This window comes from Poecilia mexicana, unplaced genomic scaffold, assembly GCF_051168715.1.
Source record: "Poecilia mexicana isolate PSO_F unplaced genomic scaffold, ASM5116871v1 scaffold_16, whole genome shotgun sequence".
Lineage (NCBI taxonomy): Eukaryota > Metazoa > Chordata > Actinopteri > Cyprinodontiformes > Poeciliidae > Poecilia > Poecilia mexicana.
This window is the reverse complement of record NW_028263385.1, coordinates 20,182,233-20,470,590: the sequence shown is the minus strand read 5'-3', so window position 1 is coordinate 20,470,590 and position 288,358 is coordinate 20,182,233. Positions and strand designations below refer to the sequence as shown.

Sequence of the window (288,358 nt, the reverse complement as noted above, 5' to 3'; positions counted from 1 at the left end):
AGGCACAACTCTTTCAGATTTTTATTGATTAAAACCCCCCCCCCCAAAACCCCAACAACTTGAAAACCATGTTTTCCTTTAACTTTACAGTTCTGAGCTACTCCTTATGTTGGCCCTGTCACATGAAATCTTAAGTAACACAGCGAAACGTGAAAAGAGTCGAAGCAACACGAATCCTTCAGCAAGACACTCCACCGTGTCTTTTTCTGTTTCTCGGTAAATTATGTTTCAAAGAGACAGTATTTATTTTTGCTTTAAACGTGCTGAGAAGGGAGTGTTACACATCTGCTGGTGCGGATTTAGAGCCAACATGATTTAAGCCCCAGACATACAGAAGGTCTGGGTATTTTATTACCAGGCCTAAACAAACGCCTCCTTACATACAGGCTCCTCTATAGGTAGGGAGCCAGTCACATGCATGGGGATATTCCAAACACGTGACCGATGGGATTTGTGACGGAAACAATTCTCCGTTTAAAGTCATCAGATTATGCGCCAAACAAGCCGTAAAAGGCATTTCTGTAAGGTTTTTGTAATTTATTTAAACATTCCACACGAATAAGTTTTTTTTTTGTAGCTACACCCATTCAGATTGTAAAGCGAGACAAGCCTTACATAATACATAGTCTATATTTGACCACTGAGCTCCAGAGAACTCCAGCTATGCAACAACCGCCCCTCTTCTAGGTTACTGGGTGGGGGGTTGGAGACCAGTGGAGCTCACATGGATACATGCGAGAAGGAACTGAGGTCCATTACTAAAAATACTCTCAAATCCAAATGGGGACAGTTGACCATACAGCCCCTAGCAAAAAAAAAGTATTCATATCCCTTTGGCTTGGATTTCATACAAGACTAATACAAAGTAGTGTATGACTGTGAAGTGGAATGAAAGGAATGCCTGGGTTTCAACATATTTTAAAAATATATTCAGTAAGCGTGTGTAATGCCTGTGTACCCGGCCCCTCGGGTCAACACTTCTGTAAACCACTTTACAGCGCAACAACAACAACAACTGCAGTTCTTTTAGCTTATTTATGCATAGGGAGTTGTGTTTTTGACGTTCTCCTTTGTAGGATAGCTCCAGTTCAGTCAAAAAAGCTGGACTTTGACTGGGCTGTTTTAACGCGCGAGTATCCTTTGCTTCAGGATCGACCTGTCTTCGCCGCATCCACCTTTCCTGTCACGTCTGAAAAGGTTCCCAACACGCGGTGAAGGACAGCCTCACCGCATCATGACGGCGTTCGGGATGGTGGTTTTAGGGGAACTGGAGTCCTTATAAATTTCTTCCTCCTATGGCTTTCTTTTTGCCATCCACCCATAAAGGCTGGATTTCTGGAACCAGTCAAAAATATTTGTCCCAACTTAGCTAGGAATTCTTTCATCTGTCCGTTCTGGTTGACAACCATTTTAGTTTGCTTTTCTTGACTGGTCTTGTCTCTTCCTTGGTTCTCATGCTGCTGTTTGTTTACTAATGTAAAATGTGGCCCTGTCTCCAGTAAAGGACAGCTGGATTTCAGCTGGGTGTTTTACTTATTAGATGCCTTCTGAAGGCAGCTGCTTGAATAGGATTTTATTTAGTAGCAGTAGAATAAATGACGGTGATAAAAAGGTAAAGTCCATTTTTTATTGATTTATTTTACTTTTTGTGAACCTTGCGTCCCTTCACTGCCACTTTGCATTTAACTGATTACTGCTGACTGATATATTATATAAGATCCCAATAAAATAAGAGGCAGTTTGTGGTTGTAATGTGATAAAGTGTACTTTTGCAAGCCACTGTATTTATAACTCCAGGTTTTATCAGTTAAGATACTGGCATCATGGTTATTATCTCAACAACCAGGCAACAGCAGTTGTTTTCTTTAATCTACTTCAGCAATTGCCAACCACCAAATTTGCCAGCTTTTAGCTCAATTCTCTACTTTAACCTTATTTGACGGTGCCCTAGAAGGCGTTCACACAGGTTGCGGCGCTTCTACACAGTGATACCACTTGAGTCTCTGCCATATTTTGATGTTTTTATGTTTTTCGGCATCTCCCTTATCTGTGCTCCAAAGCACTCCTGTAATAAATCAAGCAGGAAGAGACGGGAGTCTGACGTCAGCAGCACGACTGCTTGCGTAATCTTGGCCCTCAAGTCCCATAGATTTGTCATATGGAGCAATCCGGCAAAGTAAACGGACTCTTATCGCACTCTTATTCTCTCTATGGATGGTTGGATCCATCATGTCCAGCCTGAAGGCTCCGCTCGGCCTCCGTCTGCCATGTTGGGCAGTCAGAGTTGAAAACAATAGAGATTTGGATCAACTCGAATCAGTAAATCCCGGCTGCTACATTTGTTTTTCAGCTGTTCAAAAGCTTCACATGACGCACTATAACTATAGCAAACACTCAGTTTCCTTCAGTAACACGTCCATCGGCGTCAAAATACGAGGGAGGGTGGGAGAAAATAAATAAATAAAAAGTCTTCTTGGGGGAATAATTCACTGAAATTGCAGGAAAGTTGACAGACGGGTAAGAAAATTACCTCCACAACTCATCCAGTGTGACAAACGGAGTGGTATCACAATTCATCACGGTGACACTTAAGCGCTCATTGTTTGTCAGTGTCAGTTTCCAGCCACGCTTTTACAACCCGCTGTGACGTCTGCTCGTGTCTGTGCGGCTGACAGAAAGAAGACTGCGCCTCTGCACCGGTGCACTCACTTCCTCTCACTGCTCCACAGCAGAAAAATGCAACACTAACGTCGTTTTACTTCTTAACTAACTAGGCGGAACAACACCGGTTCACTAAGGTAATTTAAAACTATTTACCAGAGACTGACGTCTTAAATTTGTTTGCTCACGGGCATCTCCGGTAAGAAAGTTGGTCTAATGTACAGTTTATTGAAGGTGTGTTTAAATACGGGCTTCCTCACCGCACCTACAAGGCTCACAGTCTTAGTTATTCTAGTTCCAGCAGGATGTCAACCTGAGGGATAAACAGAGCATCCAGCAGATTGCAGTATCTGCTTTAAATGGAGGAACGTGGGGGCGGTAAAGGATAGTTCAGAATTTTAAAGGTTAAGTTTTGTTCCAAGGTTTCAAGTCGTCCATTTCTGAGAATAATTGGTCACAGAGGCTGAAGACAAAAAGGCCCCCAGATCCAAATGGTAAATGGCCATCTAGTCTAGAGGACTTCAAAGGGGGAGTCATTCACCCATTCATGCAGACATTCATGCTGCTGATGGTGGTATGCTACACTGTAGCCAGAGCAACAGCAGGCAAGGTGAGTGAAGTGCCTTGCTCAAGGACACAAAACTTGAGACGAGCTGAATGGGGCTTTGAGCCGGAAACCCAGATTACAGGACAAACGCCTACCTCCTGAGCACCCAAACAGACTTTTACAGTACCAAAGCAACGTCACATTTTGTGACAAAACCTTAGTCAAAAATATAGAAAACTTGCAAAATTGTGTATTTTTTATTTCTATTTTTGAAGATTAGGATTAAAAAAAAAAAAAAATCATGTTACAACAACAATGACTGCCTTGGGGTTTTCATTTGCGTTTCTGGGCACTGAAGCTAACTGCTAATCCAAGCCTTCTTTAAACAACTCCAAACTCAAAAACATCCCAGCAGGCAATGGATGACTGTTTTCTTAACCTTTAAACCATCGTCACGTGGTAGTTTTACTCAGAGGTCAATAACTATTTATACAGGAAATCGAAGCAGAACTCGGCGCTCCACCAACAAAATCTTTCTTTGAGAAAGTCTTACGACTGCAAACGCAGAAGAGAAATGAGTAAAATAAATGCAATATGGTGAAAAAATCAACAAGTTTTCATTTAGACCAATGTTTCTAACTCTTTATGCTGCCTTATTTTCCTATTTAACACTCTGATCAGAAACGTTATGCATGTTCCTTTCTCAGTACGGGAAGGTCCCAGGGGGAACGCTCCGTTTCCTGTGTAAATAACCATCCAGTGAAATTGTGATAATGAATGAAAAGTTTTGTAAAACAGAGTAATGATGTTTTTGACACTAGAGTTGATTCACAATAATAGAAATCCACTTTGGTCGTGGCCCGTCAGAGATTAGCTGTCAGCTTCAGCTTTTAATCTGGATTTACATTAAATGAACTTGCAGAGAGTTATACAAAACTGCTCATAGCGTTTCAACAGTACGTCACTTTAAACCCTAAGATATAATTGTTTTTGCCAATTGAATAAACATCTTGCCTCTACATCAACAGCGCTCCCTCTTACACGAAGCTGTGAGGGAACGTGAGAATGTCAAAGGGGCTGACATTTATCCGCAGCCCGCCGCCCCCACCACCAAACGCTTTTAAAAAACTTTTCTCATCCCTGCTCAGGTAAGAGACGGCTCTTCTCCCAGAATGCACGAGTACCGCGAGGGTGGTTATTTATAGTCGCATGACGCATGATGTGTCTCGTGTGCTCGGCAGGACTCTCGGCTGGAGACGCCGCTTCCTGGCTCTTCAGCGGCCGTGGATGTTGTTGCCACAGAAACAGCGCGGTGTTGACATCACAGTGCTTCAAGTGATCTGCTGTGGAGACCAAAAAGCCAAAGCCTGATGATCACCGCCTGAGTCCTCGGAGGTTTGCGAGAAGCTGTTAGCCTCCAGCTGTGGACACAAGCTGAAACATGCATGAAACACAGAAGAAGACAAACACACACACACGCACACGCACACGCACACACACACACACACCCTTGTGTTTTGGAGAGAGGATAATGACGTGAACTGGCGCATGTGATTGTGTCTGTTTAATGGCTGCATTGCTGAAACAACACGGGATGAACTTTGGTCTGTTGTAAACATTTTAAGGGCCTGTAAACATGCAGTGTGGAAATGTATGATGAGCTGATGGGGGGGGGGACATTTTTAATTATTATCTTAAAAAGGGGAAATTCCCCACCTCTGCTGTTTGCTGGAATAAACAGAAACAATCCAAAGGCCCATCTCATCACTGAGGGAGTAATGTCTGCTATTGTGAGTAATGTCTATGATTGAGTCAGGTCCATCATTATGAGACATTTAGGGTATTTAAGCCCGTAATAGGCTCCATTTAAGACGAGATGAGGCGTAAAGACAAAGGCAGGTCCGACCGCAGGCCAGTCACAGAAGACCAGAGACTCTGGACACTCAAGAAACGTGCAGACAAGCCCGCCTCAAACCGGTGCCACACTTGCAGTTCCTGGGAGAAAAGCTCGCAAACGTTCTGTTTTCACCCCAGGAATGTCTTTGTAAAAGGCACCAAAGCAAATAAAACGCAACCTGCTGCACAGAAAAAGAGGCAGAGCGGAGAAAACCAGGAGGGCAAAGAAAAGGTTATCTGACTGTGAGCAACACCGAGCAAATAAAATTAGTAGCCGTTTTGTGTGGGGAGTTTGTTTTGATGGATGGACGCATCAAAGTCCAAAAGGTCACAGGTTTCTACTGTACCTGTTAAGACATGCAAATCTCCCCATGGGAGATGTAAGCTGAGCCTCATGACAGATAAAGGACATTGAAACAATAAGAACATATCCATTCATCCATTACTTTTCTCTATTAATAAGTGGGTGAAAGAGGGAATCTCTAACAAACCTCTCGCCAGCAGCGCTCATTCTGGGAATCCAAACATGTTCTCTGGCCAGACGGGATGCGCAGCTCCTCCACTGGGTTCTGGTCTCCTCCATCTCCTAGTTAGACACAAATCTGAGTTCAGGACATATCTTAATGTAAAAACTGCTGGTGGATCCTTTCAGTGTGGAGTAAAGTCCAGACCAGACCTATTTGGCTAAGAGTTAACTGTACCAAAGTCAGGTAAGACCAATCTCAAAAACTTAACAGTGCTTCATTAACCTTTTGAAGCATTGTCACATTTTCATTAAGGATCTATTCAAACTAAAGTGGGAAACTCAAAGTTCTTTTGTTAATCACTTTTGGCTTCTCTGTAAATGACCATCCTATGCAAAATATAGCAGCGTCTCCATGAACTACTCGACTTTTCAAAGGTTCAAGCACTTTCAAGACATTAGATGTTTGCTTTTGGCCTTCTCTGACTCACTGTTTTCTTGATCTGGATTTGAAAATATACTAACTGCTTCTACTTTTTTTTTTATTTAATTTTTTTTTTTTTTAACAGAACCTCATTTCCAAAATCCCAAATTATCTCTTTAATACGTGGCTTCTGGCCAGCCCTTGTCATAAGCAGAAGTGGAGTTTGTATTTGCCGCAGGGTCGGCATGAGGCATCATTAGATTTGTGGCTGCAGAAGGTCCCGTCCTGACGTCAATTCTCCCACGACAGCAGCGGTCGTACATCACACTCGCAAATAACTTCAAAGTTGAACGTTCTGTTGACAGAGGCACAGCTTACAGCCAAATTAATAATGCCAGCTGCTTGTGTATGAGTTTCAAGAGCGTTTCATGCATACGCTAACTGTTCATGAGTAGAGAAGTAAAAAAAATAATTAAAAATTATAATCACAGATTTTATTGTGATTCTGATTCTGATGAATTTCCATATCATCCAACATAAAAAGTCCTATTGCTTGACAGCCCAAACATCTGGGGCTATCACATTTGAATTCATCTTAAAATAAAATCATCTTTTATTTTTTTAAATAAATTTTTTACTAAGCGACATTGTTTTTGTTTTTCTTCAGGGTTTTTTAAGCTGTGGCTCATTAGGCTTCGCATTCTGCCAATAATTTAAACAAACTTTAAAATACTTTCTTTCATTGTACTTGAGATGCAAAAAGAAGGAGAAACGACAAACCTTGTCTATAGCAAGTAAATTATTAACTGTTCACGCTTCAGTATATAAATTAAATAAGGAATTTGAGTCACTAATTAGCTGTATAGCAAGTTCTTTTCAAATCACAGAATGCAAAAGTGTTTCATCATGGAGCGTGTGATGCCCCTCCTCGCCCCCCTTTAAAACTTGCTCAGGCCCTCAAATAACTTTGCGCCGCCTCTGCTCCGAGCAGCTGCAGTCTTATCCCAGATATTACTTTTTTTTTTTTTATCAGACTCAAGTCAGACTCGGGCTCAGCTGTAGTCTGGGCCTGAGGTAATGCTCCTCGGGATCCCTGATGATCGGAGGGGAAAACTGTGCCAGCATGCAGCTGCTGCAGAGCAGAGGAGGAGGAGGAGCAGCAGAAAGCTGTCACCGAACGTCAGATGGAGGGTGTTCCCTGCATGCAGGACGTCCATAATCAATGACCAAACGCAGCAGCCAATCACTGCGGCCCATGCTAATAAGGAGGCTCTCTAAGCCTCCAGGACCTTCCTTATGAATCGGCGCTTTGCACACTGACCGGATTTCAGCGGCACACAGGGCAGGAGGAAGCTGCTGATCTCGGTCAATCCTAAAACTTTCTTTCTCCCCACCGCGTCCAGTTTTTGAACCAGACCTGCTCCAGCCGCTGACCCCGAGAGGAATACGCGGTGATATCGGTGATTTTGGAAGAAGATTCTCTGGTTGTTAATTGTTTATTTAATATATATCTTTTTTTTTTTTAATTCCATCCTTTTTTTGTTTGTTTTGTTTGTTTTTCATTTAAGTCGGGGGGGAAAAAGTTGGGACTGAAATGTCTGGAGCTTTGGATCAGACTCGGAGGTTCTGTGTGTTGTCGTGGGATCAGGTGCAGCGTTTGGACTCGATCCTTGGGGAGGCTGTCCCCATCCACGGCCGAGGAAACTTCCCCACTCTGTCCGTGCAACCCCGACAGATCGTCCAGGTATGGTAATCCGACACTCCCAACTCTCTTTTTACATTTTATTTTTAATTTCGAGCAGAGGCAGTGGGAAGATCTGTTTAGTTAAGTTTACAAACAACTAATTTAGTCCGCTGAAAACCCCCCCTCAAAAACAACATATAATCTATTATTAAGCCTGTAAACTGAATACATTTGGCTGGAGCTTCAAATTTAAATGAATAATTTACAGTAACTTAGTTATTCGCTTTGAAAGTCCTCAACGACCCCTGGTGGTCTTTTATCACTCTTAGACACACCCAGAACTTAATTTCCTCTCTTTTTAAAAAAACTCTTTTTCATCTCAAGATAATCCTCAATTTAAGTAAATTTAATTTAATAGAGATTAATTAGCTTTATTCCATGAGAACGAGCAAAATTCTCCAAGAATGTATTGAATATATGGAGCCAGTATTTACATATTCTCTCTGTAAATTTCATTTGCATGGCCTATATGATCTAGAACAGTGTGGTCAGATCACATTTCGCATCCCCTGATACTTAGGTTTGCGTTTAGCTGGAAAAGAAACTGCAGAGTTAGAATTTCAAAATGAACGGGTGGCTGTTACAGGACACCCCCCCCCCCCCATACACCCTCCCTTCATTTTTCCATCTCATTTTGCGCTCTGATATATTCAAGATGAGCCCAAGAACTTTGTGAAGCCCAGAGGTCCGTGCCTGTGGTTGTGGAAAGATGAATGGTCCATTGAAGAACGCGGGGAGGCTTAAATGGGGGGTTTGATTTCCAAGTGTGGGGACTCCTGTGTTTGCTCTGGATTTGTGGAATCCCTGTATATTTTTTTTTCTTCTTCTTTCTTTCTCGAATCTACCATCTGCTGCATAGATTAATTTAAACGGAGGCTGAACGCTGATGACTGGTTTCGGTGTGTGTTTTATCAGTCATGATGATGTGCTGCTCCAGTTCCTCTGACATAACAGGGAACGACATGAATGGATGCATGGACCTTTGTCCCACTGCAGTGGCACTGCTATAATATCAACTTCACCATCATAAACCTGCATTTTCTCCCTATTTTAGTCTTTTTTATCTAAATACAGTCTCTGTTTTTTTTTTCTTTTTCCAACTTTATTTTGTTCGGTAAATTTTCAGTCATTTATGCTTCACAGCACGTGTTTCTGATCATTAGCAGGCATATATTCAAGTCGAAACGAGTTTTGTTTTTCAGTATTTCACCTGTTGATTATTGAGCAAAGGCAGAATTGACCAATTCCAAACCCTGCTAAGCTCAGATGTTCATCTCTCTGCTGTGTAAAACAAGAGCCTTTGTCCTCCACGTTTTAGATGTGTCCCTTTTCCAACATATCTGAAATGGCTGAATTATCTCTCCAATATGTCATTAAGTTGTTCATTATCCTGGGCGTCGAAAACCAATGCACTCAACATGCCACAGGCCAGGAGCCTCACAAAAATACATGTACATTTTTGCATTCTTATATAAAAATTGGCATAATGAGAACACCTGCACTCATGCCGTCACCCGATTGAAGAAAAGAGTGGAAAATGAGTTCAAACTGCATAAATAATCCATATCATGTTAGGTTGGGATTGGGGATTTATTATTAGTAGTGTTTATCTCATTTATCCTATGAGGACTAATTATCATAACAAAATATTTGATTCATAGTTGAATCCAACAGAAAATGATGTAATTACAAGATTGTTCTATCAAAACAAAAGTTCTTGATCTGATATTTACTACAAACAGAGCAATTGATCAGTGTGTTTATTGACAAAAAATATAGAATTTCTTACTTTTTCAACACTTGATAAACAAGAAAAAAAATAGATTTTCTTTTTTTCCAATTATATGACTTGGCTCTCCCTTGTTAGAATCGACCAAAGGAAAAACTGACTGATTTCATTCACTGGACGTCTCGGGTTTTGCAACACAAATCCACTTCAGTTTCACACGTTTTTTGGGTTTTTTTTGAACTAGAGAGCTTGAGCCCCGGAGTATTCAAAATTTTAGCCACGAGGTTAATACCTCTACTTGAACTTCTTTTGGGGGGATGGTGGGGGGGTTAATCACATCTGCATCCAAGCATCACTGAGAGGTGAGTTGCTAAGTGCAGGATCGCTTGGAGAGCTTGAAGCGCTGAAAAGGAGAAAAAGAAAACACTTTTTCATTGCTTCTGACTGGAGTTTGGACCCAGTTCATTCTGCTTTATGGCTGAAAGACTGTAAGCATCTCGCTGGCAAATTGCTGCTGTCGCAAGTTTTGTCCTGCTCATTATCCTGCACCAGGGGGGTTGCCCCTTCTTTAAAATGCGTTTGCCTCTAGGCTGACCCAGTATGTATAAATAGAGCCGTCATGTTATCTGATCACCATGGGAGAGAGCGTTAACACACGCTAATCTGACAGGCCGGTGCCGTGGAGGATTGAGGATTGCGTGTGAGCGTGCAGTAGCTAATTTGTGCTGCAGGTGTTTATTTCTTCATGGTTTTGCAGCAGTTGTTTGCCCAGCAGAACCACAGTCTGACATGTCCAGTCAGTGATGCATGGGGTGTTAGTACAAGCGTCGAGATAAACCTCTGATCCCTCCTACAGATGCAAAAACGGAAGCCGATGCCTTTTAATTGGAAACCTAAACTAGATTATTGCACTTTAAGCACATAATCTGAACGCATCCTTATTGCTGTTTTCAAGTCGGTTGACTCTCGGTTGCTTCTGCTCAGAGACGAACAAATTGCAGGACGACCAGAGCGTGTCCCTGTGCTCCCTTTTGGTGGCAGGTTAGGATTATAAATCTTATCTGTGTGACTTTGATAAGGCAGTCTGACCCAGGTGGATGTAGCCCTGGAGACTTTCCATCCCTGCGTTGTTGTTTTTTTTTTTTTGCAGCACTTCAGTTTGATTCAGACTAAGGTTGAGGGTAATGAGGTGGACTTTTGTGAGCAGGGGTATTGATCTTGCCTTCACAATCTATTGATTTCCTCTGGGTTGCTGTGGGGGTTACTTAAACAAGTCTTTGGAGATGCTTGCTAAATAACTGTGGTGGAATTTCAGGTTTTCACTGATCAAGCTGATGACGATTTCTGGTTTTCTTTGGACCTGCCAATTCCCAAAAGTTTTTTTTTTTTTTAAGATTAAGCATTTTGGAGATAATTTGTAGTTGCGAATCAATCTCTAAAGGTAAATTTTAAAGCAAAACTTGTGATGAATCCATAGACCATAAATAGTGTAAGTTGTTTGTTTCGATAGATTTAATTAACATTAGAGGGTAAAAAAGCGGCTTTTTCAGCATTAGGCCAGACTAAGCCAGTCGTGACACAGTTTTCTGGTTAATATCTGTGGCCAATTGATTGATGATTCTCCAGAAATATGACCGTATCCGATACTGAAGTCTCATAAATCGTTGACCATCTTCTAGAGCAGAGTTGTGACGTCATCGGTAGAGAGCCTTCTGTATAATGCTGTTATATAATTTTGATAAGATGTATTGACTTTATTGTGCTTTCTATCTTTTACATCATAACCCAGCTGGTGGAATGCACTTTATCTCGGTAGAGTTGCGGTTTACATTTCAATAAACTGAAAAACTGTTTTGAGGTTGGCGTAACAGTCTTGTGTTAATCATTAGTCCTCTGATAATAAAGATAATGTTGAATTAATGATTCTAAGCTAAAAACAACTGAAATGACGAGTTTTTCTTGAAGAAATTGATAAATGCTACGTTTATGTTTCTAAATGTGACTGAATACAATTATTATGTTAACTGCGCAGTCCTGCTCTATTAGAGATGCACTAATCAGAATTTTGTGGACAATTTCGGATTACCGATTCTTCTTAATCTTCAGCCAGCCAAAAAACAATTTTAGCCGATTCTGGTTTCTCTTCAAAAAGATTATAAGAACATTGTTTTTTTTTATTTTTATTTTTATTTATTTTTTTTTTTTAGCTCTTTTTAAGTTATTCTTGGTCTTAAGTTAAATACATCTGTGAGATGGTTTTCCTCTTTAAAAAAACACAGAAAAAACAGTTACAGAGTTCAGCATTATATCGAGGATTAGTGTAGCGACCACTACAACAACCGACGTCTTCGGGTGTATTTACAGAGAATTCAGCTTCTTTCCTTCACTCTGAGATAAAACAAAAGAAGCTGCCAACATTTTCACCATCTTACTTAAGTCAGAGGTTAAAAGTGAAACCGAATGAAACGGCGCAACTTTGCTGTACTCAGTTTAGCCTTCCTGTAGTCTGATGAAAGTCTTGCTCTCTCTCACTGTCCTGCAGCTTAAAGAAAGCACATCTCTTTATATTTGTAGGAAACACAATTAACATTAAAATTCCTTCTTAAAAACCTGTTTTTCGTTTTCACTTGACATAGTTTTTATGCACACTACTGACAATGACAATGACTAACTTTGACTTAGTCATCACAATAAGGGCCACAATATTTTGTGGAGAACTTAAAATGAATGAAAACACAGTAAAATCTGGTTCTATTCTTGTTCTTCACACAACAAATGAAAATCTGTTTACAATTGTGTCTTGGCCTAAATGCTTTGTTATATGGTTTTCTTTAAGTGATTTTCTTTTTTTTTTTTTTTTTTTAAATGAATGACATATTTGGTAAAGGTCACTCATCGCGTGTTGTTTTTGTCCAGGTGGTGCGAGCGAGGCTCGAGGAGAGAGGAGTGTGTGTGAAGGACGTGAGGTTGAACGGCTCAGCAGCCAGCCACGTGCTCCATCAGGAAAATGGCCTTGGCTACAAGGACCTGGACCTGATCTTTGGGGTGTCGCTAAAGGATGACCAGGCCTTCCGCCTCGTGAAAGACGTCGTCTTGGACTGCCTGTTGGACTTCTTGCCAGCCGGGGTCTCTAAGGAGCGCATCACGGCGCTGACCCTCAAGGAGGCTTATGTGCAAAAACTGGTAAAAGTCTGCAACGACACGGACCGCTGGAGCCTCATCTCGCTGTCCAACAACACGGGCAAGAATGTGGAGCTTAAGTTTGTGGACTCTTTGAGGCGGCAGTTTGAATTCAGCGTGGACTCCTTCCAGATTTGTCTGGACTCGCTGCTCCTGTTCAACCGCTGCTCGGAGACCCCCATGTCGGAGAGCTTTCACCCCACTGTGATCGGGGAGAGCGTGTACGGCGACTTCCAGGAAGCTATGGACCATCTGTGCCGGAGGACCATAGCGACGCGGAGCCCCGAGGAAATCAGGGGCGGTGGCTTGCTGAAGTACTGCCACCTGCTGGTGAGGGGCTTCACGCCCTCCTCCGAAGCAGACATGAAGCAGATGCAGCGCTACATGTGCTCCCGCTTTTTCATTGACTTTCCCGACATAGGCGAGCAGCAGAGGAAGCTGGAGGCCTACCTGCAGAACCACTTCGCCGGCATGGAGCACAAACGCTACGAGTGCCTGATGACGCTGCACCACGTTGTGAACGAGAGTACTGTGTGTCTAATGAGCCACGAGCGGCGTCAGACACTCAGCCTCATCTCCATGCTGGCGCTGAAGGTCCTCGCCGAACAGAACGCCATCCCGACCGTGACAAACGTCACGTGCTACTACCAGCCGGCACCTTACGTGCAGGACATCAACTTCAGCAATTATTACATCGCACACGTGCAAGCGCCGCAGATCACGCACTGCAGTAATTCGTATCAGACTTGGCTGCCCTGCAGCTGAGCCGCCCCTGTGTCTCCATCATCGCCGCATCAAACGAACAGGGAAACGAAATCTTGGTTTGCCAAATGTGACTTGAATCAAACAATCCTGTATTGCTGGATGTCTGATTGAGCTGACAAATAATTTCTCCTCATGTTTTTTTTTTTCTTTTTTCTTTTGTTTTTTTCAGATGCAAAAAAACATCTGTAAGATTGCTGGTCATTTCTGAGATGTAGCTTTAATATCATATTTAAATGTAAAAGGAAAACAAGTCTTTATATGTTTCAGAAATGCGTGTTTCGATGGAATGAAACATTGACGCTGGTGTTATTTTCTTACATTTTTGAAAAAAAAAAGAAAGAAAAAAAAAGCAATTACTTACTGGACCAAAGATGTATTTTTTTTTTTTTTGTGTTCTGAATTAAGCGATGCTTTAATTCCTAGTGCCTAAAAAGAACCACAAAATGTTTGAAAACATTTGTAAAGTGACAACTGTGAATTCAGTGTTTTCTAGATTCTGTCTCTTTTCAGAAACATAAGCATTCATTTTTGTGAGAATAAAAAAAATGGAAAACCCAGATTTTTTTTGCACTGTGGTCATTTTATGTTTGTCCTATAATGATTGACGTTTCAGTGGGTGGGTTTATGGCCATTATTAGTTTACAGTTTGTCGTCTGAGCTACTTCAACACTCTCAATGAAGTCACCTTACATATAATAACGCATACCAAAGTTTTTTTTTTTTTTTTTTACAAAAAAACAACTTTTTATCGTAGTGATCCCATCATTTAAAGTCCCCTTGTGGACATGTCAGAGAAAAACTGCTAAAGTGACAAAGATTTATTTTTTAGCTACACAGTCCCTCCCCCACCTGTTGTTCTGAATTGCCACTCTGATGGCTGAAAGAGGATCTCTATACTTGTCCTTCACTTTACAGAAAGAGAGTTTGTGAAAAACATCAAGTCGTAACACGGAGGGTAACATGACCCCACAAAGATAATTCAGTATTTTTGAAGTAGGGTTTTGTTAAAAGGGAGTCAGTTATTGTTATCTCCATCAGATAACTAGTAGTATAAATAGCCTAAGTCCTGATTAATTTGTCCTGAAGAATTAAGTTACCGACTTGTCTGAGAGAAACCAAGACCAAATTCGACTTTTACCTCCTCAAAACACAAAAGTCTCAACACTGACAGTAGTTCAGTATCTTTTAGTCTTCAAACCATTGCCTGGCATTGACGTAATGGGAAGTAAAATGCAAGATCATTGTGTTAACTTAAACCAAAGGTCACCAACTTATACCATCTAAAGAGCCACTGTTGGTCTCTCTCTTATCAAATAGCATTTAATTGTACTGAGGTTAAACTAAAGCTTTATTCAAGAAAATAAAACAATTTTCTTGAATGACATTTATCATAATTATAAATGAGGAGAAATAAATTATGTAATTTGTGTCTTAGCCAAGAGAATTTTTTTTTCTGAAATCATTAGTCATGCTGTTGTGAAACTTTAGATACAGCATTAAAACACAACTACAATAAAACAAACAAAAAAATAAAATCTCTTCTTTTAACCTTATTTAAATACAAGATTTAGCTCAAGATCACTTTGGACAAAAGCTATGAAGAGCCATATACAATTTCAGAGCCAAAGGCTAAAGAGTCCTGGTTTAGGACTTTATGTCATTGCACTGTTTTTTATTTTCTATTTTCACTTTGCATTGAATTTCTCTTAGCTATTTTTTCACTTGTTCCCCTCTCAGCCCATGTTTCAGTCAGGAAGATAATTGGTAGCACACTGCCTCAAACACCCACTTTCTTGTGCAAACAGCCATCAACTTCTGGATAAGCAACCACCCTGTCCAAAGGTAATTGTGGTTTAATTGTCCACGTAATAGCCATTGCATTAGCCACTAAGATGTTTTGAGAATAGAGTTGATTTAGGATGGAAGAGGCCTGCTTTGTCTTGCCCCTCTTTTTGATTTGCTGTTAGCTTTAGCCTCCTGGTCTGGCTAATCTACGGAGCCCCTAAGGGGACATGGAGAAAAAAAAAAAAGGAAAGAAATCCCGACTTATTATCGCGAGATCCCGAGAAACTAAGTCGAGATCTCGAGATCCCGACTTATTATCGCGAGATCCCGACTTATTATCTCGAGATCCCGACTTATTATCTCGAGATCTCGAGATAATAAGTCGGGATCTCGAGATCTTGACTTAGTTTCTCGGGATCTCGAGATAATAAGTCGGGATCTCGAGATAATAAGTCGGGATCTCGAGATCTCGACTTAGTTTCTCGGGATCTCGAGATAATAAGTCGGGATCTCGAGATAATAAGTCGGGATCTCGAGATCTTGACTTAGTTTCTCGGGATCTCGAGATAATAAGTCGGGATCTCGAGATAATAAGTCGGGATCTCGCGATAATAAGTCGGGATCTCGCGATAATAAGTCGAGATTTCTTTCCTTTTTTTTTTCTCCATGTCCCCTTAGGGGCTCCGTACTAATCTGAATTGCCAAGAAAGTTAAGTTTTGAAGGTAAAATATCTTAAAGAGCAACATACTTGCTTGCAATTTAGCAAGCTAATATCATCTTGACATCCTCATTTTACTCTAAATAAACCTCAGAGGAGAAAAACATATTACTCCTTTTTGTATATATTTGGCAAAAACATTTTTTTAGTTTTATTCTCGCATTTCTATATTTTTAATTGAGTTTTTTCTTAATTATCAGGTAACCATAGTATTCCCACAGTAGTTTTTCATGCCTACTTGCCATTCGACCTTAATAAATACCTTCTTTTCATTAAATGTGAGAAGTCTCGACTCTAAACCAGAGACTTGTATGACTCCATCTTTATTTGTTTGTTCCGTACCGTCCCGATGAATGGGTTCCTGTTTGTCGTAGTGGCAACAAGCTGGTTCATTTCCACTAACCCGGCCCATTGAAAACCATCGACCGATATGCGGAGTGAGTTGCGTTTGTTAAACTGGAGCTGCGGATCCATTACAATCTGAGGACATGAACTATAAGGAGGCTTTTCTAAAGCACAATGGCTTCTCTCTCCTCTGTGATAGCAAACCTTTTTAACAAAGGCTGGCTTGTTCTCAATCCATGTTACCACTGGTAACCCGGCCCTGTTTGCTTGACCGAGACTACCTATATCCCTGTCATTTTGTCTTAGTCAAAATAAGAGCAAGTTTTTTTTAAGACAAACAAACTGGGAGTGACACATCTCGTCGGCAGGATTTAGATCGTTGCACGGCTGCGCTGCTCATATTTTGACCAATAATTACATCTACTCTGAAATCGGAGAGCAAAGAGCAGCATGTTTTTCCATATGTGACATCCCCTCCTCACACACACACATTCAGACTTTGATCATGCTGAATCCACCATACTGATGTTGAAAGGCAGAATTGAAAATGCGGTGTTATTGAAGGCTATATATACGCATAGCCAGATCCCAGACTAAATCTGTTAAATGCAGGGTATTGGTCCTGGTCACAGCATCAGTGCCCTAGAGGAGCCGTCCCAGAGCCAAAGTAAAGTACAGTAAGCCTTCAAATGTACGACTGTGAAATTCTTTTACTTTTGTGATACTCTGTTGCATGCAAGGTCAGATTAAGTTGGGGAAAGAGCCGGAAAGCCCCTTTTCACAGGTGTGTGCATAAGCCTTTTAATAACTTCAGCCACCACATTTGGAGTGCTAGCTGGCAGACATTAAATCCTCCTTTTTAAGAATTTGGGTCAATTGTGAGGCAAAACTGTTGCTAATGATGGTTTAATATGCACTTTAATGCTTGAGAAAAAACAAAATATCCTCTCATATTCAAGTCTAAACCAACTAAATCCCAATGTGGCACACCTGATAAAATCCTGAATATGAAAATGCAGGAAAATAAACCCTAAGTTTGAATAAATGTATTCTTTCAAGGGAAAATAAATACCACACTTTGTAATCATTAGTTTTGTCTCTGGGACTAAATTTCTTAATATCTGCAAAATTCCTATAAAATAAAAGGAGCTGATGATCCGTTGGGTATAAATGAGTATGACATAACGCAGATGTTTATTTTATTTAGCCACTCTTTTAGTTAAGAAAGACAGGAGAACATAATTCTCTTAAGTACATATAAGCCACTCATATGTACAATTAAGGCAGCAATTTAAAGCAAAAAGCAAACAAAACTCAGTGAAGATCTAAATGCGTCTTGCCACCATGAACAATGAGATGGGAAATAATTCACACCACCAATCAACAACAACAGAGAATGAGTTCTTGGACTCAGATGGTCTCCTAAACAGTGATTAGATGCTGTTCACATGCCAACCAGATGTTGGTTTATGAAGGTTTACTAGATACCGCTGACCCTTGAGCTCTGATCAAATGACGATAAGATTATCCTCATAATAGACAATAACCTGTATTGTCTCTCAGTTGGGAGATCCAGGTGTACCAGCAGCAAAGTGACAGACATGCCATAAAAATAAAAATACAACAAAAATAATGATAAATGTACAGCAATGGCAAATTTACACCATAAGAAAATGTGTAACACTTTATTTGACGGGATGTGCATAAGACTGACATGACACTATCAAACATGACATAACACACGTTAAGAACATGAAGGAGTGACACTTTAATGCAAAGTTGGCACTTTTAATTGACTTTTAATGCAACTTTTCAAGCAGCTTTGCATTAAAATTGTCATTATTTACCTAATTATGTTTCATGGCAGCACTTATAAACATTAATGAAGACTTCATGTTCTTATCGGGTGTTATGTCATCTTTATGACAGCGTCATTTCTGTCTTATGTTACCGAAAATACTGTGCAATTCTTAAAAGTGACATACTCCAATTCAATTCAAGAAATGTGCAAAATGTAAAAAAATACTGATGTAAATTTCTGCATTAAAAAAACGACAGAAAATTTACAAGTAAAGAAAAACTGGGCAAACAGCAACAAAAATATTATTTGAAATGATTAAAAACTGCTTCGATATCATTAAAAATGTACAAATTTAGTTGCCAGCTTGATAAATGTACCCAGATAAAAGATGTGTTGTTGAAATTAATCGATGCAATAAAAGCAGAATTTATTTCAAGGCTTTCACTCGTCTTCACTCATCAGGCCAAACAGTGTTAATGATGCAAACCTTCAGCTGAAAAGGACTTAAAAAAAAAAAGTTAAGACTTCTGTTACTCTTCAGAACAAAGTGAGACTTCGTCCTTTAATTTTCGTCTGTTCTGCATTTTCCTGCCAATGTTGTGCATAAATACTTGAATCACTGAAATGCTGGTTTCTGTCAGCCACAGAGTAACAAGGCTAAAACACGTATTTGTACAACTGTCTTCCCTGTGACTCAGCCGTCTTGTACAAAGCTCTTTTGAGCCTTGCTATAAACACCAGAAACTGTTAAACCAGCACGGGGCATTTAGATTTGTCACATTCAATTTTATGGATATGAAAGAATTTAGTAAAACTGTAAATAACTTGGGAGGGAAGCAAATGTAGCCTCTGCAGACCTGTGAATACTACAATAAGCCATCTGTTTCTCTGTGTTTTTATATATTTTTTTATTTTAGGGTGTTATGTATGCAAATCCGCTTAAATAATTAGTTAAAGATGTTTTATGTAACCTTTTCCCAGACACCTGTGTCTCTTGTGGCTTGGCTACTCTGTCATAACCAATTAAAATCCAATAAGATGTGTTTTTTTTTTTTCTGGTGACATAACGATGGAAAGAAATCTAAAACTTTCTGAGAATTGCTTCAACCTGTTATGAATCCAGGAGCTTTTATTTTCTTTTTTTGTACTACCAGGAGAGACGATACACCTCCAGTCTTGGGAGCAGCAGTGTTTAATGATGGCTCGCTATGGTTTCTGAAAAAAAAAAAACAAAAAAAACTGCCTCATTCAGATGACAGAAATGGAAATTACAGCCAGCAATAGCAGTCTGAGAAGCCTGAGATGTTTAATTTAGACTCGCATGAATGTGAAGTTTTCTGCGGTTGCGTGAAATCCGAACAGTAATACAGACACTTTAGATTTTAGCCACAACAGAATCTGGCCTGGTTTGCATTTAACATTTCTCTCTGACCAGGAAAAATATCAAATCACCCAAAAGAGCAAAAAGTTCCACTCATCCAATATGTGTGGCTGGTTAAGCTGGCTCAAGTCAAACTTTGAACCCTCCGTGTGATCCTGATCATGCTCGCCTGAGTCAGGATGCGATGATGTTTTAAATTAAGCAGGACTCTGGGAGCACATGACTCTGTGGATGTGACATCATCCTCAGGGTGCAGAGCGGAAACACATGTCTGCACTAAAGACTGAGGGTGATTGGAGCAGGCTGACAGCGAGGCTGTACCCAAATGTGTTTTGTGTGTGTGTGTGTGTGTGTTGCTGGGGTGAAGCGCTGAGGAATGTCTACAAGTTCATCACAAATTCAAACATGAGAAAAAGCTTCTGAAGAGTTGGAGCACAGCAGCCTTCCTGGGGTAATTAAGGGATTCAGGAAAAATGAGCAATGACCCTTAATCGACCCAAAAACATGAGGTTGTACAAACTTAAATAATATTCTGATGTAGCATAAAAGTACTGGATTGGGGCTGTACCTCCAACAGTGTCACTGTCAAACACCGGAGCTCCACAAGGATGTGTGCTTGGTCCGCTGCTGTTCTCTGTACACCTAGAGTCGTGTGGTCACTCACGGACTGCACCAGCGCCGTTGTTCAACTGCTTTAAATTAAATCTAGTTTGTTTGGATAGAACCAATTCGCAATGAATGTGATTTCAATTCACTTTATAATAAAAACTGATCCAGATCATGTTCAAAAATATATATAATCAGAGAGAAGAAGGTAAACGCAGCTAAATGTTTCATTTCTACGGCAGGCAGATAAGGACTCTGATCTCACTGCCTCCAAAGACGGGACAACCAGTGGTTGGTTTGAGGGGATCAGGTTGGTTTCAGTGGGTCCTCCTCTCCCACCCCATCCAATTCAAAAACTGCAGTTCATATCTGTTCTGATCATCTTTATTTGATTTAATTGAATGATTTTAAACATTTAACTATGATATAAAAGAATGAAAAGAAGGAATCAGGCGATTTTTACCTGGTACTTTAAATATTTAGTAATTAGTTTTGGTTCTTTCCTACTAATAATATTTTATATTTTCCAATTCTTTTCACTTTTTGCACAGCCTTTACACAAAGCCAGGATGCATTTCACTGTACTTTGCACTTATTTAACCACACATGGAGATCTACAGGTGTTATATTCAGACTGACAAAAGGTGTGAATCATCAGACATTCCTGGCCTTTCATGGGAAGGAAGTGATGTCATGGCGTGCAGATGGAGCATCCTGAAAAAGACAGGGGGTCAGAGAATAGACCGGCCTCTCTCTCTCTGCTTGGAACGGGGAGGGGTAGGAAGGGGTATTAAGTGTTAGCAACCAAAAAAGTTTGCACAGAATCTGAAACTTGACTGACTTTAAAGATCAGGGGGCACTGGGTGTCACGGCAGATTGAAACTGCTGCCGGGGAGGCAGAAGTGTGAGAGACACTTGCACATAGCGCTGAGGATTCTTGGCATTGCAACCCACTGACAAACAATCCTAACTTTATCCTGCGAGCTGGGCCAACTGAATGGCGGCAGTGTGCAGAGTTTACCCACCAAGGGGGGCTGCAGCTCGCCCCAACCTAACTCTGTTCCCATCCGAATGCTGTGATGTCTGAGGCATCATCATTTCTGTATCGGAGCCAGTAAATATTTCCTGGAAAATATCCCCCAAAAAATAATCTGCAGAATTTGGGGGGGCTAGGAAACAAACCCGCCAGTGCTTTCTTTTGTTAGTTAGACTCGGTTGGTATCGCCATTCCAGCGCAGCATCAAAAATGTTGCTTTAGAGATTTACGGTCTGACACATGTTGATAATTACTACCAGATACGCGGGGATTTTCTGCAAGCCCTTATTTACTTTCTATAAACTTAATCAACGACAATTACAAACATTTTAATGCAAAATCAGCATGTGTTTAATTTGGCCAAAGTGACTGGCGTTGAAACATCCCAACAACATCCAGATCAAACCAAGTCGCCTGTTGTTTTAACATCATGCATGAACTCACACTGACGGGTGGGGACATTTGAAAAGATATGTATATTTTTTAAAAACCACGATTATTTGCAATCTTAGTTACTTTAAGATGAACGTAACTAACCCCCTTTTTTAAAATCATGCTCTGATTATCCAAGGTTAGTCAAACCGTCCAGGAATGTCTCATTAGTAATCCATGACTTCTTGTTTCCTGGAGTATAAACATGACGTAACCTAGATCCTGATTTCTCTTAGCCTCTCTTTGTGATGTGAAAGACAACAATTTAAGTCATCTGGGAACAGCTGCTCGCCTGAATTTGTCCATATCTATCGAATGAGCAATAACTGAAATGCTTAAAATTGGAAACAACAGTTGGAGAAGGAACCACATTCTTGCCACCATGCAGTGAGGAAGTCAAGAAAAAATGTGGCAATAATTAGCTTTGATGCCCATGAACATCTGTGTTTTTGACCAAACGTTGTTGACTCCAGTATTTTGCCACCACTATACCAGAAAGTACTGCATTGCTTAGATGATTCCAACTTCTCAAAGTACAGCTCTGGAAGAAATGAAGAGCCCACTGCACTGAACCCCATTGAAAACCTGATGGTTATTCCACCAAATACTGATTTCTGAACTCTTCTTGAGTTAAAACATTAGTATTGTTGTTTCTAAATGAATATGAACTTGTTTTCTTTACATTATTTGAGGTCTGAAAGCTCTGCATCCATTTTATTTTGACTATTCCTCATTTTCTGCAAATAAATGCAACATTTTTGCTTGGAATTTCAGAGACATGTTGTCAGTAGTTCGTAGAATAAAAGAACAATGTTCATTTTACTCAAACATATACCTATACAAAGTAAAATCAGAGAAACTGATCATTTTAAATGGTCTCTTAATTTGTTCCAGAGCTTTAGGAAACCTTCTAAGCAACATGCCTCAGACTTTTGATCCTGGTTTGTGGGAAACAGTGCAACCGCCTCAGTTTACGATTAGCAGGAAGCATTTGCTGATGTGAAGCTGCTTTAGAGAGCTCTTGTCAGGAATTATGGGCTCATATAAACTTGGAGCTTGTTTAAGAGTTTTGATGGAGACTTTATCAAAATGTCAATTAAAAATGGGAAATTGTACTGTAAATTTTATACTCGCTTTGCCAAAAGGGACTACAACATGATTCAATGTAGAGGATCATATTTTGCAAATTCTTCAAGGAAAACTGAAAAACTTTTCCAGAAGTGGGTTTAAGTGATGCTACGATCCTGGGCTTACCTTCTCACCCCCATGTAGCTCATCAATAAGACTTCCTTCACTTGTGTCCAGTCCTTCCTATGTTCCTGGAACAGGACAGGAAGCGTAATGTTGAGAAAAGGGTTTGGGCTGAGCTCTTCACCAACACTAGGAAGTGTTGGAGATCTCCGTGGGGGTTTCAGGAGTCTGGTGACTCATGCAGGAGGATCCTGGTCCAATCTGATGGAGGTTTGTTTAGGGCTCCGAAATATTATTGGCTTTTCCACATCTCTATATTGTTCTCTGGCTGCTTGGCTGTCCAGCTCCCACAATCATTCTTCAGCTGCAGGGGACTGGGAATACTGGCTACCAGTTCTCTGAACATGATCTGGTTATAATAACCGCATGGCTTGGTGCGGATATTAATCTGAGCAAAGCCTTTATATCTTGATGTTACGCCAGAGTTATTGGAGTACTTTGGAGGAGGGAACTTTCCCGAAATCAAAACCAACTTGTCTTTATACAGTTTAATAAAAAAAGAAAATGGGGTCTTGTCAAAACATATAAATCTACTGCTTTGTTCTGCCAGTTTTCACTTCAGAGACATGAGTGTTTTCCTCCAAAACATGGTAATCCTTATAATGTTTCAATGCCAGTCATAAAGGAGCCGTCAAAAACATTATGGGACCATCAAACAAGCTTTTTATTCATATTTTTTCTCTGATTTGAGCTGTAAACACAAATAAGATGGTAATAAGAGTTGGTTGACTAAAACTAGTGTCTCAGAATATTTTAATTAGGTTTAATTGTTAGTGTTTTTAACACCATTGTGCAATAGAAGTATAAAATTAAAATCCAACTTTTGGAAAATATTTGGCATACATTTAAGATTCCCTGATTAAGCAATGTAAAGGAGTGAAACAAAAGATTTTTGAGTTAATCACATGAGAGCATTTCCTAGTTGTAAATCACACTTCAGAAAGTTATGAGAAAATTAGATCTGAGTGTTTCCTGCTGTTTTGTTGATTATGTTAATTCCCGAATAATCCATCAGCTCCCACAGTGAGAAATAAAGCTGAGCAGCTCAATTTCTCATGAAATAATTTTGTCTGTCTACCAAGAGGTCTAAAGTTTGTCAGAAGCTGTGGCGCCTCCAGGGGAACCCCAAGAAAGAGAGGGAGAAACAAAAACACAACTCTTTTTCCATGTGAAAATATCAGAGTTCCTATTTATCTTTCTTTATTACATTCTTATGAGATATTTCAGTCAACAGGCATTTCGAGCTATGGAGGAGTGTTGTCTTTGGCTGGTATGTTGTGTGCTTCAAATTCCATATTTTCAAGACAACGAAACATAAAACAGAACAAACGGATTTGGAAGAATCTCATTTGTCAACTTGAGCGATCCCCACATTTACCGGCAACTTCCAGATTTCCAGATTCTGAAATATTTGTATTTGGACACCTCACCATAATGAAACGAAGCTTCAGTGAGTCAGTCAGTTTAAACCGACCATTATTGTTTTCCCAATTTTGCTGAATTTCCCCCCAAAGTTCTGGCTTGATTGAAGGAATGTTCATCGCTGTTTACAGCAGTGAATGAAAAGCTTTTCTGTTTAGGCCTTTGCATCGCAGTGTTTCACATTTCTGCCTCATTACGTCTCAGTGTCCGGGGCATGCAAAACAAAGTTAGGAAATTGAAACTGACAGAGTTACAGATCCAAAATGAGAAGCATAAGCAGACTTCGTTAATCTGGCTGCCCAAACAAACTTAGTAGTCATCATGACAACCGTTGTTTAACCAAGAACCTGACGGATGACAACCTGAAGCAGACAACGAGGACAACAACAGATCTGCCCTGATCCCAGCAGAGCTCCTCAAAACGGTGTGGAAATGTTAAATAAATGATCTAAAACAATTTCAGTACATCTATGAAAAAGTTTCATTACATTAATTTCAAGCTGAATTTGCTTAGCATGTCCTTGATGATAATTTAGCTTGTAGCATATTTTATTGCAGCTGCAGTTAAGTGTGTGATGGATGGATTACGTGATGGCTGGGGAGAGAGCTCCCCCAACGCAGAATATTCAACTCTCATGCGGTCAGTGCGGGGTCCAAGGATGTCACACTGACCCTGTGTGCGCTTTTACAGTTTTTCTTCTTGTGTGGTTTCGGAAATTGACGGTCTAACAGGACAACGCCTTAATGTCCCACCATCCGACCGTGACATTTGCCACGCTCCTCCTGAGTTAATGCGCTAATACTGTGGGAGGTTTAAGAAAGGCGTGCTACGCAGGCTACATGACAGAGACAGGAAGGGTGTCATGATCTATGGTGGTTGAATGGTGAGGAAGGACACAGGCAGACCCAGGATGAAGTGATGAATGTTTTAATGAAAAATATCCACGGAACAGGACAACAGGGAGCAAGACGTAACACGACGGTGACACACGACGAGGATCCGACAAGAGACAAAGACAACAGGTGGGACTAAATTTAATAAATACACTGGGAGGGTAATCAAAGAAATGAGACACAGCTGGGAACAATCAACAGGAAAGCCAGAGACTCACAGGGGGACAGTCTAATAAACAGAAAAACCTCAAAATAAATACACAGAAAACAGATCACAACAAAGGGAGGTCCAGCTCCCAATACTGTCTCTCACAATCTCACTGTGAACATCACTGCCCAGAGGAATAAGCATTTTGATTTGTTAGATCAACAAAGTAAAGCTCTTGGTTGGGAGTTTTAAAAGCTTTGCAAAAGAAAAAAGGATTGTGATTTCATTACATTCATAATGGAATATGCAGATGTGCAGTCTGCTCCATATCACTGTAACACACAGACAAAGACCACAAAGTTGAGTTTAATCATGGACTCCAATGCTGAAAAAACAAAAACAACAACAACAAAAAAACATTCCTCACGTCTCATATATGATGACTTGTCACTGTGATGGATTTAGTGCAACTTGATGAAGAACACATCAACATGAATTTATTTTAGTGTTAACATAAAACTTAAAAGGGCCTTAAAACTGTCAGACAGCTCCCTAGCCTCAGCTGGGAGACGGCTGTCCCAGTGTTTGCTGTCATCAGAGATGCAGAACAGTGATAAAACACTGCTGAAGTTTACAGGGGCAGCCAACTCGGACCTTTGGTACTTTGCCAACGTGATGTAACACAGTAACCTGGTTTCCATGGCTCAGTGGAGACTGCAACATTAATGATTTGATTGGATCAAAATACTTTTCTTCATCTTTTGTAATCTTTTTGTTTTCATCCTTCCGCTTGGTCGAGGCTGACCTTCAGAAGCCCTGCATTAGCCCACCTTCTTTAATATTCAGGTTACGGTATGTCAAGGCAACAGCGTTGCTTTGGTGCTAGAACAGCGTGAGTGTTTAAAAGATTACATCATGTCGTGGTCTGTTTGCAGGAAGCTTGAGAAGGAGTCTCAAAGCATCCTCTCCAAGCCGGAGATGCCTCCTCTGCTCTGAGACCCTGTGACTTCCTCAACCTACAAAAACAGAGTGGGGCTTGTGCGCTGTCAGTGAACCAAGACCGACACAAATACACTCATCAGCCTTTCCCACCTCCCCCAGTATACACTAAATACATTCCCTGTCTTCAACACACACACACATGCACACACCCACACACACGCACACACGCACACACATGCACACACACACACACACACTGGAGACCTCTGAGCAGAGATGACACCCACGCCTCAACATGTCAGCTCGAGCTCAGGAGGACTCCTTTGTTTACTTATTTTTTGATGGAGCTTTTGGACAAGGTTCCTTTTCCTCTGGGCTGCTGGAGTCTCGTGCGGTGGCCATAAATATTCCGCAGGCTTGAAACAAGCACAGATGTTTGTACAGCCAAGCCTTGCTTTTACTGTTTTCTTTTTCCAAAATGATTCATGATTTCACAGTTTTAGTTCCTCCCACTGGGATCCCAGCACAAGAGGAGAGCGAAGCGGAGACAATTGACGACGATGTGAGGTTTTTATGAAGGAAGACATCACAGCTTTCTACGGTTCACATGCACTCATAATGGACATGAGGGTAACTAAAGCTTAGATTTTAGACAGAGGAAATAACACAAATACAACTGTGATGATTTTCTTTTGAAGGAACTAGATTCACATGCTTAAATTGATTGTGAATTTGTGTTCATTTTTATTCGAACGTATCTCAACTTGATAATGATAAGACTTGTTAGTGATTAGTATTGGGTGCAGCTGGTTGTTAGATAGCTCTTGTAGAAATGACCAACATTCAACGAGGAACTCTGCATCTTTTTGGAGTCGGTTCTAGCCAATCATAGAGTCAAAGATCATCACTTCATATTGTTGCATCTCAGCACAAATGTTCTGGATGTTCCAAAACTCTACCCGGTCCTGGAAGGACACCAAAACAGCCGCCTTTACGGGAAAAAATAAAAAAAAATCTGTTGAAATGTTCAGGAACAACCGAGGAAACATGAAGCATCATGAACTAGACAAGGAATATGATTGTCACTGTCCAGAATAAAGCCGGCGTTATACTCCAAGAACGAATCCCTTCCTCCAGAGTTGGCACCTTAAAGCTTGACTAAAATTCACAAAGCATTGAGGATTCAAACAAGGATTTATGTCCTGTCAACACGACGTAAATTTCAGTAAATTCAATTGTCAATAAAGTGTCTCTTTATATTTTATTCAACAGTTAGGAGAAACCTAATTGCTTAAAGATATTTCCCCCCTCGTAACATCTCCTTGAGAAAACATAATCCAAGTCTTTATTGTTTCCCTATGTTCAACTTAATGTAAGACTTTATTGCTGCAATATATTTGATGGACCGTTAAATGCCTGAGACAGTTATCGGCCCCTTCGGTAAAGAAATAATGAGACGAGACATCGGTAAACTCCTGCAGGTTGTTACAGAGGAACTCTGTTCGTTTTCAGATGAGAAGTTTACAAATATTGAAATCTGTCACCCAAAAATGTAAGCTGCGAAGCACCACTGCAAATAGGCAGCTAAACAAGTGGGATTTCAGCCTTGATTTCAGTGTTTCAGCTGTTTTGCACTTTTCTGGAAGCTTGCTCCGGATTTGTGGTTTTAATGATTTCCTACTTTCTTTCGATCTGTCACCTAAAATTTCCAGCAAAACAATTTGAAGTTTGAGGTAGTACTGCATCCAAAAACAACAAGCTCTGAGTCCTGTTTTATCTGCAGACTGGGAAAGAATAAAGCCGCTGACAAAGGTAGGGGAAAGGTGCCGGACACGTCTCAGCGTTTGAACTATAGTGCACTCAGTGGATTACTGTGCAGTTGAAAAGGAAATCAGACTAAGAGGGGATTTGCACACTAACACAATTCATCCTATTGGCACAGGAACACTGCTTCATTAATTAGCCAAGTTTGACCTGATGGGCATGTTTGCAAACAGCTACATTATTCAAGTTGTTTGTCTTGGGGGACATTAAAGCACAAAGCAATACTTGATAAACTCCTGGCCACGTTCTGATAGATTTTTTTTTTTTTTTTTTTTTTTTGCTGCACGTAAGCCTTTTCTTTTTCTTTTAGAAACACGGGGAAGGTGTTAGTCTTTTCACCGTTTGTCAGAAAATTGAAAACGCAGCACCAACAAAAAGCTCAGAGATCAAAATGGCAGCCTTGAGAAGAACCACAGGATCCTCATGCAGACGAGCCATTTAAATAACTCCTTACTGTGTCCCGTGTGTTAGAATCCCGTTTGTCAATTCTGGATTAAATGTGGTAAAAGTTTCTCAATTCCTCTCTATTGTTTTTGCCTTCAATCATTTTCTTTGTCTCCTTTTCTTTTGTTTTCCAGATCTGCAGCTCAGGTGTGGCACAGTAAAATGGACCTCCAGTTGTCAGGATGGGGTTAAATGTCTTGTGTTTAATTCAGGCTTAGTTTACTCAGTCATTTAGCTATTTTGGTTGGTACCCCAGTTATTTTGGTCAAAGGTAGTCTACAACTGCGGCACCACCAAACTAGCTCTCAATATGGCACATTTGGCAAGTGTGTGAGTGTGTGTGTGTGTGTGTGGGTGTGTGTGTGTGTGGCAGTAGATAGAGATTTAGACACAGCTGAACATGAAAGGAGGCTCTTAAAGTCTTTGGGTGGTCCGGTTTCTCAGCCTTCTTTCTGGAAGTGGCGACACCAAACAGTGGTCATTATTAGCAGACGAACCACCCTACCAGGCTGGGATTACCTTGCAGCCAGCTGCACATGTGAACGTCTAAACAATCCTCCCACCATGTTTTGACATGCTCTATTATAGGTTCTGCATCCCGCACCAGATCCAGAGAGAGAGAGAGAGAAAAAAATGACATCCAAATGAAATCATTCATTTGCTCGTCTGATGTCATCCAAAAATTGCCATAATTGTCGAGCTCTGGCGTCTCTGGTCTGTGACTGGAAGAGACGACAGCGCTGGGAGAGGTGTAGGCTGGAAGGATGTTCTTTGGTGGATCTATCTTAAGTCTGGCTATACAATCATGGGAACACTTTCTTTTCTCCGCTCGACCGACAGAGCACACCTTTAACATCCCGCTGGAGCTGCAAACACAGGGGGCGATTGGAAGCAGTGTGGTCGGATGCAGGAGGCTAATGCTAGGCTTTCAGAGCCAGCAGCAGCTGCAGCAGCAGCAGGGGCTTAGAGTGCAGCAGCATGTGGGAACACACAGGTGTAGTTATGTAACTAAGTAAAGCCTGAGAGGCACAAATGCAGGCGAAGTGAGACGCACTGAAAAGAACAAGTAAAAAGACGACAGGAATGGGTCTTTTACCTTCTTTTTTTTTTTTTTTAACATCGTCTACTTTTTCATTCAGTCTTAATCCAGTGCTCATATGTAATCAGGCTCTGTTTCTACAAAGTGCTTTGCAGAATAAAAACAGGCTCTTCACCCAAATGAATCCTCCTACTAAGAAAAAAACAAATGAGAAAATCAAACACACTAACCTTTAATAACACACATTTAAATGAAATGTTAAGTATTCAAAGCAAATATTAAATTCCAGGGTAAAGCGTAACAAGGTGATGTAAAACCGCTAGGGAAAGCAAATAAAATTCGGACTAAATGTAAATGATAAGGCTCAATAAAGGCACAGACGACACTGGCAAGCAATATATTGCTAAAAAATAAAGTCAACAGTGTGCAACTGGGACACAAGCAGAAATGTCAACCCTAAACATGACTGAACTCAGGAAAGGAAAGTCATGTCTTTTAAGAAAAGGGGGAAAGAAATCCAAAAGTTTGATTCTCAACATTTAAAATCAATCATCAGCAAACTCTGCATGCAAAATCCAGTCTGCTTTTGCTGCCCCTGTTTAAGGACTCAGCAGCAACGGAGAGTTCAGCATGAACTTTTATGATTTTTGCGGCGTGCTTATGTGCAATAATCTGTCTGTGAAACCTGTTTGCACGTCTAACAGCTAGGTTTCTTGCTAATTCAAGATGAATACTGCTCTCTTTGTCTGAGGTAAGCCAGCCTGTTTTCTAGCCAGCTCCTTCAGCCAGCTCTCTTACATGGATACTTACCTCCTCCTGGCCTCTGCTCCAGCCACTACTTCCTCCCCATTTAGCCTGTGGTAAATACAGTTTCACTTTACCTGTTGACTGGTGTCTTATTTTTGGTTCTGTTAAGACTTATCCCAACAACAGCGTCACTGTAACCAGTGTTAATGGGCTGAAACAAGTGGAGATGTTTGTTTTTAAATCTTTGTTTTAAAACTTTTTGTTTTTGTGTTGGCACAGAGAGAGTTATGCATTCTTTAATGTTAATTAATGTTAGAAGATGTGGACTTTACAAATTTGGAGACTAATCTCAACAAATAATAATAATAATAATAATTTCAGCATCTTCAAACCTCGGTTAGCATGTTCAATGCTGAAGTTCGTTTCAGTACAAATAGAAAAAAACGGAATAAATGTGACGAAGAGTGAAAGCCTCTGCGAAAAGAACATGGCAGCAGTTCAGATGTGTGCCAACCCGAGTCACAAGACATCTGGAACAATGCGTTTTGTACCGATGTGACTAAGTAAGTCACAATGTTTGGAGGCAGCCAAACACAGTACGTCAACACAGACGCATCACTCAGCCGCTAAGCACGGTGGTGGAGGGGTTATGATATGGACTCGTTTGACCTGTGCGGCTTGGAGTCCTTAAGTTGAACACGACCCTCTCCATGGATCAAATGTGAGAGCATCTAAACTGGGTCAAGCAAGGCAGAAAATGACTACTTCAAGTTACTTTTTCCAAAACGCGGATCTACAAGCTATTGATTAATGGGCTGCGCAAATATTTTCATTGGAATTTGACAGGCTTTGAAACTTTCTTTCCCCAAACCAGCAGCTAACTGCCAGTTGAAGAAAAAAAAGACATAAAAATAGTTGGATTGTGTCTGAGCTGAACAATGGCTGCCAGATCTCTGCATGACTCATCCGCACTGCCTGAATCAGTCTGGAAAATGGTTAAATCACAATATTGCGGTTTCTTTACGGCTATGTTTTTGTACTCTGGAGTCTGGACATTCACACAAAGCTAAACTGTTTGTAGCGATGCAAATAATTTTGAACCTTTATCGCGTTAGAGCTTTTGTTCTTATTAAAGTGGTAATGCAGTCATTTAGTTTTTTTTTTTATTGAGTTGCTCACATAGGCAGTGAGGACAACTACAATGGTGTCATGAGATGTTTGCATTTAAAATAAGGTTCTCCCCTTGTGCCTGTTCTCTATCTCGCTCAGTGGAGCACCAAAGGAGGTTTGACTGTAAACATGCCGACTCTATGAAAAACATTAAGGATGACTGAAGCTTGAAATAAAAATGAAAAAAATGACGCAAAGTCAAGGATTGGTAAAAATGTCTGATTATTTAAAATTTGCAGAGCAATGAAGATTTTAATCATTTTATGAGCTTCTGCCCAGTGGATGCTGCAAACAAAACCACCGTTTGCATAAAATAATCTGAAAAGTTATTAATGTAGCTGCAAGAGCTGCTTGCACATCTACTTAGGGAAGGATTGTTGTGGAGCAAGTCACAAATCAAACCACTGCTTACCTACGGGATTACATGCTGCAAGTGGACTTGCAGCGGCGAATAATCCCTTTTGTTATCCAAAAGACAGACATAAACAAGAAATGGGCAGCAACAGTTCAGCTGTTTTGTGCTCTAAGCTGCACCTGGCTGGCACCTTTGTAGCTCTGTCATCTACAAGCTCACCACATTACGCGTCTCCATCGGTTGAAGTACTTGGAGGAGGCACACTTCCTATCTGTAGCCACAGGCACACAAAACCAGGAAATGCTTTTCCAAAGGAGTGTAAAGTGTAAGCTTCTTTGCTTAGCTTATATGACACGTGCAACGTTGATTTTAATGATGATGAAAGTGATTCCGGTTCATATGCAACTCAACATTGAACGCAAAAGTTTAAAGTACGAGTATTACAGAACGAGTTCCAAGCCCAACCTGACAAATCCTGAGACGAAATATTTCGGTAACACTTTATTTGAAGGGGGTTGAATAAGACTGTCATGACACTTTCATAAACATGACATAACATGTCATGAACATGAATAAGCCTTCATGAATATTTATGACTGTTGTCATAAAGCGTCATTCGGTAAATTATGACACTTTTAATACAAAGTTGACATTATTCAAAATCTCTTTGTTATGACAACTTGACATTGACCAAGAAATCATTACTGTTTAAACTTTACCTTTAATAACATAAAGTTACCTAATTTTTAAAGTGCAATCAGTAATACTTTTATAACAAATTTACATCAGTGTGTTATGTCATGTTTATGACAGGTGTCATGTCAGTCTTATTCAACCCCCTTCAAATAAAGTGTTTCCAACAATGACCGTCAGTTTCCAACACATTCTCACTCCCAACTCGTCACATATTGACGCTTGGGCAGGTACCCTCGGCGTCACATATTGACGCCAAGGGTACCCCCTTGGCGTCAATATGTGACGCGAAGGGTTCTCTCATTGAATGCTGTACCGTTCCCTAAGCGTCCGATACTGACGACTTAGGAACGAATAAGATGACGTGTCTATTCTATTTTTTTTAAAACCTTTATTTACAATTTATGTGCTAGTTTGAACAGGATATTAAGAATATTTACTACAAATTCGGTATTTAAAAATAACTCCGTAAAATATAAAACCGGAGGATTTTTGTTGTGCTTGTTGTTAGCTTGATTTAAAAGCCTTAAAAAAAAATAAAAATAAAAAAATAAAAAAAACTATTTTTGAGTATGATATCAATGATTTACACCAAATAAATTTAAGAAAAATTAAGATGTGTTTTCGTTTGTGATTGCATGCAAACTGTTCTGTAAACCTTTTAATATGTTCGATTGAAATAAAAATAAGGACGGATCCCACAAAAACCCAAGAAGAAGAATAAGCTGACGTCATCATATGCGACACTTACACTCCGGTGAGTAGAAATCTGCATCTGTCAAAATGTTTTTGTACTCTAAAACCAAAAATAACTCCAAAGTGTTACGTTATTAAATTACTGATGGTTTTTTTAGGACTTAATGGCAGTAGGACTGTGATGCGAATGGTTGAAGACACGTTTGTAACATTTTTTTTGCCGGAAAATATACGGTGGACGCTAGCTAAATTAGCCTCTTGGAGGCTAATTGTTCCTGTACACTGTACCTGTGCTTAATACGTTTAATTAGCCGTGATAAAGTCACATAATAATGTTTATAGTCATGCTTGTTGTTGCCACTTTGTAATATTGGAGGGTTGCTCAAAACATCAGTGCCCCTAGGCTGTGATGATCTTTAAAGTTCTGAACCCTGTCTGAATACACTGATTGCAGCTATAGGTCATTTACTTGAATTAAAAATGAACTTGCGTCAGTACAGGCACATTTCTTTTCTCCTGTCTGTTATTTATTGCTGTTGCAAGCCAGATGAAGAGAAGTAAAGAGCTGAGAACCTGATCTTTGAACAGACAGAGACCATAGCTGAGGAGCATCCAATGATGATACCAGAGAACCAGGAAGAGACTGTGATAGTGCTTGATTTGGTTCCTGTTTCTCATCCTGTTGTCCCATCCTCTCAGTCTTTTCAGAAGAAGAAAAGACCCAGAAGCATCTCTCCAACTGCCTCCTCCCACTCCCTCATCTCTCCGTCCCCCCTCCCTCATCTCTCAGTCCCCCCCCTCACCCTGCCCGTAGATCTTAAATAACTGTCAACTTTGGCTGTGTGAGTACTTTAACGTACATATCCCAGAAGGGCCGTCTGACTCTATTCTTGAGTGGTTATGCTATTCAACATTTTGGTGTAACTGGTTAAACACACTTGAATCAAATGGCTGAGGTGCCACCTCATTCATTCTGCATTCAGATCATATGAAGTCCTGGTAACATCAACATTAATTGAGTGAGATGTTTTGTGCCAGAGACACACCTAGAACTTGAAAGACACCTAACCTATTCTTGATGCCTGGTATTTGGACACCTATGTCCTATTTTATGTTTTCTTTTTTTATCTCTCATTTTAAATCATAGTTAAGATCTTGGCTGAGAGCTTCCTGAAATGATTTTTGAGCGGGAAGCCATAATATATGAGTTGGATAAGATGTTAAGGAAGGATCCCTTCAAGTGTCAAGCTTGTACCCCAGATGTGCTTTCAGTTTCAGTGGATGGAAATTGCAAGTATTACCATTTAAAGAATGCAGCAAGGTATTGTAAAATGTGTGAAATATAACAATTCTTTGTATATGTTAGTGATGTTCACTACCTTTGGACTGTAACACCTCATGAAGTGTATTTTATTGCTTTGTTTTTCAGATTGGAGGAACAGGCTATATTTCAGGACCTTTTCATTGCCAAGGATGAAAACATAGGAACATTTGTGGACTGTATACACTAATCAACCAAAAATGTAAGACTGCAGATTGTAAATGTATAATAACAGTAACCTTTTAGCCTGTAATAACAGCTTGCCTGACTGAATTGTATGCATTCTAGATTTTGTGGTGGGCAGCCAGGGAGATCTCTCACAGATCCAGCAGCAAACTGGATGAGGAGGCTTGGAGCTAGCGGTGTGTAGACATGGAGTGCTGCTTAGTGCTCTTCGAGATAGTATGAGATATTTGCATAAGCTTTGTTCTTTCATCAAAGGCTGGCCAACAGACAATGACTTTTTTCCATGGATGTAACATGCAAGTACTGGCCATATCTTGAAAACTAACAAAAAGCTGTCCTGAGCTCCAACACCTGCTTAAAATGAAGCCATTTCTCTCAATTTTCCATGGCAAAGCCCATGAATGTAAGGTAAGGAACACTGACCAGGCATTGTATAACCTTGCTGGTACATACTGCATAAACATCTTTGACACAGTTGATGTTGTTTGTGTATGTTTGTGCAGATACAGATGGACAAAGCTTGTGCCAAGGCTCATCGTTAGATCAGAAAGGAGAAAACATCTTAGCTTTAGAAGATGTTGGTCACTTGAAGACTGATACAGACACATAAGTTCTGTCTTTGGAAGAGATCCTGTCTGGTGACACAACATTGCCATGGCAGCAATCACACAGTGGTAAGTAAACATCCACTAATATGTTTTATACTGTCATCATACCTGACAGATAATATGACTAGATACTCCAGGTGTTGACCTCAACTTACAAATTTAAACTTTTAATGAGTTGATTTGTCCTTTTCATAAATGCATTTCAGACTCTCAGTCTTCACACAAGAACAAGGGCAATCGTGTTCTTGATGGTAAAGAGACTGGAAGAGGAAAAGAGGATCTTTGTTGATGGACCATCGTTGGAAATCTCTGTCATCCTATGAAGACACTCTAAAGGAGTTTCCCACCTGTTATCGGGAGGTAAATTTAAAAGTATGTTTTTAAGTAACGCATAATCATACCGAAAGTAAAAGCATCTAAATTTTGGATTTTTATTTATGTTCAACTTTAAAGGTTTGTCCTGTGACCTAACTGACGAAGGTCCAAGAGGTCTCCAGAGCATCATCCTCAGAGAGCTGCAGCACCAACAGATGAAGCTGCAGGCAACAGAGTATTATCTACAGCTGGGGAGCCCAAAGTGGGTCCTGGAGGCCCGGCATCCTGCATATTTTAGTTCTCTCCCTGGTTTAACACACCTGCATCAAATGATGGCTCGTTAGATGGCCTAAGAAGAACATTGACAAGCTGAAAAGGTTTCTACCACCAGGGAGAGAATAAGACATGCAGGATGCCGGGCCACTAGGACCCACTTTGGACACCCCGATCTACAGACTTTGTCAGGAGCAGAGAGCGTTACCTTTGACGACGACTGCAGTAGTGACTGATAATAGTCATATATATATAGTTTGCTCATAAGTCACAAAGAGACACCTTACAATTTGTTCTTGTGCTTTCATGTTTCCAAATGGGCAGTGTTTTATCTTGTTGATTCTTTTTTTAAAATAGTTAATTTGTTTGTGCCTTTGTATTTTCTAAAAGGGCTTATTAGAGCTGTAATTACTTCCACAGTGTGTTTCTTTTTCACTTATGTTTCTGCACATCTAGTGTATTTTCTAGGTAATAAGAGAAATTGTAGTTAATTTAATAGTTTTACTATTTTTACTTCAAGTGGAATAATAACACTTGTGCTTATGTTGAGCAGTTAAATGGCTACAATGCTACGTTAAGCAGTCCCAGTGATTCTGCACTATCTAACATAACCAAGACATCTTTTTGGATCTTCTACTTTTCTTTTCTTTTTTTATTAATATGTGCAGCTCTGACTTATTTCTTAATCCAAAGAATACACAAAGTGTGTACTGGTGGAACAGTTTCTTATCCATGGTCAATTGAATGCGGTTCAGTTTGTCTGTCAATGTCTTTATTAAAAAGAAATAAGTTAAATAAAATTTCAGTACTTGTCAACTGCCAACTCTCCTGACCTGAACCCCAGAGAGAATCTGTGGGATATTGTGAAGAGAAAGTTGAGAGACGCAAGACCCAAAACTCTGGATGAGCTTAAAGCCGCTATCGGAGCATCCTGGGCTCCATGACACCTCAGCAGTCCCACAGGTTGATTGCCTCCATGCCACACCGCATTGAAGGCTGCAAAAGGATTCCTGACCAAGTATTGAGTGCATAACTGAACACGATTATTTGAAGGTTGACTTTTTTGGTATTAAAACACATTTCTTTTATTGGTTGGATGAAATATGCAAATTTTTTGAGACAGGGATTTTCATGAGCTGTATGCCAAAATCATCAGTATTAAAACAATAAAAGACCTGAAATATTTCAGTTGGTGTGCAATGAATCTAAAATATATGACAGTTTAATTTTTATCATTACATTATGGAAAATTATGAACTTTATCACAATATGCAAATTTTTTGAGAAGGACCTGTAGACCTAGTGTTATTTATGCGTGTCTAGGTTCAACAGTTGACAGGTGAAAAAGGAAGCCGACTAAGGTTTGGTAGAACTTGCTGTCGGTGTCATTTAGTTGAAATGCTTCAGATTTGGACCTAACTTCTTTTTTAAAACAGAGCGTCCCAACTTAGTGAAATAATCTTAACATTAACTTGGTATTTGGATGCATTTACAAACCAAAAGGGGTAGACCTCTATTTCAACTACAATAATTAGATGGACACAATTTAACTTACATTCTCTTTATGCCTTTTCTCTGCAAGCTTATGAAATGATGAAATGAACCACAGAGGCCTGAGGCCTCAGGCAGATCATTCTTTTTCCACTAGAACAGATTTAGAGTCGGGCTACAGAGCTCAATTCTAGAGAAAATGCATCTTTGAACCATTACTTTCATAAAGCATTGGAAGATTAAGCCATCTCTACCACTCAATTTGAGATTAGTGATGGAGTTAGGGTTAACCCTAACCCCAATCTAACCTTAGATTGTTTTTATACAGTTTAACATAGTGTTTCTCTAGGAGAAAAGCACTATGTCAATCAAACATAATTTAGATTACTATACTAATGTAGTTTAAATTACAGTAGAGTCAAACTGATTCAATATTAATTTACTAAACTGTAATGTTTCTGGGTTTCAATCTGGGTTTCCTTTCATACACAAAATAAGCTGCAAACTTTAACTTAAATAATTAACCTTAGACAGGTAAAAATGCTATTCAAAATACTTCTCCATAAAACATTTTTATGTGTAAATACTGATCACGCTGAATAAAACACATAACAAATAGCTTCACACAATTCTACAAGTGTGTAGGAAACGAATCTGTTACACAGTTTAACCTTGCGTCATGCCTTACAGACAACACACAGGGCAAACTTGACCAGCCTACAATGACGACCAGCTTGTCAGGCAAAAAGTCTTTATAAATCCCATCATGACTCTTTCTGTATTAAACGAAGTTTCACTACATTTTGAAGTAACATTTCTGAGTGTATCGTTGACCTTGATCTTATTTGGCTACAGACAAATACGGTTGTCATCTTATTGAAAACCTTATTACCCCCCACCTCCCACAACGTGCTGATAGTGTTCCTTTCTTCTCTTAATCAGTCTGCCGTACGATGGCTGCGTTCCATTTCAGATTCCCGCCGATCAGCCGTACAAGAATTTCTAGAACCAACTATGCGGAGCTGGGATGCTTATAAAAAGTCTATCTATCTATCTGTCACAAATGCCATACACAATTTTAAACACACAAAATATACATTTGCATTTATATATCTATATAGATATATCTATACATAGATATATCTATATATAGATATACCTGTCCTGATATATATCTAGATATATCTATATATAGATATATCTATATAAATAGATATATCTATATATAGATATACCTGTCCTGATATATATCTACAGATATATCTATATATAGATATATCTATATAAATAGATATATCTATATATAGATATACCTGTCCTGATATATATCTACAGATATATCTATATATAGATATATCTATATAAATAGATATATCTATATATAGATATACCTGTCCTGATATATATCTACAGATATATCTATATATAGATATATCTATATAAATAGGTATATCTATATATAGATATACCTGTCCTGATATATATCTACAGATATATATATATAAATGCAAATGTATATTTTGTGTGTTCTTCAAAATTGTGTATGGCATTTGTGACATAGGTTTATTAAAATGTATTGTTCTAATACAGTCAGTTGATCTGGACATTGCAATGTATTTTTATCATGCTCTTCATCAATAACTTCACTTAAAGTTGCTGTGTTTAAAAATCAGTACTGCATTTGAAAGCAATTTTATTATAACATTTTACAAATACAGTCTTGATTCACAAAATCCATGACACAAAAAAGATATTAAAATAATAGCTTTTTGAGTTAGAAAAACACTTCCAATTAGTTATATTGACATCAAGTTGTGCTTATTTTGTTATGTATTTTTATAGACTTTAATTTGTACATCCACATCAACATTAAAAACACTCAAAAAGAAATGTGTAAAATACCATATTTAAAGTTCTTAAGACTTTAGTCATATTTACTGAACAAAATCTACAAACAATTCTGTTCTAAATTTCAAGACTTAATACAGGCACAATACCTGCCTGATGCAGTGACTCAATCAGCCTCACTTAGACTTTAACAGAACTTGACAAAAATGTGTCAGTAAACAGCCCAACATAAGCTTACATATATTACAACCATAACATTCATTTCAGTGAATGGCCGAAAACAATATTACACAGAGAACTTCGTAAAATGGTCAAACTGCAGTAAAAACAAAGAAAATAAATTAATACTTTGTAATACAAAAAAGAAAAAGTAACATCATGGAAGGACTTGTTCGCTGTCTGAAGGAAGTGGCACTTGGTGGACAGCAACATGAGAGGATTTACTTGCAGGTTCCCAGGTATCATCCCAGATTTTTCCGCTAGAAAAGAACAACAACAAAATAAGGATGTGGATTTTTTGTGCTATAAGGTTCACAAATCTCTCTTTCTAAGATGTATACCTGACTTTAAAAGACCACTGCCTCCCTTATCACCCCTCCCCCCATCTACTCATCTCCACACGTGGCAATGTCTCTCAGTGTATCTTGGCATGTTTGACTGGGGTGGGGATGTACTGTCACAGGGTGGATTAGTTAAACTTTTAGACTTACCGCATTAGTTCTACGCCCAGGGATTGATTTTGGGTACTACATTACCACCAACCTAAATAACAAGAAAAGGAAAAAAACAATTTTAAAAACAAAAGAAGAAATGAAGTCAAAGCGTGTACACTTGAAAACTGAAAACTAGTGTGGTGACTGTCATATTTTATAATCCTTCTAAACTTTACTCTTCTTTACATGGATTTACACATTTTCTCAAATTAGTTTAACATTAACTTTAACCACTTTACACTGGCCACATAAATGGAAACTAAGCCCAAAACAAGTTGTCTTTGCTTATAAACAGTCTATATAGTTTTTCTGTTTCTGTGAGAATTTTGACATTTTAGGGCTGGACTCCTTAAGTCGCGAGTTCAGTTTTCTTCTGGGTTCGATTCTCGGCCCGAGGTCTTTCTGCATGGAGTTTGCATGTTCTCCCTCTGCATGGTGGGTTCTTTCCGGGTTCTCCGGCTTCCTCCCACAGTCCAGAAACATGACTGTCAGGTTAATTGGTTTCTCTAAATTCTCCCTAGGTGTGAGTGTGTGTGTGTGCATGGTTGTGTGTTCTGTCTGTTTCTGTGTTGCCCTGCGACAGACTGGCAACCTGTCCTGGGTGTACCCTAGCAACACTCCCGACCACAATAGGGACAAGGGTGTAAGAAAATGGATGAATGTAAAGAAAACAAAACTTACGCCACCCTGACTTAAGGAGACGGCATGGTCAGCAGGTGACATGAATGCAGATGTGGCTGATCTACAGGCGGGGGTGGGGGAAGGAGAGATGAGGGAGTGGGAGGAGGCAGTTGGAGAGATGCTTCTGGGTCTTTTCTTCTTCTGAAAAGACTGAGAGGATGGGACAACAGGATGAGAAACAGGAACCAAATCAAGCACTATCACAGTCTCTTCCTGGTTCTCTGGTATCATCATTGGATGCTCCTCAGCTATGGTCTCTGTCTGTTCAAAGATCAGGTTCTCAGCTCTTTACTTCTCTTCATCTGGCTTGCAACAGCAATAAATAACAGACAGGAGAAAAGAAATGTGCCTGTACTGACGCAAGTTCATTTTTAATTCAAGTAAATGACCTAGCTGCAATCAGTGTATTCAGACAGGGTTCAGAACTTTAAAGATCATCACAGCCTAGGGGCACTGATGTTTTGAGCAACCCTCCAATATTACAAAGTGGCAACAACAAGCATGACTATAAACATTATTATGTGACTTTATCACGGCTAATTAAACGTATTAAGCACAGGTACAGTGTACAGGAACAATTAGCCTCCAAGAGGCTAATTTAGCTAGCGTCCACCGTATATTTTCCGGCAAAAAAAATGTTACAAACGTGTCTTCAACCATTCGCATCACAGTCCTACTGCCATTAAGTCCTAAAAAAACCATCAGTAATTTAATAACGTAACACTTTGGAGTTATTTTTGGTTTTAAAGTACAAAAACATTTTGACAGATGCAGATTTCTACTCACCGGAGTGTAAGTGTCGCATATGATGACGTCAGCTTATTCTTCTTCTTGGGTTTTTGTGGGATCCGTCCTTATTTTTATTTCAATCGAACATATTAAAAGGTTTACAGAACAGTTTGCATGCAATCACAAACGAAAACACATCTTAATTTTTCTTAAATTTATTTGGTGTAAATCATTGATATACTCAAAAATAGTTTTTTTATTTTTTTATTTTTATTTTTTTTAAGGCTTTTAAATCAAGCTAACAACAAGCACAACAAAACTCCTCCGGTTTTATATTTTACGGAGTTATTTTTAAATACCGAATTTGTAGTAAATATTCTTAATATCCTGTTCAAACTAGCACATAAATTGTAAATAAAGGTTTTAAAAAAAATAGAATAGACACGTCATCTTATTCGTTCCTAAGTCGTCAGTATCGGACGCTTAGGGAACGGTACAGCATTCAATGAGAGAACCCTTCGCGTCACATATTGACGCCAAGGGGGTACCCTTGGCGTCAATATGTGACGCCGAGGGTACCTGCCCAAGCGTCAATATGTGACGAGTTGGGAGTGAGAATGTGTTGCAGTTTCAAGTGGAAATATAACCAACAAATGATAAAACGGCTAAGCCTGTTTTTTTCTTTTGTTTTTTTTTTAATAACTACAAGCTCGGACAGTCTGTAATCTGGGGCCAGGTCAGAGGTCACGGCAGGAGCACAGCTTCTGATGCATGTAGGTTTGGTACATGAAGCTATAGGATGTCACAGGTTGATCTTGATCGCTGGTTCTTCCTCTTAACCTGCTTCCCCTCTTACCTCACAGCGATCCGCCCCACTTCCCGAGCTGGCCGGCACCGAGTCTGCCTCCCAGACGGGGGGAGGAAGAGGCAGAGGGGGCAGAGGGGGGTGGATGGCGCTCAGCCTGTTGTGTAAGAGCAGTGTAAAGAGATAATACGCTTTGCTCAAGACAAGCTCTTTGTCTGTACTTTCACCTGCGGTCATTAACACAGTTATCTTCAAATCCCTGTGCTCCAGACAAAAGTGCCACAGTTTGTGCTCAGATAAATGGACCGAGCTTCAAATTTAAAGATTTTATGACAGAAAGCTTTAAAAAAAATGCTAACTATTAGGATTTTGTCCGAATAGTTAACAGCCTCTTATGTTTTTTTTTTAAAGAAGGGTAGATCAAAATCCTTTACACTGTAAGTTTTGATATAGATCCAGAATTATTCACATCTTGCAGATCAAATCTAGGACTCAGGTTTGGGTGGATAAAGTTTCATATCTGCAAGAAATTATGAGTGAAAACAGTCAGCAAGCTATAAAATATGACCACATTGTTTTCAGATGTACCAGCTCACCCTGGGCAAAGCGCTTTCACATTCTCAACATATTTGCTTTATTTCCCCCAGCAGCAGGATTAACAGTAACTTTGAGCAGAAAGGTGCTTGAGTGGTTATTAAGAACACATTTTCTGATCATCGTCCAGCACCAAGTTCAAGTTTCCAGACTGTGCTTTGTTAGCCTCATTTTCTCTAACTCTCAGATGAAGCCACAAATTCACATATGCCTTTTTTCTGACTGTCTGGAGTTAAATCAGACCAGTTCTGTGATTCTAGCTGACCTAAAACAAAATAAATTTGGCCTGATTTAACTTCAGGCAGTGAGACGAAAGGTACGTGTGTCTAAGTCTCTTTGGTTTACTGTTCAGTTTGCACAGACTCCTGAGTGTCTAGTTTCTAAAGTTCTGACACTTATCCATTTATATGTTTATTTGGATCTCCGATCTCCCCAAATTGACTGGAAATTTTTTGACTCGTGATTTAATATTGGAGCCTGATTTAAACAGGACTGACGTCTGCGAAAATCAGAGCTGATTTTTAATGGTCCATCAATAAGATCAAAACATCTGTGTGACGGCGGGATGAGTCATAAATAGAAGAAGTTTGGAATCAAGAGCAGATTTGCTGGATCTGATTGCTCAAAACAGCGACAACAACAGCAACAAAAGAACAGAGCTTTGCCCGATGAGTCACCGAGTCTTTAATGGTCATTTAAAACGCCAATTTCTGTCTTACAAATTGGGTTTCAGGTTTTGTTCAGTCCTGAGGAAAAGCATGGAGCCTTGCAACAGGCCGCCAATTGTCGTTTTCCACTGAATCAATAAGCTGAATCATTTCATCGTGAACAGCTTGGTGACATACGACTGTGTGAAACCTTGGGAACGAAGCATCTTGATCTCAAATCAACACTAGCAGAGCGTCTAAAGTGAGACGAGTAGTTTGAGCTGATGGGAGTTTGATCTGGAACTCAGAACTACAGGAGCTTGGAAATGGTTTTACTGGCCTGGAGACTTTTCCTCGAATGCTCTCACGATAATCTTTCCAGGTAGCATTTCTGCTCAAACAGCAATCTGAATAGTTACATTGTCATCTAAAGTTGCAGAAAGATACATTTAATACACTTTTAAGCCATGATTTCCTTAATCCAAGCTGGTTAGTGTACGACAGCGCCGGTAACGGTGGTTAGACGTCTGTGACAGAGGCCATAGTAGCAGCTAGATCTGTGTGGCTTTCATTAAACTGATGTTTCTTACTCACAGATCTTTCTGAGGCAAATCAGGCAAACATATGTGGCATGATTCACGTCTCATTTGTTCTTATTACAAGCTGTAACGCCAAAGAGAAAATGTCCAAAATCCATCCGAGACAAATCTGCATGTAATCCCTGCCAATCTGTTCATTTTGCACACAATGACCAAGCAGGTTTATTGCTGTTTCACTATTTCCCCTACAAACACTGCAAGACCCACAGGGTTCACAGCTGACTAACTGAGGCCCTGTGTTTCATACGTCTATCATTTTGCCTTGCATGCACTCTACAACAGTATGATTCACATCTAAACTATCAGCAGATGGAAAGCTCATCTGTAAAAAAAAGAAGATGTAAAAATATGAGCGGCTCTGGTATTTGAGCAACCGAAAAAGAGCAAATATATCAACCAAGAACTGGCTGAACTCAACAAGCTACCGTACGACAGAGAGATATAAATATACGCGTCTTAAGAACAACTGTCCACACTGCCCTCTACAGGTTGAAGCAGTTATGGAAATGTTGAGTCCGCATCTGAAAATGACTCCTTAGTCTAGAGCTCCCTCTGGTGGCTAAGTTACAATGTCATGTTTATTTTTATTTTACTTTACTGTATGCGTTACTTTTAATTACTACATTTTTAGCCCTCTTTTGTACTTTCTCTCTAAAGACAAGAAATGAATTTTCCTCAAGAAAAGACAAAAACAAAACAAAATAAAAATTTATCCCTGAAGTTGTCCCTGTGAGCCACACAGGTTCATGTTTCTGCGTCAGACTGCTCTTTCGCACAGCAGCTGCTTTTGGCGCAGATGTGCAAATACTTTCCAAGTGGACTGCAACCGGGATGGCCGTCAGGTTTGCAAAGATTAATCATTACACACTGACCTTGCAAGAGTATGGGACCCTGAAGCACAACTCGAAAGTGTATGAAACATTTCAATTCATATCCACTTTTAAAACAAAGTAGCTGAAGCCTTTAATTTCCTGTTTTAAAGGCGGAACTTTAGAGCACCAAGCGCAACTTTCTGAGCTTTGCTCCGAAGGAATCACCTTGGGGCTTGTGTCGCCGCCGCTCTCTGCGCCTCCCCTACGCCAGCCTCTATATTTAGGCTGCTTGTTGTGGCGCTGGTCAGCTGGGACCTTCAGCAGGACACGCCTCTGGATTGAATGGAGCGCACCGTGCGTAAAGTCCAGACCGCAGCAGATCCAAACTTTGTCGCTTCTTTTGGGTGTCGATTGGTTTTGGTATCGGCATTAGTTCGTCGGAGACTATAAATGCAGCGATGACTCGAGAGGAGGACCTGATCCGGATCGCCAAAAAGCTAGACAAGATGGTGTCTAGAAATAACACGGTGAGGCTGTATTTTGACACCCGGTGGCGCTTTGTCACCTCGTGCTGCAGCAGGGAAGGCCCAGAAAGGACTCCCGCATAAAACTGAAGTTTACTCTGAAGAGGAGTTTGGTTTTAGTCTGACTCGATGGGAGTCAGTCTGCATGAGTGGAACAAACGCGTGTCTGTTCTGTAACAAACGATCGACAGGTGTTTGCGGGCTTGCATCTGTGTTTTTTTTTTTTTTTTTTTTTTTTTGCAGCCCCCTCGGTGTGTAGCTGCACGGCTTAAGCTTGGACAGTTTGACTTGACACTTTTTTACTTGTCATTCCCCGATCGTCTCATTTCGCCCTGTGCAACAGAAAGTAAACAGCGCGGCCTGTTGATTTACAGTAGCCCCGTAGTGCCTGAGTTTTGTGTCTACTTCTGCAAAAAAAAAAAGAAAAAAAAAAGATAAAGTTTCTTGGCGCTCCTACAGTCCTGCAGAAACGTTTAGCAAGTCTCAGTGCGGCTGACTTAACCCTCTGTCGTTAAGTTAACTACTCGAGCTTTATGCATTTTCTCACTTTGCTTGCTGAGACTGTACAGAAGTGAAAGTGTTTTTACCCACCAAGCAAAAAAAAAAAAAAAACTCTTTAAATGGCGCCCAGTTGAGTGTATGCAGATCTCTGTTTACTCTGCCATTGCATGTTTGCAGTGCATTCAGTGAGTATGGCAGGGTTAAAGCAACTGTAATGTCTTCTGTGAATGCAGGAGGGTGCCATCGACCTGCTGAAGGAGTTGAAAGGCTTCAATATGACACTGAAGCTTCTCCAGGTAAACTATGACTGCTGTTCATCCAAAAAGTCTGGCAACAACATGGAGGCGTAAGGAAGTTCAAAATACCTTTTTTTGTTGTTGTTGTTGCTGCTGCAGGAAACAAGAATTGGCATGTCTGTGAACAACATCAGGAAGCACTGCAGAGACGAAGAAGTCATCTCTTTGGCAAAAGTCCTTATTAAAGAATGGAAGAGACTTCTGGGTGAGAACCTCTAACCGGACACGCAGTTACTGGACTAACTAAATCCTTAATATGCAGGTCTGTAATAATTACAGGATTACAGACAGGTTACTAATACTTCAGCAAAGGAAACTCATCTATTACAAAGATTTACACTATTTTAGTGGATACAGCAGAAAGTCAAAATATTAAATCAGAATATTACACAAGGTCAATACAAATAACTTCTGAACTATTTAGAAATGTCAACCTGCTGGTTATGATACGAATCATAAATATTTGGTTGCAACTTCTTTTTGTATAAATTACTGCATCAGTGCAGCTTGGCGTGGAGGCGATCAGCCTGAGGTTTCTAGAAGCCCAAGGTTGCTGCAGCCTGTGCCAATACTTGATCACTTTTACCTGAAAACCAGGTTTTGGATTACAAAGCAGCAGTCTAGTTTGTTGTGTCCAAAGCCCAGGTAAGACACTTTTAACCCTTTTTGACACTGCATTAGTTGTAGCCCGAGTTCTGGAGACGTCTGTCCTTGGTGGCTCTTGAAGCTTAACTCCGGCCGTCATTCCCTGTGAATCTTCTCAAAACTCTTGAGTGTACTTTGCTTCTCAAACCTCTGTGGTTATCCCTGTTGCTTTTGCTTTTTTTTTTTTTTGTTTTTTTTTTGGTGCCACACTTTTTCTTCCACTCAGCTTCTACTTAATATGGACATCTGCTGGACATCTGTCAAGTCAGCTGTCTTCTGTTGTGATTGTGAATGCCGTTACGTAACATTTCTGTATTAAGTTTTTTTTTTTTTTTTTTGGGAGGGTGGGGGGTGGTGGAGGTTTGTCTTATATAAGATTTTAATTTTCTTTTCTTTTTAAAATTTTGGTTTTCATCTGCTGTGAGCCATAATATTTAAAATGAACAGAAGTAAATCATTGACGTTTATTGCTCCATGTTTAATAAATCAGTATAATATTTAAGTTATTGCCATTTTCTAATATTCGCCTGCATTGTGAGGCTGAATTATCTGCCTTCCTGTCTCCCTCTAACTCTGCCAGACTCTGGAAATTCTCACTCTGAGAAAGTTGACGAACTGAAGAATGGTTTGGACGCCAGGAAACCTGCAGCAGCTACAAACAGCTCCTCCTCAGAGCCACAGAGCAGGTCAGTCTGATGACGTTTGGAAACACAAGCTGCATTATACTGATATTACAACATATGGACTGGATGTACATTATGATAGAAGGTTCTGTCAGAAGCAGCACATGTACAATCTGTGTTTTTATCAAACCCAAGATGGGCAAATTATTTTCCCTGGTGGAATAAAAAGAATGCAGTCATGGAGATAGTCATAAGTTTTTGTTCTTAGCTAAATATAATAACAATCCACGAAAACAAAAGCAAACACTTCATTCCCAATCTGCACAGATAAAATAATCTGATTGATGGGTACCAATGTGCCATCTAGTGGTAACAGATACTTAATCCACCGAGAAGCAGAACAACTGTCTTGAATAAACTGAATACGCTCAACATATCAATCAAAACAAATTCACTTTTTCTTCAGAAATTGTTGCTCCAACTTATCAATTGCCCGTTGTGGTCGAGCCAATTTGTAACATTCTCCGATTGAATGTCTACAAATATCAATTTCCTGTCCTAAAGTTTATCTGGGTGTGCATTCATGTAGAATACGGGAGGCAAATTGACACAATATTTATCTCAGTTATACTTAGTGAAAAATATTCCCTCAAGACAAATTCTGCACACTCCTCCACCATTAGTCCCTTATTCCCTCGGGTGTTTTGAAAGCTGCTGAAACCTGGAACAGCTCTGCAGCTGTGAGACCAACCATGAAAACCTTGGGCTCCACAGATAAGAGGCGAAACTCGAAAGAAAAACTCCAAATCACAAGGACAGAGTGAGACCTGAAGAGTCTCAGATGTTTTAGTTCCCAGCCTTTTAGCAGGGCTTCTAGATTACTGAAAGTATTTAAGCTACGCTAGAAATAATCACCTGCAGGGAAACTGCTTTATGCAACAAATGCAACAATTTCTCTGTTTAAAGTGCTTTTCAAAAAGGTATTCATTATGTTAACTTCTATTTGTGATTTTATATCTGAGACCAACATTAGGACCTTTAGCCCCACTGAGTAAAACAACTACCTTTTTAAAATTACTAACAAGGAAAAAGTGAGGAGACTTCCGAAAGCAATTGGTTGTTTATTTAGGGGTACCAAACTAAAGAGGACTCAATATAAATGCACTTTTTAGATTTTCTATTTTATTTTTGGATCTTTATTTGCAAAAAGTCATGTCTGTTATGCCTCATTTTTGCAGTTATGCATTTTGTTTTAGTCTGTCACATAAAATCCAGCTTTAACACGACAATCCTTCTGCAAAGCACAGCAGCCTTTCCTGAGTATGAAATACTCCAAAGTGGAGGGAAAAAAACCCTTTACCTCTTCACAACAGGGAAAATATGTCTCTTTTAGTCACAGGAGGCAGGAGGCCAAACTGAAACACGAATCAGATTCTGACAAAAGCAGGAATGTAAAACTGAACGACAACCACATAAACAAAAAGAGGCATGCGGACGATCCCGGGGTGGATGGAAAACACCTCGAAGGGCACCAAAATGAGAAACACCTTCAAGAAATCAGAGCAGAGAAACAAACACCTGCAGCGAATCCCAAACCGGAATCGGATACCAAGAAACAGAGTGGAAAACACAGTTTGGACCCAGTCAAGCACAGATCGCTGGAGGATTTGAAGAAGTCGAGAAACGCAGAGCTGATAACGAAAGAGAAACCTCCCGAGGAGCCTAGGAGATACGCAGACGACGGGAAGCAGGATAAAAGCAGAGCAGAAGGCAGACACGAGTGGCCTGTCGGCACACCTCAGAGAGGGAAGCCCGCTGAAGCTCACAAGCTAATCTTTGAAAGGTGAGGAGCCGTTGGCCCAAACACTGACAAAGTACTCACAAAGGATTCCCAAAACTTCAGGCTGAACTATGAATTTCAGGAGAGGAGTGCTGGACAGCAGCGTACTGTACCCCACCCGCTTCCCCTCCCCACCTCGACCCGCTCGGCCTCCTCTGCCCGTCAAACGTCCGTCTCTGGACTCGAAAAAAGACACCAGGTCAGGACCCCCGTCCGAGCCGATCGCGCGCTAACCTGCCGACGCTGCTAACCGCATGACTCAACAGGCTCCTGGCTCCTCACACGTCCCGACACCAGCCCTCACAGTTGTACACCTGGAGGCTCTGCTGTGCGTGGTGCATGCCGCGGTGTGTGTTTACATGCTCGGACAGAGCGCCTGTTGTGGTTCCGGGCTCACATCTGTGCTGTTGTTGTGATGTGCGATCAGGAAGGACGGTAAAGAGTCTTCCTCTCGACACCCTCACTCTCAACCGGCCTCTCCGCCGCCAAAACGACCCGCGGCGGAAGTCAAGAAAGAGAGGTCAGGCATGCACGTGACGCATGTTTTTTTTTTGTTTTTTTTTTGGAAATATTTGTTTCACTGTGCAAAAATGAAATAAACCAAAACTGGTTTTTAACATCAGGAAGGTTCCACCGGACCCAAATGCTCCGATAGCTCCTCTTCCTTTCCACCTCCATCCTCCTCCGCCGAGGTTAGGCTCTGCATGCCTGCCTGTGTGTGATACTTGCTGCTTCACCGCCTTGAACCTTTTCACATTTCGTTACAATCACAAACCCAAATTAATTTTAGCGATTGTACGTGAAAGACATCAATATGTTTTATGCATTCGTTTTGATCACAATGACTGCTGTAAATGGAGAAAAAAAAGAGGAAAAAGTGGAGATGAATAGAAAATCTTGGCACCATTTGAAGCTATCAATGTCGGAACCGTTTGTTTGTTGGAAAAATTGGCAAATTGGCTGTAAGGGAAACGGTTACCACAGCCAAGTTTTACAAGCCTTCTCTAACCAGGCAGGGCAAGTCTTGTCTTGACAGACTCTGGTTCTTTCTTTGTCCCAAAATGACTCCCATGGGTCTCTCCTTGCCCGACAACCAATCAGAGGTCTGTTAATTGGACAGCTGCTTCATAAAAACAATGCGGTTCAATTATTTTTATCCATATCCTGAAACCTGAGGGAGAAGATACAAACTACAACCCGTCACTTCAGACACCAGAGGTCACGATCGGTCCGTTTTCATTATGCCATTTTTCTAAGTCATTAAATTGAGTAGAAGACAGATTTACACTCAAGGTTTAACACAGTTCATAATCAATATTAAAACTCTGACTTACCGTTTAGTTATAAGGTTTTTAATTTTCTAACTTTGCAAAATGCAATGATTTATTAACAATACATTTTCGACATGTATTGACAGGCATTCAGACTCGACGTATTCAGCAAAGTGAGCTTCGTCAAAAGGCGGTGAAAAGGTCAAATCTAACGCGTCCGTCTGCACGTCGCAGACCAACACAACATCACCCGTAGCGGGAAACCCCAACTTTGGGGTTGTAATGTGGCGAAATTGTGAAAACGTTCAAGGGGTACGAGTGGTGCAGAAATCCGTCGCGTCGTCCTCATTCCGAAGTGGCTGAAAAGTGTTTGTGTCATTCAGAAAAGAGCCTCCTGATCCCAACGCGCCCCTTCCTCCGCTCCCGCTCCACCTCCACCCTCCCGCTGCTCCTCTGAAGCGCCCCTCTGTGGACGGGGGCAAGGACAGAGAGAGGTCTGGGCCAGATGTTACTGCCTTGACGTACCAGAGTGAAACAATCAAGGACGACACAGTACAATTCAACACAGAGTTTCCCTCTTTGTGAGTTGAATCCTTGTGTTGTTTGCAGCAGCAGGAAGCCGTCCTCGGACTCGAAGCCTCTGCCGCAGAAAAAGTCCGCAGATTGCGTGAAGAAGGACAGGTCTGCTTTCTGTTAAACCCCGACGTGTATTTGTGACAATATTAGTCCGATCTGATCTGTGATTTCAGATTTTATCGCTTGTTTCCTGTGATAAATTGAAAGCCATTTCCGGAATGAATTTATCTGCAGGTATTCTGCAGTTGAGGCGATTCTTTACAGCTATTTTAATTTAACAGGAAAGATTCAGATGATGGCAAAGCATCTAAGAAACTGTCAGATGACACCAAGAGAGAAAGGTTGGAAGCTCATCAACTGTGCATGTCAAAGTGAATGTGGAGAGTTCCTACTTTGACATATTATTATTAGCAACTTAAACTCTACAACTGAAATTAGTACAAAATCTCACATTTTCTTGTCAGGAAAGATTCTTCTGACTCTAAACCACACTCTACCAAAAAGCCCGCCATCGAGGCCAAAAAAGAAAAGCACAGGTGTGCAGGAGTGTGTGCAGAATCAAATGTGCACTTTTTCACAGAAGGTTGTGTCTAATTGTCGGTGTTTTTGTGGCAGGAAGGATTCCAGTGAACTGAAGCCAAGCCAATCTGCGAAAGGCCATTGCACTGACTCCAAATCCGTCAGGTACGAAACGCATCCAAACGTAAATCTAACATAGAGAACGTACGTCGAAACGACGGATTCGGATCGATCCCGTATGCACTCTAAACTTGTCTCTGCGTAGACGTGAGTCCACCGATTCAAAGAGAAGCAGCTCACCTCCAGCAAAGAAGATATCAAGTGAAAGGTAAACATTGTGGTTTGTAATTTGTAGACGCCGTGCGTGCTAATGTCTCGCGCTAATTGATTAGGTGATCACATGAAGGGGTGACAAAAGTCTGGAGTTGTGTTTAGGATTTTCCATCCATTTCATGAACCCCTACTGTCACATACTGCACGATGTCCTGTGATATTCAGATGGATGAAAGGATAGGAAGTTTAAACAAGCATCGTTCAAAGACCACTTCAATAGAGTACAGTAAAGTTTAGTTCTTACAGGGATTTAAAACGTTTGCACAATGATGTGTTTCTCAGGAGAGAGTCTTTAGGCTCGAAGCCTCTTGGACAACCACAGAGGAAACCGTCTACTGACAGCCTGGAAAGGTATTTAGCTGTTGGGATAGAAACTGTTACAAATGACGCTGGCCATGTGTGACTTTATTTTAAATGAAAAAAAAAAGTGAGTGATTTTCATTTTATGAAATATCCTTTGTTTCAATAAATCGGCAGAGTAATCTTCCAGAGCTTTTTGTCCTAAAGCATCCTTTTTTCTTTTTTTTTTCCCAACAGGAAGGGTAAAACCGAAGCGCCCAGAACTCCCACCACCCCAACCAGTCCGCTGTCACCTAGCTTCAGCTCTCCGGGGGGTCCTCTGTCCCCTCACCTGGCTACTGGAGACTCTGTTAGAGACAAGTGCATTGAGATGCTGGCAGCTGCCCTGCGGACAGACAGTGAGGCTCAAACCTCTCTGTAGACTGCTGAAACCGCAGAGGTGATCACTGCGCTGACTAATTCGCTCTGCGTTTCACAGATGACTACAAAGACTTTGGAGCAAACTGTGACGGCATGGCAGCAGAGATTGAGGATCATATCCTTTGCTCGCGTCTCATCACTGCTGGTTCTTATTTTACCAATTGGTGGTAGATAAAAATGTAGATCTTACTGTTTGACCTTGACTGCGTGAGTTCACATATCTACCAGGAGATCAGGGCCACAGATATGAAGTACAAGAACCGAGTCCGGAGCCGCATCAGCAACCTGAAGGACCCCAAGAACCCGGGACTTCGCAGAAACGTCCTGGCCGGCAGCATCGAGTTGAGCCGCATCGCCAGCATGTCCGCTGAGGTAGTTCGCCGTCACGCAGTAACCGCATCCAGTATCCCCCCCTCTTTAGTTTCCGTCCTCGCTGTAGGCCACATGTTCTCCTGCTCGCTGTGTCGTGTCCAGGAAATGGCCAGTGATGAGCTGAAGCAGCTGAGGAACGTCCTAACCCAGGAGGCCATCAGGGAGCACCAGATGGCCAAAACCGGTGGGACCACCACAGACCTGCTGCAGTGCGGCAAATGCAAGAAGAAGAACTGCACCTACAATCAGGTAAACAGGGCTGCTCTTACAACTTAAACCGGCCGCCACAAAGGAAACGGAGGCAAGATGACATGATGATAACGAGTCACTGTCGCTTCCTCTTCCATGCTTCCATTAAAAGAGGAACCGAGCTTTGGTTTTCTGTTTGGTGTTACACCTAAATGTTTCACATCATCAAACAAATGTTAGGATCAGACAAAGACAGCCTGATTTAATCCAAAGTGAAGTCTTGAAATTATGATTTTCCATATTTAGGGGACAAAAAAAAAAAAACTACCCACACCTACCTGACTGTGTGAGAAAAGGCTAATAACCGACTATGACACTCATAACATGATCCGTACTGAAGCATTTGGAATAACTTGTGTCTTTCACTTTGTTGTGGAGGAAGTGAAAGACTTCCTTGTATGTTGGCAGAATTATTCTAACTCAGCCAGGGGGGTGCACATTTTCAGAACCTTCATTTAAAAATGAAAGATTTTGTATTTTTGGAGCCGTTCAAAGGTGAGCTCTCTTGAGCTCAATTAACCTGATGACCAGGACTTTCTTCTGACAGAGAACAGACTGAATGCCAACGTCACTTACATCTCGTTGTTCTAAAAGCAGCAGAGAAGTTTGACAGTCTATGACGCCTTTTTCTGAAATATCTTTGTTCTGGGGTGAGATTTTTGCTCCTGTCCACCTGCCTGGGTTTTGGTTGTTTTCTTCCCTTTAGCCCTCCTTTCTGTTTTTCTGGTCTCTATCACTTATTACTTTCAATATAAACTACTTTCACTCATTGTAGCTCTCCTCCTTTCAGGTCCAGACCCGCAGCGCTGATGAGCCGATGACCACATTTGTCCTCTGCAATGAGTGTGGCAACCGCTGGAAGGTAGGCCTTTAATCTGATTCGCAAACTTTTCTACTTAAAAAAACTAAAACATGTTCAAAATTGTTTCTCTTTCTGTTTTGCTTTTAACTTTCAGTTCTGCTGATGCCTTCAGAGGTGAAGCTATTCCTTTCAGAGACCCTGTACTGCTTCTTGCCCACAACTGGACGAGAAAAATTTAGCGAACCACTGTAGATGATGAATTCAACAAAAAAACGTTGTTCTTCCAATTTTTACTTGAGATTTTTTTAGATTTATGAGCATGGATAAATAAAGATGGAATACAGTGGATTGGACTACGGCTTAATCACGAAATCCACATGGTTGTAAATGAATAGTAATTAGGATCTTGGACCTAATTAACAAGGCATGTTAATCTCTTTAACATGCCATGCAATACAATAGCCGTTTATTTTGTTTATACATCTTCCAATAAAACCACATAAATAAAAACTCTGAAGTATCATTTAAGGAAAAAAAAAAGATTGTAAATTGCCATTGCTGTGTTTGATGTGTACAAACTGCATGTCAACTTCATCATTTTTGGCATCATTTAACCCAGTGGTTCCCAAACTTTTTCTTCTGCGCCCCCCCAGTGCTTTCCAAACATTTTCTGCGCCCCCCCATATGGATTACAAATGGCTGTATGGTTGAAACAACGCGTGAAGGGGGGGGGCGTCGACTTTTTTGGAGGCAAAATGAATGTACGTGGCTGAAAATAGACACCAACATCGGTAGCCTACAAGGTACTTGTTAAGCTTAAGGTTCTGTATTGATATTAGCTAGTCATCTTCTAGCTAACATTACCTGCATCCAACAGCTTTACTCAACTCAGTCGGTTAGTTTGGAGGGAAAAACTGTGAAAAGTTCTTTGCGTTTTGCTGGTTTGCTGCCGTGATTCTAACACAAACCTACGTAGCTCCGCACAGCAGCAGCAGGTCCTCCTTCACAGGTGGAAACCCAGCGCGAGCGTCGTAGCGCTCATGTTGCGTTTAAAGGCGGCTCGGAAAAACAGGTTACAACATGTTAACAACGGATTAAACAGTTTTAACTGCTGATAAAAGTGACAGAGGACACAAATATGGGAAGTGTGGAAGCCTCTACTGTATCAAATTGACATAGGAATAACAGAGAGTTGGCCATTCTAAGGTAAAAACCCAGCGCATACAGTGTTCATGTTTTTTTTTTTTTTTTCATCCAGACGGCTTCCCGCGCCCCAACTGCAATGACACGGCCCCACAGTTTGGGAACCTCTGATTTAACCCTTAATTAATGTATTTGCATTTATAGTGTTCTTTTTTTTTTTTGCTCATGTAACAGAGTCGTTAGATTTCACAAGAAACATAACGGAGGCCTAGAAGTACGTTTTTTTTTGTTTTTTTTCTCAGGTAAATGTAACTGAATAAATATTTAAAGCAAAAATAAAAGCTACATCATTTTGGCCAAACAATTAATTCATCTGAATTAATTGGACTCTGCTTTGGGAAGTTGCCACTGGTTTGCTCATCTTTTTCACGTTGGTCAAAGTCGTGATACCTGAAATTTTTTTTTCAACCTCACCAACATTTTCTACAATATGTAAGAGTATACATTTTTTTGTTGCTCTTCTCCCAAGAAAGAACAGTAGGTGGCGATAGTTCCCATTAACTTAAAAGACAAACCTGCTGCAGACACATCCACTCAAAAAAAAAAAAAAAAAAAAATACATTGATCTTTTACCACTGTGCTACAAATGATAAAATTCGTGTCTCATTTAAGACCAGGTGGGAAAAAAAGCATATAGAAGTGCTGGTGAAATTCAGTCACATTTTCAAAGAGAGGATAGAGAAAGCATCTTCCTTTTCAAGCTTCAGTAATCTGCTAACTATGCTCCATCTGTCCTCTGGAAAACCTGTGGATGGTAATTATGTAACACTTGTTACTGCATATATATATAATTTTATTTTTTTAATTTTTTTAATTTTGAAAACAGGACAGGTTTCCAGGCTGCCCTACGCGAGTACCCAACATCTGTTTTAACGTGATTAGAAACGCATTGATTTGCTTTTTCTGCATCATTTCTGCCAATAAAAAACCCTCTGCTGATCAGCAGGCGAAGACGCCATAAACACTGACTCAGCTGTGTGCCGGTGCTTTATGCACGACGCCCTTTAAACTTTAAATCTTCTGGAAAATGCTGTGTGAATTTCATCTTGACTTGACAGGGAAAAAAACAAAACCTACAGCTGACTCCATTAACTAGCATTCAATTCTGAATATGTTTACAGAAACAGATGATATTATTGACAAAGCCCAAATGTGTTCCCTATTATAATTTGTTAATGGATTCTGCAACATAATTCCCCACATTTTGAGGCAGCTGCTCGGCTCTCTGACCTCTTTTTGTTCGGAACAGTTGGTGATTTCTGATCAGAAAAGGATAATTTATTCTCCTAGGAATAAACATTATTTCCCACCCCCCATTCTTTTCCCTGATATAATCCTCATATTGAAAATATTTTTCATTTTCAGCACTTTAACATTCAGAAACAACAAAAACTCAAAAATCTCCCCCAAATCTATTAGCTCTATTAAAATGTTGTCTATTTTTATAGTTTTAGCTAAAAATATATTTTTATATTGCTGCAATCAAAAATCTTTGGGAAAGGGATGCCTGTGAATTACTTTTAAAAAGTAAAATGAATCTTTTGGTCACTCATTTTCTGATACCTCAAGGCTCCATTCTTGTACTTCTTTTCTTTCTCATTCTTGTTGGTATTTGAAGGCAAACAGGGAGAAAAATAAACTAACAAAAACAACTCTAGGCTCATAAAAATGAAGGAAAGCAGAGACGCATGAAGAGAAACTGTTGGACTTTACAACTCCCAGCACAAACACTGGAAGGAGAGATTCCTGGTACAAGAACGGGTGAGTTTAAATAATGAATGTGAAACAGTTGTTACAGCAGCAGGGAGGTGAGGCAATGAGGGATGAGAAGCAGCACAAGGAAAAGACTGAGATGATGATGGTACGTTTCAGCTGGGAAACCTGGAACCACTACGACGGATTGTCTGTCACAGCAACAAGCTTAAATAGAGTGCTCACAAGCTATCATGGAGAGGTGTGAGTGACTAATTTAAAAAGATTTTGCATAAATAGACATTAATGTCTTAGGAGAGAAGAAGAAAAATTAAAACTGTTGTCAAAAATGTGATCATTTCCAGATCACCGCAAAACTAAATGTAAACTAAAACGTCTGTGGTGCACTTAAGAAATAAAGTGTATATACATTTATTTGCAATTAAATCGAATTAGAAGTTCTTTCTCCAAATTAAACACAGAATGTCACTTTTAATGACTACTACGTTGTCAAAATTATTCAACCTCTTCATGACGAGCAACTTTAGTGACGCATCCTTTTGTACCTGCTGCCAACGTGATTTATAGCCAGACTCTGCCCAGAGCTCTCCATTTCTTAATTCCCAGTCAGTGTTTGGTGGGTGTGCTGGTAAGTTTGTCATGTTGCAGGATTCAGTTCGGCTTTCAGGGTTTCACATTTTCCTCAATCTCTGTCACATATGCATGGTAGAATTCAAGATCGATAAGACGGTGGTGATCTTGCCGTCTTGCAGCAAAGCTTCCCTAAACCTCAAGACATCCACTTCTGTGCCTCACAGCTTGTATGAGGTTATGTCCAAAAAGTCGGCAATTATTTGATGATAAACATGACATCTGTTTAATATAAAATAACCAAACAGTTCAGTTTTAGAGTCATCTGTCTGGCGACCAATATTGTGACACTCCTGGCCTTTGTCTAAATTTTCTTTGGCAAACATTAGTCTGACCTTTGTGATTTTCTTAGAGAGGAAATGTTTCCTCATTACACACCTCACAGGTGACCCATGTCCTGTCTCGTTCTGATTGGACATGAACTTTCACGCCAGCCAGCCATGGACTTAGTACTAACCATTTATATCCTGTTATTGGATGGTTTGCATAAATTCACCACACTGTCAAAGCTGTTTATATGCTTGGTGTTGGTGTGTGAAATTACGCACCTTCAACATGTTGTTTCAGCATCGCTTTACAAGAGAACATTAAAGTCTGGGTCACTCTTAATGAAACTGAGGTGGTTGAAAGACGATGATATATAATCACGCATTATTCTATTTTGCCAGCCGTAATTTTAGCTAAGAGATTAATTCAGAGGGTGCTCTATTATAAAACAGTTTGAATGAAAAATAATGTTTCAGGTTATTTTTTTCTCCTTCCCAAATGTTGTGGAGACAAAGTGTCAGACTTCTCTTTTTCTCCTGCTCCCATAATGGATCTTTAAAGCAGCCGCTCCCTGCCTGCCCAAGCCATTAGCGCTTTGAGAAATTTCTCACTCATCAAAACAATTTTTTCCCTCTTTGAAATCTCAACACTGCTGCACTGCAGCTGGCTCATGGAGTTCACCAACCTTTCTCTTTTGCTGAGAAACTTTTGATGTGAAAACTCGAATCAGACTTTCTAAAGAGGCCTTCATTGGCGTTAAACACATCCACTGTCTAATAGTGGGTCGGCCCCCATTTTCTGCAAAAAAAAAACCATCCCTGGCTCATTGATGCATGGACCCTGAAGGTGTGTGGTTTCCAGTATTAAAGTGTTGCCAGCAGGAACTCTGGTCTTCTCTGTCAATGCTTACTCAGCACTTCCTATTGATGCTCAATTGGACTGAGATGTAGGGAATTTGGAGGCCAAGTCAACACCTCAAATGTGTTGTTTTGCTTCTCAGACTAGTACTGAACTTTTTTTTGGGGGGGGGGGGAGAAAAAAGAAAAACTGCTTTTTAGCAAGTTGATATTCCCTATTAGGCCATGACCAACAGGGAATATCCCGTTAGCAAAAAGATGGACATTTTCAGCAACAATAATTAGTTACCGTATTTTCCGCACTATAAGGCGCACCTGAAAACCTTCAATTTCCTCAAGAGCCGACAGTGCGCCTTATAATCCGGTACGCCTTATATATGGACCAATACTGAGCCACAACAGGTCTAGCAACTACGATAAGCAGCCGCCGACTTTATTTTCCCCGTAGAAGAAGAAGCGCGCGGTGCATGCTGGGATAGTTGTCAGAATGCTGGTTTGTAATCTATTAATAAAGTTTAACTGACCTATCTATCTACTGACCGTCAAGAATCACGTCATCTGCAGGTCATTTAGCACCACGTTCTCCACGAACATAGGGTGACCATCGTCCGGCCACGCCCCGGCCCAGTCGCCGACCGGAGTGAACTGTTTTGTTGACATTCCGTTTAGTCCAGCTCCATCTAGTGGATGCATAACGTAACTCCAGCCTCTACTGTAGCGTCCATTCTATGCGCCTTATAATGTGGTGCGCCTCATATATGAAAAAAGTTTTAAAATAGGCCATTCATTGAAGGTGCGCCTTATAGTGTGGAAAATACGGTAGTTTTTAGTGTACAAGTGATATCAACATGAATGGCAAAACACAAAATTTCCCAGCAGCAGAACTTTGCCCAAAGAATAGTCAGTTGTGCCTTCCTCTCTAAGTGCATCTTGGTGCAGTTTGTGAAAAAACAAAAACAAGAACAAAAAAACATAATTCAAAATACAAAATCAACCTCCATTATCAGTTCGGTTGAAACCACCTACTTGCCACCTTTCACCTGTCCTCCCCTCAACTCGGCTACCATGAAACCATGGTTGTCTGACCAAGTTTCTATTAATCCTTCACAATATCGATTCATATACCACAACACTCTCTGAGCTCCACTTAGGTGACCGTCGTCTCATGCAGACGGTCTCGCTGGCCAGACAGGCATTGTTGATTCACCCTTCTTCTGTTCTGATAAATTACAGTAAATAACCTTTATTTCACTTTTCTGGTCTTGACTAGACTTGTCTCACGCATTTTTTTTTATATGATTACTGCAGTACATTCAAAGCACTCACTCTCCATCATGCTGCACTGACAGGAGCTCAGAGCTCAGAAGCTTCGTCTCCTTTCCCTTTGGACGTTTGTGTCATCAAGCTTTTAACACTGCAGACTTCAGTGTTTGAGTGGAGTTGGGGAGTCTTTTACAGCACAACAAGGTCTTCCTCCGTCGCTCCCATTGTGATAATAACTCCTGCTTTCATTACAATTATTTACTGTTTAATTCCTTTGAAGTATGCAAATGAAGAATGGTGTTGTTTGAGGATCCGCAGTTTGTTGGATGTTTAGAGTGAGTCATGTCTGCCTAGAACAGGAGTCATGGGAGCGTTGTTCCTGGTATGGTATCACACGCATGGATGCTTGATGCCGGGTGAAATGACCTGCAGGAGCAAGAGGCTCCGCAGAGTGCTGGGAAATATACGATGGCAGGTTCCATGACTTCACCCGAAAGTAAGGTTTACGAGAGAAGTTTTTACAGCAGAGACATCTAAGAATAGAATAGAAATATACTTTATTGTCCCATAGGGGAAATTCATATGTACCAGCAGCAAAGTAGATGGAAGCATGCAGATTCAACCGAGGTAAAAATATAAAAACAGTACATTAAGACCAAGACACTGTACAATAAGGGCACATTTATAAAATAATAATAATGTACAGGGATTAAAGATAGTAAATTCAGATCAAAATAAATAAATTCCTATTATTGGTACAGTACTGAACATTTCCACTGGCCAGAAAAAAAACAAAACGGGGACAAAAAAAAAACAAGTGTACTACATATTGTTATGCATCAATATTTTGCACACAAAGCAGTGAGCTTAATTATCCCTGACCAGGAAGCTTTCCTGTTGTGGTTCCTATTTTAAAAATGTTAACCAGACCAATATATAACCATAAATTATCATGTAAATACCTCTGACTATCAGCCTTAAATGTCACGTCCATTTCAGGCAGTCTTCATCAGGATTATCGTCAAGTATAATGAGACCAACGCTATTGTTATGGAGATTAACGTTCCTTCTCCTCACCTTCTCGAGATGATTTAATAAAACTGGAGGAGGATAGAAACCTGGGGAAAATGCTTAACACAGCAGAATGAAGGAGGGTAATTTTCTGGAACAAACTTACAGAAATCTGCAAAAATGCTGAAACCCTGATTTCCACTATGGCTTAAAACGTATTTATTTAGAGTGTCCTTCAATTAATAACAACTGGTACAACATAAATTGCAGACAGTGTTTCAACCCCTTCATCGCTTTTTGCCACTGCAATGTAACGTTTTGCTAGTTTGTCGTTTTATTTTCTGATTGAACTGCCCTGTTGAAATATGTCTCCACTTATTATAAAAGTCAATTAACAATTAATATTTCCACCCATGGTGCACGTTGTTTCATCTCCAATGTCATTCAGATTTGAAGAACATACTATCATCCCAAACACAGAGTCATCAGCGTTACGCAGCTCTACATCTACATCTAGATGATTTCAGCCACGTTGAGCCAAAACAGCTCGATTTGAAGGTCCATTAGAGCCTGGCTTTATTCTCAGAAAACACTTTCCCCTCTCTGCTCCCTTCTTGGCTGGGAATTGAAGGCAGGATGAAAAGGTCTGATAGGATTATTCATCCTCATTTCTCCCTTCCTGGCTGACTAATGCCACTGTAGAGTTCCTAACTCTGTCTCTCAGTGAGGATCTAATTAGGCTTCAGTTTGTTGCAACAAGAAAGGGAAAATATTAGCTTCAAAAGTTTGGCTCAGCAATATGCTTTTGTTGTTTTAATACAACAATCTCTCTCTCTCTCTCTCTCTCTCTCTTTAATTTCATTATGATGCAGAATTGATGTGTTTGTATAGTTGGAAATGGTTTCTGTATTTTTTTCCCCACAATGATTTGTAATGTCATATTGTTTTCTGAGCCATTAACTAATTGCTTCGGATTTTCCTTTTGAATCTTATGATTTATGTCTACTATAAGCGCACAAGTCGAGCATTTCAACGAAAAGTTAACTTTTAGATTAAATGTCATTATTGCTAAGATTTAAACAGTATTTAATGTATTTCTCCATTTAAAATTGGAGGTCTGACTTTGGATGCCAAATCATATCAGAAAGCAGATATTTGTTGGATTTTATGGTGATATATAGAAAGAAGCTTCCTGCTTTGCTTTTACTTGGTGTTTTTCATGTTCTTGTTTTTATAATATCTAATAAGCTGAAGACATTTCCTCAATTTGATTGCTGTTAATTGCCCCCTGGAAACATGCAGCTTATTTTGTGAGTTTATGGATAAAGTATAATTCTACTGTAATTTCTCAAAGCCGGTCATATTGGTCCCTTTATAAACACAAAAATGTAATTACAAGCGGCTGATTGTCGCTGCATAATTAACGGTAGCTTGAGCATGGCAACATTTCCTCCCTCCACAGACTTTTCCTGTGCAGGGAGTCTGAATCCAGTCCCTCATTCTTATTCATTTTTATTTTTGTCAGACGATGTGATTGTATAACTGAGGCCAGTTATTGGTTACTTATACAGTATGCAAACATAATGGTTTAAATCTCATTGAAAGGAGCTTTTATTCACTTTCTGGTTAAACGTTACGTAAGCTTTATATCATTATGCCATTTTTTTGAGCTGTAAATATCAGTGACCATCAGAAAATGGACAAATAGGTTTGAGTCAGGGGTTATAAAAAACTAAAATGGATTTTGTTCATCATGCATGCCTTACTTCTCTTCAGGCTGTATTTTTTTGTGACTACAGTCGAGTCCACTCCTCCTCCTTTGGTTCATTCAACTAGAAGGAGCAATGGTGACTAAATTTCAACTTTTCTGCTTTCGTTTTGAGTGGGAGCGCAGTAAGAGGTGAAGCTGCAGGCGGTCTGCCCACCTTTTACGTTTTGCACTAAATTCAGTTAAATGTTTCCATTTCCTTCAAACACTCCTGCCACAATGGGGATTTTTGACAAACAGTACACGGACATGGTTTCACTGCATTTGAACCTTTTTGCTGAGACAGATTTCAGACATATTTGTCCGGATGCCTCAGCGAGGGGCAGCAGACCTCTCAGAGAACAGAGAAAGGCATTACAGGAGCGTCATGCTTTCGCTGGGAGGTTTCTATGGCAACCACATTTTCCCAACTTCGTTCTTTTTTTGTTTTTTCTCTCAGATTGGTCGTTGAGGTCTCATAACTCCTACAATAGTAAATGGTCTCCATACCAGCCAATTTAAATGCACTTCTCTGTTCACAGTCTTTGGACGACTGCTGTCAGAAGCATCTGTTTCTCATCACCTGCCGGTTTCCATCGCCTCTCATCACGCAGCCAGTCTGTCCATCTTCCTGTTCCTGTCAGATTTCCTGCCATTTTTCATCTCCTGCCCTGATTCGCTCAACCTCTTACTCTTTCGACTTCAACAGCGCTTGAGCAGGATGTTACCTTCATTTACATGCGTCCTTGCTGCTGCAGGAGCAGGCTGTGCAGAGGTGGTCCTGCAGCTTTATTGGCAGGTTTGTCTACAGATAACACTTTATACGACCCGGCGCACTTCAGAAATCAAAACCAACCAACACAGATTAAAAAATATGATTAAAATATTAAAATTAAATTATGCCACTCGAATGAAAACATCAAATCAAATAATGTAATATAAACATTTATTCATGATAAATATGTATGCCTGAAGTGTGGGAGGAATGAAATGCTTTCAGTTTGTTGTCAAAACTAAATATTGTGGTGAAAACAGTTTCCAGAAAGCAGAAGAATGGTGAAAGAAATGTGGAGCTGACTTTTAACTTACTTTTTCTGACAAGAAAATGACTAAAGATTCACTTTGCTGTATTCTTTCCTATTACTTTCCACATAGTAATAAGTGACATTGACAAATGATTTGATCACAATGCATTAATGGTAAAAGTGGTAATGACAAGTGTTTAAAAATTTACTAGAGTCTTTTTTTTGGTAAATAATCTGTAAACAGTCAGACCCTCATAAATAGACATTTTGCTGGAAATAACATTTTATCAAAGAGAAAATGTGAGACGACTTCTACAAAATAAAACACTATGTCACATTGTCAGCTTTTAAAGAGAATCATGTAAAGAGAAATCATAATTCTTTATAGGAATAACTTCCCCCAATATACTTCCAATAAGAAAGAAAAAAAGTAAAAAAAAAAAAAAAGTACTTCTTGGTATATCTTAGTGTTTTAATCCATTTCTATTATTTTTATGGTCTGATATTTTCATTGCTTTTGCTTTCATCGTTGTATATAGTAACCTTTTGAAATGTGTGGCGTGTTTGTACGTTTGTGCTGACATTTAAATAATCTTACAACTTGATAAGGATCAGCTCAATCTTACCACAGTCCCTTGAAATGACAGTGTTTACTTCCCTCTAGTATTAAGCAGCGTTTGCACTTCAGAGACTCGGCTATTGGATTTTCACTGATAGGTGGACTTCGGGTAGCTGATTTTACTCCTAACACAGATATCTGCATCAGATATTTGAGCTTTTCTTTCTGTCTAATGTTAAAAATGCCATGTATCATTGTCGTTCCATTTCACAATTATACAATAATTTATGCTACAGTCGTAGGACTGTATATTCACAATCTTCTAAAAGATAAGAGTAATATTAAATCTATTTCTTATTCTATTTGAAATAGAAGGACAATTTTTCAAGTCAGAACCATTTTCTACGGCGCCACGGAGTCATCTGTAGTTTTCCGTCTTGTTTTCCTCCTGTGACTTTCAAAGAGAAAACTGATGAGATTCTGCCGCTCTCCATCATGTGGGTAATTGCATCTGATCTTTGCCTCTTTAGGTGTTACGTAAACCTGTCCACATTCCCTGTTTTCTCATGCAGGCAGCATTCTTTAACTGCTGGTTGAGGTAATGATAGGATTTTGACATTTTATGCAAGCCTTTGTCTGCCTCTGTACATGCGCATGCAAATATCAGAGCGTTTACGAAGGTAAGCAGCCAGGCCTGCTCGGCTCCGGACTCTCTTCCATCTCATTTCACACCTGCATGACACCCAGCGCTTCCACCTTCACTTTGAATCAGTGCAGGTTTGCAGTGACCCTGAAGAAAATCGTGCACTAACACAACAAAAGATAGGGATTGTGAAATGATAAAAAACAACAGGTAATTAAAGTAATGTAACCGCTGAGCAAGAATGTTTTTGATTTTGTTTCTGTACCACGTCTTATGCTGTTATATATCTCAAGCTCCTCCATCTTCTCCTTATGGTTCTACTGGCATCTGCAAAAATGCACCGCTCCCAGTCAAAAACAACCAATCAGGGCCAGGGGGAGGGTCTTAACGCAGTCAATCGCACTTGTGTATTTTTTCGGACTATATGAAGCACAAAAGAGTTTTAATCATCTGGATGACGCTGCCCTGCTTTATGCATTGAGTCTCAGCCACAGGTAGGGGATGAACTATGTAGCAAAATTTAGAGAAGATTTTTAGATTTGCTCATTTGTTTTTAACTTAAATAACTTTTGTTGTTTCCATAACAACAGTAAAGTGTGCTGTTTTCATTTAATCTCACTTGAAATGAGTGTAAATTTGTTTTGCAGCAAGACAGTTTTACATGGAAAGTGATACCAAGTTCAGCACAGTTCATAGAATTTATGTTATTATTCATCAAATAGGCCGACGATTAAATCAAATCTCAAACACCAGCAAAGCCACTGCTGGTCAAGGAGGATGTCTCAGCTTTGCACAGGGTTCAGACCATCAGCAGTTAATTTATCCTTCAAGTGAAATCTGTTTCGACCTCATTCAAACTTTCACATCTTTACAAAGAACCGGTAACATCCTTGAACTCTCAGTGTGCTGAACTCAGTTTTCGTCATGCCTTTTATTACTCATTTGGTCTTTCTTGTGCATATTTGAAAAAACATTCCTCCCACATCCCATGTTAATATTTCAACCATTCAGCTTCGACAACATCAATAACTCTTCTACAGTTTTTGTCCTGAAGGATAGCCTTGTGACCTCTTGTTTTGCCAAGGTCTGTTCTTTGTAACATTTTATTATGTTTATGAAAACATTTTTTCACATATAGTTTGAATGTGACAAGCTTTCAGCCAAATAAAGTGGTTAAGAGACAGAGTGTTGCATCAACACTAACGATGGTTGTTGTATTAGTTCTGCATCAGCCAATTAAAAAGGTGTAAAATCTTCAGAGTGACAACATAACAATCAAACTGACCGGCTTATCAGAAATGCTGGATAAGGATTAGGATTCCCTCCAACATCAGTGTGTGACCAAGCTGCGGTCCAGCATGTTTCTCCAAGGTCTGTCGTTATCTACCAAACCCACCAACACATTTTACTTGTTTTTGAAATTAGTTTTGTTTCCCACATAATATTTTATCGACCAAACATAACCTGCCATATTTTTGTGCTGTTTACCACTAAGTGGTGTTTTTAACCATTTTGTGTCACTGTAATTCTGTGATATTAGTTTAAAATGAACCATATGGGTAGTACTTTGTTTTTTTTTTTTTTAAAATAGGTCTAAGAATGACTTGATTTTGACAAAATAAAAAATGAAAAACATAAAACCAGCATATATTTTTCTCCATTTCTGTTTAGAACAACTCATAGCTGTTGGTTTTTGAAATGAAAATAATAATAATAATAATTAAAAAAACTAAATCCGGCCATATGAGTTTTATTATTTTAGCAAATAAGATCGTATCTCTTTTCTTCTTCTTATACCCTGTGTCATAGATTTCGATCAACTAAGCACGGGGTCCACAAAGACAACTTATCCACAGGGCTACTGCTTCAGCTTACAGCATCCACACTGCATTTCCACAGGAAGTGGAGTTTCTCTAGTTTCTCCTTGCATTTTCATTGCTTGGGTCAAGACCGAGGTTCTGCCATGCAGAACAACCCAAGAAGAATGACTCAGTTCCTTCAAAGGAAGAGCTGCTTCGAGAAGAAAAGCGTAAACATCAGTCATTGCAGTATGGAGGCTGTCTCTGCCTCCCCCCTGCTTTGTTTGTTCCCTTCATTCAGGCATCGTTAATGACATCATTGCTCTTCAAACACATACAATGATTTAGACACATTAAAGTACTTCAGCTTTGGCTCTGATGGCTGTGAGGCTTTGTGGAGATTCACCAGCAGACTAAACGTCTGTAGCAGGAACAGCGTTTTTCATTTGGCAGTCGCTGCCTCTCTCTTGTCTTATCTGAGCCGTTTGCCCCCACCAGACGCAAATCAGGGAACTAATCAAGTCCTAGACCCACAGAAATCACTGTTGCATAACTAATTGTCAGCTGAAGCTCTGACAACAAACGGAACCGCTGGCTGTTATCGCCGAACGCTGCTGAGAAAGGAGCTTGAAAAGCAAACATGGAGGGAAATAACGTCCTCTGAGATTTCCATTTAGCAGCGAGAGAGAGCAAAGAGCAGCCAGTCACAGCTATCATGCCAGAGGAGCTTCTTCTGCGAGGATTTCACAGTTTACTCAAGGAGTGATATATTAAATCAACGTAAAGAGATGGAGAACACTCACTGGTTTTGGCAAGCGTGACTGGGATTCCAAAAACACCTGCAGTCAATATCCTTTAAAAGGAATAGCATCTGACAGTATCCTTCATTTATTCCTTTCAATATATTTTTCAAAAGAGGCTAAAACTTAAATGTCAGAGAGTCACTGTATCACATCCCAGTTTAAGCTGGTTTCTGTTACTCGGCTTCTTCGGAGGCAAACCAGTCAATAAATGCAATTAGAGCGACGACACATAAACAATAACAGTCCAATTTCTTCTAAATAATTACTGTAGAGCTGAGGACTCAGTAAATAACCGACTTACAGCGTGATGTTTCTGGTTGTTCAGTTAAACATCGATGTTGTCTCTGAGCCTGTCAGAATCAAAACAGCCCTGCTGAGGTGAAGAAAGCTCAGTCATTTCCCTAACACAGGCATGGACTCACTAAAAAAAAAAAATAACCCAAAACAATAGACATAATTTTTTAAATTAAAAAACAAAACTACGTAACTGCAAATTAAAATTATGCAGTTCTGCTGGTTGTTGATGACTGAGCAGCATGTCAAATCAGGAATAATGTTGTTGCACTAATAAGGGCAACGCTGTGCAGGTATAAACCAGAGCTGTAGTGAGAGCTGCTTGCTGACATATCTGAACTGTGCCTTCAGCTTTAAGTCAAGCAGATAAATAGACCAGAAGCTTTGCACTCAACCTCCAGGTGCTTTACTTATATTAGTTCACACAAAAACCTTCTACAGTTTTGGCATAGAGTTGTCAAACCACGGATGTCATGGCTGGCAATCCGAGCAGGCAGCTTTATTAATAGAGCTAATTTTAGCTTTGTTTTTCTGAAGTTATAAGAAGGAATCTGTGTGCTAAGCTGTAAAATATCCATTTGCAAATGGATATATGCAAATATGGGAAATAAAAAAGATGTGACTCTAAAAATAAATTTTAACAGCAAAAGAAATCATCATTGTTTAATGATTTTTGTTTAAATAAAGTGAAAGAATTGTATTCTGTCATGAAGCAGGTTTTTAGTCTTTCTTGAGTGATTCTATGGAGAAAAGCAAGAACTCGTTTCCCAGTGTTGTCTTTAAAAGTACAGTTTCAGATAAAGTGCTGCAGGGGAAAATGCTCCTACATGAAATGTCGTTTGCACAATGCAGAATTTTCAGTGTTTTGTTTTTAGGCTTTTAACATTTTGTCAGTTTTTCAGCCGTTCTGGCTGCCGTCATGCAGAGAGGTATAGCGAAGGGCCAAACGGACACGCCGACTCTCCTCTGGAACATTTTAGTTGAATGTCAAGCTGAGCGTAACAAAGCATTTTCTCACTTTGTCATCTCCATCCTTTCCTGCAGGGGGGGGGGTATGGCAGGTCGGAAGCCCTGATGCATAGGGAATTGAAGAAATGTGAGATACTCCGTGGACGGATCATCTTCCCATTTAGCTCCGTGTCTGCTTCACACATATCAACGCACACTCACCCCCAAGACCAGCTTGGAGCAAAACAGCTCACCTTAACACGCACGTCTGCAGAAGAAACATGAAAGCAAACCTGGCAAAAAGCTCATTTCTAGAACATCATTGTGTAGCTCCAACTTAGCATCTACAGAGCTATTGTTATTCGCAGTGACTGTGTTAAATGATCAGAGTCCTGCGGTTGCTGACCTCCAAATGCAACCAACCAGCTGTTTCTGCAGGGGGATCCTACTGATGCCAAATGGAATAACAAAGGCTGTGTTAACATCTTCAGAGCTGAAGACAGCAGCAGGAGTTCTGGGCTGAAAACTGTGGACACTTCGAGGCAATGCGACATGACAGCTAACAGATGCTCAGCTCTCCAATGGGCTTTAGCTCTGACAGACGCACAAGTGACTTACAGCACTGTCAGAAAACACGTTCTTTTGTTTCTTCTCTCTTTCATGCACAAAGGTTTCTGAAATAACAGGGAAAGCATAAGAGTAGATAATTCAACATGTGTTCCCTCATTTTATTGTTTCTTGTTCTAGGAAATATAGCCCACGTAGAGTGACTTTGACAACCAGAAAAAAGTCTGACGTTGATATTAAAATGTATTCACTCAGAATACCAAAAACATAAATAATACAACAGTTTCTTTGAGCTAATAACTCAATCTATTGAGGAATACACTCACGTTAGGATTGAAACAACTGTACGAATCTAATCTGTCTGTCTTGTTTCATCACTAAAAATTGAATGCCGATCTTCATTACGCAACAACCTGGCAACATGCAGACTTAAAAGTGCCAGTGTCTCCTGCCATGAGGGACATGGTTCAGAGAGGCAGCGTAATCCTTCCCCAGGTTTTCATTGGGTTGATGACTGATGCGGGTAATCACGCTGCCTGTGCAGACTAATGATGAGTGATTTTCTCTGAGGGGAGAGGAGAAAAATAATAATAATAAAATAAAAAAAAACACTTCAGCTGTCTGCTTTTGTCTTCTAACGTAGGAGCCATTTCTCGTTCTTTTACATTTCCTCTGGAGGTTTTTTTCAGAGCTCCCTCTTTGCGGAACAGATTGTTCTCTAAAATAAATACCTATTTCATCACATCTGCAGCAACAGAGCAGGTGGAAGAACATTTTGCATGCAGACATTGATAAGCACAATGAGATAAAGAGTTAAGTAAGTAGTCTCGCTCCAGCACAGCGTGTGAGCTGTCTTACTTTGACTCCTGTTACTGCTGCTGTCAGGTCATCAGTGTTGGTGAGATCGAAAAAAAATGCAGAAGTCACAATTTTCTGCACAGAGTTTGAGCGATATGCTTAAACTCATGAACAAAGGAGGACCCCTCTTTAAATATCCACTGTGAATTTTGGCAAATGCCGTGAGAAATTCACAGCTCAGACCTCGTCGAGAGTGCAGAAAAAATTAGATTTCTGAGCGACTAAAGTTCTGTTGACCTTTCTGCCACAGACAGTCTAGTCGTGGTGCAAGTGGAGCAGCTGCTCCAATATATTTCAAAGAGGTGGAGCAAAATTATGCTTTTGGTAAAAAAACAAACAAAAAAACTGATCACTCCTTGTAACAAGAAAAATGTGAAACGTCTTTATGATTTTTCCCTTCTACCTTGATACAGTATGCAAAATTATTATACAAAAATAAATCCATCTCATAGATAACTTCCATCAAAATTCACCTTGTTATTTAATGCATTCCTTGATATTTCCCCACTTTAGATACACTTGTCTACTCTGAACATCTCTAAAAAAAAAAAAGTCTGTGGCCAGATTCATCAGAATTAAATGAAGCGAGATCCGTTCAAGGAGCACAGGACACTGTTTGCACACACATATTGGCCACCAGAGTTCACACTTTAACACTCGGAGTGTAGATTTTGTCGCAACAGTGGGATTCGTTTTTCTTCTCCCTGCCGATGCAGCTCATATTCTTAGAATCAACTTTGGGTCACGATCAAAGCTAAATAAGTCACAACCAACAATTTTGGTATTTTTCTGTGAGTATCTTAGAGGAAGTACTGTCATGTCTACCCTATTTGTCTCATAGTTAATTTGTTTTCTTATAAAACACTTAAACCCCGGTTGTATTATTCCGTATCTGCTTTGCATTTTTATGAAGCACAAAGAAAGGCGGCATTTATGAATTAACGTCTCAGCACTCCCCGTCTCTGCGCTTCGTGCTGCAGCAAATCTGATTTCAACTGCAGCTGAATCAGGCTGCCATACATTTTCTGATCACACTGAACACCTCTGAGGTAAGAGCAACATATTTCCACCACTGCTTACAAACTGATGCAACTGTTATTAAAATGTCGTTGCAATGACGCAATAATAGTCAGTTTTAATCTCTCGCTTCTCAGTTCAGCTGCTGCGTCTGCACTGATGATGGTTTGTTTATCTAAATACAGTGAGAGCCTGGAGTGGCTCCAACAGGAGGTCGGCATGGTCTTTTATCTGATTAACTGTGCTAACACAAATCTTTTGTGTTTCACAAAATGTATCTATTTGGTGATTTAAGATTAAAAATGTGATTTTATCTCTGCCAACACAAAGGGAAGGGAATGAGCGATTCGGGAGCTCAATTAAATTGTTTTCAAAATGCTCGTCCTAGTAGACCTGACTAAATATACCTTCCCACCATTTGCTGTTCCAGTTATCTGAACACTTTCATATTCTTGATGTAAATTTGTCAAAAATTAGCCGAACAAGCAGCACAAAGCTGGTGGTTTTGTTTTAAGGATTTGGTGAGGAGAAAATTGCTTCTCAGTTAAATAAAAAAGAATCCAGCATTACAACATAATTCCTGGTGAGAAAGTTATGCTGACCCTTAATTATATGTTGACCTGCTTCCTCTGTTACAATTTACATAATGCAGCTGTGTGTGTCAGTGTCCAATTAGAGACACAGTGCAGTCTGTTAATGTTACTTACTTTATATTAGCATGCTTCTATTATTTGAGTAGTAATCAAACTTGTCTTTATTTTTTTATAAATAAAGACAAGTTGTTACTTTTGTTCGCTCATTTTAATTTTTCTAATCTCCAGGTCCCCTCCATCAGTTCATGTCACATCTTTCCTTTGTTTTGAGTCTCAGTTCAAGTCATTAAAACTTGCTTAATCTGCAGGCCAGACAGATGTAGCTGTGAAAAACAACAGCTTGAAATGAATCCTCTTTAAGACGTGCATGTTAATAGAAATCTTGTCAGACTGTCAGCAGCTCGACAAAATGTCAACAGTGTCAAATTACATTAAAGCCGAAGAGTAGGAGCAAGACGACTGCAAGCAGAAGGACATGACTATTAACCGTCAGGCCTGGAGCTAGCTCAGTCTAACACTATTAATAGCAGCCAAGAGAAGTTTACAGCATATTTCTGGGTGGAGTAGAGTCCTTATTTTAATACCAAGCACGAATAAAATAAAAATAAATAGCTTGGTTTGTGGTGTAAGTGAAATGTTCCTCCTGCTGTGCAACAACCAGAGATTTTCCTTGATTTTTCTTGCATCATATATTCGCAGACTGTGGTTGGTGCAGAGAGAAAGGCTCTGTTGTCGCTCACCACCGTTTTCTTCTTACTGTCGCTGATTTATAAAGGTCATTTACCAGAGGGTGGCAATTAAGAGCATGACAGACATAAACAGAGGATGATAATAATCTGTCTGAGGTATAGAAAAGCTGGCGGCATGGCCACCAGCAGAAAACCTGATGAGGTAGCGCACAACAAAAAGAAAATCATGTTTTATCTTTTTTACCAACGTTTCAGAAACACTTAATATTAACGTAACAGCAAAGCGAGGTTGTTTTCTTTGCCAACTTGGATGTTTGTCATTGTTCATCTGTTCATTACTAAACCAAAGGAAAAACTAAAGAAAGGGCAAACGACCTAAAACATGTGGTTACTTTATGCAACCCAACCGTGTTTTAAGCCTCTTGACAGCTTTATCAGAGACTGGTGTGTGGTTAAACATGGTGTCTGTTTGCTAATCAGGTGAAATCTGGATGTATTTGGGTTTTATTGATTTGATTTTATGAGTTTCAATCCGATTTTCTAAATGATTATTTTTGCTCGTTAGTCATTGCATTGCACATGTTAATATTCAGTCATATTCAGTGTATTTTATATGCTGTCTGATGAGAGTTATTTGACAAATTAAAAGTAAGTATGACATTGTAAGATTTTTTTGTAAGGTTTTATGAAAATGCAATATGAAATATAACATAAAATTATGTTGCATTGCACACAAGTCTTGCACAAAAATGACAAATGCACCCATATTCTAGAAACTGTAATAATCAGCCAATACTTGTGAAAAGACAGTTTAGTTACTCTGTGGGAGGAACTGCCCACATTTTCTGTCCAATAGCATTTGAAGACTGTGCTATAAGCCAAAGTCTGTGTATAAAATAAATAATAATAAAAAACATTAACAACTGTACATTTTCTATGTTTGAAAACAAGTTGTAGATATGTTGCAATATGACAACATTTGGTCATACAGGCCACAATTCTGCATTTAAAAAACTATTTTATTGGTGTGATATAATTTTCAAATCTTAAATGTCATGCTTTCATTAGCTGTAAGCAGATATTCATCATGATTAAAATAAATAAAGTGTTGAAAACATCAGTCTGTGTGTAAATAATCTCTATAAAGATGTTAATTCACTTATTAAATTAAATTACAGAATTTAATCAACTTTTTCCGCAACATTCAAATTCATTGAATCTGACTGTATATCAACTCTAGCTCTTCAAGACTGTAAACTCTGCAAAAATTGATGAAGGAAACTTTCTGTACTCCATTGAAACAGGTCTTCGGTCAGTATAAATTGCCTCCATCACAGTTGCCTCCATGCCCTTTGTTCCAAATTGACATAAACCGTCTATATGAGAAATGTGAGGGCATCATGCTGGCCCTAATCTTCCTGCTATCACTGTTCTGCGCTGAGCTGATGGCGGCTCTGTAAAAGCAGAGATTGGCAAAGGTCATTTTGTATAAATGCAGCTGAAAGACAGCAGACACAGAGACGGGAGACAAGAGAAGCCGTCTGAGCCTGAAATCGTCTGACAGATTTCTATAAACACTGCTCACATCAGCGCTCGGGTCTCAGCAGGCGACCATGATCACATCCAGAGGCCGAGTTGTGAAGGTTTCGGATACGATGGGCAAAAAGACAAAATAGACACATGCTTAGTGACTAAGTCTCTGGTAGGTAAGGATTTAGACACATCCTGGAAATGGACACTTCAAGTTACTATAAATTAATTTATCACCTCATACAGATTAATTGAAATATTTTTCCAGATGAATTCATAAAATATAAAATGTTTTATTCATTTAACTCTGTTAATCTCGGATCAAAACGAGAAATATCAAATTAACACATCTATATTAGGACAATTCAATTACAATTTGATGAAGCAGGACCATGATCATTTCTCAGTACTGCCTTGAAAATGCATGTAATTGACTGATAATTCCTAGGAGCCCAAACCTTAAATATTTCATCAGCCCCGGCATCACTCATTTGCTTTAGTGAGGTAATTTCAAGGCACTGACTGGCTGGTGAAAACAGCCCATCCTCTAATGAAGCCCCATTAACACGAGCTACAGGCCATGAAAGGCACGTAAATACTGGAAGCAGCCAGAGCTCTGATCCACTCGCCTCGGTGCAGACATGTTTGATCGGGCTGTTCGGCTTCAACACAGAGACATTTCCCTCAGCGGTTGCTGGTTTTGGTGACCAGGAAGCTGGGATAAGAAGCTCTAATAAGAAAATAAACAATGCAGTGTGGGATTTTCTTCTGGCTCTCAGTCGCAGCACTTCTGTTGGAGGTTTCTTTCCACTATCGCACCATACTTGCTCAGAATGGGAATAACATTATACAGTGTGCTGAGCTCCCTTGGATATACAACTGTCCACCGATTCAATGTACACATTGAATTGTGGTTGACCTGAATGAATGAGAATGTGTGTAATTGGATTCATTTGATTCTACACTGTAAAAAAAAACGGCCTCATTTTACGGTAAAAAACTGGCAGCTGAGTTGCCAGAAGTTTACCGTCTTTATACAGTAAAATTCTGGCAACCAAAACTGCCAGTTTTTTACTGTATTTCTAAAATACGGTAAAATTCTGGCAACCAAAGCTGCCAGTTTTTTACCGTATTTCTAAAATACGGTAAAATACTGGCAACCAAAGCTGCCAGTTTTATACCGTATTCTGTAAATGCAGGATTTTACCGTATTTTTAAAATACGGTAAAATTCTGGCAACCAAAGCTGCCAGTTTTTTACCGTATTTTGTAAATGCAGGATTTTACCGTATTTTTAAAATACGGTAAAATTCTGGCAACCACAGCTGCCAGTTTTTTACCGTATTTACCAAATGCAGGATTTTACCGTATTTTTAAAATACGGTAAAATTCTGGCAACCACAGCTGCCAGTTTTTTACCGTATTTTGTAAATGCAGGATTTTACCGTATTTTTAAAATACGGTAAAATTCTGGCAACCACAGCTGCCAGTTTTTTACCGTATTTTGTAAATGCAGGATTTTACCGTATTTTAAAAATACGGTAAAATTCTGGCAACCACAGCTGCCAGTTTTTTACCGTATTTTGTAAATGCAGGATTTTACCGTATTTTTAAAATACGGTAAAATTCTGGCAACCACAGCTGCCAGTTTTTTACCGTATTTTGTAAATGCAGGATTTTACCGTATTTTTAAAATACGGTAAAATACCGTACTTCCTAAAATATGTTAAAAAAAATAAAATGTGGTTTTGCCGTAGTAAATACGGTCATGCTGCCTGAGGCATAATATCTACATGAGTGAAAAACACATCCAGACTGTATGATATATTGACATTTTATTGTAAACCCTCCCCCCCCCCAAAAGAAAAAACGTATGGTAAATTACTGGTCACTGTTCCTACCAGAATTTTACCATACAAATTATAGTACAACACACAAGGAAGTGTAACTTGTCAAGCATTTCTATACAGAAAGTTATAAAGAAAATAATTTCAAATTAAACAAAAATACAGATTACGAGTAATCCACTTAAAGAAACAATTTCTATTTAAAAAGTTAGTTAAAAAAAGAACTGATTCTATTTTCTGTCCAGTTTCCTCACGGTATTACTGAGATCTGGAAAACAAAACAAACAAAAAAAAACAGTATGTGTCCACATAAGAGATAACATATTGTAGAAGAAAAAATGGTGATAAAAGGATTCTTGTTCTGGGTTGAGAGTCACAAGTCGCTGAGATCAGACTTTGCTCAGGATGGTTGTAGTCTTCCCAGTCACAGGTTGAAATTGAGACTCACATGTTGTCAATCGGGTGTTTCCTCTCTGCTGGAAAACAAACAAAGAAAAAGTTAGAAAGATGCACTACGTGAACATCTTATTCGCTTAAATGTTTGTTTCACCTTTGTTGACTTGCATATGGACACAGGTACTTCAACCAGGTGGTGCGATCATTTCTGACTGAAAATTCAGTAGTTAAACCTTTCTTTGTTGTCAACAGGTGTGATCCTCTCTGCAACCAGACAAAATACACAAACAAAAAACATAAATAAAAACAAATATAACTGTTTTAGGCAATTTATGAAATAGATACTCACCATTTATCTGAGGATCACGAAGGCCAATAGGTTGTCTTCAACCATTTATGTAAGTTACATTTCCTGCAAGCTAGCAGAAACAAAGCTGTAAATGTGAACACTTTTCATACAGGCAAACAAATAGATACAGCTGAGACAATTTATGCTACATTAGTTTTCCTCAGTCACTTTGGTGCATTTCTCAAGTCATTGTTGGCATTTACAAAACAGTAAGCGCATTTCTCAAAACAATTTGTAGAAACAGGAAAAATAGCATTTGTTTGCTTTCAAAATCCTTAGTTCAGCTCTTAAAATTCTGTCTGTTAACATATCAGTGACTCAAAATAATAAGTTATAGTTTCTCTATGTACAGATAAGACAGTCAAATTGATTAGTCATGGGAAGAGACTACAAAAGGATCATTTACGCCAGTGTTTATCAACCCTGGTCCTCACCGCCCCCCTGGTCTGCATGTTTTAGATGTGCCTCTACTCCAGAACAGCTGATTCAAATGATTGGATGACAATCAAGTACTGCAGAAGCCTGTTAATCATCCAGAGATACAATTCAGGTGTGTGGCAGAAGGGAAATACCTAAACCTGCAGGACAGGGTGGCGCTGAAGACCAGGATTGAGAAACACTGATTTACGCTTTTGCTATAATTTATTCATGGACCATGCCTTGGTGATTCAGAAAGAAAAAGACAGAAATGCAGAGAACAAAAAAAGTAGAAAAGGAGCCACAGGACAATCTCCTCATGGAAAACTGTACAGTGCTGTAGAAATTACATTACATTTTAATTTCCATAGTCACTTTGTTCCTTAACTCCACTGAGGAATCTTTTTTCCTCAGTGGAGTTAAGGAATGAACAGTAGGGTGGGAGGACCTCCATCAGCATCATGTTGTGGGTCGCAGCCATGTCCTGATGTTGGACTGATGGAAACTGGCAGATGTCCTCAGCCTCTTCTGACTCTTCTTCTGCTTTCCTCCCAACTATTTCCTCCTCAGCCTCACTCCTCTTCTTCTCTCTGGCTGTTCACTCTGTCCAGATACTTGTTCATCAGTTCTCAGACATGTAACATTGTGTTGTGTTCTGGCTATATAGAGCATAATGTTGCCAACTGATGGTTCACAAGATGCACCTCCAATCTGTTTCAGAAAACTGGTTGATCATTGGTTGAGCTAATGGTTCATACACTGACCTGTTAGAGAAACTCAGGACTCACTTGGGAGCAATTTGAAAAATTCAGGACAGATTTAGAAAATAATAGAATATAAATTAATTAATATATGATTCACATTATGACAACTTTAAGACTTATGCATGTTAAGACTTACACAATGAACTGATGCTATTTTGGAAGTTGAGAATTCAACACAGACACGTTGTTGTCCTGTTGTCCTCATTTTCTGTATACACCCTTTATCCTCCGGGTCAAAATGACCCGTCTTCACTAAACCCCCAATATAAGCAGCTTAATTGAATTTTAAGCACCAAATTCTATCTTGTATATTGTCACTCACCACAAAATGTGTGAATACTTGACTTTTCCCTCTCCACTTGAATTTCTATAGCTTAAGAAAAAAAATGTGCAAAATGAGTTTCGAATGCATTTTTATTCATCAAAGTGACTAATTTTCTTTTACTTTTCTCCAGAGAACAAGAGGATGTACAATACAAAAATATGAAAAATAACATAACCCATTCAACTAATTGGCACATGTAGGGCAGTATGCAAGTGCACAGCCTTTGCAGATATATTTCTTACACCTGCAGCACACAGTATGTGTTTTACAGTCTGAGGGCAGAACTGACATCTCTTCCTCTTACTTGGCTTAGCTGGGGAAGTGGCTGTGGTAGATGGATCCTCAGGTTGATCAGGAGCTGCTGCACTCTGAATAGCTTTCACAACTGCTGCTGAGGCTTCTGTGCGGGGGACATGCTTCCTTCTTTCAATGAGTGGAGTTACAAGTGCCTTTCCTAGCTGCTCCAGGAACACCCTCCTCTTGTTGTGCTTATGAGACATCCAGGTTGGGTTGATCTCTATCCAAATCACAAAGGCATTGTAGGAGGACACATCAATGATGTTGTGGAAGATGACCAGGGGCCAGCGGGCAGTCATTCTTCTGCAGCTATATGCTCCAATCTTAGGTTTCTTCCTAGGTTGTCCACACCTCCTTTGTTTCGGTTGTATTCCAGGATGATGATTGGCTTCCTGTCCTCACGGTCACTAATGTCGCCGTCTTTGTGCAGTGTGCTCAGAAGAACTACATTCTTGTTTTTCTTTGGGAGGTAGGAAACTAGAGTGGTGGTGGGTGTGAAGGCAAACTTTGAGGAGAAGACCTCTCTCTCCTTTGACCCAAGCAGTGCAGGTGGGAGCTCAGGCTTGTTCTTTCGAACTGTACCAACCATGGTGATCTTCCTCTTCAGGAGCTGCTGTCCGAGTTCATAAGAGGTGAAGAAATTGTCACATATCACATTGTGACCCCTCTGTCCCTCTGTCACATCAAGCACAACTCGCAACCCCTGGTTCTTCTCTGGGCATCCACTGGTTGACTTCCCAGTATAGACTTGCATTTTCCAAGCATAGCTTGATTCGGAAGCCACCCATGACTTGATCCCATATTTTGCTGGCTTGCTGGGCATATACTGCCGGAAAGGACAACAACCTTTGGACAAAAGACATTAGCATCAGTGATTAGTATCAGTGTCACAGAAAACAGTCAAAGAAATCAATAGTGAAAATCACTTTTATTACAAATATGAAAATAGATTACCTCTAAATGGAACCAGTTGCTCATCTACTGTTACATCAGGCCCTGGATTGTAGAGGTAGGGCAACCGCTCCACCCACTTGTCCCATACCTCTCTTATGGCTGCAAGTTTGTCTGTCATACGTCTTGCTGGTCTTGATTCACGGTCATCAAATCGTATCAGTCTTGAGTAGGTGTGAAAGAGTTTGAGTGGCATTGTGGCTTGGAAAATTGGCCTTCCACTCTCTGCTTACTTCTGCTACTGATTGATCTGAGACACAACTAAAACTTTGTAACATTTTGTGGTTTGTAAATAACTCTGTGACCTTGATTTCAACTCCATTTGCCTCACGCGTCATTTTGACCTGAAGACCATCTTTGTACCTTTTTTGTACAGCTTACATGGAAATGAGAATAAAAGCAACACTGAACTTTTTCTATTGTCTGGGCCAATCTAGGAAAAGTCTTAAAATCTCAAGTTAAAAAAATTACATTTAGTGGATTTATGGGGGGGGGGTTTAACACAGTGGTGGGTCATTTTGACCCGAGGACAACAGGAGGGTTAACATATTTTGATCAAGACGATAAAAGCAAATTACAACGGGGGGGAAAGCATAGAAGTGTACATAACCAGCTACATGATGTACAAAAGCAAAACTTGCAAAACTAATTTTTTTGATGTGCAGAAGTGACACAGTAATTTGAAGATTGAACAGGTAGTTTTAGGAATTTCAATTCTGTTCTGAGAGATGCACCCAAACTGAGAAAAGCTGTAAAATATTAATATTTAAATTCTCTTATCTTAAAATCCATCAACTGTCATGGACCCAGTGACTTTAGTGCAAGTATTTTGGGGGTGAGAGTCAAGAGGTCAAAGGAAAATATTAAATATTATCTCTGATGCCAAGCTTTATACTTCTAAGTATTACCAAAGTATTGAAACAAAAGCTAACATGTTCTTCAGAGATTTAACTTGCATGCATGAACATTTCACACTCAAAGTAATTCAAATTAATTATTGAACCAAACTTGGAAAAAGTTGCTTCTGCCATTAACAATAACTTTAAGCACATGTAGTCTAAAGTAGACCAGAAATATAATCTATGCAGCCGTTCCTACAGAAACATTAATGGAAGTGTTGCATCTGTGAAGATTAAATGTTCCGTATAGTAAAAATATATAGCTGCAGTGCATGTACATAAACAGCATGGCTCAGAAACTACACATTTCTTTGTCAGTTGGTTAAAGTTAGCTAACTTCAGTTAAAACCGTGAAAGGGACTCACCTGTGATGTGTTGCCCTTCTCCTCCTGAACGTGCAAAAATAGCAGAAATTTGATTTCAAAGACAGTAGCAGCATTTTGACAAGGACCAGGCCTACTGGGCTCTCAGCACCCTAGTTAGCAACCTTAGTTAGCACAGTGACTTTACTGTGTTGAATCTTGCTGCTGATGCTGAAGGTTCAAGCAGCAATGCAAACTAGATAATTATTTGTTTACATGACTGTTTACTAACAGTCTCCATTTACTGTAAACCCTGCTATTTATCACAATAACAAAATGAAAAACTCTCTAGACCAGGGGTCCCCAAACTACGGCCTGCGTCATTTGGTCTGGCAATGCCGGATCTGGCCCGCCTCCTCATACCAGAGAGCATTCAGTGTATTTTTTTCATATATTGTATTTTCCGGTTTGTGGATTTTTCTTCAACCACCAGGGGCTCTTGAGCAGATGTGAAACTAACTTTCCCTCAAATATATACTAGTCAGTACCAGTCACCGTTTCACTCACGGTTTTTTCCATTTCCATTCTGGGTAAAAATCTACGAATGTGTCGTAGTCAGCAATCCCCCCCCCGTCGACAGTTTCAAAGACAGAACAGCACCCCCCCGCCGACAATAATTTTCTAAGGTATCTTTCTCCAAAAACTAAGACCGGCCCCCGAGCAGAGAAAGGAACAGCTATGTGGCCCTCGCAGGAAAAAGTTTGGGGACCCCTGCTCTAGACTATTCTCTACTAATAGCACAATATTTAAAACCAAGTGTGGGATTTGTGAAACTTCAATGATGGGTGACTTTACAACTTGTATGATTTTGGATAACACTAGAATTGTTCTTTATTGAAGTTTCACAAATCAGATAAAGGTTTTACAAATCCCACACTTGGTTTTAAATATTCTGATATGAGTTGAGAATAATCTAGTCCAGATTTGAAGAGTCTAGGTGTTGTAGTTTTTAGCTAGAGTAAATTAAAGATGCTGATTGTAGTGAAAAATTAGGTGGAATTGCCCTTTAGCCATTTCCCAAATTGGAAGCAGCAATTGGAAACCAACTTCAGCTTCAATGAAGCAAGAGGGGCTAACATACAGTTCTCTTAATGTTAATGATCAAATGCTCTCATAAATGATAGTGGCGTTGGCTGTAGGAGTTTGCTTTGCAATCGGTGGGTTGCCAGATCGATGCCTGGTCTACTGTTGAGATTTCAGTTTGGTGTATTAAAGCCGTGGAAATTATTCAATTTCACCTACGGTACCGTATTTTCCGGTCTATACGACGCTACTTTTTTCCTAAGCTTTGAACTATGCGGATTGTAGCCCGGTGAGGCTTTTCTGTGTATTTTTCTTCAACCACCAGGGGGCTCTCTAGCAGGAAGTGAATCATTAGAAGTCAAAATTGTAAATCAAAGAAGAACTCGTTGATTTTCATTTAGAACAACCACATGCTAGCAGCAGGCACGACGGAGAAATGTTTTCAAACTCATATGATGCAGCTTTTAAGTTGAGGACTGTCGATCTGGCACTACAGAGGGAAATAAAGCCGCTGCACTTAAGCTTTGTGTGAACGAAACCATGGTTCGACTTTGGAGACGTAGTGCTGCGTCCTTAATATATCCAGCAGATTTCATAGGACGCAGTTCTCTGCTGGGACCTTACGGAAAACCGAGAGCAGCTTCCAGTTTTTTTTTGTTTTGTTTTTTTTTTTTTTCAAAAAAAAAATTGAAGGTGTTAGTATGGTGAGCTCTATAGTCTGCAAAATACGGTAATTGGTTTAAAAAGATTTTTTGAAAAAGAATTAATTATCTGCAAATAATGCCATCTTCGAGTGTCTGCTGTAGTAGTGACTAGCGGCGTAATGATGTAATTTTCTTACCACTAGATGGCAGTAGGTACAAAGCATTTTACATTAAAACAAGAGAATTAGTGATGCATGAATGTTACAGGTAGCGGTGAGAGCATCGTATCTAGCTGTGACGACAGTGACGAAAAGACGGTGAAGCTCAACAGTAGTTGGAAAGAACATGGGTCCATTTCCCACAACATGTCTGTGTGAAGTGAGCTTCTCAAGCCTGGATACTATAAAAACTGAAACCAGAGAGAGACTGAGAGCTGTTGAGGAAGAGCTTTGTCTTTCTTCAATTTCTGCCAGGAAATCAGCTGTTTTCATCCAAACATTCACAGGTTTCACACTAGATGGGTAAAATATACAGATATTAACATTTTGTACATGCAAATCTTCATATTGTAACAGTGAAATCTTTCCCAAATATTATTGCTTCTTTCAGAATAAGAATTATTTTCTGTAATCTGGCTAAAATAATGCTTGTGGGTTAGTTTGTAAAACACTGAAGTTTTCTACAACTTCTTTAAATTTAACACCACAGTGTTGTGGCTGTTCAGGTGTATTTTTGAAGTGGACATGTTACGTGCAATTTGAAATAAGAAATGTAAAATGTAATAAAAATACATTTTTGTGTTTATTTGATTCCTATTCAAGACACTTTGATAAGAATGACTATATATGTAATATAGGCGACTACAGAGTATCTTTGTTTACAATTTTGGTTGGTGGTGTGCCTCGAGATTTTTTCAATTAAAAAAGTGTACCTTGGCTCAAAAGAGGTTGAAAAACACTGTATTAAAGGCATTATTAAAAAAGAAACCAAAATATCACACCAGCATTCTGTTCTTTGTAAAAAATTCTTTTGCAGTCTAGTTTACGCTTTTACATTGTAGATCTAAATATCAGCTAAATTTGTAATTTTGGCTGATTACTACTGTTAAGTTTAGGGTAATTAACTGCTGGCAATATTACAATTTTTTTATGAACTTTACAATTACTTATATTTTTACACTATATTTCTGTATTTTCTACATTCGTGACTGTCAAAATTACTTAGGATATATATTTATTCAGTTATGATAATGCCATGTATTTTCTACGGCAGTATAATGCTGTGAATATTACGGTCAGTAACTGCTGGTATTTTACCATTTTTTACCGTAAATTTACTGACTTTCTTTGCAGTTTCGACTTACGGTAGTTCTATGTAATTTCTACGGTAATGCAATGTTTTTGGATACGACGGTCAAAAACTGTTGGTCTTTTACCATTTCTTACCGTAAATTTACTGACTTTCTTTGCAGTTTCGACTTACGGTGGTTCCATGTAATTTCTACGGTAATGAAATGTTTTTGGATATGACGGTCAAAAACTGTTGGTTTTTTACCTTTTTTTACCGTAAATTTACTGACTTTTTTTACAGTGTATGCTTTTGGGCGTGAATCGGATCCGTTTGTTTTGCAAAGTGCATTGAGATTACATTTGCTGTGAGAAGATGATATGAACAAAATAAAAGTACAAAAGAAAATAAATGAAGATTTTAGTATGTTGTTCTTTTTTCAAAAATCTGAAAAGCAAACCTTGATAAAAGGTTTGCCTCTCCTCTCCTCTCCTCTCCTCTCCTCTCCTCTCCTCTCCTCTCCTCTCCTCTCCTCTCCTCTCCTCTCCTCGCTCACCGACGCGCTCTGCCAGTGGGAGCGCGCACAGACGCACGGAGCGAGCGAGCAGGAGAGACACAAGTCCAACATCCTCTGAGCGCCATATCTCTGATCTGTTTTCTGGAGCGCTCCTGAACACCTGCCTTGGAGGGGAGAAGAAGAAGAAAAAGAAGGAAAAAAAAAGCTTCGACTTATTAGCGCGTTTAACTCTCACCCAAATTGTGATGGAGTTCCCTACAGTTCCTTCAGAGGACTTTCAGGAGGTCTACTCTGGGTCTGCAACTCCTTATTTAAATGCCACATTCTTAGAGGATCTGCTGACTGAACCGTCTAAAAGCAACGAAACCAGCGGGGTCGCAGCCAGAGACACCTCGGGTCTCATCATCGCAGTCTGCATCACGGCTCTCTACTCTCTCGTCTGCGTGGTGGGACTGCTGGGAAACGTGCTTGTTATGTACGGAGTGATCCGGTAAGACACACATGTCACCGTTTAATAAATAGGGAGGGGGGGGGGTGTAAAAGATGGTTTGGTTGTTGTTTGATTGATTGATATAATTTTTCACACAGTTACTTATAGAAAAAAGATGACGTATGATTACAAATGGTGCAAAAATAACTACTTGCATTTACCAATTTAATAGATTTTGTGAAGACTGGTGTAAAATTCATTTTCATTCTGTGTGATTAAGTTTTCCCAGTTTCATTGTCAGGCTGTGACAAACAATTTATGTAAATATTTGATGTTTTTTTTTTACCTTTTCACTACTGCACTGCAGCAGACATCTACTCAAAAAAGTCTAATAGCTGCCCAAAAAGAACAGTAATTCAAGGACCCAAATGCAGCAAGGCAGTTTAAATAAAAACTAGAAAATTCCCTGAAGAAATTTAACCGGGGCCTGCCAAAGTATGCCCGTTGGTTGAAACCCAGCGTTTTGATGCTAAAAAATTTGCATCAATGCTACAGAAAGCTGCAATGTACTCAACAGCATGTGGAGGGTCTCAAACATGTTGAGTAGCAAGGACTTATGCCATTCTCTATGTTAAAATGAGTGTATAAACTAAAATTAGCCAAAATGCTAATGTTAGCCTAAATGCTGGCAGTAGCATGTTACATCACTAGCATGTTGTTTTAATTTGTCTTGCTCCACTCAGTATACTAAACATGTCTAATTAATAAGCAAACTAGCTAATAGCTAACTTTAGGAAAAAGGCTAATGCGCAAGGCAGTGCACTAGTGGGGGACAGTGAAATGCTAATATTTGTACTAATGTTAATAAAAGATAATAAAGGTTAATATTATTGCACCTCCTATGGCGGTGCACTGACGTGACAGGAATATGCAGGCTTTTATTTTGAAATTTTCAGTAAGCTTCATTAGAAATGGCAACACTAGTCCCATGCGTAACAGTGGTTTGTTTAAACCAGTTATCAAATGCCCAAAAGAGCAATTACATGTTGTAAAAATTGTCAAGGCTTTTATTTTGAAATTTTCAGTAAGCGTCATTTTAAATGACCACACCAATAAAATGTGTAACAGTGGTTGGGTTAATCCAGTGTTTTTCAACCACTGTGCCGCGGCACACTAGTGTACCGTGAGTGATCGTCAGGTGTGCCGTGGAAATTATCCAATTTCACCTGCCGTATTTCCGGACTATAAGCTGCTACTTCTTTCCTACACTTTGAACATGCGGCTTTTCTGTGGATTTTTTCTATATTTATGAACATATTTACAAACGTATTCTTTTTTAACTTTATTACTTTTTAATCTCGTTGTAGAATAAGATATTAAATCAACATCTATTCATTTTTTACTTGTGTTTTTAACACTGGGTTACACTTATGAGTCACCCAAACTTGTTTTTTGGCAATTTATGTCACCATTTCAACTCCAAATCCCAGTAAAAGTAGTATATATATATATATATATATATATATATATATATATATATATATATATATATATATATATATATATATATATATATATTTGTGTGTGTGTGTGTGTGTGAAATATTAATAATCACAGGGAGCCAGAGTAGAGCAAAAAAAAAAAAAAAAACCCAAGAACAAAAGCCAACAGAGAGAACCAGAGTGACTCAGAATAAGTTGCATATATACTGGGGAGATTGATTACTGAACAAGGAACAGATGGCTGATTAGAAATGGGTTGGAGGTGTGAGGGTAGAGAACTGAAGGCAGACAGAGGAGAGAGAGAGTGATAGCAAGGAGCAAGGAAGAATACACAAACAGGGGAACTGCAAAACTGAATCAAATTAACAAATAACTGGACATAATGAAGAAATAAACATAACAACCCAGAATCACTAAGAAGAACTGAACCAAGGCGAAACTTCAATCGAAGTAAGTATATCCACAAAGCATTCAACAAAGCTGCTGCGATTTCATTTTTTAAAGTGGCTTTGAACTAGAGAACAGAAACATTGGCTGATATTGAGGACACTGAATATTTTGGTTTTGACATTGGACTTGAAGCTTGTCATTTTAGCTCCCTCCAAAGATTAAATGTTGAAATCTAGTCAGGAATCTGTGTGAATAACACTAACATTGCTTTCAGTCAGATGCAATGATGTTTTCCTCTCTCATCTTCTTAGGCTGTAACATAACATCCAGGCACATAATCTAATTAGTAACCATCTACTGTCATGTTTTATAGAAATGGATATGTAAACATTTGTTCATTTGGCAGAAGCACTGAAACACACAAGTTTAGGAAAGGAAATCTGACACCAAGACGTTGGATTATTCAGTTTTAATCAACTCATTTGAGAATTACAAGCTCATTCTTAGTATGCACAGAAGCTTCTGGGCATTTAGTGTACTTTAGCTAGAAATCTTATTTTATTAGACACTGTTTAGCTTTGCTTCTGGATCGTTTTGTCAGCAAAATGAATCACTGCATTAACTGCGATCCGGCTTTGAACACTTTGTGTCAACTGATGCCACCTATGAAACCTCCATGTTTCCCTATGAGGGGCCGTTTAGGACAAAATTTACGTTTTGTCTCTCACACACTACCAAAAAGTCTCGCATACTCCAAAAAAGTTGCCTCGCATACTCAAAAAAATTACGTTTTGTCTCTCACACACTACCAAAAAGTCTCGCATACTCAAAAAAAGTTGCCTCGCATACTCAAAAAAATTACGTTTCGTCTCTCACACACTACCAGAAACTCTCGCATACTCCAAAAAAGTTGCCTCGCATACTCAAAAAAATTACGTTTCGTCTCTCACACACTACCAGAAACTCTCGCACACTCAAAAAAAGTAGCCTCGCATACTCAAAAAAATTACGTTTCGTCTCTCACACACTACCAGAAACTCTCGCACACTCCAAAAATTACGTTTTGTCTCTCACACACTACCAGAAACTCTCGCACACTCAAAAAAAGTAGCCTCGCATACTCCAAAAAATTACGTTTCGTCTCTCACACACTACCAGAAACTCTCGCACACTCCAAAAAAATAGCCACGCACACTAAAAAAAATACTAAAATGTCACACACACACAAACGTTAACTTTCTCGCACACATACACTAACAGCTCGCACATTCACAAACGTTAACTGTCTCGCACACATACACTAACAGCTCGCACATTCACAAACGTTAACTGTCTCGCACACATACACTACTAACAGCTCGCACATTCACAAACGTTAACTGTCTCGCACACATACACTACTAACAGCTCGCACATTCACAAACGTTAACTGTCTCGCACACATACACTGCTACCAGCTCGCACACACACACACACAGACGTTTATCTCTCACATACACAAGACTAAAGTTGAACACACAGTACTAAGACTCGTTTTTTGAATGTGTGAGAGCGAAACTCTTTTTGAATGTGTGAGAGCGAGACTTTTTTTGAATGTGTGAGAGTTGTCACGGAAGAGGCGGGGCATAATTTTTGGATCAAACTGCGCATGCGTAGATCCTAAACTATAATTTTCCATTTTTGACTCACTGTATGTTGTATTACTTAGTATATTTGTGTTTTTAAATATATATAAATATATTGAAACTATCTTTCAATAGCTACCTTATATTAAACTATGTTAAGGACAAATGTCAAACATAGTGCAAATATTTTGAAAACAAAGTAAAAGATCTTGCAGGTATATTAATCTCCTTCCTCCTTCATCAGAAATGAAAAATTATAAATGCACACTATGTGTTGGGAACCTGTGTTTGTTGACTGACTTTTATTTGTCAGGCTTACGAGACAAAAGCTGAAAAAAGATCGATTTTCTTCGCTTTCAAAATAACACAAAACAGCGAAAAAAGACCTCCACACCGGACCTCGTTTATTTATGTATGTATTTTTATTTTGATAGCTGCCGATTAAACTGAAAGTTACACATTGATATGATCATATGAGTAGTTTTTACCGAGAAATCGATCAGAAGCGCCGTGAAAATGGTCAGATTCACCGGATCCACGTCTCTGGCTGCAATGCGCGCTCCCGTCACAGGGGGAACAGATTTTCACGGGGGAACAGAATTTCTCACAAGACCTCTTAATAATTCCTGTAATGCTGGCACCCAGTGGACAGATTGTACTACAGCAATTTTGCTATTTTTAATCAATCAATCAAATTAATTTATTTCTATAGCACATTTAATCTACAAGAAAATTAAACGTTCTATATATATTTAAAATATATATAGCACAAATATACTAAGTAATAGAACATACAGTGAGTCAACAATCGAAACTTAAGGTTTAGGATCTACGCATGCGCAGTTTGATCCAAAAATTATGCCCCGCCTCTTCCGTGACAACTCTCACACATTCAAAAAAAGTCTCGCTCTCACACATTCAAAAAGAGTTTCGCTCTCACACATTCAAAAAAAGTCTCGCTCTCACACATTCAAAAAACGAGTCTTAGTACTGTGTGTGTGTGTTCAACTTTAGTCTTGTGTATGTGAGAGATAAACGTCTGTGTGTGTGTGTGTGTGTGTGTGTGTGCGAGCTGGTAGCAGTGTATGTGTGCGAGACAGTTAACGTTTGTGAATGTGCGAGCTGTTAGTAGTGTATGTGTGCGAGACAGTTAACGTTTGTGAATGTGCGAGCTGTTAGTGTATGTGTGCGAGACAGTTAACGTTTGTGAATGTGCGAGCTGTTAGTGTATGTGTGCGAGACAGTTAACGTTTGTGAATGTGCGAGCTGTTAGTGTATGTGTGCGAGACAGTTAACGTTTGTGTGTGTGTGACATTTTAGTATTTTTTTAGTGTGCGTGGCTATTTTTTTGGAGTGTGCGAGAGTTTCTGGTAGTGTGTGAGAGACAAAACGTAATTTTTGGAGTGTGCGAGAGTTTCTGGTAGTGTGTGAGAGACGAAACGTAATTTTTTTGAGTATGCGAGGCTACTTTTTTGGAGTATGCGAGACTTTTTGGTAGTGTGTGAGAGACAAAACGTAATTTTTTTGAGTATGCGAGGCTACTTTTTTGGAGTATGCGAGACTTTTTGGTAGTGTGTGAGAGACAAAACGTAATTTTTTTGAGTATGCGAGGCTACTTTTTTGGAGTATGCGAGACTTTTTGGTAGTGTGTGAGAGACAAAACGTAAATTTTGTCCTAAACGGCCCCTCATATTTCCCAGCTGAGGCCTATTCACTGCCACTGTGAGTAAGGGTCTGACATAATTCTCTGCTTCTCTTCCATCTCCACCAGCTACACCAAGATGAAGACCGCCACCAACATTTACATCTTCAACCTGGCTCTGGCCAACGCTCTGGCCACCAGCACCCTCCCCTTCCAGAGTGCCAAGTACCTGATGAGCACGTGGCCCTTCGGGGAGCTGCTGTGCAAGGCGGTCATCGCCATCGACTACTACAACATGTTCACCAGCATCTTCACCCTCACCATGATGAGCGTGGACCGCTACATCGCTGTTTGCCATCCTGTCAAAGCCTTGGACTTCCGGACGCCTGCTAAAGCCAAGCTCATCAACGTCTGCATCTGGATCCTGTCCTCGGCCGTCGGAGTGCCAGTGATGATCATGGCGGCTACAAAGGTGACGGACAAAGGTGGGTTAATATTTACAAAGGCTGATTTATTGGAAACTTTCTTTACCGCTTGAGATGTAAGTGTTGACTTCAGGCAGCAATCACACAAGGAAGGGTGATTTCAGCTCGGTTTGTTAATTCAAATTAGCTTCTACGCTTGACCTCCTATTAAAACTAATTGCTTAACTCCTCAGGAAACACTGCCTGCACGCTCAGATTTCCCAAGCCGGAGTGGTACTGGGACACCGTGATGAAAATCTGCGTGTTTATCTTCGCCTTTGTGGTGCCAGTCCTCGTCATTACCATCTGCTACGGCCTGATGATCCTGCGGCTGAAGAACGTCCGGCTGCTGTCCGGCTCCAAGGAGAAGGACAGGAACTTGCGGCGCATCACGCGCATGGTTCTGGTGGTCGTGGCGGCTTTCATCGTCTGCTGGACCCCCATCCACATCTTCATCATCGTCAAGACCATGGTGGAGATCAACCACAAGAACCTCCTGGTGGTAGCCAGCTGGCATCTGTGCATCGCCTTGGGCTACGCCAACAGCAGCCTGAACCCCATGCTGTACGCCTTTCTGGATGAAAACTTCAAGCGGTGCTTCAATGACTTCTGCCTGCCGTACCGCTCCCGCTCGGAGCAGAGCAGCTTCTCCAGAGCGCGCATCAGCGCCAGGGAGCCCGTGTCTGTTTGCGTGCCTGCGGGGGTGCAAAGAGCGCCGGGCTGACAGAGCGCGGATCAGTCAGAGGGAGAAACGGGTCAGGATGGACTTCAGACTGATGACACACAGTTCTCCACCACTGGAGTCTGAGGTTTTGACCTTTGAATGAACCGTGGATGGGGTCCATGTTGTGACCACTTACCTAAAATATTATTAAAGCATTTTATTTGAAATATACGAGTGCCTGTAGATAAGAAATCTAGACGTGTTCCCCTGAGCTTTGCATAAAAAAAGACTTATGTACTTCACACAAGATTGTCTGACTAGATTAAAAAATCAAGTAACTGGCCCTGCTTTATTTGACTTAAAGAATCATTTTCAGCTTTAACAGTTGGGAGCTCCACATTTTACAGAGAAGATTCAGGTGTGAGTTGTTTTAAAGAGTATTTTTATGGTCAGTTTGAGGCCAGTGATGGCGCATGGTTAGACGAATCGGTGTAATCGTCACTCTCCCACAGATTACACAGATTCTCCCACCTGCCTTTGATAACAGTCTGGATAACAGCTTCCTGTTAGAACAGCAGAGAGGATTTTGTTGAAGATACTTGTGACCATGGCTCAAAGAAACGCACAGTTTTGAAGTTAAACATCATTCATGACCCAATAAAGGATGTCTAAAAAATACATTATAATCCTAAAAATTGTAGCAGCCTGTAAAAAAAAAAAAAAAGGACTTCAAAGTCGTCAATTTGACAGCATCTCTCTTTTTATTAACTCAAAAACATCTTGAATTTAGTAGTTGGCAAAGAACATTTTTTGTCAAAAGCTGTAAAGTAGTAAAAGCAGTAGATTGAATCTATGATCTGTTATAAATGCACTTTGTATTTATTAGGTTCTCCATTCAAAACAAATGAATTAAATGAAAAAGGTTTGAATTAAAAAACAAAAACAGAAAAGAAATTAGAACATCTGTATTGCTTTCAGGTTTTCTAAATACAATTGTCCTACTAAAATGTAAAACATTGGATATTTATTTATTCATTTCTTTCTTTATTTCTTTTATATTTCAATGGTTTGGTTTTGCGTAACACTTTTATACAGTCCAGGGATGCAGCAATATTAACATTTGGGTCGACGATATACAATACTAATACTGCTGTATTTTCCAATATTGTATATATTTCCCTGCTCTTTAGATACTGTAAAAAACAACAACAACAAAAACTCGCCACCTGCACTGCTTTTCTGTTTTAGCTATACATCTCCCACAATCCTGTGCTGTCACTGTCACTCTGCCATGAAACACAAAGAGCAACAAGATGGAAATAATCAGTCATTTATGTCAGCCCAGTTTTTCTTATAAGATAAAAAAAATGACTAACTTTGGCTGATACCGGTGTAGGTGCTGATTTATTGTGCATCCCTAACGCAAACCCAAACTGGTTCAGGTCACATAAACACTGGAAAAGTTCAGAGCTCCAGTTATTGTCATGACACATCTTTGATTTCATGCGATTCCACAAGTGAATGTCGATATGAGATATATATATATATATATATATATATATATATATATATATATATATATAAAATTCCCCTCTCACCCTCCGTGGGTGGTCTCTTTCATCCTCTGAGCTCGGGTCCTCTACCAGAGGCCTGGGAGCTTGAGGGTTCCTCCAGTATCTTGGCTGTGCCTAGAACTGCACATTTCTGGACTGAGATGTCTGATGTTGTTCCTGGGATCTGTTTGAGCCACTGCTCCAGTTTGGGGGTGACTGCCCCGAGGGCCCCGATGACCACAGGCACCACTGTGGTCTTCACCTTCCAGGCCTTCTCCAGTTCCTCTCTGAGGCCCTGGTATTTCTCCAGTTTCTCATGCTCCTTTTTCCTGATGTTGTGGTCACTTGGTATTGCTACATCCACCACAACGGCTTTCCTCTGTTCTTTATCCACCACCACAATGTCCGGTTGGTTCGCCATTACCATCTTGTCTGTCTGGATCTGGAAGTCCCACAGGATCTTAGCTCGGTCATTCTCCACCACCTTTGGGGGTGTCCCCCATTTTGACCTCGGGGCTTCCAGTCCATATTCTGCACAGATGTTCCTGTACACTATGCCCGCCACTTGGTTATGTCGTTCCATGTACGTTCCATGTATATATATATATATATATATATATATATTTTGCATTACTGGATGTATTTTACTCTATCACAAAGAAGCTCTGCCTTCATGAATGAATTATATTCACCTCTGCTCAGCTGAATATAATGTCGTACAAAGGTGAGCGACTTACATTTTTTTAAGGCGTACTGGGGCTGAGGGTAGTTTAGTGCCAATAATGACAAGAGAAGACATACTTGAGTGGTTGCCATATTTAACATTGCACATTGTATGAAATGTACTGTAAATATAGGGATTTCTAATGACCTATATATAGTATTATTATTTATTTTGTGGTTTTGTTTGATTATGTTTCTGCACAAATGAGCTAGAGTTGGGTGAACAAAGTGTTGTGTAAATAACACTGTAAATATTGATTCTGCAGTTAAAAATATATATATATTCTGTCACACTTTGACATATTTTTTTTGCCCAGAAGAGCATTTACACAAAAAGCAACACTTTTCTTGGTTGGTTGACTATTTCTCTGTTGCTACACTTCTTGGAAATAAATCTTGTCCTGTCGGACTTATGCTATTTATTTTCACATAAATGTTGCCACATTTGTGAGGAAAATGTATTTGTTGGTTGCGCAGCAGAGGTTGGTAATTTTGGTAGGAACAGCTGACCCCACAGGTGCTCAGGGGGTCAGAGGTCAAGTGTGGAGGAAATCTGAAGGTGGTTTCTGATCAACACCTCTCCGTACGACCAAGAATCTTTGAGTTTGTGGAACCATTTAAGGTGAAAGAAATGTGTGCTGTTGTTTTTTTTAACAACATAAAATCTATTGCCAAAAAGCATTGTTCTAACAAACGCAATATATATATATATATATATATATATATATATATATATATATATATATATATATATATATATATATATATATATATATATATATATATATAGTTGTTGTTCTAAATATATAAATATCCAGCACAGTCATTCATTGGGTCTTCATCGGTAAGAACAGTGAAGATGTTATTTTTTTTTTCCTCTTGATTTGTTTTGTTTTTAAAATAACAAATTCTTCTAAAGAGGAAAACTATTTTTTGTTTTTTAAGAATTCTGCAGATGTTCACACACATGCTAGATTGTACAAATATTATATGTACTGCTTTTATCGTTGCTGAGAAAACTGCTGTAGTTTCTTTCTGGTGTTTTATTTTGACTGCCAGCAGTTACATTCTGCACTTCCTTTTCCGTGACATTTACGTCTTACTATGCCGTTAACAGAAGTGTGAGATGTGAGAGCTTCTTGTGTAATTGGTAGAATATGTTGTCGGTCATCATTTGGGTTAGTGTACAGCCGACTTGTGGCACCTGGTTACAGCTGAAGCTAATATTTGAAGTCTGTGCAAATGTAAGTGAATAAATAAAACATGACTGCGTAAGACTGTGTTGCTAGTGAGATTTTTGGGCTCAAACAGAGAAACACGATTAACTATTTCAGGATGTCTTGTATCCTTTTAACTCTGACTGGCTCCTCTGTCCCTATTGAAGAAAACCTCCCCCACATGCTTTCCTATAATGCTGCCACCGCCATGCTTCACAGTGAGGGGGTTGTGTTAAGAGAGAACATTGATATCTGTTCTACATGTTGGCTGATAAGTTCAGTTTTGGTCTTTAGTGAGGTAAAGCAATTAGATATAAAACTATTAGTGTTTCTGACTAAAATGTGAGATTCAGAAACAGCTTTAATTAGATGTTTTTGATTTTCTTCCCATCTTAAATTTGAACATTACAGACTAATTGGGAATTAAGAAATAAAGTATAGCTCCCCCCACCCCTCCAGCATAACTACTTTCTCACATAAAGATAAAATAATAACAGAGCGATTTTAATGGACACGTTCATCATTGTTAGCATGCAATTTCCAAGACGTACCAGATGCAGGGTTACAAACCACAGTGGACATAGTGGCATATTGAAATTAAGCAATTCATGTAACACTGATGAGAACCGCTGAGTAAGTGCTATCTCACCCAGAACTTAATATGCGCCAGAAGAGACATTACGATTATTTGATACACTGATGTGGGCTTGGTGCTCTCTGCAGCAGATGCTTGCAAAATGAAGGATCAGATTATCGAGCCTCGCTCGAAATGTTGACTGAAAAGCTGAAAAACAAAAAGCTGTGAAGCATCAATCTTCGTTGCAGGAGAGCCGAGACTGGATGTTGAATATGCGTGCCATCTGCTAGCAGTCGAAACAGGCTGCCTGGAAATGAGAGATTTGTAAAGAAGTGAAGCCTGACCCATATATTTTTATTTTGCTGACAAAACAAGAGTTGCACCTCAACCCTTTGACTGCTGCTGTGATTCACTACTAGCAGAATACACCTTGTTATTCCTCCTGTTGGTGGGCGACAGCTTTATTAGGACCTCGAGGTGGATCATTGCGTAAATGAGAAAGTGTGAAAACCGGTTAAAACTTTAAAACTAAAGTTTAAAATAAACCACAGGGATAATTTTTAAAAATAGAAAATGGTGGGTAGATTTGACAAGATGTTTAGTCTGTTTCTGGACCGAAGCCCAATGATCTCTGATTACATCGACTGAGGCTGGCACTCAGACAAAATTATGTGGCAGTTACAGCTTCATCTGAGCAGATGAAAAATAACTTAGTTCAGTGATTCAAACGGACAAAGTTATGCACAGAGTTATTTTGATGCCTGTGCCTGATATTTTAATTTGAGTTTGTCTGAAAATGACAATATCGTGTAAGATGAAATGGATTTTAATGGAGATATGGCGCAGAGAAGACTAGAATATAGAAATAACCTTGACTGTCTGGTGTAACAGCAGTAAAGTGACGGCTGACGGGAGCGCGCAAACAAATTCAGATGAAGGCGAGGAATATAAAAACGAAAATTAAGAATGTACAGAAAGAAAAAGTACCGTACCATTACTAAAAATAGCAGTGAGTTTCTGTTTTAGTGAATTAAATGAACTTTCTGGTGATGTTCTGATGTCTGCATGTGTTACGTTATTCCTTCCTCTTAATTTGAGCACTTTTATAAATCATTCAGTCAAAAATGACAGGAAACGGATCTATTTGACAAACAAGTGTATATGAAAAAAATAAATAAAGGAAGCAGTGCCTCTCCATTTATGGCCACCCATCACTTCAGCTGCTCCCCTCTCTTCATTCTCTCCCACTGAGTCTCCCACTGGCAAATCTTTTTTTTTTTTTTTTTTTTTACCAAATCATACATCATAACTCAGACTGTCGCTCAGCAGCTGGATAAAAACAAATGGTTTTTATTCCAACCTGCCCGTCATGGACCTCTAATTATCACCCAATCAATACGGGAGAGACTCAGAGGTCCATCAGAGGGATGAGTCACTCCACGTCCTTCTTTCACAGCTGCCGTGGCCTCCAGAGGAACCTTCAACCCACGGGATGAACGACCCGATCCATCAGGCAAATCACCGGTAATTACAGGAGCAGTCTGCAGGCGGTGGAGGACCCGCGGTTTAACAGCAAAAGAGAGATTTATTTGCAAATGATCCCCATTTGTTTTCCGGCGCGTTTTTTCCCTCAGAAAAAAAAAAAAAAAAAAGACAATTTACGCGACGCAACGACAACATTAGAATATTTCTGTCGCTTAGTACATTAGATACGGACTAATGCACGAGTAAAAGCAGTGGCATTTGTTGCTTCAATGTACTGACAGGCGGCTGTTTGTTTGTCCGACAGGAAGCGTGACTGTATTAAACAGTTTAAAAAACGGCGTTCTGTAAAGAGGCCCTTGGATAACAAATGAGCCCACGGATCATGCGTTGTATTCCCACCTGCAAAGTAAAAGCCGGAAAACAATTAACTGTCAAGAGTAGTCCAGCCTACGTTGTTGATGGGGGAGGGGGGAGAAAGAAAAGATGCGTGGGTTAAATGTTTGCTCGTACAAACATAAACACTCATTCACACCCGCAATATCGGTTATTTCATCACAGCAGTGATAGAAAAACGAGGAGAGGCTCAACAAGTGGTTCAGGGGCAGCAGGGTTTGGCTGTTGGTTTCTGTCAACCTTTTTTTTTTTCCCTCCCTGTGTGGCTTAAATATAACACAGAATGTATCTAAGCTGTGCAAACGTATTCATAATGTTCCAGTTTTTCCCACATGTTGTTGCTTTACAACCTCAAACAGGCAGATGATTAAAAATAGTTGTGATAGACTGACAAAAAGTAGAGCAAAGTTGTGAAGTGGAACAAAAAATGATAGATTTATGAACTCCAAAACCGTGACAAATTGTCTTGGAGTAAAATTTGCATTGAGCCCCCTGTGCTATGGTACCCCTAAATAAATACCAGAAAGAAGCTTATCTACAGCAAAGGCATTAAAAGGAACAATACATTAAAAAACTGTCGATAGCTAGTAAAGACTTGAGATCAGAGCATATCAATGTGATAGAATGGCCCAGTCAAATCCAAATACGACTTTGTAGCAACACTCAATATTTGATGCTTAGCAATATTCTCCAGTCAATCTGACTTACCTGAAAAAAATCCCGGTGTAACTGAATACAGATAGAGATACTTGCTTTTCATCTCTGCTTTGGTTTCTAATTATTAGGTGAATTCTGAGGGAACCTGCACTGGATTTCATGCAGGGGTATCGGAGTAAGTGGGCAGGATTAAAAATGCATGCCTCACATTTTAGATTTTCACTCGTAGAAAAAAAAAATTAAAATTCTTTTCCTTTTCACTTCGTTTTTTATGTTCCAAATCCATTAAATCCAATTAAACACATGAAGGTTTGTCGTTCTGGTGTAGGAAAACTCCATCCAGGCCTCTCGATACCAAATACATTTTCCAAATGATTTATTCTATGAAATAATCCTGGGTTTCTTAATTGTAACCTCCTTAAGAAGATGCATTCAATCTAATTCTTAATGACATGTTAATTAAGAAACCAGCCGCGCAATTCAAGAGCCGCCAAAGAAAAAAGAAAGAATTGCTAAGTGATGCGAAAAAGGTTGCAAGATTGCACAGTTTTGTCGAACACGTCGTGAATGCAGCCGCAGCCCGTGAAGAGGACGCCCCACACCTGCAGCCCGGAGTCACATCCTGTAGTGGATCAGCTGGCTGCTGTGATTAATGTGGCTTTGTCTGTTATTAGGAGCGAAGGAGCAGCAGTGCAGGCGCCGGAGACGTCTTGGTCTCTCCTGCGATTAGCTTAACAAGAAGAAGATTAGAGCCCACACTCGTGATGACAAATCCAGTTTCAGTCAGTGTGAATGAAAGGAACTAATCACAGGATTCCATTGCTTCCATTCAGGACAAATGTCTGTCTTTGTGCTGGGAAATTGTGAGAGTCTTTTTCTTTTCTTTTTTTCACCATTATCCGTCACTGAATGTTTCTGCTTTTTAAAAACTTGTGAAATCATTCAACCTTGACATCTGTTAACCTTTGCAGTTTGAATCGGTCAAAACCTGTGTTTTTTTTTAAAAAAGCTTTTACTTTCAGCTCCGAAAAAAAAAAAAGTTCTGCCATTCAGACAGAAAGTTAATTAACTAAAATTGCATTCCAAAAAGAAAATCCTGCAGTAAAAATATTTGAAAGATGTGCTCCAAGAGTCGCTGAAGGTCTTTAACGATCCTTATAAAGAGGAAATTACAGCATGTTTCATGCAAGGAAGAGAAACACCAGAAATCAATACAATCTCGTTTAAACTCAGATTGCGCAAACATTAAGATCTTTAATGCAATCTGACCTCTTATAATTTCTGACATTTCTTCCAGAGAACAACATGCAACAAAACAAGTGATGCACTTAGATGAGCTAAGTGCTTATATAAGTGCTTATAAACGCTACATTAACATGTCTATAGTCTCTGATCAGCAGTGAATCCTCAGTCCATTTGGTCAGATGAGACCAATGAGGACACATTGCATCTCAGCTTCACAAATTAAACACAGGTGAATGCAGCGTCATTTACATCCTCTCTGTTCATTTAAATTCATGACTGCGTTTGTCTGGATTGCGGCTATTTGCATTCATGATTGGCATAAAGTGAATGAGATGCAAACTCCTGAGCATCCAGGGAACACGATTCACATATTTCTCTTCAGAGGCTCAACAGGACAGTGTCCAGCTGACAGCAATGGCCCTGGAAAGCAGTGATGTAGGGCGTATTCTAGCGGAAAATTAAAGTGTGTGTGGAAAGTTTAGAGAAAAGGGCTTGTTAATAAAAAATAAGGGATCTAAATATTCTACTCACAATTAATTTTTAAGACCTAGCAGTTCACTCTGTCTGATCAGGAAAGGTCACACTCCATAACTCTCCAGGGATGATCGGTTATGTTCAGGGATCTCCATTCATTTTTACTTTCATATTTCTGTAGCCGTTCCTCTATATGCTATTGGTGGTATCCTGTGTGTCATTTGCCCGATTGCTAAACCGATGCACTGACAGCTGTTTTTTTTATTTTATTTTTTAAGTTTTTTAATCTTTTAGTTGAATCTCGGGTGATACAAAGTGGTGTTGACCTGCCTGAATAAGCCTACATATATTTTTAATCAGTTTGGTTATGATAGAAAATTCTGAAATGTTCTCCGATCACTCCGCCTTTCAAGCAACATTTCCAATCTGCTGCACAATAACTTGCAACCAGTTCATCCATTCATAATTTTTTTTATCATCCTCCCCCACTTATCTCCACTCCTCTTCCTCCCACTCACTGTTGTCATCCTCTTTCTCTGTCACTCTTTATCCCACTTATCCACCATGTTTTCCAATTAACCTTTAATAAGACTCGTTAAACCAACTTCAGTCCTCAAAGTGTTCAGAGCAAAAAACACAACTAAGTCTCAATGTGATATCAGATTATTGTCAGTGTTGTCCATTTCAATATTATAGCAAATTAATCCTTCAACTCTTTCCGCAGCTCTATGTCAATTTGATGTCTCGCTCTTCATGCACTTTTCTTTTCCCCAATGCACCTTTCAGGGATGGAGGATACAGTGACAGATGGATCTCTCGTCTCTCGAGTTCGAACCTCCCCTCGATCCCGTTTTCTTCTCCCAAGCCACATCAGTGGAGATGGCAAACTACAGAGTCATCAGACTCTCAATAGTCTGATGACTCGCCCTTTCACTTTGGTTAAGCCAGTAAGCTCGCATCAGTAGCTGGGAAAGTCTGGGTTACATTTGCTGTTATGGCTCCGAGTGCTGTGGATATTTATTCTAATTTTCTCTGATTGTTGTGATCTCCAAACAAACATTTTCCATCTTCTTTCTATAACTGTTGTGATGCCTTGTATAGTTTCTGCCCAAAGCACATTGGTGAAGCTGCCCTCACACTGAGATGCAGCCAGATCCACAGAAGAAGTACCAACCATCTCATCCATTTGCAGTTTTGGTCACTTTGCTCGCTTTTCCATAAAATTCAGATTGAGTTTTTGGCAAGTGTGGCCGAGGAGCTCCGCTTTCTATTTAAAGTGGAATTTTGTTAATTTGCTTTCAACATAAAAAAAAAAAAAAATCTCTTCAAGGCTAAAAGCGATTTTTTAAATTCCTAAAACCTGAAGCCACAACTTTAAAACATGAAGTACTGGTATGTGTAATTTACAGACTGGCTTAATGGAAAAATTACTTGCTGCAAATCAAAAACAGATCTTAAAAAATAATCACCTTTATTTTTTGCAGGACCCAGAATGTTATTACATTTTCAAACAGTCACAACAATCGTGTGTGTTTGTGTGCACTGAATAAAACGAACAGTAGATACACATCTTGAACACGTAGAATATGAATGTCCCGTCTAAACCGGATTATTGCTTAAAGAAAATACTTTAAAAGACTAGCCTTTAGAAACGTCAAATAGCTTCTCACTTCCTCCTCGAACAGTTGCTTTCATCAATGCACTAAATACTTTCACTCATACAGAATGACTAAATGAAAAATTAAAAAGGAACAACAACAAAAAAACCATTTAAAAAAATAGTCTCTCATTTTACATGATCTACCATGTAAGTCTTATGAACATTTCACCCACATTAAGAACAAAGCAGTTCTGCTAAAAGGTCAGGCCTCACCTCCTCTGCATACTGGACGTCGCTCTCCCTCAGCACCGACAGTCGAAAAAACTCTCAATATTCAATCTGAGCATCCTGAACGTGACCCCCTCCGACCCCCCCAGCAATAATTACCAAAACTATCCCCATCACGGTGTCAGAGGCACATCAGCTCTCCTGTTTATCTTTAACCAGGAGGGCCGTGTGCTGCCCTCCACTGGAGGCCTGGAGAACTTCACGATTCTCCAGCTGCTTTCCCATCATCTTCACCGGGCTCCACTCGTCTTCCTCCTCTCCTGTGCCGAGCTGCAGGTTGGTTCCCATGCCCCAGGCATACACAGATCCTAAAGAGAGAGTGTGTGTGTGTTGGAGGGGGGAGAACAAAACCAGCAGTGAGAACTCAACTAGAAAATTTGAACTTGTAGTCAAGCACAGAATAATAAAATCTGCTCATTAATTTTTAAAAGTGCAACAAAACGGCATTTGACCCAAATTTAAGTGTTAAACAAGGTAATTTTGGCCATTTAGGTCATTACATTTATATGTTAGATGATTTTGCAATTCGTAACTTCAGCAAAACATTGATTTTGTTTCACTCTCTCTCTACCGTCTCTCAAAGCGGCATTGCAGGGGATCTACTGGTTTTTTAAAACAAAGAAAGTTGAACAACCTAGAAAATGACTCCCACAGAGACGCTTTAGTAACTTTTAAAAAAATTCCGAACTCATTCTACAATCATTTAACGCAGCGTCAAGGACTAAAGCAGAACAAAATGACAGATTAAACACAAAAGTAAAGCTCACAAACACAAAGAAATATCAAGGTAAGAGACATTAAGCACAAACACAGTGCAGCTGTTTATGACTTGAGTCATAGCAACAAACAATCTGTGAAGTTTTGTTTTCAAAGTCTGACAGCAACTCAGTGGAAGCTGGTAAACCTGGAAGAGTTGCTTCTGTGAAGGCTGCAAATTGTCTGAGTGATTTAAAAAAAAATACTTTTACTTGCCAGTTTTGTTTTTGTAATAAATACAACAAAATGACATAATTAAACTGTATGTCCATGTTTACCTATCACTATTTAGAATGGCTACGACAGCTGGTGACCAGAAATGCTGAAATGTCCTTTTAAATGGATCGAAACCGAAAAGTGACTATTTTCGGAATGTAAATATGTGTACACTCTGTGTACATATTTAAATTAAATTTAGTGAGTAAAAATCAGATTATAGTTGTGAATTGATTAAGATTGTTGGGTAAAACTAATCATTGTTTTATCATTTTATTTCAGTGTTTTATCTAAATGTGTTCAGTTACCCAACTGGCTCTGACCAGTTATTCTTAAGGTTCTTTATCTATACTGTAATTTCCCACTCAAGGGGTCCATCTGTTCTGTTATCTCAGCATTGTTCCACTGAAGAAGGTCATCATCATAAGAGCCAATTCCCAGAGTTGAGCAGAGCTCACCAATCTTTGATCCTGAGTGGGTTAGAGGTTGTGGATCTCTACCTCATTGGTCTTGTGTCTGGTTCTTTACAGGTCTTGAGCTAATTTTAAAAATCCCAACAAAGACAATCTTATTTATTTTGCTTTCATTTTCTTGGATCCTAAACAGTTTCTTCAATCAAGGACACACGCTGAACCTCTTTCTGCTGCAGCCAATCTTTGTTCTTATTCGATCGGATATCAAGGAAAAACCTGAAGCTGTATTTGTTAAGATAGATTTGATTCAGGGAACTTTAAACTAAAAACTCATGTGAAACTCAGAGTCCAAATCCAGTTCGTTTCTCACCTTCTCTGGTAACTGCGTAGCTGACAGAAGCTCCACATGACACTCCTTTCGCCGGCTCTATCCCCGCCACAGGAGTCGGCTCACTCCTCTCTTCAGCTCCTTCACCAAGACCGAGGCGGCCGTACTCGGCTCTGCCCAGACTATAAACCTGCCCTTAAAGCACAAATGGCAAAAAAGATCTGGTTTGCCTCCCGTTTCTATTTTATTTAACATTAATATTGTCTCTACATATTAATAGTATTCATAGGCAGTCATGTGTGGTCTGCTAACCTTCAGCGTCGAGGCAGAGAGTGTGATGTTGTCCTCCAGAGAAATCCACCCAGGCAGTGGTGGAGTTCCTGAAGCACGTTAGTTTGACTGGGGCAAAACACATCGAGGTGTTTTGAGTGCCTGGACAAGATCGTGTAGAAAAACATACGCATTTATTATGGAGACATGCACCGACACCTTTTACTGCCAAAGTGAATTAATTCAACAAAGCGATGCAGACAGATGAATGGAAAGAAATGAGGCCAACGTTAACAGGTTGATAATCTCTCCAAATATCGAGCCAACAGCCGCTCTTACCCAGCTGATGGTAGTTTGAGAGACCAAATCCATAAACGTATCCTTCTTTAGAAACAGCAAAGGTAAAATACGCGCCGCAGAAGGCATCCGTGAAGCGAACTTTCCTATTAAGTTTCACCATCTGCGGGATCAGCAGTCGTCCTAAAAGGCCGAGACACAGTTCACAAAAAACATATGAAAGATATACCAACATTCTTCCCTTGATAATTTTTTTTGACAAGTGGAGGACATGAAGTTACCCACCAAGCCCTTTCCTGCCTCCTCTGTTTGAAAAATGTTCTGGTACTCGCCCCAGCTGGCCCTGCTCCGCTGAGCCCGACGTGAAAAGGTTTCCATCCAGCGTCAGCAACACTATATGATCGTTACCTATTAATGCACACACACACACACACAGCTGATTAAAAAAACAAAAACAAAAATATGCTGGCTCACACAGAGAAAGCGTGAAACAACTTGACAACGAAGCAAAGTATTTCATACCTGAGGCAATTTTCACAACAGGTTCTGTGAGGGGAATTTTCACAGGAACTGGACATGTTTTCATGGGCTCCAGAAGACCAATAACACCATTGTTGTCCTGAAAAAAAAAATGGATCAAACACACACAAGTTAGACACTTTTCAAAAACCATAACAGGAGGGAAAGTAGAGGAGTGGAAGCAAAACATACAACCTAAAAGATGGGCTACAAACGAGAGCGGACGAAAAAATTAAAGGCTAGAGCACAGGTTCAAAAAATGTTGACGTTAAAATATAACAAAATTCAGCAAGACAGAGATACTTCCTAAAATAATTTATGTCAGATATAAACAAGTAAGCTGATTAAGATTTTTTAAGCTATGCATTGATTACCAATAATCAAATGATCCACAATTATCAAGCACCTTTTTCTTTATCACATTTTCAAAAAGATCAAACAAGCAGAAACTGAAAACTCCCATTGTTTTTATCTAATGCTGCTGACTATCACACAAATCATGTTTTCTTTTCCACTGTGATATATCTTGACTTGTGACATCATACAAGGAGAAAATTTGCAACACACAAAGATTTCCAAACATATTAGAAGTTGATCCAAGTAGAAAAAACATAAAAAGATTAACCCTGAATGAGCCGCAGATGTACACCGATCCATCCTCTGTGAGCGCAGCAGTGTGGCTGTCCCCTGCAGACACCTGGACCACCTTCTCATTCAGCGTTACCTTCCCAGGAACCGCCTCGGACCCTTCTTCTGACGTGTCCCGACCCAGAGCTCCCTCATCGTTACAGCCAAATGTGTAGACCTAAAAACAGACCCCCGCCACCCCCAAAAAAAAAACATCACTTGAGAAATTTGGACTTTTTAATTCCTCCTTTTACAGACAGAAACAGACAAACGTTGACTCACATGACCAGTTTCACTCAGACACACTGTGTGCATGCCTCCGGCCACCACCTGCACCATCTTCTCTGGTAGAGACAGCAGGGCTGGCTTCCTCCTCTCAGTGACGTTCTCACCTAAGCCCAGCTGTCCAACATCACCTTGGCCCAAAACCAGAACCTGGCCCACCTCTTTGCAATGACTCCTGTGTGAAACCACAACTAGCGCGCACACACACACACACACACACGTACAAAAACATGAATTGAATTCTAAATCATTATTAATTTACTTATAGAAAATGGACTCAGACATCACAAGATACTAGACAGCTTTGCTAGAAGATGCTGCTTAAGAGAAAGAAAACTAAAGTAAATGTAATGATTAACACCCAGTTGTTGGTAGTAGTACACATTTTAAAATGTTCTTCAAATAACTCGAACAAATAAAAGTCTGCAAAGTAACAAAAGAAAATATATTTTGTGTGGTTGAAAAGAATGATTTTCTTGAAGTAATGAAAAATGAATAAATAAATAAATAACTAAAAAAACAAACACTTTTGACCCAGAAAATTTACAGTGACAGGTTGTGTCAGGGAGTCCAGTCCAGCATATGATAATATATAAAAACAGTGTTTGAAGCACCTAGTTTCAACCTTGGTAGCCTCGTGACATTTCGTACATTATAATCCTTAACGATGTAGCGGGAAATATAGAATACAACGCGTGTTTGAATGTAGTTTTGCGGTAATTTCCCAGCTTTTCTAAGAAGTCACAGGAAACCAGCATAGTTCTGAAGTTTATGGTTTACCTTTTATTTTCTTGGCCTGTTCCACATCTTCACCGCTGGCTGCAGTCTTCCTCTTGTTGGTTGTCTTTTTGGCAGGCATGGCAGCAATGCATTCACGCTACAGAAAACAGTGGTACAGTGTAGACAGGATTTTCATTTTAGTTTCAGACAAAATCATTCGTTTAATAAAAAAAGAAAAGTCTCAAAAGCAAGGTTGCGTGAGACAGAAGTGTGGTAGGTGATTAAAGGCAGTATAATGCCTTTAATCACCTATAATGCTAAAAAGTTTATGACTTAATGAGAAGTGTGGCAAGACATGACCTGCTGACTGACAACAGCACAAGCAGTCTTTATTTCATTGACCGGTGGCTGATGGGGTTTAGCAGCTGTGAGGGGATCGTTTTACACTGCAAACAGCTGTACTTTCTCCACCTCTGCTACCAGACGAAAAGCAACATTCAACGTGAGCATGCCTAGCGAACCACTGTAGTGCAACTCTCTCCTGGGCTTCATTACACCCACACAAAATGACATGTGTACACGACGACTTGCCAGTCTATGTTGCCATTTAGCAAACCCGGACAGTTTAAATTCAGTTGCGTGACCTAACACTTTCCACATGTGTGCTACAGTTAGCTTTACATGAATGTATCTCATAACAATAAATATATACGATGTGTATATAGAGATTCCACCTGTTAAAGTAACAAATAAAGCAGTCGTTAATGGTTCTATATAAAAGTGAGACATTCGCTTAAAAAATAATATAAAGCTGGGTTGAGTATTCAGAAGCCAACGCAAGCTAGCTAACCGTTAGCGTCACACTTGGTAATGAATGAACAGCGGTTACAAACTATGGTAACTTACAAGCGCGCACATTAGTAACGATGGATTTATTTTCTCTGTTGTTAGCTATATCATCACAAGTATTGGGTAAATATTTTACTAACCTTAAAACTTGCAACAGTTTGTACTTTGGGCAGAGGTGAACGTTCACAGCCTGTTCCCGGTTTCCACACGCGAGATGTACGTAAGACGTCACGTTCTTTGGAACCTTGAGAGAGCACGTTTTCTTAAAGAGACAGTGACGAAATGAACTTGCCGAACAAATACCGAGTAGCCACTTTCATACGCAAGTAGTCACAGTGATGTGAAAGCGCTACTTGTCTATTTCAATTTTTTATTTAATTTTCCCCCCCACAATTATACAGAACCCGTGTGGTGACATGGAAGAAAGAAAAATAAGTCTTGGGAACGACGTGTTTAATTCGTAGACACGACTTAACATCTCTAGATAGTGAGTCGTGCCCACGAATTAAACAAATAGTGGTCACAAGTTATTAAGTTGTAGCCAAGATTTTTTTTTTCTTCTAAAACGGGCTACCTACAATTAAATATTTCAGATGTTCAAACTAATTATAACATCATACAAATACTTAATAGAATATCATTTACTGTCCCACAGTGGGCAGATGTAACAGCAGCAGCAAGGACCGTAAATACAAAAAGCAGTTTTGAGTAGAAGATATAAGATGGGGGGAACTATGCAAACTAACCCAGTCCAATGTAAAAAAAAAAAAAAGAAAAAGAAAAAAAAGAAAGGAAAAATAGGAATAATACTATTTCTCTTTGCTCTTCAGATAAGCAGTGAGCATGAAAATGAAATGTGCCCTACTACTCAGAAACAATTTGACAGAGATGATTAAATTAGTAAATAAAAGGTTGAATGTTGCTTTGTCTACTCTGGGCAACATGCTAGTTGAAGTCAGATTTAAATAATATTAAGATTACTAATTATAACAAACTTTCCAGAGCTTTAAATTGATCCATCCATAACCTTAAAATGATTCAAACTTAATCTGTAATCTTTTCTCAATTTTCTTTTAAAATAAACAAAATAACAACCCATTAAAATACAATGCCAACCTCACTGTATACAATAGAATAGCAAAGATGTGTAAAAAAACTTATTTTGCCACTTCAGCAGCATATTGAATGACAATCAGCTGTTAATGGAAGGGAATTTATTTAATGGTAGACATAAATCCTGCAAACAATCTGAATTTAGATTTGTTATTTCTTTCAGATGAGCCTACGATTGAACTTTTTAGTGACAAAAACTCTAAGAGGGTGTGGAGCAACACAAAGGTGACAGTAGGCAATTATTTAGTAATGTGATATTTCCACCCCTAAATAAATGTGTTGACATTTGAGATGACATAAGTGGGTTTATATGTAATAAAATATCACTTTCTTTTAAGGCTTTTTGCACATCCTTACAGAACCCCTCGACTGCAGGGGGCGCCGTTAGACCGTCAGAAAAAGTAGGGGGAAAAAAGAGTCAGGCACAGGTTCACTTCAGATGAGGTTCAGAGAAGAATAGCATTATTTATTCAGATCCAGATGTGACTATTTACAGTTAAAAAGAAAACTCATCGGCTCCTATCATTCAACATCCAATTAAAACTGATCTTATCATTATTGTTGTTTTTTTTGACAGGAAAAGAAAGGCGTTTCATGTTCCCATTCTTGTAGCATTTAACCACAAACTAATGTTTTGTACTTAAAAAAATATCAACCTATAATACCTTTATATTTAAAATTTATTTCCAAATAAAAGGAAGACAAGATATACAGAAGCATCAGTTAAACCTATATGAACCTATACACAGCATAGAGAACCCTGTAAGCTACTGGCCAGACAAAAGTACATTAAAACGCACCTGCAGCTTCAAAATTCTCCAACCAAAATTGACTCCCTGTTGACCGGTTATTCATTTTCGGACTTTTTTGTTGTTGTTGTATAAATCCCTGATCTACGCTCACAGCAACTCATATTTAAGCTCTTATTACAGACACTATGAGAATGACCTTATTTAAAACGGCTACAGAATGCATTGCTTGCTCAATCGTTAAAGGGAAGTACAAAAACTCATAAAAAAAGTAGAAATGAAGAGAGGTCGTCCAGATCCAATGGCACTGGACGTCCGGTTGGCTCATGCAGAGGATTGCAAAAATCAGTTTCTTTTAGTCCTTCAGGCATTGCTTATGTTGGCACGCATGAAAACGTAGATGGCCTCCCTGACCTGCACTTTTTTTTTTTCCTGCAGCTAGATTGACGCTAAATTGGCCACCTTACATCACAACCACAAATACAGGCAAAGCCAAATAATAATAATAATAATAAAAAAACCCAGCTCAAATATAAGCTCTCACTACTCATATGATTACAATTACAAAATAAAATGTCTTGTGCATTACAGAGTATTTTATCATAACATCTTTCCCCAGTTGCATTCTAAGATATAACAACAGCAGTCTGTACATAACTAATAGAAAACACAAAATCCCAGAGATGCCAAGTCCTAAAGCGGAAAACTTCCAAATTTTCACATTCTGGTGCTTCAGTCTCTGTTATCTATTATTACTGTGTGAAGTATGATAAGGTCCTCATCATTATTACTGTTTTTATTGTATGCCATTACATTAACAAGATGAGTTAGTGTTTCCATATACAACAAAGAGAAGAAAAAAGGCAACACAGAATGAGGCCGCGTTAAAGGTTTTAACTAGATCCAAGTCTCTGAAGGGCGCCGCACGGAGCAGCAGCAGAGTGAGAGTAAGCGCCGTGGTCGTATCTCCTCTGCCGCCTCACTCCCTCGTTGGCACGTTGGGCCTCTCACACTCCCCGCAACCCCACGTCCTCTAGGAGAAATACTGCATCTGGACCTCGCCTGCCACCGTCTCGGGTCAGGCAGAAAGCGATGTGGTGAGAGGGTGATGGAAGGCAAGCGGCGGGCATTCTTGTTGTGAGTCACTTCCAGGCTCTTCCCTGATTACACAGTACAGCAAAGTCTGGATATGGTGGGGGGGAAGAAAAGGGGCAATCTGCGCACGGAGCCGCCTCTGTTCACAGAAATCCTAAGTGCTTCACTATCCGAGAGCGTGGACGCTAAGGCCGATGAAACCTACACAAAACAGAGATCCAGTTTAAATAAATTCATCACCCTGATGTATATTTTTACTGATGGTGCATATTGCTTGATAAGTAAATTAGCATGATTTTATTAATAGGTCTAAATAATCACTAAGTATTAACACCTCTTAAACTTTACTCTTTTGTCACATTAACCACAAACTTCTAGGTAGTCTGGTTTTCATGGGGGAAAGGTGAGAGAAAAGTAACTGTTGAAAGAAAGTCCAGTTTGCAGACGCAATGTAGAGGAAATAGCAATATGTTAAAGAAGGTCAAATAAGATCAAATTGAACCTTTTAGTCATATATGGTGATATACATAGTGCATAAAAAACTCTGGAGACACCAGAAACCTGGCGGTAGCATAATTGTGCATCACTCTATGCAATCAATCGTATTTCCTATGGTATTCAGATTTACTGAGTGTTATAAAGTTAATGTTTAACACATAATTGTACCTTGTGTAAATTCTACTCTCTTCATGAACTTCCATTTCAGTGCTTTTATAGTCGTTGAGCTCCTTCCGGATGGCGGCCTACAAAAACCAACAGGGAATGTTAAAACAGTGAACTTTAGAAGAAAAATATTGAATGTCTCAGTTTCATGAACATGACCAATTAGGTGCATTTCTCACACAAAGTAATCTCTGTTTTAGCTTCACAATAAGCAATACCTTGTCTGCAGGGGTCAGCTTGGTCCATGGCTTGTCCGCCCTCCGGTCGTAGTCCTGGGCCTCTGTGACTTCCACATACTCGTGGAAACGCAGGATCTTTCTCGCCTGCAGCTCTGCGACTGTGGGTCTTTGACTCAGCTGCGACAGAAGGATGATTTTTGTTACTGCTTCACATCCATCAAAAGCAAAATATGACACCTGTGTGTTTGTTGTTGACGTCCTTGTTCACCTTTCTGGTCAGACGCCGTTTGATCTCCCTGACCTCCGCTTGCCTATCAGCTTGATTTTTGGCTAAAAAAGAATAAATAAATAAATAAATAAATAGGGACAGAGCTTATTTTAGACTTGGATGTGAAAGCTTTGTTTGATGTGCAGGAAAGGCAGAGAAGAAAGAAGTTTCCAAAATTAGATCTCTCAACTGAATTGAGAAACCTTTTGAAAGCAAAAATCTATACAGGAGACAGCTTTGTTGAACACGCCGGAACATGCGGTACAATTTGGCTTCACTGAAACAAATAATTCAGAGGTAAAACCCTCACAGCACTGAGAGATGAGTAAATATTAGACAGTAAAATTGTTGCTAATTTAAAGTGAAAGGGAGCGATAGTTAATACTGACGCTGAAGGATGTTCCTTTGCTCAAGCTCCTCAGCAGTCGGTCTCTGGCTGAGCCGCCTGAATACAAAAACAAAACAAAAAAAGAAATCAGTATTTTCACAGTGTTTTATCCACTTTTCAGTCAGGAAATAATTAGGACAATGATCTAAGAATCTATTTTTGTATCTTTTTCTTAATTTTCTTTTTTTAGAAAATCAGATTTGACACACACACACACACAAGAAAAACCAAACAACAAAAAACGATGACAGTGAATTTACCGTGTGAGTGCGGTGCCAATCTGTGTACGAATGGCCTCCCACTGCTCCCTGCTCTGCCAGGTCAGGCCCGTCTGACCCGGAGGCTGGTCCTCTCTGCTGCTTCTCTCCTGTGTGAACCTGTCCCTGTCCGGGGCGCAGGGACGGCTGCTCAGCTTCAGAGCCAGAGTGTCCTTCCTCTTGACCCTGCTGGCCAGGGCACCTGCACGACAGAAATGGAGAAGAAGAGAGAAAGGCAGCGACTGTGATGGAGTACCAGACTACTGCATCGCTTAACGTAGCAAAAAAAAACAAAACAGACGGAGTTCGAACTTTGTAAAATAATCACTTAAATTATTTCTCTATCGATAGAGACCGAGCTTACTGAGTGGGGGCTCGTCCTCTTCGTCAGAGTCTTCCTCTTTATGGGCATCCTGATCATCTGAATCGCTGTCCTCCCTGTCATGCTGTCCTCGCTCGTCCTCTTCCTCGTCTTCCTCCTCCTCACTGCTGTTTTCCCCAGGAAGGCCACAAACACCAGCATCCCCGACCAGGCAGCGGCGACTCCGTGGCTCCAGCTCCGGCTGGGGGATTTCACCGTCGTACTCCTCCTCTTCCTCATCATCTTCTTCCTCTTCTTCCTCCGAGTAGTCATCTTCAGATCTGACAGGAAGGAAACATTTCAGAGTGGATAATTACACGAATGTTGAACTTGTCTTTATTAAGCTAATAACTTTTCTACGACAAAATTTTGATCAGTGCAACTCTAGTTGTGTCATGAGCAGAGAAACAAATCTCATGATTTTAAATATTTGTCTGAACTGTGACACGCTCTTTAGTCTGTGTAAAATATGAAGGCATAAGTCTGTGAAACTTATTTTGAGGTAAGAGAGAAAGTAGTTTGTTGTTATCGGTGGAGTTGACTAATAAAGACTGATGGTCAGGTTAGCAACATTCATAAATAAAGATTAAAGAAACACTAAACACTTAAATAATTTATATGACAGCATTTTTGTTATCCAAAAGGAACATCAACATCCTGACAGACAAGATACAAATAGATACTGCAGCTGGCTAACCATTAGCGCCTACCGACGACGGGGTTAGCATCTGTTTTCCAGCCTACTGTCACTGCTAAAGGCTATTTTACAGTTCTTAAAGGGGAGGTATTGTGGTTTATCCAAGCATAAAGTGCCATTTTCTAGTACAATCAAGAAACTGTTAGCTTCAGTTGTTTCGAAAGTGCTCAATATATCAAACATGACTTAGAAGACTTTTTACTTTGTAAGTTGACGGAATGAAATTGTGCCTGTCTCTTTAAGAAGCTCCTACTCTTTCTGACACTTTGCCTTCAGCAGGACGTCACAACAATGTTTCTCATTTTGCTGTTAGCTGCTCTTAGAAGTAGTTAGTATGATGAGTTCAGCAGACTAGTAGTCCCACCAGATGTTTACTAATTGCTGCTGCTGCTAAACAACATACCAGATTCTGCATCCAAACAATCTGTTTCAATTTTAATATTTCGAACATTGCAAACTGCTGAACTGTGCAGCTCCAGCGTAACACCAGACACGAGGACATGTCAAGTAAAGTGCTGGAAAAACTCACAGCTTTAGAGGCTGAATGCTGACGGGGAGAGGTCGGCCGCGATCCACTTGATACTCCGGAGGGGTTTCGAAAAGCAGCGCGTGTGCCCGCTGCGCCCCGTCCGGATGAGGCTGTGCCGGGCCAGGACTTGACAGCGCTCGCTGGATCATGATGTGCAGCGGGACGGGGGCGGGGCGCTGGGGCGACTCCACGGTTGGGCTCGGTGGGTCGAACAGCATCGGTATGGGCTGGGGTAGAGGGTGCGGGTAGGAGTGCTGATGGTGGAGGTGGTGGGTGTGCATGTGCTGGCGGGGCGGAGAGGGCGGTATGTGGGTCGGCAGGGGTGGGGAAGGAGGCAGAGGGGGCAGCTGGAAGCCCACGGGGAGGATGCCGTGGTCCTCCACAGAGTGCGGGGACGGAATGACGGGATGACTCGGAGTGGGGTCATCCGTGTTGCGCTTAGTGACCGGGGTTGTCCTCTTGGGAGGCATTGGAGGGGAGGGCTTAGCCGGATGAAGACTCGCACCCCCCGTGGCTTGACTGAAGTCTCCTGCAAGTGACAAAAAAAAAAAAGAAAAAACGAAATGCCTAATCGAGTTGTTTCAAACATAGAGAGACTGCTGGGGAATATGCATAATGGCGAGCTGCTAGCAAGTTGTTCTTTCTCAGTGCAGTTTGCCCCGTGACATGTGTGCACAAACGTCAGTCACACATATGCAGTCATTAAATGCGCACGAACAAGCACTTTTATTACATGTGTGACTGAGCATCAGAGCACATATGCAGTGTGTGCCAGAGATACACACGCTGCCTGGGCAGAGCAGAGTGCAGCATGTGCCCCAGGTCAGAGAGACAAACGAGATGCATACATGCTCTTCGCAGCCAGACCCTAAACAATCCATCAATGCTCATATAATTTGCCTCATACTGTGCACAAGAGGCTCTTAAACACAAAGCTTCAGCTGTTTGCATGCACAGCTATGTGGCTGCTACAGTGCCTTGCAAAAGTATGTATAGTCCTTGAAGTTCTTCACATTTTGTCACACCGCAGCCACAAACTTGAATGTTTTCTTTCCATTTTATGTGACAGACCAACTTAAAGTCGCATAAAATTGTGAAGTGGAAGAAAATGCCACGTGGTTTTTGAAATCTGGATCATTCTAACATGAATGCGGTTTGATCTAAACCTCAGTTTGAAGTCTTTTGCTGCCTCTTACAGACCAGGATTTCTTTTGTTTGGCTCCATCCGTCTTCGAATCAGGTCTAAGCAGTTTCGGTGTGCAGCCACACAGCGTGATGCAGCCAACACCACCATCATGTCATCCTGGCAACTGCGTGTTCAGGTCCATGTGGAGTGCTGCTCAGTTTAGTTTGAAGGCTATTTTCTTTGGTAGGTTTTGCACTTTTACATTTTTGAAACCTCAAGATTTTCAAAGCCTTGGATATATATATATATATAAATATATATATATATTTTTTTGTAAACTAACCCTATTTTAACTTCTCCACAGTTTTTTCTCTGATCTGTCCTGCTGTGTTTCTCAGTCTGTATGACGCCGGTACAGAAAGGCTGGACTTTGGGATTAAATCCAACCCAAAACGACTCAATTTACTCATTAGGAGATTTTAAAGGCTGCTTTATTTAGAGGAGTTACTTAAGAGAACATGTGTACAAAGGCCACACCTATCTGATGCTTATTTGTAAAAAAAAAAAAAAAAAAAAAAGTGATAATAACTGAAAACCAGCTATTCTTTTACTTCCACATCTCAACTGTCAGTTGTTTTGTGTGTCTGCCACATAAAATCTCTCTAAAACGCATTGAATTTTGTGGTTTTAATGTTACAAAATGTAAAAAAAAAAAAAAAGAGACTTTGCGTGGCACTGTTATAGCTCTGCAAACTCTTCAGAACAGCTGGGAAAGCATAGCTGCTCTATGGAGGCAAAGTGAAAGAACAGAGGAGGCAGAGTCACAACATGCAGCTGACTGTGCTGTAGTGGAAAACATCTCCTCCTCTACCTGAAGCCCACACCACTGTCTCCACTCTACATTCCCATCCCTCCATAATCTTTTTTTTTTCCCATTTCCTCTGTGCGTAACACGGCTGGGTTATAACACATGATATTATATTATGCAAAAAAACCCCCCCAAAAAAAACATTTGATGCAGTGCAGCCAACAGCTGAAACCTGCTGAAGGCTCGTCCTCATTCACACGTATAGCCTCTAAAAACAGGTCAACCGCACTCACACAGAAGCTTCCTCATTTAAACACAAAGCAGGGCTCAGTATCGGCTTATCGTAAGCATGCGACTCTTATTTAGTGCATCCAAAGAAAGGAATTCAATGGCAATCGAGGGGTTAAAAGGCAGAGCAGCAGAAAAAAGAAAACATGTTGGCAGCAAAGAGGGGGACGTGACACGATGAGGAAGGAAGACTCTGGACTGGCGGCGTCCTGGTGACAGAAGCGTCTCCTCTTTACCTGAGCGCAGGCCTCCGGCCCGCCGGCACAGGTAGACGGGCAGAGACAGGTAGACATCGTAGTCACACTCTCGCTTCCAGCAGGACCAGTAGAGGGGAAGCTGAGCATTTTCTCCCCCCTGCAGGGCGGATACTAGTAGGGAGGAGACGGAGGCCTTTCAGCGAAGTGTTTGTTACATAAATGAAGCTGCGTGGCGGAGCTGTCGAAGCGCTTCGTTAGGGAGTTGTAGTGCTGTGACGCACATCAGATGGGAATCCGTAAAGGTCGTTAATTAAACGTGCAGCCAAACTGTAGGTTGCTTTGCTTTAGTTTTAACTTCTAAAAATCACAAAGGCAAAAAAATGATTAGCCTCCCTTCATTTTTTTTGTGCTTTTCTAATCACATGTCGACATTTCAGATAATCTGAAAAAAGGTATATTAGGCATATATAATGCAAAAACAAAAACCAGTTTCTAAATTACAATATTTTTCAAAACCTGCTTTTTTGGGGTTACAAGTACAGTTACAATCTACTGAAAGACATTATCCACTAATGGAGAAAACATGGACCAGTGATGATCGTGTAAGTTTTTCTAAATTACTCCAAGTTCACCTCAAAAAACTCACACAGGAGGTGAAAAAGAAAACAAAACAACATCTAAAGCTCTGCAGGCCTCGGGCTCAGATAAGGTCAGGGTTCACGAGGCGACAGTAAGAAAAAAACTGGGCAAAAATGGTAACCGTGGAGGGGCTCAGGGCATAAAACCCCCAACTTTGATTAAAACAAACAGTCTATCTCATGGTTGACAACAACAACCCCAAATATCTTGATGATTCCCGAGAGTTTTAGAACGATATTTTGTTGACTGATAAGGCTAAAGTGGAAGGTGTCAAACTAATATTGCATTTCAGAAAAATAACATCATATATATAGAGAGAGTCCAATATGCAGTTTTGGTGCAGTTATGACTTAACATAATTGATGTTAAATAGAAATAGAAAATCCTGAAGGACAAATTTCTTCTACAAGCTTGTGAACTTCAGCTCAAAGCAGAGCTCTGAAAGAAAGGAAGGTTTTATAACGTCTTTGCTTAAATCAGATAAAGACGCTGCTGCCTGACCTTCAGATGAATGCTCCAAAAATCTTCCAATAATGCTGAATTGTTCAGAAAAAGAGTCGACCAAAATACCTCTAAAATGATTTAAAAGACTATCAGTTATTGTTTGTTAGTTTTTGCCACCAGGGGGTGACACAACTGGTTTTTAAATTCAGCAGGAAAAAATACCTTTTCCTCATGGTTTATGTAGGTTTTTTAATTGTCTAATAAATAAAATCACCATTTGAAATATGTGTTTAGTATTTCATCAGATTATCTTTCAGTTTTATTACATTTGCTTGACTGTGTTAGTGATGATTTTGGTAGGACAAACTGGCATAATTTATGACTCCTATTGACTGGAAGGGGGAACAAATGATGAGCAGGACATGTTGCGTCTCACAGGCCTATAAAGAACCTGAGTGTCTCTTTAAAGCAAACCATGCACTTCATTAGCAACGTGGATGGCTTGTTTGGCTGACTTCAAGAACACGACGTACACTCATTTATCAAGACACTGCAATATCAACAGATGTGCTGTTCAGACAAGAGCGAATCATAATGGAGAGTCTTTGCCTGGAGGGAATTAAAGCAAGATCCCAGATGACAGGAAAACCTCACTGTAAACAACAACTACACTGTCTGTACCGAAGCACAGCCACGGGAGCCTCTGTTATCTTCACAGTGTAAAATGCATAAAATGTTGACACTGAAGGAGCCCAGGCATGATAAATAACTAGCTGGGGAAAAAAGCTTCTCAAGCTGTTCAAATAGCATCATTAGTGAAATGCCTGAATGTGAGTGAGTGGAATTTCTCAAGGCCAAAACTCTCCGCTGTCATTTCCTGTAGAAAACTGCTCGCAAAGTGAGGACTCATTAAGAAGTCCGTGCATTTCGGTGACTAAGATCCGCTTACTTCGCAGCACTTACCCAGCATGGCTGCGTTGTTCCGGTTTACGGGCTTGGGTGGAGGCAGAGGAGGCTGCTTGGTGCCCTGAGAGGAGGGCGTCAGGGCCGAGGGCGCAGGCTGATGCGTGCTGGTTCCCGCAGAAGACACGGATCGCACGGGTTTGGAAGTCCCAGCGGAGGGGGACGAGTAAAGGGTCGCGGGGTGGCTGGACGGCGTCCGAGGCGGGCCCTCGTTTCCGGGCTCAGGGGTGGAACTCATCAGCCACTTGGGAGGCAGGACCGACTGCTTGGGCGGCAGAGGTTCACGGAGAGTGTCCTGCAGCGCCTCCAGTTCAGGTACAAAATGGCTGTCTGACTCTACCAACAGAGAAGACCAGAGGAGTTTTATTTAATGAAGCTAAAATCGAGTGGGAAAAACTACAACACTGATATTTAAGAATATCAAACAAAGGGGACCTGAGTTATGATATGCAAACCTCTGATATTATCCAACTTCATGGTGATTCATTTCAAAAGTCAGTTTTGAAGTCAATTAAATATGTTATCACACCTATCCGATGTTTACCTTTTAATTCAAGATTTTCTTCTTTTGATTTAGTATATAGTAGCCAGCTACACGATTATGTTTTATTTTAATATCAAAACCCCGTGCTACTTCTCACCTCTCTCTGCTTACACCGGTGAGGCAAGTGTAAGCCGATATTCTTTGACCTGAGTGATTTTATATCGACGCGTTTTCGATGTTTTTGAGGCTTTTATTTAGAAGTAAGAAAGGACAAAGTTCTTGAGATGCCATTGTGGACTGTGGTTTGGACTGTGGTTTGAAGAAGCATCCGCCTCTTGTAAATTGTTTGTGTGACTGCATTTATAGTGAAAATTAACAGGAACTGTGTGAAAGTCAAAAAAAGAAACATTTTTCCTGCAGGAACAGTCCAAAAGGCGGAAACAGTGATAAAGCTAACATCAACTTCTGAGCTTCTCACTCATTCAGACTAAAGGCTGTTTCACAGTTGTGCATAGAGCATCATAGCGCAGGTCACGCGTTGTCAAATGTGACGTTTTAATCATCTTGAGTGAAGTCTGGTGCAAAGACCATCCATTATTAAATCTTTATTTAGATCTTCCAACCTTGTCAATATTGACTTTTTTTTATGATGATTCTCAGTACATTTTAAAACAGGTTTTCATTTTCAACTGAATATTGACTTCAACTTTTAGATAATGTGTTTCTTTACATTTCTTTCTATGATTGTAACATTATGCAATGAATGGTGCCTTGCTGCTATATATGAACTTCCCAACAATATTTTAGTACAGTATTTTTTTTAGCACTAACGTTGCTGAGTTCGGTGAAGCTATCACTGCCACAGATAAAAACAAAAACAAAACAGTAATAAATAACTCCACTGACTCCCAGCATTTTTTCATCTGTCCAGCAGGGGGCTCCTTCTGTGGCTGCAAAAAGCCTTAAGTTTAAAAAGAAAAAAGAGAAAAGAGGCGACAATGTTACATGCTAACAGTTATCTTAGTAAAACTCATCCTAATTAGTTTATGGGTTTCGTCATGGTCCGATGGAAGCCATACTGATCTTTTAGATAATTACATTCAATTCAAAATAAAATGGAGGATAATAACCAGGGTAAACATTTGGGATGAGGCTTTATTGTTATTTTTGTTATAATGCCTCCAATGGGTACATGTGAGATAATGCAATGTGCAAATCATGTCAGAAAGTTAAATGGTGAAATCAGGTTTCACTTGATTGCTGCTAGAACCTTTTATCTGGAAGTTTTAAAAGTAGATAAATTCAATTCAAGTGTAGTTTGTTATTTTTTCTTATATTGTATAACATAATACTTGGGTTATGTTAAGCTTGTGGCATAATACTGGCATGAAATGAACTAAAAAAAAAAAGACTATTTCCTAGTTGCAATTACTGTGTCAATAATTCATCCCCCTGGGCAGAAACGAACCATTATATGAGCCACTGGCAGGAAACTTATTAAAAGCAGAAGATTATAAAAGACCTTGCTGCAAAGCTCTGAATGCCTCAGCTAAAGAGACTGAGTGAGCAACTCTCTGCCGCTGCACCACTCGAAGCACTGTCTGTGGCAGCTCTTGTTTGAGAACGGCATTATCTGGGATCAGCTGTGAAGGTAAACAGCGTGGGCAGCTGCAATTACGGCCAAAAAAAGCCCACCTCCCTCTGACCACCCCTCTGCTGCTACTGCTGCTCCCACGCCATTCCTCAAAGTCGCAGCTCCAAAGTACAAAGCTGTTTGTGAACAGATGAACCTCTATCAGCGCGACGTCACCGAGCCAAAGAGGAAATCATCCAGAGGAAAGCAGGAAGTAGAAATGAAGCACAGTGGAGGCAGACAGAAAGAGAGAGAAAAAACGAGGACAGAAAGCAGGATATGTGATAAAGATAGAAAGAGAGTAGGAGAGGGAGAGAAAGGGTCGTCGGAGAGAGAGAGAGAGACAGAAAAGGAAAATACAAGGTGAGATTTAAGAACAGGCTGGAAGAGGCACATGAAAGTGTGCAAAAATCCTTCTCATCCAGCAGATTTAATTTCAACACCTTTATCTGTAATTCTTCACATTATTTATACATATTTTTTTCATCTGTTTATCATTAACAATTCCTTCTTGTGTCCCAGAGATGCCACATGTATCAGTGCTACACGGTGTCACGCAAAAGACTTTTCACTTCTTGAACTTTTCCACATTTTGCCTTGTTGCAAAGATCAACATCTTTTACTAAGACTTCATGTGACGGACCAGCACAAAGCCGTACGGTTTATATAGTACAAATAATAATCTGAAAAAAAAAAACTCACATTCATCTGATGCTCCTAAGTAGAATCTGGTGCAGTCACCTGCTTTGACAAGTAACCTAATTAGCGAATGGAGTCGACCTGTGTGTAATTTAATCTCAGTATAAATACAGCTGTTTGGTGAAAGGCTCAGAAGTTTGTCAAAGGACATTATTGAACAAAAAGCATCGCGGAGACTGAGGAACACAGCCGACAGGAGAGTCAGGATTTCAAAAAAGAACCCGAGGTCTGGCGATTTTTGCAAAGCGCTGCGTAATCCATCACGTGAAACTGCAAACCTTCCACCAGGTAGAAAAATCCACAGAGGTTCAGTCCCTCAAATGGACAACGATCAGCTTCTAACTCCATAAATATGACCGTTGGGAAAGGCTAATACATCGTGTTTACAGTTTGAAACAAATAAGGGTCACAGTAGACAAGTAGTGGACATTGCTCTGGTCATCAACACACCATCTTTTCTTTTCTTAAGCTTGTCAAAACCGATGGAAGATAAAAACAAGGCAATCCCAGAAGAAAACCGTTTAGAGGCGTCAATGACTTGAGACTAGGGTAGAGGTTTAGCTTCCAGCATGACCTGCATCCTACTGCCAAAGCTAAAGAGCAATCATGGCCCAGTCAAAGTCCAGATCCAACAGCAATGCTCAATCAGTAACAAAATGACAATGGTTACTGATTGTTGTTTTTTAACAAAAGAAGAACAACTGCTGTTATTATTTTCCATGTCTGTTTTTGGGAGGAATCAGTTGGTTTTTTGTCTTTTTGGAGAGCCAACAGTGTGAGCATTTAGGAGCAACAATAACTGTAGTGATCATGACAGATTAATGAGGAGAGGAGACGGGAGGACGATCTGTTCTCTCATGTTCCTGAATAAGAAGCATAGCTGGAGCAAGCCTCCTGGGAGCCGACAGGAGGCTGTCTATATCTGGGAGGACAGCATTGTGCGGCGCGGAGTGACGGCAAGATGGAGGGGAAAAAATACAGATGGGAAGATTCGCCTTACGCCTTCAACAACGTGTCGGGAAGGTCAGGCGGGGAAACGTGAGCATTATCTTTGACTTTCACGACGACAGCTCATGTTCTGACTGCAGACCTACAGAGTCGGAGGGGCCTTACCTCTGCGGGTCCTTCCCTCCTCTGCGGAGGCATGTCGAGGAAGCGTCGGCTTCCACTCTGCTTCTGCCGGCCGCCTCCTGCCGTCCTCCGACGGGGCCTTCTGCAGCCCCGGCCTTCTCTGCCCGTCGTCGGGGTGGAGTCTGCCCCCGCGCCTGCCTTCGTCCTTCTGAGCGTGGATCTGTCCCTGCCAGGCCAGGTTGGACTTCCATTCACCCTCCCCATGCACATGTGGCCCCAAGCCCCCGCTTCTCCACCCCTCCTCATGCAGTCCGGTGCCCCTGGAGCACAAAGCTCCACGGCGGTCTCCGTCTGAGGGAGAGCGGCCCCTGTGGTCCTCCGGCTGGGCGAGCCTCCCAGGGTGCATCCTAAAGTCTGACTCTCCTGGGAGTTTGACCTGGTTACCTGGGCTCCTCCCACTGCTGATGACTCCTCCTCCTCCTCCTCCTCCTCCTCCTCCACTGACTGGAAGCGTGTGGCCGTTTTTAACGTAGGACTGTTTCACATTTTGCGCCTCTCCATCTGAAAAAGGTTGGTCGTGAAACACAAGACAAGTAACGGGTTAAAAATAGGATCTGACCTTCCAAACCAAAGAGTGTGTAACACAGAGAAAAGATGAACGACGATCTTCACAGCTGTCCAATGATTTAGATAACTATCATTTTAGGCAGTAATGCACCAGGTTTCAAATACACTGTTCCAATTAAACTCCTGGTAACATTTAGCAAACTCCAATCATTTGTATTTTTCTGGTAGTAGGACAAAAAAAGGCCTTTTTTTATCTGGCATGTTTGCAAACAGCTGGTTGGCACTAGAGAGCATCTCATGGTCGTTATGGAAACTTGGTGTCACAATGACGCAACCGTTTCCTACAGTTGCCATCCTGCTGGCGGCAAGGTAAATATTATTTAACCAGATGCTAAAACCTTGTCTTTACCTTGTGCACTGAATATGGCGAGTCGCCTGAAATGCTTTCCTCACTAAAGACGAGGTCAGCTGTTTGGATTTTGTTCTTAGTAGCAAAGAACAGAGATGAGTTGCCTCTTAGAGGAGAACTACTCGTCACTTTTAGGGTAAAACACCTGAGGGCAACAAGCTAGGAAGCGTTATCATGTCTCCCTGTCAAATTAATAGCTCAGTACAGATATTATGTCAAACAACATGGCTACCTAGTTAGCTAAAAATGTGTCACTGCTATTGAAAAGTGGGGAAACGACAGCCACTCATTCTTGTTCTAATTTGTAAATGAGTAAATGTCCTCAAATAAAAGGTTGTGCTTTTTCTTTAAAAAAAAAATTATCTAAAATAAATCCTGAATTTATTTGGAAGATTTTACACGTTTGTAGTCTTCCTAATAACTACATAGGGGACCCCATATACATATTTTATCCATTTGATCTGTAGTAATTTGAGAGTAGCAAGTAAGAGTGTGTAAGAAAAAAAAGCCCAGCCACTGAATAGATATTCAGTATTTGTTGTTGTGATGCAGAAGCAGCTGTAGGTTTAATAAATGGGCTTCTGAGCTGGCGGGGCCGGCAGAAAGCTCACACACACGCACACACACACCCTTCTCGAAGCTATTTTGCTGCAGGCCACAATCCGTTCCACTTTTCCAGAGCTCTGGAGAGTGGCATGTAATTTTAAACTTATATTACATTACTATGAAAAACAGAGGAGCACATTTCCTCGTCCTAAAGTGCATTTCAGACAACCTGACGGATGCCGTTTCTAACACAACGTGCTTGCGACCTAACCGTAGTGTCTGTGTCGGTGTGATCGCCTCAGGGCAGCTTCTGTCAGAGACAGATACTGCTGCTCAAAGAGATCAAATGAATCACAGAGGACTTCTTACCATTATCTGGGACCTCCTTCAGCAGGCCCTGCTCTATGAGCTCCTGTCGGGTGCGTCTAGTCGACATCTTTCTCTCCAGTTCTGCCGTCAACAAACACAATTCAAAGCAAGTTTTCATCTCCCGATGTTTTGGCGGAAAAACCGAAGAACACGCTAGCATTAAGGGAGAAACGCACACGCTTGTTGGGTTGAAAGTCGAATGTAACCGATATGATCAGTAAGAAAAGGACGGGCGGAGACCACTCGGAGTCCAAACAAACTAGGCGACACAAACCTTCGGATGTTTCTTTGAACTTTTCGCTGCTTTTCTTCTTCCGCCACTTCCAGGGTTTGAAGATCTTGCCAATGGTAGAGAACTTGCCCTTACGCTTTGGGGGAGGGGTAGTGTCCTCTGTGCTGCCCCCCTCTCCCACCATTGTGCTGTGGTGCTGCTCCGTTTCATCATCTGAAAGCAAGAAGTGGGAAAAGTGTTGTTACACTTTAAGACACACCGCAACACAGAACAAGAGAGCTGGAACGTCAGAAATCCAAGTGACAGGAGTCTGCTGAAAAATAGACTGGGCGGTCGGAAACTCAGAAATTCAGTTATTTCCAATCAATAAACGCATCACACAGGACAGAGACAAATTTATGGAGTCTTCAGGGTGGAGAGTCACCGACTCAATGTAAGCGATTTTCCATACTGGTGAGTTTCTTAAAAATGAAGTCAGAGGAATGCAGAGATATAAGAAGAAGCTACTTAACAAGAAACTGTGTTATTTGCACCATATGTCTGTGGTTCAACCAGGCTCATAGAGAGTGCGATGTCTTAGCAGACAACGGGAAGGCTGAGCAGAATATAGCGAAGTTGCTCTGTTTTATCGTTTCTATCTTCCAACAGCTGTTTGTCCTGAAACATGTTGGTTATAAAAGTGTTGGCAGCCTCTTAGAAAGCCAGGAGATACAGTGATGGTCTCCTCAAAAATGTGCATAAGTAAAACTAGTCATTAGCATACAAATCAGAATATTCCACTGGTTTCTGAACGTGAAACACCATTAACTTGGGTTTGATGCGATTCCTTGCTGTAAGAAAGCAAAATGAGCTACCAGCGGCTGATTCACTGCTGTCCACTACCTCACAGTTCTTTTAATTTAATTTGATTCTTACGAAATCTTCTTATAAATACTATCAGATCAGTGCCCATACATTGACAGCAGCTGGAATGGTGGCCATGATAACCAACAATTAACAAAAAGTTAAGTTCAAACCTTCAATGCTGCTGTAGAGGGGTGAAAAATGAGCTCTTAGTAAATTAAAACAATAATTAAGAAAATAGGCACCCCAACATAAATTTTATTTTTGTATTTTGTATTTCTCATTGTACTAAGTTCTATAGTGTCAATTTAGATTGTCCGATGCAATTCCGCACAGAACCGCTAGGGGCGCTGCCGCGTTAGTGGCACAGAAAAGATTGAGCACACAAGAAGAATAAATCTTCCAGTTGAATGAGAAGGAAGCTCAACGTGTGTGTCTCGTCTTTCCTGTTCCACAGGTCAGTAAAATGTGTTTTTATGAATATATATATGTTTCTTGGAAGAGTTGAGGAGGTCCTTGGGTCAGCTGTCGACTAATGAGTCGCGAAGTTCGTCTTGTAATTGTTTTGTACAAGGGCGGGACTTGTTCTGGGGGCTGGCTGGAGCTAGTGCTAGCGGGCCTGTGCACGTGTGTGTGAGCTAGCTGAGGAGTTAGCTGACGGACAGCAGAGTTCATTTGAGCTTGTGTTAGGCACTTTTTGGGAGAGTTCTCACTAAAGGGACATTGTTCTGGTTTCTCTATTTTATAGATGTGATGTTTTTTTTTATTTTTATTTTATTTTATGGGTTTGTTGAAAAACCTGATAAATCATATCTGTGTGAGGCTGAGCGCCGAGGCACAGTGTTGAAGAGGCATTGCGCCTTTTTCAGTTTATATTGAAAGAGTGATTGTTTGGTTTAAAGTTATATTAGTCATTTCTGATGTAATGAAGTTAATAGTTCTCTACTGAAGTATGTGATACCTGAAGCATGTTGCATATGAAGTATGTTTATAACACAAGAAGAATAAATCTTCCAGTTGAATGAGAAGGAAGCTCAACGTGTGTGTCTCGTCTTTCCTGTTCCACAGCATCACACGTTGAGGGAAGATCATCTCATACATTACCCTCAGCCATCCTAGGTTGCAGGGTAACAAATTTGGGGGCTCGTCCGGGATAGCGCCTCCTGCTGGCTTGGTGCTATCCAACAAAGAACCGAGGGATCCTGACTTCCTGTTCCATGAGCTGATGACCTAAGGGCAAGACTTCAGGTATCCAGAGATGTCGCCGCTACATGAGCTTCAGTGGGAGATCCAACAGTTGCTTCACCAACTGATGAATGACGCTAGAAGAGACCTGCTTCACAAGCTAGCAGTATCATGCCAAGATGAGGTGGGAGAAGACGTGCCAGGGGAGGAGTCGTCCGAGGTGGAACTCTTTGACTTCATTGTTGACTTTTTAAGAAGTAAACGATTGAGGAGTCTGGAGGACCAAGGGATGTCGCGCCTGCTGATGTTTCGTGACCTCATCGATGAACTGCAGTCAGCCCAAGAAGCAGAGAATCTGCATCATTCAGTGGATGAAGAGGAAGTTGCATCGGTGTACGAGGCTGAGCAGACTGTAGCAGCTTCGGTGATGAGTAAGACAGTATCAACACCAGTTGTTGCTGATCAGGTAACTGGGTTAGTAAAACTGACAGATGTTGCTGCATTACTCCCACGAAGAGAATTTCGGATTCAGGCTGGTCAGATCTCAGACTCTGACTCAGATGTGAGCTTTAACTGTTTGTGTAAGCAAATTGATGAAGGACTGAGTGAAGGTTTCACTGAGACTGAGATCATTAGAACAGTTCTCAGAATAATTAAACCGGGTACATTTAAAGACATGCTTATAACAAAAGATAGTCTGACTGTAACTGAACTGAAGCGTTTTCTCAGAGCACATCTTAAAGATAAGAGCAGCACTGAATTATTTCAGGAACTGAGCAATGCGAGACAAAATGATAAAGAAGGTCCACAACAGTTTATGTATAGACTGATGGGGTTAAAACAGCGTGTACTTTTTGCTTCCAAAGTAAGTACAGGTTTCCAGTATGACAAGAAGCTAGTTCAAGGAGTGTTCCTACATTCACTCTATCAGGGGATGCATGAAAAATATTCATATGTCCGACGAGATCTTAAACCCCACATTTCAGACGAGAAGGTCACTGATGACTTTATCCTAGAAGTGATAACAAGGTCAGTAGGTGAAGAGACGGAGAGACAGAATAGACTAGGTCAGGCTCTCAAACCAAAGGTAGTCAGTGTCAGTACAGTGCAGATGGATAAGAAAAATCAGAATGCAGTTCAGATGCAGGCAGAAGTCCAAGCTAATCGTACTGCCATACAAGAGCTAACAGCACAGGTTTCATCACTAACCAAGAGTTTAGAGAAAGCTTTAACACCTATGTCTAGTTCAGGGACTGAAAACATTCACACACCTTTTCCCCACCAAAAACAACCAACAAAACCAGAAGCTAAACGAAGATGTCAGCAATGTGTCTCCCAAGGAATTGAGAGCTGCAGCCACTGTTTCAAGTGCGGGAAAGAGGGACACAGAGCGGTTGGCTGTCTGATGAAGAACAACCAGTCGGGAAACTGGGTGAGGTCGCTGGGGCGGGACCACCAGTGACCAGACAGAATGCAGAGTCCCACCCCACTGCAAAGCTGCATCCTGAAGAGAGCACATCATCCTCCATCAGGCCCATCAAACAAAACAACTTTACTAAGAAGAAACATGTTGCACAGCTGATTGGTGGTAGATGCACTGTGACATGTCAACTAAATGGGGTCAAGTTGCAGATGCTATTGGACAGTGGGGCACAAGTGAGCATAGTGGAGAAGTCATGGGTGCAGAAAGCTCTACCAAATGTAACGATCCAACCACTTGAGAGTCTACTACCAGAACACCCTCTCAAAGTCACAGCAGCTAATGGAACAGAGGTGCCATTTGATGGGTGGATAGAAGTCCTGCTCGAGATCAAAAGCATCAAATATGGTTCAGTTGCCCTCTATGTTCCATTGCTTGTAAGTCAAGAGAGTGTGAGTAGCCCTTTGCTAGGCTTTAATGTGATACAAGAAATCATAATGGGAAACACTGACCAGACAAACAACATCAACTTAGTGGACTTACTGTCAGAGGCGTTGAGAATCCAAAAGAGTAGTGTTGAAACTCTAGTCTCTGTGGTTTGCACTATGCCATCTCAAAAAGAATCAAATAGTTCAACAGTGAGAGTTGGAAAGAAGGGTCTTAATGTTCAAAGTGGCCAAATCTGTGAAGTGAAATGTCGCATCAGAACTTTTCCAGGAGGAGTAATGTTATTTGAACCAGACATACAGAGCATCGTGCCAGAGGGGTTGGGGTTATTTCCTGCCCTGGTTGATGTTCCTGTTGGAGTTTCAAAAATTGTGAGAATTCCAATCCAGAATTCAACCAACCATGACATTTTCTTACCTCCAAGAACAGCTTTAGGATTCATTGAGGAAATTGATGGAACCAAACCTGTGAACATCTCTCCATCATCTCATAAACGAGTCAGTGGACAGGATGATCCACTCTTGTGCACCACTCATGTGAACTCGCTAAATGATGGAGACTGCGCCAAACAGAGGAACCATACACCTGTTCATTCACAAGAAAAATGGCATCCAAATGTTAATCTGGATCATCTGTCTGGACATGAACAAGATATAGTACACCAAATGTTGTATGAAGAATCAGATGTGTTTGCATCTGAAGAAGGCGACATTGGATGCATTCCTGGTTTACAGCTCCAGATTACCACAACAGATAACACCCCTGTCCAAAAAAATTATAACTCCATTCCTCGGCCATTGTTTAAAGAGGTTAAGGATTATATTTCCAACCTTTTGGACAGAGGGTGGGTCAGAAAGTCAGTTTCAGCCTATTCCTCACCTGTCGTCTGTGTGCGAAAGAAAGACCACAGTCTGCGTCTTTGTGTTGACTTCCGTGAACTCAACCGTAAAACCACTCCAGACCGCCATCCACTACCACGCATTCAGGATCTATTGGACAGTCTTGGAGGAAATTCATGGTTCTCCATTTTAGATCAAGGAAGTGCATATCACCAAGGGTTTGTGAGTGAGGAGTCAAGGCATCTGACAGCATTTAGCACACCTTGGGGTCTTTACGAATGGGTAAGGATTCCATTCGGACTGACCAATGCGCCAGCTGCATTCCAGAGATGTATGGAAGGTGTATTAGAAGGCATCAGGGATGAGTGCTGCGTACCTTATTTAGATGATGTCCTCTGCTACTCAAAAACATTTGAGGAACACGTGGACCATCTGAGACAAGTTTTCTGCAGAATGAGACAACATGGCATTAAACTTCGACCAGCCAAATGCGAGCTTTTCAAGAGACAAATTCGTTATCTAGGCCGCATGGTTTCAGGAGAAGGCGTCCAGATTGACCCAAAAGATTTGGAAGCTGTTATAGCTCTGAAGGAGAAGAAACCTCACACAGTTGGAGAAGTTCGGACATTGCTAGGTTTCCTTAGTTATTACCGATCCTTCATCCAAGATTTCTCTCGACTGGCAAGACCTCTGTTTGAACTCCTTCAAAACTCAGCCAACACAAGTAAGCCCAACAAGCTCCAGACTTCTAAGGGTCGAGGTTGTAAAATTAAAGAAAACACAGGTCAGCTTCCCTCTCGCACACCTGTGACATGGACGACTGAACATCAGACTGTGCTGTCCAAGCTTGTGGAGATGCTGATCAATCCACCCATATTAGCCTATCCCGACTTTGATCGTCCGTTTGTGTTGCATACAGATGCGTCAAATGAAGGGCTCGGAGCGGTTTTGTATCAGTCCCAAAATAACAAGCTGCGTGTTATTGGCTACGGATCTAGGACCTTAACACCTGCTGAACGAAACTATCATCTCCATTCTGGTAAACTTGAGTTCCTAGCACTCAAGTGGGCCATTTGTGATAAGTTTCGAGACTATCTGTATTATGCACCAACTTTCACGGTCTATACAGATAACAATCCCCTGACTTATGTTTTGAGTTCTGCCAGGTTAAATGCTGTAGGTCACAGGTGGGTTGGGGAATTGGCCGACTTCCACTTTGATATCAAGTATAGACCGGGAAAGAGGAATGCTGATGCAGATATGTTGTCCAGATACCCAGTAGGCCTTGAACAGTACATGAAAGATCACACCGAAACAGTGTCACCTGAAGTAGTCTCTGCAGTGTGGCAAGGCAACAAAGCAACACAAAGCAATGATGTTCCCTGGATTGCTGCATTACAACTTGCTAATGAAAATGATGAGGCTAACCTACCGGATGGTATCATGACCATCATGCCTGAAAACATCAGAGCAGCACAACAAGACGATAGAGCTATTAAAGAGATTGTGTCATTGAAACAAAGAAACTGGAGTCCAAATGAAAAGGATAAAAGAACCATGTGTAAAGAAACAAGGAGACTGTTGTACGAGTGGAACAAGCTAGCCGTGGAAAATGGACTACTTTTCCGGAAAACAGAACTAAACAGACAGCTAGTTCTCCCAGAAAAACTCAAACCATTAGTGTTGAAGAGCTTGCATGACGACATGGGCCATGTCGGTCCTGACAAGGTGATCCATCTTGCTCGAGAACGCTTTTACTGGCCGAACATGCAACAAGACATTGAGGATTATGTGACAAAGAGATGTCAATGTATTAAACAAAAACATCCCAATGTCCCACAGAGAGCTCCAATGGAATCCATCACAACTAGTGCACCATTTGAGTTGGTCTCTATTGATTATTTGCATTTGGAGCCAAGCAAAGGAGGATACGAGTATATCCTGGTTGTCGCTGACCATTTCACTCGCTTTGCACAAGCGTACCCAACGAGAAACAAATCCGGAAAGACAGCAGCTGAAAAGATATTCCAAGATTTTATTCCTCGTTTTGGGTACCCAGAGAAACTCCATCACGATCAGGGACGTGAATTTGAGAACAGTTTATTCCAAAGATTACAACAACTCTCAGGAATTTCTCACTCACGCACCACTCCCTATCATCCTCAGTGCAATCCAGTGGAGCGACTGAACCGCACGCTTCTCCAGATGTTGCGCACCTTACAAGAGGAGAAAAAGAGTGACTGGAAAGATCATCTGCCACAAATCGTGCATGCATATAATTGCACGAGGCATGAAGCGACAGGATACTCGCCTTTCTTCCTATTGTATGGCAGGGCTCCACGTCTACCAGTCGATTTGCTTTTTGGCACCAGGAAAGAGACTGAAGACTGCAACCATCAAACCTTTGTTAAAAAGTGGGCTGAAAGGATGCGTGTGGCATACCAAATAGCTGCCAACAACAGTCAAAAGTCTTCAGCTAAAGGCAAAAAGCAATATGACAGACGCGCCAGAGGTGTCACTCTCCAGGCAGGCGATAGAGTCCTGGTTAAAAACCTCTCAGAAAGGGGAGGTCCAGGTAAACTCCGCTCATACTGGGAGCAGGCGGTGTACCGCGTGATTGAAAGAGTGGGGGATGGACCTGTCTACAAAGTACAGCAAGAGAGGGGTAACAAAAACATGCGTGTGCTTCACAGAAACCTGTTGCTGCCTGTCAACGACCTACCTCTGGAGGATGAACTTTCTGTGAGAGAACAGACAAAACAGAAAAGAAAGCGGCAAACTGAAAGACGTGAGAATGAACCTGAAATGCATGACTCTGGTGAAGAAGAGGAAGAGTTTACTTACCACCATAATCTCCGGAGCAGAATCCCATGTTATGGATTTGTAAACCCACAACAACTACAGTCAAACCAGACTCAAAATTCTGAACAAGAACATATTGTGACAAGACAGAACCAAGAAAATCAAAATAATCTGCGTGCAACAGCTGAAGAGTTCTGTCCCTCTTCAAGAGAAGCCACTATCAATGAAAGAACTACTGCTGAAACTGAAGAAAGATCTGAAATGTGTGAAAGAGATCAGCATCAGATGGAGATGGAAGAAACCAGAGGGGAAAGCAATGTACGTAGATCAGAGAGAAGAGGGAGACCAACTGAAAGACTAACATATGAGACACTTGGCCAGCCATCATATAGTTGTTGGAGTGCAGGTGTTAGTCCGTTGCTGTTCAACCAACCCTTCATGATGACACCTGATCTACTGCCATTTCCTTATCTTCCATATCCACATCTGTATCAGCAGTACAGTCCCATACAGTGAGACTCGCATGAGAAACTGTAAATGTCAGGAGACATTTTTTTTAAGTGAGGGAGAGTGTAGAGGGGTGAAAAATGAGCTCTTAGTAAATTAAAACAATAATTAAGAAAATAGGCACCCCAACATAAATTTTATTTTTGTATTTTGTATTTCTCATTGTACTAAGTTCTATAGTGTCAATTTAGATTGTCCGATGCAATTCCGCACAGAACCGCTAGGGGCGCTGCCGCGTTAGTGGCACAGAAAAGATTGAGCACACAAGAAGAATAAATCTTCCAGTTGAATGAGAAGGAAGCTCAACGTGTGTGTCTCGTCTTTCCTGTTCCACAGGTCAGTAAAATGTGTTTTTATGAATATATATATGTTTCTTGGAAGAGTTGAGGAGGTCCTTGGGTCAGCTGTCGACTAATGAGTCGCGAAGTTCGTCTTGTAATTGTTTTGTACAAGGGCGGGACTTGTTCTGGGGGCTGGCTGGAGCTAGTGCTAGCGGGCCTGTGCACGTGTGTGTGAGCTAGCTGAGGAGTTAGCTGACGGACAGCAGAGTTCATTTGAGCTTGTGTTAGGCACTTTTTGGGAGAGTTCTCACTAAAGGGACATTGTTCTGGTTTCTCTATTTTATAGATGTGATGTTTTTTTTTATTTTTATTTTATTTTATGGGTTTGTTGAAAAACCTGATAAATCATATCTGTGTGAGGCTGAGCGCCGAGGCACAGTGTTGAAGAGGCATTGCGCCTTTTTCAGTTTATATTGAAAGAGTGATTGTTTGGTTTAAAGTTATATTAGTCATTTCTGATGTAATGAAGTTAATAGTTCTCTACTGAAGTATGTGATACCTGAAGCATGTTGCATATGAAGTATGTTTATAACACAAGAAGAATAAATCTTCCAGTTGAATGAGAAGGAAGCTCAACGTGTGTGTCTCGTCTTTCCTGTTCCACAGCATCACACGTTGAGGGAAGATCATCTCATACATTACCCTCAGCCATCCTAGGTTGCAGGGTAACACTGCAATGCTTTTTTGCTTTTTTTTTTATGATAAAAACCTTGTTTCACATCGACTGCTCTCTCACACGCAGCGTGGTGAAGATGCCTTCATTCGTATATTAAATGCGAAATAAATCTAGATTGTTTTCAGTGTGGTTCTTCTCCAGTCCTAAACATGAGGAATCAGAGTTGGTTGACGTCGCTAGCAGCAGCTCAAAGCTTTACCGCAGACGACTGATCTATGCGCCTCTATCTGCGTGGAAGTCATGTTTCTGGTTTCCTATCTGAGCTCCAGTGCCTTTGTAAAAACAAGCTGCCTCATCACGGCTGGTATTATGTTTCGCTGTTACTTCTCGGGCACTGAGTGTGCTTTGGCAGGGTGATGCTGAGAGCTGGAGGACTCCTCCACAGAGCTACCGTTAGCAGGATGGCTCTGGCGCTGGCTTCTAGCCAGCCTTTTTTCACTGTCAAGTGCTCACATTCCTTAGCTAGATGGAGCCTCGTGCTTTATCAGCCCTTCAACCCTCAGTGCAGAAGAGGGGCTCATGCTGGATGCGGCCTTAGGCAGCAGGAAAACACTGCCACGATACAGCTAGCATTGAGAAAACAAGAGCTTTTTTTTTGTTTTTAAAGGAACCGCTGATTACTACGGGATGTCAATGAGGCCGGGAGCACTCCATCAAATGGCATTCTGCAGCAATGGCTAAATATTCTGGGATGCATGACTGGCAGCTCCACTGACAAGAGTGCTGAGCTCAGAGAGAGAGAGCGAGAGCTTCGAACGTCAGGTCTGTGTGAAAAAAGCTGCAGCTGCCGCATTCAGCAGACAAAATATTTACCACTGGAAAGAGAAGAGAGTCTAGTTTAAAACTCCCAGCGAGACGCACACGCAGGATGCCTTGGCGTCGAAAGCACCTCGCAGTCTGATCCCCACAACAATGCGCTCTCGCAAAAACACTAATGCAAGTTATTTGGTAAATGACTAAAAACCACAGAAGCGGAATAACAACATTAATCTTTTCCGACAAGCAAATCTACATTTCAAACGCAGTGGGGTCGGGGTTGTCTAGGAATATCTCCCAGCCCTCGCTCAGAGTTTTAGCATCGTCCTACGAAACTAACCCTACCCTGATATGATGAACGACTGCTGACACAGGACTGAACCCCGTTTTAGAGCCAAACGAACGACTCCTTCAGCACTTTTCATCAGTGCTTAAAGTAAAGGTTGCCGTTACAAAGATATAACCAGGTTTTAAAAAGTTCTGGTTTCAGAAATGTTTCTCCAAACCATTAAAGTGATTTAAGACCCTTTTAACGAGGTGCCAGACAAACTGGCAGGAGCGCCAAGAGTTTCCTGTCCCAATGGAGGACCTGTAGCTGGCCTCTGCTGGCCAGCTGGCTGCAATGAAAGCTAATACACTTCCCCTGAGCAAACAGTGGGCTAAATTAACCACCTAACACCAGCCTGTTACATTTGAGTTACTCTATAAGAAGCAGAAGAGCAAAAATATATATTCCACACCAATAAGTAGTTCAATTTTACTAGTAAACTTCATCAACGTTTGTTCTGTATGTCTAAAAGTGTAATAAAATAGTAAATGGTGTAGAACATTTTCCCTGACAGATTCCCTGTTCATCACAGAAAAACACACAGACACCCATGCAGGTGCAAACTCCTTCAAGAGAGACCACATAATCTAAACACAGGTTAACAGCCTTTCCCCCCCCTTTGTCTGATCAGTGGTCATCAGGCAAAATTAGATTTTTTTAAAATTATTTTTTAGATTCAGTAACGGCATAATCCCACTATTTCTATCCTTTGGAAGCATCAACCAGCAGAACGAACGGAATCGGTCACAATGAGAATCTGTAGATGAGAACTTGTAGAAATCCAGAAATCAGTGCAGCCTTTCTAAAACCGGATCCTGGTCTACCTGGAAGGGGGCTGCTAAGCGTCCAGCTTCCATGGTGGCGGGACCTGAAGCAGCACGCCATGGGGAGGCAGGCAACATTCAGAAATCCAAGATGTCCAGCTTTCCTGTGCGTGTCTCAGAAGTCAAATCTAAAAGGAGGAGAATCCAGATGAGGCATGTTCCCGTGGAAAAACTGAAAAGCAAAGAAGATCCCGGTTCCAGGGGCCGGGAAATCCGCTTATCTCAGCGAGACGAGAACGCGAGGATTCGGAGCAGCTGCCACAACGTCCAACTTAAGCATTGCTAAGGACGGCTTCTCTGTGATCCAGCTTGGATGGTGTTTCTCACACAGAGCAGACTGTTCTGTCAGAAACGCCTCTGATACAGAGGCTCAGCTGAGCCAGTGGAGCAGGATAAGAGCTCTGACTGTGCCGGGCCTGCGCACACGCAGCGCAGATGACGATTGTGGAGGCTTCAGCCCATCCAGCAAGGCTTCCGTTTGAAAAAAAAAAGATCTCTGACAACGCTCGTTGAAATGTGTCAATCCAACGCCGCAAAACTAAAATTATCCTTTGGACCCACACAAAATGATTGAAAAAAACAAACAAAAAAACAAACTTCAAGTCGTTTCTGTTGCAGTGAGAAGTGATTTAGAGTCTGCAGCCGTTTGTTCCTGTGAGTTTGGAAATGGCAGTGGACGGGATAAAAAGTGGTACAAAGAGGGGAAAAAGTACAGGCGCGATTGGTGGTGGTGGTGGTGGTGGGGGGGTACTGGAAACGCAGTCACACAATCAGGGTGGAGTGCCATTTCCTCCCCGAGAACAAAGACAGCCTCTTCCCCTTAAACTCAACACAGTCCATGACAGACACTGCAGAAGAAAGCTGCCAATAAGTCTGGCAAAGCCAAGAAAAAAAAGAAAAAGGAGAGAAACATAAAGTGTACTTTAATGAATGATAATAGAATCGGTTCTATATTCAGAGGCTCTGACGAGATGAGGCCGACCGGTCAGAAAACATGTGGGAGTCCAAGCATGTGTGGGCGGTTCCTCCGACATGCCGTCCTAATGCTCTGTCGAGCATCTCCTGGGGAGGCCGCATTACCCTGGACAGCTGACCGCGCGCCTAGAGGAGCCTGCTTTTTACCGAGTCTGTACGAAAAGCTTACATAAGACACCCACGTCCACTCAGAGAGTCCTCGGGTTGGGAAATACCCCCAACCTTACGAGAACTCTTACCCTGGGCAGGGCAGATTATCAAATTTAATCTTCTTAATTGAGCACAGTGGCTATAATCACGGCGACTGGTTCTTGTGGAAATTCATTCACGACTTTAACAGCAAGACACAAATCAGAGAACAGTATGTTAGGTATATGCACAATACAGTTGGTAAAAAACAAAACAAAAAACAACTGTTCATCTCACCAACTTTACCTTAATTTAACCCAAAGAAGTATTTTAAGTTACAATCTAAAAGTTCACCGTTAAGATTAAAATAAACTAAATACAGATACGTAGTCCAGTTTAAGATTATTCTTCAGTATGACATGAAGATTAGTGAGATAACGGTAAATAATAAGAAAATGCAGTTCTACTAAGTTCAGACAAAAAATTATTTTAGACATTTTCAGACTTCTTCCTTTGTGAAAACTAACATTTAACCCAACCTAAAGCGTCATCACTCAAACCCTCATCACCTGTTATTTTTACAGCAGAAAATGCTACTTCCTGTCCTAAGTGTTAATAACTTCATGTCTTGCTCTCATGGCTGCTATTGCAGCGTTACAGAAAGCACCTCTGTGCATATGAGCCCTGAAAACCTCGAGCCAACCAGGTATTGCTTCAGTTTATTCTGGAAACGCCGAAATACCCCAGTGGTCACGTGGGTTACGGTTCACAACCTCCCACAATTAGGTGAAATCAGCAAAACACTTTTGTCCCCCCCCCACCCTCACATCTAAAAATGCTTAAAACTACCCATTTTATTACCTCAAACACAGTAGAAACCGTGCCAAGGAAAAATAAACGGCGTTCCCGGATTAGGAGTTTCCAAAAGCCGGTCTGTTTATTTCAGCTTCCAAGTGCAATTTATATTCAATACTTTAGGTACGCTCTACAAAACAATCTGCAAATAATTTAGAGTTAAGTTTTGCAACAAAGCATCTTTAAACAGGTGAATTCATAAATACTGAACATCAAAGAAGCAGGAGAAATTTTGAGAGATATAATTATTCAATTATGCAGAACCGGTGTCAAACCAGCTTTCCAGCTGCTAAGAAAGACATTAGTCTGCAGACCAGGGTTAAAACTCGAGCTAAAGGCTCAGCAGTAAAGTAGTTTACAGTTTTCAAAACTCTGGGATTTAAATGGGTCCAGAATCCTGTTTTGGATCAACAGGTTTTAATGCTTTATGGAATGTCAGAGTAGAAAGACGTAGAAAAACAAACTGGACTCTTGGTAAGACAGGAGGTGAAAAGTGCATTGAATTCAAAACGACACAAGAGGGAAAACCCCCCCTCGCCCCCTCCAAAAAACCTGTTTTAAATTCACAGCGCAAACAATTTCCTGTGCCCCTGTAACAGGAAGATAAATGCCCAGCACGTGCATGATGAGTGTGTAAAAACACAGCTGAGATTCATGCACATGATCCCGTGATTTAGCATTCCTTGTGGTGGTGAAAGTGAAGGACAGGAACAGAAAGAGAGAGAGAGGGAGAGAGAGAGAGGGAGAGAGAGAGCAAGGCTGTGCAAAGTTGATTACACAATATTCAGCCCCCTTCTCTCCAAGATGTTTAAAGTCTTTGAAAGCACCATCAAATAAGGGAACAGATTTAAACTCCGTGTGTGTGCGTGTGTGTGTGTGTGTGTGTGTGTCCGCGCGTGTGTGTGTGTGTGTGTGTGTGTGTGTGTGTGTGTAGGAGGGAGAGTAAATCCTGTACTTTGACAAAGAGAGGCAGAGTAACATCAGAAACTCACCGCCAGAGTTCTGCTGTTGTGGGTCCTGAGCTGGGATCTCCACACGAAGGCTTTGTCCCATGATCCAGCCCCCGAGGGGCCTCTACCTGTTCTTCACCCAGCACCGAGGCCGCGACTCGAGACAGATCAGCCGCTGCACCTGCCTTCCTGCTCCTTCAAAAACAGCACCGTCGCTTTCATCCACTTTTACTCTATGCCTTTCACTTCGGTCCTTTCCCCCCCACCGCGTCCCTCCTGCTTAAGACTTTCCCTCCCTCTAGGAGCTGGACTCCCTCTCCCCCACACTCAAGGACCCTCCCTGCTTGGCTCACAGCATAGATCAGCAATCACTGAAGGATGCCTGCCATTCCTGGGAGAAAGACAGGTTGTGTTTTTAATTTGGCGTGCGTGCCGCGGTGGTGCACGGTGCATTGTTTCGATTGTGTTGTAGATATACAAGGAAAGAGGCTTGAATGAACCAGAAGACAACCGGAAAACAAAAACTTCAGAGCCAACATAGAAATACTTGAGTTAAACCACAAAGTTTAGATCACAATCTATTTGAATAAAATAGTTGTTGGTTTTCTACTTCCTTGTAGACAGTAAAAAGCTGCTTATTTGCATTTACATGCAATATGCATGTAAACACACTGCCTTGCTAAAAATATTCATATTTTTGTTGTTTTTTTTCCCATCATGAAGAAACAACAAGCACTGCTGCATTTTACAGCTACTTTACATGACAGAACAACAAAAAAACACAATTACTGTTTATTGAAGGTAAAGAATGGAAGTTAGTAAATTTGCCAATAAAAATCAGCAAAATGTGGCAGGCATTATTCTGAAACGCCTAAATAAGACTAAACAAGGCCAACACTGTACATTTCAAACCAACAGCATGAATGCAGCTGTTCTGTGAAGGCCTCAGAGGTTCATTCAAGAACATTCATGAACAAACAGCATCAGGAAGACCAGGGAGCAGAGCAGGGATCCCAGGGAAAAGAGCTCTGAAGACGTTTAAAGCTTCGTTGGGATACAAAATAACGTCAGAAGCTTTGAACATGTCACAGAGCGCCGCTCAGGCCCTCATAAAAAAAATGGAGGAATGGTGCAACTGGTAAACTACAGGATTTACTGGTAGCTCTCCACCAACACTGACAAACTTGGAAGGGAGGAGAACAAACAGAGAAGCAGCCAAGAAGCCAATGAAAACTCAGGAGGAGCTGCAGAGAGCCACAGCTCAGGTGGAACAGTCTGCTCACGGGACAACTACACGATCGGCCCGCCACAAATCTGACCTTTACGGAAGAGTGACAAGAGGAAAGACACGGTTTAAAGAAAGTCATTAGAGGTAGAGATTGTAGATTGCAACAAGTCGTTCAGAAGATGCAGGAAACGTGTGAAGAAGGAGATAATTGAGAGCAAAATGATTGATTTAGACTACATGCAACATGTCAGGAGACTGAGGAGAATATGAATGTAGCTAATGACAGGGTAATACTGCAAGAAAACCAAGTTGAAAATTACGTTTTATCAGCAAAATGGTCCCACCATGCAGCTGGAGCTGCAGGGAAATGATTTATGTCAAATAATATGCGTTGTAAGAATGACCTGGTGAAAAGTCCAGACACAAATCTAGATGATAATCTGTGGTAATGTCCTAAAAAATGCTGCTCCACCCATCTGACGCAGGGTAAATTACTCTGGAAAGAAGAATGGTTAAAAAAAATATTAATCTAAATGTGCAATGCTGAAAGAAACAACCATAAAGGCTTTCAGCTGTAATTGCAACAGAAGGTGGTTAAACAAAATGATGACTCAGTAAGGTTGAAAACAAAAATGTGTATTTCAAAAATACACATCAAACTATCAAATTTCTATTTGTTCAAAAAAAAATTTAAAACCAAAAATAATTTTCTTTCCAAAACCAGTAAAAATACATTTAAGTTTGTGGTTAAATGTGACAAAATGTAAAAGAAAAATTCAGGGGTATGAATGCTGATGGATCCGATTGCTGCTTTTGTTCAGAACTTGTAAAGTGACTTTATTGACTGTTCAACTCTCCTCCTGCCTCCAGACACTATTTTATACAATTCTCCAAGACTTTTATCACATTTCTAACAGGCCTGAGGGAATTAACATGACTGAAGCACATTTGCCAAAAAAGCATTCTGGTTTGGGGAAACGCAAAAAAAAAAAAAAGGAAGAAGAAAGAAAACATGAACCAGATAAAATGAGGAGCAGGAGCTGGACTTTCTGAATCAGGGGCTTTGATTCGTTTTGAGGTTCGCCTGACTTCAGAAACTCTCGTCTCGTCCAGCTGCCTCTCAGATGGGTCCAGTTCACCGAGCTGTGTCATTCTGCCTGGGCAGATCTGAGGTTTCAGAGCCGCTTCTCAAGCTGAGAGCTAATGTGTTCAGCAGCGCCCCTCTCCTCTCTCCCGGTGCCCCACATACACCCTCCACACCGGGCCAGCATCCAGGGAAGGACCGAGCCAATCCGCATGAGCCCAGAACCCGGCGCTGGCCTGACCTGGATAACAGACTGGGCCAGGCGAATTTCACAAAGGCGAGGAACTGATGGGCGTAGGAGCACGCAGCCGTCAGAGTTAGCGACGGGCCAGAAAAAGCACAGAACTGCTTCATCAGTTCATCGCCGGCCTTTTCCGCAAAAGACACAACTTGAAAAGATTTTGTCCGTCATAGCGACAAAATGGGGAGTTAAAACAAGGCGTAACGTCACAATCACCTGCCTAATAAGGTGTTGGTCCTACTTTTGCAGCCAGAGCAGTCCTTACCCACACGACCCCTGTAATGCGGCATCTGGTATCAAGATGCTAGCAGCAGATTATTTAGATCCTGTGAGCTGTAAGGTAAGACGCTGAACTGGACTGAGAACTGGAGAATTTGGAGGCTAACTTGACACCTGAGACTCATTACAGTAAACTAGTAACCGTCTTTAAACTAGTAAAATTCTACCTTTGCGGTGATTTATATAACAAGGCAACGGCCCTCTGAAAATATAGTTTTGTTAAAATTATGCAGACGGCCCACAACAATACTTAGGCAGGAGTTACAAGTCAAAGTAACATTCAGGTGGACAGAAGGATCGAACGCTTCCCAGAAGAAAGACTTCGAACATCACACTGAGTTTGTCTGCTTCCTTCCTTCCCAAAATCCTAATGCCATGTATTTTCCAAGATAGGTAAAGCACAAGCACATGGCCATCCATCTATGATGTAAGAAAAAAAACATGATTCATCAGAGCTGAGCACCTTCTTTCATAATGCTCATAATGCTGCAACAGCCAGGTCCTTCAGCAAATCCAGCTTCTGTAGCTCATCTGTAAGATTCGCCCACGTCGCCGGATTTCACCCCTCATCTGCATCAATGGCGCCGTCGCCAGTTCAAGCTTAGATCACTTGGGATCGCTGCTGACTTTCTGGCTTCTTACACATTTTAGAACTAAATAGTTACTTTCTGTAAAACATAATCCACCCACTTACATCTAGCCCGGTGAAGAGATAATCAGTGTTATTCACTTTGCTGTGGTTATAGTGTTATTAATGATCAGAGTGCATTGTAGTACCTTCAGATGTACAAAAAAGGCAAAAAGCATACAACTTATAATTTGGTGCACAAAGAGGGACCTCTGAACATTTTACAGATTCAGTAACTTAGAGCACTTACGTTCAGAAAAAAACCATTTCCTTGTCAAATGCAGCAGGTTACAAAGTGAAATAAGTCATTTCATAGGACTTCAATCTAATAATATATCCAATTTAATAAAGAAACAGCTAATTTAATTGAGCAAAGGAAGCTCAGAACACATTATGATATTCAAGAAGCCGATGATCACAGAAAGAAATTTAAAGAACAAGAACTCACATGAATTGAAGCCAAACTGCTTCATCAGGAAAACTTTTCCTGGCAGCTCTAAATATACAAAACGAAAGCTCATTTAAGTGAGACTCCAAACAACTTTACTTCCCCTGCTATCAAACTAAAATGGTTCACTGCGTTTAACACAAAACACTTTTATTGTGAAATGTAACTACAGGATGTCCTGACTGAAAACCGCCGCTCATTACAGGAGGCAGGCACGCTTAGCAATGTTAAACCTTTTTGGGTGAGTTATTTTTAGCAAATAGGAACCAAAGTGTGAATTAAAAGCAACCACCGCAAATAATCAGGCTGCAATGGTGCTGCTGCTGCTGCTACGGTTACCAGAAAAGGAAGAACCAGCGCAACCATTTGAATAGCAAAGTGCCTAAAACAGACAGATGAAAAAACATTATTTTACTCCAAAACACTTCCAGCACCTAAAGACACATCCTGATGAAGGAGAAACTCAGCCTGGCTCCGATGTCGTGAGGAGGAAGTGTCCCTCCGACTCTGAGCGGCTCTTAAAATGTGGAAAAGTTCAACAAACCCATAAACACTGTGGATCCACAGGTTTTTTTTTTTTTTTCCTCCACAGCATCACCACTGCATTTAACCGACCACAAGCAGCCAGTTGATACTCACCACGATTTTCCATTACAGAGAAAGAGGCACGACGATCACCGGTTCCTGAAAAACAAATCAGCAACAACTTCAGACGTGAGCTGAGGCTTTCAGTCAGTTACATTTTCAGCAAACCCCAATTTATTATCTATACAAAAATAAATATACGACAGCGGTCTCAAATTTAACTCTATATACGGTCAATCTAAGGGTGTTTGGCGAGTAAAAACAAGTTAGGACATACACTGCAGAATGTCATGGGCGCTGCTGGGGAAGTAAGGCAGAGTCGTTGCATTTTGTTCATTTTTCCCACATGATAATGATGGCAGCTCCACCCATCCTAACTCATCTGCAAGGAAAGAAAAGATCAAAGTTAGTCATGACATCAAAATATAGCCAAGTAAGGATCTAAAGAAAATTGACCCTGCAAAGGCAAAATCCTAACCCTAAAGGTAAATAAATGAATGAATAAATCACACAAAAAGCTTTCTGGATATCGAAAAAAAAAAAAAAAAAAAAAAAAAAGCACAGAATAATGTGATCACATATTTGGAGTGGAGATTTGTAACGGTTTGTTTTTGCCAGACGTTCGTTTTTCCATTTATAATTGCTTAATGTGTCCATAATGTGTATCAAGGTTGTTCCTGTGATATTATTTCGTGGGTGCATGTAATTTCATCTTTCTTTAAAACCCTGAAGTGATTATAGCTGCATGGACAAAACTCAAAATTTAACAAGATTAACAAGATAGTATTAAATATTGTAATTGTTTGGTAGGATAAATATCAAATAACTTTTTAATGTAAGGCTCTCCATGGTAGTTAGAAGTATATCTCAACAATAATCCAGTTTGGGATACAAGAGAAAAATACTCATTCTGCTTATAACGTGACATAAATTAATCAATTTTTTTACCAAAAATGTTTGAGGAAACGTAAAGACTTGTAAGCATCATGAGGCGTTGCATGCCGCATTGGGATTTTATCAAGTTTCTTACAATAATTTAATTTGTCTTCTCTGCAAAACTAAAACTAACTTGAGATTTGGTTTCAACGTTTTTCATGTCGCTAAGAACACGTGTGTACCGACAAAGACTACACAACAATGAAGCATCTGAAAATGACTGCTGTTTTTGAAAATATATAGAACTTCGTCATATAGTTAAAAGGTTCCATATAAACAAACAAATTATAACTGAATGCACAATAAAATCAGCGTCTAGGAAATATTTTCTAGCAGTGTGTGACCTTCCCTGACTCCATGCTGCGTGTGGCGACAGTCACATCATTTCACTGGATTATCTTTCAGACCCAAAAATGTATAGAAGCGCGTTAAAGACGTAGTAGCAACAGCTCAAAGGAACAACATGTCAAAATTTCACATTTCACAACGTGTGAACGATCCTCAGCAGCTCCGTCTGCAGGAACATTTAGTTCACGCAGATTACAGGAGATAGTCCGCAGCAGAAAGCTGCTCCTGTTCTGTTGCATCACACTGATGACAGTGAGAAAGTGGCTCACACTCAGATTTCTGTTTTTAGGTTTAATTCCACTATTCACAAGTGAGAACATTACACTGCTAGTAATTCAGTCATTAAACACTTTTAGCGGCCAAGTGGGTACTTTATGACTTCAGACCAACTCTTGCATGGAGTGTCACTCATCCACAACAGAAAACCAGCTGAACATTTTGGATTTTTGAGCTGGAAAAGCAGGTAGAAAAAGACAAAAGTCGATTCATTCCATATATTTGTGAGGCTTGCCAAAACTGTTAATTGAAAACAATAATAAAAACTACACAATGAGTCCGTTCCCCTCTGAATGTTTCAGGTAACAACAGGCCTCGTCTGCCCTGAGTCGATCCATTCGGCCCTGCTTCGCAGACTTTTCGTTAACCGACGAAGGAGCAAACTGCCGGAGCTGCCGTGTTTCGGGACGCCTGGAAGCGTCGCAGCAGAGATGCTCTGATTCACATCCCTGGGCTTTCGATCTCTTTCTCTCCAGGAACATTTTGAATTTGAAAATGTTTAAAGTTATTTGGAAATCTCAGAGTTAAGGTAAAAGGTCCACGTTCTCTAGAGAATACACCTAGAGACTGATTTCTTTCCACTTGGTAACGCTAAGTGCTCTAATCGCCAATAAAATATGCTAGTAACATATTTTCCTCTTCTCCTATTTGAAATAATGAAGGAAGTTGGCCACAAATTACTCTGTTACGTCTTTAGGTTTACCAAGAGACTTTTGAAAAGTGCTTCTTTGGTATGAAATTTGTCTTGGGGAAAGAAGGCTGCAGAGTGAACAACATGCAACCAGACCGACTGTCCAGACCTCACATCCTTGTTAAACAGGCTGCAGTAAGCAGGTAGACTGCTCTCCAGAGTCTCCATCATCTCCTTTTCTCTCTCTCTGCTGCGATTTCACTTCGTCTTTAATCGGGAGACTTTTTTCAGAATAACACGACTCGTACAGATTTCCTTAATTCGTCACAGAAAATCGCAATTCACCTTTGCTGTTGTAGTTTCTCATATTTACTCTTTATTTTTGAGACAATAAGGGATAACAATGAAAAGTTTTATCTGGTCAGGTAGATTGTTATAACCAGTAGTCAATACAAATACTGTAAAATCAGAGACAAGGTCGGGCTGAGAAATGGGTACGAAATTTCTGACAGTCCCTTACTTTATTCACTTTTTATGATTTCTTAAATAATAAATTAACACATGAATTGTTCAAGTGGCGACCCGTCCAGGGTCTACCTCTCCTCTTGCCCAGTGACAGATAGAGCTTACAGTAACCTGTAAGGATAAGCTCGTATCTAGGCGATGTGTGAATGGATCAGAAATGATTTCTTAAACAGAAACCATGACTTCATTCTGCAACAGGGGTTAAACATCGGAAAAGGACAAGAACTGTCATTTCATATAACAATTTCAGCCGAGTTAAAAAAAAATAAAAATAGGGTCAAATTCACTTTGTCGTACTTAGAACATGGCGGCGTAAACAGCATTGATGGATGTAGCAGCTGAACAGCAGCTGTTTGTTTCCAGGTCTAATAAAAGGAGAAGTGGAATGGAAAATACTGAATCTTCTACAATTATTGGCACCTCTGGTAAAGATGTGTTTGTCACTGCAGTCACAAAAACTCACATTAAATTGGAGATTGTTTCGCCTCCTGTCACCGTGTGCCATTTGTTACAGCTGCAGTTGTCTTAAACTTTCTGCAACCATTTCCTGGCTTATGAAAAAAAAAAAAAAAAATCGGCATTACTCATCTGGCATGTTGTCTGGTCTATCCAATTTTGCCATGCAGCTAAGAGAAACGGGCCAAACGTTGGTGAGTAGCTTTAACACCCCGACATTTGTGAAGGTCAACAGACATCTGCTTTATTTGACCGACGTGTTCTCAGAAACGGACAAAGGTGATGCATCACACATAGCAGAAAGAAAAGAAAGTCATGGATTACTTGAATCTTTCAAAATAAATCTATTTAAAAAAATGTCTAAAGGTTTGACTGTGTATTTTATAGAAATGTTAAAGGATTGTTCCACTAGAAACAAAAAAAATAATTATATATACCATACTTGTATATGGACCGTTTATAATGTTTTCATAGAGTAACTGTACCGAAATTAAATTTAGAAAGTATTTTTTCTAAAGTTTTCGTTAAGAGACAGCGAAAATATGAATGTTTCACAAGGGGTGCCAATAAATGTGCAGTGTGTTGTATTTATAAATCATACCATTTGCATCATATAATACACAAATATACTTGCATATATACTAAGTTTAATGATATGTAGTATATTAGTAAATACCAGTACATACACAAGTATTTATGCATGTTATCCACTGGATCCAGATCCAAACCTCAGAGCCAATATAGGAAATTCCTTCAGAATCTCTGCCAACATTGCAGCAGAAGTTCACTGTAAAATTTCTTCCTTGGGGTCTGATGGTGCTCTATATTATCCTACATTTGAGCAAATTACTGGTCTAACCAAATTGCAGCCATGTTGCCTTGTGGGATAGTTTTATTTTCAGTGCACAGATGAGACAAAAGTCCCCTTAGACTCTGTTTCTAGCCTGTTAGCACATGAGGCCATTGGATAAAGCTATTACAGCAATCAATGCTCCGCGTCCCACCACAGACGACCGCTGCATCTGCCAGATGAATGCGACCGTCTGTGAGAATCCAAAGCTCAAGATCACAACTCTGGATTTCAGTATTCTCTATTCCTCTAAAAGGTCAGCTTACTGGCGGGGGTCAAAGGTGGACTTCCCTATTAAAAGAAGAAGCCAAACTTGGAAACAATCAAAGAGGCCTGTGTCCTGAAAACACGTGCACTGATAAAACAATTATAGTCCTCATCACCTAATAAACAGGCTCCAACATACAGTGATTTGTGACTTTTCTTTAGTTTTCACACCATGACTTTCTCTTGTTATCTTGAGGAAAAAATGTGCAGAGAATGTGCAGATGTGGGTGAAAACACAGCAGTGTGTTACTAAATGCTTTATACAGTCGGAAACGTTTGTTTCTGATCTATATATATATATATGTATATATATATATATATATATATATATATAATTGAAAGAATGAAAGAACTTTAAATCAATGAAATAGGGTATTAGGAAATTTTGTAATTCATAAAAAACCTTCGTCAAGCTTTATCACGGTAACTGCTGCCGGCCAGCAATTGACTACCTGGGGACCAAAGTGTCCAACTAATTATCAGGCATCAGCTGCCCAGGCTGCCATCAGTTGGAGCTGCTTCAAGCACTCAGCATGCTGAGGTGAGTGAACCTTCATCAGCACATCTGCACAGTGCAGTGAGAGATAATGCCGCTTGTCCATGTCAGATCAAAATAGCCATCTGCAATCCTGCAGCAATTACCACATGTAGACTGTGCTGTATGTATGGAAGGATGGATGGATTTTCTATGCCACTAAAATGCCATGCAGATGTGCAATAGCACGATGGGGGAATTAGAATGAAAAGCCAATATTCTTTTTTACCACAAGGGAAGCTGGTAACAGGCAGATACTTTTGTGGGCTAAAATTACATTTTTTATTTTATTTTTTTATTTTTTTACACTCCCGCCCATCGCCTGCCACAGCCTTGGCTGGATGACTCAAAATAATCGAGGAGAGTGGTGAATGTTTCACAGCAAGAACAAAAAATATCCCTGGAGTCTGACAGTAAAAGCGGATTAAAGGCAGTGAGGGGGTAGAACTACAAATATAAGGCAAGTTTTCTGAACAATTCGCTCCCCTTTGATACATTAAATAAGCAAAAACCGGTGCAAACTCACTGCATGTGAGCCAGAATACAGACAAAAAAAAACAAAAAGGCAGTCACAGTCTAATTAAATATTAGCGATTCACTTACACTTTCTGCCACACTCACAGTCAGAAACAAAAGGAAAAAGGGATGTTGATAGCCTACTTCCCCTCTGAGTGGCGAACCGTCAGCCTTACCCTCCATCACGCAGATTACTTCTATATCAAAGTCACGGGACTATCCAAACTGTTTCTCCTCGCAAAACTCGCTCTCAGAGGACTTTTAACTTCACAGCAACTCCTTTATTATTCCAGGACAAACAGATCGAAGAAGACATCGCCAGCTAATGACACCAGCTCCCAATTAAGGCTCAATTATTCTAACAGAGAGAATAAATGAACCAGCCTCTTGTCCAAACATCATCAGTCACTACCCATGCTATTATTGACTACACTCCAGCAGAAAAGAGTGAAAAACTTACGTTATATGCATTCACATCCTCTACAGACGATCCGAGTGGGGATTCTGTTTTTTTTTTTTGTTTTTTTTTCCTCTCCAGCAACCAGGTATGAGAAAGTGTAGCCGCTTCACACCACGCAGAGGTTTGGACTGTGTAATCTTCTGCGCAGTGCACACACCCTCACTGGCGAGTCTTACTAGTTCTGATTCAATTATGTGGGGAGTGGAAACGGCAGCAGCTGGCTAGGTTATATGCCATCTTTAAATAGCAGTTTGCTCCTAACTCCAGGGCTCAGGCAAAAGAAGAAAAAAACCAGAACACCAAGCCAGATGAAAACACGCATTAAGTTCGCACTTGAAGACCTCTCCATGTGTTCCCTGATGTAAATCCCTCTGAGAAGTAACGCAAAACTAACTTAGCAACAGACAAAGTTACCTGAGAAAAGGTGAGCAAAAGGTCTCCTTACAGGCCGGACAGCGAACCGGCATCAAGAGTCCACCAAGTCAAGAGCTGCATGAATACATCCAGCAAGCAAGTTTCCTCACCTGGCTCCAAAATGGACGGACAAGGCCGTTTGTTCCCAATCCGTGCTGGGCGAGCGTCACCAGCGAGCCTGCCCCAGAAAAGCGCCGTTCACCACAGGGACTAGTGGCCCACTTTTACAAGGAGCCCAAAACGCTTCTCGCCTTTGCTCAACTTTTCCTCCTCAGTGTCCCTCCAGCCGGTGTTGTTGCAGGGTGGCGAGGCAGAAACGCATCTCAACCGGGCCCGGGTTTACGTGAGATTGTCGCAACTTTTAAATCTGGAGTAAAAATGCCACCGTGTTGTGGCATTCACTCGAGAAAATGTGTAACACGGTCAAACTGTTTCAATTTAAAATGGAAATGGAACAACAGACTCTGCTGCTGCTTTAGATGCACCGATCAATCAGCTGTAGATGGCAGTGGGTCAGTTTTCAAATAATCGGCTCTGATCCTTGGTAAGCGGGTCAAATACTAATATATATATATATATATATATATATATATATATATATATATATATTTTTTTTTTTTTTCTTTTTTTTTTTTCTATTGATTAAATGCAATAAACAAAAAATGTGGACCATTTTTCATCTACAAACACTTTGCTGCACTTGTGATTATAAAAACACACTAAGGTCAGATTAGGTCAATACAAACAACCACTTTTGCGTTGCCTCTAGCTAATTCAATTTATCTACAGCCGCAAAACAATTCAAGTGTAATTAGTACATACCAATGATTGCTTTCTTTTATGGTTAATTTTATTACCATTTCAGTTTTAAAACACAACAAATGAACTTGTTCTTAAATGGGATTTTCCATAAAAGAAGAGAAAAGGTACGGTACGTAGTTTGCTGTCGAATCGCAAATATTTTTCAATATCTCATTGATGCGATTCAAAGTTTGAGCATTTTTGCAGATATTACATTAAAAAACATGCAAAAAAAACAAAACAAACTAAGGCAAGCTTTTTTCTCACTCACGTATTTTCAAACCTTGCTCCTTTCTGTGCCGTTTTTGTGCAAAGTTAATCAGAGCCACAGTGGACGGCCTGAAGAGCCTCACATGGGACAGGTGCAGAAATGGGAATCGTTTTGTAGTCATTTCATTTTCAGTTGAATTTAAAAGTACTTCTTTTGAATGACGCTGGAGCGTTTTCCCCCTTTGCATTATAGTCCTTTGGGGAAAACTGCATCAGAAATGTCACAACTCAGAAAACCTGCAACCAGAACCTCCAAGAAGAGTCTGATTGGTGCCTCTCTACTGCTAAAATAATCAAGCATGTTGATTATTGGAGTTGTGTTAATGCTATCTATACTATGTATTCTTATCTGGGTGTTTTCAACTTAAGAATAACAATAAATGTCATTGCTAGATGCAAATACATCCACATTTTTCCTCCATTCTTACTTTCCAGTCTGTGCTTCCAGGATTTGCGGTGACTTGGCCATTCAAACCTTCGTTCGTATAGGGGCATCTTCTGCAGCCAGACTGCATCCAACAGGCTGAACATTACACGTGTGCCCATCACTGAGCAAACTGTGCAATAAAACCCAACTATTTATATGAGTACTGTACTTTGCAGTGCGTTCCCTGCCCAGTGACAGCTCTCTGAAGAAGGAGAGCAGGAGTGGGGGTGGAATGGAGACATTTAGCTGAGAGCTTCTGGAGGAATCTCCAGCCCCGATCAGCCTCATCCGCGGTCTGACAGAATCAATCAAACCCAGCTGACAGCTTAACCATCGTGGTTGGCTCTTAATGGCCCATTAAAGGGAGGACTTTCAATGGGAAGTGGGAAGAGCTGCATCACAAGGCAGCTTTTTATTTTTCTTGGGAGAGCAAATTAAGTTGGAGAGCTATTAGGCTTTAGGTAGAGGAAAGAGGAGGAAATGCATGCTGCTGCTGCTGCACAGGAGACCTGGATCACAGAGGTCTCACATGTCAACGAACTACCTGTTTCACCCAGAAATTAACGCACCAAACAAACACAAAAGTGCCAATAGTAACTCGATTGCTTTGCTTTCTCGGAGGAATTTATCGCTTGCGAATTGGCGACCTGATTCTAATAATCTACAGTGAAATTCTGGGCAATTTCTTTAACGCCCTTGATAAAGGTGTGCAATTCTGGTCCATCATCGACGAGCTTTTTGACAGGATGCAATCCTTTAAGAACACTTCAATATCAGTAAAAGAAGCATAAATACAGAACCAAATGCATTTTTTTCCTTTTAAACAAAAATCTTTACCCCAGAAATCTACGTCCTTTGTGGCCCTTTTTCAATCTCCATATAGAACCATTTCCATCTCCGGAGCCACGCAGAAAATTACCTGAGATACGGACTCGGTGTAACGCGTGAAAGGCATCAGATCCAGCGGCAGTGACTCCCGGAGCCGTGTGTGTGTATGTGTATGTGTGTGTGTGTGTGTGTGTGTGTGTGAGAGAGAGAGAGAGAGAGAGAGTGTGTGTGTGCGGATGCTCTGTGATCCTGCGCCGGTGGACTGAAGATGCAGCTCAGAGGTAAAACAGGCAGGTGTTGTGTCGAGTTGTGTTCCCTCGTCATAATGAGTTTCCCCAATTAGCGGCGCGCTTCTACACGGCGTTTTACGGGCGCGGTTTAACTCCGTGGTTCGTTCAGGAACAGCTCGTACACTGGACAGTCTTTACCAAAAATTAATAAACAAATAAATAAATTCAGTAATCAAATGTCATCAAAGTCTTATGAAACACTTCGTGATAAACGGATATTAAGAGTGACAGTTTGAAGGTACTTTATATGTAAGATGGTATTATTGTTGTAAACTGTGTTTTTCTTTTCTTTTGTTATTTTCTCAGTAGAATCTATTTGAGAGACTTTAGTCTGTTTCTCTGGTCTTTACGTTTTCCAGGCACTGGAAAAGGTCATTGTGTGACACTGTTTGGGTTATTTTGACGCTCTGACTTCAAAAGATTCACTCTTCAAACTGAATTACTCAAATTAATAAACTTTTTCAATAAAATCCTAATTTAATTAGATTTACATGTAGTGCTCATTAGCAACCTGTCTTTGTGTTAACTTGAGACGCTGCTGTCCATAGTACTGTATGGTTCATTTCAAGACATTATTAAAAACAATACAATAAAATAAACCTGAGACAGCGTTCGTTTTTTTTGTCCAATTTTAGCCAATGAAAACATTAAAATGACTAAAAAATGGTAAACGGTGTAACTTAAAGTGTTCACGAACACCGTAGTAAAATATTGCAGTTAACGAAGTTGATCAGTGTTGTTACGTTCCTATGAATACCTCAGTGAACGAGGTGTACTTGAATACACCATTGCCGTAAAACGCTGCGTAGAGGCGCACACAGGCAGCGCAGGACTAGTAGAAAGGCACGGCTCGAAGCTGGAACTGGACTCGACTCAACACTGCGGTGAAGTCAGCCAGTACGAAGAATACATCAACTTCCGGTAAAGTACACTAAAACAAAAGCGGGCGTTTGCTCAAAAACACGATACCAACTTGTTTAGCGCGTTCTCTTATTCCCTAAACACGACCTTTTCAACCAGCGTCTGTCAGTACAACCAACAAATCAGAGCTCGGAAACGGAGCACTTTTCCCCTGCACTGCTCACATGCGAGGCCTATGCGTTTTAAAAATGATGAGTGCCACAAACAAAGTCCCTGAGGCTGCACATATCGACACACACCCTGCCAACATCCTGCAGACCACACACACGCATCCCTTTGTTGCGCTTCAGCGGCGCATCAGTGACGATGAAAGCCAGAAAGCACCGGTGTTCTCTGGCGCCCAGGATCTGCAGCATCGCATTGCCTAATCTTGCTGCCTATCGGCCAACTTGAAGCATCGCAACTTGTAGGAGGTCATTGTCTGCGGAGAAGACCAAACTCACCCGGCATGTTTGCTCCTCCAGGGTTCATTCATCCCCCTCCAGGTCCCCCTTCTCTCCTCCTCTCTGAAAATAGTTACGGCGGATTTAAAAATAGCACTTCTGTCATTTACCTCACACTTTCTTCCCCCCACCCCTTCCCGTTCCCCCGTCTCTTCTTCCAACACCCGGTCCAAACATTTCAGGCTCTTCCCGGAAACCATCCCTGCTCGGGCATCTCGGTACTGGTAGTTTTCCGTGGAGCCTGCAGCTGATCGGGCCGCAGTGCAAACGCGACCCCCACTTTGTGCTGGGAGGACTTCAGTACCCACCAGGCATTGCAGTGCATTGATCCGGGGGGAGGCCGGGGCCGAGGGGGTGGGGGAGCATACCGTTATACCCAGCTCATCGTGTGGGGAGAAAGAATGTTTACTAGCTCCTCTCTCGTTTTCCGCAATGAACTCCGTTCTTTGACCGCTCCTGCTTTTGAAACCACCATTCAAACTCCTCGGGCTCAGATGCGCAGATAAAGAATGCACATTTCTACAGATTAGAACATACTTAAAAATGTTCATTTGCGTCTGTGATTTCGAAAAGTACAACTCGTATAAAAATCCGTCACACACACACACACACACAAAGTGATGAATGTTATGACCTGCACAGTCATGGAGCAGACAGGATACTTCATCACGGTCTTGCACACCTTCATTGACAATCCCTGTAAGAAGGATAAGCAACAAAAGGCTTATCCAAGCATATTACTGTAAAGTTGAGTGGAAGGAAAAAGTGCGGTTGAAAAAGATGCACAAGCAACAGGGAGAACAGTTAAGTTGGACTTGTTTGAATTTAATTTCTTAAACGTATGTACTTTTTATGATAGTCACTGATAGTTATTTATCGATATGTAATCACATAAGAAGTCATTGACAATTTTATTGTTTTTATAAGATGAACCTTGAGATAGATAGATGGATAGATATTTTAAACATGAGTCAAAGAAAATCTGTATCTATAAAAAAGAAAACCCACAATCACAAATAATTTGTCTCCTGAGGAATCTCAAGGCTAATCCAAAAACTTTGACTGATTGTCTGCTTTTAAGCATTTTTTGCAGTTTAATTCATTACTAAAAACAAAGTGCCAGCCTTGTTTTTTTTTTTTTTTTGTTGTTGTTTTTGTTTTGTTTTTTGACAAACCTCATATGTGAAAATACTTAAATAAAGCCATCTAATTTCACAGGACAATAATGTCTAAAAATTGTGAAAACAAAAGACAAAAACAATCAAACAAAAATAATCATATCTTTAATATGAACCCATCTATTCAGCAGTTTTCAACAAAATCATATTTATTTTAAGGGGATTGCTTCCAACCCAGTGAATTTGTTAAAAACTATTTTGTTTTCACATGATCTTTTCCTCTCCAGTAAATCATCTGTGTAGCTCAGTTGGCTTTTTATTCACTTTTCAGTGTAAGGTTATGTGTCTGCAATAAAAGATTAATCTAAAACCATCCTTTTTAAATTTTTACTTTTATTTTTACTGTATGTGTACAACATTCCTGCATTCCAGGTTATCAAACGTTGCATAATAAAGATCTTCCCTTGATTTTTTAGTTGTTATTGATGAAGTCATGGTGAGCTTTTCTTGTTTCCATTTGTTTGCATCATCCTCACACTCTGTCATTTCTCCTGCAGTCAGATTGAGGCTGTTCTCTCACCACCTGCAGAACATTCTCACTCTTCTCTGCACTTAGCACGAGCTTATCTTGTCTCTCCGTTATCTTGTTTACTGTTTAGTGGACTTTCAGATAACCTGAATTATACAAGAAAGCTTGCAAAACTCTTTTTACAGCCTTCACTTGTTTTTTAGCAATGCAACTGGGAAGATGCTGACTGCTGTTAGTCTTTCAGGAAGTCTTTAAAAGATGTCTAATCTGCATGTGTGTTATAAGTCAGAACTATCTAAGAAGTCTGAGAGTCTCCTCAAATGTATTGTTTCACACCCGCTGCCTCAATAAATGTTAACTTACAATACAAAAAATATGAATTTGTCTAGAGCAATACAGACAGGGGTTGTAAATATTAATTTAAGCTGCCATGTCTTAACCAAGAGTTAATCTAAGTTATTCCTTTAAATCTGTCCAACAGCATTTTGCTAACTATATTTGTTCAATTTGAGACTATGGTAGCCACACGCCCTCTACTGGTGAACCACCGTATTTTCCAACTCGATGGATTTATCTGAGTCACTTTTTTTCTGCTGATTATCTTCAAAACAGTTTATATCTACAAATATAGAGACAGGTTGAAAAATGACATCTGTGTGGATCTGCACAAAGGACGTATTCATGATTATTTGAAGCCAGGAAAACCTCGAGCACAAGGAAGCATTTGAACCCACGGGGAAAAACCTAAACTAATCAAATCAATTTCTTCTTTGTGACCCTCGTGAATGTTTGACATTAAACATTAAGCAGTAGAAGAATTGAATGCCTTCTGGTTTAATAGTTTATTTCCATGCAGTGTTTGAGGGTAAGATAAGTTGTTAGTTCATAAGTCGCTTGTAGATGTAAAGTACTTTTAATTACTTTTTCTTGTAATCTTTTGAAAAAGTCTTCATCCATATTTCTTTTGTTTTGGTTTCACATTTGCTACCCTTCCACTTATTTTCAGTCCATTTCCTGATTGTTTTCAAGGAAATTTAACTTTTTTTTTTGTTACGTTATTTAAATCTGACCTTATGAATTATTAAACTAAACCAGAGGATGAAACAAATCTTAAATCAGATACCAATCCGTTACCAGCCTGTCTCAAAGATGCCATTTGTTTATAGCTATTTTTTAAATCCAGGAATAATCATTTAAACTAAGGTAAAGTTGAAAACACCACTTTAACATCAATACGGTGGTTCCCGAATAGATTGTTGTGCTGGAAGGTTTAGGAAGTGACTTTTAGATGCAGATACTGATTAGATTTTGTGAAGCATTCATGTTTGTTTGTACTATTGCACAGTACATCATCAACTGAATCCAGTGTGATAGGGTGCTAATGGCTGTTTTCATGAGGCCAGGTCAAAGGTGAAAGAGGTGCCGAGGCATGACCTCAAACAGGTCGTTCCGATTTAAAAGCCCTTCAATGTTGCTGAATTAAAACGACGTTGCAAAGAGTCGGACAAAGTTCCTGCACAGTGACGCAAAAGACGATGGCAGCTGTTGTTGCCATGGGTGGAGCAACTAGTTAATAGGTTTGTTATCAAATTCCATTAGATTAAATCTCACCCAGTTTCCGCTTACCACGAGCGTTATGGGTTTCCAGACTGATCATTACCAGAACTGTCACAATCTGAGTGCAAATTGTCAGAGAATAGAAATCCATGAACCTGGTGGATAAACCTGATATTTTAGAAGCTTATCTTACTCCAAAAGGTGTCGGGAATGATAAAGAGCAATTTCAGTGCATAACTGGCAGTAAACATTGAAACAATACCAAGCTGGAAATGGGTAGATGACCCACTGTGTTATTGTACAATTTCATCTTCATTTCCTTCTTTTTTAATTGTGACTTTTTCTCTTTTAATGAGTAAAGCAGGAAAAGTCATGTTTTATCACGGCTTTGCTTGGTTTGTTTAGTTTCCTGGTGCTGAGTGCCTTTGTCCGTTTCTGTGCACCAATTCCTGCTCAGCTTTCCCACTTCCAAGATGCTAATGTATTCGGCAGTGGGGATGGTGGTAGGAGTCCGTCCCACAGTCGGTGGGTTGCCGGACCGCTCTACCTGCGTCTGTAGCGTATGAACGTGTTCAAGCCATTTACCATCGACCATCCAGCTCATCCAGGAAATCACTGTCACCCAATCACTGTAATGTAAACTCCTGGTTTTCTCTCAGTTTCTGGTCAGAATCTCCTGTCTGCTCTTATCCACCAACATCCTTCCCAAACCGCTGGACTTTCTTTCATTTCTTTCGGTAATAATCTTCTTCTTCTTCGGCTGTTCCTGCAGCTTAATGCTTTTAAAGCAAGAACTATAAAACAGCATACATCTTTGCAGTGTACTGATACACTGCAACCTAAATAAAGTGAGCATGTTAAAAGGATAATACAGGTATACTAATTCCTCTGTTAGAGTACAGAATCATTATGTTTCCTAATCAGTTTCATAATCTATCAAAATTCGGTCTCAAGGAGAATTTTTTTTTTCTTCCTTTCAGTAATATTTGTCGCAAATTTAAAGACAAGAATTGATTTCTCTATATTTTTAAAAGAGTCAATTAGCACCAATTTAGGGTAAACTGTATGCGGATAAGGGTTGCAATTCAGAGTTTAGCACAATCACTATTTAAAGTTCTGAGTAATTTCATGAGAATGCACTAGAATGGATTATTTTAGTGTTCTGAATTTCCAAATTAGCAAAGCAAAATCATTCCCTGTGGATGAACTTTTCCATATACTGACAGGTATTTAGACAGGCTGCTTTCTACCACAACACATTGAGGTTTTCAGAACATAAATATCAAGTCTGGACCTCTATCTACGCAGGTTAAGATTTCACTACGATTAAATTTAACACGCCCAGAAGAACTCTTTAGAAGTGATCTGAAGAAAGTAATGTTTGTACCTAAAAGATCAAATCTAACGAATTTGTGTACAAGAGCTGAAATGAAAAGCACAACATGCTAACATCTCTGCTGTGTTGCAGATAATCAGAAACATTGATGGTGCAGTGCCTTCTTGTAAGTGTGAAAAACCCAAGAGGTTTTTCTGGCCTGAGTGGCTTCAGTTTTATTTTGGATGTTTAGTTTCTGTTAATTTAGTCGGAAATGTCTGTTTTTACAACGGTAGTCTACACGGCCGTATTTATTCGTATTATATAACAACCAGGCCACCGATTGTAATCTGAAACATGACGTTGCTGTAAACAGTTGATAGAATATGTAGAAATTCATGTAATCTGCAATATCTGAATTAGGATCCTATGCTCTGTTTATCTGGAAACCTTTATCAGCTGACTCTGTGAACTCTGGTATCTCAAAGTAAAACAGATAAGGGGAACATAAATCGATGAACAAAAATTTCCCTGGCTCCGCCACAGGCACAAGATCTCAGAGTAACAATCTGATGTTAATACTGAAATATAATGTGCAGCATTTTAGAACCGTTCTGTTATTAACTATGTTGAGCTTTGTACAATCTCACCCATTCAACATGAACTGTTAACTTGTTTCAGCAAGAAAACTACAAAACAAATCAAGTTACTTATTTACAGTAATATACAAACATGGCGATCACAATGTTTTAATTGTTAATTGGTGCAGCGGGAAGGACTTTAACACACGCTTGCACACTCTAAAACCTTTTGCACAAGACCTCAGTGATGGAAGTAACTCTTTTATTCCACCAATGATGATCCTGAAACTATGTTTGATTATTTCTGCTATGTTTTCTAAGACCAGCATATTTTGTAAAGTATGCAATCAATCAGAGCTTCCTGACTAACAAAGGAATTGTCCCTTTCAGATTGATTGTTGAAAGAGTCCAAACAGACCAGTTTTATTTCCTTAGTCTGATACAAGATCTGAGCCATGTTTTTCCTTCCAGGTCTGCCTCATATTTACTTCCTCTGACCAGCTTTCCGATCCCTGCCAAAGAAACACGTTCCCACTGCATGACGCTGCCACCACCATGTTGTGTTATGAGGATGGGGTTCATTGTGATGTACGATATTAATTTCGATGCCAGAGCGTTTTGTGCTACGTGTGTCCTCCGTACAGCATATAGCAAACTTTAATAAAGGTCGTATTATAACGGCTTTCTTTTGAAAACACTTCCTTCCTTTGTGGGGGTGCAACATTCCTACAACTTTATTCTTGACCTGTGACAAATGTTTTAAAAATAGCACAAATGAATGGGTGTCAATACTTTAACAAGTATGCAACAAACACTCTGACAAGGCGATGTAAATGTTTTTATTTTATTTTGACACATTTGTGCTTTCAAATTATTCCAAATCTTCCTAAAGACTTTTTGGTAACACTTTATTTGAAGGGGGTTGAATAAGACTGTCATGACACTGTCATAAACATGACATAACACCTGTCATGAACATGAATAAGCCTCCATGAATATTTATGACTGCTGTCATAAAGCATCATTTGGTAAATTATGACACTTTTAATACAAAGTTGACATTATTCAAAATGTCTTTGTTATGACAACTTGGCATTAACCAGGAAATCATTACTGATATAAATTTGTTATAAAAGTATTACTGATTGCACTTTAAAAATTAGGTAACTTTATGTTATTAAAGGTAAAGTTTAAACAGTAATGATTTCTTGGTTAATGTCAAGTTGTCATAACAAAGACATTTTGAATAATGTCAACTTTGTATTAAAAGTGTCATAATTTACCGAATGACACTTTATGACAACAGTCATAAATATTCATGAAGGCTTATTCATGTTCATGACAGATGTTATGTCATGTTTATGAAAGTGTCATGACAGTCTTATTCAACCCCCTTCAAATAAAGTGTTACCGACTTTTTAAAGGAGCTCATTTACAAGGTAAATCTTTTGACGCAAACAGGAGGCTATTTTAAGAGAGGGAACACATTGTCACCCTCTGTGATCAATGCCTGCTGGCTGTCACTTCAATAAAAGCCTTCTGAGAACATGTGAAGGCGGCGCACTAAAAGCATTTAGGAAATGTTCACCAGTCACTTTGGGCTGTTTCTCTTGTGGCGAGGCCTTTGCAAACTGCAGAATTCGCTCAACTCTCGAAACTGCATTACTGCTCTCAATGTAAATAAATCTGAATATGCACATTCAATATGAACGTTGTTTGTATGTGCATGCACAAACAATGTTTTTGTTAGCTTCAGGTGCTTGGATGTCTCGGCAGATAAGTTCAACAAGAACATGACGTCTTTTCATTTTTGGTGATTTGCAACTGCAGAGAGAAAAGTATCGAAGTGGTGGGGAAAACGTTCTACCCTTCAGCCTGCCTGCTCTTGCAGTCCCTCACTTTGAGGTTGTCCCTATGTTTTTACGCAAGGATAAACGTAGGGACTTTTCCTTTAGCAAATCATCAAATGGAAACTGTATTTTCACTTTTACACAGGCTGATGAAATTTGTTTCACGCTCTAAAACACCAGAGGGACACAACGAAACCCAAACAGAAACAGGCTTCATCTAAATGAGGATAACCTCATAACCCAAATAATCCGTTTACAGCTTCATGTGAACGACATTTCAGAAACATAGGACAAATCCTGCATTGACTGATGTGATTGTCTTTTCTAATTTAAATCATTGGTGTAATGAAAACCCCCAGGCGGTGTCAGCAGAAGCAGCTGAAGCAAGAGACAGCTCCCACCTGTTCCTGCAACTTTAAAGGGTTTTTCTGTGTCGCTGCTGTGCCAGCACCATGGACAGAGTTTGGCTCCTGAGGCTTGTGTTTCGTCACTTTGGATAATCATTTATTTATTTTTTTTAAAGATGTGCTTATCTCCTTCAACCTCATAACACATTTTACAACACAATCAGTTCTTCTGATAGTGTTATCAGTATGACTGGCTCTTGGCAACTGAGAGGAAAAAAAAGAAAGAAAAGAAAAAGAAAACCACAACAAACAGCGTGAACCTACCAGTTACCACAGAAAGACTTCCCTCAACGCCGTCGTCTCAGGATGACGAACCAGTGATGCAGAGCGTTGTCATGGCCGCTTAAAGCATTGCGAAGCACAGTCTGCGTGCGAACACTCTAATTGTTTTCTGCGCTGAAAGCAGCCAGCCTGTGGCTTTGTTCAGGCCTGTCAGGGAAGCATGGATGGCTGCAGGGGGTCTCTACAAAGAAGAGCCCAAGTATGTAAAGAATGACCTGAAATGCAGTCAAGCAAGGCAAACTGCTTCTTAAAAATAGATGCACTTTAACAGTCAGCTGCTGTTGTTTGTCTTTGCAGCCTGATTAGTCAGAAAACCCCCCCCAAGAAAAACAAAACGTCTCGGTTCATGACGGCTGTTTTTGTTTTGAGCCGACCTCCGTCGGCCTCGCTTGCATATTCAGGTACACCAGCGCTGTGTGCAGTGGCAAGCAATCAAGGAAAAACGCAGGGTGACAGGGTATTTCTGTGCTTCCCCGACTTATAAATCGCAGCATTCTTTCCACAGATCCCTGTGATAACACGGCCCTGAGTAGCAGGTAAGCTCATTACTGATGTGAAGCGGTAAATTCCTGAGCCATTCACCCATGCAAGGTCTCCTTTTGAACCCAGAAAAGTGTTTGCTTGACACACAATTGAGTCACACATGTTCCTCTAATGGGATTTTGTGTTCCTTTGAGTTTCTCCTCTCATGAGTTACTTTATTTACTTTGGCACAGAAAACAAAATTGTAGTTCTTTTGTGCGTGTGTCTAACCTTGTTTTTATTGACGCTTTACAGATATAAGTTTGATTTACCAAAACAAACAAGAATAAATTCCCTTAAGCAATCAGTCATATGATAAAGGCTAATTCATACTGACATATTATATTCAATCAATCAATCAGTTTATTCATCCGATTTAACAGATTTTAATCTTTAAATTGTATAAAATAAATTGGTTACATTGAACTAAAACAAACAAAAATCCATGCATGTCCCATATTTCCATGCTTGTATTCGAACTTGCGTTCTCCTTCTTAGGGCCTGTGACTCAGTCGCTTCAGTTCCCTCATTCGGAGTTAAAAATAACCCGGTTGCATCTCCACCTCTGATGATCCTCCACTTCTGTTTCCGACGCGTACCTGTAGACCTCGGGCACGTTCTTCCAGCCTTCGATTCGCAGGCACAAACAGAACAACACGTGGCCTTCCCGGATCGAACTCATCCCTTAGCGACCTCTCTGCTGGAGGAGTGGAATTTGTTCAGGTGCTCGCTTTCTGCTCCCTCTTTCTTCCTCTTGCGCTCTCACTGCTTCTGCAGCTTCCCCCATTCATCACGCGTTCTCCCTCTTAGCCTGGGACGACTGTTCTCCGCCTGCGCGCCCCGTGTCTACTTCCCGCTTCGAGTTATTGGCTGCCGTTCTGAAAGAGAGGAGAGGAGAGATCAGAGAGTCAAACGGTGATAAGTCCAGGGGAGGAGGGGGGAAAAAGATGTCGCTTCTTTGGGGGTTTTTTATCGATGGTTTCTCAATCTCACCTCATGATGTGGAGCATGTCAAGCTGAGGTTTCTTCTCAGACCGGATCTCATTACTGCAGACAAGGAAACGAAAATGTCAGCCAAGCACAAACTGCAATTCTCCCCTCTTTACAGGTCGACTAACGGTCCAGTCATCTGGTCAAAACTGCATCACTTCTGAGTTTTAAAACATCAATGTATCACAATTCATCTGCCCCGCATACAGTGCCTAACAAAGTCTATCACACACATTGAACTTTGGCATGTTGTGTGGTCAAGCTGGCATCACTTAAGGAAGCAGTCAAGAAGTCCCTATTGACTCTGAAGGAGCTGCAGAAATCCACGGCTCAGGTGGAAGAATCAGTTGCCTGGACAACGACTCTCTCCAGACTCCATAAATCTTTCCTTTACAGGAGAAGATGTAAAGGAGAAGATTAAACTCTTTGGTTTACGGTGACAATGTTATGTTTGTGGAATGAAAACTAACGCTGCACCTCGCTCTGAAAGTGAGGCAGCATCATGACATAGAGATTCTTGTCTTCAGCCAAGACAGGGAAGCAGGTCAGAGCCGATTTGACGACCGATGGAGGTAAATACAAAGGAAGCCAGGAAGAAAACCTGGAAAAGGCTTGAGACTCAGCCAGGGCAATCACTTTTCAGCAACTCATGGACGCCTGATACACCTTAAAGGTTTTCAAAAACATGTTGCATCATTTTCTACCTGGTGCTGTTCTATCATGTAAGATCCCAATAAAGCACATTGAAGTTTGTGGCTGCAACACGAAACCCCCCCCGCCCCACCAAAAAAAAAACAATCTGTAAATGTTTAAATGTTGGAAGAACCTTTGCAAAGGCCCTGCATGACTCTGCTCGCTGTCTCCATGGTTTCAAGGTGCGTACAGTACAGTACAGTCATTTCTGGGGAATGCGACTAAAGGTTTCAGAGCCTCCCACACACGAGCTTCCTCGGGGCAAATCCAGATCAACCTTTTGCAGACTCTGAGTCTGCACCCAGTCCTTCAGGCCTGAGCGGGACTGTTTTGATGCTCACACCTGTAGACACGTAGAACGCGTGAGGCACTTTTTGGCTAAATATAGCACCAGCTTCTGTTTGCACCCTGCCACTCCCTGTCCTCCTTTCTGCTCACTACATGTGCAGTCTGTTTCCTTCCAGCTGATGAGTGGATGGAGACCCGACTCACCGGAAATGGCAGAAATCGGTGCAGGTCTTGTCGTCGAGCCGGGCACAGGAGCAGCGCCCGGCGGACCTTTTGCGCCGCAGCAAGCCTCCGCCTAGGCCATAAATCGTTGTCTTACTGCGGATTGAAAGACAAGCCGGGTCACATAAACATTCTGCAGACTTTGTTCTCTGTTACTTTGCAGCTGCCTTGTTTAATGGTCCAGCAATAATGATAGGAGGGTCAGTCTGAGGTTTCTAGGCTCAGAGTTGGAAGCACTAGACCAGTGTTGTGTTCAAGACCACCCAACCCGAGACCAAGACAAGACCAAGACCAGAGTGTATCGAGACCGAGACAAGACCAAGACTTTTGGGGTCCGAGACCAAGTCAAGACCAAGACCGAGGGGAGTCGAGACCGAGTCAAGACCAAGACCAGCGGCCCGCGCTACATGACACAATAAAATGTAAAATATGATCGAAATTGCTTCTCAAAATAATCTGAAAGATCCATATTACCATAAAACACCTAGATATTAAATACTTAATACATTTTACCAATATTAAATATTCCATTTATGTGCTAAAAAGTGTGGTCTCGTGCCATCCCTAAAAACATAACGCCCTGGATATTTGCCCATATTGCTCATATAAGAAGCCACCACTGTCTGCACCATTAAACATAGCAATTGAGGCAATGCCCTGACGGTAAATAACGCTCACCTACGAACACTGACCAAGGAGCAACAAGCAAGAAGTAACCAAACAGAAGGCGCTCATCGTGACTGTTTTCACTCTCTATCCCAGTACATGAAGCCAGGTAGTCTGACACCATGGCAGACATTACAGCTGCCACTATGAACAAAAACAATCAAAAAGCAATGTGCATGCTCTGCGTGCTCTTTGGTTCTTGTGTTTTAGTTATTTGTTAATTTAAATATCAACATACATAATAAAATAAAATAATGATGCAGTGTGTACACAGAGCATTACAAGAACAAAGAACGGGTGTTCTGTCAGGTCAGATCGTCATACGCTTAGCACAAACTCACGGTGTTCTGTCAGATCAGCATACGTTGTCAGATAGTCGTACGCTTAGCTCAGACATGCATACGCTGTCATTACCATATGATTTTATTTAATCAGCAACATAGAATCATGACGTAGATCGTCATACACTTTGTTATTAACAGTTGTATGGCATCCTGACTTAGCGGTTAAGTGAGTTTTACACGGGCGCGTGTTGTAGCTGACTCCAGCTGCAGCCAGACCCTGCTTTAAATACACTTTGAAACCATGACAACACATGTATATCTATATAGTTATCATTGAAAACAATTTAATGACTTATGTTCATCATAACTTGCTGCGTATGGTGAACTGACAACTCCTCTGACCGTCGAATTTCTTAATGCTTACTGCATGTATGCTATCCTGACAGCGTATGGCTATCTGATAGAACAACGACTCTCAGTGAGTGACACTCCAGTCCTATCTAATAAGTAAAGAGCCGTGGAGAAGAATCGACTGTTTCTGAATGTCACCTCACTATATTGCAGACTTTTGGACATAGCGTTGTCCCATATATGCGACAAGTCAGTCAACACCTCCGCACAATAATTCAGCACAGTGAGTGATAACATTTTTCATCACAATGCTTATGTGTCTCTGTACAGCTAGCTTTGATAACATCACGTTAACGGAGCTTACCTTCTTTGAGCTACTTTTCTAAGTGACGAAAAAAGTTAGACGTCTGTGAAAGCGAAGCGCTGCTGAGTTAGCTGTGGCCATCGGATTTCTTACTATTTATGCAGCGCTACTATATTACTGACGATTAGACAAACATTTTCTGCCGCTGAGAGGAAACCACTGCGCATGTCATGGAGTGCCGCGCGCGAGTGAAAGGTGGGGAGGGGAGGAGGAGGGAGAGTGAAAGGTGGGGAGGGTGGGGGGAGTAACAGAAACACGTAGTTGCTTGGATTTTAATCGGTGCATTTTGCATCCACTGAAAAGAAAGATGTTAACAAATAAAGTGGACAGAATGCTGTACGTTTAGTGATATTTTCACAGTTGCGGTCTTGACTGGTCTTGAAATAAAATGCCGAGTCCTCAGCGCCCGAGACCGAGACAAGACCGAGACCAAATGCGGTCGAGTCCGAGACGAGACCGAGACCATCAAAAAATGGTCTTAAGACCGGTCTTAAGACCAAGACCAACTTCGAGTACCACAACACTGCACTAGACTGTTTTGGTATTGAATCCAAGCAGTTCAGGGCGTTGTTATGAGTCTTTGGAAGTCTAGATTAAAAAAACAAAACTGCTGTGTCTACTGAATGTGTCCTCTGTCGCCCACCTGGGTGTGTTGACCCAGATGATGTCCAGGTGACAGAAGTAGTGGCACTCGGTGTCCAGCAGCTCGCTGCAGGAGCAGCGCTTGGTCCTCACCCGGTGAGTCCGCACGCCGTTGACGGCTTCTGGTTCTGCCTGTTTCACCACCGGGAGACCCAAACCTGAAGAGTTCAGACGAAACCACAGCAAACACAGCTATAAGATCATTCACATTTCACTGCAGGGTAGTTTTATTACATTTTATTTTGAGTTATTTTACCATAAACGTTCAATGGATTAGAGCTTTTTTTTTTTTTTCTTTCTTTCTCTAAATATTGCAGTGAACCACTTTGTGAAAAAGAATATTAACATTTTTGCCTCGAGTTCAATTTTAGAAATGCACTGGGAACTGAAAAAAATGTTTAAACAAAAATCAGATTAAAAAGTATGAATTTCATAAAAAGTAGAAATGAGCTGAGATTGAAACATGTCAACATTTAAAATCAAAAAACCTGTTAAGGTGTTATTTTGATTGTTTATTCTGTGGCATGTGTTTCAGATTCTTTATGACGTTGTTATTTAAAAGTCATATTTTGAGACGACATTTCTCATGTTTTGAGCTATAAAGCTTTTACTGTAAAAGGTGTGGTGGAAAGAAGATGAGTTTGCAAAAATGAAAAAAAAAAGTGCTGCGTCATGATATCACAATGTCTTGTGAGTGCTTTAAAATGTGACTGTTTTTAGCAGTGTTTTTAGCATACCAAAAATACATGTTTTGAATTTTTCTTTTCAATTAAGCTTGCTCTAAAAAAAATCTGGTTTGGGAAAATTGCTTTTTTGGAAAATCAAAAGAGCAGCTGCAAATGAACATCAACACATCTACAGGTGCTGGTCATAAAATTAGAATATTGTGATAAAGTTCATTATTTTCCATAATGTCATGATAAAAATTAAATTGTCATATATTTTAGATTCATTGCACACCAACTGAAATATTTCAGGTCTTTTATTGTTTTAATTTTGATGATTTTGGCAAACAGCTCATGAAAACCCAAAATCCCTGTCTCAAAAAATTAGAATATTATGAAAAGGTTCTCTGAACGAGCAATAAAAATAATCATCTGAATCAACAAAGTAACTCTAAACACCTGAAAAAGATTCCTGAGGCCTTTAAAAACTCCCAGCCTGGTTCATTACTCAAAACCGCAGTCATGGGTCAGACTGCTGACCTGACTGCTGTCCAGAAGGCCATCACTGACATCCTCAAGCAAGAGGGTGAGAAACAGAAAGAAATTTCTGAACGAATCGGCTGTTTGCAGAGTGTTATATCAAGGCACCTCAGTGGGAAGTCAGTAGGAAGGAAAAAGTGTGGCAGAAAACGCTGCACAACGAGAAGAGGTGACCGGACCCTGAGGAAGATTGTGGAGAAGGGCCGATTCCAGACCAAATTAAATTTTCATCTCCATAAAACTTTTCAGCAGATGGAAGCATGAAGTGCTCCAAAATCTTCTGATAGCTGCTGCATTGATCCTGCCCTTGATAAAACCCAGTGGACCAACACCAGCAGCTGACATGGCACCCAGACCATCACTGACTGTGGGTACTTGACACTGGACTTCTGGCATTTTGGCATTTCCTTCTCCCCAGTCTTCCTCCAGAGTCTGGCACTTTGATTTCCGAATGACATGCAAAGTTTGCTTTCATCCGAAAAAAGTACTTTGGACCACTGAACAACAGTGGTCCAAAGTGCTGCTTCTCTGTAGCCCAGGTCAGGCGCTTCTGCCGCTGTTTCTGGTTCAAAAGTGGCTTGACCTTTGACCTGGGGAATGCGGCACCTGTAGCCCATTTCCTGCACACGCCTGTGCACGGTGGCTCTGGATGTTTCTACTCCAGACTCAGTCCACTGCTTCCCCCAAGGTCTGGAATCGGCCCTTCTCCACAATCTTCCTCAGGGTCCGGTCACCTCTTCTCGTTGTGCAGCGTTTTCTGCCACACTTTTTCCTTCCTACTGACTTCCCACTGAGGTGCCTTGATATAACACTCTGCAAACAGCCGATTTGTTCAGAAATTTCTTTCCGTTTCTCACCCTCTTGCTTGAGGATGTCAGTGATGGCCTTCTGGACAGCAGTCAGGTCAGCAGTCTGACCCATGATTGCGGTTTTGAGTAATGAACCAGGCTGGGAGTTTTTAAAGGCCTCAGGAATCTTTTTCAGGTGTTTAGAGTTACTTTGTTGATTCAGATGATTATTTTTATTGCTCGTTCAGAGAACCTTTTCATAATATTCTAATTTTTTGAGACAGGGATTTTGGGTTTTCATGAGCTGTTTGCCAAAATCATCAAAATTAAAACAATAAAAGACCTGAAATATTTCAGTTGGTGTGCAATGAATCTAAAATATATGACAATTTAATTTTTATCATGACATTATGGAAAATAATGAACTTTATCACAATATTCTAATTTTATGACCAGCACCTGTATATTGTTAGCAGGACTACGATTGATACGATTTCATGCAAAATTTATACCAAAACTTCATTATAATATTTTCTAAATGAAACCATGCTTTGAATATAAAATGGAAGAAGAAGAAGAAGAAAACTTACCGTCCTGAACCGAGGCCCACAGAGTGACCAGAAGGAGAAGGCTGCTGTGAGTGGGCATGGCTGATGCGTTGTGGATGAGCCTCTGCAGGGAGAAACTACTGTCTGCTCACTTGCTGCTGCTGCTGCTGCTGCTGCTCTGCTCTGCTTGTTTTACTGCTGCTGTCTGAACTTTATACCTTTGTGACGTGACAACACAAGCTCCCCGCCCCCTCCTCCTATGGCGCCCACATTCGACCCCTGGGCATTCAAACCTGCATCACATTCCAGGAATGTCTGCGGCTTTGAAGCCTCTGAGTGGTACAGATAAATATCAGCTGTCCAGTGACATTTACGACTGTAGGCGGGTTCTGACTGAGGAATTATCTTGGCAGAGGAATAATGGGGAAATTAACATGAGATGATATGATCCCAAAACCACGTGGCGGCACCGTGGCCAATGGAAGCACGTGGAGGAAGAGATTGGAGGAAAGAAGCAGGACGTTTTGTAACAGAAAAACGTCAAATTAGTTTTTTTAGGTTTTTTTTTCTGAGGACAAGATTCTGAAGAAATAATTTCTAATGAGGTTCATATTACGCAAACATTTAGGTTTAAAAACAATTAAAATATGTGTGGTTGCTTCAGGTACGATTTACACATATTTATCTTATTAAAGTTTGCTCATTATATGTTGCTGCTGCAGTTGTATTTAATTTAAGCGCTTTTTTTTGGCATAATTTAAATAAATGTTATTTTTGTAAACAACATCAACTTGACATTGCTGGGGAGCATTACACAAGCTAAAGCAATAATAAATCTAACAAATGTTTAACTATTTTCTAAATCACCTCCTTTGATAAAAACTGATTTCGTGATGATTTAACACCTAAATAAAATGCTTCATAAAGGTGTTTTCACTCTTAAAGTTTCTTCTGTTTTTGTCTTTTCATCAGTTTCAGATTATCGGATGTTTTATGTTTGTTTCTTTGTTTTATCAGACAAAGATAATCTGAAGAAATGTGAATAAGTATTTCCAAATTAAGATTTCACTGATTAAACAACAACAACAACAACAACAACAACAACAAAACCACTTTCCAAACCAACTGCAGCCTGTGTGAGAAGATAGTTAATCAAGTATTGGTGATTACAGGGAATAAGTCTTACATAACTGTGCAGAAAATTTCCTTTACTCTAGAAAAGATTGTTTTAGTTTGGAAACAGTGAGAATTGGGGAGGCCACACCAAAACCTTTGTTTTGATTTTTTATTTCTTGGTTTTTTTTTTTTTTTAATAGAGTGTAAAATGCATGCTTCAGTCAATGAAGGGAAATTATATAAGCCTTGGAACAGTAACTTGGCTCCATATAAAAAAAACAAAAAAACATTACTACCATGTTTGGGTTTAGCGAAAATGTTACTAATTTTTTTGAAGTTTGTGAAAGTTTTTAACCAGATGTAGCAGAATGCACAGTCCAGACATTTCCACTGTTTAAACAGTGGAAATGTCTGGACTGTGTGTGCATTTGTTGGTCAACAATAATTTTTGCCTTTAAAACCGTTTTTCCCAGTCTGTCTCTTAATGTTAAATCATTAACACTGACTTCAAGGCAAGATAGGCCTGCAGTGCTTTAGATGTTGTTCTTTTTTTCCTTTTTCTTTTAAATATAATCTCATTTATAAATGGTTCATCCACTCAGATTATTTTTGATTGGTTGGACATTTCCTGATTGTTCCTCATTGTCTTTATTTGTGAATAATTGTTCTCACTGTGATTTATTTGAGTTTCAATTCCCTTTTTGAAGTTTGTTTTAAAAGTCTTTCACTCTACTTCATGTTGCCAGATTTTACAGGTCTGCTAGCAGGAAGAACTGGGTGTGGCAAAGGAATTATAATTCAGTTTTACAACAAATGTAGTGAATCGACAAAGACGGGCTCCGTTTCCATTAATAAGTCAAATCATTGAAAAGATCTTTCACTGATACAAGAAAAAAAAACTATTTGATGATTTGAGACGCAACAACAAAAGTAAAACAAGAAGAAATCTGTAAGCAGCGTTGCATAAAGATCCCTTCAGGAATGAGATCTAATGATGGAACTTTAAGCACGTCAGTAATCCTGACAAAATTTTTATTTCTTCCTTTTCCTTTTCATTAAAATAAGATATTTTTTATGGGAACAAATTGACAACAACAAAGCATTTTTTTTTATCGTTAATGTCAGTGTTTTCATGATTGCGTTATTGCCTATTTTGTCACATAAAATTATATTTTACCTCTCTCAAGGAAATAATCGAGATGATGTAACTTATTCTTAAAAATGTTATTGATCAGTCTATTCCAAGCATATCACCTGCTTATTACACTGAAAAGATGAATATGTCTAAATATTCTAACTTCATGGGCAACAATTAGCTCATCAATTTGAAACAGAGAAAATGAAGAAGAGGTAATGCCTGTCAATTAGAAAAGTCCAAATCTCAATATAACAGGTGATTTAACTACATTTACCCAACCCAGTCCCTCCGTCCACAGTAGACGGTGACATACAAGACGACTAATCCCAGCAGGGATCAGGGATCCTGGTCGTGTCCCACACGTGACCTGCTGAGACAGTTCAGCCATGGCATGTTCACGCTGATAGGCAAATACCAGCCCTCACACACGGAAACACAGGGAATAAATGTACAGATGTGACGTGCAGATACATCCACAATGATACTCTTTTCCCCAAAAGATTAGCACATGGGTTTTCCTGAGGAGAATGGGTGAAGAGTTGAACTTGTAACCCGAAGCAGAGTGAATTTCTTTTCTGTGAGGAAGAGACAAAATGTTTAATGAAACCTTTTAGCAGAGCTAATGAGAGACGTAGCCGCATTAGTGGCTCAGGAGAGATACAGTTCAGAGGAGAACCACAAGTATAATCTGTAGGAATGATGTGGTTAATGGCACCAGCAGCTCTTCCAATGGCAATGTGCAGGAAATAAACGACGGCAAACAGAAAAACAAGGCCAAAATAATCAGTCATAGTAGAGGAGAATGCTAGCAGCATTTTACACGTCGAAACGCAGAAACACTTCAGAGGAAAAAGCTGCAAATACTAAGTGACCAGTGAAGCAGTTGGTTACTATGGAGAATCTGAGCATATATACTGATGGAGAGACATGGCTGACCGAAGACTGAGAGAATGAGAGCATCAATAGATGCTGCTATTTGATCCGTCACGTGAAATGGAAGATATTACTTTGTCAAACTTCTGTAGCTAAGTGGAAACAATTTAGTTTTGCTATATATTTCTCACTGCATATGAAATGACAATTTAATGACTTGTTGCTTGTTAAAACCCTTCTATGTAATTCTAAATTCTGATAAAAAAAAAAAAAAAATAGCATAAACCTCATTTTTGTCTATCAAATGCTAAAATGTTTGGTATTTTTAAATGAATTTAAAAAAAAAGATTAAAAATAACCATTTATAACATTCTGGTAGCTGCTAACACATACTCAAGTGTTTTATTGTGAAGCAAAAAGGAACATCTATTTTTGTGTTTCTAGAATGTAAAACATTTCCACTCATTCGTTGTCTAAAGAAAGCTGTAGATTGCTTTATGGTGGCAGAATAAGCAATAAAAAATTATGACTTGTATAATATAAATGTATATTGATACTGGATTTGATCAGCAAAATTTAAAATATCACCATGGCTCTCTTAATCTGAGTCACACTAAACAGCATCAGTAAAGGGTTAAAATATTGAGTTGTTGTTATCTAAGTTGCTTTATAAACCAGTAATAAACAGTTGAATATCATCAACCTCTCATTAACTCACCCTCTCGGCTGTGTGACCTTTGCACTGTACTTTTGTTTGGATGACCTGATCGGTCATCAGATCATCTTTTGACCTCTCATCAATAAACTTAAATAAGGTGCCTGTGCAAGCTTTTCATAACCTCTGCCCTACTGCGCTGCTAAACGCAGTTCCTCGTGACGTAGGCGAATCAGAAGCACTGCGGCTGATGGTTTTGTGTGAAAAGTTAATAGTTAAGTGACTTGCTCAAACTCCTGGGACTCATTTTCGTATCGCTAAACACAATGTGCACACTTGAGTTTGGGTGACTCAGCATGACAAGAGGTACTTTAGGTGTGGCAGTGCTGATGTTCCTCAAGCAGACCCTGTGAATGTGTATCCACAATAAAAACCCGAACTTTGTTGGAACTTATTTACAGAGGGATCCGGCAGCTGACCCACTTGGCCCGGAAACTCTCTGGATTTTTTTAACAGGTTATTTAACCTGGTGTGGGCTCTGATTTGATAAGCTGGTTTTTGGTAATGTATGTGTCACCTGTTTATCTCAGAAATGTAATTAATTAACAATGTGGCTCAGGTGAGTCTGTAATAATGCCTGCTTGCATATGTGCGGTACTAGAGATAAATCTCAGGTTAGAGACATCAGGTCTATATACTGATCCTCATGTTTTACATCAGTCTGTAAACCAGCAAATAGCAACAAAAAAAAAATATATTTGCAGTTCCCCCCACCAAAAAAACCCTCAAATTGAAATAAAAAATTCTTGCTTTTATTTATTGACTACAATATATCTATCATTACTGTAGTTATTGTTTTTAGACTCTCAAATTAGAAGAAAGAGAAATGTGAGTATATAACTTGTCAAAAAAGAAATGATTAATTATTAGCATAGTTGTCAGCCTGAAAGTGTTTTTAATGAGGTTTTAGGGGGAAGGTTTCTGCATCTCCTGGACTTTATTTTCCAGATTTAATTAATGAGCAGAAAATATTATTTTTATCAAAAAGGTTGCGGATCTCTGTCCTATACCCAATTAACCACATTAAATGAACGAGACTTCACATATTATGTGAAGTAGCTAATCAGAAGACGGCTCTCCGAGTACAGACCAATTAGCAGATGGCAGGAAGTTTACTGTGCCAAATCCCGCTTTCTTTTGTCACTCTTAAATATTTCAGATAGACAAATTTTAACTTGCAAAGGATAACAGGAGTCACAACAAATGAAGAAACCTGCTTGGCTAAAAAAAACATATATGACCCTCTGTAAAATTAACTAATTAATCCTATTTTTTTTTTTTTTTGTGGCTTAATTTCCTCCAAAGACCTGAAAAAGCAAAGAAATTGAAGATTAGATTCTGACATCCCTTACATCCATCAGTTAGGAAAGAGTTACAACGCCATGTCCGAAGCTTTGGGAGTGAACCACAATACAATCCTTTAGAACAAAAGGAGAGAACATGAAGTACGTTGAATCTTCTCAGGACAGGTCGATCTACCGAAGGAACTCCAGAGGCACAACGACGACTCAAATGTTGGATCAAAGCAATTTGCAGTTAAACCAGGAGATAAACGTGTTTTCCACACATGACCAGGTTGGTGTGGGTAGCCTTTTGTTTCCACTTATCTTACTGAATCATCGTTTGAAAACTGCTTTTTTTAAAATATATTTTACATTTACTTGAGTTATCTTTAGTCTGATCATAGAATCTGATTTTACTGTACAAACTGAAATGTTTGGGTTTGGCAAAGAGACATAAACAGAAACATACAAAGTGGTAAATCTTTTTTCCACAGCACTCTATACCACATATTCTGTTCTTAAAATCCCCGTGGATTAATAAGTCTAACCATCTAATAAACCACAATTTAGTGAAACAAATTACTACATTGTCCACAGATTGTCTGATCCTTTATTGTGTTTTTGTTTACAACTTTTAAAGTGAAGTTTGCAGCAAAAATGATCAGAGATGTTTGAAATATTCTGCCCAATCTTCTTTCTGTATTTAAACACTTGTGTCTCAAAATTGACTGTGAGAAATAAAAAAAGGCACAATCTCATTGAAGCCCAGTGCATTTTTTTGTTTTGTTTTATTATTGTTATTATTATTATTTTTTATTTTTTTATTTCTTTTTAGCAACTACAAATTTTGCTGTGAAATCTGCAGGGCACTTGATCCTCTGGTACCAGCCAAATTCATTCATATCTCATCTTTACCACCAGTTCAAGTTATAAGAACATGATGAAGTCAAACAGATGTAACAAAAAAGTTTTTCTCCCCACCCCTAATAACAAAAATAAAAATAAGGATCAATGTCATCAAATAAAAATAAATAAGGAGCATTCTCCCTTGTACAGACACATAATCTGAAGCATTCAGTAATAAAAATAAAACGTCAGTGCATTTATTTTGACACGCGTCAGCCGCTCCTTAGGTTCTCCCATGATTTGACTAGTTACCTTGGCGATAAAGCAATGGCCCTCAGAACAAAAAACACCAAATATTAACCCTCCATAGCAACATAAAAAATAATAAAACTGAATTCACAGCCTTCTCTTTGTGTACGTTTACATTTAAAAATAACACAAAAATGGACAGAAAAGGCACAAGAAACTACAATTTGAGTAATACTGAACAACCTAAAAGGAAATTGTCTTTTTTTTTATAATAATGAAATATTTTGGTCATTTACAAATGTATTATAATTTTTTTACGCATATTCAAATAGACATTGAGATTAGCAGTATCTAATTAGATACAGGATATATATATATATATATATTTGTATATATTTATAGAGATTTACAGGAACAATATTTTCACACAGAAAAAGTGCATTTTTATAACAAACCTGAATATTGCCAAAGACCAAACATTTAAGTTAACAATAGTATTGAAATCTGTATATAAAAAAAAACAAAGCAATAATAATAATAATAATAATAAAACAAGACTAGTGTAGCAACCAATAAACCAAAATTGGATGCGAGGTGCATCAAGGTGTCGACACTAAGTGCTCTGTTCTGTTGTGGCCGAGTCTTCTTGACCGTCTCCCTCCGCCGCATCACCGCTTGACGCCGGATCGTCCCGCTCTGGTGCGATTCCTATGGCACGATAAGCTACTGGGGCTGCTGTTCCGAGGCTAGGCGCTCCAGTTTGACTGTCTCTAGCGCCGCCTTCCCTGGTCTCTGTGGCAGACCCGTGGGGGCGGACGGAGCTGTGTGAGCTGCCATATTGCTTTGAGTCTGTGGTCTCCAACTTGAGTTTGGAAAAAGTAAGTTCTGTGCTAGGAGCGTGGTGGCTGGCTCCTGCTGCCTGGTGCTCCGACCCGGCGTCTCCAGGAGTCCTTAGCCCTTGAGTCCTGGGGGTCCCGCCCCAGTATGATTCAAATCGGGACAGCGATGGCCCCTCCAGTGGGGGGGAGGTTGGAGATGAGGGAGTAGTCGGGTGGGACCTCGGTCTGGCCTGTACCATTTGGATCCCACCGATGGGTATCATCAGGCAGGGGACCTTTGCTTGCTGGGAGTGCATGGGCAGATGGCTGAAGATGTTGTCTGTTGCTTGGAGGCCTGGATAAGCCTCGCAGGTGGAGAGACGGAAAGCCGGTGGGAACAAACTCGCTTCTGACAATGTTGGCCTTTCTCCTGCAGCGCCACTTTTCTCCTGCAGGGGGAGCAAACACTTTAATTTTGAACACCAACTCTGACAGAACACAAAGCGCTGCAAAGAGTGAAAAGGAAAAAAAAAAAAAGAATCAGAGATTGATTATTCCCCTGAATAAAAATATAAGTCTAAATATCAGATTATTTTATAACGATACGTTCTGTTTGTGAACCCTTTTAATTCAGACCTATGAATCAGCAAAAAAAGGGGCTACTAAACTCGGGGTATTAATCCATCCTGTGTCTGAAGGCACTACAATTCATAAACTTTTCAACATTTTCTAATGCTACAACCACAAATGTCAGTACATTTTCTTTAAATTTTCATGACGTACCCACACAAAAGCAGTAGATAGAAAACAGTCTATGCATTTTCAAAGCTCTATCATTGAAAATGTGACGTAACTCCTTTTAGAAGCACATTTTACAGCAAGCTGAATCATAATATCTGTGACAAACAAAAGTTTTAACCTTGAGACAGATTTTCAATTTGAACTAGCTCAGGACATTTGCTGGGCCCTTCTGATTCTTGAGCATGGTTTTATCTGAACCAGTCGACTGTAGCTCTGGCTGAATGTTTGTTGTTGTCGTCCTGCTGGAAATCTCAACTCTTTGACAGATTCTAACAGGTTTCTTTTCCAGGATCGCTCGGTTTTTATCTCCATCCATCTTCTGGTCCGATCTGAGCAGATTCACTGTACCAGCTGGAAAAAAAAAAAAAAAGGGCACCCCCACACCATGATTCTGCCACCACCATGCTTCACTGTGGGGTATGGCATATTCGGGATGATGAGTAGTGTTTTACACCACACTCTCTTACTCATCAGTAAATTAAATGTTGGGCCTTTTCTGACCAGAACACCTTGTTCTGTGTTTAGTATGACTAACCTCCACTCTTCACTTAAAGGATGCGGTGGATGCCACGTCCTTTAAGTTTTCTTCCACGTTATTTTATCAAGGCGGTCAAAAAGTCTAATTTTGGTCTTAGCTGACCAGAGCACAATGTTCCCCACATGTTTGTTGAGGCAAAGCTTCAAGTAATACATAAAGTTTTTTTTCTTTCTTTAGTTGTTAGTTGTATCCTGTCGTTTCACTTTTACCGAAAGGTCAAATTTAGCTGAGTTGTGAATCACTGTAGCTCCTCCACAGCTACCCTTGCTCTCTTGGCCGCTTATTTCCTTACCTTTGTCAAGTATGCACTATTTTAAATTGGTCTATCACATGAAATGAAATACCAACTACTGAATAGGATCTTTAGACACTTTTGCTGCCTACAAAGACTCAATCTTTGATTTATTTTGGAAGACAGCACACACTATGCCATATGTTCCTGGTCAGATGGAAGAACCTGGTGGGGAATTAGTGAAAAGGCAGTCTTAAAAAAAAATCTTATTTTTAACATATTTTCAAGAGCACTTTGAATACAAATAGGAAAATCTGGCTCTTAATAGAGTCAAAACCAACACATGTAAAGTTTTTGTTCAGTACTGCATGTAGAGTAAGTTAAAATAAAAAGTATTTACCGGTTTAACATGACCTCCCTTCGTGCCTGGGCTCTCCCAGGGCAGGTATCCGGGGGTCCTGTGCAGCGCCCCCAGTGGTGATGGAGAGGTTGGAACTTGAGACGGCCGGTAGCAGCTGGGTGAAACGGGACGAAGAGGAGAATGTGCTCTGACGGGAGACGGCCTCCTCTCAGGGGAGGGCGAGATGTGTCTGCCAGGCGAGGATAACTCGGTCCTCGGGGAAAGGCTGCGGATCGGCGAGGGCAGCTCCAGGCGGGGGGAGAGGCTGCGGCTGGGGGAACAGCTCTCGCTGCTGGGGGAGAAGGCCCTTGGAGAGCCCTTCCATCCTTGCCTCGAGAACAGCGCCCTCCTCCTGCCCGGAGAGGCCGCCCGTCTGCTGGCACAGACTCCCCTCGGGGCGGGCTCCGGACCGGGACCGGGCTCCGGATCGGGGGTGACCTGCTGCGAGCGCCGTGCGCAGCCGGAGCGCCCTCCCGTCGACGGATGAGTGTCCGATGAACAGGAGGACGGCGGGTCTTCGTGGGACGTGGACTCCTCTTCCTCCTCGTCTTCGTCCTCCTCTTCCTCATCATCGTTGTCATCCTCATCGTCAGACTCCTCCACGTCGGAGAACTGATGCTCCCCCTGCTCCTCTGAGCCGAGGACGCGCTCGTCACTGCCTGATGTTTGAGGAGATGGAGAGAAACACAAGAAACTTTCAATCGTTTCCTGTCGCGTTCACGCAAACTTTAAAACGTCTATTCAGAAAATCGTGACATCGACTCAAAAAGCCTTTACAGAACAACCTCGGAAAAAAAAAAAAACCCAAACGGGCGATGAAGGCTCAGTTCACCTTCCACCAAACAAACCCCTGTTATAAATAGACTAGGAATGAAAAAGGGTGGAATTCAACTGAATAGCTCTTTTCAAAAACTATTTCTGCAGCTTTGTGAATGGAGGAGTCGGTACGTCCTTGGCCGCGCTCAGCCTGGACTGTCAGCGAAAGGGAGGCGCAGAAGACAAAGCCAGGGAGGAGACAGTGAGGCGCTCGACTCGAAGCCAGATGGAAACAAGTCGGCTCTGTTCAGCCGCACTCGGGCGACGCATTCTTGAAGACGAGGTGTAGCAGACGGACTCCTGCGACGAGCGCACCGGAAGAATGGGACTGGCTCCTTAGTCTTCATTTATTTATCTCACACTTCTCCCTATCCCTTATGCAACATCAAGGGGCCAGAGACTAGAACATGCTGTTGCATAAGCTGTCAGGGCCGAGCAGCTTCTATCCTTCGCAAGCGGGAGTTCACGTAGCTGTGCACAGGCGGTTCTGCGGGGTGGAAGCGGAAACATGAAGGACGTCTTCACGTCCCCACTGAAGTACCTGTTTCCTCGCTCTCTGGCTCGTCCAGAGACGTCTCAGACACTCCCACTGCCTGGCATTTTTTCCCATGAGCCTTTGACTTCATGTGTTTGGTAAGGTTTCCTGGAAGAGAGCGAGAAAATATTTTTAACAGCCGGGCTAAAATACGCTCTCCTGGAGAAAACCCAAGCCACACAAGTCACGTTGGTTATTCGTGTCTTAGCTTTACCTTTGGTTTTGAAGGCAAAGTTGCAGTGTTTACAGATGTATGGGCGGACATCGGTGTGCGTTCTGATATGCTTTTTCAGCATGCTGGGCTTCTTGCAGCGAATGCCACACTCTCCACATATGTACTTTCCCCGACCGCGACCTCGCACATAGACGTACTCCTCATTGGACCTGTAGCTAGGGTAACCAGAGGAGAAACAAAAGACTCAGATTAGAAGAAAAAAAAACAGAAAGAAAGAAAACTGTTTTCAAGAAAACATTTGAGTTACAAAAATTAAGAGAATTGGTTCCAAAGTTCCTGCTGTCCTCATGCAAAATGCTGGCAAAATAACTCAAAACAGCGACGTCAAGAAAATTCTTATTCTTCAACAAAACTATGATTCTTTGACCAATTCTGGCTTAGTTTCAGGGATCGAAGCCGAATATTTTCTGGCAGAGAAAACGTATTGTGAGACGCTCTGGCTGCTGTGCTCAGATCAGATGATCTGTGAAGAGAGCAGCTGAAACACCAGCCGTTATATTTTATGACGTTCAAAGCAAAGTTCATTAAATGGAACAACCTTTTTCCTCATGTTTGCCCTCACAAAATTAACCTGGAAGCACCATGAAAGTCAGCTTGCAACATGAAATATTTTACAGGCTGAACTGCTAAAGTCAAACAGACTTTAAACTAGACTTTTGCATAAAACGATTCTCAGACAATAAATCAGATTGAACTTTTCCTTTGAATAACAAAAATAATCTATACTTGTTACCAGAATAATGAGACAGATATTTTTTAGAGAACTTTCTTTTTGTGTAATTTGTACGGGTGAACCAAACTTGTGGAGGTCCATAATTGTCTGATGTCTCGGTTACCAAGGTGTTTTAGGAGTTGCCTTACAATGCATCCAGAGACATGTCTCAGATCAACTGAAAAGTGAATTAAACCAGAACAAAGCCTTACAAATCATGATTTAAAATTTTCTTTGCTTAAAAATGAATATTGAAATAATCTTAAAGTATTTAGCAAACAGAAACAGTTTTGATGCTCCAAGCTGAGCCGACACAGGAAAGATTTAGCTCGATTTAATGTCAGACAGTGAGAAACGAAGGTTGAGATTTTTTTTCTATTGTTTATGTGTGTGATAAAGCTGTGCATGGTCTTAGGTGACCCATCATAAGAACATAATGACAGCTTTGCTCTGACAGTGGAGTTAACCCCTTGTGGAAATGGCACATTAAGGTCGCCCTGTAGAAGCTCCTGTTGGGACTAAATATCTGTCGACGTGAAGAACATCACTGGTGAGCGAGTCAAGTTTGACACAATCACAGCATTAATATACGCCTCGTAATGCAAGGCAAGCTCATTCACAGCATTGATTTTCCAACTTTATTTTAGTATTAGATTTCAACTAATGCCTAATCTTAAGTGACTCAGGTGGCTATACAAATCTTGATCATCTTTTGGAGTATAGATGATGGGAAATGACCAAACGTGGATCCTTAAATAACCCTGTTTCATTGACCATCTTATGTCAGGCAGAGAGGACATGTCTTAGCCAAACACATTCAGACCCAATGAGTCAGGGACCCAGATGTGTCAGGTTAATGGACGCTCAGCACAGGACAATATCAGACACTTAAAGTTATAGCATGCCAGGTTAAGAATGAAAATCAGACTGAAAGTAAGAGTAGAAGCTTTTTAAAAGTTTGAGGGAGTTTAAACTCAGGCCATTTGTGGCCTAAAGATGAATGATGAACAAATAATACAACATTTCAATGTTTTCTTCTCTGTAAAGTTATTATGTCCAATAAAACAGGATAAAATGCTTAAGTTTATGGACATTTCATGAATCGAAGCTCAAAACTCACTCTGGGCCAGTTTTAGTCTTGTGTCTGCAAAATTGTGGCAAGTAATTGTATATTTCTATAAAAAAAAAGCCCATTGTTCTCTATATTGTGATTATTTCACTGTGACGTTATCCGTATTAAAAACCCAAAGAAATTATAACGTAAACTTTAAATCATGGAGTCAAGTGAGATAGTTCTAATGCTTTCATCACTGAGAATGACCCTGATGGAAAAAAATAAAAAAAATCGATCACAGCAGCTAAAACAACAATGACGGATCTGGTAGCTCACATTCACACAGCACACACACACACACACACACACGCACACACACACACACACACACACTGGAAATACAGAAACAAGGCTTTCTCTATGGAGGTGGGTTGGGGAAGCCCCACCAAATGCCCAGCAGCACCGACTCCCTTGGTCTCACCCTCCGCTACACTCCGGGATCGCAAAGAATACCAGCTATTCTGCTCCAATCGGCTCGTCCTGCCAACAACAGCAGCAGCTAAAGAGAGGGAAGGGAAGCCTGGCTTCAGCCAACAACCTAAAATAGACACTGCATATAAAAATCAAGCAACACATTTAGGTCTAGTCTATAAAAAAAAATGTTTATGCACAATCTCAATGTTTACCAAGAGACTATTTGAGGACACAGCAGACCACAGATCTTTTATATCTGAACAGATTGTAGTCTATGAAAAACTCCTTCTCCCGTCTCGCTGCATAAGAAGAGATGCACAATTCATTCTGGGCCGTAAACACCCAGTGGGCACCAACTGTGTTTAATTACGGGATCTCTACCGCATCTACAAAACTCCCCGTTGTTCAACAGTACTAGCCGGAGCGGACCATAACAAACTGCTGCGCAACGGCGAAACACTGTCAGTGGCGGCATTGAGCTGGATTCATTGAGGAGCTGGCTGCTGCGTAAATAGCACAAACTTCTTAATAAACGGTTAAAAATATCCGCCCACATCTCAGGAGAAAGCATTGCAAACGTTGCACTCCGTCGACTGAGATTTAAATCTTCAGCCTCTGACAGAGTCAACAGACAGTCTGGTTTTGTAACAACAAAATATAAAACTTAAGGAATAAACAAACTTTGAATTTATAAGATTTTAAGAAATCTTAGTTACATCATTGATTAATATTGTACGTTTAGTCAAAACATCCACGTTTCTTGAACTATTTAAACATTGTTATGTTACAACCGCATATCCCTATGAATTGTAATTTGATTTTATATGATAGACAAACACATATTAGCACATAATTGTGTAGTAAAAGAAAAATCTAAAACGTTCTTCAGTGTTTTTCAGCCCAGGTCAGAAAGACACACTGTGCTGCAAGTTGTAGAGATTTTCCTGCTTCAGCACAGCTGCTTTAAACTGATGGCTGATTAACAAGTTTTTGCTGAACTGCAATCATCTGAATCATGTCTGTTAAATCAGAGAAATTTGCCTGTTGTCCTGGCAGCTACGGCTGCTAACGCTAAAAACACATTTTCAAGTAGAAGGTCTAAACTACTTGGGCTTTGCTTTCTGACAGACATCTCTGAAAGTGTAGGACTAAATCTGACAAGCCACGGTGACAAAAAAACAAAACAAAAAAAAACATGGTTAAAAGATAAATAATTATGCTGTCACACATTGCACACAGGGAGGAATTCAAAGTGTCAACAACTTTAGACAGAAATAAATAACTGGTCCTAACAGAGCAAGGAAGCAAAACATTCTGCTGTGTTCGTAGCTTTAGCTTCTGAGCTTTTTTTCAGCATGTACTGCATGAAAGCGAAGAAGGACATCATGTATCTATCCGCATGATAGAGACAACTTGGAGCAGGAAATGCATGATACAGGCAGCATGAGCAGAGAGTGGGTGCAATGTGGACAGACAACAGGAGGAGGGAGGAAAACAGTGGGGTCTTTATGGCAGAAGTGCTCACTTCCCCTGGTGTGTGTAACGTGTGGCTGGAAATCATAAAGAGTGTGAATTAGTGCCTTATCTCCTGTTAAGCAGACGCCTGCTTCACTCTCAATCTGTTCTGGACATGAACACAAAGCAGAAGCCTCACTGTCTGTCCACACATCTCAAAATCCAGTCAGAATTATTTCTTTACTGTCTCATTTCATACCAATGTAAATTATCACCAGAAAATAAAACAATATGGGAATGATTTAAGTCTGTCTACCACTTGAGTAGACAGACTGTATTACATACAGGAAGATGTATATAATACATCTGCTTTAGTACGAATGTGTCTCTATGAAATCAGGGGAAAAACGTCCAGTTTTAAAACACAGGCACTATGAGTTATCAAACTAAGGACCAGTATGCACACTCATTCTTAGAAGCGCATGTGCCTCTGTTCCTGGGATAACCCCGTGTTGTATGGAAGTCTGTGAAAGGTTGGAAAACTCTAAACTGTAAGCATTGTTTTTATTTTTGGAGATGTCAGCACAGGAGACTTAAAGGAGCAGAAGAGACAACGCAGTTTGCTTGGTGCCGGAGGATGGCGAGGGTGGTTTAATTTCATAGACTACCTCATCGCCATCACACTTTTGCCCATGTGGTTTCCATTCAGCCCACTTCTTGTGTTCTTCTGACTCAGGACGGCACACACTGCAGATGATTACACATTCACAGGCGAGGAAATAAGGACCCAAGGAGCGATGGTGCAGAACACGGAGGCTGACAGGTTTACATCCACTCATCATTGTGTTTAATGGCATTTTAAAGTCGTTCCTTTTCCAGATTGGAAAGAGGATACACCATTTAAGTTCAATGATTTATATATTAAAAAAAAATAACGTGGTGTTTAACTTGTGTCTGAATATTTGACCAACCCTACTGTCAGAAATGATACTTAAAAAAAAAAAACGATTCCAGCATTGGCCATTCAATGTTAACGTTGGTCTTCTCCATCTACTGCAAAGCCAGTTTTGATGTGCATCTGGATGGAGCACCAAGTTTCAATCAAAGAGTCGTTCATGTGAAGCAAAGTTGAAGAATTCAGAAGGATGTCTTCATTATTGCAATAATTTTGTGCGACCCAGCTGTACGACCGGCAGCAAAGCAGATCCTCTGCATGATGTCATCACTACCATGCTTGTTGATGCCGTTATTAGACTTGCAGCTTCACCTTGAAAACTGTGGCCAAACAATAAAATCTTTGTCTCACGTGACCTTAAAACTTTTTTTTTGTTCCCACTGAGCATTTGGCTTTGCCATGTGGGCAGCTGGAAAATTGAAGGCATTGATTTTGGAGGAGGGGCGCCTGCGCTCTCTTCACTGCAGGCGTTGAGAGTTGTGTTTCAGCAGTTTACTGTTCATGGCTAGCTTGAGCCTGAGTGGTTCCAAAACTTTTTTTTGTCCTTCAACGACTTCACCAATTTACTTTTCTCTAAGTTTAGATGAGTTGTTTGAAACCTGGACACAGCTGGGAGTTATAAAAGAAAAATGTTAACATTTGGGATGAGTACTGAGGAAAGTAGGCTGGCTTGTGTCACAATCGGTTCACAAGTACAATTCATAAGCAGTTACATAAAATTGAGTTCAATTCAACTTCAACTCATGTGCACGGTTAAGCCCCAAATCATACCACTGGCATATTTACATTTAAATACTTTTCAATCAACCAAATAGGTTGTTTCAGACGGGAGAGACAGGAATCTATGGAACCAAAAAAGGTTTTATTTATTTTAATATAAATTACAAAAAAATTCATATGCCCTTTTTTAGTAGTCAAAAAATATTTACTGGCATCATAGCAATCAAACTTTTAATGTATAATTGCCAAGCAGCTTTCTGCATGTTGTCACAGGGATTTTTGATAATTCATCTTTGGTTAAAAGCTGTGAGTCTTTGAGGTAGGAAGGCCTCTTTACCATCACCCTAATCTTTAGTTCCCTCTACAGATTCCCTACCATCAGGCTGGGCTGGTCCAAAATGTAAATATCTTCAGCAAGAAGAAGGATGTTGGTAAAAAAAGAAAAAAAAAAGAAAAAAAGATAATGTAACACTTTAAAACTAAATCTGCCAGGGATATGAATGATTTTGGAGTGAACTGTTAATACCGAGTATTTAAGCCTACATTCAGTTTTGTCTGAATATTATTTGTATTGACTGTCATGGATAAAAATATCATGCACTCTACACTCCCACACATACACACACTCAAAGCAGATGCACTGACACGCAGCTCTCACTCCAAATCGACACATCCTAGAAGCAGAAATTCACGCCATCAGTTAGAGCAAAACGCTTGGCTACAGGTACAAACGAGCTACAGTGCCTCCCTTTTGCTCAACTCAGCTCAATATGATCCTTATTTTTTATTTTTTTTTGGTTTGCCTTTATCAGGAGGAACTTTTGTAATGATGAATGACCATGTTTCCAAATATATACTAAAGACGGTTGCACCTACCCTCCTTCAAAGATTCGGACCAAACTAGTTTCGCCTTGCTTGGAGGTGGAAGGACCTTCCTCTTCCCTCGTCTCTTTAATATTCTCCTTCTCATGCGTCTCCTCATCCTTCATCTCTGGCAGGGTGCTGCGTGGGGTGTCTTGTGCCTACGTTCAAGACAAGTAACTTTAAATACTACAAGGTCAATTTTAAAGAGCATAACACAGTTCTAGTTCTCAGTAAATAAATACCACAATATTTACATTATACAGTATAAACTTTTGCAGAGAGTCATTGTTTCTATGTCAAGTCTCAAGTGTCCAAGGGCCTAGTCCAAGTCAAGTCTCCAGTTTCTATTTTTATTGACTGAAATAAGAACTCCATAAGATCTAGCACATCTCTAAATCTGCGTTATTGTAAGTTAGGATTCAAAACATGTACCGATTGTTCTTCAGCCTAAATGTCTACATGAACATTTAATACTAATTTTAAGTCTTTTTTTAAACAATTATGTCTTAATCTATTACTATTCATAACAGCATGTCTTTACAATGACTAAGTCAACATCTGTTTATCCCTTTCTATTGCTTTCCTTCGTATTGTCCACACTTTTATTATATATTCCACTAAACAGTTTGGAGTTTTTCCTTTACCTCGCTTTGAGCTGGATCATTTTTTAATAATAATGGGAAAAAAAAAATTCTACATCCACATTTAAAACCTTTGTTCCCAATTAAAATAGTAAACATGTTCAAATGTACTGTACAAATTATAAAACAATGAAAAGGTCATGGTGCTGGAAGCAATTGAAAGCATGTTAAACAGCAGAATTCCCTTTATTTAAGTTTTTGCAGCCAGACATGTCCTTTGTATTGTTGTTTATTGTTAACAGGGAAAGAACGTTGGAGGTAAGTGAAGTTTATTTTGCTCTGAAACTACCTAGTTATTTAATACAGCTTCCAGTTGGAGAAACATTAATGTGGTCATAATTATGAAATTACAGCCGGCATGAACAGCGACAGGCTTCCTTTCAATCTTTATTATATGACTTTATTAAAATGCTACTAAGACTTGACTCTCACACCAGGAGACCAAGTCTTTGGGGCAAGTCTGAAGTCGAGTTTGAGGTCTCATTCTTCTATTCAAACTCTGACCTACACCCACAAACGTCAATAAATTTTATTGGAATTTTATGAATAAGAACAACACAAAATAGTGCATATTTATGATGAAGACTATAATAGTACATTGTTGCTGCTTTGAGTGCATTTCTGTTCAACTCCCTAAGTAAGTTCTTAGTAGAATCGCTGTTTACTGCAATTGCCGCAGCAGTACAGCTATAGTTCTGCAGAGATTATATTACACACGTATTTACTAGTTTTCCTTGTTTGCATTGGATGGATTTTATAAAGGGATACCAAAGTAAAGGGAATACTTGTCATTTTTCAGATCTTATTTGTAAAAAGAAAACCTTGAAAATCATGTCTGCCACTGGTCTGTCGTATGACGTCCAAATGAAGCACATTGAAGATTTTGTCTGTGACTAAATGTGAAAAACGTCAGGAGTTATAAATCTGTTTTCAAGGCGTTGTATTGCGTGTGATTGTGTTTACCTCTGAAACATGTGGAGTTGTGCTGCTTTCAGGGACTGGTTCACTTCTGGCTGGTGCCGAAGCAGTGGCCATGGTGTACGTCTCAGAGCTGTGCTTCTGTTTAGAGCACAGCAGAGACAGGGCCACCTTAGTGCTGACGCCTGGCAGATTGGGGTTGTGTGCGCTGACACTCCATGTAGAATAAACCGAGGTACACGGGTCTCTCTCAGCAGACGGGTTGGGTTTGACATACTTCAGGTAGCACCAGTTTACTGAGGTGGAAGTGTGTAGGCTGGGGTACGAAGGGGGGCTTGGCTTCTCAACCCCCACTTCTGGAGTTGGCACCTCTTCCTTTTTTGGATTTGTCTTCTCCGTTGATTTCTCCTTGCTTTCCTTTTCTTCTCTGTTATATTTCCATGGGAGTTGTTCCTGCACCTCTTCTAATTTGACACTTGTGCCTTCTGATCGATTTGGTTGCCATTTCTCTCTGTCATCTAGTGTCCTCCCAATGTTTTTGCTTTCTTCTTCTTGGCCTACCTTGGGTTCTGCATCTTCTTCCTCTTCAACACTCTTCTGTCGCTCCTCCCCTTCTTTTACTCTTTTCTGGTGACGCTTAGCCTCAGTGCTGAGCTCTAGACTAGCGGCAGGTGAAAGCATGCGTTTGCTTCCTCCAGGTCCCAGAGAACCATACTCGTCCTCAGACACTGAGGACAGCTCTTTCGAGAGGGACAGAGGGAGAAGGCTCTGGATGGATGGAGATGGAACTTTCAGATAGGATCCTTGCAGCTTGTCCCGTTCTGTTTGGGCCATGACGATCATAGCCGTGCAAGAAGTTGATTCCTGTGAGCGAGTGGAGGCCAGAATCTGGGAGAGTGTGGTATACATGGCACTGGCAAAGGTAGGTCTATGAGTTTGGAGGCGCACTGGCACTACAAGTGATACCACTGGCGTAAGCTGTGCCAGGCATGTGGTAATGACTGGTTGTTGTTGGTGGTATGAGATGGTTACAAGAGAGTGATGGGTCAGAGCTGATGACATGGAGGAGATGGGAGGTCTGGTCTCTGTAGAGGACAGAGGAGGAATGTGTGTGCCGAGACTTGGCGGAAAAGGAAAGTACGGAGGCTGACTGCTTCTAACCCTTGAGGAGCTAGGAAGAGGAACGAGGGGTGGGAGATGATGTAGTGGTATTCTCAACCGTTCTGGCAAGTGGATCTGTCCTGGGTGGGTCTGTATGGGAGATCCAGAGTGTGAATGTAAGAAGCCTCTGTGAATGACTTGGGGGGGCAGAACATCAGTTTTGGATGTAGTTATGGGGAGTAGTTGTGAAAGTGCACCTCTTTGGAAAACGTGTTGTCCTCTGTGTTGCAAAGGGAGCACATCATGAGAGGATGAGGACATTTGAGAATGCATTAACTGCATGGGCTTCCCTGTGGCGTCCAGATAGAAGTGGGGACTGACTTCAGCAGGGTAGACATAAGGCATGTTGGGGTGAGAAGGACCGGGCATTGGGCTGTGACTAATGTTACCCACCATCTCCTGCTCTGTTTCACCTAAAGTGGCCTGTTTCACAAGAAGAAACTTTCTCCTCTCTTTCCAGGAGGACGTCGACTGCTGAGAGGAAAGAGATCCGTAATCAAAGGATTTACTTCTCGTCTCTGAGATCTGTTCAGTTTGTTGGGGCCTAGGAGGGGCCTGCTCTGAGGCTGAACGCCTCATCTCCTTGTGGCTTTGGTTGTGTTGGTGAGAAGCAGATGGGACCGTCAGCATCTGGGAGCCTTGGCTGACGGAACCCCAGACAACGGGATCTGGACGTATTGTGTCCTCAAAAGAAGCAGAGAGGCTTGAGACATTGCTTTCTTGACTAGGGCTGCGAGGGAGAGATGGAGACTCAAAGCTGGACTCCCCAGAAGACTGAGCTGCTTCTGCTAAGCGGAGTCGTTTCTTCTTTGGTGGCAGCTTTTCTGCAGGTAGTTGAGCCAGAGTCTGGCTCCGCTGGGGCCACTGGAACTCCTCTGTTTTCTCGAGCTCCTACAAAAGAACTACAAATTAACAAAGTCTCCTGGGTAAGCAAATATGTACAAAAGTCTTAAAAAGTGCAGTCCAATTTGTGTAATTAGACTAGACTAAGGAGGAAAGTTTTGCATACCTTGGATGAAGATGCTTTCACTGGGGGTGAAACAGATGGCATGTCAGAATCAAGCTCCAAAGTAACAAATATCTCCGGCACTTGGATGTTTGGCTGACGGATGAGGCGGGATGTGGAGGGAGAGGGTTTTGGCTCAGGTTGTTGTGGCTGCGGATTCTCTCTGAGGTCTGGCTCCTGGCTTTCCATTGATATACTTTCTTGTTTTTCAAAAGAACTAGTGTGCTGGATGACAGAAACACCTTTCCTGTCCCGTTGCTGCTGTTGGTTTGGCTCATTATGTAAAGTAACACCTAGAGGCAATGACCAGACAAAAAGCATACAAGGTAGTATCAACTTCAATGGCTCCAGGGTTATTAAAATATATTTAAAAAATTAGCTGTGTTTTACACTACTGTCTCATGTAACAGAACCTTTCCTTTCTGTTTTTTTTTTAAAGTTTGAAAAAAAGATGCACATGTAAATATTAAAATGTTGGTCGTGTATTCCTGTATTAAGACAGGTCAAAAATGGGTCAAATACAAACCAATGCAATTCTAGATCTTTAGAGCCAGTACTCTGCATCTAGTAGATTTGTCCAACAGACTTGCATAAGACATAATTTTTAAATACATTTTTCTTCTGTTATCAAGTTTTGCAGGAGCCTCCTAGTGATCAGTTCATCAACACTAAGTCTGTTTTAAAGAAGGTCACATCTAAAAGATGCAGCACGTTGCCTCTAGAAAACAGAATTACAAGTAGTCCAATACAAGGATGCATAAACAAACCTGAGAGGCCCTGGCTGTGCTCTGGTCTGCTTGGCACTGGAATGAGACCTTCAGAGCTGCCTGATATGGGTACAGTTCCAGGACTGGGGGGATCCTCCTCGAGGCTCTCCTCTTTCCTCCTCTTCCTCACAGCCATGGCCAGTGCTCGGAACTTGGAGTGCATCAGTGGGGGACGATTCTCTCTGCATGGGCTACGTGCATCAGTGCCCTCTTGTTTTGGTCCTGGACATACTCTTCTGTGACCCTCATAGTCCTCACTGTGCTGAAAGCCAACACCACAAGATCTACATTCGAAGATGCTTTGACTCTTTTGCGGATGATGTGGTTGCTTGCCTGAATGATCTCCTCTGGCTGAGGAAGACGAGGATGCAGGGCTGCTCTCCTCCAACACTGACTCAGCTCCCAGGGGTACCTCTATGGCAGGCTGGCGTCTGAGCATACGCTGTGCACCTCTCATCTCTGCGACCACTGCTTGCTGCTCATCAAATGACTGGCTAAGGCGGTAACTTCTTGGAGACATGGTGCCCGAAGTGAGGGGCTCTACTTGGCTTGTAGTTGATGGCAATGAGTGGCTTCTGAGAAGAGGCACTGCTGAAAGTTCCTGGGTACTCAATGGATCTGCCTCAGAGTTTTGGGGATGCCTCAAACCGCTGGGACCTGCAGCTTCTATTTTTGGGTCAAACGTGTAGGGATCTTTAGGGATAATAAATTTGGGTGACTCCATACTACTTTTCCTGGAGATGGAGGAGCGTCTAGGCTTTACGCTGTCAATCTCACTGGTGTCTACTACTGCTTCATTAATGGTAATGAGCTTGGTAATGTGTTCAATAACTTGAGTTTTGGGTACAGCAAAGGGAATGCTTTTGTCCTCACTTCCTGATGATGAGGAATGTGAAGTAGGAAGCTGGTGCTGGTGGGGACTGCGCTGCTGTCCTCCAAGTCTTCCATACTTCCCTAGGATAATTTCTGCATAGGTTTTAGCACTGGAACTTGGCGGGCTGACTTGGGACAGGTCGGTACTGCCTGATCCAGAAAAGTAGCCAGATTCTGTGCTGCCCTTACTACCCGGGCCTAACGATGAAGATGATGTGGAGAGAGAGGAGGAGGGAGGGTCATCTGGGGAAGCCATGGGGCCCCGTTTCCTAAGTCTCAATGCCAGTTTTTGCTTGATAGCCTGAGAATCCTCAGGCCTTTGGCTCTCCTCAGAGCCTCCAAGCCGTTCTTTAGCCCCTTTCCTCTGCTGTCGAAGCATCTGTTTAGAAGATTTTCTGCGCTGGCCAGTCTCATCTTCGGATTCAGTGCTTTCTCCCTCTGTGTGCTCTTCGGGGTCTTCTCCAATACTGCTACCCTCTGGTCCACTGAAACTGGGCTCATCTCGGCTGGAGGACAGACCTACTTTAATGCGATGGGCGTGGGACTTGCGGTGCTTGTACAAATTGCTCTTGGTCTTGAAAGAAAAGCCACACGGAGCACAAGGATAGGGTCTTTCTCCTGTGTGGGAGCGTATGTGTTTCTCAAGAACACTTGGCTTGGCACATGGACGACCACAATATGAGCACACATATTTCCCTGGCTTTTGAGGTTTCTTCTCCCCCTTTTTGGGAGAGCTGACACCTTCTAGAGCCTCGTGACTGGAGTGAGATGGCCCCCCGTGACTATGCTCACCCTGGGTGGAGGACATAGTGATGAGGGATGAGGATGAAGAGGAAGCTGCAGGGAAAAAACTGGCTCCAGATGTACCAGGGGTTTCTGAATGCTGCCATGCTGCTGCTTGCTGCTGCTGTAACCGAAGCAGGTCGGTACGTTTGGGCTGACGGTTTTGCAAGCGCCCCAAAGCTCTATGTACAGGACGAAGATTAGGAGGCTGCTGGGGTTGCTGAGGTGGACAAGACCCTAATGAAGACTCAGCTGTTGCATGCTGCGACTCTTGCCTTCCAGAGCGCTCCCCGTTGGCCGGACGGCTGGGCTCAGCCTCCATAGAGTGGGGAGGAGACCTCACAGACACGTAACAAAGGGCTCCGTGAGCCTCATTGGTTTAATCGCATGGCAAAATAAGGTCAGAGGCGATGGAACATCGAGAGATTGAACTGTAAATCAAAAATGAGGACTTTTTTCAGAGTGGGCCGCGAGTTAATCCAAAGTTCCAAATGAGGCATCATTAAAAGGTGCCCTGGAGCTGCATTGATGCAGGTAAACATGAAAGCTCTCTCTGTGCAAAGCAGCTAAACGTCTCTCCAGCCACAGCCATTCTAGCAGTCCTCCTAGGGTGATGCCCACATCTTCTTTGTTGATTGTTGAGGTTGGCAGCTGCTCAGCTTCTGGGTGGATCTAAAGAAATATAAAAAAATAAAGAAAAAATTGGTCACAAAAGAGGATATATATTAAAGCTGTATATTTTTTTAGATGTACTAACATAAATACTTTAGTCCTCTTAATAATCTTATCTGTAGTTCTAACTTGGCTTGCCAGTTGCCAAGGTTAGAGGTGTCCAGCCTATTGACCAATGGAGAGATTCACTAGACCCTACAGTGCTGATCATTCCTTCTCAGGGTCAATTAACAGTGGGAACTGTTTATTCAAAATTTCATTTGTAAAACAGTATCAAGAAGTCCTATTTAGTTTGATAGAGCAAAAGCAATCCTAAGCCAGTCAAGTCAATATTTCTGTAATGTAGTATTTCAAAACATCATAGTGATCTGGACAAATGTACATGGTAACATGGCATACAAATATTTCTGAATCTTCATAGAAGCTATGGAAAACCTCATTACAAAACAATCTAATTTAGAACTGTTGCTTACAGAAGGTATTTTAAGTTCATGGTATCACATCTGACCAAAGAGCAGTCCACACTGCAGAGGTCAGAGAAGCCTGAGGTCCACCAGGCAGCATCCACAGCATGGGCACTTGCAGTCACGCAGCCAAGGCTCCCAGTATGAGAGCAAGAAGTCAAAACAAATGTTGCAAATTCTACCTATGCTTATCTGATCTGGCAGCAAAGCAGAGGGAGGTAAATGGTGTGGATTGTTTTCCAGGCTTAAAACTCCTGTGTTTCAGTGTCAGCTCCCTCCCAACGCTTACTGCCATCAGGCTACGTCAGGATCCCAGGAAAACCTTTTATCAAGATGGATCTATTGTAATATTTCCCACTTAGACACTACTAGAAAGCTGTGTTTATGAGGAGCTAAGAATAGCTGATCACAGAGACTCAGAGATGAGGCTGGAGTGAAATCTTATTCTTTATCAAGATCTATGTTCTGTAATATTTCCCCCCCAACCCCAAATTGCTACAAAGGCTGTACTGAGGCTCAACTCAAGACACAAGATTCTTGTACTGCAGCCAGTAAAAGCACACTGGGGGGAACGGACAGAGCCAATCATAACATTTTCAGTCAGCAGCCATGCTTGACTGCTGACAGACTCTCAGCACGGGCTCATCCAGAGTATCATTCACTATCTATGACATTGACACCGTCTTCAACTCCCTAACCCTGTCACACTCTGGAGATGAGCGCTCGGTAAAAGTAGGACGCCCTGTGTGTTCCTCTTCATAGCTGCATATCTCTGCAGCGGGGGGAAACAGGCAGACGGAGAAAACGCAGACAAAAATCCGCACGGGTTTTCTGGAAAATATTAGAGAGAAGCCGGTGATGGAGGAAAAGAAACAGAGGTGGGAAGTGATGAGACGGTGGCTAAATAATCAGACCCAAGAGATGACTGCAGCTTACGGTGCCAGCGGTGTCAGTGCGGTAATGACAGCTTTTTATAATGACAAAAACACAGCGCAGTCAGCCTTCATTAGAGACGGTGAAAAAAAAAGAGGAAAAGAATCACCTTTCCTTTTGGCAACAACTTGACAGATTCTTGCCTCGGTCTGCACGTTTTCCCACATTTCAGATGCGGGCCAATCATCTGTACAGCTTGTGTTTCTTTAAAGCAGAGAAGTCTTTCATTACAGCGGATTTCCAGCAACAACACTGGGCCATTACGCAGCACAACAAACCGAAACACCATTAAATTTCACTTCTGTTTTCTTTTTTCCCTCCTCCACAGTTTGATGGCTGCTGCAGCTGTTTCTATCCTGGGACGTTTCAACCAGCAGGGACACGTTATTCTGCTGGACTACGAGAACTGCATCGGGAAGAAGTTGACGTAAAATAAAAAAAATATCTATCTGAAGGGGACTATTAAGTACACACCACAAATTAGCAAAAACAGCAGATAAACATGAGCAAAATGAGCAAACCGGGAACTGGGCAGCGTCTAGAGAGGGAAACAGATTATTGGACATCAGTCCTGAATAGTTGATTCAGGAGCATTGATGCTTCTAAACGGAAAATGTTTTTAAAGAATTGTGGAGAGCTGTGCCTAAAGCGTCCGTCACCGACCAGATGCGGCTGGTGTGGGCTGTTTAACACAACATAAGAGTGTGTTTTCCAATTCTGGCACGAACATAATCAGTGGTGCATTTTATGCTGCCCCTTTAGGTAAATCCACTCTACGCAGCTATTCTCCTGAACAGCAGACATCACCACAAAGATCTGACTGTTTTCTATAAGTGATAGAAGAAACTATAGGAAATACATTCCCAATAAGCAACACAGATTGACTTTATAAGACCTATTTGAAGTAGATTTTAAAGCCTAAAGCAATTTGCCGAAAAAAAAAAAACATTCTCCTTGTAGTTGTATTCTACCAAACATATGCTGCTTTCAGCCCTCCACCATGCTCACTCTTCCTTTTGAGCCACTGCAAATCAATTGGTTGGAACAAATTCATCCTTCAGACAAATGTTTGACAGCATATAGCGACTGTGACTAGACTGATTTCAGTACATTAACATAGTTTAACCTAATCACTGCAGCACACACTCAGATAATCTACAACAAAATGTGTCTATGCAGATGATGAATTGATATATTGTTGTATATCTTTTGCAAAGCTTGCCAGTATTGTCCAGGCCTCACACAAAGAAAAGGAAAAGTGTTGGTAGAGAAACCAAGTGGGTGAAAATGAAAAAAAAAAAAAAAAAAGATGGTCCGGATATAAATAGAAGAGAGAAGACAAAGAGAATAACACACACTCGTTCTCGACATCCTCTGGAACAAATGTCTCAGTTCACATAGTTGTTATCAGAGGTCAGGTTTAATGATCTCAGGACTGGCTGTTGACGCAGCCCTTAAACAGGGCAATTAGAAGATTTTTAAGACGGTTTGGGAAGAGCACCGCTTTCATTATTCATCGAAGTCTAGACTGCGAGGTCGGAGTGAGGAAGCACAGTCAGAGCCGTGCCAGGAGGATGAGCGAAAGGAATGCCAGAGACAGCCTACTTTAAGACAAAGCACACACACCCATATCGCACACACATAGTGTAGAGCAGAGGTGCAACCGGGACGAAATGCACAGAAAGCCCTCGAATCTACCTCGGTAAACCTGATCAGCCGATGCCCTGAGGTGACTTACCCTGATTTCAGTCAGGGGGTTTCGTTTCTCACAGATCTCATTCCACAGAGGAGACATCCTAACAGTGGTTCCTGTTAACGCACAACAACACTACAACGCGGCGCCTTCGACGATTCGCTTATGGCTAAAAATGAGATTAGAATGTGACACACAAGTCTTCTGTTGCTGGTGCGGGTGGGGAAAGGGTGTTCCTGCGTCTATTTTTAGGCCAAGGTGTGAGGGGGAAGAATAATCCAGCTGCTCCACAGATTTAAATCTACTCCATGTTAATTCGGAGTTACAGCGTCGAAGCTCGTTAAGCAATCTGTTGTGCAAGCTAGTTTCCACAACGGTGTCTCCGCCTGAAATGTGACTAATGACTCGTCTGCAGAAACGGGCTGTGATGCAGTCACCCAAGGGAGCCCCTGACACACGGAGGAGCTCACACTTCATCTCCCTTCTACGCGTGTGTCATCGTGCACGTCAAACGCTGTCTCCCGCCATCATGTTTACTGGATCCAGCGAGGCTCCTCGCCCGTCTCGAGCTGTAAAATCCCACAAAGCATTTGGCTCTGCCCAGGCTCTAGATTAGCATTGCAGCAGTTTTACAATTGAATTTGTTAAAAATGTCTTTTGAAACTGTGTGACACAGACGAAACTTGGAGTTGGCTCGAAGTGAGATTAGCAGGTCAGACCTCAAAGATAACTGGAGGGGGTCAGGACAAGCCAGAGAGGTGCATCTCTCATAGCTGTATTGCTTAACAATATTTCTTCCTATTTAATTTGATATATACGACATTAAATTGTTTTAATAATGCGTTCAAAGAGCAGTCACTTCACAATAAAAGTGCAAATCAACCGATCAAGATTTTCCACATAAATACCGCTTTCTGGTTTCCTTTGTTGTCTTCCTTCCTTACTCAGCTGTTTTTCTTTCTAAATACTAAAGAACACAAAGGGGAAGGTCTGTTGCAGGTTTTTTGACACTCGTTTTAAATCCAAAATTAAATGGAAGACTTACAAGAGTAATCCAACTTACGCATCAAAGCCTGTTTCCCCAAACCCTGCCTGATTTTTATTACATGCAAAAATTGCATCAAACATACATGCAGTTGGGTGAAGTTTTTAGTCAGGGAAATGGTTAGTTTTCTTGGTTTTAATGGATTTATTGATTAGGGGACATAAAAACAATATGTTTTTCATTATTTGATTATTAAAATATCCAATCAAGAGGAAACCAGAGCTGTGTTTCTGGTGGGCCTATTGTTGCATATTTAATTTAAAGGTTTGATCAATAAATTTGAAACTAAAACGTTTTTGTGTTTATTTATTTATTTTTTTAATAAATCAGCAAAATAAACAAGCTGCACAAACACACTCTACTTCTCTTCCTCTCCTACTGGCGGTAGCCTGCTGCAAGTTCCCATGGAAACCATTCCTACTCTGAAGCAACGGGCAGATGGAGAGGGAGCTGGAGGTCTAAATTTATCTCCCAGCATCCTCTCTGACTACAGACGCACACTGGCAGCAGGAAGTAAGGTGGGGAACCGCTTTGCCTCGGCGTGCGACGGCAAGCTGGCGTGACCCCTGACTTTGGCCTCCCCCTCTGAGCAACGACAGAACCACAGTGCCAAGTAAGCAGTTCAGTGCTCAATACTGTACAGGTGGCTCTGCAGCATTCCCAAGCTGAAGAGGCAGTCGGAAAGTTAAATCACACCCACTCTGCACAGAGCTCTCGGTCAAACCCAGACACTGAAACCCAAACGGTTCCGCAGAAACAAAACCAGGCCAGAAAACCCCAAACGCCGAGACTCGCACCCACCCAGGGTTACCGCTGTGTCTGACAAACCCCACATACCAGAGCCCTCGCTCACAGCCGCTCGGCTCTAGTCTGGGATCGCGCTGTGTTTGCCGTGGCTCTGAGGCCAGAGGACGCAGAGAGGGATTTCGCAGAGCTCCGACAAGACTGGCACCTCTCAACCGTCGCCGGGCTCGCTATGACTAATAACACAACTCTGTGTAGTCGCAGGTAAACAGGTCTCATTCAGAAAGGAGCAGAGCATGGGTAAAAAACACGAGAGGCTCTCCAACGCCACTTTGTTGACTACACACAGAATTAAAAGTGATAGGTTCTCCGTCCTCTTATTTGCGGATGCGGTTGTCTTAAAACATAATTGAGAAAAGTTGCAAAAAAAATCCCCCAAAATAATAAAAAATTAAAGTGCCATCTTCCAAACACTAAATGTCTAGGGACATCTTTTATAAACCTAGTTCAGGTTGGCCAAAAACTTTATTTTCCACTAAATAAAGGAGTTAAAAGTCAGAGTTGGTTAGTCCATTTTTCTCAACCCCAGTGACCCTGGATCCACACACAGACATCACCACACATCTTTTGGTTGACATCTCTTCACCTTCCACTCCCCAGCCACAAATGTTGTATTCTCAATCAATATTAAAGCAAAGCTTTGCTCCAGGGATTAAAAACATTAGGGAAACACACAAATATATCACATAACACATGCATAGTTCTGGAATTTCCCTAAAATTATAGCAGGCTATAAATTTGCACCCATGCCCAGTAAAAGAAACAGTAACCTGGTGACTCCTTTTTTGAAAAGCTGCACTGAGATCACTGCTGAAACTCTGAACTATTCTAATCAACTTTTGTACAAACCTACAAATTTCTACTCCTGTTTTTTTTTTTTTGTTTTTTTTTCTTTTGGAAAATATGAGCAGTTGCAGTTTCAAGATGGATTATGCAAATATGAAAAAAGAGAAAAAGAAAGAGAATGAGAGGGGTGCAGAGTGAGACAGAGAGTTTAGATTACCTGACAGAGCAGACCGGTCTTCCCCCTCAGAGACGCTTCACAGGCACTGTGAGACAAGCAGGGAGAGCCAGAGAGTGCGAGCGGATATGACTGCTTGAGTGGGTGTGTTGCTGAGAGAGAAGGAGAGAGAGGCAAAAAAAAAAGAGTGATGGAGAAAGACGGGGAGAGGAAGACACTGAATGAATGTATCTACTGTATAAATATGCAGGGAGGAGGAAGATGTCTCAGCAAGAAGAAGAAGCTGCTTCGTGTGAGAGTGATGCCGAGGGTCTGAGATAAAAAAAAAAAATCCCCTCATTTCTAAATTACTGCAGTACTATTATCATTTACCATTAGCACTCATACGGGGCAGGATCGTCTACAAACACATGTCACAGCTGTGGCTGGCTGCTGCCAACAGACAAGATTACAAACAGGTTCTCGCGCGGGGTTTTCCCCTGCAACACACGACGAGGAAGGCGCTTCCTTGCGAGTCATCATCGCCTCCTTATCAGCAAACTCGTCCTACTCTGTGGCAGTGAAACGAAAGAAAAAACTCTTATGGTCCCCTTCAAAAGTGACAAAACATTCATCATGCGTGCAGAAAAAAAAAAAAAAAAAAAAAAAAAAAGGCTCCCAGTCTCATCCAGCTGCGATCCCGCATCTGTAAATGCATTCCAGAGCGGGATCGGCTCAGACGATTACACAGGAGCCCCCGGGCCGGGCCTACCCGCTCTGCGTCGCCACGGCGGGCGAGCGAGGGAGAAAACAGAAAGAGAAGGAGAGGGAGAATTGAGAATGAGCGGAGGTCCTGCTGTTCCATAGAGATTTGCCTCGCTGGCAGAGAGCGCAGGAAGTGTGAGTCACACGTTCTAAAATAAACACGCTCCGCACAGTGTCGAGCCGGCACTCGAAATGAGCGGATGGCTGGGCCGCTGATCAGAAGGCAGGCAGAGGGGAGCATGAATCCATGCAGGCCGGCAACACGTGGTGGCCGGGTGGGACTCGCAGCCAGGAGATGCGGATGAGTCAGGAGGAGGAGATGATCCTCTCCTGCTCTAATTGTGTCTTTTTTCATGCTCGTCCGCCCCCTTGTTTGCTTTCCCTTTCAAAACGCCCCGTTTTCGTGCTTTCCTTCACCCCTTCCCCGAGTGATTCTTGTGTTAACCACATGCGTCTTCTATTCTTACATCTGTGCTTTGTGTTTCCCTCTGCTTTATTTTGCCACAGTCAATAGGAGTGTTGTTCAGAACTGGGTGATTACCCCCCGGCTCAGTGCAGCTGACGGCTGTAGATGGGGTTGTGCCGGCCTGATGCTGCCAGCTTTGCAGGCCCAGGCGCTGTATTGTGTCTGCCTGAATGTGCTCATTGTCATCCTTTACAGCACACACCTTCCATGCCGTACTTCCCTGTCAGGGACCTTCACCCATCCGTCATCCCTTTGTCCACTGTTCCTCAGACCGAGGGTTTCTGACGGGAAGATGTCGGGAAGTGGAAGAGGGAGAGGACAGAACAGAACTGCCACTGTGGCGCTGATTGACAGGAAAGTTGCTCAGCACAGATGTTACGAACACTGAGACCAGGCCTGGTCTGATGTAGACGCGAGTTTGCCCAAAAGCTCCACAGCAACCGGAAAAGGTACCGATACGGTTCGATAACGATCACGGCTCCGATAACAACATGACTCTTTGATCTGATATCAGGTTTATATTAAAGCCGATTTTACCTTGAAAATTTCAGTCTGCCAGCGTTGCACATAAAATGTAAACAGATGTTTTAAAGAATGGGTGGTGCTGATTTCATCCTTTCACCGTGTCATCACACTTTTGCAGTTTTAGTCAACCCAACATTTTGGGGGAGAAAATATTCCCGTCTACCACAAGATGTTTAGTAATAACCGCGAGCCGATTCGGACCCACCAGTCGTATGCTTCATACCACTTTGACAACCAGCAATTTAATGTAATTCTCTGTCTCCTATACGTAGTCTGCTGTGAGGAAATGTGGTTACAAAGATTTTGTTTTGACCACTGATCATAATCTTTGACGCAGTGGTGCTCTGTGTTGCACTTTTCAGTTATACTCTAAAAGTTTGTGTATCCTGCACAAACATTTTGCAGCATCACCTTTTCAAAATCAAAACCAAATAATTTATTGAGCTGCTTGGTGCAACCCTTTTTCAGTGTCTTACATCTCTTTACTCATTCATGATCATCAATTCATGGCAGAAAAGATTGTTACAGAGGAGCAGAGTCTCAGCATGCACCAACTTTTTAGACCCTTTTTAACTCCTAACATGTAAACGTTTTGAGGGTGACAGCAAAGAGGTTAGCCAGCATTGACAGTCCCATCAAGCTACAAAGTTGATAGCAGATACTTTAGTTATTAAAAAGTAGCAGTCCCCTTAGACCCCTCTTTAATCTCACCAACAGATTTAGCAGCTCTGTAACACAATTTTTTTTTTGTAATCTAAAAGGGTCATTCTCGTGAATGCCACATTTAATTCAAAAATATTAATTCCACAGGGACGTTAAACGCTACTATTATTTTAAAATATGAATATTATGGGCACAAACAGATGCTGTTCAGCAGACACTACATGTGTGGGTTTCTGTCTTATTCACTAAAAGCAGCAAACAAAAATAAATGTTACAAAAGAAAACGTTCCAGACAGGAAAGCTTCGGCAGATATTTAAACTCTGATATCTCCTGGAGTGGAGCATCTTTAACGGGGGAAGTGAGGTTCAAAATGGGAAGTGCAGCGATTGTGAAGGTGTGAAAATACTGAGTACGTTATTCTATAAGTGTAGAGCAGTCCAGACTTACAGTATATGCAAAGCTGTTTGCCTTTACAGTAAATGGAAACAAGGACTCCCCTGTGGTGCAGTCGCATGAGGAAATTTCTTTACTTCTCCACACATGTTATAATGTAGGTAGAAGCAACACCTAAAATGCAAACATCATGCTTTATAAGAAACTTTGTGCTGTTTTGGAGCAGCCGCAGACTATAATTTGGACCAAATGAGTGGTTTATGCATTTACAGACAACCGTGCACATGACATATTTTTGGACTTTCACCCTGTAAATTGCAGACACTGGCAGTGGGAAAATATGTCAGCATTCAGAAAGAACTCTCTCTGTCGTGAGGCTGGATTATTTCAGACGTGTGGTTTTCCAATAAACTGACCCATTCTCTTCAGAAGACTGTGGTGTTATGATAGAAATGAGATCCATTTAAAGAGGGACCCTACCCAGTGCGTACGAGGCTCGGCAGTACTATACCTGTTTGTATTTACCAAAAGAGGAAAAAAAACAAAAAAACAACAACCCTAAAAATAAGAAAACTCTAAATTTGGAGAGAAGCGGCTGATACACATTTGGGAACAGCATGTTAGACCCCTAAGTCCGCTCACTCGTCACGGAAATGTACATTTACTCCATCATCTGCCTTGTTTGTCTCCCGACAAAAATCATTGTGACATATTTTACTGACTTTAATCTCTATTGTTTTTACTTTTAAATACAGAACCACAATCAGCAGCAGAAGTACTGAGGCTTTTCACAAACAGTCGTGTAATTCTGCAGCTGTCGGTTTTCATTATTCCAACGCAGCTCTGAATTAGTGAAAGATGTGAATACAGCGATCTTGGTTTGCTTGTTGGTTACTGGGAGTTTGCCAGTAACAGTGGAAAATTTAGAGAACTTAGTTAAAAAAATAAAATAAAATCACTTAGACTTATTTGACTAAATTTAGCACAATGCAATGTACAGCAAACTGCACCTTCTTAACAGATATGTTGAAGTTATGATTATATTCCAAAGAAAAGAACCTGTTGTATTCCTTCAGTCTCTTCTCACTATCTAATTTGACTTTATGCTTTGGACAGTCGTCCATTTGAAAAACCTATTTGAGTCCAAGCTTTAACTTTAAACATAACATTCTGCCATGTTTCTAATGGCTTCTTCCTCTCCGAGTGGTTGTCAAGCCCATGTTGATACTTGTTTTAGTGTGAATAATGACTCTCTTTGACCATTTTCAGCCAATATCTTCCGGGTTCACAGAACTGTCTCCTTCATGGAAGGCATAGCAGCTCGACACCCCAATACCCTTTATGCTTAAAGAGTATTGGAGGCATTTTTGTCATATCTTTGCTTAAAAGTCTACATTTAAGAATTGCACTGATTGATTTGTCTAAATGGCGAATTTTGGAGGGTCAACTTTGAACTTGAAAGAGGCCGAATTAAAGAAAGAAGGAAAAGTTTAAACAGAGATTCCTGTCAGAGACACTCGATCCCCTTTTGGACGGTTCGATACTTGGCACGAGTGGTATGCAAACAAAATAAAAGAGTGACAAAGCACACAGGGAGGCGGGTGCGGATAATTATAGAAAGAGGAACTGACATTTTGACATTTTCAGAAGCTGTCCCTCCTTGTGCTCACAGGTTTCACTGATGCGTGGACGTCGAGACCACAGAGCACGCTCTCCCACGCAGCTTACTGTACACGTCGTTCACAGCCGGCTGCTTTGTATTTAGCTTTTCCTCTGTCACGGTGCGAACAAAAGAATGTGCTTGCTGCAACACCGTGATGAGAGAGCTGCGTTCACTTCACTGAGTAAATATGGAAAGACACAAAAGCTCTGTTGGCGCGAGCTACATTTTGAAAATATTCAGCATCATTCAATCTTTCACTACGAATTAATTTTTCCTTGTCGCAAACAGATAACGGAGTTCAAAACTACAGAGCATTCTCCGTAATTGAAACCATGCCTTCTCATGCTGGTCAGCAGACTCCCGTCTTTGTCTTATAGCAGCAATCACTTTCGCACAGTTATTTTTATTTTTTGCTGAAGTTGTCGTTTTTCTGTGAAGTCACCCTTGTGGATTCCTCCCACGTGATGGGAAAACCAGCGTTAGTTCCTTTTTTTTTTTTTTTTTTTCTTTTTGCAGCTGTTCTGCGCAAAAGCCACAACAGGTTCACCCTTTCTGGCTTCGTGCACGACCCTGGCGCCGTGACTTATCGCCACATCTCGGTAACCCGCCGCGATGTTAATTCAAGCTGTCGCTGCTTGAACTGCTGCCTGGACAAACACAGATGCAGCGGCGAGTCAACAGGTGAGAGCCTGGCCCCAGAGCGTTCAAATACGACGACCGAGCCCACAGAACATATCAACACGGACCTCCTTGTGATTGCAGAGTTTACTCAAAACTGGACTGGTCCGGAGTAATTGCTACCTGCAGTAACAAACAACTCAATTTAAAATAGCGTTCATGTAAAGTTTACTCTGCCTCCTCCACGTCAAGCCGCCGCTGCCCGTTGTGCTCGGTGCCATGCTGCATTAGCGGCCCGTCAGCAGAGGCTCTCCTGGAGCATCCATGCCTCGTCAGCTCTCTCTTCGAAGCCGATTCATAAATACACACAGCACTCGCTGTTTTGTTTATGCATTCACTTGACTGGAAGTGGAGGTGAGGGTGAATACAAAGAGAAAGGAGGAGTGAGAGGAAAAAGTAACAGCACAAGAGGGAAAACAAACTGTCTGCATATGGACAGGAGAAACTCCGAGACAAGACAGAAGAGTCTCACTAATAAAAACACATGCTCTGTGCAATGGTTCTGACTTGTGCCATTTGAAACGTGGGCCTTGGCACTTTGGAAAAGCAGCTCTTAAACGGCATCGGGTGGATCATTTATACACAGTTGTCAAGATAAAAAACACACTGCACCATAATAATACAATTCTGTGTAAATGTGAACCTTAAGCTAGGTTCACAGGGCGGGGCAGAAAAACAACAATGATGTCCATTGTGACCAACAGGTGATCAATATTAATAGAAAATCTGTTTGAAAGAATGTTGATCATTTCATTGAACGCTGATCCAGAACTGCAAGGCATTCTGGGTGATGTAGACTAAGCATGGTAGGTTAAGCAACCAACCAAGCAGCCCAGCTGATACCACTCACTGTCTGGTTAGCCAGCAACAAACTGTAGCACAGCAGCAGTTTCACGTTGCATGCTTCACTTTTTACGAATATGGATTTCACCTAAAACTCCTTTTGCACTTAGGTTGACTATGAAAGAGAGTATTAGTTTCTCTCTTTCATTTGTTAGTTTCTGTTGCTCACTGTATGCCTGTGCTGTGTGACCTTCCCAGTGCTGTGCTCTGATGTCACCAGACAGCTGCACACCTCATTAAATATCATGGCAATCAAGATAGGTCTAACATGAGAACATTTTCTTTTTCTGCACACAATTAGTGATACTAAAATATGTAATGAGCTAAATTATCAACAAGTGATATCAAAACAGAGGCTAATGCTAATGTTAGCTAAGGGCTGTAGCAAACTGCACAACGCAGAAATATTCCCAGATGGTGTAAATTTACTGAAGACATAATATTTAGAAACAGGTGATGGTTGAAACTGTGGTTAAGGTGTCATATCAACAGAACATTATAGCTTTTGAAAACATGTTGGGAAAGGACAGTAGAAATGTGCTGCAGAAACTCTTGTTGGGAAGAAACATTTGTTGCTGTCAAGAAAAACAGGTTCATGCAAAACCACATGCTGGGATTTGAACCAGCATAAGCTGTAAGGCTTCAAACTTGAAGCCAATAAAGGGAATTTTCCAGGCTATTTGGTGAGTAAATCACCAAATAGCTATTTGGTGATTACTACATGCTATTTTACTGGAGCACTCTGAGACGACCCAATATAATAGAAGGTGGGTAGCTAATAGATACTTAAAAGACCTAAATAATCACACTGTGGTCACCTTATTTTTTACATCGACAGTTCTCACTTGCAGAGACAGTTTTACTGTACTGTAAACACGAGGTTTATGATGTCACGATTAGAGCCAATTTTTGCTGTGTGCTTATAATAACACAATCTTAGTGACAGCCAGACATAAACCGCCCTGTTTCTGCACCACAACTCAAGTCTGCTTGAATTGCATCACACAAGACAGTAGAGTGGAGATTATTTGTGACTGTCCAACTTTTCATGCCTCTATTAAAAGCATGGATGGAAAACCCCAATGTACCGGGACTGTAACTAAAATATGGCCCAAGCTACTGGAACCAACTGGCCCACTTTGAGTTAGCAGACACACAGAACTGTGTCAACAACTGCTCCGTTTGTTTTACTCGACAAAGAGACAGGACCACACTTTGACTATACTGACTTATTTCTAGGTGTTAACAAGAATTATTGTCACTGCAAACACAGGCAGTTACAGAGGGCGATAAAAATCCCAGTGTTTTCAACACATTCTCCAGGGAATTATATGCTGACCACCAAAGCCATAATGTGAAATGATAAACTGTGCTCTTGGTTATCAAGCACAAAAGGTAATTTGACCTATATTAGGAACTGTGGCATGCCTTTGTCCAGTTGTAGTTGCCTTGAAAAGATCTGATCAAGGAGAATTAAAAACTCCCTGAACCACAGGCACCCCCTCTGCTCCTTCCTCTGCTACCATCCCACTCATCCTGAGAGCTGCATCATCCTGCCTGCAAGCCTGATCATTTGAATATAACAGAGAGAGAAAAAAAAGGTTTTGCTGAAAATAGATGCTGTCTGAAAAGTGTACAAAGGCAGAAGACAAAGAGAAATAGAGAATAATAAAAAGATATGGAGAGGAATCAGCACATTAATGTAGGATAGGTGGCCGAGCAAATTGATTTCCTGCTACTTCTTGTTATAGTAGCTGATTTAATGCAATCCATGCATTACTGGTTTTTATAGTAATCCATATAATTCATTACTCCTCTGTTACCTCTAGAGGTCTAGAAATAATCCCCCTCAAAGAAGTGCAGGTCACTAGACAAAATAGCAATGTGAAAGAAACTAGATACATAATTAATGCTTCTAATGATGGTTAATTAACTATCCCAGCCTTGACAAAACTTAAAAATATCTAAGAAATTACATTTGAGACAACATAAGATATAAAAATACTTTAGAATATAACCAAACTTTCAGCTGCAGTGTCACTGTTTACATCCCCACCGCCCCCTTTTCTATAATTAATAATCACCTCAACATATTTCCATGTAAATTCAATGCTTAATGTACAAGTAGGCAACTAATTATTAGCTAATTACTTAGAAAACAGAGCCAAGTTTCCAGCAACTTCAAGCAGTTGGCATTCCAAGGTGACTGAATCTGCTGCCTGTGCCTCCAGCGTTCATTAGGTAAGAGGTACGGTACGCCCTGGGTGGGTCGCCAATCCATCACAGACTTTGACACAATAAGGGATGAATTAGAGCATCAATCAGAAAAGAAATACGCAAAGAGTGAAAGAGCTCATTTCACCTCCATTAAAACTCTATTTTTAAAAGAAATGCAATAAAATGTATTTCTGTACAATTGGTCAACGTGTGGATGATGGGCTTCAGTTGATCAGCTGATTCAGGTCTCAAGAGAAAGCATAGCTTTGGTGGATGCATACACCTAGAACTGATTAACGTCTGGGTGGATGCCGTTACAAAAACACTGCTGTTTGTCCATGTTAGGAGAGAGAATATTCAAACGGGTAAAAAAATGTTACATAGCGATAAAAACTCTGGATGTGTATTTTTGTCAAAAAATTACGAGTGCTTTTAAATTGGATTGAGTGATAAATGAATAATTTCCAGGAAAGATTTTCACACGGCAGAGTAGCCTTGATGATGAACGTGGTTAAACAAGTTTTTGACTCGGCTGTTCTGCGGCGATGTGCCAATTTTAGTTATCCAGTTTCTAGAGAAAACGGATCCCTTCACACATTATGGAACATTTCTAAGCTTATAAAAAGTTCACTTTGGTGTCAAATTCCAAACAAAATGATCAGAAACAAAATTGATGCATAATAATTAATATGAAATAATATCAAACAGGAATACATATGATTTTAAAATTTCTATTTTCCCCCGTTTCTAGCTTTCTGAAACATACTACCAAAATAAATAACAAAGAGCAATATTTCTTTGTGGTTAGAGCCGACAAAATCTTGACACGTTTTAACATTTTACAGATGCAATATGCATGCACGCTACATCCATGCTTAGAAGCGTATCTTCTCTCGTCCCACAAAGGATAATAGCTCATGTTTGACCACTAATGCTCCTCCTTAGGAGGTCTGGCTATGCAAAAATTACAAGTAATGAGGTCAGAAAATGCAACACCTTCAGTAGGTCAGCTACTTTGTCCAAATCTAATTTAACACAGCCCGACTCTCGAAAAAAAATTTCTAAGCTATAGAAACTCATTTAGAGAACCGTGAAAAGCTGACAAGGAAGTCATAAGGCTGAACCTGCAAAAATTTAAACAAATGGAAAGATGTGCCCTCCAGTGAGAAGTCAAAGCAAGAGGAGAAAGTCTATTTGGAATATGTCAAAAATCTAATCTGGTGCCTCACTCCTGTTCATTACCGATGCTGAATACGGGCTGCAAATCCTTCAGCTGTGCACATCGTCACAGATTACCAGTATTAGAACAAATGCGGCAAAGGGGGAGTTAAACGACAAGCTGTGTGCAGTGTGTGTGTGTGTGTGTGTGTGTAGGTGTGTGTGTTTGTTTGTAATACCTTGTGGAGACAATTTTCCTGACATATGCTACGTTGTGGAGACCAATTGCTCCTTGTGGGACCGGAGCCTGGTCCCCACAAGGGGAAACCCTGTTTTTGGGTCAGGGGTCAGATTTAGGGCTAAGGTATGAATTAAGTTTTGGTTAGGGTTAGGTATGTGATGGGTGGGGTTAGGAAAAGGGTAACGGTAAGGTTTAGGCTGTAGAAATGAATGAAAGTCAATGGAAAGTCCCCACAAAGATAGCCACGCAAACATGTGTGTGTGTGTGTGTGTGCGCATGCTGCAGGCACACACATACTGTAATTGGAGCAAAACTCTGTAAACACAGAAAATTCTCTGAACACACACCAACTTATTTACAAGCAAAATCTCTTAGACCAAGACTTGAAAACCGCCAGATTTTGTGTTGCTCATTGTGGTTTGGCAGGTTGTCAATGGATGTCTGAACGGAGAACTGTGAAAGCAGTGTTTACCGATATATTTAGACATGAGAATCGGCGTGTCTTCTGTTTAAAAAGTTAGAAAGTTTTTCAGTAAAACATTTTTGGTGTTTTATTTTTAATGTGCTAAAACACACCTGAATCAAATTAACCCTTTCATGCATGAATTATGATCCTTTGTGTCAAGATTTCTTTCCAAATTGTTTGGATTTTCTTAAGGCATTAAAAAGAAGTAGGAAAAAAAATGTTATGTTAAAATATTTTATGTTTTTAGGTGATCAATTGTAATTTTCTCCAAATACAAAGTTATTTGAAAAGTGCATCAGTTGTATTGTTCTTTAGGGGTTATCTGATGTCACAATATTTTCTTTTACCTGCAAGAGTCGTCTACAGTAGAAGGAGTGACCGGGTCGGTTGGCATGCTTTTTTGTCTGTCGGCCATATTGGATTTAACAAAAATAATTTCTTGCATTTGCAGCTGATGGCCAGTAGTTGATAGAGTATTTTATGATGCATTAGTGTCCACTTCAGTGTTTTATGTGAGTTTATAACATAAAAATCCACAAGAAGCACAAGAAAATGGCTTTTAGACAGCTGTCCACTGTAGTGACCACTATGCATGAAAGGGTTAATGGCTCGTTACATAGCTTTGCCAAACTTGAGGGTGTGCTGATGATGCAGTCTAGTGATTTTAGGTGTGTAGGAGCAGGGATGGATCTAAAAGGTGCAGGGCAGTAGACCCCTGTGCTAAACCAAAGTATAAAAGGTGTGGCAAACGAGAAACAAAACTAAATAAAGCAGTCTGTTCAGAGTGAAAAACTGCACAGAAGATAATCTGATAACAGAGAAGTTACACAGAAAGGTAATACACTGCATTACAGGGATTGATGAGGTGAAACCCTGATGACACCAACGAAGCGAACCGCCACTTCCACGGTTTCATCTCTTGAGCAACCGACGTCTGACTTGTGTTTTGGAGATGCTGAGAACATGACGGACCGGGCGAGGGAAAACACAGGCTACGGCCAATGAAAGAAATACTGTTACAACAGGGACAGCTCGCTCTCACAAGACCATCCATCCCACAGGCTGACAAAGACACATTATGCTTTTGCACTGACAGAAAAAGGAAAAACAAAACAAAAAAAATTGCAGCAGCATTAACCGTAACAACTTAATTCAGGATTTACAACCTTACTGCAAAGCTGGTCATAAGGCTGATATTGAAAACATGCTTCTTCACACCAAGGCAACAATGCCTTTGTGTGTTTCACGCTCTTTTGCTTGGAGCGAATTGATTTCTCCACTTTACACCCGTCAACTCTCCTGTCCTCTCACAACACAGCTCTCACCAGGGCTCCTCTCTCCCATCTCCCGCCGCTGTGTAATTTGGCCACTCCCACTGTAATGGACACCCTACTCAGGGGCAATGAGTGGGAATCCAGCGCCGCCGCTGCTCTGACGCAACGATGCTCAGAAAGAATCCCAATGAGAGCTATACCCACACTGAGGCTCTCTGAAGATGGAGAAGAAGAAACGAGGAGTCTTTTGGATAACAGAGAACAGAAATAAAAGCCCACTCCGCTGCCAGGTGTGCACCAGCCTGTAGTGTCCTTGTGGCTGCAGTTGTCAGAGTGAAAAATCACGTCTTGGCCAGAGCCAGAGAAGAGCACCGCATGTCCTTCCACTATACCATCCCCCTGGCCCAGCAAGCTGTCAATCAGCTGACACCAGGGCGAAGGCAGGGTCCTCGGAGGACAAAGGCAGCGCCATTAAGCATATTAAAGTTGCAGAGTGTTGATGAAAAACTGAATGCAGTGACTAAGCTGGCCTTTTCTCCCTCGTGGCATGCTGACAGTGCAACACAGGGAAGAGGGAGGAGGCGGCAGACTACCTGGACACAAACACACTGACTGCCGATCGAGGAGGCTGACAATGACAGGATTACATAATTAAAGCAATCTAACTCCTCGGACTAAGAGGAAGAGCTTCTTACAGGAAGCTTCATATGCAATATCGCTCCATAGCTATTGTTAGAGCAGCTACGGCTAACTGATGGCACAATTCATTTCACCCAGCCCATTGAATTTTACTGCCTCGTGTCGCCAACTAATACTGAGACATGTTACAGAGCAGTAAAACCTGCTCTGTTTAAATAGCTGCAGGTTCTGTTAAAGACGAGTAAACATCACTCCAATGGAGGAGAGGATAACAGCAAGGGAAGGTTTAGGAAGAAACAAACAATTACTCGTCTGTTGTTACGTCCATGCAGCCATCTTTCTATAATACATCTTCTATTCACGAGACATTCATCCAGTCATTCATTTTCCATTCATATGTCCATCCATGTCTTCATCCAATCATGGATCCATTCGTCAATCCATTCTGAAACGTCTGGTTTTCAGTGGCTCCTTGTTGAAACCACTATTAAATGTGGAGAATTTCTTATTCATACACGTCGACTGCACAATCTCAACATTTGATTCTGGGAAAATACATATTTAAAAAAAAAAAAAAAAAAAAAGGCTATACATGTAAACTCTGACCAGGTTCTGCTCACCACATCGTTTACTGGAGTGAAAGTTGTTGAAGATTCATTCAAAGTTTGCCACTTTCCGGGGGCCTGAAGCACAGTCGTCCCACCAGCAAAGCTGATTAGAGGATTTTTAATCACGCTACTGTTCAGTCCAAACAAAGTGTTGCATTTTATTGCAGGCAGATTGAATTTTAGGAGCCTTTTTCTCATCAGTAAAGTTAAATCTGAAAATCCAGTGGATAGGTTGTGGGCTTCATCCATCGCCGTGGGGAGTTCAAAAACAAAGTTAGAGGAAACATAAAAGCTACAAGAACAAAAAATTAACAGGAAACTAAAACCGAAGATTTGAGATTCTATGTTTTTTATTTGTTTGTTTTTTTTTCTGCCACGCAAACCTTAACTATTTACCTTCTCTTAGTTTATCCTCAGCACCTTATCCATCTTTGGAAATCAAAGGCAGATGAAAACCTTGCCTTCAACATCTAGCAGCAGAAGATAAACATTTAGCCCCACGATGAGAGGCAAACTCTCCCCCCATCATCTGTTTATTTTCTCAATTACGCTCCGTGAGTCTGTGTCAGCAGCTTCGGGGGTTTTGCTCTTGCAAGAGGCGAGGGGGGGGGGTGTAGGGGGGAGTAGAGGGGATCCTCTCCAGGGGTGCAAAAGTTTGCAGAGAATGCATGTTGCAGACAGTGTATGTATGTGTGAGACTGTGGCACTTAAAATAATTTTTAAAATGTTCTTTTCAAAGTGTCTTTAACAGATTATCTGCATTTTCTGCAGATCACTAATCACTGAAGTGAAGGATTTCTATTTTTTTTTTATGACAAACTTTTATATATGTATAAAATTGCTTTCACAGTTCTTAGTTCTTTTCAGACAACTTTAAGATTTAAACAATAAGAACTTCAATAAGAATTGATGGTCAATAATTGTACACTTCAACATATTTTTTAACATGTGTAAAAAAAGAAAATCTTCATTAAAGTCTAGTGTTTGCATGGCGGCTACCGGGCTTTTCAGGCACAAAGAAGGCACTGTATGTGTCAAACCTTCAACATTTCTCTGAGAAATGAAAGTGTTCTTCAGTACCAATAATCCATTGCAAAAGTTTGACTCAGACAGAAAACACTCCAACTACTAGAAAAAGAAAGTCTGCACTTTGAGTAAGGAGTGGCTGCGGTGAAATTATCACACTAACTTCTCTTTAGTAATGGTTTTACTTTCATTCTTGTCTTCTGTTGTTGGGTTTTTACCACCATAGACACTTGGTTAGATTTTGGCACTATTGAGGTTTGGTTTGTAGTTCACTAAATTCAGTGTGAGCAAAGGATTGATTGTTTAAAACTGGCAAGATATACATGAATTACAATGCAAAAAAAAAAAAATCTTCTTACAGTTGGACTAACTAAACTGACCGATCAGAATGTCCAGTTTCAGTCTTGACCTGTCTGAAATTTGATTTTATCATTTTCCAAGTCCAGATAATTATGCATTACTGAATTAATTACTGAAAATTGGGTATGGAAATAAAGCTTTAAATTTCAGATTTTCAGCCAGTAAACAGCTTCATAGTTCCTAAGTTGTGCTAAACTAAATGTTTCCTTCACAGTTTTAAAAAAAATCTGGACTGCGTTTGATCATATGGAGCTCAAAATTTCAAAAAAATGTTTGACTGAACTGAATAATTTTACTCTCGACAGTGATTATTAAAACCTAGTTCGAAATTTGTAAAAACACAAAATGGAAGTATTTCAAAACCTTTTTTCAACATTTGGATTAACTTAAATCAGACGAAAATAAGGAATCTCAATATATGGACCAGTCACCCCTGGACTGCATTGAGCAGTTTGTAACTGACTCAATAAGTTTAAAATGAAATAAAAAGTACAGGTCTGTGGATTTCTAAAAAAAAAAATACTCTCCTTCTTATGAAACATGTACTGTATTATATCTTCTTGTCTTGTGAACTGGATGTATATTTACTCTCCTGACATTAACAGTCTTGAAAAATAATTGATGGCTCAGATTAGCTATGAGTTATTACACTTCCTGCAATCAATGCATGAGGCCTGACTGCCTGACTCCTGCAATCTGCGTTTTGTTTCTCCTCCAACTCAATTTCTTGCTTTCAAATACCCTATTTGGACACTAAAGTTTAAAACCATCATATTGCTAAGCGCATATTTTAGAACTTCATCATTCCCCAGTAATGTTACTTTAATGGTCTCGTGTGCACAAGATGAGTTCAGACTCTTTAAAAAACATCAGACCACAAACATTTTCATCAGGATGTTACGTCAGAACATGACAGCCAGTCTGATTCTTAAAGCACAGGGGCAGCCTGTGTCCTTTCCAACCCGAGCCTCTGCAGGAAACGTGTCTGTAGGAATGCTCATGCAAATATTGACCTTCAATTAGATGAAACAGACACCCAAACTCAGGGCCCGGAATATGAAGCGATCAGCAGAAACGTTGGTCACATAAACAGCCACAGAACATGCTGTGCAAACACACACAGTGTACAGATTGTGCTCAGACACATCATGTATAAATGCATCTTCCTTTGCAGTGAACATACATCAAAATAGGAGACAAGTGCAAAACCCAAAGGCTTACTGAGCGCAGCTTTCCAACCTCAGACAGGATGTCAGCAGAGCATCAGGACCAACACGAAACCACAACAATGATCACACGTTTCTTTTGTAGCAAAAACGGATGAAAATCTGTGGAGTTTGTCTGCTTTTTCAGGGAGGAAATTAAAAAAACAATAAGAGCTTCCACCCTGATGGCAGTCGACCACCCAGCTGGATAGCCAACAGCATATAAAAAGAAGTGATGGGCTGCACGGTGGCGCAGTTGGTAGCACCGTTGCCTTGCAGCATAAAGGTCACAGGTTGGATTCCTGGGGTCTTTCTGAATGTTCTCCCTGTGCATGGGTGGGTTCTCTCCGGGTACTCCAGCTTCCTCCCACAGTCCAAAAACATGACTGTCAGGTTAATTGATCTCTCTATATTCTCCTTAGGTGTGAATGTGTGTGTGCATTGCTGTTTGTACTGTCTGTCTCTGTGTTGCCCTGCGATGGACTGGCGACCTGTTCAGGGTGACCTCGCCTCTCGCCCGTTGACAGCTGGATATAGACACCAGTGACCCTCCTGACCGCAATGGGATAAGGGTGTAAGAAAATGGATGGATGGATAAAAAAGAGGTGTTCTTCTCTAGGCCTTCACTGACAATGTTGGGCCACACTTTCTACAAGAGCCAAAAACATATGAACATACCTAGGAAAATTATTTATACTTCTTGTACAGCTCCAATGATTATAATGTTTTTAAGGGTTTCCCTTCATTTGTTGATTGCACAGGGCTCTATTTATGGGTATCAGATTAAAGGGGACTGAATACAAATGCATGCCACACTTTTCGGAGTTTCTATTTTCACAAGTAATTATAATTTACCCTCACTTTACAGTTATTAGCTATTGTCGCATCAAGTTGCAATGACATATGCAAAAGTCAGGAGCTGTAATGAGACAAAATGCCTTTAAAAAGGGGAAGGAAAATGACCACCTTTGCCGGGCAGTGTACATGCAAGTCCAAGCATTAAGGATAAAACTTTAACGCCATAATATCCTGTGAGTCAACAGATCAGACTGCAGTCTCGCCCCCGAAAAAATAACAAGAAGCTGGCCTCTGAGCTCCCTGTAAGCCTCCACACTTCAGAGCCCGAAGGCCCCACAGGTAAGAGACTGTTCCTCAAGGCTGAACATGGCACGCAGCAGACTGCCAGTACCAAGAGTCAGACAAAACAAATCTGGATTTTATTGAAGGCTGCTCCACGGATTTCTCAGGGCTTTTAAAAACGTACAGCCGAAGGAGGGGGCGGTGAGCTGCTGGTTTTGGATCCGTGGGGTTAGTTCAGCCTCCCTGCCTCAGCGACAGAAGCTCGGCTGGGGAGGGGAGGGGGGATTGCACCGGAGCATCGCCTGCCGCCTTGATTTGCTTGGCAGATCCGCAGCAAGGTTGGGAGGATTTCTACTCCGAAAGCTCTCTTAGCCTCCCACAGAGCAGAAATCCCCTCCAATCCTCACTTGCAGTTTCTGCAGGGGTACCGTAACACGCTGAAACATACGGCTCCTTCAGAGAGAGAGAGAGAGAGAAGTGGAGTGGAGCTGGACTTTGAAGAAGCTAAACAAAAATAAACATCTTTAAATTTAAACAATACAATCAGAACTCCTGCCTCTTTCTCGCCTTTGTTAAGCAGTTCTGCAGGCACCGCCACCGCCGTGTTAATGCTATAAAACCAAACAGATGAAGATCCTAATGGATGATGCAGCCAGGGGATTTCAGGGAAGTTAGACCAAAGGTAAACAGCTGCCCTCTTTGCAGGTGTTTGCTTAATGAGCACAGATTAAGGTTGTGAAGAAGCATCTGGAGACTGTGATCTGCACAGAGACCCTGTCTGTCAAAGGGCGTGGTCCGAGAGGTGCCATGGGACCCAGAGCAGGAATGCTTGAGATTTAGAAGAGGAAGTGATATCCTGTTCTGAAAAATAATACCTCCTCTGCATCACCAGGCAGAACAAAAGACTGCATCTTCCATGACAATGTGCAGCCCTGCAAGGTTACAGAGCTTTACTAAAGTTTTAACACCCTTTTGAGCCTGTCCATGATTTTTTTTCTTTTCGTGTTACAGGGAAACAACTTTTGACGTGCAGCTCATAGGAGTTTCATCAACAGAAATTAAATCCAGTTAAAACAACTTTGTGCAGCAATTATCTAATAACCGCCTCGAACCAAGTTATTTGTGGAACCACCTTTAGCTGCAATTCCAGCTGAAAGTCTTCAGGGTATGTCTCCACTACTAAATCTTTGTTTAATTGATCTTTATAAAATATGTGAAGCTCAGCCTAAGCAAATAGATCATGTTGAGCTGATAGCATCTCTGGGTGACAGTTTTCAAGCCTTGCCACAAATTCTCAATTTGGTTCATTTTGCCTTAGGGTTGTTGACCTGCTGGAGGGTATATGTGAACCTCAAACTCAAGTTTTTTTGTAGGTAATAAACTCCTTGGAGCAGCCACATGTGCTTTACTCATGGTTGGGTTCCAACCATGACTTTTTATGGCTTTACTTCAACAATGGCTGTGTTCTTGCCATTCTTGCATAAAGACCAGATTCGTGGTGTGCATGATAAATAGAGGTCATGTACATAATCGTTGTGGATCCCTGTTGCTCCTTCAGAGTTACCATTGGTCTCTGGCTGCCTCTTGTTTCACTCCATTCCTTGGCCTGTCGGCATCCATGTCTTGATCGGTTCACAGTATTAATTTCCATTTTGGGACGATGGATTGAACAGTGCTGTGTGAGAACGCTTGGGATGTTGTTTTATCGCCTAATGTTGCTTTAAACCTCTCCACAATTTAACCTCCGACCTATCTGGTTTGTTCTTTAAAGTCATCATGATGCATACCGCACTTTATTTATTTTTTAATTTATAAACAACACACATCAGTTTCCTTCCACTTCACAGTTATACACCATTTTATGCTGGTCTATGATATAAAACCACAATAAAAATAAATTAATAAAATTGTGTTAATCCCATTCAAAAGGCACTATAATTGGCTCTTTCAAAAAAATTATTCTGAAACTCTTTAAAAACTTTGACTTTTCGTGTCCTCGTGAGTTCCCGCCACCCTCAAGTTTCGCAAATCTCACAAGTGATATCGTGACCTATCCCTTTCCAAACATACCTGCGGTGTTCAGCGCAGAGGCTGACAGTCACACAACAACAAAAACAATTTCACAACGCCAGCCAATGTGCAAAAACGTGCCCTCAGTGTTGCCATAAGAAGAAAACAGAGGGATTACAAGACATACACAAGAGAACAATGCAAAATATAAATCAGGCAACAACTGCATAACTTATGGGCTGGTGAAAAAGTTGGCACTTCTCTGATGTAACAAACATGCGGCCTGTTTTGGAGAGCGAGTGCCATCACAAACGGCAAACTCGCTAACATTCCAGCCGGGTACCGACTGTGCAAGACTAGGTAATGATTAACTCTTATGAAGGGAGTGTGTGTGAATGAACAGCCGTCCGTTTTTTTTTTTTTGTTTTGTTTTTTTATGAGCTCCTCTATCCTGCAGAACATGCGCTGCTACGTATATCGTTGTGTGCATTCATAGTTACATAACCCTGGGCAAATACGCATGGTAGCAGGCCAGGCATCCGAACTGTAACACACATCCAGACACCGGCCCATGGCACACACACACACACACACACACACAATGAAACTTAATCTGCAGTTCAAGAGGCAGCCAACACCCTGGGCTGAGCAAGAGGCGAACAGAAAACTGAACCCCCCCCGCACCTCCAACAACTACACACACCCTGACACAATTTGATACAAATATCCTACACACAAACCTCCACCGGTCTTAATAAAGCACCAGCTCGGAGCACCCTGCATGCCTAGGAATAAGATTATTAGGCTAGTGGGACACTTGTGTGTCTGCCAGAATGGCACTCCTGGCCTCCGCTCTGCACTGTGTGCTCGTGTAAATGTGTATCCAATGTCTTGTTCCTGGTTCAGTCCAGTCTCCCAGCACAACAGTGGGTCTATTCTTCAACAGCGCTTTACCGAAAAGGATTAATCAGCGACAGCATGGACATCAAAAGGTTTCGGCCTGCCACCAAGAGGGATTTTATGACTTAGGTGTGTGTCACTGTTTTCTTTTTTATATATATATATATATATATATATATATATATATATATATATATATATATATATATATATATATATATATATATATATATATATATATATATATATATATATATATATATATATAAAAGAAAACAGTGACACACACCTAATATATATATATATATATATATATATATATATATATATATATATATATATATATTGCCATCATTGCCATCATTCTTACTAAGCCTCTGACACCGAATGAAAACTTCAACAGGCTCACACATGCCATTTAGCACTTTGAAGAATGTGTGGAGCAAATAATGAACAGCAGGATATTAATATTACATGTTAAAAGAGAGAATACACTTCCGCATAAAGAATTCAGACAAATAAGAACAGATGAATTGCTGACTCTTTGCTCCAGTCTGATCATTAGTAGCTTTTTTACAGTCATAATGGGAGTCATGTCTGACTATCTGCTCCAAATACAGCCCCATCCTTCCCAGACTTCCCTCCCAGTTGCAATTCTTTACATTTGAGTCATCAGGCTTCACATCCAACCCCCATTTACTATTAAAGGCTTTGAAGAAAAGTACTCATACCCCTTGGTGATTTATTTATTTATTTTTATTTTTTACATTTTCAAGAAACACTTCTGTTCCGCAAATAAACCTGAATGGGTTTTTGGGGGTGTATTGCGGACATTTCTCCATATCTAGAGACTAAATGTGCTCATTCTTTGTTGTAAAATAAAATACAATCATGTAGACTGAACAGAGGCTCTGTAGGGATACATTTTCAAGTCTTTCTACACATGATGATTTGGTTCCAAACTATCTTCCCATCGACGCTGACTAGCTTCTCTCTCCCTGCTGATGAAAAACAGCCGTACAGAATGATGCAGCCACCGCTGTGTTTCATAATGGGACAGTGTGTGCAGTGTTAGTTTTTCACCACGCAATATTTGCATGTAGGCAAAAAAGTCTAAAGGAGAGTTTTTATGTATTTTCCAAGCACATAGTGGCATTTTATAGCACAGTCAAGTAACTGTGTTGCCTTCAGTTGTTAAAAAAGATTCTGTATCTATCAACAATGACTTAAAAATTAAATTGACTTTGTAATCTTACGGCTTGAAATTGGCCTGTCTCTTTAAGAAGCTGCTCCTCTTTCCGACTTTCCGCCTTCAGCAAGTGATCGCGACAATGCTCCTCCGGGATGTCATTTGCTACTGTTCTTAGGAGCGTTTCACTGAGAAGTAGTTTAAGTACAATAAGTTCTGCTGACTTGCAGTCCCAGCAGGTGTTTGCTAATTGGTGCTGCCACTAGTCTTGTGGAGCTCAGTGGGGAAGGTGCGGCTGAGGAGTACTCTGTGAGACGAAGCTCAGTTGAAAACTGCAGCTCTGAGGAGGAGCTGTGTGGAAATAGATGGCGCTTTGTGGAAGCAAGCGTTCAGGCAGCCCCCAAAATACTTTCACAGAAAATTCAAGGATTTCGCAAGCATCCAGGGAAGAATCAAAGCAACACTCCAGGTAGGTTTTCTGATAATGGAATGACATTAAAACATGACATAAAACCCAAAAAATGCCTCGTGGTTCATGTGGGTCCACGTGTTTGTCACGTCTTCTACGTTGCTTTCATTTCTTCCATTCCATTTGCATTAAATTCCAGATTTGTTTGATTTTTTGACTGCATGACTGACAGCTGTTCCTCTAAGGACATCTCTGGATCTGGATCTCTGCAGCTCCTCCAGAGTTCACCTCCTGGATGTTCCTCTAATTAATGCAGCCACGGTAGACTACGCTCTAGCACACAGTTTTAGATGATGGACTGAACAGTGACTACTGTTGCAAGACACTTTACAAGACCTGTTTTGATCTGTAGCTACTAGTGGCAGTGGGAAAAAAGTCAAATAACAACAGATGGGCATGTCTGGCTGAATCATGCACTAATCAGTCATGACAGACTTCTGTTTTCATTAAGCTACACCTGAGAAATTTCGTTGTGCAAGTTTCTGCAGCAGTAAATACCAGTGCAGTTTGTAATGAAACTGTCGCTGCCAAGCTGTTGACTGACGGGTTCGTATGAACGATCAAGTTTAGTCCCAGCTTTTAACGTTAGCAGTTGTTCTTACAGAGCATCCCGCTTTTATTTCAGCCACGCTACAAAGTAGTAAAACAAACTTCAAAGTAAGCCCGGCGGAAAAGTTTTAACTTCCATCTCTGTCAGCCATAAAAATAATAGCAGCAGCTGCTGGGTCAAAGTATACGAGCAGGATCCATTCAGGCTATTATACAATCTTTCCTATTTGCATGGAAATGGAGAAGTGGGCCCACCCCGCCCTCCCCCCGGGACTCCCAAGTGTCTTTCTTCAGCCAGCAGCACAAGTAGTGGTGGCCCAGGCCGAAGTAGAGCACTGCAAGGCTGCTGCTTAGTGCTGATTTAATAAGCAATAATTACATGTTGGTTTCTCTCCATTCGTGGCCCTTCAACGTTACACTCAGTATGTTTTGGTCTGTGGGTTAAAGTATGACACTAAGGGACACGAAGGGAGGAAATGACACGACAGCATCACTGGTGGTTGTATTAGTTTCGCTTTTAAAAGGTACGAGCTTGTGACATTGTTCCAAGGAGAAACTGGATTTAACTTGCACTGTTTTTACATAAACTTAGACAAACACGTTGTGTGGTTAACTTGATCAACAGAATTAGAGATAAAAAAAATAATTGACATTTTAAGTCTAAAGGTTGTGCTTTAGAACCGAGTTGCAAGAGTAAATTTTTTTCCCCATCAGTGACCAAAAGATGAACTGATAACCTAAACAAAACATATCCAAATCATAGCTCTACCACCACTGTGCTTTACAGATGGGAGAAGGTTCTTATCCAAAAAGGAAGTCTTATTCTGCTCTCCAAGCTGTTATAAGTTATACCAACATAATTTCATCTGATTTGTCCCTCTTCCAGCTAACCTTGCTAGATCACATGATCTTTGGCTTTGTCCTTGGTCCTCCAACCTGGCAACCCACTGTTTGTCACTGTCCTGTGTGTGAAAAACGAAACACTGGCGAAGCCAAAGTCAAAGACGCTTTTAGTCATTCCTGAAGTTAGCCTGTCTTCACATGTGACCACACAAATTATGACGCATCTTTCTCTGGAAGTAAACATTACTCTTCCACCATACCTTGGAAGTCTTAGTTTCCCTTCTTTTAATCCTAATATCATACTCAGTGTGCCCACAAGAGTACCTAAACTCTTTGGAAATGTCTCAGTAATTCTTTCCAGCCAAATAAACGTCAACACCCCACCCCATCTCTAAGGGAGAACATATTTAGTGTGCATTCTGATAAGTGAACCATCAATATAATGTGTAGCTGTACATTCAAGCTTTTCAAATAAAACAATCTACAGGTCACATCTGAAAACAATCAACTAATCTTACCATCAAATTATCTCACAATATCAGACGGTCAATTATGATATTACCCAGTGCCGGCCCAAGTTATAAGTGAACTAAGCTTCTGCTTAGGATCCCGAAATCAACAGGTAACCCCTTGAATTATGGTTTACAAATAGATTATCCTTGTGGTAATCGTGCAAAACAAAAACACGTACAATGTTTTTTTTTCTGAGTAAAACATTTTGTTGTTGGACAGGTATATATTTTCGAAATAGTCTAAATGTTTTTCTGCTCCAGGTTTTTAGATTCTTAACATCCCCTCAGTTTATATCATGTTAATAGTGCCATTCTATCTGTATAAACCAGAGCTATTAACCATATATAATTAGTTATTTTTCAACTCAATGCTAAAATCTTATTTAATTTATACATAATTTGGGTGGTACATAACTTTACTTTCTAGTTAAAAATCACAATAAAGGTAGCGATGGGTGTCCAAAAAAGCAGAACTTCATCAGAACGACTGTGCGAGTCAAAAGTGTAACATTCATATAAATAAATGCAACTTGTTTACACACAGGGAGATTGTTTCTAACAATTGCGGCTTGCAGCTAATAAAAAGCCCAAATCAAACCTACTGCATAACACCAACAAGATTTTTACTAGATAAACGTCAAGCTAATGTCATGTTAAGGCTTACACAACCAGAGAAAAATGTGCTGTCTTTACAGTTGTCAGTAACTCTGTGCACAAGGAGTATATACGTCACTAAAGGTCATTGCTAAAAAGGTTGGATGTTCAAAGGGTTCAGTATCAAAGAACATGGAAAGTTGAGTGGAAGCAAAACAGCGTGGGAGAAAAAAGTGTGGTCACAGTCGTGGCAGGACGCTTGACCACATCCATGTGAGGGTTGGGAAGAAGAGACTTTTCAAAAGGTTGGGAGAGATTCACAGGGAGTGTGGCTGAAGTCATGAGTAAAGAGCCGTCACACACATGCAGGAGACGTGCTGCAACTGCATTCCAGGTGCTAAGCCTTGAACCGGGGACAATGTCAGAATAGTCTTACCTGGAGAAAACGGACAGGGTTTGTATTACTTTTATTATGAAAGTAAGTAAACTCTAGCGCAATCTTATAGTTTGGATTAAGAGTGGAGAGGCGCAGAATCCACTTGGCTTTACGTCCAACTTCAATGTGTAAAATTCATATAAATAAATGCAACTTGATATACTCTCTTGACCTAAACCCAACAGAGAACCAATGGAGTCTTGTCATGAGCAAATGAGCGATAACAGACCTAATGAAGGAAGCTCCTAAAAAAAAGCTTCCTTAGTAATTCAGCAGAGCCACAGGGTGTTAACTCCACCAATGCAAAAGGAAAACCCACCAAAACCTGAGTGCACTTATTGTACATGCTTTTTAGTAGGCAGACATCTCAAGATACAAAATCCTTTTTTTACTAGTAACTATACCATTTTCTGAAAAATTGCAATTTCGGGTTTTCATTAGCAGTAGGTAAGCAAGCAAGTAAATATAACCATGTGCATCGAATCCAAATCACTTTTTGGACACGAGTGCTGAAATTAAAGGAACTTTTCAATGACATTGTAATTTATTCAGATGCTCAATAAACAAATTATCCTCACTGCTTTTAAAACGTGTTTGCAAATCTGTTCACATAAAGCTTTATTTCTGGGGTTTAGTCTTGAAAATCCTCCCTGGAGGTTCATTTGCATGCTCAACAAGTCCAGCAAAAGCAACACCGTTATCTCATAATGTAAAGAGAAACCAAAACAAAAGGCTTAGCCCATCTACACTACAAGGGCAAGACCAGCAGAGTGGAAGCATGATGTCATCCTGTACAAATCCACAAAGTGACGGTACAGCCCTCTTTGGACAACCTCACAGGCTGGACCATCTGGATCTGCTTCTTCACACGCGCAGACATACGATCCGCTGCTTTCCTCAGCTGGGATCTTAAGAAGACCGAGCAGGGCGAGTGAAGGTCCATGGTGAGACATGTGCTGTCATCTATACGCTCAGCACCCTGAGCCGCTACCCAAGCTGCCCGAAATCCAGCTGACCTGCTGCCCCTGCCTGCTGCCAAACTCGTCTGCATGCAGCATATGTTAAAACAACCAATCAACAAAACAAACCCGCTACAATCAGTCCACGCAGCTCAACTTTGACACACAATCAAGCAGAGGAAAGTAAAGGGTGGGATCTGCTCTCAACTTCTCACCCCTCTCTCTCTTTCTCTCTCTCTGTCTTTCTCTGGCGGCCACCGCAGCACAACCGAAACCAACTCCAGCACAGGCAGAAACATTTAGGTTAATATTTACCAGCTCGCTACGGTGTGCGCGCTGCAGCCGTCTATCACGAAGCGAAGGGGCCAGAGGTCCGCATTTCCTGGGTTGAGATGCGCCGGACGCGGCGGCTGTGGGGCGCTGCTGTGGACGCAGAGTCGCGTTGCTGTCGGTTGTGCTGGGGCGTGGGGGGCCCGCTGCTGCTGCTGCTGCCGCTGTGTCAGACCGGACGGCGATGCCACTTTCAGCTGATCGCCACAACAAAACAACATCTCGCCCTACGCATCACACGCTCCGCGCTCCCCGCACCACCCCGCACGGCAGCTCCCGCTGTGCGCCGCCCTCCTGTCAGCCTCCACCAGTGGACTGGCGCGCCTCATGAATAACCATGAGCTGGCGGCGGAGGCCATAGGCTGGCGGCAGCACTTCCTGGTTCAGACTATTGTAATTAGCAGGGAGAGCTCGGCGTAGTGGGCTCAGGAGTTTTCACACTAGCTGGGTTTGAGGAGGACTCAAGGCGTTTTAATTTACACCTGCGGTTTTTACAGTTTACACGCGCTTTGTTTGTGAACACGACGTGAGAAACTGGAGCTAAAACGGCAGTGGATTAAATTATAAGTAATCAATTCTTCTGGAGGACTGAGGACTTTCCTCTCACTCTCAAACAATCCCCCCCATCTCCTGTTGGTAGAGCTGAACAGTAAATGTTGAATAAATTATAATTTCAATATTAGTGCCGTGATATTAACACCAAAGGTCTGCTTTTAAATGCAGTCACTTTTTGTTTCTATATTGCAAGCATTATGAACTTGCTCCTTGCCAACTAGTTATATTTCCAGATGAAGTTTCACCAAATGAAGTGTCCTGACTTGGCATGATGATGATGATGATGATGATGATGATGATGATGATGATGACGGCGAAAACAGGAGGAAAATGTGCATTTATGGCTACAGGTGATCAGTATTCAACATTCACCTGTGCTGCGTAAATACTTTTGAGGATATTGTGTTTCATACCCAGCCAGCATACCCATGTGGGCCCCATATGGGATAAAAGTGGGCTGCCAATATGGGCCCCAAATGGGTTTGTCCGCGGGTTCCATGGTGGCCCCACATGGGTTTGCCCAGTTAGATTTAAATGGGTGCTGACTGGGTTTTGAGTGGGGCCCAGATGGGTAACTTACATGAGGCCCATCTGGGCCCCACTTGGGAGCTTTCATTAATTTTTACCTGGGCCCCAACTGGGTCTAAACTGGGCTAGAATATGGGTACCAAGTGGGTTTGTCCGCGGGTTCCATGGTGGCCCCACATGGGTTTGCCCAGGTAATTTAAATGGGTGCTGACTGGGTTTTGAGTGGGGCCCAGATGGGTAACTTACATGAGGCCCATCTGGGCCCCACTTGGGAGCTTTCATTAATTTTTACCTGGGCCCCAACTGGGTCTAAACTGGGCTAGAATATGGGTACCAAGTGGGTTTGTCCGCGGGTTCCATGGTGGCCCCACATGGGTTTGCCCAGTTAGATTTAAATGGGTGCTGACTGGGTTTTGAGTGGGGCCCAGATGGGTAACTTACATGAGGCCCATCTGGGCCCCACTTGGGAGCTTTCATTAATTTTTACCTGGGCCCCAACTGGGTCTAAACTGGGCTAGAATATGGGTACCAAGTGGGTTTGTCCGCGGGTTCCATGGTGGCCCCACATGGGTTTGCCCAGGTAATTTAAATGGGTGCTGACTGGGTTTTGAGTGGGGCCCAGATGGGTAACTTACATGAGGCCCATCTGGGCCCCACTTGGGAGCTTTCATTAATTTTTACCTGGGCCCCAACTGGGTCTAAACTGGGCTAGAATATGGGTACCAAGTGGGTTTGTCCACGGGTTCCATGGTGGCCCCACATGGGTTTGCCCAGGTAATTTAAATGGGTGCTGACTGGGTTTTGAGTGGGGCCCAGATGGGTAACTTACATGAGGCCCATCTGGGCCCCACTTGGGAGCTTTCATTAATTTTTACCTGGGCCCCAACTGGGTCTAAACTGGGCTAGAATATGGGTACCAAGTGGGTTTGTCCACGGGTTCCATGGTGGCCCCATATGGGTTTGCCCAGGTAGATTTAAATGGGTGCTGACTGGGTTTTGAGTGGGGCCCAGATGGGTAACTTACATGAGGCCCATCTGGGCCCCACTTGGGAGCTTTCATTAATTTTTACCTGGGCCCCAACTGGGTCTAAACTGGGCTAGAATATGGGTACCAAGTGGGTTTGTCCACGGGTTCCATGGTGGCCCCACATGGGTTTGCCCAGGTAATTTAAATGGGTGCTGACTGGGTTTTGAGTGGGGCCCAGATGGGTAACTTACATGAGGCCCATCTGGGCCCCACTTGGGAGCTTTCATTAATTTTTACCTGGGCCCCAACTGGGTCTAAACTGGGCTAGAATATGGGTACCAAGTGGGTTTGTCCACGGGTTCCATGGTGGCCCCATATGGATTTGCCCAGGTAGATTTAAATGGGTGCTGACTGGGTTTTCAGTGGGGCCCAGATGGGTAACTTACATGAGGCCCATCTTGGCCCCACTTGGGAGCTTTCATTTTTACCTGGGCCCCAACTGGGTCTAAACTGGGCTAGAATATGGGCACCAAGTGGGTTTGTCCACGGGTTCCATGGTGGCCCCATATGGGTTTGCCCAGGTAGATTTAAATGGGTGCTGACTGGGTTTTCAGTGGGGCCCAGATGGGTAACTTACATGAGGCCCATCTTGGCCCCACTTGGGAGCTTTCATTTTTACCTGGGCCCCAACTGGGTCTAAACTGGGCTAGAATATGGGTACCAAGTGGGTTTGTCCACGGGTTCCATGGTGGCCCCACATGGGTTTGCCCAGGTAGATTTAAATGGGTGCTGACTGGGTTTTCAGTGGGGCCCAGATGCCTCATTCCAGTAGGAACAATGGGGTCTTTCTCACCTAACCTGAAAGTGAATTACATTAATAGATATACAATCTTAATCAACAAACCAAAGTATTAAAATGCTTTAGCACAAAACCTGCATTAAAGAAAAAGAGATGAAAAATGTCTTTTGGTCAAGGTTTTTATTTGGTAATTTAAAATATTCAGTTTTTTTAACTCGTCAATTATAAGAGCTTTATTGACACAGAGCAAATGATGCCACAAGAAATGCACTGGCAAAAGAAATCTACAAAATTATTCATATGGCAGATTTGAAAATAACAGAAACTAGTTTAATATAACAAATGTATAAACATAGATCTATATGTAGATATATAATTATCTATATAACTAGATTTCTAGCTATGTAAATATATATTTATCTCTATATATATAGATCTATATATCTAGTTATATTTCTAAATAACTATATCTTGTTATCTAGATAACTATGCATCTAGTTATGTAAATATGTATAGATACATAAATGTATATAGATCTATATCTAGATATGCAACTATATAGATAGATCTGTACATCTATATATAAATACATATAAATATATATCAACACACACACACACACACCTACATAGCTCTTTCACACTACATTTTTGTCAAATATTTTTAATAACCTATATGCCACACTTGAAAGCTCTCATACATCATTGTAACTGTCCATCTTGGAACCTGCCCACCTGAGTCTGAGCTGGCTCTAGTCGCTCTAACTTTTCTATTTCCACCTCTGTCCGGGGCTCCAGTAACCCACTTCGAGTGCCTTTTCCGTATCTTTGTGTGATTCCGTGGATGGATCCATTTCTTTTAAGTGCCCCTAAAAAACAAGCAAAGGTAGAAATTGCATTAGTGTTTTACTTTTAGTACAATGTAACATTAATGAAATGTGCATCTCTTCCCCTTCAAGGGGCAGAAATGCTTGCAGGGATCTGCCAAAATCAAAGCACTCTGGAGTCATTATTATTATGTACATAGAGGTGTGCAGATCGATCAGCAATCATAATCGGTTAATTTCCGTGAAAATGTGTTTGATTGGTGATCGCTGATCACGGCCTCTTGTTGCAGATCACCTGTATCTCATTCGCAGCCTGTGTGTGCAGCTGATCTACTCTTTCCGTCACACTGCGCAGACTTTTTAATTTTGCCAGATAACATGTTATCATTTATACCTAAAGTGAAAAAATAACAGCCAATCCAGATGATCGGCAGAGATGAGCCCCATGGGTGATCGGTATCAGAATTGGAAGCAAAAAACCTGATCGGAGCATCCCTAGTACACACACTATATTCTTATTGTAAATTTAAAATATATTAATGTATATAAATCAACTACTGACATAAAGGTTCTATCATGGTCTTGTATATTTTGTTAATACTGTTTGAAATGCAAACAATATTACCTTCAAATTTTGTCAGCAATCAAATCTTTAAGTTCTTGAGAGCACAGTGAAAGAATACTATGTGAATTAAACCAAAAATTGAAGTCTCAGTTTTTAATCTTAAGAAAAAAAAAAAAAGATTACTAAAAATGAACAAAAGGCATAAGACAACCAAAATTAACAAATGTTCAAGAAAAAACGTGAATATAAAAACTGATCTTTACCATACAAAACATCAGAGACGCAGGTCCCGGAACTTGTTTCCTATGTCGGCCAAACAGGTTGAACTGGAGGGCCAATTCAGGGGACATGAGGAATCGCACAGCTTGTTGTACTGCATCATCTAAGGACCCTCCTCCAATTTCTGCAACCATGACAACCTTAAGTATAATGACAATTACAAGACAACATTTTAAAATCAGGACACATGATACATTTAGTTTTTATTAATTGATTTGTTATAAGCTATATATTGTTTCACACATATATAGTTTATAAGCTTACTTTTTATACATGAACAAAATGCCAATTGTTAATGTCTGTATCAATTTAAGTCAATAAATTTTGAAGGATTAGAAGGAAAAAGTAAAGCAAGGAGAACCAAATGGGTAAAAGAACTGAGAGCAGCTCAAATGACAACCAGGGAGACAGAAGATCTAGGGCAGTGGTTCTTAGCCTTTTTTGAGGTACCGAACCCCCCAGTTTCATATGCGCATTCACCGAACCCCCCCCCCCCCTCCTTGCCCCATCCCTGCGCTCCTCCGCAGCACTGATTGGCTAAGCAATGTAACGTGATCCTCCGCAGCAAATGATGGCAAAGCGGCGCATCACGACTTTACACAAGTTTTTTTTCCCTCCGCGGCAGAGGCTCCGCCGAACCCCTGGGGTTCAATCGAACCCAGGTTAAGAACCACTGATCTAGAGTTGTGTGTTACAGAAGTCCCTGTTCCACGTTACCTTCTACGTCGCTTTTCTGGAATATCATTATCTGTTTGAAGATCTGATGTCACTTCTGCCCTTGCAAGCCTTCTTCACGCTTCTCCATAGTAGTCTGTAGAAAATAATTTTTTAAAAAGTATTAAAACATTGGTAAATCTAAAGCTCCCATTTGCATTGACCAAACAAATGGCTAGTTGAGACCTAAACACCCACTTGTCATGTTTTTTGCAGTCAAACGATGACAGAATAAAACGCTTTAAAATGTCACTTACACAATAAAACAAACATGATTTTAAAATATTTACTACTATGCCTTCATTCTATTTACAAAAAAGCTTTTATGCCAAATATACTGAAACCACATGGGCCCCATTTCGTGTTGCCCATTTCTGTCCCATTCTCAGTTAGCCCACAATAATGCTGAATACAGTCTACATTTAGCCCAAATGGGCTGACAATATGGGTCCCATTTTAGGTTAAACATATGGGCCTCCTGTAGTTAGCCCAGACAAAACCCATGCCCATTCATCATTACCTATCTAGCCCATAACGACACGATTCAATGCAGTTTCATGAAGAAAAAAATATAATAATAATTAAAAATGCACAATTAATGGATCCCAGCTATGCATGCTGGCTTAATTGGCTGCGAGAAAGATTGTTAAAAACCCATGTACACAGAATGAAAGCGAAGTAGTTACTCTTTATAAATAATGTAAGTGGTTTTATCGTGTCAAGGTACTTTAAAAGCAACCTCTGCTAGCAACGTAGATTCATTAGTGAACCGATTTTATTCTGCCGCGTTGGCGCTCAAATTTACCGGTGAATGGCGCCGCAGCGTATTTGAAAATGATCTGGCCCAGAACAGTTTGAAATCGCTCTGCATCCAAATATTCTTACCTCAATAATGGCAAATGACTTATTGTGTGTGTTTTAACAATATAAAAAAAATCACCTAAAAGAAAAACAAAAAAAAAGCCAAAAAAAAGAAGAAACAACTAATTAGGTCTTTCGGGGTACTCCGGTCATCCGAACCATTACGAGCAACAAATGTTTTAACTAGCGATTTAAAATCTCTCCCTAAAATTTGATACAATACAGACAAAACAGACAGAAGTGTACTTACAGATTCTTTAGTAGAAGGCCAGCGAACCTGCAGACTCCGCGCCAACGGACTGATGGGACTACGTTTGATTTTGAAACCGCATATCCATCCGCAGTTAACAATTGTACGTTCTCCAAGAAACACGAGATTAATTTTGAGAGTAATACATCGGTTTAACAAATGTAAAACCGATGTAGCACTCACAAATTTTCTCAATAAAAATAAATAAATATAGTCGTCCTTATTCAAATGTGTTTTGGAACTACTTTCTTTAGTGGATGTGTAAAGTATCTACTTCAATTCACCAACCTTTATTGGCAACGGTGCCAGAGAAAAAATGAACAAAAAGGTTAAAAAGATTATTGAAAAAAGATTAAAAGATATAAAAAATAATCATTAATAGAAATGTTTAGTTTTTTTATTTTATTTATGCTGACAACTTGGAAAATGTTTACAGATGAAAAAACAGATGCTAAAAATTTTACTCTTGTCTTTCTCACTTGAGTTTTGTTTGAATTCATTTTCTAAACATTTTGTAATATTTTTCACGATGATCTGATCTGAACTATTTCTCCAAATAAGAATTAAGTCCTTCTGTGAAAAAGCTGCAATGAACACTTTGGATGTCTGAACATCCTATTGATAATAAAATAAAATTAAATTACATTTAAAAAAAGAAGCAAGGACAAAAGTCCACTCTGAACCATTACCTATTTTGAGTGAGCAGCAGAAGATTATGCATATTTAACAGATAATGTCACAAAAATGTTAGGACATCTGGACTGTTCTAGTGTAAAATAATAAAAAGTAAAATGCTAGGACTTCAAAGTGTAGCTTGAACAATACTGAACTGGTTTAAAAAATAAAGCATTGAAGCATATTTTGGTCTTCTGGAACCCTAGTGTAATGTCGGTGTTAGTAAATGAGCCAGACACAGAAATCATGTAGTGAGCATGGTTCAAATACAATACCTCTTTATGACCTCCAAGACGAGGTAACCATCCAAGGAGAGCTTTTCATTTTGTAGAAAGCTTATACAATTGCTTCAACAATTTACCTTTTATCAGCTCCAATACAGGCCAACTGAGTAACAATTTCCTTAGCTAAAGGCCATCAATCTGACATCTCATAATTTTTTTCAAAGTTTTTATAATCTTGCTCTTGCAGCTTTTGCTTTTGACATATAGTAAAAAGTTTAAAAGTGACAGGGTAACCACATTGTCTAATCAGATTTAAAAAAAATTTTCCCATTACCCCACATGAAAAAGGATTTAGGTCTACTGCCCAGGTCTAACCCATGTATGGTCAGCCCATGCTTATGTCATGTGGGTTCAGTGTGGTCAGCCCACATGGGCTTCCCATGTTGGGCCCATGATACTGAAACTACATGGGCCCCACATAGTGTTGCCCATTTTTGCCCCATCCCCAGTTAGCCCACATAAAAAAGGAATGGGGCCTACATACGCATGCCCAGGTCCAACCCATGTACGGTCAGCCCATACTTATCTCATGTGGGTTCAGTGTGGTCAGCCCACATGGGCTTCCCATGTTGGGCCCATGATACTGAAACTACATGGGCCCCACATAGTGTTGCCCATTTTTGCCCCATCCCCAGTTAGCCCACATAAAAATGGAATGGGGCCTACATATGTATGCCCAGGCCCAACCCATGTACAGTCAGCCCGTGCTTATGTCATGTGGGTTCAATGCAGTCAGCCCATATGGGTCCCACATAGTGTTGCCCATTTCTGCCCAATCCCCAGTTAGCCCACATAAAATAGGATTAGGGTCTACATTTTCCTGCCCAGGTCCAACCCATGTACGGTCAGCCCATACTTATCTGGTTTCTATGCAGTCAACCAACATGGGCTTCCCATGTTGGGCCCATGATACTGAAACTACATGGGCCCCACATAGTGTTGCCCACTTCTGCCCCATCCCCAGTTAGCCCACATAAAAATGGAATGGGGCCTACATAGGCAGGCCCAGGTCCAACCCATGTACGGTCAGCCCATACTTATCTCATGTGGGTTCAGTGTGGTCAGCCCACATGGGCTTCCCATGTTGGGCCCGTGATACTGAAACTACATGGGCCCCACATAGTGTTGCCCACTTCTGCCCCATCCCCAGTTAGCCCACATAAAAAAGGAATGGGGCCTACATACGCATGCCCAGGTCCAACCCATGTACGGTCAGCCCATACTTATCTCATGTGGGTTCAGTGTGGTCAGCCCACATGGGCTTCCCATGTTGGGCCCGTGATACCGAAACTACATGGGCCCCACATAGTGTTGCCCACTTCTGCCCCATCCCCAGTTAGCCCACATAAAAAAGGAATGGGGCCTACATAGGCATGCCCAGGTCCAACCCATGTACGGTCAGCCCATACTTATCTCATGTGGGTTCAGTGTGGTCAGCCCAAATGGGCTTCCCATGTTGGGCCCGTGATACCGAAACTACATGGGCCCCACATAGTGTTGCCCACTTCTGCCCCATCCCCAGTTAGCCCACATAAAAAAGGAATGGGGCCTACATAGGCAGGCCCAGGTCCAACCCATGTACGGTCAGCCCATACTTATCTCATGTGGGTTCAGTGTGGTCAGCCCACATGGGCTTCCCATGTTGGGCCCGTGATACTGAAACTACATGGGCCCCACATAGTGTTGCCCACTTCTGCCCCATCCCCAGTTAGCCCACATAAAAAAGGAATGGGGCCTACATACGCATGCCCAGGTCCAACCCATGTACGGTCAGCCCATACTTATCTCATGTGGGTTCAGTGTGGTCAGCCCACATGGGCTTCCCATGTTGGGCCCGTGATACCGAAACTACATGGGCCCCACATAGTGTTGCCCACTTCTGCCCCATCCCCAGTTAGCCCACATAAAAAAGGAATGGGGCCTACATAGGCATGCCCAGGTCCAACCCATGTACGGTCAGCCCATACTTATCTCATGTGGGTTCAGTGTGGTCAGCCCAAATGGGCTTCCCATGTTGGGCCCGTGATACCGAAACTACATGGGCCCCACATAGTGTTGCCCACTTCTGCCCCATCCCCAGTTAGCCCACATAAAAAAGGAATGGGGCCTACATACGCATGCCCAGGTCCAACCCATGTACGGTCAGCCCATACTTATCTCATGTGGGTTCAGTGTGGTCAGCCCACATGGGCTTCCCATGTTGGGCCCATGATACTGAAACTACATGGGCCCCACATAGTGTTGCCCACTTCTGCCCCATCCCCAGTTAGCCCACATAAAAATGGAATGGGGCCTACATAGGCATGCCCAGGTCCAACCCATGTACGGTCAGCCCATACTTATCTCATGTGGGTTCAGTGTGGTCAGCCCACATGGGCTTCCCATGTTGGGCCCGTGATACCGAAACTACATGGGCCCCACATAGTGTTGCCCACTTCTGCCCCATCCCCAGTTAGCCCACATAAAAAAGGAATGGGGCCTACATAGGCATGCCCAGGTCCAACCCATGTACGGTCAGCCCATACTTATCTCATGTGGGTTCAGTGTGGTCAGCCCAAATGGGCTTCCCATGTTGGGCCCGTGATACCGAAACTACATGGGCCCCACATAATGTTGCCCACTTCTGCCCCATCCCCAGTTAGCCCACATAAAAAAGGAATGGGGCCTACATACGCATGCCCAGGTCCAACCCATGTACGGTCAGCCCATACTTATCTCATGTGGGTTCAATGTGGTCAGCCCACATGGGCTTCCCATGTTGGGCCCGTGATACTGAAACTACATGGGCCCCACATAGTGTTGCCCACTTCTGCCCCATCCCCAGTTAGCCCACATAAAAAAGGAATGGGGCCTACATAGGCATGCCCAGGTCCAACCCATGTACGGTCAGCCCATACTTATCTCATGTGGGTTCAGTGTGGTCAGCCCACATGGGCTTCCCATGTTGGGCCCGTGATACCGAAACTACATGGGCCCCACATAGTGTTGCCCACTTCTGCCCCATTCACAGTTAGCCCACATTAATGCTGAATGGGGCCCATATGTTTAGCCCAAATGGGCCAGCCCAAGTGGGCCCCATTTTAGGTTACCATATCGGTCCCATACAGTTAGCCCAGATAAAACCCATGCCCACTCATAACCCATGTAGCCCACATCAAACCCAAGTGGGGCCCACCTATCCATGCTGGCTGGGATAAATGCGACATTTGAGACAAGAGTTGCTCTTGGTCACTTCACAGTGCCTACATACGTCCACATTTCACTCTTGCTACTTTCCAACTTAAATCATTGTATGGCAGTTTAGTTTTCTTTTATGATGCATTTTTAGAAATTATGAAACTTAATTGTCATGAACATGTTAAGATCCTACATAACTGAATTGATTTGTGTGACTAAGAACTAAACTAAGATAATATTAGGCAAATTTCTGGAATCCTTCACTCACACATCTCCAACAGAAGACTGTAGATTTTTCTGAAAATGTCTTATTTGCACAATGTTCATACTGATTATTAATATAAGTGACATAATACCAAGTATGTAGTAAAAGCAAACCTATATTTCTTACTTCATGGGGCAGGAAACAGAGTCGTCTGCAGAGGAAGCTTTATTTCCCACTTTGACAATTGACAAATTGAAATTATTTTCTGTACTTTGCTCATAGTTTTATGTATAGAAACATAATTACATTTACAATAAGGATGCTACTTGGACTTGTTTTGGTTTAATTAGGCGTTATAATCTCTCATATTTTACAAGTCAACTGGCCTACTTAGGGGTCCCAACCAAAATGTGTGGCATTATTGTGTCTTAAACAAGAAAATGTTTGGAATTATGAGCATTTTTATGAATATTTGTCTCAATTATTCATAAAAAGACTTAGCAACAAGGGAGTAAAATCTCAAATGCCGTGTTTTTACATTATCGGTATGAAAAGAATTAAGGGAAAGTGATCAAATGTGGGGACAAAACCGACAATGATCAATGAGTAATTCATTTATGTGTTTTTATGTTCATTTTTGTCCTCATTAATGGGGCTTTTACTCCCAGCCCCATTTTCATAAACAGCCTAATAAAAATAATCAGATTCTTTTGTGGCTTTTGGGGCCCATAGTTGACACTCCAGTTGCACAGTTTTAATATTTCCAGCAGAGTAACATGAGTGGAAAGATTTTCCACACATCTCTCGCCTCATTGTGTCTCATTTTGACCCACTCCTTTGTCCTTCTAATACCTGAGGGACAAGGAGAGTGGTGTTGAGGGTCAGGTATAGCAAAGGTCACCGAGAGACGCGGCCTTGACTGGTGTTGAGCAGATCAAACGGATCCCTGAGGCCCAGCAGGCAGCAAAGGACAGGGGCGGCCAGCACACCTCAAAGATCTCCTGTGAGGTGAGCAGTAACCTAAAATCCAGCGTGACGTTTATCATACGAGAGAACCTGATGTAGGATAAATCACGCGCGTGAGGATTTATGTGCTTAGCGCAACTTTTCTGCCTCCCATTTTCCGAGCTGTCTCCGCATCTGCATCCAGCACTCTTTAACTCTTTTGTTCTCAGTGCGGAGAGCAGCGCTGCAGCAGAGAGGAAGGGGAAGGAGAGGAAAGGAAAGGAGGAGAGGGGTGGGGTGTGGAAAAAGAGGGGAGGACAGAGGAGCAAAGAAATACAAGCGAGAGGAAAGCGAGAGACAGAGGAGGAGACAGCGAGAAGAGCGCAGAGCCACGCCGTGGTGTGAGCGCTCTGCGCTGCTACAGTATGACTCTGACAGGCTTATGTAACCAGACTGGCCTGCCATTTGGCTCACAGCAGACGCCGGCTGCGCTGACTGTTATATAACTGCATTAGCTACTGCTCTGAGCTGAGCAGAGAGCATGCGCACTGGGGAGCTCTACTGACACACACACAGAAATACACACAAACAAAACTTTCAGGCTACACTGCAAAACAATCTGGAGAACAACTACAAAAAAAAAAAAAAAAACATAGCAATGTTTTCAGTAGATAATAATGCAAGGCTTTGTAAAAGAATATATCTGCAGCTTATGTAGGTATTCAACCCTCTTTATTCTGATGTACCTAAATTAAATCCAACAAAACCAATTGCTGTTAGTAGTCTCTTAGTTGGTGGATCTTTTTATGTAATTTAAACTCAGTGTAAATCGAGTATTTCTTATCAGTACTAAGGAGAGATTCAAGGAAGCAGCCGAAGGCTCAGAGTATCTCTGGAGGAGCTGCAGAGATCCACAGCTCAGTTGGGAAAATCTGTCAACAAGACAACTATGAGTTGTGATCTCCACAAAGCTGGCATTTATATAAAATGAGAAATCCTTTGGGTTTTGACAAAAATAATAATAATAATAATAATAATTGAAAGTTCTGCTTCTCACTTTGCCCCAAACATGTGGAAGAAAGAGAGTCTGGTCAGATAAGAATAAAACAGATTTTCTGTTTAACACCATGCCATGTGTTAAACATGGTTGTGGTGGCTTTGCGCTTTTCCTCAGCAAAGACAGGGAAGCGAGTCAGAGTTGATGGGAAGAAAGGTGGAACTAAATATGGAGCAATCCTGGAAGAAAACCTGTTGGAGGAGGCAAAAGACTTCAGACTGAGGATGTTCACTTTCATCTGTACGAACCTTCTTCCGCTTCATTGTTTTTCCCAACTCCGCATTTGCCTGTCACAGACACCCAGTTAAGACCACTGACGTTTGTGGCTGCAAAGGGAAAAAGTTTAAGAGGCAGGAAGACTTTTGCGAGGCTTCGCGCAAACGCACAATATAAGTTTGTTGCCACGTCGCAATTACCGCAGAAAAAAACTCCACCATCGGTCTTGTCAACCATCAGCATCTGTGCATCCCATCATCCAGCAACAAGTTTCCCATCATGGAAAGCCTAATTGGGGCTTAATGTTGGGTGAATGTTTCCAGTGCACATGCAATATGCCAGCAGGGCCCAAACCCAATTAACTCCCCTGCATGCAGAATATAATTTAATGGGGCCTGGATTCAACTCTTTAAACCTAATTACACCTCAGACATGCATCTCAAGTCGGTGTGGCGGGGTGGTCAGGGAAACACGCTCCCTTCCCAAAACGACATGCACCTAGAGCAGCGTCACTGCAGCGTTTCGGCTCATTTATCTCAGCATAAAGTCAGAAACAAAGATATTACAGTAATCTATCTGTTTTACTGTAGAGGAGGGGTTTATTCCTGACAAATGCAACATGCAGATAACGCTGACATTTACCAGCTAATGTGAGAAAATGAAAGCGGGGATTAAGGTCAGACCGAACCCTGCAAGTGATAACAATTGTCTTAGTCAATCTGCAATTAAAAATCCCAGGACGCCTAACCAAGCGCGGCTGCACAGTCGCACTAAGTGGCTCATAATCGACACATTACAGCCTCTGATCTCTTATTACAGCGACAAATTGCATCCGAGGACGGGAGAGGAAACGAAGGCAGGATTTATGACGCTGGAGGCAGCAGCCAAAGACCGAGAGCACCTTAAATCTATCCCTGCGAGAAAAGAAAAAAAACTGTTTGAGTTTGCGTTTGTGCACCTGAAGTTAACGGGGAGGAATAAAAGAGAGATTTATGATGATCGGCTAATTTTGTTCTCAGACGCTGCTGGCTGCGTTCACAGGCGGGCCACATTTTTCAGACGCCCGAGGTCAGGGCAGAGTTCTTCAGTTTTATGAAACTCAGTCGGATCCTTCTGAAACTCTAACTTGGAGCTAAAAACAATTAAGATAAAAAAAAAAAAATCAACCGAGATTTCAAATAAACGCTGCATGTCTGCTCCTGCTGAGGAGCTGCATTAAATCTTAATAGTAGCCAGTTTGCTGCAGATGCCTGGGAGCAGAGACGGTGGCAGCACAAGACTCAGCAGGCCCCTTTTCCACACGAGCCTGGTGGGTGAGTGTATCGCCATGCTGTGCAGCACGTTGAGTCTGAGAAGGGCATCTGAGTTCACAAGCACGGCGACATGTTTCACCACCATGTTTCATCATGACACAACCATGTAGTTTGCCCCATTTTTTTTGTCTTGTCTCTCAATGCACATTTAAGTTAAATATAGGATGTTTTTCTTGCAGTTCTATTTTTTCTTTTTTTTTTTTTTTTTTTAGCTTACATTAGAAATGTAAGCAAAAACAAAGATGTATGGATTGTAAGCTGAGCGACTGCAGCAGTCAAACGTGCTGCTGTTTTTCTTATACAAAGTGGTGTAGATTTCAACAGGAAATAAAAAAGATTACAGGACTATCATATAAATTCACATGTCTCTAACCTTTTCATTTGAATTTAATTCAACTCAAATTTATAAATAAACATGCTGATTTTTTATGAGCTTTCTAAACGTGGAAAAAGTGGGACTTCAATCATTCTGCATTTTTAGAAGAAATAAAAACTGATATTTCTGTGTCAAGAGAAAGATCCTGAATCGTTGCTCTGTCAGAATCATGTTTTCTACAATAAGATATTATCATCTGGATGCATTTTTAAGGAATTCAGGGGAAAAAAATCGATTAAATTTACTTTGCATTATGAACATCTTCATGTTACATTAACATTCAGGGGACTGTTTCCAGTCTAGTTTGGTGCAAATTAAACCACTTGTGACCTTAGAGCTCCACAGATCCCCCACAAATGTTTGTTCTGCAGCGACACAACAAATAACTGCTGGATATTTTTAGCACTTCTTATGAAAGCAAACAAAGACAAAAAAAAACCCAAATACACTGAGTGTTTAGGTTCAATTTTGAGGGGCAGTTCCAGGCAAAGTGCTACAGCGGTCATGGGTGGCCAAAGTGTGGCATGCAGGCTATTTGTGGCGCTTCGGAAAGACTTTGTGTGACCACGACCACAACTTAAGTATGTCACAAACTTGGCCAACCGGCACAGGTGTTTGCACTGAAATACAGCCAGTATTTTAGAAGAAGTGCCCCTTTCTGTCGTTGAACTGCAACTGTTTCTTAATCAACTGCAAGAACACACTTTTGTGTAATCTTCTGCAAAGCCTCCATCGCCTCTTAGGATTAAAAATAAAATCAGGTTTTGGTCGCAACTAAGCTCTGACACAGCAGATAAAATCAGGATTGTAATTGATAGGTTGAGAGAGAGGTGGAGCAACGTGAGGGTGCAAGTCCAGTGGATGTGGCATGGTTTAGAGTCAGGAGCAGCCAAAACCAACACGTTCTGTCTCCCACGTAAGCATGAAGGAATCGCCTCGCACGCTCTCCAACCCGAGGCTCTGATTCAGAAGCAGTAGGGCAGGTCACTTGGCAACAAAAAAGGAACGAAACTCAGTTAAGAACTTGTAAGAACTACAAATCATTTACAGTTAGTCAAATCCTCTCTGTGAGAGACAATCAAATCCAGAAAATTAGATTAACTCCAGTCATCCTTTTCTGGTGGGAGAACAATGCTAAAGCTACTTTAAAAAAAAATCTAAAAAGGAGCAAAATGCTTTGTGTGTATTCAGATGACTTATACTGTCCATCATGCTCCTCTGGGAGAACGGAACATGATGCAACATTCCTATATTACTCAAAGTTATTGGGCCTTTATGAGATTCATCAGACAAGGAACAAGAAACACACTTTATCCTCACTGAAAGAAACCTGTACCTTTATTAGATGTGATTTTCTATGCATTACATACAAGTTTAAAATCACATGACAGACCAGTGCCTGAGGACATGCAATGGCTCACCACAATGTTCAGGTAAGGCATATTAGCACATCTTCCTTCTGATATACAGAGACTACAAAGAGGCACTTGATAGTTTTATAAAACTGAATTGGAAACAGAAAATTACCCAAAATAACATTCTTAAAGGGGATGAAATGTAAAACTGAAGAAAAAAAAAAATCAAAACGGATCACTCATTTCACAATACACATTTCATATGTTTATAAAGACATTTCTTGAAAAATATTGAAAACAAAAGAATAAAATGTTTGGGACTGAACAAAAAAAACTGCTTTTGACATGTGCAAAATATACTGATAATATTCTCTTTTTCATATAAATGAGGTAACAACATAATGCATAATTATTGTACCAGCATTACAACCGTCCAATCACTATGAAAGTCAATACAATTTAACAGCAATTCGATCACTTCTGAAATGCATTACTTCTGTTTGTACAACATTTAAAACTCCTATGTTTCTGCTCATGTCTCTTGGCAAACATATGGCATTTATATATACTGGTACACAAATTAAAACAACTTGTGTTGAGTTAATGCTGCAGCTGCTGGGACCTTTTTTTTCTGCCCACTGCCTGGTGCTGATTAGCTGAGGATCAATAAAAGTTTCCCAGCTGCAACAGACTCCAGTAAAAAAAGTAAAAGATTGTTGCCCGTGGCTGTCCGAGCCTGAACGCTGTCAGACGGGGAGGAAAACCTTAGCACCGGGAATAAACAGTCTCAAATTAGAGCAGACGAGGAAGAGCTAAGATTAGACCGGCGCTCGGTCGGCAGCTTAAGATGTAGTGACGTGGCTGTGCATACAGCTGAGCAGCATCAGGGAAGCCCTGTTATGATCTGCAGGGCGTGGCTTATTAGTGTTATCTGACGCTCACACTCGCCTCGCTGTGGGGCTCCTGAGCAGGGCTCCCCTTATTTCATCCTCTGCAGTGGAGGCAGTACAGATAATCGGGGGTTTTCCAGACCTGGCCAATCAGGTGTCTGATCGGAAAGGCTATTAATAGAGAATCTATGAGTGACATTTCTGAGGTACTGAAAGTGCCTTGTTGCTGAGTGTTTACAAGAATGCAGAGTCTAAAATTTTACATTAAAATATAAACCCAAAAGAACAGAGGGTTGCCCATCACATTAAGAAAAAGCCAAAGACATTATTGAACAAGCTGTAAATCAGCGTAAACTTTCATACGTCTGTAATGATTATTTCGAGCAGAAGCGTTCAGACAACATAACACAAAAACAGGTGACACACAATGTGAAAAATAAAACCCCAAAAAAGATATTTCAAAGTCTTCATTTCACCCTTTTTAGATCCTTTTATAGCATCCTTCAAACTGTCTAGTGTGCAAGGAGAAAACAGGAAGGACAAACAAATCAAGGACATCGAGTGCTTAGTTGAAATCCCTGTCAGGGAAGATAAGAGGGGCGATGAGGGTCCAGAGGTAGAGCCCGAGGCCCAGCCAGCTAGAGCACATCTTCACCCACACAGCTGGCATCGTGCTCTGCATGGCTTGTGTGGTGGTGTCTGGTCTGACAGGGCACACACAAGGAAACAAACAAGTTAAAAATCAACTCAGAATGTTACACGTGTATCTGAACATTTTTTGAGGAAAAGGTCCAGGGCTGGGTGAAAGTCTTTAAATGAATAAAAATATTCAATCTGACATTTGTGTTGCTGTAAGGCGCCATCTGGTGGTTCTAGGCAGAATGGAGAAAAACTTAAGGCCAAACTGAATGAGTACAAAATATTTAGGTTTAAAATTTCAACCCAATCCATAAATATCCATCCAGTGGAATATACAAAAACGATAGCTAACTGCAACATTTTCACATCTTTGCTTCACTTGACTGCATCGCATTCGACCACCTGCTTCCATCTCCTAACGACACTTACTGGTACCAGTTGGTCAGAGTCATCATGATGTAGAGCGAGGCCAGGCAGAGGTGGAAGTGGAAAAAGGAGTAGCTATAAGTGACGTTCTCCTCCTCGTTGTCGACAGCCCTGTGCACGCCGTCCTTCCCCACGACTCCCTCGCCGCCGGACCCTGTGCCCTCCTCTGTCTGCATCAGCTTGTTCACCTGAGCGTTGCTGGATGAGCGGATACTGAAGGGCGCAAAAGAGGATGAAAAAGTAAAATGTTTTTTTTTTGTTTTGTTTTTTTTTTTTTAAAGACATGAAAGGCATATAAACCATCTGATCATTAAATGATCAGTTTGTCTAAATGTCCTTTCACTTCACAATAACGCACTACTGTGTTTAAAATGTCCAAAAACGCAAGGTGAAGTACCTTAGTCCTTTCATCACAAATCACATGAACAATGATGACATATCAGACCTGTTGTAAGGTTTATGACCCAACAAGCATCACTGCATGCAAGTTTCACTTCTGCTAAGTTAAAGCAGCCGTGCTTTAAAGCAGATTGGACACTAATCTATGCTGCCCACTTGTGGCCATCAGACGAAACAATGTGGCTTGAAGTTGCAAACTGCGTACTGATCCATTGAGCATCCTTCCATGATGAAGGAGGATTGCAAGCAAGATGTCCGTTATTCAGATGTTTTCACATTTAAAGAAAGAAACTTCACAAACATATGTATGTTACTTTAAAGAAGCTTTAAGTTAATGTTGGAGCAGAGCTGTAATGAGCGTCGTAGTAAGTTGTGTGCATTTATGGCCTTCGGACTCCCAATGAAGTTTGATCATGGCAAACAAATTAAAATGAGGTCCTGTCATGTCTACCTGGCGTAGAGAGTACAGAAGAGGAAGATGACCAAACCAACGATGCCCTGAGCGTCCCACCACTGCACGTGGCCTGAGCCTGGGCTGGCAGTTGGTTGGGTGGCGGTGGTGTTGGCGTGCGAGACGAGACTCAACAAGCTCGGGTTACATTTCCGATCTAGAGAATATTAACGTACGCAACTGTTAGAAATCCACCACACTTCATAAAAGCTCCCAAAAACTTTCAAGGAACTCAAAGTAAAGCTGTGGTGCATGATATGGACTGTCTGTTGCACAAATACATCCACATTTTTCTAAATTATCCTGATGATCTGCACATTTTTACAAATCATTTTTCTAAATTTAAGCATGGTATTTTTAACACCTGCAGTAATTTTGTTTTATTATGCAGTAAAATTTCCTTTACATTCTCTTAATGTCTTTTCTCACATTGCTTTATAGTTTTACTTATGAGTAAATTTACATTCTTCAACTTGCCTGTCACTTTGGTACTCCTGACTTTCCTCACTGATGGACAATAGATGATATGTTGATACTATTCTACTCTTCTATTAATTTGCCACTTTACTCCACAGACATTTTTTAACTAAAATTAAAGTTTGATTATTATTATTATTTTCAGTGGAAAATCCTGCAATAGGTCTAGAAAGAATGCAGAAAACTAAGTTCATCAAAAGACTCTCCATTCTTGTTTTTTCACTGACAAACTACAGATCACGCACAAAAAACCACTAAAATTAGCTACAACTGTTCAGTGGTCAGGCATTATGCTACATTTAGAACTCACCATCGTAATTGAAAAGCTGCAGCACGTTAATAAGCACATGTAGGAAACAATGATCGTTAACATGACTTATTAAAAAAGAAAGAGGAGGGATTGAGACTTTGGTTAGCACTCACTTGGATTGTTGGTCATGGCTGACCAAGTGACATACATGGTGTAAAGAGAAATGAGGGACGCCTGGAGGAGACCAGAATGTGGCTGAGCTTCCTGTAATAAACAGGACAAAAACACAAACATTAAAAGTGGGCAAAGTATTCAAAGTGGTTAGCATTAGCAATTCACTGCTTTGATATGAAGGTTTTTACGGAAAGAGTTGTTTACTTTGGAAAAAAATAAAATCAAATCAAATCTACTGGCCAAACTGGAAACACGAGTTTCCTGAAAACAAAGCATCTAAAAACAGAAGATGGACGATTAGCAGATCTCTCCTACAATCCAAGACTCAATGAAAAACTTCACCTGTATCTTTGGTAAGATGGACACAACAGAAATGATGAGGCAGAAGATGAGGTTGAGGCTGATGAAGACTTTGTGTTCAGTGCAGTCGTCTGGCTGCGTGTAGTAAATGTAGAAAAGCACCACAGCAGAGAAAGCCAGCGCATAGTGGAGGACGGTGAAGGACAAGAGACCTGAAATGAGGAGAAACAAGGTGAGGCACAAACAAGTCTAATTTGGGAGTGTGTAGACGCAGTAGCTCTCAACAGTCTACACACCACTTTAGTGAAGTAAATAAATAAATATATAAAATTAGACTGATAAATCAAATCTAAATCTTTTCCACATGAGAGACATACATCCTACACAGCTAAAATGTACAAGATCAATGTTCAATTTTATTTGGGAAAAGTTGAGAAATATTTATCATGGTATCATTTTTTTTTTTTTTACATTTAAAGACCTTGTGGGTAATTTTAAAAACCACACAGAAATCAGGCTGCATAGCAGAAGATACAATTCAAATTGTCATTTTTATTTATTTGTAATGCGAGAAGCTTTCAGTCTTTCCAACAACTCTTCTTGTTGGGTTAGTCTTAGTCAATATTTGTTGCCATCATTATTGTTTGCACAGTCTACATGTCAGAAGCCACAACAGAGACAATGAACCTTCCTACTACAACTTTTGTACGCACATTAGAATGTTCATCTATTGTGCTTAGATCTTTTAGACATTTGGTATGACTCCTGCAGGAACCTTGTGGTCAGGATGACCATTTACCTTTTATATGTACCAATAATTACTAATAAGGGACTCCCGAGAACCTGGTAAGGCCGTCAGCTTTTCTTGCATCTCCTCACCTCCACAGGTTAGAGGTCACCTTTTGTATTATTGATTAATGTGGTTGAGCGCTACAGCATGTTCACATACATCCTCCTCTGCTGATTTCTATAACTTTTACACTGCATACTGGAAATTTTGATTTTAGCCCCAGTTTTTGTTTAAAAATATTTATGTTTCACAACTTTAAATACAAGGTGTAGAGTCGACTATAACAACTTTAAACTTTTTTGTTGTTGTTTTTTTGTTTTCCAAAAACTTCACCTGCAAACCAGCATTTGTTCTGGGTTTCCTCAGCATTTTCAACCCAGATCTTATTCCATGAGTGAGCGAAGTCAATCAGGAGAATGAGCTGGATCAAAATGAAGATGAAGGATCCTACTAATCCAAAGTAAAACCACACTGCGAAAGACAAAGGAAAATGACTTGTAAGTTTATTATTCAGGTTTTAAACCTTAACCTACGTGTTCGGAAATATGATCAACGGGAAATATAGAAATTAGTCCTCACCAGAATTAAATGCTCCATCTGGGATAAAAAACGCTCCCACTGTGATCCCAACTAGTATCAGAAATTTGAAGAACCAGAATCTGAAGAAGAAAAATTTAATTTACAACTGCATGATGAGGACGACAAAAAGTACTGCAGCTCTGACCGGATGTGTCCAGTAAAAAGCTAACAGGGCTCTCTCTCACCCATTTTGAATCACTGCTCTAGGGTCTTTGCTGTTCCGGACGTGAATCATTATGGCCGAGAACAGAAAGAAGAAGCAGGCCATGGCGAAGCACATGCGATACACAGACTTGTACCCCACAATAATGTCACACTTGACCTGGTTTTCGATACCGAGTATGGTCGTTCCTCCCTGGCAAAATCCTGGAATCTACAGAAGGAAAATTAAACACATGAAGTAAAATCTCTCATAGATACATAAACTGCCCCTCTCAGTACACAGATCTTTAAATTTAGGAACATCAACACAAATACAACACCTGAAAGTGCAAAAGTATTCATACCCCTTGACATTTTTTTAACTTGGCAGCCAAAAACTTTAATGATTTTTTTTACCAGGATATTATATGACAGACTAACACTAAAGAACAGATAACTGTGCAACACATATGCATAAAGACACCTTTACTGATATCCCAAAACAAAATTCACTGTCTATTATCTATACAGCATGAGCTGTAGATTTGTACAATTTGACACATGATGCATTTTATGAAAGTGTGAAATCCCCATCATTATATTCTTTTTCTTCTCATTACAACATGTTAGCTGTGGGAGCTCACTTTGCGGAGTTGTGTTTCCATTCCAGGTAGGATCATGATGACAGACACCATAGTTCCCAGAAGCAGGAAGAAAGAGAAAACCAGCCGTGTCACTGTGGAGTTATTGGAGGATGGACAGCAGCCACACACAAGACATGGTGCCGAGCCACACAGACATGAGGCCTGGAGATAAATGGAGACAAGGTAAAACACCAAGAGGGTTTAAATATCAATAATAAAAAAAAATGAATAAAACCAGGACAACAGCAACTGCCTTAATGTAGGTCAAGGTCAAGAAGATATCATAAACCTGTTGTGTTCTACTGGAAATACTGACCTAGTAAATAATTAAACAAGATCGTCATTTACAGTACATCACAAGTGCAAACTCACACCGACGTAATAAAACACAGCGAATATTTCTGTAAATTTAGGCCAACAAAACACGATAGCACTAGCTTCTTGGCTTTTTGTCACATACTTAATCCTGTTAAAATAAGGCTTTCACAATTTCAACCATCCACTTATCCAACTTATTAAAAACTGGCTAAGCCAAGGCCACTAGCTGCTGTTCATTGAAGTGAAATAAATTAGCATACAGCTGGCCGCGTTACACTGTAACATTAAATGTCAGGTTACGTGTACGTACAGGTAAACATGTTGAACTGTTTTCGCTCAGTTCGGACCCTTATTCAGTCATACTGACGAGTAGCCTCTAAAACAAAATCTGCCTGAATGTTTCAGAGCAGTAAAGTATGGCTAACATACGATTTAACTTACTAATTAATTATTATATGTGGAAGATTAGTGTTAGCCTTAGCTTTCAGGTAGATAGGTCATGTTAACGCAAATCCATTTTGACCAAACTTGTACAAAAAGCTGTTGTTTAAAATGTGAGATAACGTTTTATCATAAACAGAAACTCACACAGCTGGCCAAGGAGCACAAAGCCATACAGGCCCCCATTTCCTCACGTTAAAGAGTCGAAATGTTTCGGGTTGTGCCTTCTTCCTCTGAACTGCCTGGACAAAACCACAAACTAACCGGAAGTACCTTGTTGTTTTTCAAAATAAAAGTGCTGACGGGTTACAAGTCAAACGTCCAGCACTACAGTGTCCAAGGTTTCCGCCATAAGAGCCAAAATCGTCAAGATAAAAGTACTGCAAGGCCGCAAAATGTATTTGTTTATTTTTTTTTTAAATTTATAAATAAATTTCTTGCAACTTTTTGTTTAATCAGCTCAATAAAATAAAATAAAATAAAATAAAATAAAATAAAATAAAACATGTTTAAGTATATTAAACATGATTCTCACACAGCCCACATTTAAAAATATTTTTAATTGGCCTGATTGGTCTGCAAGATTTTTTTTTCAGTGTACAAGAGGGCTCTGTAAATCTTTGTAGATCCAAAGCATCTTTAACAAGTGTTGCTAAAAGATGGGCATAGTACTTCCAAATTGAAAAATGTCATGAGGTTTTTGTGAAATATGTGAAGTTTTATGTTGTTTTGTTTTGAATAAAAATGCACCACAACTCTGTAATATATACAGAAACTTTCCGTAAGAAGGAAAGAAATAAAAAATACATCCAAACGATTTGGACTATTTCTGAGTTATTATCATGGGGTAATACGTTTTGCACAGACACAAACATGCAGTGAATAAATCAATTTTCAATCAGTTTTTTTCACCAAAGAGTTAAAAACAAACACGTTTTCACGAGGCTGTTTAAATGTGTTTGGAAATTTTTTAAATTGCCGTTTGTGACTGTGTACAAAATAGACCAGCAAATACTGCAGTAAGCATATTGGGCTCTGTACTATGTTTACAGCCAATGTGCATGTCTTTTTCTGCTGAAGTAAGACAAAGAAGAGCACTTTCAGTGTCCTTATGTCCACAGACAGACAGTGAACACAGCAAGTCTGAAACCTGCCATCTGTCCTTCCCTCTAAACGTCCCAGGAGCTCAGAGTCTGTTGCTCAGTGGTGCTAACAAAGACAAGTCTGTCAGGTACTGGCACAACCCCCCTGAGAATTATAACAATTGAGCTGACAGGCTTTGGTTATTCTCTAGATGTTTTTTGGGGAGGTTGTCCAGTTTAGAGATGGAGGGGCACTGGAGCCTATTGCAGCTGTTAATAGGAAAGAAGAGGGGTACACCTTGTCAGTCCCTCAAAGGGCCAACAGAAAGAAAAACATGAACACAAAGAATATGTAAATTCAACAGAAAGGTCTACAGCCCGAGGTGGTAGTGAATCCGAACTGTCATTGCAAAATACAGTGTACAAACAATGGCAATGGTTGTTATGCACAACCACCCAGTATCAGTGCCTGTGCTTTTGCACTCTTGACTGCAAGTCCTCTGTAATCACCTCTTCCCTTTGACAGTGGCAGATACACTTGGCTGGCTGCAGCTGACATTGCTTGTAGTTTGTGGAATGCGGCATTCAAGATTCCAGCTTAGTTAATCACTCCTGCACTTTGATTAACTATTTCAGGGATATTCCTATTTTTTTCCCCCTTTCCTGTAACGAAGGACATATATAGTGCAAAAAAGTTAATTTTTTTTTAGCCTCTTAAGGTTTGTTGTAGGGATTAGGAATTGTGATGTTTTATTAGATTTTGATCTTTTTTTTTTCTTCTATCAAGACAGAAAATAATACAACTTTGCTGAGAAGGAAGGATGTGGTCAGGTAGATTTTCCAATAAATTAACCTGTTCTTGGTTGAAAGAGTCTGGATCACATGTTCCACAGGAAACCCGAATATTTATAACCCTGTTAAGATGGGTGGTAAAACATCCAGACAGAATTACGCCACACAATGTGACACATTATTCCACACGACTATTATCTCTATGCCCACTTATGTGTGCATTGTCATGAGGGGGCTGGTGCACACCTCCAGCAGTTATTGGTAGGAGGCAAAATACAAACTAGGTTGCAAGTCCATCACAGTGAAACAGAAACACACAAGACAAAAACCATGTTTGCACTCACTCAGAACTAAGGCAATTTAGCCAGAACAACTGATCAACATTTGGACTGCAGGAGGAAGCTAGAGTACCTGAAAACAACACACACATCAGTGTGTGAAATTCATGCAGAAAGATTCCCGGGCTGAAATTTGAACTCAGGACTCTCCTTGTTGCAAAACCACAGCATTTACTGTGCAACTGTGCAGTCCATATAAACTTATATGAGCAAATTATAATTATTTTTTAATATCATGGAATATATTTCTATTTTGTTACTTATATTACAATTAATTCACTATGGCTCACAGTCTAAGATATAAACAATTAAAACTTACCTTACTTTGATTAAGGGCATAATTTCTTTTACAATTTTGTGACTAGCTGTTGCTGTGCATGTGTAAACATAAACCAGGATGACAGCGTGTCAAACAAAAATGAAGGTGCATCAAATAAGCTTTGTTAATGTTACATAAATAAACCATGGCTCTGATTGAGGAAAAGATTGCTACCGCTTTTTAAACAGTACTAATCAGTACTCTTCTGTTAGTGGAATTCTAACGGACTCTCTATTTACTATTGAATGTTGGAGAGTTGTGTTTAACTTTTAGAAAAACATTTGAGCCATTTTCTTCTCTCTCTTCAGGATGCCTGCCTGCTTGCCTGGCCTTCTTCGCCCTCCTGCTGGCGCGCTCGCCTTTGCAACAGCCGCGGTGATTGGCTAATTTGGACCAATGAGACACCCCTGTCTATTCTGACGTTGACAACACAGAAGGTTTGTGCGCGAAGGTGCAGATGTTGGCGGTTTGAATAGAGGCACAAAGGTAGCAAAAGGTCCGCTCTTCAAGCCGAGCTGCACTTGACGGTGAGAACAATTGCTCTCATTGAGTTGTTTTCTCTGAGTCTGTTAGCGCCCAGGAAAGCTTTGGCTGCGATAAAGGTCGTTGTTGACTGTTTATTCAGTGTTTAGGGCTTTGAACAGAGTAGGTAAAGTCACTTTTTGGTACTAAGTAACTGTTATGGCCGTTGTTCACCAGCAGCCTTTCAGGATATGACAAAAAGTACTTTGAAAATTGCTTAAAACATTTTTTTATGTAATTGATTGTTAGTATCTAACCACATACAGTAGGCAAATGAGCTAATTGACAAAAACGTTGTTTTTGTTACTCTGTTATGTAAGCTCGAAATATGTTTTTACACATGTAATTACACTATTTTGTTCAAATAATTGATTTTTTATTGCCTTATAAATGATCCTATTTTCAGTCTCATATCTATATATTTTAGGTATTGCAAATGCTGCCTCCAGCTTTTTTCTTCTTTTTTTTTAAGTAAACACAACAAAGACTAGTGCAGCAGTTGTGTTGCCCCTCCCCGCCATTTTTGCACAAATGAGTGTGCAGCCTCCAGCTGTGGGGACTCAGCTTTTAACCTGCCTTTCTCTGCGGGGCAACTACATGCAAACATTTAGCTACAGGCTGTGGTATTAGAGAGGCAGAGCACATGTTTTGACTGGTGTTTAATGTTATGCAGCGACTGTAAGGTGTGACACAATATGCATAAACACATTTTAGTAGTCTGTCCAAATATGTGTGTATGTGTAAGGAATGTGCATGCAACTTTTCAAATTTGCATCTCCAAAGTGTTTGTCCCAATAGACGTTATTAACTAAATATTTATTTTATTTTAGTTGAATATTTCATCATCATTCACCTACAAAGTTCCCCGATACAAATTATTAACATTAGTACTTTAGTTGTCTGATGATTTGCTTGTGATCACCTAAGTATTCTTAAGCTGATAGTGATCAAGGGTCTCACTATCAGCAGTTAACCTGGTCACTTAGTATAACATTTAAAACAAAACCAGGGGATTGCAATACTCCCAGATGTAATTTTGGATTTCATAATTAAATGACAAAAAATAACTTATGTAATAATAAATAAATAACACCAAGAATTCTTTTGAGTACTACTAAAAGTAACCTAGGCATTACAAGTGCTGCACTGAGCTCAGAACAGTTGCAGATATGAGTCCAAAGTTAGAAAGGGTTGCATGCCTTGCAGTAAGATAAGAGCTTTCTGATTAAGATGTAGCTTTATTTCAAGTGAAATGAGTATTGTCCCAAGTGCTTAGCTCCAAATGAATTGTAAGATTTTAACTTTCAGTTTTTTTTTGTCTTCTGCAGGAGATTAAAAGACAATCTTTCCGTAAAATGGCAAATTGTGATGGTAAGTGTAATCGACTGGAATGCACTTGTTAGTGGCATTTTTTTTTTTAAGACCAGCATTTTCTAAAACATTTCTGTTTCCTTCGGTTTGGATGTCAGATCCGAATTTGGAAAACGAAGCAAATTAGTTCACAGATTGACTGAAAAAAAGTTTTGATAATAACATCATTTTAGAAAGTAAAACAAAATTTGAAATTGAAGTTTGCGATTGAAAAAGATGGGTTATAATTTGAGTATTTAATGAGATTCCTGTCTTTACAGACATTCAAGTGAAGGAGCTGAACAAGCGTGCGTCGGGTCAGGCGTTTGAGGTCATCCTGAGGCCTTCGACCCCTGATGCCAAAGTGGATTTCCCGCTGTCGCCCAACAGGAAAAGGGAAACGTCCCTTGACGAAATTAAGAAGAAATTGGAAGCTGCAGAGGGAAGACGCAGGGTATCGTAAAGCACAAATGGCTAATAGTGCATCAAATAAACTTGGCTATTACACTGTGTTGACTTATGAGGAAGGACTTCTCTTGTCTTCCTGTTAGAGCCATGAAGCCGAAGTTCTGAAACAATTGGCTGAGAAACGAGAGCATGAGAAGGAGGTCATCCAGAAGGCCATCGAGGAAAGCTGCAACTTCAGCAAGCAGGCACAGGAGAAACTCACTCAGAAGATGGAGGCGAACAAAGAGAACCGCTCCGCCCGGAAGGCAGCTCTCAACGAGAAATTCAAGGAGAAGGTCAGATACTGACCCTGCATCTGCTTTCTTCTCATCTGTAATTCTGTGTGAATCTTGCAAACTAACGTGATTGTTGTTGTTTTGAAATGTTTAACAGGACAAGAAGCTTCAGGAGGTGAGGAAGAACAAGGAGGCCATCAAAGAAACCGAGAACTAACCTGTTTCTGCTCTTAGGAGAGATATAAGCTATCTGTCTGACAACCTCTTAAGATCTTAATGATGCTGGTTGTAATTATGCTTTAGACTTCTCTGGTTAGTTTCATATGTTGTCTGACTTTTCTTTTTTTTCTTTTCTGGAGTTCTGTTTGGCAGCTGACAATACTGTATTTTTTTTTTTATAAAAGCAACAGCTTGTAATAAGTTAGTTGTTATATTTACCAATGTCAAAAAACAAACAAAAAAAAAACACTCTTCCAGACTGTTGATAATGCTGTATATCTGAACTGACTGTACGATACAAGGGTTCAACTAACCAGATTCAATTCCAGTATTTTGGTTTGTGCAGGACTGTTGTTGTCTTTGACCTCACAAATTTTGGATGAAATTTTATTTTTGTATTTTCTACCTTTCTTGGAACGGCAGACTATGGTGTAACATCTTCATGAAAGCTGAAAACTGTTACTTAACTGTTAATAAAGACTTTGACAATACTGACACCGTGTGGCCGCCATACGTTATTAAAACTAAATTAATTTGTCTCCAAAATAGGGAGAGAAAAATGTTTTGTAAGGAATTATTTTGTTGTATTTTTAAAATAATTAGAACTAAATAATTTTGTTATTCTTTCACACTTAATTTTGACTTGATAGTCAGACTTAATAAGTGTTAACACACACACATCGATATTCCAAACAGAGTTATATGTAAACAGTTAAGTGTTTTTGCAATTACTGGTGAGTTGCATCCTATCATGATCATGAATTTTAACTTTCGCACAGATTTCCACCACTTCATAAAAAACTGACCGGACGTACTGAGAATTTATTTAAGTTGGACAAATCAAACTGGAAAAATAAAGTGGTTGGATTTTTCAGCACCTGATGGCTGAAGCAAACTTCAGTCAAGCTAAGCTAAACTCCAGGCTAACTGTTTAAGTACTTCTGGCAGATTATTAGTTTAATATGTCAATCGCAGTGTTTTTACTGAACTGTGTGGTTACTTGAACGTGTCTCCCCTGAAAAAGTTCTATGATCTTAGTGAAACAAAGGTGTTTACACCATGTATTACTGGTGAAAACATAGGGGTAAAACCTGAATGGCACGTTCTGTGGGAAAGTATAGGAGCTTGGGAAGGTAAGGAGTCTAGCCTGAGTTTTATAGGTTTGTTTACAACTATTTAGCACAGGCTTGCAGATAGAAACACGCCTGTAACCCAAAATTGGTTTGCTTCCATGAGATTCCATCTGTTGCATAATTTTGCTACATTTGATAAAAGCTGTTTCAGTTTATTTACATCTTCAGCATTTTACTTTTTCTTCTTGTCAGCATTTTGATGTGTAATGTGTTCAGTACAACATCCTACACATTTATTTCTACTCCTGACACTTTTTAAAAAAAAATATTCTGATATTTCAATTCAATTTCTCTCTTCGAGTACTTGTTTACTTAGACCACATGATGACAGCTCTGCAGAGATGAAGCGAAAATAGAACTTCAAAACCTGCGTTGCTTATCCGCTACGATGTTTACTATTGCCAACTGATCAGCTCGACGTCTGTGCCTCTTATGATGACATCAACACAGATGTATACTTAAAAACGAAAAATGCAAAATCCTGCTGCTTCAGACCATGTTTAATTTCACACAGTTGTTTAAGAGTTTGACAGCATATGTGTTCACATGGTGTGTTTGCAGAAGTGGGTTAGTTTCGCTGTGTTACTTCAACAACCTTCACACTGCAATGTGTTCAAAGAAACTGTCATCATCAAACCAGAGCAACGCCTCATGAGGTGACAAAACTTGTTTGCAGCCCATATTCCCCAAAGTTAGATCATCCGGTGGACAGGCACCAGAAAGAACATGTGTTCCCTGTTCACACTGGACACCAAGTGTGTAAGAAATATACACTGTGGAGGATTATTTAAATCCAGAAACAATAGGGATTTGTCAGTGAGAGGGGCAGCAACAAAGGCAGCGTTGTTACTCAATGCAAAACAAGGAAGATCACAGACCATAAAAGTGATTTCACCACAGCAACCAAGGAGAGAAATTGCTTGTTTTGCTTACTTAATGATATTCACTAGGATCTAAGTGACTGTACGCCTTTTCAAAGCATTTCCACACCTGGAACCAATGCTCATATGACTGGATGTCGTGTTACAACCTCAAACCTCAATGCATTTTATACATTAATGTTATAATAAATTAATAATAATAATAATAATAATAATAATAATAATAATAATAATAATAATAATAATAATAATAAATAAATATATATATATATATATATATATATATATATATATATATATATATATATATATATATATATATATATATATATATATATATTATATATATATATATATACATATATATATATATAAGGCTAAATGGACACCACCATAGATAGATAGATAGATAGATAGATAGATAGATAGATAGATAGATAGATAGATAGATAGATAGATAGATAGATAGATAGATACTTTAAGCATGTATTATCAAGAGAGAGAGACAACGGTTGCTTCTCGCTTTCGCACAGCTGAATGAGTTGACTTGAATTAGTGAAAGTGGTGTCCATTTAACCTTTGTTGTTGTGGGTGTTGGTTTCCAAGCAACAGTGAAAAAGAGACCAAAAAGAGACCAATCGCTGCAGGTGAGACGTCCGCACGTGGAAACAGGAACAATGGCATGTGTAAAGTTCAGGGTTATGTAAAAACCTTGATGGTGATGCCAGAATAGGAAAACCATCATCTACACATACAGAGCGGTAAGGAACAAGAATCTAATTTTATATTTCTAGATGACTGTTAAGCTGCGTATAATATCTACAAATGTCTTAAAATGTGAAAGATTAAACGACCGACAGTAAACAGATCAGCTGATCAAGATGCACACACTGACAGCTCAGTCCTCCCGGCACCCATTATGTGACAGAAATGCTGTGTGTCAGTGAAAGAATTTGTGTTATCAGTGCGTTGTCCCACACAGCCAAACGGAAGGCGTGATTGGTTGACATGGTGATTTCTAATGCCAGAAAGAGCAGCAGCGTACATTGCTGATTGGCCAGAGAAGCTATCCGTCAGAGCGCGTTGGTTTCCTCCTCAGCAGCCGAGCTGCAGCCGCTGCTGCTGTAGTGACGGTTATCTCCTGCCAGTCCGGCCCATCAAATAATGATATCCATGCTCTGCACGGCTCTAATTGTTTCATCGACGGGTATATCTGACACCTCGTACTGACTCTGCCCCGGACAGGTAGGTGCTTTCTGTACGCGCTCAGCTGATCTGTGAAAATGAAAGGCATCTCGCTGCTGTAATATAGATGGCACGCCGTAAGAGAAGCGCCTCGAAGGCAGAACCCGGTCAGGTTTTTTTTTTTTTTTTTTCTCGCCTTTCAGCGGATATCTTGGCTTTTTTTAAGCTCAGTGAAGGTTTCATGCGATCGGAGATAACAGCAAGCGGAAGGTTCATTTTAGATACAGTTGCGGGTTTATTTTCAATTTCTCTAAATTAGAAAACCGCCCCGCCGATCAGGTGCATATGAGCCTAATGCAGTTCCCAGCAGCAACAGGCCCGTTTAGGCCCGGTTTTAATTCGCACACCGAGCCACACAAACCCGTCTTATTTCCATTAGTCGACTTTGTTTTTCGTCTTCGTCTATAAATATTTTAAAGGATGTCGGAGCTCACTGGACGCCGAAGGGCGTGGACCTGGGATGGAGCTATGTTACGTAATCCTCCATTCATCTCTCACGCCTCTCCTCCTCATCCTCAGCACATGTTCATCCCACAGTGTCTGATCTGCCTCAGCTCCCTGCCCTCCCCACAGCGCAGGGAAGGGAAGTAAAGAAGCTCATATATCTGATCCAGGGATGATCGCACTGATTACATGTGTTTCTAATATACAGATAGCATAGAATAAAGATATTTAGTGGTGAAAAAAAAAGCTAAACATCAAATAGGAACACTAAGAGTCTATGTATATGCTTTCTTATTTTCATCAAGGGAGCATATTTCTATATCCATATATGTAAATGTGTGTGTGTGTGTGTGTTTATGTATTGTGTACTTTTAATGAATAAAATGAATGAGCAAATATCCTTTGTTGTTCTTCATTAGGGACACTCAGGTGTACCAGCAGCAAGTTAAAGGTAAATTGAAGTATGCATATTCAAACTAACATAAAATACAAGAAAATAGGTCAAATTTTAATCATAATAAAAAACTAATAATACTTAACAGTTTCTAAAAATAGCACTAAATATATATATATATATATATATATATATATTTATATATATATATATATAGATGTGCATTTATGTGCATAGAAATCAACAGACTATGAGAAGTAGTCAAAAGCTCATAAACACTTATAATTAAATTGGACAGGTATTTATAGAGGAGCTGATGATTATCTAAACAGGAAATGGATGTTGAAGCGGTCACTGGTTGCTGCAGCTTTCTTAGCATTGAGATTTGAAGATTTGTTTTACCTCCCTTACCATCTTGTGTATGGTGGAAAGATAAATATGGATGCTCGTCTAGTCTAGTTTCTAAAAGGTGCTTGATTTTAAATGTTTTAATTGTTGCTCTGACCACATATGCAAGTTTAGGCAAATCCCTATTTCTTGACTTCTGGAGATGAGCTCACAAGACCCTTTACTTAAACAGAGTCTTACAGTTTATGAAGCAATTAGAAAAAAAAGAGTAAGTAGTCAGGGAAGTCTATAGAATTTCACAAACATAGGAAATAAGAATGAGCTTAATAAGCATTGTTAATTTCTAAACTTATATGGTTTGATTGCTTTTCTGCTTCCAAATAAGTAAAAATGAAAAGTTAATTGCAGACTGCTCTTTGACATTGTGCACGTTTTGGAAATGAATGCCACCGGTAACGCACAACAAGAAACGCTGGTTGTTTATAGCTTCAAAATATTCAAATAAAATAAAAAAGTTTTGTTTTCTGATCAAAAAGAGATTACCCAAGAGCCAGTATAGTGACACAGAGCAAACATGTGTAATTGCAGACTTTTTATGGTTCAACTAAAAGCAACTTTCTTATCTTTACTCAGGTCAGCTTGCAGTCGGTCTGTCGTAAACTGAGAACAACCACGCAGTCAACCTGCTGTCATTTCTACACCGATGGCGTCTATTAAAACAAATCTTATGCAAACACACCCAGTAGTTATGGATGTAAGGGAAAATTTATGGATCGGAAAATGCACATGACCAAACTGAAGAGCAGCCTTCAACAGTAATGCAAAACCTGCATGTAAATAAGGGCAATATGGGATCAACCAAGTTCAACTTGACAGGTTACAACTCGGCAGTAAAATGACAGCAAAACTGATGTTTTAGGTTCTAAATCTGTTTCAAAACGATTTATTGAACATTAAAGATGTCTTGTGCTTTTGGGATTTTTTTTTGTGTGCAGTTTTAGTTAAACAGCTGGAGCTATGTTTCTGAAAACCTTTTTAATCCCTCTCACTTGTCTCAGCCTAGAGATTCCTTCCTAGCAGCAGAACCTGCTGAGTGAAACCGAGTTTGTTAGCCGAGTTTATCCTTTCCAGCTGATGACAGCTAACAAATGTGAGATTGAACAAACCTCATTTATTATGCAAACATTTTAATAAATGTTTTTTAAGGTGGGAGGGTTAATATAATAATTTGGGTTGATTCGCCTTTAGTTACGTTATCCCGACAACTTCTGACCAGTGTAAAATCTGTTTGCTGCAAATATTGCCACCAGAATACCTTAAGCAGTGCTGAAAACTCTATAATTCACGATGTGACTGTCTGATCAGAAGATTAAAATCAATTGTGTTATTTAATATAAGGTGTAAAATACAGCCTGTGTAGATGAACTTTGCTTGGTGACAAGAGACAAGAAGGTCTAATTGGTTAGCTTTCTTTTATTTCTTAAACAAAAAAAGACAGTAATACAATGCATTTTCACAAAAAAACTAATACATCAGTGCATTAAAGAGAAAGATCCCTCTGAATTAAACTTTGTGACATTAACGTTGGTCTAATGGATAAAAAAATTTGTGCTTCAAGGAATCTTAAATCAGTGCAAAATAATTGAGTTGACGTTTAAGAAGTGTGGATATTGTAGTTTTTAACTGGTTCCGATGTAAAAAAAAACCCTGAAAAAAATTATGGAATATTTATAAAATCTCTCTTGAAGTTCAGATTTGAAAAGTCTAAATATGTTTGATTTGTTAGCTAGATGCGCGCAGCTATAGTGCATACATAATTTAGAAGTTTTAAAGCCCTTTACTTTGGCTGTAAAGGACTTTAAAGATCCATTTAAAGATCTGAAGCAGATGCTAACTTTTGTAGCAGCTAGCAGTTAGCCAGTTGTAGTTTTTTCACAGTGAAAAACTTCCTTTTTGCCTGCTACTCTTTTTTTTTTTGTGTCAGGTATCAAAATTCTACCACACAAATGTGCAACTTAATGTTGCCAGCTAGCCTGATCTCCTGTCTTTTGTACCCGACTCTGTCAACACAACTGACCAATAACTCAAAGGCTGGCTCCTCTCCTACTTCAAAATGACATTGATGCAGGGCATCAAGTAAAAGCACTCACCAACGGCCCATAATAATAGCCTGGACAAGAAGAGTATACCACACAGCACTTTACGAGAAAGATTTCACCTAGTCAAGAAGTATTATGTCATTTTCATGTTGCAACTTGAGGATTACCAAATGAACTTTACTTAATATTGCTGTGCTCTGCGCAAAGGCACAAATACACACAGATAGGAACGTCCTCTTCGTCAGATTCAAATGTTCATTGCCTCTTTTCTCTTTCCCCTCTAGTCTCCTGGTTGCAATGGCCACGGTAGTGATGGAGCAGATTGGCCGGCTTTTCATCAACGCCCAGCAGCTCCGGCAGATCCCTCAGCTGCTCGAGTCAGCCTTTCCGACGCTGCCTTGCACTGTGAAGATTTCTGATGTCCCAAGGGTGTTCCGCGAGCGCCACATCCTCACGGGCTACAGGCAGACGGACCAAAGCTGGCGGTACTACTTTCTCACCCTCTTCCAGAGGCACAATGAGACCCTCAATGTGTGGACCCACCTGCTGGCGGCCCTCATCATCCTCGTGAAGTGCCAGGAGATCTCAGAAATGGTGGATTTTCTGCGCGATCCTCATGCCCAGCCCCTCTTCATCGTCCTCCTGGCAGCCTTCACCTACCTCTCCTTTAGTGCTCTTGCCCACCTCCTCTCTGCCAAATCAGAGCTCTCATACTACACCTTCTACTTCCTCGACTACGTCGGGGTGTCCGTCTACCAATACGGGAGTGCTCTGGCGCACTACTACTACGCTATAGAGAAGGAGTGGCACAGTTCAGTGCAGGGCTTCTTTCTGCACACTGCTGCCTTTTTGGCTTGGCTCACTTGCTTCGGGTGCTGCTATGGCAAATATGCAAGGCACGACCTGCCCAAGTTTGCCCACAAGCTCCTCCAAGTGGTGCCATCGGCGTTAGCTTACTGCTTAGACATCAGCCCCGTGGTCCACCGCATCTACAGCTGCTACTGGGAAGGCTGCTCCGACCCAATAGTGTGGTACCACGTCTACCACGTGATCTTCTTCCTAATCAGCGCCTACTTCTTTTGCTGCCCACACCCAGAGAGTCTGCTCCCTGGGAAGTGTGACTTCTTTGGGCAGGGCCACCAGATCTTCCACGTGCTGGTGGTGGTGTGCACCCTGATGCAGATCGAAGCGCTGCGAACTGACTTCACAGAGCGCCGCCCGCTCTACGAGCGTCTCCACGGAGACCTCGCCCACGACGCCGTGGCGCTCTTCATCTTCACCACCTGCTGCTGCGCTCTCACCGCGTTTTATGTGCGCAACCGTGTGCGTGCCTCCCTCTACGAGAAGAAGGAGTGAGGACGGAGTACGTCCAAAAGCAAGGAGGGTTAATTTATTTTACTCTGTAGTGACGGTTTTAAAAATAATTAACATGTTTTTGTCTATGAGAAATATTGGTTTGTGACAGTGACTTTTGCTTATTTCTTCTGCCAAACTACAGTAAAGTAACGTGACTGAGGATGTGACACACAGTAAGGGAAACTGGGTCTGTGTTGGTAGCCATGCAAATGCTACTCAGCTGTTTTGCTTTAATATGCGAAAACTGTTATTTTATACAGGTGAGTAGATACATTGAAGAGTGATTCAAAATTCCCTTTGAACTTTGTTCTGTATAAGCTACCTGCCTTAATCAGATTGTAGCATTTTAAGTTATGCAAACAGTTCAATCAAAATTCATAGGCTGGAATCTAATAATTCCAAGCCAAAATCCTTTTAACTGCAGATTTTACCCAGCCTTTTATTATCAAAACAGGTATATTTGTCTTTAATGGATAGTCTTGACTTTTTTGAAGTGAGGTTATATAAAGTTATTATAAGTAATAGTTTCCTTACCTGGCTGACAATGAGTTTGTAGAAAGAAAAAATAATGAAACTTCAGTGCAGTGGTGGGGTAACAGCTGGTCTGATGGAAGGCCATGCAATGAAACAGGTTTAGAAGTCTGGTAGTACTTTTAGTTTAAACTAAAAATACTACTACTAAAAATATGGAGCAAAAAGTATCCCTGGAAAAATGTGGATTAAGAGATTTAGTGGATGATGTAGAGAGTTCAAGCAATGCTGACTTTTGAAACCGAATCCCAAAAAATGGATCAATCCCCTTTAAGTCAAATATAATATTCTTGATATACATATATGCTGACGTTCCATCCTAGTCTGAGCTGAGCAGCGATTTGCTTCTCATACTGGTCATCAACTAGTCAGAAGCAGATCTAGGGTGACTTCATGGCAGGGCTGCAAAATATTAAAAAAAATACGCTGAAGTTCCCAAATACGGCATTAATGATTTATAATTAATCCACATATTCCTGGATTTCTTTATAAATTTTCTTATTCATGATGTTCCCCCGCCACTTACGAGCTTTAGCATCAACAGCTGAAGGTATAAATCAAGTACAGGCACAGAGGATGAAGGTTACAGAAATTATTATCTAAAATAACTTAATAGAACCTCTGTTAAAAAAAAGAGAAAACTATCTGTATAGTTTCTTTAGCATAATTGAGGACATTTTTAGTTAGCTACCTGAAAGCCACTTCTTGTATTTAAATAAGCCAACATTATTTATTTGGTGACCTTCTTTGAAAATGAGACTGGTACTCTGCATTGGTTCAGTGATGGATCACTGGAGTCTTTTTCGTTGTGTAACGAATATAATTCCTGTTGGTTTTTTTTTATCTAAGGGCTGAAGTGTCAGCTTTCGCCTCACATCCCATGATGTCAGTGCTTTGCGTGCATGTTTTTAATTAGTGACGGTGATGAGAGTTGAGCCACAAATGCCAAGTCTGAGTTGGAATGTTGAAGTTTTAGATTGTTTTTTTTTTTTTTTTTTTTTGCTTTCTCTTTTGTTTGTCTTCTTTTATGTGCCTCTACGCATGTCCTTTGGTACATACTGTGGATGTTAAGTGTGTGAATGTCAACGAAAGCTTAGCCTTGCACTTTTTTTCTTACCTTGTAAATAAGTTGTACTTCTCTCTAGAGAGTGTTGTCTCATTTTTACTACGTCTCTCACAAAATTCAGAACAGGTTTTGTTTTCTAATGGAGAATATCGCGTTCATATTTTTTTGCCAGCCTTTATTGGTACTAATGCATTGTTTCATACTGCTGTTTTGTTACTTTGAAGAAGACGTTTATTGTCTTCAGAGTCCTTGGTTGACTTTTCTCATGAGACTTTCTCACATGGCTTTACAAGCAAATGTCACTTGGATTTTTGTCATAAAATCTCAAAATGTCAGAAATGATCAATATTCATTACCTCGCTCTCTGTTCACAACCGTGTTTAATGTGCCAATCAATCTGTTATTACTTCGGTGATGACGGTACTACTGAGAGATGACTAATCTGAATTTTTTTTTTCGTCTCGGCCTACGATGCTGTTATTGGTGAAGTTTAAGCATCACAGTCCAAAACTGTGAAAGCCGAACGTTGACTATGGCATTTTCTAACTTGGTCTCATTATGCACTGCCTGAATCAACATTGTACATACTGTAACTGACAGTGCTGGCTATGTTTACATGCATGAAAACTGTATTTCTTCTGGTTTTGCGTGGCTTCTCTGAGATGATGTGATGCAAAACAACAACAACAAAAAAAACCAACAAAAAAAAAAAAAAAAAACTTGAGGAGAAAGACTGGATTCCAGTTCAGCTGCAGTGAAAACTCAGGCTGTCTTCACGCAGTCTAATGCTTTACTGAAAGGTGTCTTTATAGGCAAATGATTTCCTGTTGGTAAATGATGTCTGTAAACATCTCACCAGCCCTACTTGTATAGTAGCATAAGGACCAAAGCAGCGACTAGGCATTTAACTTTATGTCCTCTGTGAATTATTAAAAAGGAGAGGGAACAGCTGTAGAGCTCATAGCAGCATGGATAATCTCATAGATTATCCTAGTTGTATGGTGACAAACTGTTCAGAATATGGCCAGTATTCTCTGTTCATGTGTATGTAAACATAGCCTCAGATGACACTTAAAGTTTCTCTTTATTCTTTTCAAAAAAAAAAAAAAAAAGCAGGGTCAGAGGGATCAGAATGGTTTCTGTCTCTAACAATATCTGTAACTGTACTAATATGATGTGCTATTAAAAAAAAATAAAGTGTTACTGTAACTCAAAGAGTAATGTTTTTTTTTTCCCTCCCCCACCTAATAAATTTGACAAGGCATCAATTTATGCTTTTTAAAGGAATTAAAACAACATAAATATGTACAGTTAAGTTATGTATTAACTTAACTGTTAGTATACCCCTTGTAGATTTAAATTTCAAATGATTTTTTGACTTATTGTTTCCCATTTAAAATTAGACGAGACTTTCTCGAAAACAAACGTCAAAGAAATGTTACTTTTAAGATATTTTTGTTTCACATTTAATTAAATATGGCATGTTGAAAAATATGTATACCCTTCACAATAAGCAGTGAAAAAAAGTTGCATTATGGCAATCAAAATATATATATTGCTGACTAGCATTTTGCATGTTTCTGCTGGTATCTTGAAAGTTTATATTTGGTGATTAACTTCAATTCTTTCAGGTTGGAAAGCCTCCTTGCAATCACCCTAATCTTCAGCTCTCTCCACAAATTCTTAATCAGTTAAATTAACATTAAACTGTTGATTTCGCAGATGGATCATGTTGATGTGAAAGTCTCACAACTGAAAAATAAACCTTCATATATCTCGAGCCCATATATAAAGATTGTTTCTACACAATAATTACTGGCTGTACAGTGCTGAAGTTTTACAATCTGTTTTGCATGCATGTTTGGTGCACAACCCTGATTCAAAAATAGGACATTGTGGCAAATGCAGCAAGTCTTACATACTGAACACCCTTAATTGCACAACATGAACTCAAAACATACATAAGATCCTGCGTTGTTGTATCGTAACACTCAAAAATGTTGCTGTTTTTTTTTGTTGTTTTTTTTTTTAGCAAATCACGGTCATGAATCAGTTGAAAGCAGTTCATGAACATGGCTGTCCACCTACACAGACAGGAAAGAAGCCAAAAAGATCCAGAAGCCAAAAAGATCCAGTTGTGGAGATCCTGGGCCTGCATCTCCACAAGATGAGCTGTGGAGATCCAGGCCCAGGAGGGAGAAGATGATGATGATGATGATGATGATGATGATGATGATGATGATGATGAAGCCAGGACTGGATGATGTTGGATGAACTGGAGGAGTGTCCAGGAACGAGGTGAGTATACCATCAGAGGTGGAGGCCAGCAGGTGGTGCTGTTTTGTGTTAATGGTGGCCTCTCACTAGTCTCTTTGTCTTCATGTTGTCATGATAGCCGAGAATACAGATTAACCAGTGAATGGATGGTCCAGACACAGCTGTCTTTATACTACGGTTGAGACACAGTCGCTGCACTCAGGTGATCTCCATTCCACTCATTGTGAGGCTATACGAGCTCCAACCGGCTGAACCTCTGTTGAATTAGGCCAGTCACTTTAAAGGGGGGAGGGGAGGAATATTTATGCAAGCATCTATTTGAATTTATATGTCTTTAGTTATCATCATTTTGTAAAAATCTATTTTTACTTTGACTTTGAATTTATTTTTATTTTTTTCCCACCCCTGAATAAAGCCAAATTTTGTTAATCATGACTGATTTTTGTAAGCGGCAAAAAGACTAAACATTCAGGGGGGGGGGGGGGGGGTGAATATTTTTTCAAGTTTGTGGTTGGCATAAGCAGAATATAAAGAATGTCAACACACTGTAACTGTTCACCGTTTTGTTAACAGTAGCATGCATTTGCTATCGACTGCAATCACAAGATTTGAACAAAAAGTGCTTTTGTACAGAAATTCTTCATTCTCTCAGTGCCTATGTTTGAGTGTAGACTCATTAGCCTCAACCTGCTACATCAGAGTTTTCAATGCCAGGGAGATACATCACTTTATGTTTCATAACTCACAGTGCCTTGAAAGCATATTGTTTAACCCGTAACTCCATCAGTATTATGTGCTCTATCAAATGCATTACAGGCTGTTAATTTTATTTTCAGACCTTAAGCTGTATCCATTAAGCGTTAAATACCTATTACACAACTCAGGATCGCTTCTGCACCACTAGAGGGCAGACTTGTCATTTGATAAGAGTCCCGTTTTATTGCAGTATAAAACGTGACACTATTAGGCAGGGTATTTTGGGAATAAAATAATTAATAACGGGTTAATTCACAACCTGTTCACGAATACGTTTGAGGGGATTTTTTTTCAAATAAGTCGTTCATGACAATGGCGTTTTAGTTAGACTAAAAATGTGATCTATTACTCTGATCAATGGGCTGAAATATAATGGCAGTAGTGATGTAATCTGAGCTGATTACTTTATGAAAAAAATAACTTGTACAATCCCTTTTATTCAACTCAATCAGCTCTAAATGGCTGCTGTAAAAAGAGCAACTCGTCATTTGGGGTTTCTCTCTATAGATGAGCTCCAACCTTTTGGAAATGTTTTTATCAGCCTCACCCCCCAAAAAGTGACATTTAAGCAGGTATAATTCCAATAGGGGGCACAAGAGATCCTCGTGTATTTCTAAATATAACCCTGCTACGTTATTGATGTGCCTCAGCACTTTATAAAGCACATGGGGGTCAGTTTAGATACATTTGTTGTGACCACTCACATAATTCATTACAAGCCATTTATATCTTTGATTAAACCGCAACTTATCACAAACTGTTCCCCTCCTTAAAAAGAAAAATCAACCTTCGGTGGAAATAAATAGTTGAGTCATTTGCATAAAGAAGAACATTGACAGTAAATCAATCCTAACCCTGATCCTGGAGCATCATCTAGCCCACACTGCAGTTTGTGGGTGGCACATATAGTTTAAAAGTGTGTCTATGGATGCTCTGTATGCTAAGGAGAGGTTGAGATGATTCTGATTATTTTTATTTATATTTACATGGATTTCTTATTACATTTTGGAGGATTGTGTGGGTTTACAGATCACTTTGCCTTTAGTTTGTATTCATGAGGAGTCCTGTTTATGCTGATCAACTTGACTTTATGCTCTCCACGTATGTATAATACATATCTTTTTCTTCTGCATGGAGGTGATTTCCTATTTTGTGTTAATGAGAACAAGGTAGTTATGGACAAGAATCATTGAATTTTAAGCCCAGAAATGGGCTCTAGGTACGTCTGCGTTAGATTTGATTAATTCACAGTAATACACACTCAGACGGTCCTAAATCAAATGGCAGAGATAGTGATAATTGCCTTACAGGCTGCTTCCTGTCCTCTAACTATCAATTTCTTTCTCAGACTCCATCAATTTTCAGAGGTCTGTTTCTGGAGCCGCTGAGCGTCCCTCTCTTTTGTCCTCACGCGTCTCCTTTCCTCTCCTGGCGGCTAGCTGCTTTAAACAAGGACCGCTCGTCTCCATTTCTTTTCTTAATGCTTCATTTGCTTTGTGCGTGTTATGTTGGGGTTATGGAGGAAGTATAGTTGCAGGTCTATGTTGTGTTTTGTACCTAAAGGTTTGACTTGTTCAACAGCCTTGCTCACAGCCGTTATACTTCTTTCTATTTCTGGCTGGTGACAGACAGCTTGAAGACTTTATTTTGCCCCCCGTTTACGTTGGGCAAATATATTCTGTGATTTCATCTACTTTCCACCAACATATTTCTGTTTTGTAAAGTTGAGCTAATTCCAATTTCTCACCAGAAACTGAAAATAAAGAATAAACCAAAAGCATTTTTTCAGCATCCGTCCCTACATGGTCGATAATTGTTTATAGTGGGAGCAGAAGGAATGTCACATGTATGTGTGTCACTCTGCAACAGGGTTCAACATTATTTTAAAACCAAAAACAAAATGATTATAAAGTTTACATTTTAAGTTTAAATTGTCTTTAGCAGCTTATAAAATCGATTAGTGCTAGTTGTGCTGTTAGCATGGCTAGCGTGGCAAAAACTGCTGCCTCATGTAACATGGGAAATGTATATCTTTACATTAACTTTGGGAGTTACAGAAATCTACCCACATTTTCTAATTCCAACATGTTTCAAGAGATGGAAAGCTAAAAGGGATCGAGATGCAACTTTGTGTAATCTATTCAGACTTCCTGTCATTTGCTGAAAGTCTTGCTCTCTCTCGCAGTCAGCCATGTCTCAACATGATACTAAAAAACATCTCATTTTCACTCTTCTTCCCTCAGTAAGAGTGGCAACATCAAAGCGTGTTGTTGTCAGCATGACCTGGAAGTGGTTAGAATGGTGCATTAAGGAAAAAAATAAAATAAAAAAAGGCTTCTGAACTGCTAGTACCTGCTTAATCAACCTGAAGATTGGGAAGTTCTGGTCACCTTTAGATTTCTCAGGGCACCTAAGTTATAAATTCAAATTAGTTCGTTTTTTTTTCTTTTTGAGATTGGAGTAATTTCAAGACCAAAGGACTTCAGTTTAGTCTCAACTGCACTAAGACTGACTGGTAACTTTTGCTAGTTCAAGTGGTCTGGATTTGTAATGTCACCAAAAATAATATATCACCCCTAAAATCTTAACTACTTATGTAGTTGTATCAGAATCTTATTAAAAATAATAAAATATTCAAATTCTTCCACTATAACATTTGTCAACTGTGGTTCAGGAGGCTTGGCTCTGTGTTGTAAGTGCTGGGTTGCCGTTTCGAACCCCCTTGCTGCCTGGTTCAGTCGTTGTGTCATGTCGTGTGGTTTTTGCAGAATGATCCAAACACAGACAGGAATTGTCACAGAATGCATGTTTAATGGAGAAAAGGCAAATCAAACAGCTGAGCGTGGTAGGAACAAACAAGGTGAATGACGGACTAAATGCACAACCTAAGCAACAAAAGGAGGCAGCGGAGAACAATGTGACCGCCAGAGCTTGAGCCCGCTGGGGGAGAAGCGAAAGCAGCAAAGAACCAGAGGGACTAATCAGACGTCAATGGGAAGCAGCTGGGTGATGAAAAGTAAGATGATAGAGAGAACCTGAGCTGAGAATCAGGCAGACAAGATGAAGGGAAAAGGAAACTAAACAGAGCAGAGGAACAGAAACTATGGGACTTAAAGAAACTTGAAACTAATATCCACAGTAGACAAAAACAAACAAAACAGAAAAGAAAAAAAGCAACAATGAATAATAATAATAATAATATATTAATACAGGGAATAAAGCAATGGCAAGATATAGGGAAATAAACAACAAATCAACCATCAACACAGAAATGTTACTAAATGTATAAAAGTACAGTTCATTTGCCATTTTATCATATTCGCTTCACATCGCAGCAAAACAGAAATGGCTCATTAAAATACGCTTCCTTGCCTCTTTTTGTATATCTAATTATATATAAATCATGCTGTCACACATGCAGCAATGTTAAAGGTAAAGTGAGAAAAGTGACTGAAATAGAAAACTCGTCTAGGATGTTTAATTAGAACGGAAGAAAAGCGAGATGATATTTAGGACTCTACTGTCTCAATCAGAAAGGATTTTGAAAAACGTGTTTCTCCTCTTGTTGACATTTAAATAAATGCTTTGTGAATAACACCCTGTGTAGAAGATCAATGCTGCTTGCATGCTGTGCTTTTAAACATGAAGGTAGAAGAGAGTTAATGAGCTCAGCCATAAGACTTAAGAAATGAGGAACAGCTGCTAGGAGGTTTTATTGCAACAATTTAAACAAATTAAAATACATTATATAAATTAGAAAAACAATTTTGGTGCATTGTTAAAGTTAGGGAGCCTAGAATTTTTTTTAACTGATTTTATTTTATCTTCAGATGGAGAAATACTGAATTCATTCATAGCTGCCTGTTTGGTAGAGGTTTAAATGAAACTGGTCCGCTGAGATTTACACAAAAGAAAACAAAACAGAAAAAACAGAACTGTGGCCTATGATGCTTCTTACTTTTACTGGTGGTACCCTTGGGAAAGATGTAAAAGAAAAGCCCTAAAGTAAATACATCTTCAATTAAAATAGAATGTGCTGACTCCATCTTTATGTTTTGTTTAGTTTTCTAATGGTAAATTGTAAGTGAAAATATAGAGCCTTAGTGACACCTAGTGGACATTGTTCATGTATTTAATATGGTCAGCCAAGCAGAACTCGTCCAGCTGCACGCATGGTGTCATCGATTGTCCTTCAGACACGTTTGTTCCTTGGACACTATTTGTCTGTAAGTTCATTTCATTAACTGTACTTTCATTATTGTGTTATATTTTATAAGAAAGGTTGTATGTTTCCCAACCACAATTTTATGTTATATCGTTAGCTAATTGGTGATAATTGGGAGCCATCGGTTTGCTGTAGTCTAGTCTAGTTGTTTTCTGTGTATTGTCTGTGGTTGATATGTACTTTTGTGCTTTATTACAGTTTTACAGATATATAAAAAGGAAACACCAACAACAGTTGCAAAATAAAACAAAACTATCAAGGACTGGATTATTTCCAACTAAAGTGTTAGCTAGCTGTCTAGCTTTGTAAGTGCAACACATTGTGAAGGCAGCATATAGAATATTTTATTAAAAATATCTTTAATTGAAAGGACCTAATCTAAAATCACTCTTTGATTATGTTAATAAATTGTTTTTCCTTCTTTTTCATTCGCCCTAACAATGCATAGTTGGTCAAAGCTATCCTAAACATTATATTGTTTTGATGGTTAACGTATATTGTGAATAACACAAATAACGGCGAGGAGCTATTTTCTTCCTGATTTCAACACATCTGCTTTAACTGACATGCTCTCATTTGGAAATGAGAAAAACAGAAAGTCATGTATTACTGAGCAACAATTTGGCTATTCAGTTTACAAAAAAAAAAAAAAAAAAACAGGTTGAGTTTGTTGTACTTCAAATTTTGAATCTGATATAACAAAATGTAGTCACGATTCTTTAAAAAACACAAATAAAATATCCCTTCAATTTCTAAACAGGAATCTCAAATACAGATGCAAACTTTGGGGTTATTGTCATGTTGGGTTTTAATCGTCTGACCCACATGCAAGAACACCCACAGTACAAGAGAAATCAGTAAAATAATATTTATTGTAGAGAATGACAGTCAGAGAAAGGGGAAAAACTGGTCCGGAGAGGATTCGATGCTTCTGGTTGGAGCTAAGGGTGAGAGAGTATGGTGAGTTCGATGACTGGAGGAAATGGTAAACTGCTGGAAAAAACTTAACGTTCTTACTTTTAGCTGAGATGATACGGACCGGGGGGGGAAAGTCTGAAGGATCCTGGGCGGATTACTTGAGGTCGAGTGTAGCTGCTTCGCTTATGGTGGTGGGGCAGCTCTGGAGGGCGGACGAGATCTGGGCGGGTTTCGTTATGGCCGGAGAGAGGAGGGCAGCGAGCGTGGAGATCTGATCCCCAAGGTGGGATTCAGGGACTTGGGCATCCGGTGGGTAATAATCCACCGGCGTCACAAGGAGAGGTTCAGCGCTGGATTTCCACTAAGGGGTTCACAGCTTCTGTAGTGAGAGTTCCTATGGAGGCACAAAAAACAAAGAATCACTAGAAATTCACAAAGTGCAATCACTGGAGAAATTCAGGTGGCCTGTAATACCAAAACTGGCAAAACACTCTGGCACTGGTGTGTAGGCTGCCTCCTCCTCTTATGCTCCTCCAAATGAGATCATGCAGTGCAGGTGATGAATATCAGCTGGTCCACGCCCTCCAGGAATGACTGCCAGGCGCCCCCTGAAGGATGGACAGGGAAACAGCAACCCCAACCACAGACAGGAAACACCCAGGAACCCAACAGTTATTAGCCAGCCTTGTTATGTTTGCATAATTTCTTCCAATCCACTATCCTAATTTAATAACAAACACAAAAATGCAATGGAAAACTAGTTTGGTTCCATACAACATAACTTTCCCCCACTCTGAGTGCTTGTGGCGCCCTATGACAGAATGGCGGCCTGGGCAGGAATCCATTCAGCCCTCTTCAAAAAACCAACACCACTGGACGAAGCAATAAATCCTACAAATGTCATCTTGGTGTAATAAATCAGCCATCCTGAAGTGTGTGTGGATTTTTGTGGAGTTTTTATCTTGTCCACATGCATATGAAAACCGTCTCAGAGTGTCCCCATCTCACTAATGGAAAAATGCTGAGCTCGCAGCTGAATGAAATACGCAGAAGACGGAACATGATGCAAAACAGCTGCAACAAAAATATAGCTTTTTTTTCATTGGCATAGAAAACAAGTGACACATACCATCTATTGTATGTAGGAAGGACATTTTAAAGGACATGTAAATGGCTAGATAGTGGAGAAAATCATGCGGTGGAGAAAATGAGCTGCGGAAAGTCGATATCATTTCTGGTCTAGTGCACTTGGACATCTGCATCCTGACATAAATCTCATCTGTGTAACATCAGGTTAAATCTTAGAGCCATGCAGCCTATTTGCAAATGGTTACTTTTGTCGCTTAAGACTCAAGTGTTCACCGTCATTATTCTTTCTTTATTACCGCAGATCATGTTATTGTTTCCCCCAGTAATATTTAGCAGCACACTTTGAGTTTCTACAGTTAGTTCTTGTGTAACTCCCATCAGTGTCTCCCATTAGCCACCATTCTGTGTATTGTTGATAAAACTGCATCAGACCAATGAAGTGCAGAGAAAGTAAAGACATAAAATCTAGATAAAACACACTGCAGAGTAATTTCTGAGGCTGATGATCCCATATGCTGGAAATATGCGACTGCCTTTGACGAAAAATAACAATGAGACAATGATTCTGCGCTAATACTACTTACAAAGTAGATCAAGCATGAAAAACTTAGCTTGCATTTTCAAAGTTTTACAGACAGCGGACTGTCCTCTGAATTTAATGTCAACCTAATATATTCCGTCTTGTCTAAAAGAGACTCTTCTTACCTCCTCTTCATCTTTGCAGTTGCCTTGATACTGCTTGCTCCACCAATCAGGTTGCCCACTGATGGGGCCTATTCATCATGAGCTGGTTGAAGAGATACTGCGGGCTGGCAGAGGTGAGGAGAAGGCACGTGTGTCCTATCTGAAGGTCTCTCTTTCTTGCCAATGCCCGTAACCACTCAAGGATAATGAATTCTCCCATCCTCCCCCTTTAACCTCCCTGTACGGCCAGGTTACAAATACCCAACAACATTATACGGGAGATAACCAGAAAGTGGGAAAAGTTTCAGATAGGCGGACGGTGTGTTTGTCTCTCAGCAGGACTGTGCAAGTGCAGCTCAGGGGGATCAACTTGTTTTTCCAGGTGCTGCTGTTTGAATAAGCAGACGAAGAATAAGCAGACAACACCATCCTGCTTCTGCTGCATTACCTTGGACTACTGTAAATATCAGGACTGTTTCGGTCTTGCATCATCTTGCGTCTCCGGTAGCAACACTTGGTTTTGTTAGTATTAAACCGAGAGCTTGCTGCCTTTTTTTTTTTCCTCTCTCTCTCTTTTCAGGAGTCTTGGAGAGTTTGGCATTTATGTAATGATCGATGAACAAAACATTTTCTACTGCTGTCAGAGTCCCAGAAGATACCTGTGATTAGCGCTGGTTCTGTGACGAGCTGCACACAGAAGTATTGAAAGGAACCACATATTTTCGAGTACCAAGCTTGCAAATCTGAATTATAGACTGTGCACAGTATTTTACAATAACGGCTTAAAAGCGAGACTATATTCACTGATGCAACTTTTGCTCTGTGTTTGCCACGTGACCTGCTTTGTGCTGAACTCAGATACTAACAGCAGTGAGTATTAAGCTGTCTTTCACAAAAAATGTGTTTTGAAATGAATCTAGCAACTTTTCTGGTGTCTCTAATATAAAATCAAGTCATGAAAAGCCTTACTCTTCTCACTGATCTGCTGGATCAGTGAGAAGAGTAAGGCATTTTCTCATCCCAAAGCATTCACAGGCATATCAGTCCATGTGCAGCAGGCCTTCCCAGCTGCAATCTGACCATGAGCTGTTCATCTGTCTATGCCCAGACCACAAAAGCCCTTGCTTGTTGACGTTGCTTACCATTGTTATTGTAGGCTCTGAAGTGGATGATAGGGTTAAAAACACAAAACTGATTTTGGAGAAAAAAAAAACAAAAACAAAAAACCCTAAGAACCTGTACATAAATGAATTTAATTAATAAAGAAGAGCAACTTTTTCAGTGTCTTTTTTTTGGAATGATTGTTGGAATTGTATCAAATATACACAAATAAAATCAGGAATTTACAAAAGGTATATCATTTCTAGTTTTAGACATACAAATCAATAGATTGATTATCAATACATAATCAATAGACAGATATTTTCCCTCTGTCCTCCAGTTCCCATTACATTGACATGCTCGTAGCTAAGTATGCAAATTGCATTATGACATCATTTAGCCACTTCCAGCTGATCCCCAGAGCACAGCTGAAACACCAAATCTGACAACATTCAAAGGAAGGTTTATAAAGTACAAAAGGAACTTTTTCTTTCTGTTTTGTCTGCACATAAAACTGGAACTACTCATCAAAACAGAGAGGAAGCAGGCTAGGATCAAAAAAGTGAAAACATCAGCATTGAAGTGTTCACTGTACAGAAATATGTTGAAAATTTGTCCGAACACCGTAGCAACTTTTTTGACCTTTATCGGAACGTCTTTAGTTAAATTAAAACATTTGATAAGAGCAACAGCAGAAAAACATCTATCTTGTTGAAATGTTAAACAGAATGAGCGATGATGGTCTTAGAGCTATAGGATATAAAATCACCACAGACTCATACTTTCCACGAGTAGTCTGTCTGTTCCTACACTGAGAAGCCATTACCTAAAGATTCTCGTCTTCCTTCTCCTCCTCCGCAGATTTTTATTTTTTATTTTTTCAAAAGCCTCCAGATGGCTCAGGCTCTTTTTGTTGGGGCCCATCAGCATGCTTCCCGCGCTGATCTCTGCTTGCTGATACACACTATTTGATTACCCGTGCACCTGCAGCGCTGGTTTCAATTTTCAGACAGAAGGGTTTGAGTGAGCTTTTCACACTTGTTTCAATAGAAAATGAGAAGTCATTTCAAGCCTCCCTTCAGTCAATACCGTCGATGTCGTTACGGTTTCCCATAAAGGAAATCTCAGTTGAAAAATGTTCTCATGATAGATTGATTAAAGTAACTTTTTATCCTTCTTCTCTCAGTCAACACAGAAAAATGCCTGTACATTAAATTTTAGGGATTTATTATGTATTTTTTTCACTCTGGGTGTAATTCTCGGATTTTGCAATTGAATAGGCAGAGTCATTGTGACTTTTTCAAGGTTTACATCCATGCAGAGGATTTTATAGAGAAACTGTTAAATACATTTCTGCTAAGGTGGCGATGTGATAAAAGGGGCATGTTGCTGTGGAATTTATCGGCTCCGTTTCTCAGTTGACTTCCTGTTGCTCAAAGTCCAGAAAATGTTGAAATTGGCAACACTGCCCTCGGCCTTACGTTACAGACTCGGCCTGCTTACTCAGCAAACTATTCAAGCAACCCCGGAGAGATTTTGTGTTTTTAATGTTTCAGTAAATCAAGATCTGAACTTTTTCAAGGATACGTTGCATTGTTTTGACTGAGCTTGAAACTGCTCCCATCAATAACTGCATGTTTTCATTTTTACATAAGCAATGCATCAAATGTCTCAGCATCTGCACAGTATGCAGTACCACTCATTTCAAAGGAGTCCCCAACTGTTTAGTGATGAGACATTGTTTTTAAACCAAAAATAGATCATTAGTGGGGATGATGCATTAAATATGGAAACTAAATAAACAACAAATGAATGAAATAACATATTTAATATACACTGGTTGCATTCAAATGTGGAATAATGCTAAGCTATGTCGTGTTGTATAAAATATTCTTTAATGATTCAGAATTTATCAAGACATTTTTTTTGTGTGCATCCAATGTAGAACTTATTTATAACCAGAACAAATATAAATCAACACTTCAATGTGAGCTCAGGAATTACACTTACTTTTATTTCACTCACAAATAATTGCTTAAGCGGAAGAAACACACACGAATACATCTAGCAAGCAACTGGTAGACAAATAATCTACAAAGATCTACTTGGGGATTTTAGTTTTTGGTGAGGAAAGTACTACTTCATAAATGTTTAAAATTTATCAAGAGTTTGTCAGTCTCATAAATTAACTTCTTTTGTCCTGGTACTAAGCTCTAATCCTTTAATTTTATCTTAAAAAGGTAGAAAATAAATGCAGATAGAACTCAAACGAGCCTGTCAGTGTCCTGCACCAGAATGGCCACAATAGCAAAGGAAATGATGTTTTGATGAAAACAGATGTTGGTTGTGCAGCTCTCGTGGAGCCAGCTTGCAGCATGTTTCAGTCTATGTAGGTTTTAAAGGTTTTCGGTTTTCCTCTGCAGCAGCAGTTCTGTCTTGTAAAGGTCACCTGTTCCCTTGAGGTTGAAGCCAGTAAAACTCAGGTAGGAGTCCCAAAACCCGTGCTTACGAGGGACTGATCAAACCAATCAGGAGCAGAGTAGGAGTTACATTTGTAATGCCATTAAGGGGTGGATTTCATTACTACTGTCAGATATATGAGAGACTTCTCAATTTCAGCCATGATAGCTGTCATACGACTGAGGCTGTTTCACCTTTCAACCATTTCATATATGTAATTCTTTTACTGACACATTCAAAGTGTGATATCTTTGTGAAACCTCCTGAAATTGTATTTTTTGAAAAAGTTTTTTTCAGTGATGCAAAAGAAAAAACAAAAACAAAACAACCCCCCTTCTCTCCCCTCCACAAAACCCCCCAACAAAACAAAAAGTACCACTGATAAGAAGTCTTGGTTAGTTTTATGAGGATCTGGCAAGAAGCAATTCCAATAGGTTAAAGTTCACAGAAAGAGAAGGCCTCTCTGCATAGGATTCTCACTAAAATGCATGTCTGCTGTTCAGGGACGCGAAAATAAAAATGTACAGAAATGGATCAAAATAAAAATTACTTGTATATTTTTATAGCCTCTGAAGTGATGCCCGTTTTCCAAATCTTTTTTTTAACACATTACCAAGACAAACAGTGAGTTGAGGCTTTTAAAATCTAAAGAGTTCTTATGGCCTGTCACTGCGAAATGGACAGTGAGTGATGGCCGTCATCCTTGAAAATGACAAGAAAAAGGCTTTTAGGATGATGAGTGGTTGATGTGACAAAGGTATTTCTGGCTAAGTGCCCCTTCTTTACCTGGCAAGGACAGGGAAAAGGACACTGAAAATCCTCCATGCAGCATCAGTTCTGCTTTGTTATATTTTAAAAATATAAGATTTTATAAGGACTTACAAAAAAAAAAAAAGTTAGCAACTATCTGCAGTCAAAGTGAAGAGAGGAGTCTTTTTTTCCTGTCAGAAATTGCCGTACAGTATTTTTTTAGGCATGTTTCTTCTGTGCTTAGCTTAAAATCTTGTGAGAATTTGATAATATTTTAGTCATTTATATAGAACAGTCAAAGTCAGAAACGTTAAAGCACACAGTTAAGCCAAAAGTTATTCATACCTCCGGAGAATTTAAGCTGAAAGTAATCTTTGAATTTGACCAACATCCTTTGTCTGACAGGAAGTGATGTCAGCATTTTGGAGCAGCCCAGCCAGAATCCTGACTTGAATCTGGCAGAGAACCCATCACTAAATGTTGAAGTGATGGCAAGGAGGCCTTCTCACCTCAAAGAGTTCATAATTAAGGTAACTTTTCAAAATACTAGTGGAAACATGAGAATAGGTGGTCAGCATTTAAAGCAAGGGTTTGGTGTCTGTAAGTCCAAACACATTTTTTCCATTAACTACTGAGAAGGGTACACATAAAATTTTCAACATGTAATTTTTTTTTAATACAATGTCAGTGTAAACCTTTTTTTTTATTTTAGATAATTTTAGCATTTGGATTATTTTTTTCAGAAATGCCTGTCCCATTTGGCTTTTAGAGGAAACCTTGAATAAAAATGATCTTAAACCTAAAGCTGCCAGGCGTATGAATAATTGCAGGCTAAAAGTAACTGTAGAAACCCGAAACATAAAATTGATTTTTATGTAGTGTAACAGCAGAGCAGTTAATAATTGAGCCATTTAAGTTTCTTGAATAATGCATTGTACTAATGCTGTGTAACGTTTATTGAACTAAACGTTACACAATATTAATGGGAGTAACTAAGATGTGCATATATAATTCTCAACAATTAGTTAATAGCAAAATATTCAATAATTGTTCAAAAGATGAAACAAAAACAAACAACCCACATCACCTTAAACCCATGAAAGCAATATTCCAGGAAGGTCCAGGAAGCGACATTATTGTACATGGAAGAAGCCCTAAAAAAGCTCATCACGACTGGAGTCGGAAGGTCAGCCTTCATCAGCCGTTCTGTGTGAGACATTCTTGAAAACAGCTGCAGAGTTATCATCAAAAGTCAAGTTGTCAGATAAATCCAGTTTGTTTTACCCAGAAAGCACGGTGGGCAAAAGCTATTGTTGGTTTTTATTTTAACCTTCCGAAGTCAGTGGTCATCTTTTTCATTTTGTCTGAGTTGACATTAATGTCGAGTACGAGCAACAGTGCTCGTCTTCTTTGACTTTTAGAGGTAATCTGAAAATGTACAGTCAGCTGTTGTTTGTTGATTCTGTGCTGAGCTCTGATGCATCAATCTATCTTTAGGTTTTATCAGCTATAACTATCTCTAAGCCACATTCTACTGTGTGGATTCAAATTTGATCTAAGTGATAAAAGAACAAAACGTATGATCTCCTGTAATTCAAAAATAATAACCAGGAATCTCCCATCTGTTACTAAGACTGAACCAATATCTGAAAACAAATACTCAGAGAATCTGACTGATGGATCCCTCATGTGCAGCAGTGGATTATAAAGCTGAAGTTAAAGCTTGTTTTCTTCTTAAAGTCTGGTATTTCAATTTAGGCCTAAAACTAACAACTTTCTGCCACATTTGTGTGTATATTTTACTGTTAAGTGTCTTTTTTAAATGGAAACTACATGCCTGTATTATTGTATGCCATTGTCCCAGAGGTACATCAGAAACTTTATAGCTCTACTTCACAGTGGCTGTGATAGTGCCGATGCATGCTATGGAGACTTGATGCAATTCATTGCTGCAGTTCTCCAATAGAGAGCTTAATGCATTTTATTTTTACCTCATGATTAGCTATTTTTGTTTTATTTTGTAAAATAAATTAGATTGTTCCACCTGAAGGTTTTCTCACACTTGCATTTTCAAAGTCTAAATGTAACACGTTTGAACGTACAGCTCGGAACATTGGTACTATTTTTTCCCCTCCTTCTCTATTAATCTGTTTGTTTATTGTCTGATATCTCATTTTATAACCTCCTTGCCTGTGAAAATGTTTGACCTGATTGACTCCCTCCAAACTTGCTTAGCTGTCAAATCTATTTTTAAGAAACCCAGTTTTTACTCCACTCAGCCAAATAATCACAGGCCCATTTCTAAATTACCTTCCACTTAAAAAAAAATATTCGAAAAATTGCGGCTGAGTGAAATAACTTACTTGTTTTCAGGAAAAAAAAAAAAAGGTTTTGTGTTTTTGTTTTGCACTGCTACTTCAATAATTTTGAATTATTCAAACTGTCTGAATTACTTGAGTGCCAAAAAGAAATCAGCAGCAGGTAAAACAAAACAAAACAAAAAAAAACGTCTCCTAGAAAACAGAGTGGTGATGGTTGGTTGGAAAGCAGAGCTCTTCTGATCAGTGTGTTGTTGTTTCCAACCTTTACAAGATCATTCAGTGTATAACCATGACAAATTAATTTCAAAATATTTTCAAATTAAGAACTTGATATCGTTAGTCATGCTTATTTATTGTTGTATAGACTCATGAGTGAATAAAATAGTGATTAATTACTTTCAGCTAGTCGGGCCTCTTAATCAGTCTTGTTTGGGCACTACTTACCTGCTTATTTTAACGTCCTGACTTTAACTTTCAGGGTCAAGATATTTCTCCAACGGCAACACAAAACAGGTACGAGCTGGCAGTTACCGGTTGCTATGGTAACCGCCGTTCGTCAAGAGCAACCCAACATAACTTATAGCAATAAATGTCAGGAGAAATAACTTTTCAACTTGACAGAATGAATTTGAAGAATACATAAATTTTGACACACTTCATATTTTTCAATTATATATATATATATATATATATATATATATATATATATATATATTAGCATTGAGATGGAGGGATCCATGCTCCATTTTTCTAAGGATTTGAAGTCTATCTTAAAATCTAAATAGAAGTGTCTGAGGGAAAGTCAGAAACACTTGGGGTCAGTGGCTGGAGTTCAGATGTCCCAGTGCTGTGAATTAGTCTGATAGATGGTGCTCAGCCTGACAGAGCGACACAGTGACTGAATCACTGAAAAGAAGGTTGGGGTTTGATTAAAAAAAAAAAAAAAAAAAAAATCTTGACTGTCACACTATTTCTGATTAAGGTTTTTTTTTTTTCCTTCCTTTCTGCTGTGTGGGAAAAGTACTTTCACACTTGGTTAGAGATAGTTTTTAGTGATGCCAAGAAAGTAAAAATCTGTGAAATCCCAATTAACCTTCTACAAGCCCTGATAAAAGAAACTATGGAAAAACGTCAATGGCAGGACGTTTTGTTAGTTTGTTCTTAACGTTGCTTTGTTAGCGAACACTGTGTTTTGTAAATGAATGAATGAAACTGTTGTAAATAATGACTCTCTTTTAGACTACGTGTTAAAAAAAATTGTTGAATTGTAATTGGCACTTAGTTTTTTTCTTTTTTTTCAGAACAAGATAAGACATTTTTGAGCAGGCGAAGATGCAAACCTGAGACAAAAATACATTAATAAATCCAATTATGTTTTGTGATTAAGAATTTCTTTCCTTACTGCTGCACGCTTCCCAGTGTGTTCATGTAATCATCTAGTTGTGCTGATGTGGATGTCTGCACGTTCCTTTATATATAATATGTTTTTATCTTACTATGCTACGATAGCACCTTCGCCAAACCTGCTTTTGACTAATGGTTTGAGAACATATCAAATGTGCACCTGTGGGTTTACTGTGGCGGTAATGACTGCCATCTTCCCTGATCCTCTGCGTGACATTTTAATGATAACATTATAGATGACTGTGGGTTTTCTTTCTTGAAGTCGGAATATCACCTTCATCGGCCACTTTCAAAAACATATTTATCATTTCTCTCGTCTTTCACCTATCAGAATGTAAATCACATTTCCCAGTCATAAGTGATAACTTACATTTCTGCTCACTCGACTTTATTTTGTTGTGTATTTCCTCTGTTGGTAGTATATTTCATCCTTTAATGTCAGTCTACATTGAACTTTTTATCCTTTACATCATTTCCATTGTGTTGTGTCCCTTCCTCAGACAGAGACGACCGTGTTCAGCTGGCATACTTTATAGGAGTTTTATTAAATTCTATAAATGGTCACGTATCAAGATCTTGAGTCATTAAAATTTCACAGTACTTCTCGTCAAATGAAGGTCTCTTTAGTGAAATGTTATTTCATGCTCTTACTGAAGGCCCTGGTTATTAAAGTGAGTGTTTTACATTTGAGACCGTGTGTGTTTGAGGCTCTTTAGTAAGACAGGATGTACTTAGGATGAACATGAAAACTGTACATTGAACCAACCAACAACATTTAGATAAGCGTAGATGAAGCCCCCCCACTTGAACTGTCAGATTAGTTTAGTTTAGTTTTGTGTGTAATTGAATTTCTGTTCAATCTTTAATTAATCATTTTCATGAAGACCAACATTGTTGCAGTAACTGGGGCACATCTGATTTCCTGCATATCAGCTGTTTCCACATGTTTCTATTTAGAGCAGCAATAGAAACTGCAATTTAGCACCAGACATAAAAAATAAAAAAACAACAATATTTTAAATGTGTTTTCCTTTTTCTATGCTGCTGAACTAAAAGATTAATTTATTTTAAGCCTTTTTACACATTTTTATCATGGGGCACAAGCGTGCCTAAATCAGGCTCTGTCGACTCTAACCCATGTGTTTTGCAAAAAATTGTTTTGTTTTTTTTAACTCCCATCAACATAAAAAGTTTTTTTTTTTTTTAAGTAAAAATTTTTATAGTCTTTATTGTGCATTCATGGGAGAACTGGATTTTCAGAGATTTTAAAAACAGAGGCACAAAAGTCCATTTTGCACATGCCAACCTTTATTGCTAGAGATAAAAAACCAGGTCATTTTTTACAGTTTTAAGTTTTCTTCCTACATTTGTCCCTCCTTGTCCTAGCTCTCATTTTCTTAAAACAAAATCTAACTTGAGCATAATCCGTGGTATTGCAATAACAACTTTTCCTTATATTTTCCACTGCAAATATTGGTTAAAAGTCAATACCCTTAAATAATTGGATAATGATTAGTCGAGCAAACAGTGGAAAAAAAATCAACTGAATGCTCCGCAGTAGAATGGAGCACATGGAAAACATAATAAACACGACCAAACACTCCGATGGTGAAAAGGCTGCAATTTCAGTACCAACCAAATTACAAGAATACCACAAAGCGAGCAACAAATAAACAATACAACTATTATTTCTCTACTTGATTAAGTAGAGAAATAATAGTTTGTCTTTTGCTCATAACTCTGGGCCTGGTAAACCTCACTCAGAATGATGCGACCTGAGCAAATCAGACTTAGAAACATCCGGTTGCACTATTACGAATACTGGACTGTGTTGACATCGTTAATAGTTCAGACATTAATTAGCAGAAGCCATTTCACCCCACCAGAAACCAATTCAGACTATATGTAGCAAGTGACAGAGAGAGAGAACGAGAACTGTGTTGTGATAACTTTTTTCTTGCACAAAAAGCACATTTTTGGGGTAATGTTGTAGATATAAGACATAAGACGAAAAGATATTCCACAGACATTAATCTTTTGAAGACAGCAGCTAGCTTACTTAACACTGTTGCCACATTCTGTTTCACAGCAGCCTGATTTCTGATATGATGCTCCAGTTCAGTTGTTGAGCCAGCTTTCATTACAGTTGCAGAAGAAGATGACTCACAAGTGCATGTGGCTGGGTACTTCGTTAAATGAAAGAGTTGCTCTACACAGAACTTGAAATAAGCTGTGGTCTGTTTAAAGGGGCTTACTCTTATAAAGGACTTTGAGTTTCCCCCCTCCAACTTGAAAACCTCCATAATCTTCAAAGCAAGCATGTATTTGAAGTGAGCAAGTCATCTGCCTTTCACAAAATCAGCTGTTTTATTTGGACTTGAAAGTCGGAAGTCTGGAAGTACGGCTAATCTTCAAGCTTACTGCAAAAACAGTCTAGCTAGGCCGTTTTATGCGTTTACATGAGTAATTATGCAGCACTTGTCTGTTTTGTCCTTTATGAGTTGAAAGACAACATTTGTGTTTATGAATATTTGACTTTACCGTGTTAATCCACTGTTTGCTCGACTAATCATTATCCAATTATTTAAGGGTATTGACTTTTAACCAATATTTGCAGTGGAAAATATAAGGAAAAGTTGTTATTGCAATACCACGGATTATGCTCAAGTCAGACTTTGTTTTAAGAAAACGAGAGCTAGGACAAGGAGGGACAAATGTAGGAAGAAAACTTAAAACTGTAAAAAATGACACTGTCGACCTGGTTTTTTATCTCTAGCAATAAAGGTTGGCATGTGCAAAATGGACTTTTGTGCCTCTGTTTTTAAAATCTCTGGACATCCAGTTCTCCCATGAATGCACTTTGATATAAAGAAAATTTTGATGTAAAGAATATCAAAATTTTCAGTTAAAAAAGCCCCACTTTTTATGTTGATGGGAGTTAGAAAACAACATTTTTTTCGCAAAACACATGGGTTAGAGTCGACAGAGCCTGATTTAGGCATGCTTGTGCCCCATCATAAAAATGTGTAAAAAGGCTTAAAATAAATTAATATTTTAGTTCAGCAGCATAGAAAAAGAAAAACACATTTAAAATGTTTTTTTTTTTAATGTCTGGTGCTAAATTGCAGTTTCTATTGCTGCTCTAAACAGAAACATGTGGAAACAGCAGCATCGTTTATGGTGTGCTTTGTTTATTCCTTATCCTCAAGTTTGATCCATGGCTGGATTTCCTGGTGCTGCTTTATGTCCACTTTAATCACCCAAGTCTTTTTATGGGATTAAAGAGGACATAAAGACACAGAGTAAAAACTTTAATTTACAAACGACAGCATCTCCTGTTGTCCACATTAAAGTGAACGTATCTAAGGGCTAAAGTGGAGTTTAAATGTGAAATGGTGAAAAATGGTTGAAATAAGATTATCAATCAGTGGGACAAACCTGGCAACAGTGACACCGGGTCCTTTTAACTTTGCTTGCCTTCTGGTTCCTTAATGACACAGACAGAACAGGCACTGGACGGTAATTGATGAGCCAATCAACAAATAATTGCAACCAGTACATTAAATACGAATGGACCGTTACGGTCATGCAGATAAGTCAATGCTAGCAGAAAGTTTAAGCCCATATGATGTCACTGATGTAAGATGTAAGGTCTGATGTAAGAACTCCAAGATGACATGTTTATTTTGTGAATGCGGCAGAGAGTAAAGAGCAAACTACAGATGTTAACTGATAATTAAATTTGCCTCGATGTCAAAAACTGCAAAACAAAAATAAATAAATAAATAAATAAATAAATAAATAAAAATACATTTTCTCAGAATAATCTGTAGATAAAATGGGTTCCAAACCCATCATTTTAACAAGCCATTACCAAGGAGTGTTGTGTCTCTACTTTGTGCTAATATTTTGAACCGTAGCTCAAAACCATTTAAAATGATGTCTTTGTTGGAAGACAGAGCCTCCAGTGTCCACAGTTAAAAAGCTATTAGCCTTGAGCCGACATATTTTCCTCTGCTTACTCAGTCAGTTTGGAAAACGCAGCAGTGGGAAGGCTCTGGTCAATGTTCAGTCTGATATAATTTTGGCTCATGCATTTCTTTTGGTTAGAAAATAAAAAAAATAAAAAAGAAATAAAAATATGTGATGAATTTGCTCTTGATGAGAACATCTTTCTCCAACAGTATTGTTATTGTTGAAATCTGGGTGCTGTAAAGCATTTGTGACTGTGGAACGGCTCACTCTGCGTCTATCTCTCCGCGGCCGCTGCCTAAAATCTCAGTTGATGGCAGCACAGATGGCGCTATAGTCGGCACACATATACCCAGTCAACATAAACGCATTAAACCAAGTGATAGAGAAAAAGAGCAGATGCTATATTAATTTTCTCACTGTTAATCCAATTCTCTGCGGCATGCCACACTTCCCCGTTTCCCTCCCGAAAGCCCGCTGAATTGGTATTCTTCTTCAGGCACAACTTCCTGCAGTAAATATTTATGGAGGGGACTGGCATGAGGTGATAAGGAGAAAGGGTTGGTTCACGATAAAACAGAAGTGTTTAAACGGAATATTTAATGACGACACTCGTTTCTATACGACACAATAGCATTTTAGAGCTTTAAAAGGCGTTTCTAGAAGATTTTTGGTAAAGGTCAAAGAGGCTTTCTGAAAACTTTTCTTCGCCCTGGAGCAACGTGCTGTGTAGTGACTGTTTTTACCGAGGCACTACAATCATAAATGAAAGCGTAAAATGCCGTACAGAGCTCTGTGGGCTGCAAGATTAAAATAGAAAACTATTTGTCCACACAATAGCAAAATAAAAACTATGCTTGAGGTTTTATTTTTGCTGCACAGCTGAAACATCAAACTCCTAAATGCTGCTAATCACATTTCTTCGCTAGCAGCATGTACAATTTAGATATTGAATCTCTTGAACACTCAAGTTCAAAGGGCCTCGGTAACCCTTTCAGTAATATTTTCTTTCTAAAGCAACAGCTAGATGCAAATTCATTAAGTAGAAAGGCTGTAAAATCACGTCTTTTAAACCTGAGCTAAATTGCTACTTAACACCTACATCTATATTTACATTTTGTTTTATAGAATATCTTTAAGATTCATAACCTAAGTTCACAATCTGCTTTGCACAAGACATATATTTATAGCAGTATCTAATATTATTATTTTCTTGCTTGTTGAAAAAAGTATAATGAGAATAAACTTTTTTTTTGGACACATGGAGTGATAGATTTGTTTCCCCACTTTTAAAAATGGGGTGCAATAGCTCCACCTGATCCAACATTCAGGTGTCTGTGGTCACACTTTGGACTAGTCGTTTATCACTTGGCACATTTTGTAATGAATCATTTTATTACTGTCCAAATGTTATTGTTTTCAGTTGTGATTAACTTTTATTTGGTACTTTTTGTGCCAAGTTATTTTAGTTTGGGATGACTTCGTTTTTGACAGACTAAATCTGTCTCCTCTCTATACGGTTTTCTCCGGTATAGACGTGTTTTGTCCTAGTCACTTCTTGTAACACATTAATTGTACTTTTTTTTTTTTTTTTTTGGTGTCTGTTGCTTATCCAAGATAAAACATATTGTTTTAAATAATTTGAAAACTAGCTTGATTAATCTGCAAAATAAATGACTTCCTATCCACCAAAGGCGAGCAGTCTCTGGTAGTTTACATTTCATTTGTGTGTGCATTGTCAACAGTGACAATCTCAGATGACCCAGACTGATCTCCCTATAAGACTGCAGCTGTTGTGTATTTTACTTATCGAGTATTTTATTGAATAATCCTTCATTAAATGAGTAAGTGGATGTACATGTGCTGCAGTGCATTCCCAGCCTCTGTTTCCTTAAATCCCTCAATTAAATCTGCATTAAGTGTTCATTGAGTTGAACTGGAGCTATATAACATCGTGTTCTCCCTCTCCATCACCGTCAGCTCTGGATTCAGAGGACTGTGTGTTGAGGCCCCTTTGCACTCCATGCTTACTTAATGGCCAGATAGCATGATAAAACCAGTGAGTTGTTGTACTAAAATGCATAACCTGAGTGTTTCACAGCTGCCTTTTTGAGATGAAAATGTTCTCAGCATTTGTTGTACTTTATTTCACATGTATAAAAGATTAAATAATGAAAAAGTTAATTTTTCTTGACCAATGATCTTTAGATTTAGATCAGTCAAAACTTGGAAATAATTCAGCGAATTTCTAAGCTATGGTAAGAGGTGACCAAAAAAAAAAAAAATATCAGAGTAACTCCTTGGTTATCAAAGTGTCTGCAACCGCAGGTACCTGGTGTCTCCATGGCAACCTCTGCTGTACACGCTGATCAATGTTGGCATTCCTCACAAGTTCAAATAATCACTTTGGGGTGCAGCTCAGGATTGCACTAGACGGTCGGCTCACGCAACAAAAACCACCTCTTTGTTACCCTCCATTGTAAGGTGTCAGCACCACTGGTATTGATTCAGCAACATTTAACAGCACAAACATGCAGCTGCGTTGTGCTTCCTGCAGGTCAGTGTTACTCTGTGCTTGGCTAACAGTTCTGCTGCTGACCCTTCGTCTCTAAGCTCGCTGCTTTCTGCGTGTCCTCTGTGGTTAGCTGGGCCGTCTCCTTGTGGCTATGGGGATGGCTATGCCGCTTCACCTCGACAACAAACCATGTATTATCTTCTACACATCACTGCAACATGCCGAGTCCGTGGAGTCGAGCATAAACACAGTTTTCCTGATACAGAGACCGTTTTTACACGTTATACACTCTGGCTAGCTAAGACTAATAAAAAAGCAAAGGCAAGTGATTTTTAATGAGTAAACATTTCCTCTTGCATCCCTTCAAAAAAAAAAAAAGAAAAACCTCAAAGGTTACATAGGCTTACTGCTTGCAAGGGCATGATATTCATGTTTATACCGTCATCATGATTGTAGTTGTAACAAAATGATTATATCAGGTTTTATATTGTTTTCGTAAATTAACTACTGCAAATAATGGAAACATAATAATGCACAATTAATCACTTGGCAGGTGTTACAGTGTTACTGTTGTTTTGATTCACATTTATACGAATCCAACAGGCAAATCACGCGTCATGAATTTAAATATACATATAATTGGCACATCAGCTGCTTTTTTTTTTTTTTTTTTATTTTTTTTTACTGGGACATGAGTGGAGAAACCAACTGAGAAATAGTTTAACCATTGGAAATGTTGAGTATGAGACAGGATGAGCTTTTAAATCTTTTCAAAGGCGATACTTGGCAGCGAGGACCCCACTGTGACAGATGGCAGAGGGAGGTGGGGGAATAGAGGAGTACGGCAGATCAGACCTGACTCACGATTGAAGCGCTGGAGGATGAGGGTTTTTGGAACTCGGGACGAAAACTGGGTGATGCAAGAAGGGATTTCAGGATTGAACCGAAACATGAATCATCTAACTTTAACGACACTTCGGAGGGTCCCGACCCAGGAGAGCTTTTCAAGGGGTTTGAACAAGTTTGCAAAAACATGAAGCGTTCCATTATAAGGCTCTCAGTGAAGGACGCTGTTATGCTTAATTTCGCTCTCATGTTGAGCTTTGTGATGAGATGGATTCATTGCATCGCATCTTGAACCAGGGTCGTTCTTATTTGCATGCAATTAAGAATTTAGCCGAGCAAAGGACATGACTCTCTTATGCTGCATAGGCTTGTGGGAGACTAATTGCAAATGTTGTGAAGCTGTCTGAAGCCTATTGCTGGATTTATTAACCATTTTGTTGTGTTGTTTTGTGGTTATTGTAAGTAGGCTTTGCTGGGAAGATGCATGCACACACAACTCTGACGAAAGCGACCGAGTCATCGGGGATTTGAATCGCAGAACTGCACAGCTAGACATGTGAAGAAGAGAAAATCTATAAAACTGATTTGGAATCTAACATCAAATCAATAGTTACATAGTAGTAAGCTAACATGTTTTTACATTTTTTTTTACGTTACTTCAGAAAATTTTATTATATTGTGAGAGAATTTTGTTGATTACAATACAATATTAGAACAAAATAAGCACGACTGTAAATTGGAAGGACTTTTTTTTAATTCAGAGGTTTGGTGGAGAACATTAACAGCATCATGAAGAAGAAAGAATAAGGCAGGCAGGCCAGGAATATGCTGCAAAGAAGTTAATTTATTTAGATTATAGAACAATATAACAAAATTTTAAAAAACTTTTACCGGGCTATGTTAAGAGCAGCCCATGGTAACTTTGGAGGAGCAGCAGAGATTCACAGATCAAGTCCTGTTGACAGGACAGCTTTTCTACTGTCTTGCATTGATCTTACACATAAAATTTCAATAAAACAAATTGTTTGTCGCATGGCAACACGTGAAAGTGATAATGTGTGCAAGAAAATCTCCTTATCTAAAATCAAAGAAGTCCAACTTTCCGATCTCCTTGTTTTGAACTGGATTCTCCCCCTCTCGGCATGATGCTCGTGACCCAGGAGGATTCTTAATGAGTTTACTGCTTCGCCTGTTTCCTAACATCCAACACTTACCGCCATCTGTTGTGCTTAAGTACAACCCACCCTCAAGTCCAAATCTCATCACCTGATTTTCAAGTTACGCTGCTCTGCTCCACTCTCTTATCCCCTCGTCCTCCTCGGGGAGTCAGTGCTCCTCCTTTGGAGTCGGGCTTTGTGGATGGAAAGGGTCCAATCTTTATGGAACGCTGGGTATTCAATCTTGTCTTTCCTCTCCGCCTCCTTGATGATCTCTGCAGTCCTCTTTAGCTTTATCTTTCGGAGAGAAGCAACTATCTGCATCATCTCCCTCCCTCTGTAAATTGTTTTTCCACTTCTCCAGTGACTTGTTACACGCTATCGTGATTTACTGAGTGATGCTTCAGTGATTTTGTATCTCTTTGTTTAATCAAAAAGAAACTAACACAGGGGCAGAAGTATTAATGTCCTTTTCTCCACCTATGAGGAGCTGCTGTTTTTGTTTCGAGACAAAAGACGGGCAGACCTGTCTAATGTGAAATGTTTATGTATTCTTGTGGCGTAACATGTCGTATTAATAAAACAACATCATAACATATAGTATTAACCTTGTTAGGTTAATCCTGCCAGCATTAAATAACGGTAAAAGGCTTTTACATCATTGCGCTGTTTATTGAAGAGCGTTGCTACTTTACAAGCTATCTGATGTTTATTCATGTTCTTACCAAGCCTCTAATGTCCCCTGGTGCACAGGCCATGCTCGAGTTCAGTCTTCCTATTTAAAATGTGTGGGTTTTACAGCTGCATTTACTAGTAAGAGCATTAAATAAATGTAATGCAGATGAAAGAGACTTATGTACAGCCAACGAAGCAGAAAACCAGCGCTGTTAAATTTATTTCAGAGCAAAGTTCAGCTCACTTTTTAAGGACACACTGACATGGCCAAATTTCTCAAGAAGGCACAGAATGAAATATGAGAAAAGCAAATTGTGAATTATTAGAGGTGAGTTCCTGCCATATGTTGGGTGAAACAAGTACTCAATACATCAATGTCAATATTTTTAACAGGACCATAAATGTGAAATTTACACCCGATGTCGACAAGAACCCAAATACTCAACACATACAAAAAAAACAAAAAAAAAACTGAGGAATTTTACTTCATAAATGAAATTGTGTTATAAAGTTGAATGGTACGGGGAATAAGTATTTAACACAGAAAGTAATGATTGACAGGAAGGCGTAGAAGGCTGTCAAGAAACCAGCTGGTATGTGCAAATCAATATCATTGGTATATTATTTGAAGGCATTCAATATGCTGAATTAAGTAGCAAATCTTGAAAGGTAAAATACGACCAGATATTTCAACTTGTATGAACAACACCGATGACAACATATCAACAACTTAAAGATGCTAAAATATTCTTGAGGACAGTAAATGTCATGCCTACCTACATTATTTTCTACAAACCAAATTAAAACATGTCAGGCTTAATCTGCTGGTGTATGTCCAGTCAGATATCAGAGATGTAGGTGAATGGTTACTTGGGTTTTCCCAGCTTTAGCTGAACCTCTGGGGATTAGAGCTCATTCTGGTGCTTTCAGGTGACTGGAGGAATTAGGCTGGTGCTGATAAAAGATTATAACGTTATGATAACTTTGAAAAATACTACTTTATTGTTGTACTGTACTTTAGACAAGAAGCTTTCAAACAAAACGTAATGAGTTAATCTCTTTGACTTTGCAAAACCAAATGGGGACTCCGACAGAAACATAAAAAGTCAAAGTTTCCAGGAATCTTTTCATGATGTTGGGACAGAAGGAGATCATATATTTCTATTTACTAAGATTTTACCCAGAAGCTTTAGAGCAGAAACTAGCTTTTTTATTTTATTTTTTTACTTTTTGTGTTGGATACTTTGAACAAGATGAAGATGGTAAATATCCATGTCTTTAATTAGGCTTCAGGATAATAATTGTTAAGATAGTTCCAGAAGAAGATCTGATGACAGGGATCCAAACTGACAAAGTTAGTTTCATCACAAGTTATAACAAACCTGAGTTGGAAACTACTATCACACATTTCTGGGCATTCGTTACTTCTGTCCACTTCAGTTTCCTGAGAGGTTCTTCAATTCTTTCTGACTGCTGTGTGCAGTCCTCAGCGATGTACCGGAGGGCCTCATCGCTTTGACCAACTCTGTTTCAGTTGATGCCAAAAACTTAGAGAAACCAGGATATTTTGAGCAGTTCTAGTTTCAGGATTGTGACAGATGTTTGCTGTTTGTTGTGACACCTCCTTTTATTTTTCTGCTTACAGATGCTTGGCAATAAAAGCCTCGTCTGCTCTTCAAGTCTGTTCTTCCCACCAGAGATCTGAGCAGCGGAGGCGAGGAAGACCAATGTCGAAACATTTGACAAGATGGAGCATCCCTTTTTTAAATAACATCACTAGAATAATTAGATCTTTTGTTCATTCTGTTGTTGGAGCATCGATGTAAGATGAGAAGCGACAGCTTTAAGAAATTTGAAATCAGATCACAGTCTGTGGTTGTGTTTTTTATTAGAAGATTTCTACAAAAAAGTACATCAGTTCATCTTTGGTAATAGCTCCTCCAAGTCTCCTCTCTTCTCAGTTCTTTCCTCTTTTAAATCTATCCTAGGAATTGAGAAATCCCTCAAGATGCTGTGCTGGAATCGATTTCCAGGTCACAGACACACACACACACACACACACACACACACGGAAA

The 288,358-nt window shown here is 40.4% G+C and overlaps 10 protein-coding genes and 7 long non-coding RNA genes across 22 annotated transcripts; 8 read left to right on the top strand and 9 right to left on the bottom strand.

Moving 5' to 3' along the window:
- Positions 1-7,047: 7,047 nt before the first annotated feature.
- tent5ba (terminal nucleotidyltransferase 5ba) lies at positions 7,048-13,966 on the top strand. The gene is made up of 3 exons (XM_015010505.2): positions 7,048-7,451; positions 7,560-7,735; positions 12,381-13,966. Exons 2-3 carry the CDS (start codon positions 7,586-7,588, stop codon positions 13,407-13,409), a joined length of 1,179 nt encoding a protein of 392 aa, XP_014865991.2. The 5' UTR covers positions 7,048-7,451; positions 7,560-7,585; the 3' UTR covers positions 13,410-13,966.
- A 20,004-nt stretch (positions 13,967-33,970) lies between these two features.
- LOC148155071 (uncharacterized) lies at positions 33,971-35,244 on the top strand. Its single transcript, XR_015765711.1, has 3 exons — positions 33,971-34,460; positions 34,569-34,662; positions 34,749-35,244. It is a non-coding gene; the product is annotated as an uncharacterized LOC148155071 (long non-coding RNA).
- A 264-nt stretch (positions 35,245-35,508) lies between these two features.
- Positions 35,509-36,658, top strand: LOC106903747 (uncharacterized). The gene is made up of 2 exons (XR_015765602.1): positions 35,509-35,614; positions 35,708-36,658. It is a non-coding gene; the product is annotated as an uncharacterized LOC106903747 (long non-coding RNA).
- Positions 36,659-39,011: 2,353 nt separating this feature from the next.
- LOC148155070 (uncharacterized) lies at positions 39,012-40,655 on the bottom strand. Its single transcript, XR_015765692.1, has 3 exons — positions 40,576-40,655; positions 39,892-39,943; positions 39,012-39,660 (listed from the first exon to the last, which is right to left on the bottom strand). It is a non-coding gene; the product is annotated as an uncharacterized LOC148155070 (long non-coding RNA).
- Positions 40,656-44,946: 4,291 nt separating this feature from the next.
- On the top strand, positions 44,947-55,539 carry tcea3 (transcription elongation factor A (SII), 3). The gene is made up of 21 exons (XM_088013801.1): positions 44,947-45,288; positions 46,020-46,082; positions 46,182-46,287; positions 47,308-47,413; positions 48,744-49,193; positions 49,273-49,389; positions 49,618-49,710; positions 49,814-49,882; positions 50,845-50,955; positions 51,071-51,142; positions 51,319-51,378; positions 51,502-51,573; positions 51,653-51,721; positions 51,822-51,884; positions 52,172-52,240; positions 52,427-52,587; positions 52,668-52,729; positions 52,832-52,981; positions 53,084-53,230; positions 54,021-54,092; positions 54,187-55,539. Exons 1-21 carry the CDS (start codon positions 45,220-45,222, stop codon positions 54,193-54,195), a joined length of 2,190 nt encoding a protein of 729 aa, XP_087869927.1. The 5' UTR covers positions 44,947-45,219; the 3' UTR covers positions 54,196-55,539.
- A 20,328-nt stretch (positions 55,540-75,867) lies between these two features.
- On the bottom strand, positions 75,868-77,712 carry LOC148155069 (uncharacterized). The gene is made up of 2 exons (XR_015765590.1): positions 76,640-77,712; positions 75,868-76,554 (listed from the first exon to the last, which is right to left on the bottom strand). It is a non-coding gene; the product is annotated as an uncharacterized LOC148155069 (long non-coding RNA).
- Positions 77,713-84,296: 6,584 nt separating this feature from the next.
- oprd1b (opioid receptor, delta 1b) lies at positions 84,297-91,185 on the top strand. The gene is made up of 3 exons (XM_014990730.2): positions 84,297-84,615; positions 89,844-90,199; positions 90,373-91,185. The coding sequence occupies exons 1-3, from the start codon at positions 84,371-84,373 to the stop codon at positions 90,900-90,902; spliced, it is 1,131 nt and encodes a 376-aa protein (XP_014846216.2). The 5' UTR covers positions 84,297-84,370; the 3' UTR covers positions 90,903-91,185.
- Positions 91,186-100,620: 9,435 nt separating this feature from the next.
- On the bottom strand, positions 100,621-106,583 carry rcc1 (regulator of chromosome condensation 1). Its single transcript, XM_014990729.2, has 10 exons — positions 106,475-106,583; positions 105,546-105,642; positions 104,763-104,956; positions 104,479-104,658; positions 103,857-103,953; positions 103,620-103,742; positions 103,377-103,517; positions 103,080-103,199; positions 102,810-102,962; positions 100,621-101,362 (listed from the first exon to the last, which is right to left on the bottom strand). The coding sequence occupies exons 2-10, from the start codon at positions 105,622-105,624 to the stop codon at positions 101,187-101,189; spliced, it is 1,263 nt and encodes a 420-aa protein (XP_014846215.2). The 5' UTR covers positions 105,625-105,642; positions 106,475-106,583; the 3' UTR covers positions 100,621-101,186.
- A 1,304-nt stretch (positions 106,584-107,887) lies between these two features.
- On the bottom strand, positions 107,888-151,899 carry phactr4b (phosphatase and actin regulator 4b). Of its 4 annotated transcripts, none has more exons than XM_014990721.2 (16): positions 151,673-151,899; positions 141,756-141,860; positions 141,533-141,577; positions 123,151-123,321; positions 122,877-122,957; positions 121,028-121,546; positions 117,099-117,434; positions 115,092-115,223; positions 112,634-113,162; positions 111,411-111,688; positions 111,050-111,248; positions 110,791-110,846; positions 110,402-110,463; positions 110,173-110,310; positions 109,958-110,034; positions 107,888-109,492 (listed from the first exon to the last, which is right to left on the bottom strand). In XM_014990721.2, the coding sequence occupies exons 3-16, from the start codon at positions 141,543-141,545 to the stop codon at positions 109,477-109,479; spliced, it is 2,607 nt and encodes an 868-aa protein (XP_014846207.1). In that variant the 5' UTR covers positions 141,546-141,577; positions 141,756-141,860; positions 151,673-151,899; the 3' UTR covers positions 107,888-109,476. The 4 variants fall into 4 exon arrangements, with proteins under 4 accessions (XP_014846207.1, XP_014846208.1, XP_014846213.1 ...); XM_014990722.2 differs by lacking the exon at positions 151,673-151,899 and adding an exon at positions 150,110-150,991; XM_014990727.2 differs by lacking the exon at positions 151,673-151,899 and adding an exon at positions 147,279-147,800.
- Positions 151,900-160,042: 8,143 nt separating this feature from the next.
- Positions 160,043-167,134, bottom strand: LOC106919988 (endothelin-2). The gene is made up of 5 exons (XM_014990704.2): positions 166,917-167,134; positions 164,335-164,491; positions 162,009-162,122; positions 160,827-160,880; positions 160,043-160,711 (listed from the first exon to the last, which is right to left on the bottom strand). Exons 1-5 carry the CDS (start codon positions 166,972-166,974, stop codon positions 160,624-160,626), a joined length of 471 nt encoding a protein of 156 aa, XP_014846190.2. The 5' UTR covers positions 166,975-167,134; the 3' UTR covers positions 160,043-160,623.
- Positions 167,135-172,586: 5,452 nt separating this feature from the next.
- Positions 172,587-221,759, bottom strand: hivep3b (HIVEP zinc finger 3b). 2 transcript variants are annotated; one of them, XM_014990716.2, is made up of 10 exons: positions 221,451-221,759; positions 196,467-196,576; positions 188,197-190,524; positions 187,433-187,722; positions 185,308-187,314; positions 183,716-183,861; positions 177,449-177,624; positions 177,241-177,342; positions 175,884-176,542; positions 172,587-174,361 (listed from the first exon to the last, which is right to left on the bottom strand). In XM_014990716.2, exons 3-10 carry the CDS (start codon positions 190,172-190,174, stop codon positions 173,708-173,710), a joined length of 6,012 nt encoding a protein of 2,003 aa, XP_014846202.2. In that variant the 5' UTR covers positions 190,175-190,524; positions 196,467-196,576; positions 221,451-221,759; the 3' UTR covers positions 172,587-173,707. The 2 variants fall into 2 exon arrangements, with proteins under 2 accessions (XP_014846202.2, XP_014846201.2); XM_014990715.2 differs by lacking the exon at positions 196,467-196,576.
- Positions 221,760-224,961: 3,202 nt separating this feature from the next.
- Positions 224,962-229,065, bottom strand: LOC148155068 (uncharacterized). Of its 2 annotated transcripts, XR_015765650.1 has the most exons (4): positions 227,810-229,065; positions 226,702-226,795; positions 225,969-226,124; positions 224,962-225,182 (listed from the first exon to the last, which is right to left on the bottom strand). It is a non-coding gene; the product is annotated as an uncharacterized LOC148155068 (long non-coding RNA). The 2 variants fall into 2 exon arrangements; XR_015765649.1 differs by lacking the exon at positions 227,810-229,065 and having other exon boundaries at positions 226,702-227,426.
- An 8,312-nt stretch (positions 229,066-237,377) lies between these two features.
- On the bottom strand, positions 237,378-244,624 carry serinc2l (serine incorporator 2, like). Its single transcript, XM_014990713.2, has 10 exons — positions 244,479-244,624; positions 243,573-243,734; positions 242,973-243,160; positions 242,788-242,867; positions 242,542-242,679; positions 241,461-241,630; positions 241,118-241,208; positions 240,218-240,374; positions 239,371-239,580; positions 237,378-239,006 (listed from the first exon to the last, which is right to left on the bottom strand). Exons 1-10 carry the CDS (start codon positions 244,515-244,517, stop codon positions 238,868-238,870), a joined length of 1,374 nt encoding a protein of 457 aa, XP_014846199.2. The 5' UTR covers positions 244,518-244,624; the 3' UTR covers positions 237,378-238,867.
- Positions 244,625-247,277: 2,653 nt separating this feature from the next.
- LOC106919992 (stathmin-like) lies at positions 247,278-250,131 on the top strand. Its single transcript, XM_014990712.2, has 5 exons — positions 247,278-247,389; positions 248,713-248,755; positions 249,016-249,188; positions 249,286-249,477; positions 249,575-250,131. The coding sequence occupies exons 2-5, from the start codon at positions 248,740-248,742 to the stop codon at positions 249,632-249,634; spliced, it is 441 nt and encodes a 146-aa protein (XP_014846198.2). The 5' UTR covers positions 247,278-247,389; positions 248,713-248,739; the 3' UTR covers positions 249,635-250,131.
- Positions 250,132-252,381: 2,250 nt separating this feature from the next.
- On the top strand, positions 252,382-260,342 carry paqr7b (progestin and adipoQ receptor family member VII, b). Its single transcript, XM_014990710.2, has 2 exons — positions 252,382-252,895; positions 256,465-260,342. Exon 2 carries the CDS (start codon positions 256,478-256,480, stop codon positions 257,534-257,536), a length of 1,059 nt encoding a protein of 352 aa, XP_014846196.1. The 5' UTR covers positions 252,382-252,895; positions 256,465-256,477; the 3' UTR covers positions 257,537-260,342.
- Positions 260,343-266,100: 5,758 nt separating this feature from the next.
- Positions 266,101-288,144, top strand: LOC106919990 (uncharacterized). The gene is made up of 4 exons (XR_001418746.2): positions 266,101-266,392; positions 269,123-269,216; positions 273,799-273,923; positions 287,929-288,144. It is a non-coding gene; the product is annotated as an uncharacterized LOC106919990 (long non-coding RNA).
- On the bottom strand, positions 267,248-267,980 carry LOC148155067 (uncharacterized). The gene is made up of 2 exons (XR_015765732.1): positions 267,784-267,980; positions 267,248-267,703 (listed from the first exon to the last, which is right to left on the bottom strand). It is a non-coding gene; the product is annotated as an uncharacterized LOC148155067 (long non-coding RNA).
- Positions 288,145-288,358: the final 214 nt, after the last annotated feature.

Coding starts and splice junctions, on each gene's coding strand:
- tent5ba (XM_015010505.2), top strand. CDS start 7,586: ATGTCTGGAGCTTTGGATCAGACTCGGAGGTTCTGTGTGTTGTCGTGG. Junction 7,736..12,380: donor AACCCCGACAGATCGTCCAG/GTATGGTAATCC, acceptor GTTTTTGTCCAG/GTGGTGCGAGCGAGGCTCGA.
- tcea3 (XM_088013801.1), top strand. CDS start 45,220: ATGACTCGAGAGGAGGACCTGATCCGGATCGCCAAAAAGCTAGACAAG. Junction 46,083..46,181: donor TGACACTGAAGCTTCTCCAG/GTAAACTATGAC, acceptor TTGCTGCTGCAG/GAAACAAGAATTGGCATGTC. Junction 53,231..54,020: donor AGAACTGCACCTACAATCAG/GTAAACAGGGCT, acceptor TCCTCCTTTCAG/GTCCAGACCCGCAGCGCTGA.
- oprd1b (XM_014990730.2), top strand. CDS start 84,371: ATGGAGTTCCCTACAGTTCCTTCAGAGGACTTTCAGGAGGTCTACTCT. Junction 84,616..89,843: donor GTTATGTACGGAGTGATCCG/GTAAGACACACA, acceptor CATCTCCACCAG/CTACACCAAGATGAAGACCG. Junction 90,200..90,372: donor TACAAAGGTGACGGACAAAG/GTGGGTTAATAT, acceptor TTAACTCCTCAG/GAAACACTGCCTGCACGCTC.
- rcc1 (XM_014990729.2), bottom strand. CDS start 105,624: ATGCCTGCCAAAAAGACAACCAACAAGAGGAAGACTGCAGCCAGCGGT. Junction 102,963..103,079: donor TCTCTGCCTCGACGCTGAAG/GTTAGCAGACCA, acceptor TTGTGCTTTAAG/GGCAGGTTTATAGTCTGGGC. Junction 101,363..102,809: donor CTACGCAGTTACCAGAGAAG/GTGAGAAACGAA, acceptor CTCTCTCTTTAG/GATCTGTGTATGCCTGGGGC.
- phactr4b (XM_014990719.2), bottom strand. CDS start 137,088: ATGGGACAAAGCCTTCGTGTGGAGATCCCAGCTCAGGACCCACAACAG. Junction 122,958..123,150: donor GTTCAAAGAAACATCCGAAG/GTTTGTGTCGCC, acceptor TGTTGACGGCAG/AACTGGAGAGAAAGATGTCG. Junction 121,547..122,876: donor GAAGGAGGTCCCAGATAATG/GTAAGAAGTCCT, acceptor AACCTTTTTCAG/ATGGAGAGGCGCAAAATGTG.
- LOC106919988 (XM_014990704.2), bottom strand. CDS start 166,974: ATGCCCACTCACAGCAGCCTTCTCCTTCTGGTCACTCTGTGGGCCTCG. Junction 160,881..162,008: donor ACCGATTTCTGCCATTTCCG/GTGAGTCGGGTC, acceptor CCTTGTCTGCAG/TAATGAGATCCGGTCTGAGA. Junction 160,712..160,826: donor GACATGCTCCACATCATGAG/GTGAGATTGAGA, acceptor CCTCTCTTTCAG/AACGGCAGCCAATAACTCGA.
- hivep3b (XM_014990716.2), bottom strand. CDS start 190,174: ATGGAGGCTGAGCCCAGCCGTCCGGCCAACGGGGAGCGCTCTGGAAGG. Junction 187,723..188,196: donor GCACAGCCAGGGCCTCTCAG/GTTTGTTTATGC, acceptor CATTGCCTCTAG/GTGTTACTTTACATAATGAG. Junction 177,343..177,448: donor CTTTGCCTTCAAAACCAAAG/GTAAAGCTAAGA, acceptor GCTCTCTTCCAG/GAAACCTTACCAAACACATG.
- serinc2l (XM_014990713.2), bottom strand. CDS start 244,517: ATGGGGGCCTGTATGGCTTTGTGCTCCTTGGCCAGCTGT. Junction 243,735..244,478: donor TGTGCTCCTTGGCCAGCTGT/GTGAGTTTCTGT, acceptor ATTTATCTCCAG/GCCTCATGTCTGTGTGGCTC. Junction 243,161..243,572: donor TGGAAACACAACTCCGCAAA/GTGAGCTCCCAC, acceptor TTCCTTCTGTAG/ATTCCAGGATTTTGCCAGGG.
- LOC106919992 (XM_014990712.2), top strand. Junction 249,189..249,285: donor CTGCAGAGGGAAGACGCAGG/GTATCGTAAAGC, acceptor TCTTCCTGTTAG/AGCCATGAAGCCGAAGTTCT. Junction 249,478..249,574: donor ACGAGAAATTCAAGGAGAAG/GTCAGATACTGA, acceptor AATGTTTAACAG/GACAAGAAGCTTCAGGAGGT.
- paqr7b (XM_014990710.2), top strand. CDS start 256,478: ATGGCCACGGTAGTGATGGAGCAGATTGGCCGGCTTTTCATCAACGCC.